Raw genomic sequence first — 232,977 nt, forward strand, 5'->3', positions numbered from 1 at the left:
ATGGTTTTGGAGGTCATCCTTCGGGCAACTGGAAGCCAGTGCAGAGTTTTAAGGGCTGGGGAGGTGTGGTCTCTCGGGCCGAGCGCTAGTAGCAGTTTGGCTGCAGCGTTTTGTGCTCTTTGAAGTTTATTCAGTTGGTAAGCGTGGACTCCGAGGTAGAGGTTAGCGTAGTCCAGTCTTGATATAACCATTGATTAGACCACAGAGAGTCTGTTGGGAAAGGAGAGATATGGAAAGATGCGCCTAAGAGTTTTAAGGTGGTAGTGGCAGGACTTTGAGATGTTGTTGACTTGGCGCGAGAGTGTTAGGTCAGAATCAAGGGTGCATCCCAGGTTTTTTACTGAGTTAGACGGAGTCAGTGAGTTGCCCATGGCAGATGGCCAGGGTAGTGGGTGTGGAAGAAGTTCAGAGTTGCCACATACCATGGTTTCATTTTGGAGGGGTTTAACAAGAGGTGGCTTTGGGTCATCCAGAGCTCTATGTCGAGGAGGCAGGAGGCGAGGTCAGGTCGGCGGTTTGGTTTGAGTTCAAGAGTTTCAGAATTTAGTTGTGTCATCAGCGTAGTTGTAACACAGGATGTGTGAACGAATTATTGGTGGGAGGGTGATCAAGTAGAGATTGAACAGGAGGGCGATAGGCATGCTCCTTGAGGAACTCCGTGTCAACTGGTCGGGCTTGGGAGGAATAGGTGGAGAGTATCGTTATTTGGTACCTATCTTTGAGGAATGAAGCTATCCATTTGAGAGCGGTTCCACGAATTCCTAAGGAGTGGAGGCGGTCAAGGAGGATTGAGTGATTGATTGTGTCGAAGGTGGCGGATAGGTCAAGAAGGATTAATGCGGCGCATCCCGCGGAATCTGCCGTGATTTTAAGGTCATCCCAGATTGAGGTTGGGGTGGTTTCAGTTCCGTGTCAGGCTCTGAAACCTGATTGAGCGGGGTCTAGGACATTGTTGGCTTTGACAAAGGCATTTAGTTGGGACTAGGCAGTTTGGTCAATGCGTTTGGCAAGGAAGCTGGTGTTTGAGATGGGTTGGTAGTTTTTGGGCTCGAGAGGGTCGAGGGAAGGTTTTTTATTAGAGGTTTGACATGAACCGTTTTGAATGCGTCAGGAAAAATACCTGAGGAAAGGGAGTCATTTATGATGGATCTTGTGTGTTCTCCTGCGCAGGTAGAAGCGAACATTTCTTTGAGGGTTGTGGCCGGGCAAGGGTCTAGCGGAGAGCCGGATGGTTTGCGGGCAGAGAGAAGTTTGAGAAATTGGTCGGGTGATATTGGACTAAAGGAGTCGAACGTTGGTTGTGCAGTGGTTGCAGGCGGTGGGTTAGCCGGTATGGGGAGAGGGTTGCCTAGTGGATGTAAGAGTGCCAGTTTGGTGGTTAGCGCATTTGTTCTTTCAAGAGCCGTGGCGTGAAAGTGGAGAGAGGGTGAGTCGCACAGTGATTGTGATAGGGTCGGGACGGTGGTAGTGCATGCCGGTTTGGTGAATTCGGTGATGATTTTGTGAAGTTCTTTGCTGTGGTTTTTGCAGTTTAGGATTCGGGAGTTGTAGTGGGCTTTTTTTGCTTTCCGGATTTCGGCTTTGTACTGATGAAGGTGTCGGGCCAAGGTGGTTCTGCTCTCTTGGGTTTTGTCTTTCTGCCATTTGCGTTCTAGGTATTTATATAGTTGTTTAGTGGTCTTCAATTCAGGTGTGAACCATCTAGGGAACAGGCCACGGCGGGCTGATGGTTTGCAAGAGGGTGTGAGCCGCATTAGTGAGGTGTTGAGCCATGAGTCAAAGGCGTCGGGGGTTAGTTTGAGTTGGCAGGTAGGTGGAGGAGACTGGAGGAGTGTGTCGGCTAGGTCAGGAACGATTATTAGTTTTTTCCAGCATTTGCGTAGATTCGGGGGTTCAGGTTCGAGTATGGGAAGCGGGTCAGGTGAGCGAATGGCGAAAGAAACAATGAAGTGATTGCACCAGATGATAGGGGTGGGGTGGGGGGGTTTAGATGTATCCGGTTGTGGGAGCTAAAGATGGAATCAAGAGTGTGTCCTTTATAGGGAGTCAGGCCGTTTATGTGGGGTTGGAGGTTGATCACGTCTAGACCGTCAACCAGAGAGCGTGTCATAGGGTTGGTGGGGATGTCGCGCCATATGTTGAAGTCTCCAAGAAGGGTGAGGTTGGGATGGTTTAGTTGAAGGGTGGCAATAGAGTTGCAGAGGTTGTTTGAGAATTGTCTATCGTAGTCAGGGGGTCTGTAGATTATTAGGAAACTGTGAGAACGACGGGGAGAGGGATAGTTTAACGAGGAGTGATTCGCAGGAAGGAATGGAAGGTTGATTGTCGATGATTGAGGCGTGGAAGTGAGACTTGAAGACGAATGCTATTCCCCCTCTAGAGGGACGGTTCAGGGTGACGAGGGAGTAGTCAGGGAGGAGGGGGGGGGCTTAATTGGCGATTGGGGCGAAGTCGTCAGAGAACCAAGTTTCGGTGATGAAAACCAGGTCAGGTTTGTCAGAGGCGAGGAGGTCAAAGATGCTGTCTGTTTTTTGCTACGGATCGGGCATTAAGTAGGATGCAATTCACTTCGGTGGGTGAGGTTGGTGTTGGAGCTGGAGCGGAGGGGGGTGGGGGAGAGAGGGTGGAAACTGGAGAGGGGTGGGGTGGTTGATGATCGATGGACAAAGTGGGCGTGCAGAAAAGTTGGCGGGTTTCGGGTGGGAGTGGATGGATGCGTGTGTTAGGGTGATTGGGTTTGGCACGAGGGATTTGAAGGTGGGGTGTGGGCGGTTAGGAGTTTCAGTTGCGGTCGGTGAGAAAGCGAGGGAGAGGGGTTTCAGGAAGGGTGAATCAATGGGGGATGGTGGTGATTGGGGGAATGAGGTGGAGGGTCGAGACAGGGGAGGCGATGAGTGCTGAGAGATTCAGGGGGACCAGGTACGTTTCCTCTTTAGTGTCTGTCGCGATTGGTGTGTGGTTTTTAGGAAGGGGAAGGGGTGTGGTCGGGGGGATGATGGTGGGGGTTAGTGGAAAAAGCGGGGGTGCATGATTGCAGGGCAGGGTGTGCCCGGTATGATGGTGAGGAGAGCGGGCATGATCAACGTAGGCTGGTCGGTGGTGGGATTCGGGGGAGCAGTGATCGTAGGGTGGTTGGCTCGCCATCGTGCCCCTCTGGCTGGGTGTTTGGAAAGGGGATGGGTAGGGAATGTGAAGGAGGGTGAGATGATTTGGGGAGGGGTGGAGGGGAGGCAAGGCTGACTGGAGAGTGGAGGCGGTCCATGGTGGTCGTTTCCGGCCGACCCTGGTGGATTGGGTGCACTCATGCTTAGCACGTGTTATTAGGTGTAGTTTCAGGTGCAATTTACACTTTAAGTTCGGCTATATCACTGGGTGAGATTAGTCTTGGTTTCTGGGTTCCACTAAGCAGGGTGATAATATTCACTTATTCTAAGTTTTAGTGTAAGTAGGCCGCAGGATATTAGGACGTTTTGAAGTGTAGCTACACCTTAGGATATGCTGTTAGACGGCCTATTTAGTTACAACTACAGCACAGTTACGCTATCTAAATTCATTAGGGCACGCTATTAGGCACACTTCTAAATTCAACCAGGGCACGCTATTAGGCACACTTCCAAATTAAACTATGCACAGAGAGGCTATTAGGGAATACTAGTCGGTTGAACTAGGGCATGCGATTAGACACGCTTCTAAATTAAACTTTGCACAGAGCGGATATTAGGCACACTTCTAGATTCAAGTCTTGCACAGAGAGGCTATTAGGCACACTTCTAAATTCAACTTTACACAGAGGAAATTAGGCACAGTTCTAAATTCAAGTAGGGCATGCTATTAGGCACACTTCTAAATTAAACTATGCACAGAGAGACTATTAGGGACGTTAGAGAGTTCAACTAGGGCATGTTACTAGGCACACTTTTAAAATCAACTTTACACAGAGAGGAAATTAGGCACAGTTCTAAATTCCGCTTTAAACAGTGAGGATATTAAGCACACTTCTAAATTCAAGTAGGGCATGCTATTAGGCGCACTTCTAAATTAAACTATGCACAGAGAGGTTATTAGGGACGCTAGTCAGTTCCACTGGGGCACGCTATTAGGAACACTTCTGAATTCCACTTTACACAGAGAGGTTATTAGGCACAATTCTAAAATCAAATTTGCACAGAGAGGTTATTAGGGACACTAGTCAGTTCAACCAGGGCACGCTATCGGGCACAATTCTAAAATCAACTTTACACAGAGAAGATACTAGGCACACTTCCAAATTCAAGTCTTGCACAGAGAGGCCATCAGGCACAGTTCTAAATTCAACTTTACACAGAGAGGATATTAGGCACACTTCTGAATTGAAGTCTTGCACAGATAGGCTATTAGGCACATTTCTAAATTCAAGTAGGGCACGCTATTAGGCACACTTCTAAATTCAACTTTTCAGAGGGGATATTTTGGTGCACTTCTAGATTCAAGTCTTGCACAGAGAGGCTATTAGGCACACTTCTAAAATCAACTTTGCACAGAGAGGTTATTGGGGACCCTAGTCGGTTCAACCAGGGCACGCTATAAGGCACAGTTCTAAAATCAACTTTACACAGAGAAGATATTAGGCACACTTCTAAATTCAACCTTGCACAGAGGGGATATTTAGGCACACTTCTAGATTCAACCAGGGCACGCTACTAGGCACGCTTCTAAATTCAACTTTGCACACTTCTAAGTTCACCAAATTCAAATTTTGCAAAGAGAGGATATTAGGGTCACTTCTAAATTTAATCCGGGCACGCTATTAGGCACACTTCCAAAGTCGATGACGAATTCCCGCTTTCAAATACCAACTATACCACAGACATGGTGCAAAGGGGGACTTACAAATGCAATGCTACCAGAGTATGCATATTTTTACAATGGGTTTAGTTTCAAATGCAATTATGGCAGATTTGCTATTGGGAGACTTACTGAATGAATGCTTTTATGCAGTGTGACGAGTTTACAACAGAAAAGCTTAAGGGGTAGTTAAGTGGTAGGGTAGTATGGCGTGAAGTAATTGCTTTTGTCCTTGCCCTTGTCACACTTACTTATCGTTGGCTTCTTGCTTCTCCTGCAGATACTGCTTGGAGCCGTCTCAATAGGAGCCGTCCTTTGCCTCGGGGTCCTTAGCCGATGGGCTGCCCTGGGAGGACTGGCAATGAGGGGGGATCTCCTTGCCAGGACTAGTCAGAGCAGGGAGGCGTGTCGGGGGGATATACTAATGGAAGCGGGGTAGGTGGGGAATCAGGAAATGGGTGCGGTGAGGGAGTAGGGGACAAGGGGGATACCTGGGGCAGGGGGACCGCAGATGCCACCAAAAAGGTGGAAAACAGGCAGCAAAGCTTCTGGGTGCACTCACCAAGCTCCGATGGAGGAAAGGAGCCGGTGAAGGTTTACGAGTCGATAGACTCGCTTAGGCAGCCTCAATTGACCAATGGAAGCGGGGTGGGTGTGAACTGGAGGCGGAGGGCCGGAAATCAGGAAATGGGTGCGGGGAGCGAGTAGGGGACAAAGGGGATACCTGGGGGTGGCAGGGGGACCGCAGATGCCACCAAAAAGGTGGAAAACAGGCAGCAAAGCTTCTGGGTGCACTCGCCGAGCTCCAATGGAGGAAAGGAGAAGTGGAGGGGGCCACTATTAATGGGAGAGTAAGAAAAAGGAGAGCATACAGAGACCATATGAAGAGTCCTTGGGTCTGGTGAGGGAACGACAAAGAGGATGTTGGTGAGGGTCTGTCTGGAGGAAGCACTGGTGTAAGTATCAGCGATAGGGAGGCCTGGGTTGGAGACCAGGATGTCCTTTTTGATTATTCCTAGAAGTATTAGTGAGGGGGGAGGGTAGGATAGTCAATAGTAAAACATTTGGAGAAGATGGGAGAAACAGATAGCACCATAGATGAAGAAAGGGAGGAGTGGACACTAGGCCAGAACACAAAAAAGGGGGGTGCAGGCAGAAGCAAAGGGACTAGACACATGAAAGCACAATGCTGCCACTTGTTACGCTCACCTGGTCTCTGCAGAGGCATTGGGGCATGGTTGCAGCCCTCCCTGAACTTGAATCACCCCCTTTAGGCCTCTCCCCCAGTAGAAAAGCTGTGAGCGATGGTACGTGGTGATACTGCTCCTGCGTGGAGATAAGAGTGTGTGAGTGTGCCAATCTGATTGTTGTACCTCTCGAACCCTTCACCCCAAAGTATGGTTTTATGGTTTCTGTGAGCATACGCCGGCCCATAAAGTTCACCTGTGAATTATGGAAGATAAGCTCTCCGTCCTGCTACTTCTGGCAGGGGTGTGTGAAATGGGATCTAGTTCCTTCACTGATCCCTGATAAGGATTAGTCCAGTCCAGCTGCGACTATGCTTCTCCTTATGATTGGTAAGTCTTTCTTGAGCTCTTGTGATGCTGTTAGTTCTCTTTATTGTCTGTATATTGCTCCTATTTATGCCCGCAATAATGTCTTTCTTCTCTTTTCTTCCCTTAGATGGAAATGCGGCCTCAAAGCAGCTGCGAGACGCGAGACGCGGCCGGATAGAAGATGGAGGCATCCGCAATGCTCGACAGCAGGTAAGTGATGGTTTAAGGGAAAGCATGTAGTATGGCGAAGCGCAACCTTAAACGGACTGTTTTTTTGATGTCTAACCTTGTCTTCTGTTTTTCCTTGCAGGCGCTGCTGTCTACAATGGAGCGTGTCGTGCTGCGGTGCCAAGATGAAGATTACGGCGTTCTGGAAAGTGTAAAGATGAATACTTGGTTCGCGGAAGAGATGTACAGGTGAGAACAGCTTCCCCCAGTTGGTTAGTATGCTGGCAGGAAGCAGGATGTCCAGGAAGCAGGATCTTCAAAGGTAAGTCTGATCTCAGGCGATGGTGAGCGTTACGCTGCTTGCAAGTGCAGAATACCACAAAGCATCTGTCATGAGGATCGGGGCAGCTTATATAGCTGGGATCGTGGGCATGCCCATTGGGGCCGGTTTACCTGCCACTCCTAGAGAGTGAGCACGTGCAAAGGCAATCCATTAGCAGCCACACCCAAGAATACACTTGGGGCTGCTTAATGGATGGAATGTTCAAGGTTAATGCATCTGAAGTGCTATGTCCATAATAAGTCTTTTGGTGTTAAATGGATGTTCTTGTTTACTTTTGTTCATGAGCCTGGCGCCAAAGGCGCCAGGACAGTGTCCACCCAGGTCTCCTGTGCATGCGACCCCTGCATGCCTGTGCCCCTGACTTCATGACCATGACACCACTGGACACAAGCAAATTACAAAATAAGCAGGGGAGCTGGAGAACACAGTGGGCCACTTAGGCACAGCTTGTCTAATGAGAATTGAAGTCCAGGTGAGAAGGGAGGAGCTAAAGGAGAGTCTGAAGTCTAGGAAGACTTATTAGGTAGGCAACAAACTTGCAGGAGGGAGGGACCCAAGGTCCTCAGTAGGCTTGTAGAGGTCGGGGGCAACAACCACAAGAGCAACCCAATGGGGTGTAGCGGCAGACACCCAGGCAGCGGACAGGGAGCAGACGGCGCCTTCTTTCCAGGCTTTAGTGCAAATGGGCTGGATCCCGCCTCAGGGCTGCAGGGATTGGCTGAAATGTACAAAGCCAGTCAGTCGGAGCAGGGGCTGGCTGAACAACCCCATTACACGTATGGCCATACATTGTTGACCTGTTACCGTTCAGATCCAGTGACACCATATGGAAAATCTTGCATGGTTTGGTGTGTGGACGTGGGACACTATGACCATGTGGTCTGTTGCCCCCACACCACACACCCTGCCATGCCTAAATATTTACTTGTCCTTTTCTGTAAAGCACAACACGTCCCCAGATTGGGAAATGGTGGCAGCACACATGGAACCAATGGCGTCACTCTTCTTTAGTTTCTATACTCTTACGTCCCGTCCCCTTTCCTCCATAATGTATGGGCGTCCCTCCCAAGGGACGGGAGACGGAACCTTTTTCACCAGAAAAAACATCTTCCCCTTTAAATTTAGAGGCGTGCGGGGCGTGGCCCAGGGAGCATGCGCTGCCCTGACTCCGCCCTCCGGCACCACACCTCCGTCCCCTTTTCCGTTTCGACGGGAATGGGCCGAATTCACCAGCGCTCCTGTGTTTGGCTTTGCCCATGTAATTCCACGCGTGGATACTTCTTTGTCTTTTTTTGTCTCAGCTATCATTCAGGTACTCGATCCTCAGGCGTGTGCTCCTCCCTGGCGTATGTCGACTTCTACAGGGTTCAGCAGGTGTCCATCCTGCAACAAGCTCGTTCCAACTTCAGACCCCCACGACTTCTGCCTACGTTGCCATGGCCCAGACCACAGTTGGCAGTCATGTTTGGCGTATGACTCGGGGTCCTCGAAGGCCAGAAGAACAGACTCACCAGGTGGAGGAAGCTCTTCCAGAGGTCGCCTCCAGAGGATCTCAAGAACTTCGTGAAGCATCGAGCCAGGCCGAAGGTAGGGCCAATATTTTCCAGCGCACCCCACAAGGGAGACTCCTTCCCAGGGACTCTGCTGCGCGGGAGGGACCTACGAGGTCCTTCTACCGGCCTTTGGGTCGAGGGGTCCTCTCAGGTGCAGTGTTGAGGGACCAGAGGGTTCTTGTACCGGGTCTACACCCGAGGGGCTACGCCCTAATACTGGTAATACGTCCGAGGGGCTACGCCCTAATACCGGCAATACGTCCGAGGGGGTGTCTAAACGCAGCTCTACCGACCCCCGGGTCGAGGGTCTTCTACCTACTGGGACAAGGCCCAAGGCGCAGGGTAGGCCTCGTGATCCACACGCAAGAGTCCTGGACGAGGCCGGGCCTAGCGGGCTGAGCAACACGTCACAGGCACGCGGCAGGCAGCTCGACAAAATGGCTGCCGTGCCAGAAATGGGCACTTATCTGACGCCATTCCACGAATTCGGCGAAGAATGAGTGTCAAGGTGGGACTGGCCTCAACCAGGTACATTGCCTACAGTCTAGCCCTCATTTGCGCAGGGCAAGTTTCCTTTGTGTCCATATGGACAGGGTATGCAGCTGCTCCAGCAGCCCCCCGCTACCTCCTTGGTACCCCCTACCACCTCTTTGGCCAGTGAGGAGGTGCTCTTCGAGAAGTTTATCTGCCTCATGAAGTCTCCTCAGATGGGGGTTATCATCAAAGACGTAGTCGGGGAAGTCCTCCCTGCCATGCTAGAGGCACCACAGACTCCTTCATTGGGCCCCAAGGCCCCGGTGCAGCCGCCTCCTCCGGCTCCACAGCCAACTCTGCAACTTCCGCCGCCTCCTCAGCCTCTGGTCCCTGTACCCCAGCCTCTGGCGCCATCTACCCCTCCTCCACAAGATCTCCAGATCCGCAGGATATGGACGAGGAGGCGGATATGGACATGCCATCCTCAGCCAGGGCCTTCCATGAACGTCTTGCTGGCCTGGCGGAGTACCTGGGCTCCCCCCCCCCCCCAACCTGAGGTTGAACAGCCGGCAGAGGGGGTTCTGGCTGAAGTCCTCACAAGACGCCCCTCTGCTAACAAAGGGATTCCACTGCAAATTGATGGAGTCTCCCTGGCCAAGAAGTGTTGGCTCAAGCCCCACTTAGTCCAGCCGGTCAACCGACACTAAGTACAGGCAGATGGAGGCGGGATACACTCTTGCTCTCGACCCATCCTCAGCCACACTCCTCAGTGATCGCTGCGGCATCACTATACTCCAAGCCTCAGTCGTCCTCAGCCTGCTCTGCGGTGCTGCTAGGCAAGGAGAAGATCTTGGAGGCGTACGGCAAGATGATCTACTCCAACGCCTCCTTGCACCTGCGTCAGGCCAATGCTGATGCCATGTTGGCTGCCGCCAACCAGTTATGGCGGGGAAATTGTGGACTTCCTCCTGGAACACCACACCCAATGGCAATCACGCCGTGAGGTGGGGTTAGCGGAAGCCAAGCTTGTGTCGCATGACCTCATGGAATCTACAGTGGCTCATATCGATACCTCAGGCCGTGCCATCTGCATTGCCACGGACATGAGGAGAACAGCCTGGCTCCCGGCAAAGAAATTCACCCCTGATGTCCAGGGGCACATTCTAGATCTACCGTTCGATGGGGTGGGAGGGGACCTCTTCCACTCCTCTATGGACGAAGAGCTGGACAAAAAGAACCGCTCACAAACGGCAGTCTTTATCCATTCTTAGTCGCCCAAATCGTACACCCAATCTCAGCAGCGCTCGGAGAAGGGTCTTACATATGGAGGGTTCCGCGGCTTCCAGGAGTGCAGATCCAGGCAGCCGGACAGCTCGCTGTCTCAGAACCGGTGCAAACAACAAAAAAGGGGGGGGGGGGAGTAAGGGCTTTTTCCAGTCCCCCCTCCTCAGCCTCCGGGGGAAAGAAGGCATGACATGCCCCTTCAGGACCATGTGTCTCCTGTGGGGGGCAGGCTTGCTCTTCACACTCATTTTCCGTAGTATCCACTGGGTACCGCCTTCCTATCCCAGCCTTCCCTCCCTCCTCCCCTCCTCCCCTCCCACAGGTTGGGACAGCAACTCTTTTGCCGGAGATCTGGTCACTCATAGAGAGCCAGGCAGTGGAGGAAATCCCAGCCTCCCAGCGAGGCTTTGGCTTCTATTACAGGATTTTCACCATTCAGAAGAACCAGGCGGGCCTGAGAGTTGTGCTGGACCTTTCCACCCTCAACCTCTCTACCCCTGCAAAAATTCAAGATGGTTACGCCAGCTTTTATAGCCGAGACATTGGACAGGGGAGACTGGATGTGCCTACATGTCCCGATTTGGCAGCCCCATTGTTCTTTCCTACGGTTCAGGATCATGGGCTACCATTTCCAATACAAAGTCCTTCCATTTGCTTCAACTCGGCCCCCAGGGTCTTTACCAGACTCATGATCCTGAATGCTATGGTGGCCCTCCTTAGAGCGCTTGGCCTCCACATCTACCCATACCTTGACAACTGGCTCATCAGGGCTACATCTCTGGAAGCGGTTCACCACTCCTCCCATGCACTTATGAACACACTGCACGACCTGGGCTTCTTGCTCAATCTCAAGAAGTCAGAGCTGCTCCCTACACAGTCTTTGACATTCCTGGGCCTCATTTGGGACACGTGCGCCGAGAGGGTTTTCCTTTCGGAAGACAAAATCTCGGCCATCAAGAGGGCCACTGCCCTCTTCCTCAGCAGAGAGGACCTTTGCATGGTGGTACCAACATCTCATGGGTCTACTGGCAGCGGTCCTGTTAGCCTTGGTGCACACAAGACTAAGGATGAGAAGGATTCAGCTGCACTTCGCGGCCCCATGGAATCGGGAGCGGGGCTCGCAATCCGAGATTATAAACGTTCCTCCATCCCTCCACCCGGACCTAACTTGGTGGTCCATGGACTGCAACCTAAGGACGGGCAAGCCCTTTGGCCGCCCTCCCTGCAGGCCACCATCACCACAGACTCCTTGCACTAGGGCTGGGGAGCCACACTGGACGATCTCTCAGTCCACGGCACCTGGACTCGACAGGAGCAGGAATACCACATCAATTGGTTGGAGCTGAACGCCATCTGGCTAGCGCTCAAGAGCATTCCTACCACTTCTCAAGGGAAAGGTTGTCCTCATCCAGACCGACAACTCGACAAGCATGTACTACGTCAACAAACAGGGAGGCACCAGATCCCCTCCTCTGTGCAGGCTGGCGATCAGCATGTAGGAATGGTACCTGGAAAATGACATTTACCTCTCAGCAGTCCACCTCGCAGGCTCAGCAGGCTGGGAGCGGACAATTACAAGTGGTAGCTAAACGACCTCGTTATTCAGGAGATCTGCAACATGTGGGGTCATCACCAAGTGGATCTCTTTGCCACCTAGCACAACAAGAAGTACCCCCAGTTCGCATCCTGGCTGGGTCAGGTCCCGGGCTCTCTGGCCGACGCATTTCACCTCCAGTGGACCGGCATGAAGGCCTACGCCTTTCCGCCTACTCCCCTGATCCACAGGGTAATTTGCAAGATCAAGGAGTCTCACCGTCTCCTCATCATTCTGATAGCTCCATGGTGGCCGGCCAGGCCATGGTTTTCGGAGTTACACAGCCCCTCTGAGGTGGCCCTGATACACCTTGCGACGGGCCCAGCACATCTTCTGGCGCAGCAGGGGGGCAGAATCATCCACCCCGCACCAGGGAAACTAGCCCTCACAGCATGGTACCTGAGCAGGTAACAACTTCCGTTTGTCACTTTCGGAGGCTCGAGGCCAGGCTATCAGGCCTCTAAGGCTTCCATATCCCGCTGGATGGTCTCTGCCATCAAAGAAGCGTATGAGGGCCAGCACAAGCCGCTCCCAGCCAACATGCATGCCCACGCAGTCAGGGCCAAGGCAACGGCCATCGCATTCCAGTGCCATGTCCCTTGGCAGGTCATAAGCAGGGCGGCCACTTGGGCCTCTCCCTCAGCTTTCTGCAAGCATTACTGTTTGGATACCGGCTCTAGATCTGATGCAGTTTTCAGGAATCTGTTTGCTTAAGGAGGGTCTCCTCTCCACCCTGGGGCTACAATCGGTTGTAATTGCCCATACAGTATGGAGGAAAGGGGACGAGACGTAAGAGTAATTATAAGTTACTCACCGTAGTGACTAATGTACTCTTAGTCCATAGTCCCCTTTTCTCCATACATCCCACCAGCATCCTCCCTAATAATACTGGTGTCATAGGCAAAGTTAAATCTATTGTCGACGTGGGGGGACTGAGGTGTGGTGCTGGAGGGTGGAATCAGGGCAGCGCATGTTCCCTGGGCTGTGCCTCTAAATTTAAAGGGGAAGAAGGTTTTTTTTCTGGTGGAAAAGGTTCAGTCTCCCGTCCATTGGAAGGGACGCCCATACAGTATGGAGGAAAGAGGACTATGGACTTAACAGTACGTTAGTCATATAATTTATTAACATGGACCTACGACGTTGAAAGAATCTTGTACGACAGCACCCATTGGAATACAACTGTTATAGATGCCTTGTTATAGTCTGTACACAAACTTATACAGAGGGACCCCATGGTTGTTCTGGGAACTGGAGGACAGCTTTGTTCCCACACCAGGATGGTGGACGGCAGGTACATTGCGATAATATGCATGTGCCAGGTTACCATGACGATGAATAACCACGCTTCGTTCTAGCAGTACTTCTAGCAGTACCGCATTTGGGTGACAACCTTGCAGGATAGACTCGCACTGCTCGGGTAAGCAATCTTCTCCTTAGTTAGCAGTTCTGGAATAGAAGCATACATAAGAGCACGCCGATAGATTCCCAAATGTTTAGATACAGTTAATGCCAGCCCTCGATGACCGACACTGTAGGATGTATGCCTTTTACATATGCCGACCACGCACGTTAAATTCAGTAGTTGCCATATCAGACTTCGACATCATTAACTAGACGAGACACGGAAGTCTCATATGGCTCAGGTGCTTATTCCTACGGGTAAAATATAATTTGATCAAGGGAAGGTGACACGAGGGATGAAGCTCTGTACAAGACATCTTTGAGACTTATGGGGTGAATACATTACATTTCAACAATCGCTATACATCTACCCTTAATTACAGTGTTCGTTGAGTCCACGAAGGCTTGACAACTTTGTACACATCCCCACGCAGATGCGTGGGCCCACGAGGGGGGTGAGTAAACACCAACAGTATATCTGCCTATCTTTTATATAAAAACAGATTGACATGATCCTATTTGATATGTAGACAAGTTAGTCCACTATTGAACCATTTAGGAACTAACAACGGGACCTTATGGTTTTTCTCTATAGGTTGCATGCAAGATAGAATGATGAACTGACATACATCTGTACAGCTTAGTACCTGGTGATAATTTGAATTAAGTTGTTTTAAGGATATTGGATTTAGATGGAGAACATATTAATAAGTACATATACCTGTTGCATTCGCAGGTCGGATACACATTGAACATATTGGGAACATTTAATCTCAAATGCCCTGAAGATGGACATACAGTTCGAAATGTGTTGGCTATAGTTGTTTTGTATAAACAACAATTCGAGTTTATATTGTTAAGGATTTCAATCAGGCGACGCACACCTTCGTCTCGGCCTAGTATGCAGCACACGACTGAAGGGCTTATCTTTTTATATGAAATAGATTCAATATTGAGATGGTACACCCCCATATCACACCCCCTTTTCAACTACCCCCGGTCACAATGCACCATGAACCAGGCTGGTTGGTAAAATACAATATTTATTTATTTATTTATTTTAAAATTCAAAAGAAATAATACACTTTTAATAAGGGGCAGCAATCACCAATGGGGTGATAATTACAATGAGAATGTGAGCAATGCACTGGGTTTAACCTGCTAGTGGAACATAGGAGCACTTTTTGGGTTAGGAAAGATAGCACCCAAGTTAGAATTTCCCCCGGCAATGTTCCCTCAACCCACAAATAATCAATTCTGAGTGGATAAACAGAAGCAGCAGGTAATCAGGAATGAGAAACAGGAAACTGAATCCACATCTGATACCCCCCAGCTCCCAAATAAGAGAAAAACTGATTTTGAACCCCTTGCAATGTTATGAAATGACACTTGGCAATGGACAAATAAATAATGAATGTGTGTTAAAAACCTTAAAGCAAACATAATTCCTCACTAAAGCAATAATGCAAAGACACTAACAATCACAAAGAATGGATTTCCAAAAGCATACAGTTCGAAAATGAGTGGAAAGTTTAAAACAGATTGCATCAAAATGACACGTTGGAAACTGCAATTTTGCAATTCCCGCCTGAAATTACCCAAATGGTTTTTGAATAAAAACGGGTGAAATATACTTATTTGGAGTGCAGTCTTTATGGCTGGTGTGTAGTGGTATATCCCAGAGATATTCTAGAAGTGAAACGAGGTCTCTAGCTGGTAAATTGGAGGAGTGTTATACAAGATATAAAAAAAAGTGCGCTTGGAGTATAATGAAGCTGTGAAATCGGAAAGGAAGTCGGGTGTGAAAATAAGTTTTACTTTACACTAGAGTATTCAGGCTAGGCCACCAAAGATGGACACAGTAAGAGCCAGGGTTGATTTGCGACTTCAGCCCTGTCACCTCAGCGCCCAACCCTGGCGGAAACCAGTCCGATCACTCGAGATATGACTAATGGCTTAGGATTTACAGAAGACAAAATTACTAAAGAGTTGGCGCTAGCACTAGAAATCAAGGGCAGGGTTGCAAGAATGATTCGAACAGTTTTAACAAGTTATCAGGGTAAGGCTAGGATGTCTTAGAGAGTGGGATAAGGACAAAGACAAGATATGCCATGGGTTTCTATTGGGTGGCAATTATACACAGTCCACTTTTTAGTTTTGGGATTTTTGGACCATCAACGGTTCGGGTCACTACACGGCAGCCTACCTGGCAAACAGCTGGTCAGTTCTGGTCACCGGATGGCACTTCTGGACTGGCAATTCAGGTCATTGGATACTAAAGGTCAGCTAGATGGCATGCAGTAAGGGGAGCATCAAGCCAGGCTGGTTCAGGATGCAAAAAGGACCACTGCTCTCCGCTTGTTTATGGGAGATTAGTGGATTTTCTGATTTGAGGCCTTGCTGGGAATAGGATCAGCACCGCTTGGGTTTTCCAGTGGGCCCTGGAGTAGGGTCAGCAATGCTTTGTCCTTGTAGTTGGGATATGGAATCTGGATGGATGGAACAGGAATGCAGCACAGGTACGTCAGGAAGAGTGTGTCTAGAGCCTTGTCAGGGAATCTTATTTATAATGCATAGTGACATCATAGACTATTGCTGGGCCAGCTTAGCTAAACACGCCTCTAAGCAACTGGATTGGACCATCAATGTTGGCTGCCTCCCCTAATATGTGACTCAGTTTAGGAAGTTGCATTTTATGGTGTAAAAAGACTTCCCACAGACCTTTTTGCCAAAAACCTGTCGTATCAGAATTTACACATTTGTACAGTTGTGGCATCTTAATAAATGGCATAATCAGGTTACATATTTTACGTACAGCACAGCCATACAATCCAGCAATCTGTGAGACATTGTTTTGTCCTTTTAATCATTTTTTGTTATTTTCAGTATGAAATGTTTGGCCTAAAATTCTATAACTTTAGACATATGTGTGGATTATCATCAGGTATGTCGATTTTAAAATTCACATTTGGAACATGGATACTTTTCTTTTAATCCGCAATACTTTGTAACTTTTGTTCCCCATGCTGCAATGAAGTCTGACGTCTTGAATGAAAGCCCATAAAATCACTTTTAAACTGCAAACTGTTTACATTTTTCCAAAGTCCTGCTGCAGAGATAAAAGTCTTTACATTTTTATTAATACATGGTCTTTGGGAGCAAATGGCAATCTTTTGTCTGTCACTGGACCATTTCTTTTCTTCAGCTGCCACCAACTGTCATTTCCTTCAGAGCAATGTGGAGGTTTCAGCTTGATTGAAGGTGTATTGCCTCTTAGCCACTTCACACTTTGTTGTCCCAGAATTTCTATTGAAAGAGGCCCCTGCCCAGACTGAAGTCTGATTAGTACGTTAAGTTTCTTTGTCCTGGTTAGTCCCTGTTTTCCAACCTAGCAATTATCACTTTCGTGTCCTGGAAGTTTATGTTGTGGCTCCCTTCCTAGGGGGAAGCTTTAACTCTGCCAACTGGAATAACCTGTCTTTGACGGCTTGAAAATCCAGCCAAGGCGGTTTAAAACCTTTATTTTCTGATATTTGCTCCTGAATTAAAACCAACCTGTGGAATAAAATAGCCCATGTATGTATTTTCACCAGCCACAAACCCCTTCACATTGCTAGGTAATGGCAGGCTTTCCTTCAACAGTTTACTTTTTAAACAGGCATTTTACTCCTTTAGTTTTGCAAAAGCCCATTTTTACACATGTGTTGAAAACTGCTAGTATTTCCTTTCAAATTCGATTTTGCCATCTGACTTCCCAATATTGCCTTGCAGCCATTGTTATTTTCTTCTAGGCAGTAGTTTATTTGAAGCACAGATGCATTGAAACTGACATGGCTCAGATAGCTGGAGTCTCTTTTTTAACTACTGAGCTTTGATGCATTTGTAAAGAAATGAACGAGTAAAAGTGAAGCTCCTTGATGATTTTTCTCAAAGTTGGTTTGACATGGCCTGTCATTCAGAAATCATACCTGGTTTTGCTGAGGCACAATGAGATACTGGGCCTGGCAGGGCCTTATTAATCACAGTGATTTAAGGAAGAACAGATGGAACTAGCATCAGCAGCATTATTTTAAAGGTGAAATGTTTCCTTTATAATGGAGATCTTTGGCTTTCAGCAAAGCAGTGCTGCCTTTTCACTCCATTTCTTTTGTACTGGCACGTTCCCTTAGTGTGTCCCCTTGTTCCATCCTGCCCCTCTGTGCTTGGCAAGAAGGTGCAGCCATCTTTTTGTTGCTGCAAAAAAGCAGTTTTGAGGCCATAGCGCTCACAGGAGCCAGCACAGCCATTTTGCTGTTTCTGCGCACATGCAGCTTGGTGATGTGGAGAAATACTGTTGAGTGGGTAAATATATCCTACAATATGTACACTTGGACATTGGCTACACAATTTTGGAATGATAACATTTAGATTGTATGTCAAGGCAACACGTTTAACAATAGAAACATTTATGATTGTGATGGGTATTCACATTTGTGTGGAATATTGACACATCACTGTTGGTTTTTTGTAAAAATTGCATATATCTATCATTATGTCTATGAACGACTTGAAGCAGTTACTTTTTGTTCATTGATTTATGTATTCCAATATGAAAATTTAGTGGGGTGAACCATACACCCTTGTCAAGTTAAATGTGTGTTTGCTTCATTTTGAAGTCTTGATTTAGGTTTCCCTGTTGGCAGCAACGGGCCTTTTGTGCTTTGTAGTTCTCATTGCTGGTCTCTGGTGGCCTAGTGACCTTCTCCTTCCTACACCTGAAATACTATTTATACATCACATCGATAATGACCATTACTGATTAAGCGTTCATTTTAGAAGCCTGTTAGTACTCCATCATTGACTAGGTAGTGCCTCTCTTCCCTCTTTCTTTGAACAGCAGAAGGGTACAGCTATGGTGCTAATGCAGGGTGGCCATCATGGAAGGCCTTCAGGATAAGGGCAGAGTAGCACATCGCGGTAGATCAACCGCAATCCAAATTGCTATCTTGATGAGATGTTGCAAAAATGTCAGGAACGTGTTCAAGGCAATTTAGGCATCAGCAAACAAAGTATATTTAGGATAATTTTGTATCAAATAGCGCCACAGTGCGCTTTGCCTCAATGCATTAGAGGCAAGCATACCCCAGAGCAGAGCACACTTGTGGGGAGTATGCTGAAGAATCGGGCTGCAGGCGTAGTAGGACTTCCTTCAGGGTGAACACTCTCCATAGTTTTGTCTGGATAAATGCAAGAGAAATGAGGTTGCTGCATCATGAAAGGCATATACATCCAAGCACAAGTATGTTGTTACCTTCCATGTTTATGGACCTCCAAACCGTAAGCTTTTTTAATTTTTTAATCTGACCAGCTCTTTATGCAGTGACGCCTTAAACTTTGCTACACTGGCTTTTCCTCATTTGTCATGAGGAAACTGACATGTCCTTCAGGCTCAGTACTGGGAAACGTTGTTTCCCTGACTGTAGTCTTGTTACTTTGTTGCCTTTATTGGTAACTTTATATCATTGCACAATGCATCGTGCAATGCAGTACACTTTTATTTTACCATAAACTAACACTCAGACAATTTTTGGTTACTCTGGGTGTGCCTAATGGACAAGCTGGGGGCAGCAGTTATTTTTTGGTGTATTTTAATTTAGACTTACTGTGTTTAGCTACCTACTGTGACTAGTGTCCAAACGTGGGCATGTCCCAGAAGGTTTTTTGTTTGTTCTTTGGCCATCTTGTCACTAACCCTTCTTCCTGACATGTGAGGCCAGGAAAATCCTGATAACGGACTTCCAGTGCCTGGGAAAGCCGAGGCTTTACGTGGGTTCCTGCATGGCCATGTGTGTTTGCAGCCAGGAAGTGGATTGGGACTGTCTGGTCCCAATCTACAAATCGATTTCAGTCTGTCTGAATGGTATTCATGAGTTGTGCCACCAGTGGACCCGATTTATTTTGTGTGTGTTTTTTATATATCTTTAATTGGCTAGTGGCAGTTTGCACTCTTCCCTGACTTTTTGGATAAGACGACCCCTGCACCCAATCCAGAGAGATCCTGGCAGTAACTGAAGGAACCAAGTATCCTGTCCAGCTGCAAGCCTTGCAAGGAGACCGTGGACCCGTTGGAAGAAGACATGGTGACCATCTTCTGATGCTGTTCTGGAAGTTCCCGGTCTTGATGTTCTCCAGCAGTCCTGCAAAGGTAATGCGACCCTTGGAGTGGAGGGAATATCCATTCTCGACATCAGCTCTGAGTCCTGCGAAGAAGAACCTTCAGAAGTATCCCTGGATCACCCTGTGGCTGACCAGCTCAGAGTTTGGGCTACTGTGCTGCAGTTACCGCCATTCGGCATTGAGGCCTGGAACTTCGGGGATCGCCAGCTTGTGCTACAAGACTCTCCTCTTCCAAATTTCATGATTCCAGCACCCAGGGGAACCAAGATAGGAGGCAAAGTCAGACTGTGGCAAGTGTGTCCTCTTGTATCGCTGTGCATCAGTGTCACCGAAACCGCTTTCCGGCATCAGTCCTGTGCTGAGCAGGGCCCTGCATCGAGTTTTACTGCATTCGTCAACCTGAAGACCTTGCACCAGCTTTTGTTGCCAATGGGAGAAGTGCTCAAACCTGCAACCCATGGGCATCAAGGGCTGAAGCTGGTGGTGGGAAAAGCAACCTTGGACCTTCTTCAAAAGACCTGCCAAGTCCTAAAGAAGAATTGGATTACAAGGTTGAGATGTAACCATACGTCTGATGCTTGTGAATCTGCTTAGAATCACATGCTGTGCATATAGTCCGACGTCTAGTGGTAATCACAGAGTATTGCACCTTTTTTTCGAAGATTGAAAGGGGACGTCAACATGGCCGAGACTGAAACACTATCCCTAATGTGACGTGCGGTATATCCAAAATCCCTCATGCGTTGAGGTCTCTGATTGTATTTTTCCACCAACCTAGTTGGTTGCCTAATGCGGAGCTCGCAAGAGTCAATATTGCTTACTTTGTCCCATGACCATTGGTCGTCTAGTCTCCAGACTAATCTTCTCGACAACTGCCTCATGGGCTTTTTGCCGCTGAAGAATTCCACAACTGCTCCACTGTCGATCGTGGGGTTGGCCCTCTGCCCAGGCCCTTACTGGGGCCCTGTGGTTATTCTTATTCAATAATGTATTTCCTTTTCCCTTCTCTTTCTCTATTTGGTCTGACTGCTGTCACCCTCTGCTATAGAGAGGACATCCTTCCTTTAAATGTTCCCCGTCATGTAATGGCAAATTTCCGTGGATGAACACCCATCGCCGTTGCAATCAGTGTCTGCCTCGAGACCATAACCAGCGCTCATGCAAGTCCTGCAAGCTCTTTCTAAACGGTAGACGGCGATGCTATGCAGGCTAAAAGCCATTCCCCTGTTTCTGCTGTCGCTTCGGACGAGGAATCCATCGGCAGACATGGCTCCGAATTGGAAGCCATCGATCTTTCAGCTGAACATTCAGGATCCCCAATGCCCGGCACTGACAGACAGGCCCCTGGCTCTGGTATGGAGAGTTTACCCCCCCCCCCAGCAACAAGGCCACACGCACCACAAATACCTAAATACACAACCCCTAAGGTTGTCATCGTCGAAGAAGCGGGCAATGCCAACAGTGCCGCTGAAAACTTTGGCACCTCCCGAACTTCGCAGTTCGATGCCCTCCTCGCAACCGTCTTCGCAGCATGCGACTGAGCATTCATCTGGAAAGGGCGTTCACCCCAAAAAACATACGATTGCCAGCACACGGTCCAAAGGTGTTCAAGCACCTAAGGCCTTGGTGGAGTAGTCGACCATGACGGCGCCATCAGGCACGTCAAGACCTTCTGTTCAGCTGCCAAAAATCCACGAAAGCCTTGTGGCTATTTCAGCAGCGACAGAACACATGGGCACCCCCTCTCGGCGAGGAGTATTCTTAAGCCCCCACCCCCCCCCAACCTCTCTCGAAGGCCTAATTAGGAAAATCTCCCCCTTCTGGGCAGTCTTTGCCACCTCAGACCCTTCTGCATCTTCCCTATGGACAGATTTGAAAACTATATGGACAAAATTGGCCCAATTTATTGACTTTTCAGACAAATATATCACCCCCAAAAGACCTAGGGAAAAGGTCTCCTGCCCCATTCCACATAAATTGCAGACATTTCCCATCCCTGCACAAGGCCACCAGAGCAGGAGGATACCTATGAGGGCATTAATCCATTTGCTCAGGATACAGCTGACCAAGACCCAGACTTGGATCAGATTCAGTTGGGGGATCAGGGCCCTTGGCTTTCACCAACATGCATCCCTGACCCAGACATCATTTGTCTAGATCCCCCTTCTTCGCCTCCACAAAGGGAGTTGTCACCTGTAGATGACCAAATGTTATTCAACGCCATTTGAAAGAGCGGCCGATCATTTCGAGATCGCAACAAATGAGGCAGCCCCTGACTCTGATTTTGTTGAGTATATCCTCAAGGAGAAGCCTCCAACTAGCCAAGCTATCCACTTACTCAATTCTATAAAGAAGCGCCTAGCTCCTTCTTTGTTGTCACTGTACCTCATATGGGCAGCTGTAAAGACTGGAGGGGATAATCGGTACTAGTGCCCTCTATATGGCAGAGTAGAAACGCAGATCACCCCAGCCAAGATTCTCAATGTGGTAGCAATGGACGAGCAATCGGGGGTTAAGCTCTCAGGAGGTGATGTGGGCTGGTTCTTAAGTACTATGTAGTCCCAAGCCCCCACAAAGGAATGTCCACACCCTGTTATGTGATAAAACAGTTCTTTATATAAATAAGGTTCAAATATATATATATATATATATATATACACCATCAATAACACTTTGTGCTTTGGCAAATCTAATATGGTAAACCTGTATAATGTCCATTTGGTACCAGAGTTCACTCTTGACTCTTTCAAAATGCACCAACTGCTGACAGTTTCAATGGCATGCAAATCAAACCGTAATGTGAATGAACGTTGAAAGGAAGATAAGTTAGGTTTAAACAATGGCAGAATAGTTTGTCCCACTACCATGAAACAGTTCTGGATCCCCCCACCTGGGCAAACTGTAAATAATGTGTACATACAAGCCCAGTCCATATATGTTTAAAATATTCTTGTTTCCTGTTATGTTCTACTACCCCAATGTACCGGAGTTTAGCAGAGTTCTTTCGATGGTTCGTCGACGGGTCCTTCGTGGGTGAACTGCTTTTAAGGCAGGAGTTGTCGCGATTCCTATGAAGAAATGTGAACACTGTTGTCGGGGGAGCAGCTTCGACCTTTGCGGTTCTCGTTGACCATCGGTCGTGGACATTCTGTGAAGATGAGGCGTGCGGTGCACCTCGATGAGTATGTTGCCGCAAAGCAGATCGATGAAGAACGTAGGCCCAGCAAGGGCGTCAGGTCGTCGGCGTTGGCGTCGACTATCGGGACTCGACCATGGCTTGCTTTCGGATGTTCGCCAGTGTCTTTGTGGACTTCGGTGGCGGGAAACCCACCGGCAGATTCTCCTCGGTTGTTGGCAACCTTGACTTTCTCCGGCAGGACGAAGCGGTAGATGGCGATGGCAAGGGAGTCCTTCTTTCAAATGTTCTTAGGCGATGGAGCGTTGCGGCTACGGTTGACAAGGTTACAGCGGCCCTACGAACCTTGGTCGACTGTCTCAACGTCCCGGTGCTTTACTTTAGTGTTTCTCGGTGGACCACGTCTCCGGTCGTCAGCTGTTTGGGACTGACTTCCAGGGCACCCTGATGAAGATCAGCTTCTGCATGATGTTCCCTCGTATCTCGGGGAGAGGTCTCCTAAATAGGCCTCATAAAGACTGCTTCCCCTAAGGATGGTCTTCTGCTGGCTACTCAGATACGTAGCTCGTGTTCTTATGTGGTTAACAATAATTGTTGTAGATAGGATTCAAAACTAATGTTGTGTCTTCCCGGAGTAGGTGGAGGGAAAGACATGAACCACCATAGTATGCACAAAGAAGGAAAAAAAACTCCCGGAGACTTGCGCCAAATGTAAGTAACTTGGACATTTTAATTGCCACAAATATCCAACCGCCCTTACTGATGACACATGTTTCGGCTGGTTAGCCTTTCTCAAATCAGGGCAAAGTAACAATCATCCATAATTGGTTTCAGATTAGAGTTGTGTTCATGTCATGGGTTCAATCTCAGTGCGACGTATTAACAGGAATAGTTCCTCTACATCGTTGCTCCTCTCATAGCTTTGAGAATGTATATTGGTCACACACTCATTCACCCAGGTCCCACCCCAAGGGTGTACCCACAACAGTCACTGGGAAGGCTCCAGCCAGTCTGGCCTGGATTTCCCCACAATACTATATATGGAACTTCCACCCAACAGCCAGTCAGGGGAAGGGAAAGAGTCGGGGCTTCCCAGGACTTTGGGAAAACAAGCGAACAGGCAATAGAAAGAAAGAAGCCACAGGGCCCATCTGGTCTCCTGTCAGGAATCAACTGATTTCAATGGCAGGGCCTGCGTATCCCAAAATGGAGGATAATTAGAGCACCTGTCAAATTCAGCATGGAGCTGCCACCAGCCCATACCCTGCTCTGTGGGCCACACAGAGGCACCCAAAAACATACACTAGGTGTACAGGGTTGTACCCCCACACATGGGTGCCTTAAAGGTATCTCAAGGGTCTGTTCACCACAACCAAAAAGAGGAAGAACTGCACTGCCAGAAATCCCACATGGTCTCCTATGCAGAAAACAAAACAGAACACACATAAGGGAGTACAGGACAAGGCCATGGAGGCCCTGTACCTCCAATGCATTTCCAGCATCAGTGGCCAACACTCAGGTTGAAAAATGAATCCGCCCATCTCCTTCTGACCCACTATACATACAGGGTCATGCCACACCGGACTCCCTGGTGGTTACAACCACTAGGAAGAGGGCGGGGTTGCACTGTCCATGGTGGAAGCCTTTCCAGATAAGGATTGTAAGAAACGTTATGCCCTCAGAAAACAAATCACTGCCCCTGCAGCCTATTCAACTAGAATCGCTAACAATACAACTCTCTTGGCTAGCTACAGCGATGTCCAATGGGGCCTAGTCCAGGATGGCCTTAAGAGGTCCCAGAGCCCACTCGATCGCGCCTGCTGGCGGTCGTGCCTGAGGGCAGACAGGTCACCCACAACATATTAAAAAACACTCTGGACCGTGCTGAGACTGGTGTACGCACTCTAGCCCAGGAAACTTGACTTAAGAGACACACCTGGTTGAAGAACTCAGCCTTTAAACCAGTCGAGGACTCCAACCTTTTTGGGAAAGCTGTCGATGACGCCCTAAAGTCTGCCAAAAAGGAGCACGAAATGCTAAAATCACTCAACCAGATCATGGCAAAGCCCTTCCACCAACGTGGCGGCTCTAACTCCCGCTGTTGCTTTCATGGACAATCTTTCTTCCGATCTCCCCATGGACAATATGGCTCAAGAAGCACCCCTTGGTCCTCTGTCCAAGGAGCCAGTATCAACAGAGATCCTCGTAGTGGCAAGGGTAGAGGCAGGAACTCTACTCCTAGAGGATCCCTGGCCTCTACCTCAAAGTGACTCACCGATTTGGGTCCCCAGCCATGGCTCGCCGGTCAGGGTCGCTTGTCAGGGGATCACATCAGACCAGTGGGTGTTAAAGACCGTTACCCACGGCTACTGCATTGAGTTTCACCGACCAACTCGATACCACCTAACGAAAAGCAGACACCTGTCACCAGAGCATCTGCGCATCCTGCTGGAAGAGGTTCAAGTTCTTCTGGAAAAGGGTGCTGTAGAAGTCATCCCCATTCATCATGTAAACAAGGGTATTTGTTCAGTGTACTTCCTTGTACCGAAAAAGGATCTCACCATGTGCCCTGTTAGACCTCCGCCCAGCGAACAAGTATGTCAAACCTCAAAAATTCAGAATGCCAACACTGCAGGAAGTAATCCCACTGCTGCTGCAAGGGGTTTACATGGCCACATTGGATATGAATGATGCATACTTTCATATTTCAATGCTGCCAGCGCACAGAAAGTACCTCCGGTTCATAATAGAAGACACCCAATATCAGTTCAAGGTTCTCCCCTTTGGCATTGCCTCAGCTCCAAGGGTGTTCACGAAGGTACTGGCGGTAGTAGCTGCTCAACTGCGTGGGCAGTCCATCCCAGTCTAGCCTTACCTCGACGACTCAACGACTGGCTCATTACAGGGGATTTGTACGGAACATGCCAAACAAATACCTAGAAGACGGTAGATCTCCTCTTCAACCTAGGTTTCTCGATCCATGAGAAAAAGTCCTGTATAAACCCAGCCAAGTTCAACCGTTTCTGAGGGCTCTAATTCAGACCAAAGACTGCCTCGTCTTTCCCTCCAACGAGAGGGTTCAAAACATCCTGTTCCAGATCACTCACTATGTAGCCAGTCGCAAAGGTGACCTTGCGCAAATCCATGCGACTGTTGGGGATCATAGCCTCCTGCATCTGCCTAATTCCACACGCTCGCTTGCGCATGCGCCCCATGCAAGAGTAGCTCTCGAGCCAATGGTGTCAGGCCAGCGGCCAGTGGGACGATCTAGTGGTTGTCTCGGCAACCCTTGTACAGTCTCTGAAGTGGTGGTCATGGGAAAAACTTAACCACCCCCTCAGTAAAAGCCACTCTCACTACAGATGCAGGTGAGCACCCCCTTCCCCGTAGATGCAACAGACGGCGCACGGCTTGTGGTCCCCAGCGGTAGCATCCAATCACATACATTTGCTAGTAGTGTTCAAGGCCCTGAAGGCCTTCCAAGCACACCTCCACGGGAAGACAGTTCTGGTCCTCCCGAACGATACTTCGGCCATGTATTACTTAAACAAACAAGAGGGTTGAGTTGTAACAATACTTACCCGAACCCCTACGCCCCGTTTAAAAAAAGTTTGGTAACTTTTAGCAACTTTTACAAAAGTTTGGCTTTGCCATTTCTTGCTTGTGTAAGCACTCTGAAAAGCTGGACACTTTCTTGTTAGAACAACTTGTTCTCCACCACTTGGAACTCTTAATTGGACCGCAGAAACCCTTCACTAATTCTTTCCTGTCTCTCAAAACTTGGTGGAACTTTTGGGCACAAAGCCCCATACATCTCAGGGATGGACTTCTAAAGTTAGTGTTGTATCTCTGTGGACCTGTAGCGCTGCATACTAATACTTAACTTCCTTTAGAGGGGTTTATGCATTTTGCCCTACTACAGTGATTGTATATGTATCTTTTATTTAGTGTTGTGATATTACATGCTAGTGTTGTATGGCCATATATAACTATTGTTCTCGGCATGGTGTCTGGCAAGGATTCGCATACTCATGAGTATTTCCCATCGTCAGGCTGAGAATCCTCATAAAAGAAAAAACATTTTCTCTTATAAACTGTATTTCTCCTCTAAACCAATCACTGAGCTCTGGGTCATACTGCACCCAGCCAATGACAGCTCTCTCCCAAAGCCCTGCCTCTGGCAGCCATCTTCAGATTTTTACCTTGCGTTAAAGTGTTGGGAGTCCTTGTGTTTTGCTCTGTGAGCTGATATGTTTTTCACACTTTTTTTCAGTCAAAAGGTCGATTGTTGTCAAACAGCCTGTGTGCTCTTTCTCTACATTGACTGACAAGTGCGGATCCATTTGTCAGTGAATATTTCAATGCCCCTCAAGGGCAAGAATCGTTGAGGTTTCATGGAAGTTTCCAGAGGGCCATCGGACCTACTCCGGACCATGTTGGAGGAGAAGGAGGGAAGCTCCCTTTTCAAGCTCTGCTCCAGCTCTGGACTGCAGAATGTGTTTGTAGTGGACAAACACCTCCAGTGCCTCAACTGTCTCCATCCGGATCACAGAGAGGCGGATTGTGAAATCTGCCTCTGGTTCTCCAAACCAACCAGGAAGGATCGTCAAAGTAGGCTGGCGGCGTGGCTCAGAGCCAACGCATCTGCCCTGTGCGGCAAGCAGGGGCATGCTTCACCCAGGACCGGCCGGTCTAAAGAGCGGGCTTCTAAGACCTTTGAGGGCATTTCATCTGTGGGGGGCCCAAGACAAGGCCAAGCGCTGAGTCCGTTTCCGTTGGGGTCGCCGTTCACTCACGGTAGCCCCGGCAGTGCCCAGAGTATCCCTGCCCCTGAGACTGGAGGCATCGTCCAAGCTGGTGGAGAGGACAATGGAGAAGAGGATGCCGTCCCTGAGCCTGAACCCGACCCCTCTGTATGCAAAAAAGGAGAGTAGGCCTCAACCGTACTCCAGGGCACGGATATTTTTTCCTCGGATGAGGAGGATCAGGTGTCCGTACATAGGATCCAGGCGGACGTGGGAGGCGACGACAACTCTGATGGGGATGTCGGCGGACCTGCAGGCGATGGCGCAGGGCCCAGTAGGCCTACTACCCGACCCCTCCGAAGGATGTATCGCTGGACATCCTTTCGACCCTGCACACCCTGGTGTTGGAGATTCAGAAACAGATGCCGACGGCGCAGACGGCCCCTGGCCAAGCTCAGGCGGAAAAGAGGAAGCAGCACCCTCTGCCGCCGCATCAACCTCCACATGTGCCTTCCTCCCCCTGGGATACGGGGACAGACACAATGACATGGCCACAGCGGGTGGTTTGTGGCGCCCAAGGGCTTCTCCCCCGGACAAGGACGGATTGTTTCTTGCCATGGTCTCTAGAGCAGTTGACACTAGAAGAGACAAAGAAGGAAGGTTTGCTATATCAACGGCACAAGGCCGAGCGGAAGACTATCTTGACAGTGCCTCTCCTGGACAACGTTTGGGAGGAAGGCCTGGCTTTGATGGAAAAACTAGTCCCGGCCAAGAGGGATTGGCTGGAGAAAAAATACCAACTGCCGGAGTCCGCACCCAAGTGCCTACGTTCACAGCCTTCCCCGGACTCGGTGGTCTCGGCGGCAGCGAGAAAGAAGTAGTCTAACCCCTCATCTTCCTCCGTCACTTCGGATTGCGAGGGGAAGAAGTTAGATGCTATGGGTAGAAAAGTAATCTACTTGGCGGCGTCAGCAGTTAGGGCAGCCAACACCCTTACAATCCTGCCCAGGTACGACTGGGAGCTGTGTGGTATAAGATGGCCCCACTGCTGGAATTCCTACCCGACGACAAGCTGGTCGAGGCACTTTCCATCCTCCAGGAGGGGGAGGTGGCATCTGACCGTGCGGTGGCCCTAGACGTCAGTCACAGGGTTCTGGCAGATGGGGAACGGTGTCTGCCTCCGTCGTCGTGGCTGGCTGAAAGCCACCAACTTCCGTATGGAGGTCCAGAACAGGGTACTGGACATGCCCTTCAACAGGGACAACCTCTTTGGGAAGTCCGTTGATAAGTCGTTGCATGCCATTATGACTGACACTGAGATGGTACGTGCCTTGGGCACTCTTCAACACTGCCCGTCCTTTCGTGTCTCTGGCTGAAAGTCTGGCAGATCGTCAAAGGGTTTAGGCAGAGGGTCCCCTTTGTACGGTCAACCCTCCTGGTCCACGATCCAGGAGGACTACAGAGACCGCTACAAGGCTTTCGGTAGAGGTGGCCGACATCGCTCCCAAAGCAGCAAGCAGGTCCCAAAGCAAGATTGAACCAGCCGGAACATCGGGCCCCCGCACATGCACCCCCGTGGGAGGCCGGCTGGCGGGTTGCGTCAGAGAATGGAAGATCTCCTCCAACCAATGGGTGCCTGAAGCTCTCGCCCACAGACCCACTCTAGAGTTCCAGCAGAAGTGTCAGCGGATACCGACAGTGGCCCAGCAGGAGCAGCTAATCACTCAGCTCCTGCAGGAAGTAAGAACCATGATAAGAAAAGGGGGCAATGGAGCTGATTCCAAAGCGACTCTGGGGCTCCGGAGTCTACTCCAGATACTTCTTAGTAAAGACCAGGGGCTGGCGGCCCATTCTAGACCTGCAGTGTCTCAACAAATACCTTCAGTCCCAAAAATTCAGGATGGCCACGTTGCAGCACATGCTTGGCCAACTGGAGGAAGGAGACTTCTTGACGTCGCTGGATCTGGAGGATGCGTAATTCCACGTCCCCATTAACGAGAAGCATCAGAAGTTCCTGCCCTTTGTGGTACAGGGAAGGCACTACCAATTCAAGGCCCTCCCCTTCAGATGGAAGTCGGTGCCCAGGGTGTTTACGAAGTGCCTGACACCAGTGGTGGCCCATCTGCGTCTGCAAGGGATACACATGTACCCGTTCCTCAATGACTGGCTCATCCAGGCCAGGTCAAGGGAAGTAGCTCTCGAACACACGGAGAGGACCGACCGTCCCGCAGCTGCTGGATCTGGGGTTATCCAAAGTCCTGCTTGATACCATCGCAGAACGCACTGTTCCTGGGGGCCAGACACAACACTGTCTCTTGCCTGGTGGCTCACTCGGAGGAGAGGATAGCGGCTCTACTGGGCAAAGTGCAATGGCTGTTGACACTGAAGAGCACCTCGGTGTGGACCATCAAGTCACTGCTCAGCATGATGTAGTTGTGCATCTATTTGATCCGGCTGTGCAGGTTGAGGATGCAACCCCTTCAGGAATTCCTGCACACTCGTTGGATCCAAGTGTCTGGAAGCTTCATAGACATGATTGCTCTTGACGAGGAGTTCTGTCGAGTGATACGATGGTGGGGTGTGTGTGCTCCAACATTGCTGGGGGCACATGTTTTCAGAGCCCCCCATACCAGGAGACGGTCACCACGGATGCTTGCCTGGGGGGCTGAGGAGCCCACACCGGATGTCTCCACTACGGAGGCCTGTGGCAGCCGGAGGAGAGGGATCACCACATGAATGTTCTGGAGCTGCGGGCAGTGTTCTGGGCACCCAAGTTGTTCCTTCCATCCCTCAAGGGCAAAGGGGTGAGAGTCTTCATGGACAACACCACCACGATGTTCTACATCAGGAAGCAGGGGGCACCAGATCCCCAGTGCTCTCCAGAGAGGCGCAGGACTTGTGGCACTGGGCTGTCACTCAAGAGATGTTCCTCATCTCCTTTCACATGGCGGGAGTCAAGAACACCATCGGCGACTCACACAGCAGGGAACTGCGCTCCTGCCACAAATGCAAACTTCAACAGGATCCGGTGGACCACCTCTTCAAGAGGGGCAGGCCCCACATCGATCCGTTTGTGATGGCGATGAATTCCAAATGCCAGCAATTCACCAGCAGGTTCCACCAGCCGAGGAGCATGGGGGGACGCATTTTCCTTCCTGTGGGAAGGACTGTTTCTGTATGCGTTCCCTCTGTTGTCGCTCCTACTGTGAGTCATCAATCAACTCAAATGGTGCTGATGCAGGATGATCCTCGTCGCCCCTGCGTGGCCGAGGCAGATTTGGTACCTGGACCTTCTCAGCCTGTCGACGTCAACCCTGGTCAAGCTGGTGGTGGTCGCGGATCTGCTCACCAGAGAAGGAGGTGCAATACTGCATCATGACCCAGGGTCGTTGAACCTGAGGGCTTGGCTCCTGCTGCCTTAGAGTTCAGAGGATACCAGTTGCCAGCGGGCTGCAGAGAAGTCCTTGCGAGAGCGCTGTCGACTCTCAAGTGCTACGGGCACAAGTGGAAGCGTTTTGCAATGTGGTGCTGGATGCAGAAGATCAATCCTCTGAGGTTTACAGGCCTGCAGATTCTTCCGTACTTGTCCTTGGCCAAGATGGGGCTGTTGCGCGCCTCTATCAAGGTGCATCTGGCTACTCCAGGTTTCCAGGATGGTCTGCTCTTTGGTCCCACCGGCTCATCAAGGAGGTTCCCAAAGCACTGTTTCGATTGTTCCCATCGGTGAGGGTGCCTACTCCGGCACGGGAACTCAACGTGGTACTGATGAGGCTCATGGGAGGGGGCCCTTGGAGCCTATGCATCAGGCCCCTCAAGTTCCTCTCATGGAAGATGGCTTTCCCCGTGGCCATCACCTCTGCCAGGAGGGTAGGGGAGATCCAGGCCCTGTCCTGCAAACAGCCTTATCTGACTTTTCACAACACCAGGGTGGTGCTGCGGACGCACCCCTCCTTCATGCCAAAGGTTCCATCGGAATTACACCTCAACGAGCCTTTGGTGTTGCCTGTGCATTTGCTGGATGTGGCTCGTGCAATGAAGTTCTATTTGGCATGCACAAAGAGTTTCCAGAAGACGTCTCAACTATTCATGAACTTTGGTCCTGGGAAGGCATTGTCCAAGGCTTCCATCTCCAGGTGGCTCTCTGGATGTATCACACACTCATCAGTTGGCTGGCAAACCGACTGCTGCCCAGCCGTCCAAGTCCATTCCATTAGAGCGATTGCTGCTGCGACGGCGTTCCTCTCTGGTGTGCCCCTGTTGGACATCTGCAGGGCTGCTACATGGATGTCAATGCACACCTTCACAAGATTCTACTGCATTGACAGGGATTCCAGAGAGGAGTCCAGGGTCAGCCAAGCAGTGCTACGCAACCTGTTCGCTTGAAGGTGAGACTGTTGTGGAGGAAAGAGTAATTTCTTATGTTGAGCCTTGCCGCTGTCTGTGGTTGTGTAATGTTGTACTGCTGTGTATTCTTTATTCATGAGCATGTGAATCCATGCCAGACCCCATGCTGGAGAAGGAACAAATAACTATGCAGACGGCATGGTCTCATTATTCGTGATTTCTCTGAAATGGTGGTCTAGGCCAAGTCTCAAGAGGTGGTAAGCTTCTTAGGGGGACCCCAATGAGCACGCACAGTGAACAGTCAGAAAACACAATCGGTTATAAGGAACAAGTTACTTACTTGTAACTATTGTTCTCCGGCATGGGTCTGGCAGGTTTCAGGTCAGACAAAAACATACAGGGAGCATTATATATTGGTGTTTTACATAAACCGGTGGCAACATGCCTAATACGGGTGTGTTGCATAGAGATGGCATCAGGACAGGATAAGGCGGGCATCCGAATAGGATCAAAACAATAGTGTCTAATGGTAGTCGCTGGAAAGAGAAATAGAATGCAGGATAACAGCGTTACAAAAAACATCCCAAGAGCATCAGAGTTCTGTCCCAAAAAGGTGAGTTGCTGCAGCACTAACCTGTAATCATTGAAGTGGAGATGCTGCGGTGGGGTGTAGAGGAAGGATGGAACTAGATCCAGAGCGGCAGACTGAGAAGACAGGGGAGAAGGAGGGAGGAAGCAGGGCGTGCCGGCATGGTACTCCGGACAGGCCAGACACGAGGAAGGACTTGGTGTGGGCCTGCTGCCTCCCCTGGATTGGTGAAAAAGATGAAGGCGGCCAATCTGCCTCTGGCAGGAAGGATGAAGCATCCTAACAAAAGCTGGATGTAGGTGGAAATGGCAGCGGTCCCATGTAACATCGTGCTGCAACCCGGCAGGGCCTCCCTTTCAGATAACATCCGAAGTGGGTGATGTGGAGGGTATGCAGGCTGTGGGCAAAGGGCATGGTGATGGGTTGCCCACAGAGCCTGCAACCTCCCTCATTACTCTTCCAGACCACACAGCCTATATGGTATATATAGCATGCATGGAACGTCCTACAGTGTGTATGACACCCGATATGTTGAGGGCTTCCAGGTTATCAAGGAGTGGTTGTGTCATGGAGTTATGCGGGGCACGAACCATACGTTGAGATCTCCTAGCATAGTGACGGAAGGATGGCCGTTAGTGAGTCTCCTAGAGCATTGGTGAAGTTTCTGTTGTAGCCGGGAGGTCTGTAGATGAATAAGAAGCTGTGGGTAAGAGTGGGGGTGATAAGGAGTTTTACTAGGAGGGGTTCAGTCTGTATTGCAGGCTGGTTCTCCGGTGTGAGAGATGGTGAGGTGTGAATTGTGGAGGATGGCAATCCTGCCTGCTATGCTGGTTCTGTTATGCGCAATTAGTGTGTAGCCTGTGGGGGCAGGGGATGCCTCGTGAATGATGATGGGTCGGAAGTCATCGGAGAGCCATGCATTAGGACTGATTTTCTATACTCTGGCCTGGTGGACAGATGTATAGACGGCCAACCTATATTGTAACAGGGACAACTCTGGGAAGCTGTAGTCAAACCAGTTCAGGTAGCAGTGCAGTCTAGGTTAAGATTTTTTAGAGGTGGTGAGCTTGTAAAGGGTCCACAATGAAGTCACACAATGGGAATCACCAATTGCACTTAGACAAGATGTATAAAAGGAGTAATTTATTTATGGCCAAAAACACTATGAAAAAGGACTACTAGCAAGTAGTTATCACACAAGACTAATAAACAATATATACATATATACTGTCACTTTTTATAGGGTATAATACATATCGTAAACTCCTGCAAAGGAAAGGTTAGATTAGTATGATGCACGCAAGGTCCACAGAGATGATCTCTACCTAAAATTGTCCAGCCCTAATTTAAAGTTCCACAGAAGTTAGAAAGCAGGAAAAATGCAGGTAGGGTCTCTGGGGTCCAGTGAAGGTTTCTTAGGGTTAGGGTACAAGTAAAACTAACTACCAAAAGTAGCCCCAACTTTTAGAGGTCTTGTGCAAGCAATGGTAAAGCCAATATTGTTAAAAGTAAGGCTTATTATAAACCCATTGATTTATAATGGGAGTATAGGGGTAGGTTGGAAGCTCTGTAACTTGTCCCACGTACTCCGATTCTTTCCCAGACTTGGCAGGACAAAGAAGAGGGTCAGAGGTTGCTTTTCCTGCTGGAAGCCGCAGTCCTCAATTCGCATGGGTTGCAGGTTCGAGCTGATCTCCGGTTGGTGGGCCTCATTACAACTTTTGCGGAACGGGTTAACGGGCTCTGCTAATGGAGGTGGCCTCGTTAAACCCGTCCCGCAAAATTACGAGGTCCCCTCGTGGGACCCCGTAAGGACGCCTGGTAAAATCAGGCGACCAGGCATCGTTACCGGGTCCCGCGAGGGGAAGAGGAGCTAACAACGGGCCGGTCGTAATCAGCCCGTTGTTAGCTCCCTCTCCCATTCCCATTGAGCCCTATGGGGGCTCAGCTGGGAATGGGGAAGGTCTGGGCCTGGGTTCCCAGAGGGGGGAATTACCAGGCCCCTCCGTACTCGGAATGGCCCGGTAATTCCTTATTCTGGGAACCCGGTAAAGGAGCCCGGTTTGGCAGCAGCCATGGAGCTAATAGCTCCATGGCTACCGCTAAACTCGTAATGAGGCCAAGTGTCTTTGACTGTTGCAAGGACTCTCGATTGAAGAATGCAGAAAAACTCGATGCAGGCCTGCTCTCGAGAATGGACTCTGGTCAGGTAAGCAATTTCGGGTGGTGTTCACCATAGTACGGCGATGCAAAAGGACTTCGCAGCCACGGTCTGGCATTCCCTCCTATCTCAGGTCACATCGATGCTAGGACGCCAAGCTTTTGCTGAGGTTAGTGTTGTAGGGCCTTGTGAGGATCCCCCAAGTTGCGGGCCGAAACTCAGAACGGTTACTCTGGCAGCAGGGTAGCACAGAATCGAAGCTGGTCAGCCACGGGACGGTTCCAGGGAACTTCGAAAGGCTTCCTTTGTCAGGGCACCGAGCAGACCTCCGGAATGGATGGTCCCTCCACTCCAAGGGACGCAGCTCCTTCGCAGGGCTGATAAAGATCACAAGCAAGACAGGGCTCCTCCAGGACAGCAGCAGAAGTTGGTCGCCAGGCCTCCTTCAGTCAGGTCTCAGGTTTCTTCGTGGGTCTCACAGCTGGACAGGATACTTGGCTCCTTCAGGTTTCTCCAGGATCTCTGAAGAATGGGTGCAGGGGTCCTCTTCTTATCCTAAAAGCCAGGCAAGAGCTGCTGCCCTCACTAGCCAATAGCAGGACTAACCCACACACGCACTTCTGCAGTGATCCAATCAGAACCACTGGTGGGAACATTCATGCATACCACTCAGACCCACGGAAACCAGTTTGTGGATTGGGACCAGACAGTCCCAGCTCACATCCTGCCAGCAAACACAAACAGCCCTCCAGTAGCCCACTAACAGCTTCAGCTTTCACGGAGCTGGAAGTCCTTATAAGGATGTTCCTGGCCTTTCAGGCCAGGAAGAAGGCTAAAGAACAAGATGTCAAAAGGACAGGCGAAAAACCATGTGGCACGGCCATGTTTGGACACTAGCGCCAAATATAGTAAATGCGTTGAGGCTAAAACGAAAATTCCCCAAAAGTGGGAAAAAGTCACTGCTGCCAATAGCTTATCCTTTTAGCACACTTAGAGTAACCAAAAGTCCTCTGAGTGTTAGTCTAGGGCAAAACAAAAATGTACCCCATCATACTGCAGTGTAAGCTGCATTGTACAATGATAAAAGGTTACCACAAGTGATACAAAAGCAACCAAAAGTAGTAACACAGTAACACGACTAATGGAAACCATGTTTCCCAGTACTGACAGCCTGAAGGACATGTCAGTTTCCCCATGACATATGAGCACAAGACAGTGTAATGAAGCTTAAGGCTTCACTGCACTGCAAAAAGTACTGGTCAGATTAAAAAATAAAAGCAAAATGTTTGGGGGTTCCATAAAGATGGAAGTAAAGAGAAATCTTTCCTAACGCCATGTTTCTAATGGGAAGGATGTCTGCTTTCAAAGGAAATAGTCATAGATGTGTTGATTTTTGGCGACACATCTGCCATTAATTAAGATGCAAGAGATATGGATTGAAGGTGGGCCACGGCAGGCTTGTAGGGATGGAGAGGGAGGGCGGATGGGTGGGCGGTCAGACAGATAGACAGACAGGCGAGGGGATCCCATGCAGGGGTTAGGCAGGGAGTGTTGTTTGGGGAAAGTGAGGTGTCTTTTGTTTGGGGGTGGCTCTGAGCGGTCCAATGGTGTGTGAAAAGAGTGCTCATGAAGTGTGGATCCTGGGAGGGTCGGGGATCTGGATGGGAGTTGGGGGTGGGGTTGTGAGAAGGAGTTGCAGGTGTGGGGTCAGGAGAAGGTAGGGGGCTGGGGATGGTGCACGGTGGGGCTGGGGTCACTGAGAGGGGTTGTTGATGAATGGAGGTGGAAAAGGAGGGAAGGGTGTAAGATCAGGGATGCCGCCAGGTTGTTTATTTCCAGGGGAGTGGGGGGAGGGCTCAAAGGGGTTAGTGCTGGGGGTGTTGGAGGCAGTGTTGAGTGATTTCACTGGGTTGGATGAGTTGTGGGAGGTCTCAATGGTATATGGGGGCTGCAGGTTGAGATCTCGGGGGAGACTGGAAGAGGTATGCAGAGAGGAGAGAGTGTTGCAAATTCTGTATTTGAGTAGATTATCGTGTGTGGGAGGGTTGGCAGTGCAGCAGAGGAAGGGGGTATTAGTGAGGGAAGCCCGAGCAACGCTTAGAGATGCGAAGACTGAGAAGAGATTGGATTGAGGGGGTGGGAGGGTGCATAGGTGGGAGAGGATGGTGTGGGAAGGTTAAATGGGAGGTCTAAGGGGACGCTGCAGTGGGATGTGGTTGTGGGTGGGTTGTGGTCGAGCCCCTCTGATCTTGGAGTTGGTTGGCATTATGGATAGTCTACAGTGTCTGCTCTGGGGCTACAATGGATAAAGGGGGCCTACCGCACTATTGGTGCTCTCAAAAGGTAGCTAGATTAGAGAAGGAGGCAGAATACAAGGTGCAGCTGTGATCCAGCCTGAGGCTACAGGAAGATTCAAAGTAATGGCTACACTTAGAATGCCACACAGTGGCAAACCTCTAAGCGTTCCAGCAGTGGTAAAGTTCAAGCACAGATAGAATTAAAGCAGTGATTACAATCGGAGTACAGCTAGGTTTGATATATTACATTTGCTAGATTCGGGCTTGGTATACAACTATATTCAAAGTACACCTAGCAGCATATTCAACCTCACAACTGGGAAACATCCTGGTGGAAAGTGCCAGTGGTTAAAGCGTTGATGGAGGGGGTAAAATGCATACACCCACCTGTTTCTCACTTGGCATCGCGGTGGGACCCAAATACAGTACTTCACTAGAGCGGATTCACAAGTGGCATATGTAATAATAATTTTACTCTAATGTCCTCCTCTCCCTCCCCAACTGGTTGGGTACACCTACATCTGCGGGCAGGCTGGAAAAAGCTGCCTACAAAAGATAGCTGTCCCTTTAAGAAACTTGAAGTTGGTGAGGCTACGTCACACGTGTGTCCCTCAGTGCTCCAGCTCCACACCTCACCGCTAAGTCTCCAATGTTCTACACCCAGTACCTGTTTTTCCTCCTACTGGCGGGTTGGAATTTTCTGTACTCAGTGACTACCCCTTTATTGGGCCATTACTCTTGGCTGTTCGTCCCATCTTTTCATGCAATTGGTTTACCTTTTCTTTTATAAACGTGGTGCCTCCCTCTGACGTATGCCGTTTATGATGGGATTCAAGCAATGCATCCATTGTAGGAATCAATTCTCAGGGGCCAAATTCCCATCATGTCTGCATCCGATGCCTGGGTATCATCACACGGTGAGTATGTGTGTTTTCTGTTGTGGAATTCACCCGAGGTCTCTGTGCAGAAGTCTTCTTTTCATGTCGCAGCAAGGACCAGTACCCAAGGCAATGAAGGACTTTGTGTGGACCAGGAAGGAGGCTGACATTGGTAAATGGGGTCCTGTACCTGCAGGTGAGGTATGTGTTTCGGCACCTGCCCGAGGTACCCATGTGAAGACTGCCGCCTCAGTTCTGGGGTCTTCACAGGACTGTTTAGGGGGAAACCCTGGGCGCTAACACCAGAGAACCTCTGGGTGGGAAAACGCCAGCACGTGTTGGTGGGAAAGCGTTAGCACCTCCAGATGGGAAACTGTCTGAAAGGATACTACAAGCTTTGTTCACCCCAACAAAATCATTACGGTGCTGGGGAAACGCTCATCTGCCTTGGCTATTCAAACAGGCAAGGATTGCTTAAGAGGCGAAAGCCTTCAGGGTTGACTCTGTACCGGCCACTTCTCTCTCTGCTTCGGCCACATTGGCTTCCGCAGTCAGGTCTTTGAGTACTTTGGTACCGAAAGAAAACAATTCTACTTTGGTTACTGCAGTTGAGTCTTCCGACATCCTCAGTACAGAAAAAGACACACAGGTTCTCTCATAAGAGGCATAAGCAGTCTCCTTCGAGACACGGCTCGGTACCGGCTTCTCCAAAGAAGCACAAATGAAAGAAATCGTCCATTGACAAAGTTTCTATTTTGGTCCCGGAGTGTCAAAAGAATTTTAATCTTCTAAAGATTTCACAGTTCCTCCTGAAGAATTGTTCAGTTCTCTTTGTGCCACAATTTTTCTCCTCAAGCTGAGAACATTTTGGCAGAACGGGTGCGGATCCCAACCACTCAGTCGGGCCCACAGCTGGTTTTAACCAATATTCAAGTACCCAGACCGATGGTATTTAACATTTACAATCTGGCTCATCAAACTACTAGGATAGACTCTTCAACATCTCCATTTAGATTAGAAGAGAATCCGTCTGTACCGTCGGATATGGCTAATGAAATTACCAATACAGTCCTTGAGTTATCTGAGCCTTTTTTGGAAATCTTGGCACAACACATTAAGACACCTATCGTGCCGCCTCAAAGAACGGTTCCCATAGAGCCAGCTCCTTTGCCAAACCCTGCGTCGGCACAATGTGAGGATACTACTCCTTCTAAAAAGTGCCCAAAGACACAGGGCCTCATTAGGAGGCAGGCTGAATGGGTTTAACGGCGCTGGTAATGGTGCCGGCGCCGTTAAACCCATTCCGCCCTATTACGAGGTCCCCTTGTGTGACCCGCTCTGGACATCTGGTCAGACCAGACGTCCTTTGCGGGCCCCGCAAGGGGACCCAGGGAGATGACAACGGGCCCGTTGTTAGCTCCCTCCCCATTCCCATTGAGCCCTATTTGGGCTCAAATGGGAATGGGGATGGTCCGGGTTCCCTGAATGGGGAAATACCGGGCCCTCCAAAGTCGGAATGGCCCGGTATTTCCCCATTCAGGGAACCCGGACCAGACTTTGGAGGCAGCCTCCAAACTCGTAATGAGGCCCATAGATTCCGATTCAGATGCCGACACAGCATCTATTTCTCCTTCAAAAGTGTTTCACGACATTGTGAAAAAAGGCCATGCAGGCCTTAGAAATCACACCTAAAGATAAACCTGAGACTGCAAGTGTTTTTGGGAATCTTCCTTTTCAGCAAACTAAAACCCCACTTCCTATTGAATTATCTGTTATGTAACCGGCCTTGGCTTGTTGGGCAAAACTTCACTCTGATCCTCACATCTCAAAGTTCTTAGACACCAAGTACAAGGTGCCTAAAGAGGAGTGTTTTGTGCTTATGGTAAATCTTCCTGCACAATCTGCAGTGGTTTCAGCTGCCTTGGGTAATAAAGGTAAAGGCCCTGCACCTTTTCCTACCTTTTTAGATAAAACTCTAAAGCCTGGGATGCTCAAGGGAAGACATCTTATGCTAATGCTTCTCCTCAACTCAGACAAGTTAACACGGCAACTGTGTTAGAAGGCTTCAATATCCAAAACTGGGAAAATCTGGATTGCTTCACATATCTGCTTCCTCAAGAGGTGGTGGATGAGTTTGCCTTCTGGGTTTCAGAAGGAAGAGGCAGCCATTGAACAACTCCAGGTTAAGGATTTAACACACCACTGCAAGAGCAATTACGGGTACTGTCTGCATGCTTTGACACGCTTACTTAGCAGCCACTTCACTGCACCAAGACCTCCATGCTAAGGTTTTAGGCCTTCCTTTCGACGGTAAAACTCTTTTTGATCCCTTCACTGATGAGGTACTCAAAAATGCAAAGCCGGCGTAACTGCAGCTAAGTCACTTAGTTCCATCTCAGTGAAGCAACCGTATCACATTATTTCAAATCCTTCAAGCCAGATGTTCAAGGAAATAGTGATTCTTCCACAACTGCTAAATCATACTATTCTGCTAAAAAGAGAAGATACAGGCCAAAATCAAAGCCAGGGGACCCACTCCTTCTTCCACCTCTTCTCAATAACAAAAGAAGTTTGTCTTCAATCCGGGGATGTATGTTCCATCAGCTCCAAATACTATCAAGGAGCATGCATCCCCAGTTGCAGGCAGGATCTCCAGTTTTCTATCTCAATGGGAATACATCGCCCAAGAGGAATGGGCTTTGAATATCTCCCACGGTTGCCCTCTAGCTCTTCCTGCTACTCTTCCATTCTTCCCTCCAAGTTCCAGAAGGCATCTCCGGAACTTTCAGTAGAGATTCAAAAACGTCTCTTGTTGGGAACAATATAATTGGTTCCAGAGGAAGAATTGGGTCGGGGTTCTACTCCTGTTATTTTATAATCCCAAAGAAGACCGGTGGGATTTGCCCAATTCTAGATCTCACTGATCTAAACCAGTTTCTCCTTGTCGAGACTTTACGCATGGTCACTATACCTCAGATTCTCGCTTCTCTCCAGAGCAACGACTGAATGATATGGTATGCAGTGATTATATCGAATATAAAATAACGAATGAAATTACAACAGATACAAAAATAATGAAAATAACTAATTTGGGAATGAACTAGAAATGGGGTTGGGATCCTTCACAAAGGATACAGTTTCTAGGAGCGGTACTGGATACTACTCAAAGGGCCTTTCCACCATCGGAAAGGGTGGTGGCTAGTCAGCAGGTCATCTCTGTATTAAAGGCACACCAGTTTCAGTCAGCATAGTGATTTCAAAGACTATTGGGGCTTATGGTTCTTGATCATTCTAGTCTTCTACGCAAGTCTTCGAATGAGGACCATTCAGTGGCATCTGGCAAGCAACTGGAACCAACTGCTGGATTCTCAGGATCTGAAAATTCAAATCACAAGTCCGATTCAGGATTTCCTGACACGGTGGAACTCCCCGTAAAACCTATTAGTTGGGTCCCCCTTTTGTCGTCTTCATCACATTGCAGTTATAACAGACTCGCCAAGAGTACAGGTGAGGAGGCTGCTATCAAGATCTCACCACTCATGGCCTTTGGTCAGCCCAGAAAAAGAGATCAAATAAATGTCTTGGAAGTCAGCCTTTTTTTATGTTCTAAAATCCTTTCTTCCCTCTTGTAAAGGAAACGTGGTCAAAATTCTTACCAAGAATACCACTGCAATGTTTATGTCAACAAGCAGGGGAGGGGAGCTCATTCCCTTCCTCTCTCCTCTCAGAGAAGTTATATTGGTCCATAAAGAATCACATTTTCTTGTTGGCCCCATCTGGAGGGAAAGAAGAACGTCTTGGCAGACAAGCTCAGCAGGCTAGAATCTGCTCCTTCTGAATGGGAACTGAAGTGGTCAGTAGTAAAGACGATTTTTCAGAAGTGGGGCCATCCAGCTGTGGACCTCTTTGCCACACATATCCTATATTGGGATCGCTGCTGCCCTGGCCTGCAGAGCAAGTGAAGGTGTGGTGCTGCGGGCGGGTTACAGAGGAGCAGCCGTGGACGCCTCCCTTGCTACTGCTGGTATTTCTGGACCGGTGCGTGAGGCCAGGGTGCAGTGGCCTGCCGGGTGGGAGATAGCGGGGGGATCGGGCCGCATCTGCATTTTATGCTCCCCAGCATCTCGCAGCCCCAGCAGCATTTGGACTACGGCAGAGCTTTCCTTGCATCAGGACCCTCACTTTGGCACTTGCATTGTCTCCAGCAACGTGTTGAAGGGGGCAGGGCAGCTTCAGCTACATGGCTCTGGCCCTGGCATCACGAGCCCTGCAAAGGAACTACACTGCATTCTGTACAAGTGCAGGACTGGAAGAAGAAGACGACTAGTGTGAGCCTATTCTCTGAGGCAGCGAGTTTATATCATTGCAGCAAGGCGGTTATACTGCATAGCTCCTGGGTGTGTGCCCTGCTGCCCCACTGTCTTCTGGGCTGCCCTGCACCAGCATTCCATGGGTCTGTGCTGTGCCTACCATTGAGCTGCTGTTTGTCTATCCTGAGGTCCCCCTGTGCATGTTCATTACTATGCTTGGGCCTGTTCACCTCTGGTACGCAACACTGCACCCCACTGAGATGACGAAAGGGGCATGAAGAAGCAGAGCTCCATAAACCTATATGCCAAAACTGCCCCAAAGCAACTGGATACAGGGACGGTGGCCGAGACCATGGATACTGCCGCTGCAGCAACTGAACTTTCTGAGACTCTGCGCATGATGGCCTGTATGCAAGAGGGGTTCTCAGCAGTCCACAGCAAACTAGACTACATCACCAGCAGCGTTGGGTCCATCAAAGCCTGACTGGGAAAAACAGATCGGAGACTGATGGAGGCAGAGGAGTGGGTGAGCACCGTAGAAGACTTATCCAGTCTTAAGACTGAGGTGGCAGTGCTATCCAAGCAGGTCCAGGTGGTTGCCCAGAAAAAAGACTCACTTCAGTCAGTCCTGCAATAACATCTGAATTGTTGGCGTGCTGGCGAGCAACAGAAACATCATTGGAAACGTTAATTGAGGACACGCTTCTCCCACTGCTGGGCAACCCCAAGCTTTCGCCACAGTTTGCAGTGGAGCGTGCTCACAGGTCGCTGGCACCCAAACCCACACCTGGTGCCCCGCTGCATCCAATCATCACTAGTATCCTCAATTAATGGGATCGAGATGCCCTCGTCCAGGCTGCCCGTGAGCAGGGAGATCTCATGCTGGGATCCAGTACTGTGCATATTTATCCTGACTTTTTCGGTGGCCATCCAGCAAGAGTGGAAGAAATGTATAGCTGTGAAGAGGCATTTTCATGAGAGTGGCCTCAAATAGGCAATGCTGTATCTGGCCAAACTGCAGGTGGAATGGAATGCTGACTTCTTCACACTACCAGGAGAGGCTGTGAAGTTTCTGGATGAGAACCTACCTGCGCTGTCAGTGCCTGGGGCTTGGTTCTGTGCCTGCCTTGTGGACAGATCATTTGCTTTGCTCTGTTGGAATTGACCGCTCCACTCAACTGTCAAACCTGTCGAGGCCTATGAGATGGCCTATGAGATGGGGAGAGGTAGTCGGCCTAAGCTGGAATATCAGAAGCCTGGGACACCAATCAAGAAGCGTAAGCTACTTTTACATATAGAGACACAGGCTTAAGCTGCTGTATCTGCAAGAGATGCATGCACTTGTTGCGAGGGATTTGTCAGGCGCTGGGGCAAAAACAGATATTATACCACATACTCTACGCAATCTAGGAGGGTGACGATCTTAGTATATAAATTGCTACCATTCCAACACAAAATTGTGACAGATCCTCTATGACGATGTGTTAGTCTATGGATCATTCGCTGGGATGGAGATCTTGCTCTTGAATGTGTGGGATCCCAATGTTGATGCCCCCAGTATTACATTGATATTATTGGCATGCTGGCCCTGTACCCCTCAATACCCATCCCCTGAGGAGGTCCTTTTAACACCATCTTCGACCTTCAAGTAGATCGATCCACTCATGCCCTTAGGCCCGGCACGAGAGCAGCACGCGTCATTAATGAAAGCTTGGTAACGCTACGACTGGTTGATGCTTGGAGGGCGGTGGAAAGGCCGGACTCCTCAGTGCACAACTTTCTCCCTCATAGATATGTCTTGTCTCATATGTATTACTGGGGGTGGGTGGGAGATTTCAGAGACTGGTCTGCTTCCTTTTCCCAGATCCTATTCTGATCACTATCCTGTTCGTATCTCCTTGCAGTTAGGCCGTCAACCCCGGCCCCAAAATAACTGCCGCTTCAATGCTCCATTGTCTGCCAGACCGTACAGGGAGGGAGAAAGACCAGGTAGGCTGCTGGCACGCACAGTGCGCGGGGGGGGGGCGGGGGGGGAGGGAGAGGCAGCGGGTGTATTCCCCTAATCACAGATGAAACGGGTTTGCTGGTGCACACATGTGCTGCAGTCTGAGTGTTTGCGCAGTTCTACACTGACCTGTATTCCAATAAAGATACTCGCTCGCCAGAGGGCATTGAAAGGTTTCTGGTGGGCCTATCACTCCTGCAACTGTCTGGAGACGCTGGTGCCCACCTGGACCTGCCGATCTTCCTCACCGAAATCACAAGTGTGGTCGAGGATCTGCCGATTGGGTAAGCGCTGGGTACGGACAGCCATTGTTAGTATATATACTAGCAATATTATCTCCCTCAGACTCAACTGGGAATCCCTCCCACTGCGTCCTCTGCGCAGGCCTGTGTATTCCAACCAGGTGGAGGACCTGCACCTTTGCAGCATAGGTATAGTGCTATCTGGCACGAAATTACCATCAGAGTACCTTGAACCCATTGTGCTAAACCCATATTGTGCCCAGATACGTCAAGAAGCAGCGCCTACTCGGGGTAGGAAGGGCATGCAGTTCCAGAGGGGAAGGTCCCTGTGGTAAGGAGCTGTCACACCCAGTTGTCCTTATTTTGTGCCAGACTAGTGCAGTGACACTAGCTGGGTCGAATTCACCGCTCTCTGCAAAGCGGGAAGGGACGATCAATGACCGCAGGTCTTTCTCGATGGCGGAGTACTTTTCCAGTTTAACCTGAGGAGGAGGTGGTCCCTCCATGAACAAGGCAGCAGCAAATTGTCTCTGCCGTAGTCCAGTATAACCGGAAGTCAGGGGCTGCCCCCTTTTCATGACTGGTTAGCATGGCCCATTTCAAGCGCTCTGCACCAGAGTGCCATACAAATTTGGCGACTTCCAGCTCCTCAAATGACGATCGCCCAGGCCATAGCAGAATATTACGAAATAAATATAGCAGTTTAGGAAGTATAGCCATTTATATAACCGTGCAGTCTGGATGGGCAGAGGATATGCCACTAGACCTCACGGCTGACATGTGCATGCACACACGTAATGCGTCATGGAATTCAAGATTTAAACTGATACAATTGAAGGTGTTTCACCGCTACCACTACACAGCAGCTAGGCTGCAGAAATTGTCCCAAGAGGGAACAAGGGAATGCCCCTGATGTGGCTGTACATGTGCCCACTACTTCCACATGATATGGAATTGTCCGCTGTTAGTACCTTTCTGGAGAGATGTATGTGTGGTGATATCTGAGAGCACAGGGATGGCCATAGCCTACTCCCCGTGCAGTGTTTGTTACATGTTTTTATATCCCTGACTGAAGCAAATGGGCAGGTTTGTGGGCCTGCACCTGCTGCTGGCCAAACGCTGCAAACTGTGGCGATGGATGAGTGCTAGAGTCCCTACTAAGGACCGCTGAATGGGCTCAGTTGTCTGGGCCAATGATCTGGAGGAACAGTGGTCCCTTATGCAACCTGCCAATATCTCCTGCATATATCGTCCCCTCTGGGTGCCCCTCCGACTTCAATCAGACTGATCCTGACCTTTAACTGCCTGTTGAATGTGTAGCCATGCCACACCATTCATCTGGATCAACTGCGGTTCATTCCCAGGAGGTCCACAGGGTTAAATTTGCATAGACTCTTCAACATAATGGTGCAGTTAGACCCTAGGGCGAAGGCACTGGCGAATGCACTAGACATCCAGAAAGCCCTTTGATTCTGTCTCTTGGCAGTTTATGCATGCCGTTTTTTTTATGCAGTGCTGGTTCGGCCCAGCGTTCTTCTCCTACATACAATTCCTATACGCGGCACTGATAGCTAGAGTGTTTACTAATGGTACACTATCACCAAAACTAGCTATCTCTAGGGGCACTTGTCAGGGATGACCCGTTATCGCCCCCCCCCCCTATTCACTATTGCTTTCGAACCATTAGCGGACCGCCTACGACACAAACATGGGCATAGAGGGCTCAGATTGGCAGGGGGGACCGTACATTATATCGCTCTATACTGATGATGCATTAGTGTACATTAGGAATCCCCATATTCACCTTGCACCCATTATGGCAGACATTTTAGATTTCGGGGAACTGTCGGGATTAAAGGTAAATTGCAACAAATTGGAGCTCGTTCCCCTGACAGACAGTCTTACTGAGCCAAGGTGTCTGCAGGGGTTTACTTGGTCACAATCTGCTATGTTATTTGGGAATAATAGTGGCCAGACATGGCACCCTGTTATATGAGCGAAACTACGCTGCATACCTGGCACACCTGGCGACTAAACTGAGGGCCTGGGCACAGCTAACACGGACTATAGCAGGCAAGAGTGCACTGTTAAAAATGGCTGTACTTCCTAAACTTCTATATTTATTTCTTAATATTCCACTATGGCCTGTGCGATCGTTGTTTGAGGAACTGGAGGAGGAAGTCACCAAATGTGTATGGCTCGCTGGTGCAGTGCGCTTGAAATGGGCCATGCTAACCCAGTCATAGGGGGGTTTTTCAGCCCCTGACTTCCGACTCTATTGGACTGCGACACAGGCGCAGTTTGCTGCTGCCTGGATCATGGCAGGACCACCTCCCCCTTTGGTTAAACTGGAACAGTACTCCACCATAGAGAAAGACTTGCAGTCATTGCTCGTCCCGCCCCTCTTTGCAGAGAGCTGTGAATTCGACCCGGCTAGCGTCACTGCACTAGCACGTTCCCCTATGGAACTGTGTGTCCTCCCTACCTCGAGTAGGCACTGCTTCTAGTCATATCTGGGCACAATATGGGTTTAGCACGATGGGTTCAATGTACTCTGATGATCATTTTGTGCCAGCTATCGATATACCTTTGCTGCAATGGAGTAGGTCCTTCACCTGGTTGGAATACACAGGCTTGCGCAGAGCATCCAGGAAGCAGTGGGAGGGTTTCCCGGTTGAGCCTAAGGGAGACACTATGCTGCGATATATACTAACTACAAGTCCAGAACCGTATAGCGATACCTCGCACCAACGCTTGCTCTAGATGGGCAGATATGCAACTGGACATCACGGATACCATATGCATGCATACCCATAATATGTCCTGCAATTCAAGATTTAAACTGATAGAATTGAAGGTGTTGCACAGCTACCACTACAAGCCAGCTAGGCTACAGAAATGTCCCCAAGAGGGAACAGGAGAAAGCCTCTGATGTGGCAGTGCAGGTGCTCACTACTTCCACATGATACGGGATTGTCAGCTGTTAGTACCCTTCTGGAGGGATGCATGTATGCTGACGTCTGAGAGGACAGGGATGATCATAGCCCCCTCCCCCCTTACAGTGTTTGTTTTTGTGCCCTGACTGAAGCAAATGGGCAGGTTTGTGGGCCTGCGCCTGCTGCTGGCCAAATGCTGCATACTGTGGCGATGGATGAGTGCTAGAGTCCCTACTAAAGACCACTGGCTGGGCTTGGTTGTCTGGGCCAATGATATGGAGGAACAGTGGTCCCTTATGCAACCTGCCAAAACTGGCCCGAAAGATATATGGGCCCGCTCAAAGGATATGTCCTGCATATATCGTCCCCAGTGGGTGCCCCTCCGACTTCACAATCAGACTGATCCTGACTGTTAACTGCCTGTTGAATCTGTCGCCATGTATTGCATTGGTCCCTTTCTGTTCATCACACTGCCACTTCTGGATACGCCTGTCTTGGCTGTGTATGCCATTTTTGTTTCTTATTTCTCTCTCGCCCTCGTTATGTCCAATACTGTTGCATGTAATGTATGATGCCAAGTGTGCTAATAAAGAACGTTTTAAAAAAAAAAAAATGTCTGCTGAGCAGAGGTGTTATTAATTTGTTTCGTCATTTGTTATAGCGCCTTTCACCATAATTATGGCCCCAATGTGCTTTTGGTTAAATGCTCTATGTGGGACTGGAGAACTTTGGAGGTGCTATTATGCATGTGTGCATTTCAGCCATTGAAGTTATGCGAGTGTGGCCAAGACCCTGCTAGTCACCCATGTCTAAATGAAGTGTGTATGGGCGGAAGTATACTTTGGACTAAAGGTGGGGGGTTGTCCTTAAGGAGATACTTATGTGGGAAGTGACAGTTTGAATTGTTGTCGTTAAAAGTAGCTTCATTCATAGCAGAGGTGATATGCAATAGTGTTTGTGTTATATGTGAGTGCAGGGTCTGGAGGAAAGGAGCCTGTGCCCTCTGGCTAAGTTGCAGTGTGCGAGAGGAGAAAAGGGTTAGCTGTGTCTACTTCCTGGGTTTTATCTTTGTAGCTGGAGTAGTGCTATGTTTCACATGAGATCTAAGTGCTAGATGAATGCATAATACCCTACACAATCAGGCTAAATGTGAGATATTGCTAGGTAACACAAATGGGCTATGTTATAATGGGTAATAAGAGTGGTGGGGTTTTAATGGAGTACAGTAATGGCTGTACTCCCCACCCACACCACACTTACCTTATCTATTGCTGTAGGTAGTCTGTGAGGCGGACACTGGCAAATACGGACTGGAGCTGCTCCGTGGGGAGCTGCCATTTGCCTTGTGGCCCTTAGCCGATGGCTACCCAGGCAAAACTGCCCTTGGTCCCTCTTTTAAAACGGTGGCAGCCAAGGAGGCCAGGCCAATCATGGAGAGGAGAGGGAGAAACACAGGGGTCAGGAAAGACAAGGCGCAGCATGTCAGGGGAGGGAGGGGACGGATGCCAGGGAAAAGTGGAAAATAGAGAACAAAACCGGGGGAAAGGGAGGAGGCCAGGAGAGGAGCACTTACCTGAAGCTGGACCAGAAATGTTGGCAGCAGGACGTGCTTGCACAGGCCTGCTGCCGATGGAAAAGACTGCCCTGGACCCTGCCAACAGGTATGGTGGCCAGCCAAGGAGGCCAGGTCAATCATGGAGAGGGGAGGGGGCAGAGTCCGGGAGAAACACAGGGGAGGGAAAAGACAAAGTGGCAGTGGTCGGGAGAGGGAAGGGACAGATGCCAGGGAAAAGTGGAAAAAAGAAAGAAAAACTCAGAGGGGGTGGGAGGGAGAGAAAACTGCGAAAAAGGAGGGGGGTATGAGGACAATGCTAGTTTTATTTGAAAGTTTCTGGTGTTTGTGTTCTAGGCCCATAGACATAGGTTTTCCCATGCTCTAATTATTAGTTCTTGTCGATATACAACAACTGTTTAGGCAGTATCTGTCCTCCACGGCATGACAACCTCACCATGCATGTGTAAGGTTCAGGCAAAACTTCCCCATGCATGGGACATTCTGAAGGTTCAGGCCAAAAATACTAAACTTATAAAGGAAAGCCTATGTCATTGAGACAACCTATACAGTTCATATCCTGAATAATCGCAGTGTTTAATAACCAGTTTATGTTGAGCCACTCGCCTGATTGTAAAATAAATGAAGGAAGCTTATTAATCCAAAAGTGATGGTGTTTGCCAGTCTGGTATGTCCCTGGACTACTTTGGTTATGGGTGATAGAAAAGCCACTGTTGGATGACTTACCCTTAAGGATCACTACCTCAAAGCTGAATGGAATGGTATGTAGATTATTCTGAAAGATGAGCATTGCACAGAGGTTGCCTTTGGTTGTGAAAGTAATCTTGAAGCTACCCATTAAGGATTTGAAAGATGTGTTTCTTAACTCATCAAATTTCGTCATCGTGACAGAATACCAGTTTCTATCCCAATCTTAGATTTATACAAAAAGACAGGTGCGCCACATCCCCATTCCACACCCAATCCTGATCATTTCCTGTGAATCGGTCTCTTCTAGGAAACCGAAGATACTGATTTTTATATCCGTCAGTATCCCGGAACTTAAACTGCCCTGCTAAAGCCAGAAGATTATCTTTAATGAGCATTTGACCGATATCTTTAAGGAGAAATGAGTAGCCCAGCTTAGAATCGGGATAGAGGTGGACTTGGTGAGAACTAGTTAACATGTTTTAAGTGTTAAGCAATAGAGGTCCACATAGGCGAGTAAACAAGTGCGTTAAATGCACTACTCACTAAGCAAAATCGCCATTAAACATATGTGCGTAAACAGTTAGATAACCAATTTTGGTCTCACCATCCCCTTTAGTATTCCACAAACGCCCCTTTTTCAAATTCTAAAAAATATCCAATACCCTGAGCCAATCATTAGATGGAGACCTATGCAAAGCATGTGATTTTAGGCAGATTAAAAACTGCAGAAAGACTATTACTGGGCAAGTAAATTTTGTAATACACACTGTAAGGGAGCTACTTATCTGTCTCGCCATGCCTGTCAGCCCCTGTGCGCACTTGTGTGTGCAGTCACAGAGCGGTCTTTCTAAATCAATCTTTTTTGCAAACAATCTTTTGAAAAAGGTCTTTTCACTTAGAACCGTCTAGACTGGCTCCAGTCTTGGATTTAACATTGCCTTTCAATACCAGTGTCGAAGTTGCCACCTCAGATCCCAAGGGAGGTTTCCACTGCCTGTTCAGGTGTTCACTCTGAGCGCACACACTTAGGAGTACCTCTCAGTGGTAACGAACAAGGCTTGGCCTTCGGTACCAGATGACTTTTTCACTACACATAAAGTACCAGAGAGGATTGTCGCTGCTTCAGCTCTGCATCGAAAAGGCAAGTGTCATTCTAAGGACCACAATGCTCCTAGGTAGGTGGAGTCAATTATTCCTTCTTACGGGGGTTGTCCAAATCCCCCCCCCCTTCAAAACCCATCACCCTCCAGGCCCCAGTTCTGCTAAGTCAGCACTGGTGGTACCTACATCTGCCACCTCAGTACCGGGAAACCCCAAGCCAGCCAAATCCTGTTCCTCCTCAGACCATCATGAGAGGAAGGATCATGGGCCTCATTCGGCACCAACTGATGCTGCTTCAAAACATAAACTTCCCAGTGGAAGAAGATACATTTGCCATCAGAACCTATTCAGGTCACTGCCGATCATTTTGATCCTTCAGATTACTTTACTGACACAAGTTTTTCACTACGCCTGTGAGAAGTTTTCACATGTGACACATTTCTCTATGAAGGAGGATTGCTCCTCCGCTCCCCAACCTTCAGTACCAATCTTCCTAATCAGCATTCGGGTACTTAGAAAAGTGGTGTTTAAGATATACCACAATGTAATTACCACTTCTGGGGCTCCATCTTTGTCAATGCCCTTTATTCTGACTTTAGTAAAAGCATCTGTCTCTCCTATGGCTTCAGAACAGATACGTATTCCAGAGACTCTATTTCACGCTTCAGCAGTGGATTCAATCACTATTGCAGTCATAACAGTCTGTCATGTTTGATCTGTTTTGGAGGTCTTTGCATTTAAACTTTCAAGCAGGGGCTTAGTTCCTACTGCCTACCACCCCCCCGCCCCCACGCGCACTCTGTAACTGATGGATGTACCTTTGGTAAATCACCCTCACCCCATGCCCTCCCTTCAGAGGAAGAGGTTGGTTTTATTTTAGACCACTCCTTAAAGCAAGTCCATTTTATCATGTCTAAAGCTATGCGAGACTTGGAAAGTCTACCTCACGAAAAACCTGTGGCTTCTCTAACTGTGGGGAGTGATTTTTACCTGTTGCATCCCATCTAGAGGGTGAGAAGAACAGGCTTTAATGCAAACCACGAGTCCAGAGTTGAACTCATCTGTCATTGGGGTGGCCTCTTTTTGCATTCCCTACCTTTCCTCTTATTCGCTGGAATCTGTACACCTTCATGGAAGCTCACATTTGTAGCTTGATTTTGACTGCCTTAAGGCGGAAATAGTTGCGACCTCTGGCTTTCCAAGGGAGTGTTTCAGTTTTTCCCCATGTCTCGAGCCCTCCTTGTGCACCGAGTGGGGAAGAGAGGGTGGTGCATCAACCTTGTCTTCCATTGCTGAGCTTGAGCTTCTGGTTCTTGAGGAACTAGTGTATGCCAGTTCCAGAATCTCTGATTCTAACATCTCGGTCATTCGTGCAGCAAGGAAGTATTCAACAAGGAGGCAATATAGAAGAAAGTGGGAGAGGTTTTGCCACTGGGCTTTTTCTAAAGACAGAAGTCTTCTTAATGCTTCATTGGACAACATCATCTTTTTTTATTATCTCTTGGGTATTTTGGCATCCAAGTTCAGTCCTGCAAGCATTACACTTTAGCCATTGCTATTTACCTTCATTTCTCTCTGAAAAATGAAATTGTCAAAAGGCATTTTGAGTTACTTCTTAATCTTCACCCTCTGTTCAGAGCTGGTACCTCAATGGGACGTTAATGTTCTATCTGCCATTATGCGAAAACCATTTGGCCTCTTGCGACTTGGCCCTTCTTACTTGAAAGGCTTGGTTAGCCACCTTCAGGCTCTCTTTTGAAGACCTTTCTACTGTCTTCCATAAGGCAAAGGTCGTACTTAAGACTGAGCCTCCTTTTGTTCCCAATATACTGTCTGATTTTCACTTCAACCCGGTGATTGTTTTGCCAGTCTTCCGCCCAAGGCCTCAAGTTCCTCAGCATTGGAGGGTTCACACAATCTGTGTTTCAAGAACTTTAAAGTTCTACATGGACAGCACTAAGGCCATCAGTATAAGTTTGGCGGTGTGGTCAAAAACAGTGAAAATGTTACCACTGCATTACTACAGCACTGCCTGACTATGGGTTTGGAGGTAAAGTGGAGGAATAGCTCCAGCAGAATGCTGGAGCTACTCCTCCACCTTACTGCCCAAAAATTGCCAAATTGGTGGAATTGCCGCTGGTTGTAATTCTGCCGAAATACCCGTGGAGTCTTATGGACTCCAATAAATGGGGACTAACGCCACCTACCACTTGTAATCCGGTGGTAATTCCGCAAGTGCTAGAAACGGTAAATCCATGTGCTGGTATTTTGGCAGTTTTACTGCTGAAATACCACCAAACTTGTATTGAGGCCCTAAGTCTTTCAGTGAATATGTCCACCTTTTTATTACCTTCACTGGTCTTTCACCTGGGAATAAGGCAACTGAAGCTACTATTTCAAGATGGTTAATTTCTTGCCTCTCTAAAGATACCTGCTTTCTGATCTGCAATTTCCTAGAAGATGTTGTGTTCATTCGACCTGAGCTAAGGCAGCATTGAATAAAACTGCTGGAAACAGGTTGACCTGAAGGATAAAATAACAAACAGAGGCTCGCTCCCCTTGCCTTCCTGAAGTGGTTACCTGTATAAATACCAACAAGGCAAATCCGTCAAATTCTTCGCTGTGCATATAAACTCTCACCTCCCAACATTGTTTCCCCCATTGACCATACCGTTATCTGTGATATCAGAGAACAGGTTTGCCACAAGAAATGACCTTTTGCTAGTGGTGCCTTGGCCGATTCAGGGATTTTGAGTACCAGCACCAATCGGTTGCTTCGCGTGCAGTGTCTTTCATGTTATTATGTATAGGGAGCCGCCTGGAAGCTGTTGAGTTGTTCGTTAGAAGAGTATCTTCGACGGTTCGTTGATGGATCCCTTGAGAGCAGACTCTCTTTAAAGCAGGAGCCACAGGGTGTTGGGATTCCTCAAAGAAAGGGGAACACTTGCATTGAGACGGCAGCGTCGACCTTCGCGGTGCTCTTCGGCGATCGATCGTAGTAGTCCTGTGAAGATGAGTATGCGGTCCACCTCAGTGCAAAGAGTTTGGTGCCGCACAGAAGACTTGGGGAAGAACGTAGGCCCGGCATCAGCTGTCGGGTGTCAGCATCTATGATCTGGACTCGACCAAGGCTGGTTTTCAGATCTTCACTTGTCGGCGTCTTCATGGACTTCGGGTGGCGGGAAACCCACCGGCAGACTTTCCACGGTCATCAACAACGATCTCAACTTTCTCAGGCGGAACAAAACGGTCGACAGTGTTTGCAAGGGAGACCTTTCTTCAATGTTCTTAGGCAAGGTGGAGCATTGCGGCTCCGGTTGTCGAGCAGCACAGTGTCAAGCTGTCCCTGCTTCTGGGCAACACGACTCGACAGGCTTCCATTGGTTACTGAAATCCTCTGAACCCGGTCGATGACGATGGACGTCGATGGCTTCAATGTCTGGGTGCTTTACTTCAAGATATTCGGTGAATCCCTTTTCCGGTCGACAGCCTTTCGGGACTGGCTTCCAGGGTACCTTGATGAAGATAAGCTTCTGCGCGATGTTCCCTCGTAGCTCGGGGAGAGGTCTCCTAGCCAGGTCCTCTCTTGGATCAGTGCTCGACAGACAGACTTTAGATTTCGCTGACAGAAAGCAGCAGCAAACCCCTTCTTCCAGCTCGGCTTCACGGATAAGCAGCTTCACGTTTCAACTTCAGCTTCTGAACAAATTAGGAAGTGAGAGGTCCGCAGATATACACATCTGTCTCACATTTACTCTGCTGAGCCAAGCTCAGTCAGCCAATTAGACAGAAGGGCATTCATGCAGGCAGGCAGCCAATCAGGCTCACATGCATTCAGGCTATTCACTTCCACCTAGACACCCATAAAAAAGGAATGTGGATTGGGGCAAGCACCCAGCCTTTCAGTACACCACACTGCATTCATGCCATTTTCAGGCAGGGCTGTCTCATTCATTGTCACACACACAGAAACCACACACTCATAACATAGAATGCATATTGGTCACACACTCTATTCACACAGGTCCCACCCCAAGGGTGTACCCACAACATAGTCACTGGGTACGCGCCAGCCAGTCTGGTCTGGACTTCCCCACAGTACCATATATGATTCTTCCACCCAACAGCCAGTCAGGGGAAGGGACAGAGTCAGGGCTTCCCAGGACTTTGGGAAAACAGGTTAACAGGCAATAGAAACCAAAAATGGGAGGCAGCTTGCCTTCTAGCAGGAATCCACTGATTCATATAGCAGGGCCTAGGTATCCCAACATGGAGGATACTCTTAGCACCTGTCAAATTCAGTATGGAGCTACCACCAGCTGATACCCTGCTCTGTGGGCCACACACAGATGCAGAAAAACGTACGCTAGAGGTACAGGGTTGTACCCCCATCCATGGGTGCTATAAGGTTATCCCAAGGGTCTCTGTTCACCACAGCTAAAAAGGGAAATAGCTCCACTGCCAGGAGTCCCAACTTGACTCATGTGCAGAAAACAACACAGAACACACAGGGTAAGCAAGGAAATGAAGACACTGTCTGGGTGTGGCTGTGAGCCTTCAGATGCTGCATCATTGCTTTATGGAATAAACAAATTAGCTCTTCAAAGCTAATGTCTGCACCTGGGGCTTGCAATTTGTGCCCCATTGAGCTGCAGCGCTTTACTATCTGGCTTGGCCTTTTCAACATGGCTGCCGAGCACTGCCTGCAGGCTCTTCATTCCTTTCATTCCTTTGTCACCCGGGAGATCGCCTGATTGGGCAGCCGCATAATATCTGGCTGCCAGTCCGGTGACGCTGGCCCCCACCCAAAGACCCCATTTAAGGACTTTGGTGGATCCTGTCTGGACCTGTACGGGCCCTGGAGGTGTCAGAGGGAGCCCTCACCAACTGCCTCATACCTGCAGATATCCCCTAATGCTTACAAGAACTGGTAAGCCTCCCCTCGGATTTACTTTGCCTCGTGTGAGCATTTGCATAGGACCGATGGTCTTCCTCCCTACTGCAGAGCGTCCCCCCTGCTCTGGCCTGGCACAGCTGAAAAATGCCATACTTCCATGCCTCTTCTCCCCCACTTCGTTCCCTTTCAGCTCTCTGTGCCTCCCTCCTGAGCGCCATTTCTCTCATCAATTCTGCCTTCAGCTCCATGTTATATCTCACCTTGTTTCCTCATCCTCCATGTTCCTGCATATAAGCCTGAAATTATTTATTTTTATTTTTATAACACTGTTTATTTGGGTTTATACAACAAAAACATTGTGAGCACAGGCATTCAACTCAAAGTTACGGCAGTAATGACAGTAAAAGGAAGCAGGGTCAGGGGGATACATTGGATATATAGAAAACAGAAACAGACGGCAGTTCCAAGTATGTGAGGTATTCGAGGGTGGGTGGGGGAGAGAGGAGGGAGGGGATGGGGGAGAAGAGAGGGACATTCCTCAGTACATATCTAGCCATTTCCCCCATATCTTCTCGAATTTCCGGGGGCAGCCTCTCGCATTGAAGATGCGGTGTTCCATAGATGTGCACCTGCTTACTTCGTTGATCCATCGGTTCAGTCCTGAAATTACTTCTTAACTGCCTGCTCCTCCACCCTTATCACAGACCATTCATACTGGCCTCCATAATCATTCATGGACTTCCTCCTCACCGGTCGTCCACCTAATCTGTATCCTGCTCCTCCTGCATTCACTCTGCAGTTGCTGCTCACCTTCCCCAGAGCAGGCCGCCTTGTGTCTGTACCCAGTATATTGCATATCAAATTGCATGTACTCTGCAATTAACTGACTTTTAAAAAAGTATGCTTCTACGCACATTTTAGGAAATTCAAATCTGTCTATTAGTATATTCTGCTTTGTGTTTGAAAAGGTATGCTTTTACTCACCTGCTAGAAAAGTCAAATCTGTTTGCTCCTACAATTGTTGCTGTTTTCAGCTTCTTGACACCCCCTCACCCACATTCCTCTCCCCTGTTCTCTCTGCTCCATTCTCGCCATTAATGATCGTGCCCCTCTGCTATCTGCTGTACCTCTTGCCTCATCTTTCACTCTTTGTCTGATCGCTGTGTGGCTACTTGGTTTGTGCTCTGCAACTCCTCCTTTCTCCCCCTCCTTCTAAATGATGCTCTCAATTGCCTCTTTCTTCTCGAATTGCTTCTTTAACACCTATCCTACCCCTCTGTCAAAGACTGGAATGAAAACGTTCAAAAAGGATCTCCTGTTGTCCAGCCCTGGCCTGCCTATTGCTGACACCTATGTCACTGCTTCTTCCAGGCAGACCCTCGCTGACATCCTCTTTTTCGTTCCTTCTTCAGACCTATGGTTCCAACGTTGTCTCTGTTCTCTCCCCTACCTCTTCCTTTCCCATTAATGGTGGCACCAGTTGGGAAGTACTCTTGGCATCCTTCCTTTCCTCCAGGGTCCTTATTAATGTCTATAAGAATGGCACTGTCATGGACCAGGCCTCTCAGCCCAACCTCCTTCTTTTTAGGTGTCTCCTGTCACTCACCAACTTCCTCCCACCTCCCTCTCCCTATATCATCCCATTGGCTCATCTGCCATCCCTGATGGGTGTACCACACTCCTGTTTCCCCTCCTCAAAGACCTTCAAAAGTGGCATCCTGCTCCACTTAGCCACCCTCAACTCTCGCTATGCTGTCAAACACTGCTCTGGCATCTGCCACCTCCTTGAGGACCTCGACTTAGATGTTCTCGCACTCACAGATACATGGTTCACGGATAGCTCAGTCATGAATTTTAACACTCCTCCCTAAGGGTTACAAGATCCTCTTGAAACCATGGCTTAACCAGCCTGAGGACGGCATGGCCCTCATCTTCCCTGAGTGGGAACCTATTGCTATCATACCCACTCAGACCTATTCCTCTTTCAAATGCCTTGTCTGCTGGCTTGATTTCTTCCCTGGCCTCTCTGTGACTCTGGCCACCATCTACAGGCCTCTGGCCAGGTCTCCCATTTCCTCTCTGAATGGTCTGACCTCACCTATTTTCTCCTGACCTCCTCCTTCATTCTTCTCTTCCTCAGAGACTTCAATATTCACTTTGACTCCCCTGATGCAGCCTCCTGGTCCTTCCGCAACCTCTGACTCTTTCCCTCTCCATTCTTCTCTCTGGTCTGATGCACTCTGCTGGGCACACCTTGGATGCTCTCATCTCCTCGGACCTTCCCATCCCCAACCCTCTCGTTACCCCTCTCTCATGCACTTCTGTGCTCTCACCTGGACCTCCCTGGTCTCCCGGCTAAGCCTCTGCCTGCATTGCCAGCCTCCTTCTTAAGACTGATGAAGCGAGTGTCAGCTGTCACTTTTGTTGCCACCTTCATTCTCCTCCCTCCCCTGGCTCTCACTCTGACATAGCCCTCTCCAAACTTCAACTCTCTATTCCCAACACTCTGGACATCCTTGCCACTGCCATGAGGATCCGCATGCAGGTATGACTCCGACCTGGCCACTCTGAAATGCAAGTGCAGAGTGGCTGAGCACTAACATGATCATACCTTGATCATTAACATACACAAAGGATAGGAATCTTTGTTACAAGATAGTTTGACTAACATTGCAAAAACCAAGTCTAACTGTGCAATTTGTTTTCTTTAATGTGAAATTACCCCCCCTTTTTTCTTTTTTGTGTTCATACTCTGAATAATTCTGTTTGAAAATGTCAATCATTTAAGTGGTCATCTTTGTTTTCATTGTCTGTTTTCTGAACATCTCATGTGAAAATCTTTATTGCATTGCTCAGAACTACCACTTTTTACTTAATTTTCTGTACATTGAAAAATGTTAACCAATTTTCTTCTTTTTGCATTAATAAATAAAATGTATGGTCAATACTTTTGCTCTATTTGTTCTCCTTGGTATTCCCCTATTTATCTGACTCCTTAGGAGCAGAACATTCATTGGTTGGAAAAACTGAATATAAAACTGGACCTCAACCTCTTGGTCATTTTACAGTGAGTTACAACCCCTTGTTTATCTTTTGCCTTGCCCCGAACTCCCACTGAACACGCAGGGGGCTCCCCCCCCCTTTTTTGTAAAATATGGCTGAGCGGAGGTGGCAGTCTTCGAGCACATCCTCTGACAAACTGGCCTGCTGCCTTCTCCAAAGGCATTGTTTATAGCAAACAAGATTAGGAGAAACCAAGATTGGTGAAAAGGTGGCTGCAACTAATGATGTTGAAAAATGTTTACAAAAAATGAAAAAGTTGTCTAGAACTGACCTACACAATCAGTGTATGTTGCAGTACCTAAAATCAGGGATTATCCCCGAGGGCCTACAGGTCAAAAATATCCCGAGGATATTTGTTGACAACGCCAAATTTCAAAAAGATTTCAGTGGGGTTGGCAACAAATGTGCCCGGGATTGGATAATCCTGATCATTGACACAGCACAGGAGGAAACAAAAAAACAGGGTGAGGATTTGGAGGCTTTAGAAAAAGCCTTTTTAGAAAGCACAACAGTGAATGATGCCAAAAAACAACTGGAAGGACTGGAGGAAGAAATTAAAAAGTTTAAACAACTTAACTTAGACCGAAAAATCAACAAATTACAAAAAGACATCGCCAATTATAACGAAGAGAGGATTTACGCATATTTACAAAAAGGTTTTTTCACCGATCCACTGATCGGGGGTAATAATTACCGACGTAACAATAGATTTGCCACCTTCTCGAATACTTTGGGCTCTTCAAGTGGTTCAAATCCATCCCTTAACCAACCTGCTCCGAGCGGGGGAGCGGCAACGAGAGGACAAAACCCACAACAGGTTTTTTTCAGAGGGGGCCCAAGAGGCAGACCCAGACAGCTACAACAACAATACGGTCAGAATCAGGGGATGAGAAACAGACAGTGGTACTCAAACCAATGAATGAAGACGACCAACTGCCAATTTTCAATCTATCTGTCTACCCTCTAAACCACTGTGATTTGACACTCCTTTCTAAGGGGCTCTCTTATGTTCCTACCACCAGAGCTGATGCCTTTAAAACAGCTTGAATTACAAAAATTCTTTAGAAAGATACGGCTCAAACATGTTTTCGAAGTCTATTTACCAGCCCATCAAGGTGAGCAGTGTACTTCCTCTGACGCAATACCTAATATGAGTGGTCCCAAGGTGAAATCCACTTTTGTCCCACCCGCACACACGTGCACACCAGAAATCCTGGCTTTTGAGAATATTGTTACACGAGAAGTTTTAGACACAATCAAGAAAAAGAATCATAAACCGGATAACCTGACCAGAGAGGAGAGGAAAAGCCTGACGAAACTCTATGGGATTGAGTCTATTACTATAAAACCCGCAGACAAGGGGGGTGGTATTGTGATTCTGGATACTTCCGCATATGAAAATGAATGTATGCGTCTATTACAAGATCGTACATCATATAAAAAGTTAGACAGAGATCCCATGCTGAGACTACAGGAAGAAATCAAAAGTCTCACTAGTCATGCAGTATGTGAAGAGTGGATAAGTGCAGATGAAGGCCGTTTTTTGAATAAAACTGCCCCTAAAAAGGCAGCATTTTATATTCTGCCCAAGATCCACAAAAGTACCACAAGACCTCCAGGGAGACCCATTGTCTCCGCTATTGATTCTTTGCTGGAACCTCTGTCAATATACTCAGAATTATTTCTAAACCCTTTTGTGCTCAAAATGCCCTCTTTTATAAAAGATTCCACCATATGATTGGGATTGTTCGAAATATTGCTGTCGGGGATGACGACTTACTTGCCACCATGGATGTCGAGTCCCTTTATACAGCTATTCCACAGACAGAATGCCTGAATGTATTGGGTGTGTTTTTTAAATACGAGACCTTTACCTCACCTACCTCCTACTGAATTTGTTCAAGAGTGCATGAGGTTGGCTATGACGGAAAACTTTTTTCTGTTTAGAAGACAGCACTATAAGCAAGAAAAAGGTGTCAGCATGGGGGCTACCTTTGCCCCTGATGTTGCCAATTTATATATGGCAGATTATGAAAAAAAGTTTGTTCTCGGTACTGGTAATGCTCTTAGCGTTCATCCAACATTGAATTTGTTTTTGGGCACGTGGCACCGCTACATTGACGATGTTTTTCTTGTATGGAAAGGGCCCGTCTCATCACTGATTGAATTTCATGGTTGGCTTAACCAATGTGATAATAACATCAAATTCACTTTGGAATATAACCATCGCCACGTGAGTTTTCTCGATCTCATCATTAAAAAAAAAGGCAACTGACTCACCACCTCCCTTTTCAAAAAAACAACAGACAAGAACTCTCTCCTCATTTTAACAGTTTTCACCCTTCTAGCCTACGTCAAAATCTTCCGTATGGCCAATTCTTACGAATAAGAAGGAACTGTACTGAAAAAGAGGATTTCAGAATCCATGCTGAACATCTAAAAAATAGACTTAAACAGAGAGGATATCTGAGGAGATTGGTGAAAGAACAGTGTAAGAGAGCAGAATACACTGATCGAGAGATATGTTTATCCACCAGTGTTAAACAACAGCCTAAACGCCTAGTATGTGTTACCACGTTTAATCCAATTAGCAGTGAGGTGAGGAGGATTATCAACAGGCACTGGGACTTGGTAAAACAACCAGGGACCCTTTCCCTTAAACCTTTATTTGCATTCAATAAGAACCAGAATCTAAGACAAAGACTCGTTCACACTTACCTGGATTCCCCAAAAGAACAATCCATTACCTCACAGTGGGGTCTCCCTCAGATTGTGGGACATTATAAGTGTGGGAAATGTGTGGCCTGCCCCCTGACCGAGAACAAGCGAGAATTTCAGTATAATGGCCGGATATGGAACATGAATTGCCATACCAATTGAACGAAAAATGTGATATACGTGATATCTTTCTCCTGCCAACTCTTGTATCTTGGCAAAACCACACGGGAGGTGAGACAGCATATATCTAAACACAGGAGCTGTATCAGAAATAATGTGGCAGATAAACCTCTCGTAGAACATTTCTTGAAATTGAAACCTAAAGATACAGACCTCAGATGGTTTGTTCTTCAACATGTTAAACCCAACATGAGAGGTGGTGATATGGGGTCAATATTGCACCGTATAGAACAACGATGGATATATACCCTTGATACGGTACATAATGGCCTAAATCTGTCGATTGAGTGGAATGCCCTTACAACAAAGAACTAGGCATATTTAAATAGGCATTTTTTTAAATTAGAATTTTATAGTGCATACCATCACATGCTAGACACGCTGTGTGTATTTAAAAAGGAACTAAATAGAATTTAGTCTAGATGTAGTAAGATGTGCATATACTGTGTCCAACATGGATGATGTGCTTTCAGAGACACAATTATCTAAAAACTGTATTTTGCAAGTATGAATGCACTTTGCCTAGTTAAGAATACTAGTCCTTTTTCTATGAGCATCATGCTGAGATTCAGTCCCTCCTTTATGTTTACTATTCTTAATAAATAACAATAGTCCTTTCTTAATGTTGCCGATTTTATCTGGGCTCGAGTGATACTTTGTATTTAACCAATGAAGACGGTTGCCGAGGAATTGTTTGACACTTATAACTTCTGTACAGTCCGTAGAAACTTCACGGTGAGTGTACATCTCCCCCATTGTGAATCTAGTATTTTAGGCAAATATCACCAGATACTCATGACGGCATATACAACAGATCTGTTTATTTTTCACATGTCTGTGGAGTAAAAGTTTTGAGAACATTTTTTTTTTCATCTTTCCGCCAAGATTCTTGAAGCATTGAACATTTATCTGAGGTGCTGATTAACATTGAAGAATTGTAAGTTAGACTTTTTATGTCCATATAATTACTTATTTCCATAAGTCATTTTTACTAGTACAGAGAACTAAGACGTGTCTCTGTTTGGTTCACAGGTCTTGATTATACCATTGACTCTGTGAAGGATTGATTCCGTATACCTAGTTGCCCATTTGTGAATTGACATAGTGGTGAGTAGGTTTGTGTGTTGAGATGCTATACATATGACAATAACAGTCACAAAAGTTTAAATAATATGGGATGACACTGGATACTGATGGTATCTTATGCATGTTTTTTAGATTTGACATTTGGCGCATACGTTTCCAAAACACAAGCGCAGATGCAGTTGTCTGCACTTCACGTCCTGAAGAAGGTCTTGAGATTTAAAAACAGCAAATTGTGTTATATTGGACCGAAACACGTGTCGACGACTATAAAAGATACTTGGGTTAATTATTTGACCAAGAAAAATACGTTACCTTAAAGCAAAACTGGGCAGACAATTACTGAAATTTTGTGTAGAAATATATGTATTAAGTGTTTGATACATTTTCTGGAAAGAGCCAAATTTGTTTATTTTTTAAGAAAAACTTTGAATGAATGTGTGAGTTGGGAATGAGAGAAGTATAGATGAAATATATGATGATGAATTGTTATTTATGGTTTTTAAAACATTGCATGTAACAATGAAAGATGTTTATTGATTAAGATTTGTAATATTATGTTTTGAAAAATACCCGTGTCATCCCTATCTACTGGTCCATTATTGTTTGCTATAAACTTCTTATATTTGCCTACGGGACCAGGGATTTTAGTAGGTACACCCCTTTTGTTTTGAATTTCTCCAAAGGCATTACAGACTCCCCATATGTTCTAAGAAGAGGGCCCATATACAAGCCTTCATCTCTGTGGCCACTAATCACACGGTTGAATATTTAAAAGTCTGCAAGGAACTTGCCAACCCTACTGCAATATCCACTTCCCCTCTACCTTCCCATGCCCTCTGCACTTCTCTGGCCTCTCACTTCATTTCCAAAACTCAGGACATCCTCTCCTCACTCACCTCCCCTCCTTTCAGGCCTCACATGGCCCCTCACCCCTCTACTCACCTCTTTTACACCCATAACACCTGATGAGGTTTCTAGACAAGTCCACTCCATGAAAGTTTCAACCAATCAGGTGTTCCTCCAGAACGATGAAGGACAACACTGTTTCCCTTGCTCCACCCTTGGCCAATCCTGCAATCACTCCTTTACCACTGGATCCTTCCCCTCACTCCTCAAGCACTCTCTTGTGCACCCTCACCTCAAAGAAACTTCTGCCAATCCTGCCTGTCCGGCAAACTACCACCCTGCCGCCACTACCCCTGTTCTGGGTAAACTCTTGGAGAAGCTGGCCATCTCCCAGCTTGTCAACCACACAGAATCCGTTGGTTGCCTCCATGACCACCAGTCTGGCTTTACAACTGCCAGAGGCACGAAACTTCACTCCAGATCACCCGTGAAGACTTGCTCACTAATCTCAATTTTAGCTCTCCCTCTGTCCTCATCCTCCTTTACCTTTCCTCTGCCTTTGAAACGGTCAATTATGCAACCCTGATAAAGCGGCTCTGCGATACTCTTGGCATCACGGACCTGGCACTGGACTGGTTGACCGCCTTCCTCTTTGACCGTCCATCCCAGTTTCAAATGGGCCCTTTCCTCTCTACCATCTCACTTTCCACCTGTGGTGTCCCTTAGGGGTCTACCCTATCACCCTGGCTCTTCAATATCTACTTGGCCTCTCTAGCCCATTTGATCTCCACTTTCTCCCCTCATTTTCAGTGTTATGCTGATGATACACAGCTCTCTTTCAAGCTTCCCTCATTCCTGACAGCCTGCCTGCTATCCAGGCCTGGTGCACAACTAACGATCTCTGCATTGATGCCAGCAAGATATATAGATCCTTCTCATCGGGAACCTGGCTCCCTTTTTCACCTCCCACTCTCTGGCCACATTACTTGGGGCCCCTCTCCTCCCCCTCCTATAAAGCTAAAAACCATTGCATCCTCTTTGACTTCACTCTCTCCTTCTCTCCTCACTTCACGGAGCTTGCCAAGAAGGCCCACTTTCAGCTGTACCTCCTTCTTCCTCATCTTCCCCCAGAAACTCTGTCTACAGAACTCTGGTGCTCTCTCGGCTGGACTACTGCAACAGCCTCTTCCTCAATCTTCCTAACGCCTCCATTTACCCCCCTTCAACTAATCCAGAATCGGAGTGCATGACTTATCCTTGGCCTCAAGCCTAGGGACCACTTCTCTCCAGCCCTTACATCTCTCCAGTGGCTCCCGGTTGCTGCAAGGATCAAGTTCAAGACCCTCTGTATCATCCAAAAGGCTTTCTGAGTCCTGGGACACCACTACATCCAGCTCTCTCCTTCCCCCAACCCCCCCCCCCCCACATACCTCCCTACTAGAGCCATTCACTCATCTAGCTGTAACTCTCTGCTTGGAAAAATGTCTGGTTTGCAGAGAGTGTGGGGGTAGATCCCTCTCCTCTGCAGGTGCCTCCCTGCCCCTTTCAGGCTTGAGCTGGATCTCCTTAAGTTCGAGAAGCTCCTCAAGACCTTCATTTTCACCTCTTCGTCCCCCTCTCATGCAAAAGTCCCCTTCTGCCTGAGACTTGTGGCCTGGTTCCCTCAGAGTCATACAGGGCACCACCCCCCCCCCTGTCTAGTCTACCTCTGCACTTGTCCTCCCCCACTCCCCACATGCACTTGCCCTCTCAGGCACTCCTGTCTGCACTTGCCTGGCTGGCTTGCACCCTTGTAGCCATCCAAGCCCCTTAGCCTGCACCTATTTGTGGACCCCCTTTACCCTCTGCATCCCCTGGCCCTGTCCACCCAGCCTCTCCTGGCACTTCCATTGCTCAGGCCCTTCAATCCAGCTCCTGCACTTCCCTGTCTCCCCTCCCCTTTACTGCACTTGCACAATCTGAATGTTGCATGGCTTATTAGGATCGCTACTTTCTCCTACATGTTGTGCCCCCAGACACCCCACCTTGCTGCACCTCGAAACACTTGAGTAAATGCCCATTAAAAATGACCAATAAATAAACATGGAGCATCCGCGTCATTGTGTACTGTTGCTGGGCAACCAGACTCTTCATGCAACCTACAGACACAATCCTTGGGAACTGAGGCATGGCAAGTGTCTATTACAAGCCATGGAGACGCACGATTGAGTAGAGCGGGATTTAGTACGCTATACACTGCACATCCCTGTGATGTCATCATTCGTGTTGATGCAGCTGATTAGGACAAAGTGATTGGGCTGTGAAGGTAGAAGTTGAGTGATTTGACGAGACAGGAAAGAGAGGGAATAGTGCGTCGACACAAGTGGCGTAATGGATAAGTCTAATAGTGGTGGTGCGGAAGAATAGTGGTGAGGTAAGTTTGTGTATAACATTAATAGGAGTAACAGGAGCGTGATTCTGGACAAGTTCCCGTTGCCTACGATTAATTAACTGATAACAGAAGTGTCTGGAGCTAAAATGTTGTCTCCGATTGACTTGAAGTCTGCTTATCATCCAATTCGGTTACATGAGAGTTTAGTTGATCTAACCACATTTGTCACACTATTTGGTTTATATAGATGCAGGAGGATGCCATTTGGTTTAATTTCAGCCTTTATTGTGTTTCAGAGGGTAATTGATAAGTTACTAGGTGGGAAGAAAGGAGTAAAGTGTTACCAAGATGACATACTGATTTGGGTAAGGGGACAGGCTGAGCATGATGTGAGATAGAAGGAGGTGTTGTGGATTCTTTGTGAAGCAGGTTTGACTATTTAATTGGAGAAATGCACGCTTCAAAGGGAATCTGTGGATGCTCCAGGGCATGCATTGCCTGGAAGAGGTGTGAGGCCCAAGCATGATGCGATGGAGACAGTAGAAAAGATGAAGTCTCCAGGAAACCAGGGGGAAGTGGTATCATTTCTAGGGTTTATTTGTATTATGGAAAGGTCATCCAGATCCTAGCAGACAAAACAAACTATCTGGGAAGTTTGACTAAGAGGAATGTCGAATTCAATTGGACTGGACTTTGCAAGAGTGAATTCTGGAGTCTTAAACAGAGTTTGGTGGATGTACGCATATTGAGTGGTTTCAGGGATGAGCTGTACTAATACACCAATACCAGCGAGAATGGGATGTTGATGTGTGTTAAATCAACTAAGTGAATTGGGGATGAGAACTGTGGCATTTGCACCTTCCAAGCTTTGAGGTGTCTAGAGGAGATATTCGGTTCTAGAAAGAGCAGCACTAACACGCCATGCCCCCTGCTTTCTGACTGTAACATTTCCAGCTGTGCTCATTAGCAGCACTCTTCTTGATAACGGTCTGTAATTTACTAAGATGTTACAAGTTCCTAGATGCTCAAGGGTTAAGCATGCTATACAAATATATGGGATAGCCCATTTACAAAAATCACAGATCACATATGGTTGGTGTCCATATTTTGCAAAAAAAAGAACTTCATGGCATATAAAGAAGAATAGTTCAGTGGATAACTGGGATGCAAGGTTTGGCTTTTGAAATGGAATGCATAAAGGGTGAACAAAATGTGGTGGCTTATGCTTTGTTGAGGAATTTGTGTGAAAATGATAGGGTAAAGTCGACAAGGGTGAGTTCTTTGTGAACTCTAAAGTGATCAATGAAGAAGTGTGGGTAGAGTGTGGTGAAGTGGTTGAGACCTATAAGACAGTAGTGCAATTTGTGTGTAGTGGTTGGACTAGGGAGGAGGTAATTGGAAAAACCTAAGGGGTATCGGAGAATCAAGAATGAACTGGGAATGGATAGAAATGTTGGTAGGGGCTACCGAATATGAGAGATGTGGTGAGTTATGAAAATTGCACACGAGGGGCACTTGGGTTTAAGTAAACCAAGGGTTTGATTAGGGAAGATTATTGTTGGGGCAGGATGGATGCAGATATTGAGCATCCTCTTGGAAAAGTATTTTTACCTTGTACAACCTCCACAGCAGGCTATCCCAACTAGTTGTGAAGGAGGGAAAGCAAGGGCTAGGAGTCCCACAGTTACCATCAAGTACTTTCCTTACCTTACATTTTAGTGGCTGGAACATCAATCGCATGGGATAGTGAATTACAATCTTGGCTGGAGACCTTTATCTATTAAAGAAGTCATGTTTTTAACTATCACTAGTTTCTCAACAAAGGTGATAAGAAAACATGTTAATTTGCGGTCATGCTGATTTTTCTTTTTTTCCATGAGATTTCTAAAATGTCTGCATACATTTGATGTTGGAAGACCAGTAGTATACTACCTCTGCAGAATAACAGGAAAAAGGAAAGGTCAACCTTTCGTGAGCCTGTTCTACAAGGTGTTAGGGGCAAACATTTTAATTCCTAGCAATAATACCATTGGCTATATGGAGGTGTGGTGCAACTGAGATTGAAATAAAGATGAATTGAACAGGAGCTAAAAGTAGCTCCTGGGTATCTCATTACCCGTAACCCAGAGCTACTTTCATGAAGCTAGGAGATATTACCAAGCAAGGTGCAAATCTCAACTCTCCAACTTGAGGCGAACTATGGCCTTTTGTCAATCATATGTGACTCATTAGAGGTTAAATTATCTTTTTTTAAATGTGTTCTAATGCTCCTTTAGATGCATTCCCAATCACCCAGAGTTGCAAACAAAGTGTGGGGTGCATTTAAGGCCCCAAACAGAAGTCCCTTTCACATGACTTGCAGTCATTTAAACACTGCAACCAAAAACGGCCTGGATTTTGCTTTCCCTGTCACGTGAATGGCAGGCATTTAAACATTGCAACAAATACGGCCTGGCTTTTTCTTTTGTTTCATGTAAAGTTTGAGAGCCATGTGGAAAGGGGCCTACTTATCATTATCAATGAACAAGCAGCGGTTAATTTGCCCAAGAAGGAGGAATCAAAGACTCCTGTGACATGGAAAACAGGATTTTTAAACATTAAGAGCAAAAACGGCCTGCACATGTGTTTGCAAATAAAAACAGCTTTAAAAAGCCACAATTCAAAAACATATCACTGCTCACAGAGAAATGTCAGGAAAGCAAAACATGATGTGTTGGGTGACCAAAGCAAATGTAGATTATGCTTCACCCACAAAACTCCAGTAACATGTGAAGAAACACTTACTTTAGGAAAAACCTGTTCTGGCCGAGGTCAAGACTTAACAATGAAAAGCCCCACTTCCAGCCCTGGATGTCACATCTCCCATCTAATGACGCCCTGCAATAGAATCTGCTGCTGGAGGCGTCAAAATTCCCTATTCTGCAGACTGGCTGGCAGGAAGGCAGGGATTTCAAAGAAAGCCATCCTGGGCTGAAGCATGACTAAAAGATGGGAATCCTCTTTGCACCCACTTCAAAAGAGCCAACACTGATTTCAAAGAGACTCATTAAAAACTCTGGTCACAGGCTGAGCCCAGGCGACAGGTGGCTGTGGGGGATGAGGCGGCCTCCCATTTGTTGAACAGGAGGCACTCCCAATTAATTTAAAAGACTATTTCCATTTTAGGCACTTTGCGCAGCAATCAGACTGAGGATTCATTTCATTTCTATGCCATTTTTCATGTAATTTCCAGGTGGTTTTAGGGGTATATAATGCATCTCCCTGGAACTCTGGGAACTGTAATGGCCAGTTCTACTGGGTTTCTGGCTGATCTGAACATGTGACAATTATGAGAGTTGATGAAAAGGTGGAAAATGAAATTAGGGACATGCTTCATAACTTACATATTCATAACTGTTGTACATTTTATGAAAATGACAAAAATGTGACACATGGCCATGCTACATCATACGGATTTGGCGGTCGGCTTATCTAATTCCCGATGATCAGCTCAAACAGAATTTAGGTTTCATATCGCAGTGGCTAGTACAATTATGAAGTTATGACACATAACACATTTTTGCCAAAAAGTTGTAAGGAGAACAAAGGATGATGACAAATGGAAAAAGACAGATGGTGTTCCCCTCCCCTGAACCAATCCTGACTGGGGGCGGAGAGAGAGATGGTAACTGTCCAATCCTAGTGGCAGGGATAATTACAGGGTACATCCCCTAGATTGTAAAATTAGTGATGTCATTTCTACTATATAAGGGGCACTGTACTGGGACAGAGACAGACAACTGGGGAAGACAGAAAAAAGAGGACGGAGAGAAGGCTGCTGAAACTTACCATCTTTGAGAGCGGAGTGACCAGACCTCTTGCCCTATCTGTCCAGAGTGTCCTGAGATCCAGATGCCTTTCCTAAAACCTTAAACAAAGGCTTGTTATGTAAGTAGCAATAACCCAAGCCCTAAATTGCATAAGCCCTTCATTTTGCAGCGTGCATCCAATATTTCACCATTGAAAACCCCAATCGCCAGTGTAGTTCAGTCATCTCCCCATAGAAGAATCTTGTGCTTGCCTGTGTATGTTAGCATATCCCCATTGAGCAACCGCACATTTGTCTGTGTAAATCCTTAGTATTTTAGGTAAGTAAATCAATTAAGTCCCCCATTGAATTTCACAGATCGGGATTGTTGAAATTCGAAACCAACAACCTTGTTCCCAGTGTTTTTATTCATTGTTATAGTCATTAAAGTGGTGCCCCAAAAGAATTATTCCCCTTGTGACCGTGTATTGTGTGTGTTACCAAACAAATTCCTATTTGCATCTGTCAGTTTAAACCCCAATTGGTTTCATTAGTGTGAGCAATCTCTTTGCCCAGAAGTCTACCTGTTATGTGCCTCTGTCATTGTAACTGAAAACCGGTTTTCCTATTGTAAGCTTCCCCATTTCCCCGAGCTACCTATCATTATAAGCCTCAGTGTAAACAAATTTCCATTTGCCATTGTATTTTCCCTTTGCATTTGCTATCTCCCAAAAACCGATTTTTCTACTCTATTTATATTTTCCCTGGTGTGCTGATTAGTATTCTCTCAAACTTTGCCTATCTTCTGAGTGTAAGCAATTCGAATGTTCTTCTATTCTGTCCCCTAGCAGTTGTGAGAAATAGTAAAAATCCATTCTTCCATTTTGCTCCAAAAACAGGTCTTCCCTTTCTTTGCTGGCTTCCCATCTTGTGGTGGTGGGCTTCACCCCCATACCTATTTTCCTTCTGTATTCCTACTCTTTTCCAATGGCCTCCATTAAAAGGAATCAAGTCCAAATCGATGTTTGGGGGGTGAATGTTGCAGGGGGGAGTGCTTAACTGTAGGTGCTATCACTTTGCAGCAAATTGTTCTTTTTCTGTTCTGCCATTAAAAACCGGAATTCACTGTAATAGTATATCTAAACCTGGTTGTTTTGTAGAGATTATTGCATTTTGCGTTGCCACAACATTAGTGGCTGTATAATTGGTTGATTTTCCTTTTTCATGAAATAATAAATTAATAAATATCTTATTGATTCTAGTCCATTGTGACACAGGGTGTTTGTGGAGGTTGGGTGCGAGACAGGTTGGAGGCCTACTCAAAAAGAATCCTTAGTATAGTAAAAATAAAAAGCATTTTTTTGGGCGCCACATTCATTGTAGGGGCATGAGTTTCCTAGCGGGCGTGTGCCATATAATAAACCGTGACAAAAGGTATGTTTGTATAGCAGCAGTTATACTGGTGGATTCTATAAGTGGTTTCGGGTGTCAAGCTCCTTCTAGGTGAAAAGATCTTTTTCTTAAGATCTGTGTGTGTTTTTTTGGGAGAGTGGGGTGGGGGAGGCTGGGTCTGAGAGATGGGGAATACCGTGGGGGTTGGTGGGAGGCAGGGAAAAACAACCGGGGTTCTCATTTTAAAGGTCTCAAGAGAAAAAGACATTTACAGTGTTATTTTTCCCAATCAATTTAAAATCGTGCATTGTAAATTAGTCTTTTTCTCTTGAGACCTTTACAATGAGGTCTTTTCACATAGAACCATCAAACTAGTATGCTCTTCTAATTTACAAGTACTATATAGCACTGAGCAACTGTGTTCCCAGATGACACATACCTCAGAACAGTCTCTGAGGTACAGAGACTAATGGACTCCAGCATGCTTAAATTGTTCCAACACAGACCTCACTGCTAACTATCCACACTCGCTAAATATTTTCAGGTGTGGAGAAATGGCAACTACTTCGGACTAGTGACTTCAATGAGGTCACGTCAACATGAGAGAATGGTCTCAACTACAAAAACCACCACCAACATGTAATGATGGCTATTGTGGTAGACACAAAAAATAGCCGAACATATGTTGTGCACTGATGTGGCTTTTTAAGTGAAGTGGCCTAATCTGCTCTTGCATTATATGGAAGAAGATTATTTTTCTTGCAATTAGTAAACCTAACATAATATTTGCTGCGGAACCAGAGAACTGTTGATGGCGGTGGTTGGCAGTTATGGCTACCTGAATATAAGACATTAGGTGGTATGGCGTCCAAAGTATATAGAAATCTGAGCCAACAGTACACGCCAGCAGAGGGGTTGTTAACTAAGTGGTCTGAGGTCCTTGGCTCTGATATGACTGTGGAGAGGTGGAGGTTTCTTTGCAAAAACGTAACTCTGACATCCATTAATCTTGGAGAACAATGCCACCAAATCAAAATTCTTAATAGAGTGTTTTGGACTCCCGATAGACTTTATGCGAGAGGGATGATTGACTCAGAGGCCTGTTGGAGGTGTAAGCATGATGTCGGCTCCTTTGAACACTTGATCTGGGACTGTTATGAACTGAGGACATTTTGGAGGAGTGTCACTGAGATGATTAATTAGGTTCTATTACTGCAAGAGGATTTTGATTATAACACTATCATCTTGGGTGAGTATGATAAAGTGGAAGATCTCACTTATCCACAGAAATGCTGGCTTTTTAGGCTGCAAATTCTGCGAAAAAAAATTGTTTTGAGAAAATGGAAATGTGATGAGAGGCCGACCTGTTCAGAATGGGTGGAGGACTTGAGGCAAGTGGCCAGAATTGAGAAGGTTATCCTTCGCAGGAACAAAAAGTTGAAATTGTTTGATGATATGTGGGGTGGGTTTTTGGATGACATGTGATAATAAGTTGGTCTGTTTTGCTTTTTAGATTCTGTGAAGGTTGGGGGTGGTTATGGGGTGTGGATTCTATGCAATGAGTTCTACGATTACAATGCTGATAGGTTTGTTGCTTGTATGTTTTCTATAAAACTCAATAAACTTAATATATATTAAAAAAAAAAACATAATATTAGTGGTGTTTGGTGAACATGACCCAATCGCAACGATCTCAACTACAGCACACTGGTGATCCCAAAGTTGGAAAAAAGTGGATGCGGTTGTTTCATCCTTAAGAGCTGTTGGCCTATGGATGATACAGCTATGTATAAAATAGCTCTGTTGCGTAAAACAATGACATTCATCTCACTGGCTCATTTCTCATTCAGAATGATAGCTGCTTTTGTCTACTTGCAAACATATTCTCTGCATCTTGCTTTCTTACACAGGTATCTGAAGATGCAGTGTCCCTCATTCTTGCTTTCATTATTTAATTTGCGGAAAACTGTTTTTAACCCTTTGTTCAGTAGGTGGTGCTAACGTGATATGTATGACACGGGATGAGGCAACCTAGATGTGATCTGAAAGATCACGCATATATGGGCTGTAGTTTTCAGCACCAGCACTCCAGATCAAAGCAGAGATGTAATGGTATTTGGGCTTCTCGCCAGTACAGTCCATACCACATAAGTAATTTTATGTGCAATTCTATATCTGGACCAAAGTGGCTATGTGTTGGCACCAGTGTGATCGGCTTAGGCATCCCCTTATGGGTGGTGGAGCAATTGTGGTCTTTTTTTCACCTGTAGTAATAGCATGAGGTATTGGTCCGAATGGAGCCTGGCAGGCCACCTGTAGTTGATCTGTAGATCCCACAGGACCTTGGTGATGGGTGTGCCTGTTTGGCCTTTTGTAAGGGGTAGGCCTAGGCATCAGCCTCCACGTATCTGGTAAAGTGATGTTTGATGACCAATGTCCTCTAGCCCACGGCTGTTAACAGAGATTTCATCCTTAGGTCCAGAGATCCAAAGATGTTACAGTGCAGCTGTAAGGGGATGCAGTCTTGCAATAGTTTTCTACATCCAGGCAGGCCTGGGCCATTAGAATCTAGTCCCTTCAGATTTATTTAATTGTTTTTTTTTTTTATAACACGCCTAATACTGGTACCTGAGTTGGGTTTCTAAGCCGGATCTGGGATTCGAACCTCTGTTGCTCTGCATGGTCTTGCTTCCAAGACCAGTGCGTTGCCCCAGTGCTATCCTCCGTTCACACCACATGTACTTCTTGCCATGCTGGTCAAGAAGTACATGTGGAGTCGCTTGGTGGAAGTGGCAATAGTGCACTTAGTGACAGTATCCAGCCTTGAGTCTGTGGCTTTCCTTCTATATGATGCCTCCCTTAATCACGAGTGTCTTCCATTCATTGGCCTGAACATGCTTGTCTGTGCTGATGCCAAGGCTTGGAGGTCCTCTACCCCCATTCTGCTGCAGACCTTCAGCGATGGTAGGCCGGCTGTTTGGGCTTGCCACAGTTTGGTTGCTGACAGGTATGGTAGCTCAGGCATGATTAGTCTGTTGACATTTACATTATCCTGAGGCAAATCCAGAAGTCACCCCACCCCTCCGACAGTATATCAGCTGAGCTTGTTCTGGATATCTGTGGTCTTCCATGGAACAGAGTCCTGCACGGCAGCCACTGGAGTATCCTCTCCATGTTTGGGGTCTCCTGCCTCAGTGGAATGATGCCGGTGAGACAGTGCATTGGCGTTGATATTGCTGACCCCTCGGCCATTGGAAGTGCTTGCTTACAGGGCAGCAATACAGTGATGGGCCATGGCATCCAGCTTGGCAGACTTTAAGGTGAATGTCAGCAGGTCTTTAACTGTCTTCAAAGTGAATCTTGCCCCATTGAAGTAGTGAGAGTTTTTATATGCCTGCCCATTTCAGGCCAAGAATTCCAGCTTGTATCCTGGCTAGTTTCTCGCTGACATGTTGAACCAGTAGCTGGTCAACGTGGTTGGGTGGCAACTTGACATTCCTTGTACAGCACGGAAGCCACTGAGACTGGCATTCATGTGGGGGATGTAGGGCAGCTGCGGGTTGGCATAGGTCAGTACTGGAGCCTCAGTGTTATGTGGTTTAATGCTCTGTCTCTGATTAAAGGGTGGTAAAGGGCCTCAGAGCTGACCTTTGTCAGGGGTTCTTCTGTGCAACAAGGTATCTGCTTCTCAAGTCCAACACAGCAAACCACAGGCTTCTGGTGAGTCATTCAAATGCTTCATCGATCAAAGGGGTGGTGTACTGGCCAGGGATGGTTCCATTGTTTAACCCGTGGTAGTTGATGCTCGACCACACAGATATCTGTCTTTCTGACCACTATCATTTGAGAGATGTAATGGCTGTGTCACTATTTTGATGAATCAAGTCTGCATCCCCCGCTCCAAGTGGTCTTGGACATCCTCCACACCTGGGGTGAGCTGCCCTGATCGCTCCCTGAACAGTTTCTCCTCATTCAGTCCACGTGGCACTCCTCTCCATGCCCTTCACCTTCACTGACTATCCCTGTCAATTGTTGAGACGTTAGCCCTCGCAGTACCAATGGTTCACTCGGGTATTCTTTGTTGCAGTCCGACTGTAGGTAGTTGCTGACGTTGATCCTCTGTGGGTTGAATGATGGGGATGTTGCCCTGGGAGCTTGGGCCACACTTTTCTAGATAGAAGTGTTTAATCTTCACACTTCACTTTGTTTGAGAGCTTGCTAATGGGGACTGCAATGCTTTTGTGTATTCCTCTGCCACCATCGAGTACTATGGTGTGCAGCACCAAGATACCTCAAGTCATCTCTTAGCCCCCTGGAGCCTCAAACACCCATCTTTTACACCTGCCATATTCTCAGAGGCAGATGTGTACTGCTGCGATCCCAGTGTTGCGAGGTAGTACCTCAGCATGACTGATTGGTGATGGTCAAGTGTCCCACTGGCCCTTCTAGTCTACAAGCCTTTCATGAAGTAAGCCTGTTGGCATGCAGGATGCATGGTGAAGGTCTGGGTGAACGGATAGCCAGCCATTTTTCTACATAGCTGTGCCACTGTCCTGAACATGGCATAGTTAGTGCCTATGACCAGCAGCCCTTCTGGGTTTGTAGTATTTGTGGTGTGGACCAACGCCAGCGTTTTCAGGACCAGGTTCACACCAGTAACTTCCTGTGAACGGTGAATTTGCCACTGAGATAGCCAAGGTACCTGCAGGTGACACTACCAACTCTAATTAGTTTGTCGTTCCAGTGGCTCCAGAGGTAGGTGAATCATGTTCTGGCAAGAATATAGCTCATACACTATCCATGATCCACTGTACAGCCGGGATTGTGTCTGGTGTCCTCCTCAGTACCCAGGAACAGACATGGTGGATCCAGTGAGGACAGCTGTGATGGAGTGAATAGTGTAGCGGTGGGTGTCAAGCTTGGCACTGGTTGGTTGCTTTTGTGTTACAGAGCTTATAGATCTGATTGCTGTGATCTAATGTTCTTGCCTGAGCCTTGTTGTGGTCTTGACACCAAATGGTTTGCTTTTGATTAAGCTTACTCTTGCTGTTGAGGATACAGCTACTCCTTGGCGTTTCCTGGCATCAACCACACTAATGGAAGGGTTTCAGAGTGTCAAAACCATGAATGTGTCTATTGGTTTGCTTGAAATTCCTGATGTCTGAATGGTTCAAATGCACCTCTGCTCTGTTCAATGCCTGAGAGATGGTTCTGCCAGAAGGCTGGATGGGCTTTCAGATTCTTTACCAACTGCTGATTTGCTTCTATTCTCTTCTGTTTGGGGATATCACGTTGCACCACCATTCTGTCCAGGGAAGGACGACATCACCAGATCCTGAGACCACCAGTCTCCTCTTCCACAGCCTGGATGGACTTCAGCAGCTATTCATGCAATGGCTTTTTTCATGTTTCACTTGCAGAGACATGTGTAGCAATGGAAATGCTGTCTCTTTAGCTCCTCGTGGAACTTGTTTTAGAGTACTTCGGTTCAGCTTGGCAGTTTCCACTCCCACTAGTTGCCTGATTTGCGTAATACTCACCACATGCCGAGGACAGCTTCTCACCAGATCTCAAGATGGTAGTGTGGAACTTCAACATAAGGTCATCGCCGGGTTTGGTGTACCAAAATCTCCACTTGCTGTGATGTATGACCTGGATTTGAGGTCTCGGGTGGCTGCACAGTCTGAGAGATGGTCCCTTAGTGGCCAACAGCCTGGCACCTCTTCATATTGTTGGACACATTACAGTTTTGTACCAGGAGTCTCATGAGGTCGTTCCATAGTTCATAGACCTCCTCACCTTTTGGAACATGCTGCTCCCCTGAGAAGGCTTGGAGATGTAAGTACCATGTTCTGATGTGACGGATGGGACAGGGTGTCTTTCTAGGGCTATTCTCGCTGCGTCTGCGATGGCAGCAGCAGTAGTTATGGTATCCTTCGATGAGATGGGGTCATGGACTGGTAAGGCCATTGAGGTAGTTGCCAGGGACTGGTAAAGCCATTGAGGTAGTGGCCAGACATGGCAGATGCTAACTCGATACCCTCCCAGGATCCTCGTGGGAGTGCTCTTGCCTAGAATGGGGTTGTGCACATACCATCTAGCATTTGTTTTCCTGACCCGGGTTGTGACCCAGATGCTTCACTGCCCTGTGACGGGTTCCAGTGGGCATGCCCTAGCAAGAATCTCATCAGTGGGTGGCATTGAGTCTGATGCCCCCATTTAGAAAAAAAACTCAAGAGGGAAGGGGGTTTGTTTAAGGTCGTCAGCTGTCACCCACTGGGGTGCCTAGTCCTGGGCCATGTAGTGGTGGTGGGAATGTCTCAGCCAATAACAAGAAGCTGGAGGGAGATGGGTGGCACTGAACTCTGGGTGGAATATGACACTCCTGACATCTGATAAGGTGAATTGAAAGTGGCACAGGAGATGGGAAAACGCCTGAAAAAAATAACTGAAATCTTTACAGTTCCCAGGGGTGAGGCCTGTGAAAGAGCACTGCCTGTTTCTATCTGTTTGTATGCAGTGAGACTATGCGGAGAGGGCTGTTCCTATTGAGTATTTGTTTACTAGATGCACACGCCTGGACCGTTTGCGAGGCAGGTATCTTGGAGCATATAGTAATGGTTTTTAACGGGCGGAATGTATTGTGGGATCTTTTAATGGATGGGAATGACATTAATCTTATTCATTATATGGTGACATTTTGGGATGCAATGTTTTTTTTTTTAAGACCATTTTTATTCACAGGTTACAAAGGTTACAACCAGGTTATTCACAGGTTGCAAAGGTTACAAGAAAGGCGCCCAAGCATAACTTAACAAAGACCAGTTCAGTAACCCACAAACGGCGCAGCGCACATAGGTCAACAATACCATAACTAACAGGCAACCTTTCAAACAGTGCCTTCTTGTACAGATCCGAGGCTACAATTCGAAGTATTATTTGTATGCAGCATGAGAATGCCTTTCCCTCACATATTCTAACAATAGTCAAACAATAATACATGAGCCAGACTGTGCAGTGGAATCGCTACAATGTGGGCATCACTTCCGGGGGTGCAAACATGTCCTGTGTCAATGCATTCGCAGAAGCTACGTCCTTGCTGGTCTGTCGCAATTCCCCCTATACACTGCCCTGTGCCAAACGCCGGTCTCCGCCAAGGACCATCTCTGCAGGTCGCCCCACCATGCATCTATGCTAGAGCCCGTGCCACCTTACAGGCCATGGCGATTGTGCGCTTCGCTAACACACAGATCAAATTTTTCATCCTTGTTAGTTGGGCAACTCCCTTCCTGTGCGCTCACAACCCCAGTAGGAAGTCCTCAGGGGGCCATGTGTGCATAACAATCCCACCCGTGGACACCGTGTTTGCAATCTCCGACTAGAACTCCCTTACCACGGGGCAAGTCCAGAACATGTGGAGAATGTCTGTGCATCTGGGGCAGCCCTGTGTGTCTGTATCTCGAAACTGGGATATCCTATGAGTGGCCATGTATGCCCTATGTGTAACATATAGCTGAGTGAGCTTAAACCTAGCATTTCCTGAATTTATTTTCTCCAGGTAAAGCAATATCCTATCCAAGTCTGTCTCCCATTTAGCCTGCACCGTAAAGTCTGGTGGGAACAGTTTGTAGAGTCTGGAGATCACATGTCTGCCTTCCGACCATCTATTTTCCACTCCACGAATCACTCATATGCAATAGAAACTGGCCTCTATGTATGCCGAACCGTTCAACAAGTGCAGAAAACTCAGTCAACTTTCCGTCCCACAGCGGCCAAGGGCACATGCGGAGAGTAAGGGTCCCTAACAGTCCAGAGCCTATCCCATTGCCTCCTGCCCAGAGCCAAAAGAAGTAGCACCCGGGCAAGTCAGGCCACCGGTATCAACAGTACTTCTTTCAGGTAGTACTGCCAAACCGAGGGCTGCAAGTGCACAGTATCCAATGATGGATCATCAGCCAGTCATTCAGCAACAAACTGCAGCTGCCCAGCTAGATAGTAGAGCTCAAAATGGGGTATCCTAATCCTGCCATTCTCGTAGGTCCTCTGAAGCGTACTAAGTGCTATTCCATTTTGGCGCCCGTCCCATAAGAACCTCCTGGTTATAAAATCACACCTATTGAAGAACAGCTTGGATATGTGGTAGGGGACATTCACAAAGTGATACAGAAGGCGCGGGAGAACCACCATTTTTAGGAGGGCCGCCCTACCCTTCATCGACAAAGGAATCCTCCCTCAGAAGTCCATAGATTTCACCACAGCGTCGAGATCAACCTGCATATTACGTTTGTGCACGGTCCTACAATCATGCCAAATATTTACACCCAGATATCTGGAAGTGTCCATAGACCACCTCAATCCTAAACTGGGAAGATGATCCCGGCTCAGCCCTCTCAGGCCCACCAAGGGGAAGAAGGTAGATTTACCACAGCTAACGGTGATGCCTGAGAGCTCAGCAAAACCGTCCAAATATTCAATATGTACTGAAATTGACCTCAGGGTGCAGCACATAGAGCAGCATATCAGCGTACAATGACACCATATGCTTAACTCCCTCTAAAGGGATGCCAGCATCCGCGTATTCTGCCCTGAGGACTGCTGCCAGAGACTCCAGGGCCAGAATGAATAGCATTGGCTGAAGCGTGCATCCTTGTTTAGTACCTTCTGTAAGTTCCCATCCCTCAGAAATATGTCTGCCGGTTCTCACATGGCCACTCGTTTGGCGTAGATCAACTTCACCCAATTCAGAAAATTCCTTCACAATACCAAACTGCTGTAGGTTGGAGTACAGCCAATACCACCTGACTGAGTGGAATGCCTTGATGGCATATAGCAAAGCGACCACATAGTGTTCTGCAAGGGGCATGGTCCTGTCAATGATATGGTGCAACCTTCTCAAGTTCCAGAAGGCGTACCTACCCGGGACATAGCCATTCTGATCTTGATGTATTGGAATACCTATCACTCTCTTCAGTCTATTTGCAAAGAGGGCCATTAGGATTTCACAATCCTAGTTGACCATTGACAAAGGCCTATAGGAGCGACACTCAAGTGAGGTTTATTGGATTTAAGTATGGGTACAACGATGGACTCCCTAAGGCTTGGAGGGAGGAAACCCATCTCGATGCCTCCTGCAGCATCTCCAAGAGTCTGCTAATTCTTCTGCAAATTCCTTATAGACCTTGTCGGGCAGTCTGTCTGCTCGGGGTGTTTTTCCCAAAGGCAGAGACATGATGGTGGCATTCAGTTCTTCAACTGATAGTGGGGCATGCAGGGCGTTGGCAAGCTCCCCCTCCAGGCGAGACAGATTCATCTGAGACAAGGCTTAAAAGAAATGAGTCTCCCATAGAATAGAGGTAGCAGTGGTATCTTAAAAAAAAGTGTTGTTACTCTCACTCTGGGCTCGCTAGGTGACACCACACTCATTTATAGCACTTACCATTTCCTTTTGGTCTTCGCTCCTGCATAACCACTCTTAAATCCTACCCGGCTTATTACCCTCTTTGTGCAGTTTCTCCGTAAATTTAGCATAATCGAGCTTGCCAAGTTTATCCCAGTCCGCAATGCTACTTTGTTCCAGCTCAGTAAGGTCAGCGACCACAGCCCCTTCACGCATATTTTTGTGCTCAGCAGCCTCGACTTCTGCTTCTGTCAAGGAGAGTGCAGTAGGTACTACCTAATACCACCCATCTTATCTATCGCCGCCCCTTTAGTCGCTGTCTTAAAAGCATCCCACGGTGTGCTAAGCCTCTCCACATTACCTGTGCTGTTTTTGAAGTAGTCTGTTATCATATCCCTAATATGGTCTCTAAAGGTCTCGTCCTGTAATACTTCGGCCATCAGTCTCCATGTGGGCATCAGTGGTCTGCTATGTGTTTTCTTCCACATATCTAGGAGCGGAGCATGACCCGAGAGAACCCTAGCTTTAAAATCAGCCTCTATGAAAGGTCTTGGTCCCAGTAAATACATAGTCAATGTGTGTGTGCAGCGCATGGGGGGGGGGGGGGGTGGCTGAAAAATGTGAATAGCCACAGGTGTCCCTAAGTAAGGACCTCCAAACAACTGCAAGGCGGAGGTGCTGTAGCAAAGTGCCAATGATCTTAGTGGGTGGAGAGGGTCTTCTATGCTTTTTGTTTGATCTGTCTACGACCGGGTTGAGTGTGCACTTGAAGTCACCTCCCCAAATCCACAAGCCGCCTCTTTATGGAGACAATCCGGGGTACAACGAATTGAAGAAGATAATGCCATCATGGTTGGGTGAATATGTGCTGACTATGCATATATTTTCGAGAAAGCCATGAGCCAGCGCCATTCTACCTTTGTCTCTTTTTGTCAACAATACTCTAAAGGATACAGAAGTCGCGATCCATGTAAGGACGCCTCTAGCATATGCAGAGTAGGCAGAGCCAAAAGTCACCCCACCTCATTTCTTAGCGAGCACATTTTGCCTTTCAACTTTGAGGTGCATCTCTTCTAACATAGCAACCTCAATCTTATGTCTGGGCAGGTAGGCCAGCACTCTATTCCTTTTGATAAAACTATTGAGGCCACGTACATTCCAGGTGACTGCTCTCACCACCTTAGCAATCAGGTCTGAATTGTGAGTGAAACAAGGCTACCAACCTCCACACATGCCCTCCCAGCAGCCGGAGCATCCCACCAAGGGGGTGGGGGGCTGAACCCAAACCGTGGAACAACACAATGGTGAGCTGATGCGCCCAGGGGAGGTCTGTGGACACAATCTGTGCATTAGTCTCAATTGATTAAGCATTTTCTATAAATGTTGGATAGAACGGAAGGCAAACATGACAGAGCAAAGGGGAAACAAAAGGAAGAGAAGAACAAAGAAAAGAAAAAGAGAGAAAACGCCCTCTCAAACCACAGATCAAGAGCCCAGTAGCATACAGCCTATTCAGGCGCACCTGCCACTCTCTCACTCTCTCTCAAACTCTCACACTCTCTCACACACCCAACAGGTGGCATACATGCAGTGAGACACCTTCGAACGGGTGCCTTAAAGGTCAGCATCTCTAGGGGGGACCAGCGGCTGCTGCAGTCATGCTGCCAGGCAAACGCCCAGAGTCCGAATTGTGTAAACTCCAGCCTCCTGCCGTCAACGAATTATTCACGCTGTTCCGAACGACATTCCAATAGTTCTTTGGATCCGCAGCTGTATAAAATGTCTAATCAATTCATTCCCCTCTCCGGGAATGGGACGTCTCCATCCAGTTGTGTGCCTCGGTCGTGTCTTTAAAGAAGTGCCATTTGCCTTTATGCCGCACATTTAGCCTGGCAGGGTATATCAACATGTACCGCAAGTTCGCCAAACAAAGTCATTCCTTTGAGGGATTAAACATGGCCCTGCACCTTTGTACCTGCAGCGTATAAACTGGGTAGATGGAGAGTCACAAGGAGGTTCTTTCAATAAGTCCCCCATCTCTGCAGAAAGCGAGCATTCTTTCCCTATCATTGTAGTACATGATTGTCGCTATTATTGGCCGGGGTGGAGCCCCAAGCAGTGGGGGTGGGGGGGTCTCTTCTTCAAGGATCTGTGTGCCCTGGCCCACTTCCTGTACTAATAAATTATCCACATATGATGTGGGTTCACTACCCTCCTCTCCCTCCGGCAGGCCAAGAATCCTGATGTTATTTCTTCGGGCCCTGCCGTCGGCGTCCTCAGCACAGCGTTCCAGAATGTGTACCCTATCCATCAGCTCTCGCACACCCGTTACATTAGTCTTGTTCTCCTGTACCTGCATCTCTGCAGTACCCAGTCTGTCAGCCAATGACTGCACACCTTGCCTCAGTAAGCCGGCGTACACTATGACCGCATTAATCTTATGCTCAAGTGACGCCTGCAATGCCGGCCAGGATCTGGGTGTGCCCTTGTTGGTCCACTTGGGGAGACGCCTCGGCAGATTGCTCAGCGATCGGGGCAGCGGTATTGCAAGCATCTATGCTCCTGTAAGCGTCAATGACTGCTTGGGTTTTCCCCTGCCTTGTTTCTCAGGCATGAATAGGGAGGGGGAGAGCACAATATGTAGGCAACAACCCTAAAGAGACTGCAGGCTCCGTTGAGCAGGTTGCGCGGGTGACAGTTAAGTGTCCATAGTAGGTACTCACAAGAAACGTGCAGGGAGGTTGCCAAGGCGGTCTGGAGGTGCAGGAAGATCAGATACGCCCTCTCTCCAGCCACTGTTGGTGTGCAAATGAACAACGCCCAGGATGATCTTGGGCTGCTCCCTAGGAAGACCGTTGGTGCTCAACAGGTGACTCGGCACAATGTACGTTGCTGTCGAGTCCCCCGTTCCCAACCTAGAAGTAATCCACCGCATGCCATAATCCCTGCAAGGCCCCTCCACAGCCACTTGCTGCCACCCTATAAAACATCCAGGGCAAGGTTGAGCAGATATTGTAGTAGCACTCCACCACCCAGTGTGAGAGGGTGCCACCCAGTAGCCACTGGCCCCCACCCAACTTCCAAATTGCCTGCAAACTGTACAGTCGGCACACCGGGCAACGTGTCCTCCATGCCCACTCCCAAGTGAGCGCAAGTGATTTCCAGTTACCACACACAACTCCACAGGATGAGGGGAAAAAAAGAACACCCAAGGCCTGCAGTGCAACTCAGTGTTTTCACTCCTGCTGTTTCTATGCTACACAAGGAAGCCCATCCGACACTACAATCAGAAATCCAGCAATGTGCCCAGCGCCATGTCCGTACACACCATGCCAAGCTGCATGTGCCCAGGGCCGGAGATCTGACAAACTATCTTGAACGTGTGTGCCCTCGCCCCCTCAATCCATTAGGTGCATGCAAGCATCCAAATGCGTCCCGCGGTTCCAGCCCGACACCTCCTGCTCCGCTCAACCTACTCTGGACCAGGCCACCGTGCATCACACCACCCTCAAGCACAGGTCCCAAGCAAGCCAACTGGGTGTGGGGAGAACAATCGGTGGCACCTTTCGACAGTCAGGACACAGCTCGTCACAGGCAGTGTGCAACACCCCGTTCAGTTCTCACACAGCCCCCCAGAGGTACCATCTTGGATTTAGGCGCATGCAGATGGCAGCCGCCCATATGTCTCTGTGTCACTCGCTTATGCGTCAGTTCTTTGCCAAGGATGTGCTGCAGGAGATCCGATGCCTGGATTAGGTAAAGGAAGTTAAAAGAGCTGCAGTTTTGAGAAAATCAAGAACGGATCAGGCAGGCGCTCACAGGTTGCTTCATCACTGCATGGCCACCAGCTACGCCTCCTTTTGTGAAACAATGTTGATTCTATATGATTTATATGAAGGGATATTTTATTGATGACAGATGAAGGTTTTAGGTTGTAGCATACAAAGTCGTTTTGACTGTAGGTATACTGTTAGTAAATAAATATAGTGCTTCCATTGGGAGTGAATGTAGGATGTACTCCTGGAATCTACACCCCCTTGATCATTTGTAAATCACCTGTCATCTACATGAGAAGCCTTCTTGATGCGATGTCTTCCGCTGTGCCAACCTCTGCGAAGCAAGGTAAAGAGGACCTTACCTCCTATTTGCCCGTCTCTTGCCTGCTCTTCCATACCTTCAAACCTTCCCCCATGCTCTCCACCTCACATCACTAACTGCTGCTGTCTGCCACGTTTCCACAGGTATAACTTTTCGTACCATCGTGGCTATCCACTCCCACCACCCCAGCGCTTACCTAGTAACTGCTTTTGTTTTTCACCCCATTGTATACTACAGTAAACGTGTCACGGCCATTAACCTTGTAATCACTTTACTACGCTGTACTTTACCGTTCACGTCTGTTGCTACCGATGTAGCCCCCTGCCTCTCAGGGTAAGGCTTTCCCGGCTGTGCCAGACAATCCATGGACCGACCGTCCCCCTTCCTGGCTGTATTAACTTGGACCTAGAAAGCAGGCTTGCAATCTTATTTACACATCGAGGACTTTTTATCGGTACATTCTCGCTCTATACTACTGTCAGATTACCTCCCTTGTGTCCGACTTTTGGCCAATGCAACATATTAATATGCATCTACATAACATCTACTCTGCCTCCCTCGCATGAGGCGAGGCCTGCCTAGACCGAGTATACACACCTACTTTGTCTCATCCGCATGTTTGCATGCCTGAAGTAGCCCCCGTACCATGAGGCGCAGCTATGCCAGTCTGTTTTCACGCCTGAAATAGCCCCACATACCATGAGGTGAGACTCTGCCAGTCTGTGTTTTCACACCTATTTTGTCTCATATGCTTGTTTGCAGGCCTGAAGTAGCCCCCCGTACCAGGAGGCAAGGCTATGCCAGTCTGTGTAGTCACACATATTTTGTCTCATATGCCTGTTTGCTCACCTGAAGTAGCCCCACATACCATGAGGCGAGGCTATGCCAGTCTGTGTATTCACACCTATTTATCTCATATGCTTGTTTGCACATCTGAAGTAGCCCCCCATACCAGGAGGCGAGGTCTGACAAAGTGTGCTTCTACCACCCACCATTACTCTGTAACCCATATGCTATCTTGTACTTTATGAACTGTACTATGCTCTTCTGTAACTAGCGCCTAGATGCCCCAGGGCTTTGTGTGCTGAAATAATTGCAAAAATAAATTAAATAAATAAACATGTCTCTCATAATCCACCTTGGTGTGTGCAGCAAAATACTTTGATAATGCTTCTTATATCCCCCGAAACGTTGCCTTTTCCTCATCTACCAGCTCGTATAATGTCTCGCACAGCCGCTCCTACCAGCAGTATTAACATATTTTTCTTTCTCTCGTCATCCATGAGGCCCATGGCGCCGATATATACCTTGAAATCCTTGGCCCAGCAAATCCAATGAGTATGGTAAGAATAAGGAGGGTTTTTTTGCTCCTCCTGGGATCAGAGCCCCTCTGAGGCCCAGCAGCGAAAAGCACTCCTCCAGCTCATGATCTCCTGCAAGGGCAGGCGGATCCTTAAGGACATTTGAGGTTGGGGGAGCTTTGGCCGAAGAGTAGAGCTGGTTGGAAATAAGAGGGAAGCAAGGAATTGATGGCTGGTCGCTGCCCAAGAGGAACAATTTGCCAAAGTGAGTTTTTGCTGTGATGAAAATCATGTAGCAGTGAAATAGATGATTGATGTGGATTGCAATAAACCTGCAGCCTTTTTATGCCACAAAGAACCCACTGTCTCCATCCAACAGTTATGTATTTGTTACAGAGAAGGTACAACAATGGCAGCATGCAAAATGGGTGTTATGGCCTAGTGAGTGGACTAGTGCCCAGGTAATCTGAAACTCTTCTCTATGGAGAGTTAATTTCATTAACCTTGGAAGCATGAACGGCTAAACTGGACACGCGTGCCCAAACATCCTTACGGAGAAGTGCCCTCCTAGCATATGCAAAGCATGAGCTGGAGGTTTTTTTTTTTTAAATCTTCAGTACCATCTAACCGGAAGACATAATCTCCTTCCCGTGGAGTTCCGTGCTGCATCGTGCAATGGAACCTGGCCCCCGCGCGGCGCCTTTGTTGAGTCATAGTGTAATCCCCTGGAAAGTCACCTGGTAGGACACACTTGCCTTTATCCCTGCTTAGTGGGGATTGGCCAGAGAGCTTTTCTGTGCCCGTGGTTCAGCACGCGCCCCAGTCCACCCTAAGCAAGAGGAGAGAGTGCACAGAGGAGCACATATGGCCGCGAGGAAGCTGCAGAATCCGCACAGAACTGGGTGAGCTCGAGTGCAGCCGGCGAACAAGGCCCGGCCCTCGCCCTCAGGGCAGACAGGTATGTGCTGGACACTGCAGTGAATACCGGAAACCGCTAGGGGTGGGCTGCCGCGCATGACGCTCGACTGCACACAACACCGAATGAATAAAGGCGGGCCAGGGAGGAGATGTGGGGTCCAGGCCCTCTCAAATTTGGAAGCTTGTTTTATGGAACTCCTCAAACCTTTCTGCCCTTCCCTTCTCTCGTCTCATTGTCAGAGAGCCATGGTATCTATCATAAACAGGACTTTATAGAAGTACTTTGTACAACCGTGTCGCCTTCTTTTTTTAGAGAGCAATGCTATGCAGCCCCTTTCCACGCAGCGCCTCTGTTTCCCCTGGTGCCAGATGAAGAGGGCCCTGTAGGGTCTTAAAGGTACGTGTTGGGTAGAGAGTGGCCATTTTTGCGATTCTCGGTGCACCTGACGTTGCTATCAATGACCATTTCACTCTTTGTTTTGCGAATTGGGCCATAATGTCCAGCTCATCGCTTGTCAAACCTTCGTCTTCAAAGCGCCAAATACGTATGGACATTGCTAATGTTCGCATTTTTAAGCCTGTAATAGACCCTCAGAAGTGTAACGCCACGGCCCACCGTTGACTGATTCGTTTATCACTAAAAAGGCAAAAACGAAACCCTTTTAGAAAGGCGTTTGATCTTTTCGCAGGCAAACATAATGCCAATATTTTTGCAGCATGGCAGGTTTTAGCCACGGGATTGTTTCAAACGATAATAAAAGCAGGTGACTTTTCCTTGATAAAACAATGCTGAGTGTATACGGATTTCTGAAGCCGTTCCATTTCCATTTCACTTGCCAATACCACACACACCCAGCCTCCCTACCATGCATTTTGCACTTACAGTTACAGGCTTGCATTCATCACATTCAAAAGCATAACTACAACTTCCAGAATGCAAAGAAACACACATTGCTCTAACGGCCACCCGCTCCTAACGTTAGGGTGTAGTTAAATCTTTGTGATCAAGTTGCTACACACACTCTGCACTGCGATCTGCAATCACAGATCAAGTTGGCCAATGCCACATGCGAGCAACTCCTCCAGTCCAAATGTAATTGATCATCTATCTGCATGAGTCTGGGGGCTATGGTGATTGGCTCTGGGGGTTTATGATGATTGGTTCTGGGACTATAATGATTGTGTCTGGATGGGCCCTTAAATAGGGGCCTGGATTTGCCTATGGTGATTGTGTCCGGCTTATCCTACAAAGTGAGGTCTATATTGTGCCTGGGTGGGCGTAGGAAGAAGGGTATGCAAGGGGGTAGGTGCTGAATAGGAGGCTTGGGTCTAGACGGGTGCATACAAAGCGATGGGCTGGGTGAAGTTATGGAGAGGGGGTATTGGATTATATAAGAAGCAGGGGTCAAGTCCTAAATACAAAAGTGGGGGGACTCATTAACATACCAAATCAAGTGGGAGGATCCATTAACATATCAATTGAATGTGGCATCACCAGAAATTAGCATATCAAGGGGCCCTCCGTCCACCCGCGTGTACCCTCCACTAGAGCCATGATTAGGAGATGGTCGGATGGATTACAAATGAGGGCTAGGTGCTTGTGTGGGCTGTCGGTATTAGGACTAGAAGGTTGACAGCAGTGAGGTGGTAGGGGTGGGACCAGCAAGGACACAGGTGTCCTCCCCCTGAAGCAGCCGTCGGCTTCTGTGTGCCTGGGAAACAGCAGAGGGAGGAGTGAGCCAGCCTCTGGGGAGGAGCGTGTGGCCCAGACAACAGAGGGGGGAGCACGGCAGGCCCGGATAAGGCTATATCAAGGAAGCACCCAGGGTGAGGCAGATTGTGAGAACAGCGTAACGTAGCAACAGGAATGCACACGTTCCTACATGACCAGGGCTGAGATCTGCATAAGCCCAAAGTCTTGAAAATATTTTGCCTTGGGTTGCTTAAGCTATGTGTAAAATAGCACTGCCGTATAAGACAAAGGCAGTTTTCTGGAGTATACGGCTTGCATTCGAAGTCAATTGCATACCGCAATGCCTTGCTGATGTGGCTCTGAACTGGAGGTGAATTTCCAGCGATGGTTCCCAGGTGGCATTGTGGCATGTGACTTGGCTTAAATGGATTATTCTGCAAATATATATATATGTTCATAATCTCTATATAAATATGTTACTTTCATTTGAAAATGAAAGCTACACTACCATGCCTTGTCATATTTTATTAAAGAAATAGGCAATTATATGGTCACCTTTAACATGAAACTGTTACTGATTTCTCAAGCTTAAAAAGCCCTCTATTCCTCTTCTAACATTGAACACAGTTATCTATTCTGCTGCATGCACATTTTAAGATGATAAATTGGTTCAAATAATTCTCTCTTCGTAGATAGCAGAGTTATTCTGCTCTTGAATATGCCAGGCTAACAGTTTTTACACAGTTAAAAGTAATTACACTAGTAATAATAATCCTTCAATATAATAATATTTTATTCAACATGTCTAACATTTCATTACATAAAAAAGAAGCAGCTGCTGATTTCTTGAGATCTTGATAAAACAAAGAAGGAAACATCGCAACAGTACAAGATAAAAAGACAAAACCGTAAACAGAAATCTAAAATCGTCTATAATTTTGGGAAATTCATACAGTTGCATCTAATCGACCACGCACGTCCAATAATACCAGCAACGGCTCTCGTGGTGACAGAGTCAAATGCGCATTTAAAAATGATCAACGCATCCAACGTATTAAAAAACTTCTGAATGAGGCTAACAGTAAAATGCTGAATCTAAACTTCATATAGAGTAGTCTTTGCTTCTCTCTGGGCTGCCACACCAAATAATCTTCATAGCCCCATTCAGTTTTTAAAGGCAGGTGTGCCACTTGCCTGTTCTTTTAAGAAATGGTCCAATGCCTACACATTATACATTTCTTTTAGAAGGGAACAAGGGTTTTACTGAACATCTGTGCGTCTGCACCAGAGGACAGACAGATCCAACTCAATCAGCATATTTCTGTCTAACTTTCAATCATTTCTATTTTGGCATTTCATTTGTCTCTACCAATTCCCATAATACATCCTTGTGAAAGTTCAGATTGTGTAGTGTGTTAAGATATAGCCAAAATAAAATTGATCTAATAAAAGGGCTCATAAATCACGAGCCGGAGGCCAGGGTCTTAATACATTGGTGCAGTGGGCGTGTTATTAGGAAGCATTAGCATGTTTTTCAAAAATGCATTTTCCCCACCGCACATCATTGGGGTATGGCCCCATAATTTTGCACCATATAGGGTTACAGCACGGACCTGTGCTTTGTAGATCTATACAGCGGGTATGACTGCCCTCCTACCAAATCTGGCTGTGAAGCTTACTTTGGTACTCGATCTTTGTGCGAGTGTACACTTACTACACGCAAGTTGGCCTGTCCAGGTTCCTTTTGACGAGACTCTCAGGCCCAGACAAACAATCAACCTGTCTTGATTATTTTGTCATTGAACCTAGTGGATATTTTCATTGATATTATTGAGTGGCAAACCCTCAACAATGTCTAAGTCACATTCACTTCAAGATATCGAGCTCTGTGGAACTTTGATACAATTCCCAATTGTTTACCTGTTCCATCTGATGTCTGTGAAATTAAAACCACATCATCAAATAAAAAATTAATTAAAAAAAAAAAAACACATGATCGGCGGGAAGGAAAATGCCCACCCTGATACCTCCAATTTTGGGCGCATCACAATCAAGGTCCTGGATGAGCAATGCTACATTTTCTTATCTAGAATAAAAACAAGGGCAGATTATTAGCCCCTGTCTGGCTCCCTTGCCCATACTGAATGCCTTCGTGCATTCACCTTTACAACTGTGCCTCACTATTGCTGTGTTGTTCCTATATAATAATTGGATCATTGCTAGAAGGGGCGGTGGAACTGCTTTGCCGTTTAGAATTTGCCACAAGATAGCCCTACCCACGCTGTCGAAGAATTGTTTCAAAATCGATAAAGACCAGATTCAAAAAGGCATTTTCTTTTGGCTAATGATTTTTGATAATAGGGCAGTTATTAAAAGACCATGCTCTGCTCTATTGTACCTTTATTCGGTCAAAAACCTCCTTGCAGAATGCTTTCTGGGCCGGATACAGATACTAAATCGTCAAGCTTATTCATTATGTATCATCTAACAGCTGCACAAAATCTCTCAAATACTTACTGAGTCCTTCATGTAAGAAAATGCAAGACAAATGTGCATTTGGCAAAACATGTATTTCAATTTTCGGGGCAGGATTAGCTGATTTGCAGTGTCTATTTGCTGGCAACTCTCTCCACAGCATCTGGCATCAGCATCTCTATTGTGTGCCTGCAGGCTCATTGCTTCATATCACTGTCTCTTTCCATTTCTCCCCCCAACCCCCCCTCTGATTATGGGGGTTCTTGTATGCTGTTTGATTAGCTGGCATTAAGCCCAACACATCTTACAGATCTTTTGACAAGTGCCTGTTATCATAATGAAGATTGCGACATGCCAGGCACTTCCACCTGGAACATATCTATGTGAACAATACACCCAGATATCCAATACATTCTGTAGTGCGTTATGCAGACACTCCTAGCTTCGAGGCAGTTGAATCGATCGATGCTTGAGTTGAAGCAATGTTTAATCTAATACAGTGATCACTGTTTTATCAATATTTAAATCATCTGCCAATGGTTTGGTTGCTAAAATATACAAACATTACTTTATTCTTAGTCGATTTAGCTTTCACTGCAGACAAGTTCACATTACATATTTGGCACATGCCCATGTCATTCTAAAGAGGCTTGCAATTTTCCTAAAGATGGTTGCTCCCTTCCGAATTTCCATTGGCAAGAATGGATGTAAATGTTGTGTCCTGCCATTGGAGCCCTTCAAAAAAAGCAAAAACACACCCTCAGTGCATCTAACTGCCAGTGGTATAATGAGCACTGAAAATGCACGCGGGTGTGTGCATGACGTCTAATAAGCTCCAACCCCATGTGCATGTTAGGCATGTGTTTAGGAGAAGTCTATCAGCTATAAGACTTCTTCACCACGAAGTTGAATTAAACAACACTATAATAACATAACATGTAACATATATAACACACTCAAGTTTGCAGGCATAAGTGTGTTGTTCCCTGTACCCAACCAGCAAAACCTTCGGTATCCTCTGCATAGGTCTGTAACCGGGTGTTATGACATGAATCGGATGAAATACGACCAGGGAGAATTGTAGCTCCTTAACTATAATGCTCTCTAGCACATCTGATAGAGTGTGCTAGATGGCAATCAGCCTAAAGATGACCAAAATGCGGGACAGTAATGACTTCTCAGCACATGTGTCCTTTTAATGGGATGGAATCTTTACTTCTCAGAACTGCACTACCTTTGGCGGGAGTTTGTAATCCATAGTGCTCTTAATCTGGCACCTTTCACTGACACTTATTTGCCATGTCTGAGAAGTGACTAATACTGACCTTTTATAGGTACATACTAAATTGTTTTTCCATATAGGCTAGTATAGTCTTATACTAAGCAGAACCAGTCAAATCCTGAGCATGCCTGCAGTGTGAGTGGTACTACCCTAGCTGTGTTGGTCTTGCAGATTCACTCTCGTGTTAAAGGTCAATAATTTGAAACACCTTCTGAAAAGATCATTGTTTTAACCAGTAGTTCCCAGATTTCAATACGAGTGAACCAGCTTCCAGGCTTAAAGTATATATTGGGGGAGAACAGGGGTGGGGTGGGGCATGACCATGTGTGGTTTAGGTGTTCTCTCCTCTCCTCCTCCTCTCCATGCTACAGGTTCAAATCCCATCTACGATGACTTAACCTTCCAACTCGGGCACTTCTCAATATGGCTTTTAAGTCTATTTATGGGACAATAGTCACCCTTTTCGTCAGGGCTTCAATCTTTTTTTATTTTGTTCTGAAGTTGCATTAAGAGCGTTTGGAATTGTGAGCATCTGAAAGAAAGTTGGAGACATGCATGAGTGCAATCTCGGTGGTGTGTTTACTACAAAATAATTTTGACGTGGATCTTCTAGGCCATTACCCTCAAAGTACTTAGTGATTTGGTTGATGACCACCCGGTCATGAGTGTTTAGATAATGGTGTAGCAGAGAAATCGGGAGATAGTTCTCCATGACGTTTGGGTCGGCAGAGGGATTCTTCAAAATGGGTAGAACATTTTCAGTTTTAAAGGAGACATGGATGATTCCAGCAGGGAGAGACAGTTTAAAGAGCTCAAAGAGATTAGCACAGGTAACTGGGGCTACATTTTTGAACATTTGAGGGGCAAACTGTAGTGCAAGACTGGTAAGTACTATGAAGGATGGGTTCTAATTCAGTAGGAGATAGGGAAGATGTAGTCCAGAGTAGAAGAGTTATGGGGAGAGGTGGTTGGGGTGGGCTTAGGAGGGCTGGGAGAGTGACACATTTTAGAGATTTTAGAGGAAAATTACTGAGCAATGTCACTAGCAGAGGGATTCAGGCAATAGATATTGGCTTGTGAGGTATGAGCAAAGCTTGGAGGATAGATGCACATTTGAGGAGATTAGGTTTGTGAAGTAAGAGGATTTGGCAGAGCCCAGTGCAAAATAAAGATGAATTCTTGTAGGTAGGGCGTACTGTGAGGATCCGCGATTTGCACCAGCATCCCAAGCATTTTTGTTTTGAGCGGATATTGTTGATAAGAACGAGCCATAAGTGTGTTGTGAAAGTCAGAAAAAGCACAGCCAACGGAAGCATGAATATGAGGGAGACATGAGAGGGGGATTTAAATGTGTGGTATGCTCTACCTAATATTAATTCTGTATAACACGCTTAATATCAGAGACCAGCCTCTAAGCACAGGACCGGGATTTGAACCTGGGTTGCTCTACACTATCTTGCTTCCAAGACAAATGCATTGCCCCTGAGCTATCTTCCCACCGATGATGCTACAGGTTAGTTAGTGAAAGCTGGGTAAAATGAAATGAGCACCAAACTCAGTGTGCATTATGTGCTTTGTGACTTATGCATACAGCCCTTTCATCACAGACGCATTTGCCAAATATAAAGATCTGTGATAATGTTCCCAAAGTGCACTGAGATTTAATGCAAAGCAGTCAAGCTCGTAACCCGATGGTGCTGTTTGTCCTACCCTCTTTTTCTCATAAGAGTATTTTGAAAAGGTACAATCGGAGTGTATATCAGACTTCCCATCTTCAAATGATAACCTTTTATCAGAAAATAATTTAAATGGGTATTCTACATTTTGGGAATGTGCTTTGTTCAATAGTACAAGTGTAACATTCATATTGTGACAGCGATTTATTCTTGAATTGATTGTTAGTAATGAACATTGTAAAAAGGACCAGTTTACATTGTTAATATGATCAAATAATCTCTTTTAGGTTATTTTACCAAGAATACATACTAGTTTTTCTCTCCCAAAGGTTCTCCGTTTGTGGAAAGGGTTGCACTCAGATTGAACCCACTTATCCCTTTCTTCCACACCAAAACTAATAATTAAAAATAACAAAAGAAGAAACCTAGTTTTAGGCTGCGCATCCTGGTCCTTTCATGTTCCCTTAGAAATCCTCTAAGAACCCGAGGATCCACTTCCTATTATCTCCCCAGCTGTTTGGGCAATGTGCCCTCAGTGTAATGGCAACTTTCTTGCAAAACAGACACAAGAGCCATGCAAGTCTCCAAAAAGCAGGCGATCGAAGGTCAATCCTCTGATGGAAATTCTGTTACTGGCCTGCCCAAAAAAGCGACACCACCTAACTCGTAATGACGGCCACAGAGTGAGACAGACATATAAAGAAAGCGGGAGGCGTATGATACTCTGGGCACAGCTAGGATATATGTACACCTCTCTTCTTAGGAATTCTCTTCATATGGGAAACTGAGTATTTGCTCGAGACCCTGGTTAAAATCCTGCGTGGGAAAACAAAACCTTCTAGCCAGGGTCTTCATAGCCAAACCCTGAGGCTGTCCAAATTAGTATATTTGGTTCAATGTTACATTGGGGTGGCTCTAGCAAAGGTGCACCTCACAAGAATTTCACCCATGTTGAAAAAGACACTGAGTGAGAGAGAACAAGAGAGCACAGAGGAAGTGAGAGAGAGAAAAAGAGAGGGAGAGACAGGGAGAGATCATCTTATGATACACCCGGTACAGTTAGTATGCCCAAAGTCTTCTTCCTATACTGTCATTTAGAAAGATAGCCCATGAGTCTACTGCAGACCTCTGTGTGTAACCTCTTGGTGAAACGTGTGTATGTCTGCTCCCGTATACCACCAGTGTCCTTGTAATATCTCTCACACCAAACCATCAAAAAATTATGTTATTGTTAACTTTACTGAAAATCAAATCAAAACATTGAAAACAATAGAAAATCATCCTTTGTAACATACCATTGGAGTGATGCACTTTCCAAGACAGTTTACAGACCTCACTATCCCGTGAAGTCCTTCATGGGGGGGCTTTTACATAAGAATTAAGGACCAGACAGAAGCAGTGGACATTGGTACATAATTTCCTCCTCCCTCCAGACTTATAGGACTTCTGCACCCCAAAACTGATTACACAGTATGTTTTGCAAATGGGTACCTTGTATGCAGGTATGACTTGAGCACAGGCAGGGGAGTTGCTAGGTCTGGAAAAGACCCGGGGCTAAGCTGATGTCGGAACTGTTGGGACTGGGGGCTAGCTGGTCTTTTGGCTGTAGCTCCGGAGATTCTATCCGGGGCTACAATCAAAAGATCAGGCACAGGCCCCGCCAGCCACCCCACCATTGTCTCCCCGTTCTTCGGTTAGCAGCGCAGCAAGGGTACCTCTTCATTAACCTCCTAAATGTTCAATTTTGGAAGGTCTTAGCTGCAACACTTGGGAAAGCGAGAGTAACTGGCAAGAACATAGCCTTGCACTCCTTCAAGATTGGTGCAGCCACAAGAGCATACAAGGAGGGAAGGACAGAAGGGCATGATCCAAGGGGTCAGTGAAAGTCCAAAGCATACACACACTACATTAGAACCTAGCTCATCATTGAGTCCTTGTTGAGTCCTCTCCACCAGTTCTGCTCTTGGGTTACACAAAAAGAACATTGATTTCTTATGTAGTGTTCATAAAGAAGTACTAGTCGCTCATTAGCCTCTTTTTTTTTTATCCCCCACAGGGCGAAAAGATTTGGTATGGGTTATTAAGGTCTGCCTGTAGGGATCTTGGGTGGAAGGACAACCAAGGGCTTGGTTTCCCTTGGAGATCCTGCCACGAAATGGGCTAATTTTCTTTGGTCCATTTAAATATAACTTAGAAAATCCCCCGAAGCAATCATAGTAATCCACCTGGGGGGCAAAGACTTAGCAACCATGGGCAGGGGTGTTTGCTATCTGAGATTAGCCACAAAGCAGCTGCTGGACCGGGTGGAAGTGTTCTGGTCAGAATCATACCACAGGAAGTTTGGCAGTTTGGCAAAGTGCTAGGTCCCCCGCAGCAATCAAACTTTCTTGAAGGTGCCTTAACTCGGCAGTGGAGATATTGATTAAAGCAGAGGCCTGGGTTTCGTTGGGCACACCTTTATTACTTCCAGGGGTTCTGATAATGTTACCCCGGGTGGTACACACTTGTCGGATGCAGGCACAGATCTGGTTAGAAGGAATATCAGAGAGAGCTTTTCAAGATTGGGCTGTAGCTAAGGCCTGGGTGAACGGTGCAGGTGGGCACCTCATGTGTCGCAGGAGGCTCCCCTAGGGTTTGGCCGAGGTACAGGGCGATGACAGGTGACTGACCATCAAGTGGAACTGCAAGCCGGCAAAACACCCTGCAGTCACAATGCGGAATGTACGGTGGAAAACATGGTAAATACGATGGTGCTCAATGAAGCCACTGATCTAATGCTGACGTGGCCCTCTACCAGGGCATGATTGGTTATTAAGCTGGAAATTAAGTCTTACCAAGAGGAAATTAATTTCAGTGGCATAATCAACTTCTCTTTAAGAATCCAATGGCTGCCTGCACTGCACGAGACTTTCAATGCAGATCCATGTTAAGAAATAAGCCTGTCCTAGTCCATGACATGCAAAGTATGAATCCGCTCTGTAATATTAGCAAATAAATGCTGAAGCCGGGCGTCGTGCACTTTCAGGCTAGATGCATCGAATTCCACCACACCCACCCCAATTAGGTAGGATAGACGTTGTAATTCACAAGGCTTGCCATTTGAGATCCTCTATGCCAACACAAGAACAATCCTTCCCCATCTCAGCCAGCCTACCATGGCCCTCAATCGAGGCCACCCAGCATCTCATGGGGAATGCCCTCCTTACATGCAGAGGTCGATCGACACAGAGGGCAAGCGCCACTGTGGGTGCAGGTAGAGATGGCCATGGCAGCCCTAGCTTGCCCCCAACATCCAGGGGCCCTCACCATCTGGGGGTATCTCAGGCTGGATGGAGTGTGCCTTTCTTGCTGCCCTGGAATGTTTGGATGTTTTCCTATTGGAACTGCTTTGAAATTGACATAGCACACATTCTCTCCCGCATGCACACAATACTGGTCAATTGGCACAAGGGTGTCCCTTGTGAGCAGTAGCACCACGACAAGGTTTGACCATCTGCTACTGGACATTCGCACCATTCACACCGCATTCAACCAAAACAACACCGGCCTTCAGTGCACGAAAGCAGGGGCCATCATCAAAAGGGGAGAGAATAATGCAGGTATGCGAGAGGGGAGGAGCTGTCAGGTGGTTAAGTGCATGCATGGAGGGACCCACTGAATAGGAGGGTTCCGGGACAACTAAAAGAGGCACAAAGGTACAGGGAAGAATAAGTGGGCATACAAATAATGAAAACCAGTAAAAGCATGCAAACAGGAAACTACACAATTTAGAATTACAGAACTGTAACCCCATGGGGCAAATTTAATTACTATTTATACAAGGTAAAAGATAGCGAAAAAAGAGAAAAGAGGGTGACAGACTGCTAACTTAGTACCAGAAGAAATCTAGCCCAGATATGCCACCTTCCCAACTAACCGGAGCTCCTATTAGTGTAAACACCCCAACTAATCTCCTGTGCCCATTACCATGTATTGAAGGCAAATGCAGGGGGAAGAGTTGCTCAAGTGGACTTCCAGCCAGGCTGCAGTAAATAAATGTAATGAAATAAAAGCAGTCACTCCACATTGACACCATTCACACCGGTACCGATCCACCATTCACAACAAGAGGCCTCACACCTAACTTTGAGCTTGTGCCAGCCAATGGAAAGCTCATACAGATGTCCTTGCGACATGGTGATGCTTACCACCGTGCAGCTTCCGGAGATGGGCGAGAAAGGGTGGGTTAGGAAGGGGCCACCCCGGCAAGGGACCGCTTTAATTTATGAGTGGAATAGGGCTGCCATGGGGACTGCGCGCATTAGAAGCTTATGTACCTAATCTAGAGGAGCGATATAGCAGCTGTCAGGGGGCTTGCAGGGAGTTAGGCATGCTTTGAAGTGAGTTAGTGGGATGCAATAGTCAAGAGATAAGAAGTCATGGCACTTATCGTGATTAGTTGAGTCGTTCCACCTAGCCCATCTAAGGGCAGGCCGCATCTTAACGCCTATCTACAGCCCTACAGCTTCCACCCATCTTCCATCTCCTTTGCTCTAAACACAGGGGCTCGTTGGTTGAGGCGAGGCTCAACCGTCAGTTTTAAATCCCCCCTCGCTATAGCCAGGATATATAGCCCTGAAGCCAGTGATGTCACAGAGCAAAGGCTGATGACATGGCTGCCTGTGTCATAAGGGGCTGCTGGGGGCAGGGAGGACATGGGTGGAGGGGCTCAGGAAGAGGAGACATAATGTAACTGGACACTGGTGGTGGGGGAATGTCTCATTACAAGATTCAATAACAGACTCAAAACGTTTGTGATGGTTTTTCAGATATTCCATTTAGATTCAATTGCTTTAGCATTTTCCAGATTATATTTTCGATGCGAAAGAAAGAATGGCAGACCCATGTCAAGGACCATAAAGAACAACCCTACAGCAGGCATCTGTTTGGAATTTCATATACAAGGTGGATTCTCTTGATGGAAAGTTAAGATGTATTTAAAGACAGTGGCGACTAAAAGTGTCTTCTCTTTACGGTATTGAGCCAAACAGTTCAGTTTTGAAATTGACAAACATTCGGCAGAGTGTAGTACTGCCTTTTCAGAGTCCACCTCACTTATCAGAGCCCCAACTGAATATCATCACTTTGGGGTAACGCACAAGCAGGGAACGTAAACCCTAGAGAGAACAGGCACCGGAAATAGAAAGCTTGACAATGAACCAAAACAACCAGTATCAGATTAAAACCTGTGGAGGCCCCTAAGGCAGTCAAATGTCGGGGCCCCCCTCACAAATTATCTCCTTAATTTTCTGCACTGATTTATTTTGATCTGTTGTCGCGGGGCCCCTAAAACGAGTGGGGCCCATAAGCCAGTGCTTATTTGGCTTAATGGTTAATCCGGCACTGAAAACAGCAAATCTAAACTGCCAATCATTCTGATAAAGTATGTTCATTTATAGAGAACACTTTTTCCTGAAAAAAAAGGCCTCTTGGAGCAGAGAAACTACGAGAAACAACAAAGAACTGTCTGTGGGCAGAGCTAGTTCTTGATCTCTTGACATGCCGAGTGAGACAGATCTGATAAAAGAAGGCATGACAATTTCCTAATGCCAGAGGCCTGTACTGTGGGATAGGTGATTTTCCTCTAAGTTAGTGGTCCTGAGCCCAATGGTAGAGTGTCTAATTGAAGGGCCTGCTAATATAACCTGTGCAGCAGGAGAAGAAGAGACCTCACCAGGGGGTTACTGTAACAGAGCTTATCCATGTCTCCTTAGAATGCATGTGGTTAGAACCTGCATTCCAAGCTTGCTGATTGGTTTGAGAGCTGGAAGAAGAACAAAGGAGGACCGTGAAATGCATGCCTTTACTGGTGTTTATGGCATGGATTTTGCACTTTCCAGTTGTCTCAAGAGAAGAAAATGCGCTCTGATTAGGGCCCTTTTCAGCATGATTGGTGTTTCTAGACCAATCAGGATATTGAAATTCTGGGCAATTCCAGGCACTATCCACGGGTAGTTGCCCAGAACTTCAGATTACTGGGTGCTCCATTCACAGAGCCTTCTCCTTGTCGTGCTGGCCCAGCTCGTCTCCTTCAGGCCCTCTTCTCAGCTCATGCCAGCCTGTTGCCTTGGGCCCAGTTTGTCAGCACTCCTCATCATGCTGCAAGCTGCTCTCCTGACCACACTAGTTGCCAGCTCACCTCTGCGTCGTCTTCTTCAGAGAAGAGGGGGAAATGCATATAGAAGACTCCTCGGCCTATTGCACTGCCCGTGCATCTGTGTCTATACAACTGGAACAATACATGGGATCCTTAGAATTGCCCTGCTGAGCAAATAGGTCCACAGTTGGAAACCCAAATTAATTTCAGATCCTCCTGAATGTGCTGATGGAAAGGCCCATTCCCAAGAAAGATGGGAAACCCCGGTCTTTCTGTCTCGGAAGGTGTCTACTTTGAAACTGGCCTAAGAGTTGGTGCAAATGAGGCAATTGTCCAGGTTGGGGTGTGGGCCTACTTTATTTTGGATAGATTAGTCCTTAGGGAAAAGGACCCTGTGCTCTGTGATGTGTCAAAGAACTTACAGCACATTCATCACGTAGATTGGTTAACAAACCCAGAGCTGATGCCTTCTGATGCCAAATCTACAGTGATGTCTAAACTGATAATACACGTGATACCCAAGAACTGGCTAGAACTCAGTAAGAATGTATGTACCCACTCCTATGAGGTTAGATGGTATGTCCTACCTAGGCAGGTGTCCCGGTATATAGAAGATCACTTTTGTCATGCTGTAGGTTTAGCTTGCTCGCCCCGAAGGTAGTTATGGGGGTAAGGAAGGGTAAGCAGTGGTGGGATGGTGCTTGCGCCTGTGATAACTGAGCCTTGGAAACAATAATTTATTTTTATACAATATACAAAGGTATTGGGGCCAGAAAACCCTAATTGCCCTTCCCAGGAATGGAGGGTTTTTACAATGTAGAATGGCCCTGTCCCTTCTGCACATGCTGCCTGATATAGGTACATGTTTATGCAGAGGAATCATATTCAAGACAGGTATATGCTAGAATAGAAATGTTCATGAACAAGGGTATAATGCTTACCTTTCTTGATTAAATGAACTTATTTACATGAAGTAATGGAGATAGGGTTTTTCTGTTTTATGGTACTTATCATAGGAGGGTTGCACTTATTATTCCTATGCACCTTTGTAATATGTAATATGTGGCTTATATGGAATTTATAAAACCTGCCAAATAAAGATTGAATTGATTGAATTGAGCTTACAATAGAAGACATAATTTCCATAAATATACTTTCTTGCACAACTTAACTCGAAAGGGATCATGACTGATACTGCCATTCTGCAATGACTCCTGTGGACAGCATGAAAGATCCAGAGGCTAACAGAGAAATTGTGCCCCCTGTTGCATCCATCTTGAAATGTTCTGTATGTATTTGCTCAGATGTTTCAGGGTCAAAGTGAGCTGGAATCCTCCCAATGATTTCTCTACAAGAAAGACATATGAGCAACAGCCCCTAGTTCGGTTTCTTGAACATGAGCAAGCAACTTCTTTTCTGAAGACTCAGGATTTTTAAAATCAATGTCATCCTTTTTTGTTGCAGATTTGCAGATTGGCAATTTCATGATCACTGTCCGAGAGTCCTTTAGAAATTCTGTAAATTCAAGTGATACCATTCTACTGCAATCTGGCAAGTCCAAGTATCCACCAATACCTTCTATTCACCTTGGAGCCTTTGTTTTATCCCTCCCTCAAAGTCTGTAACAACTATTCAGACTGTCAGAGTAGTCTGGATTGGTATGTGGCCTGTACTGGAGCTATTGTAGGTTTTGGTCTTAGCTGAGGGAACTGAGATCTTTGCTTTGGCCATGTTACTCTTCATGTCTTGTAAGGTTGGGTGTCCAACTTTAGGGCTGGCTGTTTTTTCAAAGAAGAGTGGAAGAGTGGAGAACTGACAGTCCTTATTGGATTTTAACTAGTGCCTCTAGTTTGTCGCCAAGCAGCCTTCCATCCTGAAAGCAAATGCTCAACAGGATATTCTTTTGGCTGTTGTCCATTCTCCATTCCCTTCACGTAAATGTTCCTTCGTGCTGTCACTGCTGTGCCTCCTGTGAACGTGGTAGCAGTAATGGCATCTATATGTGTGTCAGACATGATCTCAGTCTGTGTGTCTAGATCTTGCAGAATTTGACCATTGTTGGCACTAGGCCGCTCATAGCTTCTCAATGTCACTTAGCATACCTTGAGCTACATAGACCTCATACACCAAAGTTGTTCAGGAAATGTTGGATCCTGCATATGTATGTTGACTTGATCCCTTGGTGCCATGTTCTCAACTGCTATTGCTTGCAAATTATTATCATTGTTGTTATTATTAGGGTATTTATTGAGTGTATATCTACCCTCAGGAGGCATGGGAGTGCTTTACAAGTCACAGGGTAAAGTACAGAGTGAGGGAAGCAGAGATACAAAGGACCAGGGAGATAACAAAGCGGGAGGGTGGCAAGGGGATCTACAAGCAATCAGGCGAGGAAACAGTGGAGAGCAGGTTAGGTGGGGGAAATGAGGGCATGTGTACCTAGGTGTTATGGAGGAGCCATTCCGTCAAGAGGAGCGTAACCTCAGGCCTAAATGGGGCCCTTAAAGTTAGGGGTTTATGGAAAAATATATAAATAAATATATACAAGACACAAGAAAGAGTTTAAAAGCGTGTATTAAATGTGTATGCGCTTAACATGAACTTACATGATTGTACCACTTTCCCCACCATGGGGGACACATGGAACCTTGAAGCTGAGGGACAATGGGCAGGCATCCCCTGCCAACAGACAGAGACATGCACTGGACTTGCCTGAGGAGGGAAGAACCGTTAGAAGGTTACAGATGAAAGAAGGAGAGCCAGGAGAAAGGCAGAGAAACAAAAGGAGAGTGTACCTTAGGTGGGTAGCGGCCTCGAACTGCCCCCTGGGTCTCCTGAAGGGGACGAGGCAGGCTGCATCTGCCAGCTGCAGCCTGGCGTCATAGTAAGCCCCATCATCCGGTCTCCACGGGGCTAGACAGGAACAGCATAGGGCCATGATGTCTAAAGTGGCCGAGGCTCAGCGCGAAGAGCATCAACTGGGTGCTGATTCCACCCAGGTGGGCAAAACCTGGGGGGAGTCCAACCAGGACTTCTTCCCTGCCTATACCACCATGGAGGAAAGTAAGGACATGAATGAAGGGTTTCTGAAGCTGTGAAAGCAACTTCTGTAGGGTATTTTGTGTAGATTTGGGACCTAGCGGTATTTTCTTACCGCCAAAAATAAAGTAATTCAGCAATAATCACACCTTGCATTCAGATTGGGTTTGGTATTATACTAATATAGTGGATATGCATTATTTCAGTACACAGATACATTTAGCTGGTATGCATTTGTTGTGGTATAGTGATGAGCATAATTTCCTTGTTTTATTTGTGGCCCCAACATACAAACCCCCTTTCCTTTGTTTAGACTGTTCTTGTGATCTCTAGAGGCCTCAGGCCTCTACATTATTCAAGAACACCACATTTTCATATGGAGTGCCACTTGTGGCTGTTATCACTGATTTATCTACACCAGTGAGCTATGCTTCCATAACGTATTCACAATAACATGTGGTATAATCACTAATTTATTTACATTAGTGAAACTATTTCCAGAGACCTTTCTCTGTTGACTCATGTACGTCCAACAGACTATCAGATTGTGTTCCACTCCGAAGTCACACACACATACACTGAGTGGAACCACGCACACAGCTATTTATAATTACTCATAACATAACTTTTTCCACATGGGATGCTTGACATATATTACCTAATAACCTCCCCTTTTATCAGGTGATATGGGCTATCTGTACCAGAGAAAAACAGAAGCAAATAGAAACCTTTACACGGATTGTGATTTACATCAATTTCATTTCAAAATCATACATTACCAGTTTTGCGAGGCAGTCTTTTCTAGAATAAACATAAGAGAAGCAATTGCAAAATACATGGCATTTCATTAGATTATTCGCAACAATAAAAAGAACAGTGCATCAGTTGACTTGCATTTCTGAATAGCAACATTAGAATGCAGCTATCGCTACGCTGCCTGACTGAAATAGCTTTCATTCACACACCGCATTCTCGCTTTGTGTAAGATAATTACCAGCAAAATTGTAGCAGATCAGCACGGAAACTCTCTGCACAGGTCGCCCTCTTTAAATGGCTTGGGGCTTCCCTTTGTAACACCCGGTGAGGACATGCAGTTCCAATCTGCACTCTTTGGTCCTCAAACCGGTGCCAATTGACTGGAATCTCCAGCATGTGAAGGTCAGCAATACACTGGAACGACGCCCCTCTATCAGGCAGCCCCACAGCAACTCCCCTCAGGCTTCTCACCCAAGCTGTGTAAAAATGTCCAATGCCTTTCTCTCTCCCTGAGATTCTTTAGGAAACCTCCGTTACAGCCCTTAAGGTGACGTGTCACCAATCAAAATACACAATAATCTATCCTCCTCTTTCAACAATGGCTTTGCTTATACGGTTTAGAAACTGTATCTACTAATTTCCTGGCATGTAGATTTTGCATCCAGCTAACACAGTGAACAGAGAAGAAAAAAAAATGAATCCAAGTGCACGTTTAAAATGACTTTCAGAGCCTGTCCTTTCCACCTCATTTTGTACTGGAGAACACATTATGATGTTATTTGATTAGAATCATGTTAGTACTGTTAATTATATTAGTTCATTAATCCTCTAATGTGTCTCCTGCAACAGAGGCATTTCAGGTGAGAGAAAAAAATGCTGTGTTTTTGACTGATTAGCCTGTCTTCATTTACATATCCATATGTTGCTCCGGCAACACATAGCTTGCTGTACCACGTTATAGCAATACATTGATCTCTCATGTTAGTACTGTTAATTATATTAGTTCATTAATCCTCTAATGTGTCTCCTGCAACAGAGGCATTTCAGGTGAGAGAAAAAAAATGCTGTGTTTTTGACTGATTAGCCTGTCTTCATTTACATATCCATATGTTGCACCGGCAAGACATAGCTTGCTGTACCACGTTATAGCAATACATTGATCTCTCATGTTAGTACTGTTAATTATATTAGTTCATTAATCCTCTAATGTGTCTCCTGCAACAGAGGCATTTCAGGTGAGAGAAAAAAAATGCTGTGTTTTTGACTGATTAGCCTGTCTTCATTTACATATCCATATGTTACACCGGCAACACATTGCTTGCTGTACCACGTTATAGCAATACATTGATCTCATGCAGTGGTGCTGCACCCAAAAACACGCTATATATTGATCCCATGTAGTGGCGCTGCACTCCAACAACACGCTAAATAATCCTAGATATCCCCTCCTTTTTTCTGAGAATTTTGGCCATGGTCCAAGCCACAATTGGAAGAAATCCAACTTGCCCCCTTTCTTCTTTTAACATGTAGCAATCCAACAAAATCAATACTCATATGTGAAAAAATGAAACTGAAAAGTCACTGTTCAATCATCATAATATCAAAATTCATCTTTGAGTCCATCAGTTCTTATAAAATAATTTACATTTCTCTTCCCAATGGAAGTGTCCATAGTCCAGTGTTTTAATTTTATACTTGAAGTTAATCACAAAACAATAAAATAAAACAAATAATTAAAATAAATAATTAACATAACAAATTAAAATAATTAATTAAAATAATAAATACCTGGTACTCCATACTCCGGGACACTTGTCTGCCTCTGACATGTCCCGACCGGCGATGTCACATCATTTGGTCCATCCGGGTGCTCTTCCATCTTGGCACTCTTGGATCCTTTTTCCATAGAAGTAATCTTTTCTTTGGCATTCCGGTTATTTTGTCTTCACCTCCACCCGGAGGCAGGCATCATTTGATCTTCTTCCAGGGGACTCCAAGATTCCATCGCCTCCCGTGCCCTCTGGTCCCGTGTCCTCCAAGTGCAAATATGTTAATATTCTAAATCAAATAGAAAAGAAACAAATTAAGTATATAGCACAATGCTAACTTCACCCTTTTGCCAAAAATAAAACGTGCTTTGCAAAACATTTTGTCCCTTTTCTCTCGCCTTCTGAAATTAAACATAGGTTAAAGAGAAAACAAACATACATAAAACAGCATTCAATATATAATACATTTTCATTTTGCACACCAACTTCATAAATTTCAGCTTCCATTTTTTAAATATATATATTTACATATATTACAGTGTTTATGTGCCATTATCATAATCAACCATCTTTATTTAACTTCTCTGCCACTACTATTGACTAGACCCATTCACTTTACCACCTTTTTATGTTCAAGGGATTTTATCTGCTTCTACACGCTCAAGTTGTTTAATCTCATGTTTGGGGTGAGGTGACATGGTTTAATTTGATTCACGTGAACAAACTGTTCTGTTTCACCTTCAGTCTTCAAAATGTTATAGACCACAGGAGAGACCTTATCTATAATTTGAAATGGCCCCTACCAGGCTGCTAGAAATTTGGAATATTTCTGTTTACCTTTTCCAAAATGAAATTTATACACCTGATCGCCCACACAATATGCCTTTACTGACGTCTTTTTATCATAATATGACTTTGCACTGTCAGCAGCTCTTTCTAAATTGTTCTGTACAAAAGCAAATGCATGTTGTAAATACTTCCTCAGTTCATCAATGTATTCATGAACTGTGGATGCGCTCACAAGTGTTTGCTCATGTGTCCTGTATAGCAGGTGTTGTGGTAACACCATTTTCCTACCTGTTAAAACTTCATGAGGGCTAATACCTGTTGCTTTGGCAGGAGTTGATCTGATTGCCATCAGAACCAAAGGTAAGCATAAATCCCAGCTGGAACCTGCTTCTGCCACGAATTTCTTTAAAATGTCCACAACAGACCTATTGCTTTGTTAAATTCCACCTGAAGAAGCCGCCCGATATGCGATATGTAGCTTTCTCTTCACACCCAATATTTGCCATACCTTACTCATTAGAGCAATTGTAAAATGACTTCCTCTGTCTGATTCTATTCTTTGTGGCAACCCAAACCTTGAAACCACATGGTTCAACAGCAATGTGGCTGCTGTTTGCGCACTACAATCTGGTGCAGGAATACACTCAATCCACTTTGACATCAAACACACCACACTTAAAATATAACGGTTCCCCCTGATCGACCTCTTTACAGGCCCTACATAGTCTATTTGCAAATCTGACCATGGAAGAGTTAGACCTCTTTTCATTAATGGAGCGCTATGCATTGGTGAAGCAGGTTTAAATTGGGCACATACTAGACATCCTCTAGTATATAATTCTACATCTTGGGACATATGTGGCCAATAAGCATAATCTTTTAGTATTTCCATTGTTTTCTGTGAGCCTCTGTGGCCTGCAGTTATAGCATCATGCACATGGTGTAGCATTAACCCTCTGAATGAAAGGGGTACCACCCACTGTATTTGTCCTGTTATGGACTCTAATCATGATTCCATCTTGTAGTCTTATTTGTTTTTTATTCTTTAATAGCACCCTCAACTCTTCTTTTCCCATACAATCATTTTCTGTTAAAGGGTTTTGTTCAGGATCTATCAAATGATTATAATAGATATTCAAAATTTGATCATTCCTTTGTGCCTCAATCAGATCTTGGTCTGGTGTATCATAACTCCACTGTACCACTGGTTGATCTGTCTCCTTTGGTGCTTTAGAACGTGTTACTGCATCAATTTGTATTTCACCCAGTAAATGTTCAATAGGTAGCAATTCTCCCATCACAGCCCCAATTCTAGCCAGGTGATCTGCCTTATCATTTCCCTCCTTATCCTCCCCGGGAGTTTTCAAATGCCCACAAATTTTCCTCCAGTATATTGTTAAATCATTTTCTAACACCAATTTGTCTATGGCTTGTATCATTTTTCCATGTTTAGGTGGCTTTTTGTTGTATGTAATCATGCCTCTCGCTTACCAGCCAGCTAAATATTCCACAAAGCTATTTCGTGCGTAATCAGACTCAGTCACCAGGACAATTTCACTGAATTTATCATCAACTGCAGTAGCAATTGCTTTATAAATGGCTGCCAATTCCGCTACCTGACTGCTCCTAGCACCAATTCTCATCCCTATACTCGGGATACCTTCACACTTCAACCAGACATTCCCTGTTCCTGACACTAATTGTTTATCACTGTCATTTTCAATGTGAAAGGCACAACCATCAACATACACAGGTGGCTAGTCTTTGCATGTTTTTTCATCAAAAGCTGTGTGGTGATTGTTCAAATTCCTGCAAATTAGGTTCCATTTCTATTTCATTTGATAATGGTTCAGCTGCACAGTCATGTAAGTCTGCTAAACCTTGAGCAATTGGGCTTCTTTTATTTCGGCCATATCTTACTTCTACAGGAAAGCCTTGTAATGCCAGCGCCCATGAAGTGATTCTGGATTGTGCTAGATTACCTAACCTAATTCTTTTACTCTCTAAAAACTGCAAAGGTTTATGATTTGTCTCAATAATCACCTTTTCTCCCTGAACAATGGGGCGGAAATGTTGTAGCGCCCACACAGTGGTTAATAGGGCCTTTTCACATTCATTGAATTTAATTTCAACTTGGGAAAATGCCTTACTTGCATATGCAATGGTTTTGTGATTCAAATCATGTTTTTGTGATAACACTGCTGACACACAATGTTCAGAGATATAAAGAAATCCCTGCCCTTTATGGGATATGCTAAACATGGTGCCTTTACAAGACATTCCTTTAATTTAGCCACTGCCTCAGACTGCTCTTTTTCCCATTTCCAGGGTGTATTCAGTTTAAGCAGTTTAGTCAATGGTTGAGTGATTTCAGCATAATTTTCAATGAACCTTCTGTTATAGCCTGTCATTCCTAATAAACTTGTTACCCCTTTCACATTTTTAGGATCTTTTAGTTTCGGTCTGGCTTCTATTTTCTTCTTTTGTGGATTTAGTCCATGTTCAGTCACTTCATGGCCTAGAAAATTCACCTTTTTCTTGCACCATTGTGCTTTTTGTAAAGATACTTTGGCGCCTGCTTTCTGCAATTGGCCAAGAATATGTCTTATTTCATCAAAATGGCTTTTCAAACTTTCATTTTTATCAGGACATCATCCACATAAATTATGGTTCCTCTTTCTGCTGCATCAGGCATAGCCTTCCTCAAAAATATGCCAAATTCACTCCCACTATTGACGTACCCGAATGGAGTTCTAACCCATGCGTATTGAGTCTTATCAAATGAAAAGGAAAATAAATTCTGTATCTCTTCTGCCAATGGCACACACCAATATCCAGAGGTGAGATCTAATGGGGTGAACACTTTGGAACCATCTACCTGAGCTAATCCCTGATCAATGAATGGCAGTTGCCATCTGGATACTGGCACTCTTTTATTTAACTCTCTCAAATCTGCACACAGTCGGCATTGACCGTTTGGTTTTAACACACCTAAAATAGGTGTATTGGATGTGCTATGAATGGGCCTGATGATTCCCCGCGACTCCAAATTCTTAATAATCTCTGCCAATGATTCTAAAAATGCCAGCGGTAGTCTATACTGGCGTACAAATACCGGGCTTCTGCTACACGCTTCCGGAGGTGTGGCCACATGTAAATTAGTTAGCCCACAATCATTAGCATCTTTTGCAAATACATCTTTAAACTCCATAATTATCTTCCTCAATTCATCCCTATCCTCCTCGTTGTCACATGCATCCGCTAACAAAATCTACTCCTCTACCATTTTGGAGAATTCTGGAAAATGTTCCGGCATAGGAATCTCTGCGCTTTCCTCTAATTGTGTGGCTGTGTCTCTTTGTAAAGCTGCCATATTTAAATGTTTTGGCATATCAACTTCCACTTCAATGGTCTGATTTTCAATTTCATTTTCATTTAAGTTAAATGTTATGCAATCCTCTTGATGACAGCACACTGTCTCGCTTGAATCATAAGGGTACACAGAATGAATTCTAAATATCCCTTTGGGCTGAGAGTCCAGGTATTCTGGCAATTCACCCTTGGCATCTACATACCTTTCAGGGATATTTCCAATCACCATGTTATTTAGATCTGCTGTGTAATGTGATTTTTGTATTGCCATTCCTACTGGGGAGCTTTCCTCTAAATGAATATTCTGACAACCTTTATTATTCACCATAATTTTTACAGACCCTTCACCCACATCTACCAATGGAATTTATTCATAATCCTGGCCTTGCTGTTTTTTGGATTCATTCAGACATACAAATGCATCAGCTGTCCATTTTTGCATTTCAGTGTTATTGCAAACTGCTTTGTGAATGCAGGGATAACAGTATCTTTCCTCATTTGTAATTCAATTGCATAAGGGACCAGCTGTGCGCAATGATAAGCCCTTCTTTTGTCTTCAAATTCAAGTGCCGGCCCACCTATGCGTGACCATATCTTTTGATTAAGGAAATCTAGCACCATACACATTCTGTGCATGATGTCATTGCCCATGTAAAAGACATTTTGCGTTTCACACACTAGCCAAACATTATGGTAAATTGTTTTTTGTCCAATGCTAATTTTCAGCATGCATCTACCTGCAATTCGGTTTTCAAAGTCTGGACCATCCAAACCAGAGACATACTGGTTTTTAATCCTAAATTTCGGGATCTCCTCCCTTTCCATTATTTTTTTGCAACAATTTCTCATTAATGAAGCTCCTTTCCTGTTCAAGCGCTAAAGTGGCTTTTATTGTTTTAGAATAGTCATTTATCCCAACATGAACCCATGGTTGTTCATCTTCCATGTGTATTTCAGCAAGAGTGGTAATGTGTTTTTCTGAACCTGGTCTAGGAGCAGTATTCTGTTTGCATGTCTTCTCTTTTAAATAAAAACGTAAGGTGTGCTCATCTATGGCAGTTTGCCATTCTTTCCTTGGGTCTAAGTATGTTTGTACAGGTAATTTTTTATTTTCACTCTGCATCTTGTCTTGACACATTAATATAACAGTGACGCTAGGTATGCAACTATTCTGGAGATACACCTCCAGTGCATCATTTGTTTTTGCAACAATGTGACATTCATTTATATTGCTGTTTTGTGATTTTAGTTTCTTAGATCTCAATGTTTTTTTTGTTAAGGACCACAGTATTCCATTCACCCCATCTATGAGCGGAGATAATCTTTTCAGGCACTCTGTTCCCATTAGAAATGGAATATCACAAATGGTTGTGACCAATACCTCCTGTTTCATTCTGTGTTTACCTATCTTTATGTCAACCTCGGTGGCGCCTATAATAGGCACCTCTTCCCCATTAAAATTATGCACTGGACCTTGATTCTCCTTCACTGTGATCTGATTCTGCGGGGATCTCCCTTCATTGATACTCTTTACTAATTCTTTAGACATAATTGTGGCCTGTGCGCCAGTGTCAATCATTGCAAATGTATGGCATTTTTCTTCCACAATGATGGGAGCATAATACCTGTCTTCAACTTCCTCTAACACACATAGGAAATGCGAATTCTTACTGATTTCAGGGCTCACCTTTCTCAGGCCTTTTTCACTTTTGGCTAAGCACATCCGTAAATGGAAAGACATTTTTCCCTCCTTTTTGTTCATTCCTGTGTGAGAGAATTTATTAATTTCCCCATGTTCAGAGGTTTTTTGGAGTGTGGCCTCCATTCGCCCATCCATCCAGGTATCATCAGAGGTCACACTACAACCCTCCAACTGAACATGTGTAACAACATCACTTGGCAATTTGTCATTGTCTAATTCTGTGCATTTGTGATTATTCAGTATGGTACCAGCCCTTTTAACCTCTTCAAAAATATGTGGTTCAAAGAATTCTTCAGGTGATTGACCTGTACCGTCCTTTTGAGCATTTCTTTTTCCTGCCTGTGTTTGGTCATTGTTTGGATTGCCCAGGGAAGGAGCTATAGCATTGCCACTTACTCCCGGTTCACTGGTATTCCCCATGCATGAGTCATTTTTCTTAAACCTGTCTCTTTGTTCTTTTGGATTTTCAGGTTTTCCTATTTCATTTATACATATCGCCAATGTTTGATTTAGTTCTAGGTTAAGCCGTACCTCTCTTTTAGAAGTATTTGCATTTTCTGTTACATGTTCATGTACTGGTATTTTCACTTTTAAATCATTAGGCATCTCAGAGTCATTATGCAAAATTACAACAGAGCAAACTGTCTTTTCGGTGCTGCAGGTATCATAAGTACTTAGTCACTTTTCAGAAGCCCCCCGATCATTGCTATGGCCATCTGCCCCCTCCTTTGATGACTGTTTTTGTGTTGTGCAGAGCTTTCCTATTTGCTCAGCCAACATTTTCACTTGGGCCTCGAGGCACTGGAATCTTTCCATCTCTCTAGCATCCTCTCTCTGTGGTCTAGATCGATATTGGCTGTTTTCCCCCAGATTGGATCTATTCTGATACCTCTCAGGAGAATGATTTCTATTGGGGATGGTTCCTGAACTCTTGATCCATTTGCGGAGGGGAGCGGGGTGCACCCATCCTTTGGTTGTAGTCCCCTAGTGGGGAATCATTGTACTGAAGTGAAGTGTAGTTCATATTCTGTCTCATGTCTTGTCTCTCAGGTTGTGGGTACTGGCCCCTATGTTGATTCCCATTATCAGCAAATCGATCCACATATCGGGGTCTATCCTGATTACCATATATCATGGTATTGGGATCAAATCTGCTTTGTGTCCCCAATATCTGATAAGGACCATCATTTCTTTGATCCTGATTTTGTCTCTGGTTATTGTTCATACCTGACATATCAGGTCGATAGCCTGCCCGGGCCCTATCTCCTAAGTACCTGGGGCTGATGTAACTCTCCCTATTACTAGGACAATGTGATTGGAACATTGGTGCAGTGTGTGATGACCTTTGTTGATTACCCCTCTGTTCAGGTGCCAAATTATTTTTACTTGGACTTTGAGCAGACTCAAGGGACATTTTGGCTGACCTGATTTCCATCACTGTTGCTGAGGGTTCTTTAGATTTAGGTCTAGTATCTCTCATTTTATCACTTTCTCTACCCTGACAATAGAGTACCTCATATAGTTTTGTGCTTTGGTGTACAATCCATTCCAGGGACTTGTCACGGTCAAATTCACGGACCAATTGGGATATAATGTCTTTCTGCAGCCCATAGAAGTAGGCAGTTTTAAACTCATTGGAATTGGGGTCAAAGGATACATCAAAGCGAGTAAATGCTCTTTTTAAGTCTTGTAAAAACTGGCGAGGGGATGTATTAGGCCCAGCAGTGATTGTGTAAGTGACTTTCTTTGCCTCCTGCAATGACTGGAAAGGAGAAAAATGACGCCTAATCTCTTTTTCGAACTCCGCCCATGTCATATTCTGCTGTTCATTCAATCCTCTTATAATACTGGCCGTCGGAGCATCTAAAGTTAAATGAAAATATTGCCTGTACTGTTCCTTAGGTATCTGGAGTGCTTTAAAAATGTCATGAACCGCTTCTAAGTGATACTCAATGCAGCATTCCCCTCCTTTTTTAAATGGTTTGATCAGGGCTTTAATGGATTTCATTATCTTTATGGGGCTACTTGTTGCAATGCATGGAATTGCACCACCTGGTGACTCAACCCTGGTTCCAGGTGTATGGGATTGGTGGCGGCCCCCAATGGGAGTATCAAATCCGCCAAGGGCGCTGCAACCAAGTTCAGTCACTGGCCCAGTCACTGGGGCACTAGCCCTTTGGGTAGAAATAGAATTCACCTCAACTCCATTGAATGTGGTACCCTGCCGCCTCTCCTGGGACATGGGAATGCACATTTGCTGGTCTAAGTCCTTACACTTTTTAAGGAGCCTGTTTGCTTCATTTTGGAAATAGTTGTTTTCATCACTCATTTTTTAATTACCTCCTGAATGTCGCACATTTGCATTTGGCACTCATTAAATTCTTTATTCCTCTTGTCTCTTTCTTGGAGCATTTTAACCATTTCTTGTTCCGCATTTTGGAGGTCACTTTCTTTCTCATAATGTTCTTTTTGTAAAATCTGCATCTCTGACACAAACTCATCTTTATCTTGTCTAATGTGGTCCACCAATGCTTTTAAGTGTACCAATTCTTGTTCACTGTCCTCAAATTGTTTCTTGCTTTTGGACAATTGAACATCAAAATCTCTGCATTTTAACTGCATGTCTTTTTGGCATACATCCAATTCTGCTCTTAACATTTCCTGATTTTTACTTGCCCCATCTAAATCAGTCTTTAACCTGTTAATTAGCTGGGTGTCATTTTCTTGCATTCGCAGGGACCTATTCAAAATAAACCAGATTTTGGCGCATAGCCGTATCAAACAGTCTTTCTCTGCATTTGTATTGGCGCATTTAATAACCTTAGAAGGCAGACCTGAATTATACTGCCTTCTGCAAAAATATTGTCTAGTTTTTCTTTCTGCACCTCACCCTGAATGCGGTCATGCCATTCTGAGGTACTGTTTGATGACCACGTCCCATGTGCGAATAACTTTGCATCTAAATATTGCACTGGGTCTGAGAATGTGGTTTCCCTTTGAGACATTCTGAAATTCATTTTTAGTGACACACTGCTATTATGAAATGGGTTCCCTTTAATGTACAGATGGCGGTGTGAGACACACTTGCCACGCCCAGTAGGTGCTCTATGATCACTTTCCCGGCCTGCAACGCACCATAAATATGTAGGTATTTTGTGTAGATTTGGGACCTAGCGGTATTTTCTTACTGCCAAAAATAAAGTAATTCAGCAATAATCACTCCCTGCATTCAGATTGGGTGTGGTATTATAGTAATATAGTGGATATGCATTATTTCAGTACACAGATACATTTAGCTGGTATGCATTTCGTTGTGGTATAGTGATGAGCATAATTTCTTTGTTTTATTTGTGGCCCCAACATACAAAACCCCTTTCTTTTGTTTAGACTGTTCTTGTGATCTCTAGAGGCCTCAGGCTTCTACATTATTCAAGAACACCACATTTTCATATGGAGTGCCACTTATGTCTGTTATCACTGATTTATCTACACCAGTGAGCTATGCTTCCATAACGTATTCACAATAACATGTGGTATAATCACTAATTTATTTACATTAGTGAAACTATTTCCAGAGGCCTCTTTCTCTGTTGACTCATGTACGTCCAACAGACTATCAGATTGTGTTCCACTCAGAAGTCACACACACATACACTGAGTGGAACCATGCACACAGCTATTTATAATTACTCATAACATATCTTTTTCCACATGGGATGCTTGACATATATTATCTAATAACCTCCCCTTTTATCAGGTGATATGGGCTAACTCTACCAGAGAAAAATAGAAGCCTTTGCACGGATTGTGATTTACATCAATTTCATTTCAAAATCATACATTACCAGTTTTGCGAGGTAGTCTTTTCTAGAATAAACATAAGAGAAGCAATTGCAAAATACATGGCATTTCATTAGATTCTTTGCAACAATGAAAAGAACAGTGCATCAGTTGACTTGCATTTCTGAATAGCAACATTAGAACGCAGCTATCGCTACGCTGCCTGACTGAAATAGCTTTCATTCACACACACCGCATTCTCGCTTTGTGTAAGATAATTACCAGCAAAATTGTAGCAGATCAGCACGCGAACTCTCTGGGCAGGTCGCCCTTTTTAAATGGCTCGGGGCTTCCCTTTGTAACACCCGGCGAGGACATGCAGTTCCAATCTGCACTCTTTGGTCCTCAAACCGGTGCCAGTTGACTGGAATCTCCAGCATGTGAAGGTCAGCAATACACTGGAACGACGCCCCTCACCCAAGCTGTGTAAAAATATCCACTGCCTTTCTCTCTCCCCGAGATTCTTTAGGAAACCTCTGTTACAGCCCTTAAGGCGACGTGTCACCAATCAAAATACACAATAATCTATCCTCCTCTTTCAACAATGGCTTGGCTTATACGGTTTAGAAACTGTATCTACTCATTTCCTGGCATGCAGATTTCGCATTCAGCTAACACAGTGAACAGAGAAGAAAAAAAAAATGAATCCAAGTGCACATTTAAAATGACTTTCAGAGCCTGTCTTTTCCACCTCATTTTGCACTGGAGAACACATTATGATGTTATTTGATTAGAATCATGTTAGTACTGTTAATTATATTAGTTAATTAATCCTCTAATGTGTCTCCTGCAACAGAGGCATTTCAGGTGAGAGAAAAAAAAAATGCGTTTTTAAATGTGAAAAAAATTGCTGTGTTTTTGACTGATTAGCCTGTCTTCATTTACATATCCATATGTTACACCGGCAACACATAGCTTGCTGTACCACGTTATAGCAATACATTGATCTCATGCAGTGGTGCTGAACCCAAAAACACACTATATATTGATGCCATGTAGTGGCGCTGCACTCCAACAACACGCTAAATAATCCTACACTTCCCTGGCAGCATTAAGTGACCGGGTGCCACCACAGGAAGGAAAGAGTAGATCAAGCCCCATCAGTTTTAAAACAACCACCACAGAGGAAAAAGTTTATGAAGGGCTGTCAAAGTCCCAACACGGCATCACCATGTTGGACAAATGAAAGGCTCATGAAACCTGGATTAATTGGCTTCCAAACCGCCGCCACGGAGGACACCTTAACTCCTGCTCTGCCAGGGAGGGACAAAGGACTCTCAAAGCCCTACTAAGACAGAAGATGCACCACCATGGAGGAAATCTGGGCTCCTAAAGCCCTATGAGGACACCGGGCTCCCAAAGCCCAGCCCCAGTGACAGCCACCCGTGGCAGAGCGGGGGGTTAATGTGGTGCTTGGGGCATTACTGCAAGCAGACGAAAGCTGGGAAAAGGTAATCTTTTTTTTTAGTGTTAATTTAATGGCTTTCTTGGACTTATATGCAGGAACTGTATTACTAGGGGCAGGCTGTAGCTGCACGGCTCATCTAACCAATGTTAATCAAATTGGTATGTGATGGAAGTGGGAGGTTGGAACCTTCAGGGAACAATGGTCAGAGGGAGAGTTGGGAAACCTGGGGGTGACTGCCTTGTAGATGATGCAGCCAATGAATAAGAAGAAAGGAATTTAATCTACACTTGTTGGTGCTCAGCGTTCAGCATTCTATTCTGATCCTGAGCTATGCTGATTAGGTTGCCTATAGTTCAACATATTTCATGCTGTACATAGCACTTCTCCAAGGCTATGCTTAAGAGAGCCTGGCTTAAACCAGAAAAGAAAACAAGAGTGATAAATGGAGCAGAGCGGGCTGCGGCTCTCACTAAGAGTTAATTCCACTGCTATTGGACTCTGAGCCATGTGGCACTGCAAAGTGTGGATTCAGTTCCTTCTGTTGTCTGGGTTTGGAACAGATTTCTCAGATACTTGTAGCAACTGGGGAAATGTATCCAAACTCTCACAGGTGAAGTCTTGACAAGGAAACCTTGTAATGATCTGGGGTATTGCCTTTCATGTGAGTAACACGTTCAGGCTGCTTAGTGTGAGGTCATAGGAATGGAACTTGGAGTGGAGTGGAATGTTGCGTGTGCTGGGTTCCAAGGGTGACAGTTAGAGAAAGTGCCGAAGTGAGGACCAAGGCCGTGAAGCCAGCGGTGCGGGCTGCACTCCCAAACACCACTTAATGGTGTGACTGTTTAATGTTGGTCGGTCGAAAGTAATAAATCCTTAAAAGCTATGTTTATGCTTATTGAAAAAGTATTGTATTTTATTCATATTTTGGTGCTTGGCAGCTATACATCATTGTCAGAGCAGATGCATTGAATGAGCTCCTAATGGCCTATGCATTTCGGAATCAAAGTCCTTCATCAGGGCCAGTTCTTTAGTATGCTCATATGGTCCGAATAGATTAATAGACGGATCTGTAACCCACAATTCACAATGTATACACAATAAGCCTCATTACGACCCTGGCGCTAAGTGAAAAACGATGGCGGTAAATGGTTACCGCCATCGTTTTCCGCCAGGTCCGATCATGACCCGTGACCGTTAACTACGAAGCCAATAGCGGCATCGTAGTTAACGCTGCCGCTAACTGCGCTAAGGGTGCGCGCATGCGACCGCCCACACCGTACTTAGCGCCATGGCGGAAAGGTACGCAAATGCCGACCCAAGCGGACATGCACCTAACGCCATCACCCAGGCCGTTAAGTACCTTACCGCCATGGTGCAAATAACGCTATTGCGAACCAACCGTAAAGGGCCATGTTAAGTGAATGCAGCTGACACAGGTGCACAGAAACAGCACAGATGAAGGCAATACAGACTCAGGGGAGTACAAAAAGAGCACACCCCACCCCTTCCCACACCCAGTCACACTCCACAATGATACCAATACGACTAGCAATGTTGGGGCTGGAGGACCTGATAGCAATGCATGTGCTACAACAGCAACAACAACAACAGGCAGCACAGAGGAGACGCAGGAGGAGAAGGAGGGCAAGGCAGGCCCAGCAAGCACCACCAGCACAGCCAGTGCCACCACGCAGGCAGCCCCCAATCCCACGCATCAGAGCCAATCCATTCAACCTCACTGCTGAGCAGATCCACACCCTGTACCGTTTGGACCGGGACACCATCACCGCCATCGTAGACATGACACACAACGACATCGTCAGCATGATAGAAAGTCCAACCGCCATCCCCCCCCTACTGAAGGTAGTGGCCGTACTCCACTTCCTGGCCACAGGCACCTACCAGCACACAGTGGGGCACCTGCATGGCATCTCACAACCATTATTCTCACGAACACTCATCCAAGTGCTCGATGCCCTCCTCACGCACACAGACGAGCACATCTCATTACCACGGACTGCCCAGGAGATTGCAAACACCAAAGTGGGTTTCCATGCACTAGCCAGCATACCCGGTTGCATTGGTGCCATCGACTGCACCCATGTGGAATTGGTGGTTCCACGTGCCATGGAGGTACCGTACCGCAACCGGAAACAGTTCCACTCAATCAACGTGCAAATGGTCTGTGACTCCAACAAGATCATCACACATTGTTGTGCCCGATTCCCCGGATCAACCCATGATTCCATGGTCCTGAGGAACTCCACTATACCACGCTACATGGAGCGACATGCAGGGCCAAGATCCTGGCTACTCGGTGAGTGCAATGTCATGGAAGTGGGCAGGTGAATGACGTACCAGGGGGGGGGGTGATGCATACTACACCTGGCAGAAAGGGGGGGGATGATGCATACTACACCTGGCAGAAAGGGGGGGGGATGATGCATACTCCACCTGGCTGTGAGTAACACAGGGAACGGAGACAGAGGAAGGGCACTCACAATGCACACAAACCCTCTGCATACATTGGGTGATGGCATGCAAAACAGGCCATGGGAGCCATGAGCACATACTGGTTGCATTGTGTGAATCAATCAGTGCATGTAGAAGTGAGCCAAAGTAACAGTTGGATGCGAGCCATGGTGGAACATCATGTTCCTGATCAGACAACATGACTGACACATACATTCTCGCCTACATACAGGTGATGCAGCCTATCCCCTGAAGAGGTGGCTCCTCACACCAGTCCGGAACCCGCAGAACCAGCACGAGGAGGACTTCAACCGTGCACATACACGTACTCGTGTGGTCATAGAGCAGACATTCGGCCTCTTGAAGGCACGGTTCCGAAGCCTCAGCAGGTCTGGTGGGGCACTCCTGTATGGCCATGAGAAGGTGGCAAAGATTGTCATGGCATGTGTCATGCTACACAATATGTGCGTCAGACGGAATGTGCCCCTGCCCCCTGACGCAGAACTGCAACCACCTGACGATGAGGATGAGGAGGGTGCAGATGGGGCGGCACCCCATGGAGGAGGCGAAGCACAGGAGGGGCGTGCCATGCGCCAAAGTATCATCGACCACTGCTTCTAGCACACACGGCTGGTGTTTATCGCATGGAGACTGCACTTGGGGCACTGTGTGTCCCTGGGACATGCACACTGTGGACTGTACACCAATAAAGCACACATACGCAATGAAAATGTCCACACATTTCTTTTTTGGAAAGAAAAAAGTGTATTGAAACTATGAACTGTCGTGTCACACCCCCTCCCACCTCCCCCCTGCACACCCCAACACACCCCCTCCCACCTCCCCCCTGCACACCCCAACACACCCCCTCCCACCTCCCCCCTGCACACCCCAACACACCCCCTCCCACCTCCCCCCTGCACACCCCAACACACCCCCTGCAGGTGTCAACAGATGCCTGTGACAGTGGCCACAGGCCGTCACAAGCCCCCTCTGCCGGCCCCCGGGGCACCCCTGGCTGTGGAGCGCAGGTTACGACCGGAACGTCGCACGGGGCTGCTCTGCGCAGAACTGGCAGTGGAGGATGTCCCTGGCTGCCCCTGTGCATGCACGTCCTGTTGTGTGTGGGTGAGGCCAGTGACCGCACGACGCAAGGCCGCAAGTTCTGCACAGATGTCCCTGGACATGGCCTGCATGGCATCCCTCAGGGTGGCAGTGCTCTGCGCCACTTCGGCCCTTAGGGTCTCCGTGGCCTGTTCAATGCTAGACCTAGCCCCCACACATTCCGCGGCATGCTCATCCAGCATTGCGGACAGTTGATGCTGCCGTTGAGTGATGTCCTGGAGGGACTGAGGTCCGTGCTGGCCCATGGCCAGTGCTGGTGGAGTGATGGAGGGGCTGCTCCCCTCCTTTGGAGTGTGGACAGGGCATGGGGTGGATGGCCACTCCTCTACCTCTGTGTGCCCCTGTGAGTGACCCTCATGGGGGCTGGCGTCTGAGAAACACGGGGAATGTAGCTGGTCAGTGGGGCTTCTGACCTCGTGCTCCATGTCCGAGTCCGAACATGCAGCTGTTGCAGCTGTCTCCCCGATGTTGCTGCTGGCCGCTGACCCCCTGCCTCCTGTGGCAGGCAATGTCGGTGGAGGTGGAGCAGCTGGTGCTGGCCTGCTGCCGACAGGGGTGCTTGCCGGTGGGACCTCTGGTATGCCTGCAGTGGGAGCTGCTTGTTGTGGGGTCTGCCTCACTGCAGCTGAGGTTGAGGGTGCAGGGACGTTGTTGATGGCCTTCTTGGCCCTCTTTGGCGCAGGGGTGTCCTGGTCCTCTGGGTGTGATTCTGTGCCTGTGGTGGAGCAAAGGAGGGAGGGCGTTATTGATGGGTCTGCGGACTTTGGAATGAAATGTTTGACATTATTGTGGTCAGTGGAAGTGGAAGATTTCAGGCAGTGCCATGCAGGTTGTCTCCTTTTAGTGTGGAATGTGGATGCAGGTATGCGGGTGCCAGCAGTGTATGCAGGGTGGTGCTCGCATGTGGCTATGGGCAGTGTTGATATGTGTTGCATTTACACTCTAGGGCAACCTTGTGCTACACATGATTGGACTGCTGTGACTATGGCATGTCTTGTTTGAGGCACCTACCTTCTTCGCCTGATGTCGGAGCTCCCCTTTCCATCCCTCCGACGCCTTCAATGGACTCCATGCCAATCGTGGTTGCACAGATCTCCTCCCACGGTTGGAGTTTCAGGGGGGATTCCGACCCTCCACTGGTACCCAGGGCAAGGTTGCGGTTTGCTGAGATGACGGCTCTGACCCGTATGCGTAGGTCATCCCAGCGCTTCCTGCACTGCTGTGGGGTGCGGGGTACGGTTCCCACCGCGCTGACGCGCTCAGCCACCAGGATCCCAGATGGCCTTCTTTTTCCCGATCGCTGTCCTGGTCATGTCCGGGGAGAAAACGACACCTGCGTTGTCTTGCAGGGTCTTCGCAAGCATGCAGAGTTCCTCCCGGCTGAATCTCTCCTGGCGCTGGCGGTCACATGCCTTTTTCACACATTTAGGCATTTTCGGGTACTTGGTAGGGTGGGTGATTGGTTGGGACAGGTGTCAGGGTTGGGTCTGGTGTTGTTTGGTAGGATGGCGATGGATTGTGTTTTTCAAGATGGCCGACGGGCTGTTTCGCGTTCCGGCGCGATGACGCTATTTCCGGTTTGACTTTTTACGGCCGCCGCTAATTACGGCCGCCGCTACTTACGGTGGCCGCTACTTACGGTGGCCGCTACTTACGGTGGTCGCTACTTACGGTGGCGTAAGTGCACCTTGCTCGCTTAACGATGCCGGTAGGGGCCTTTTCCGCCATGGCGTTAATTGCATTACCGCCATGGCGTAATGCTCGTGCGCGATGGGTCGTAATGTGGCGCTCTTTACGCCATCGTCCCACGGCGTAAACGCTCATTATGCCATGGCGGTAATGACGGGCGATTACCGCCAGGGTCGTAATGAGGCCCAATGTATTAACAACATCCATTACGTGCAAAAGGTACAAATTCAGTATTAAATCAAGTCAGTTCCGAAAGCAAAAAGGTTACCATGAACACGGTTTGTTGCAAGGGTGCCGTATTATCATAATCAATATATGCAGTGCATATCCCCCATACACACATTAAACATTCAAATAAAGTTAGGCAGCATGAGTAGAAAGTAAATGACATTCGGATGTAAATGCAAGAAATGACAAAACCGGGAGTATATCGCTTTGCAGAGCAGTACAAAAAGGTAATTAAATTGATACAGATTAGCACCAACACAAATCGAGCATCCAATTTTGTGTTAAATATATTCAAACATGTGTAAGTTTAAACAATCAATACATACGTGCCAGAACGAAAAGATGTGCGCACAGGTCAACATGCCCATTAGTCAATAGAATAATGAGAAAGAAGAGATGAAAAGAAAAAAAGAATTAGCTAAATCGAACGATCGTGCTTGGTGTGGTATGGTCATAGATGGTGGAACAGATGCACTGACCTGAAAGTACAATCGATGTTAAATCGTTTAAACTGTGATGTTGTTGCCAAAAAATGTTGCGATGCAAGTTACTAGCAGCAAATGAACACTGTAAAGAATATGTACGTCAAGATGTTATACTCTAGGGTTTACGATGTGATACCCATGCCTCTGATATTACGGAATGCCATTGTTAGATGTGCAAAGTAGTATCTCCTTACCTAGCAACTGCCATAGAGGGATCCACGAAGGACGCCGCAAGAGCGCGCGCTTCGTGTGGCTAATGTTATGAGTTGTTTACAAGGCGTTGCCATAGGTACGACCCGAACCGTGCTAAAAGCGGCGGCCATTTTATGATGTCTACCTTGATATATCAGTATATAAGTGTCATATTACTATTCATATTTTGTGTAGCTACAATCAGGTGTACAAGCTTATGTATTTAAATGAATGTAAACCAGAATAACGGGATCCAATCGATGTAAAAAAAGAAGAAGAGAGGGGAGTGAAATGTTAATTATAATAACATTGTAGTGCTTAAATGTCTAATAAAAGTAAAGCGCAGCTGCGCATATCGTGCCCTTAACCTCTAAGTGCTGGTGCTTATAAATGAGGTTATGATATTCTCAAGTTGCAAAGACATGATGGAACGGCGCCGATTTGCTTATATGTCCACTAATGTCGGACCCAAACGTTCATGTGGTAAAAGATGTGAAAAGTGTGATTACTGGTCCCATTAGACCATGAATATACGTGTCAAAGTACGTATCTCAGAAGGATGAAAATATGGCGTTAGAGTAGTGTCTAGTGGAAAAATAGGTTAGAAAAAACTGAAAGAAGAGAAACACAAAATGCCATTGTGGTCAGATGTTGTGAAAAGCTGAGGCTACCAATCAACCATCAAAGGCAGGAAATATAAAAATGATTAAAATAAAATGTGATAAATATAACCAAAGGCTATTGACTTATCTGCATACTATACACTGTGGACTAACTTAGCTATACTGCTAGTCTCCTATAAAACAATATGTGTTACCTCATTGTTAGTAAAGGTTGTACGTCCAATGCCGTAGTGTATCAATTAGTTACATAGCTCTCTCGGATGTTAACAAAGTACAAATTGGAATGTGAAAACTGAATGTATGAAATAAAATTAAAGTAAAGTAAAAAGTCTGTTCTTGAATATACGCTGTTACTGTCAAAGGAAACAGCTGAGATAGACTTCTTCATTCATCCCATTTGGTGAAAATGAGTCCAGTCTGTCGATCCAGAATGCTTCTTTCTGGGCTCGCCATTTTTTGATGTCCCGGTTATAGTCTTTGGTGGGTATCACTTCAAGTATTAGAAACCTTAATTGGCTGACTGAATGTCCATTATCGTTAAAATGTCTTGCAACAGCTGACATTCTATTCTTGTTCCTGATATTCGATTTATGTTCATTCATCCTAATGCGGTTTTTGCGTGAGGTCTCTCCTACGTAATATTTCCCGCAGGGACATCTGATCGCATAAATAACGTTCTCACATAGACAAGTGGCATGTTGTTTCAATGTAAATTTCTTTCCTGTTCGTAGATGTGTAACTGTATTGCCTTTAATGATGTTATTGCAATGGCCACAGCTCATGCATGGATGTGTTCCTGGAAATTTGTCCGGTCTGGTTGGAGGTACCTTGTCTTTGGTATTCCCTAGCATGTTCCGTAAATTGCTACTCTTCTGATATGCAAATACTGGCGGTGTGGGAAATAATCATGCGATTCTTTCATCGCTAGTGAGCACATTCCATCTATTGTGTACAATATCTTTAATCTGCTTACTTTGGATGGAGTGTTTGGTTACAAATGCCAGCTCGGGGCTATCTTTTTCAGATTTTTTTTTCAGATTTTATCTTTTTCAGATTTATTCCCTAGCATGTTCCGTAAATTGCTACTCTTCTGATATGCAAATACTGGCGGTGTGGGAAATAATCATGCGATTCTTTCATCGCTAGTGAGCACATTCCATCTATTGTGTATAATATCTTTAATCTGCTTACTTTGGATGGAGTGTTTGGTTACAAATGCCAGCTCGGGGCTATCTTTTTCAGATTTTGTGACAAGCAGTTGTTCTCGTTCTTGTGTATCTGTTTTATTTCGAGCGGTTATTAGATCCGTTTCAGGGTAACCTCTTAGTTGTAATTTTTCTTGTAGCTTCTAGAGCTGTGCATTATAATCTTCTGGGTCACTAACTATCCTTTTGATCTGCAGCATTTGTCCATAAGGTAAATTGTGTAGAGTTTTAGGAGAGTGAAAGCTCATACGATGTAGCAAATTGTTGTGATCTGTAGGTTTGGTGTAAAGCGTAGTGGTTATTCTGTTGTCCTGAATGACTGTTTGTACGTCCAAATAATGGATATTAGGATCACCTAGTGTAAATTGGATGCGTTGATCGATTCCATTTAGGAACACGAGGAACTCTTGAAGGTCATTCTTGCTCCTTGTCCATACCCCAAAAATGTCATCTATGTATCGAACCCATGTTTTGAGATGATGTTTCCATATAGGGTTATTCAACACGTGTGGTTTCAAACTGGTACATAAAGCAATTGGCGTGTGGAGGTGCCATTGTGGCACCCATTGCTGTTCCTGATATTTGTGTGTAATATTTGCCATCATATTTGAAGCATGAATTCTTTGAAATGAAATCGAGGAGGATAATGAGAAATTTTTTATTGGCTCCAATTTCTGTTGTTTGAAGTTGTAGGGCTTCAACTGCTTGCTGTCCAAGGTCGTGTGGAATGCTGGTGTATAGACTAACCACGTTGAGTTAGAGAAAGTGCGGCTGACCATGGGGGCTGGTGGATGTTTAAATCCTAATCTTGAAATGTAACTGACTACTTTACATCAGCACTATAACTAATAAAAGTGTTTATTTTATAAAGGACATCGCGCGTTTTCATGCTTGCAGCTTACTTCGTTAAACTTCTCTTCTGGACTAGCCTATAGGGATCTCTGGAGATTTCTGTGATAGTAGTTAACAAGCAATGCAATACGTATGCTTGCAGAATCTTTACACATAACATGGTTCGTGAATGTACCCATTCTCGAACCATTCCTGATGCAAGGCTGGCCCGGTGGCGTTAAGCTCTGGGGGCTCAAGAAATAAACTACCATACAAATATACTCATACTGTGTGGACTATATTACTACAATTGGCGATGGGGTCTTAATGAAGTGAGCCCCCAGAGTTGGTTTGTCCAGCATCACTCTATGAGTGAAGGGTTGCGGTGTCCCACGTTTGGCCGGCTTCACATATATAGAAGGACTACCACGGAAGCCTTTTGCAGAGTCAGCTGAAGCCTATACCTGCACAAAAAAATCAAGGTGAGCCGCATGTAGATGCAAAAAGGAAAATAGGAAAAAAGTGAGCGACGTTACCCTTCAGCGGGGCGCGAGGCATGGCATCTTCTAAATCCACAACTGCCTGCCTCAAGAGTAAAGGACCCTTAAAATGTGCAATAACGTGGTGGCCATTTTAGGGACACCACCCTATGTGTATATGTACAACCAAGGCAACCAAGTGTACGTAGGTTCATCGGCCTGCAGACCAAACGACCTCGCACAGAGCACTTAGTGTTGACTATATAATTGAAGTTGAGATTACACTATTCCCAGCAGAAACCATAGCAACGGATGGCAAAGTGTGAATGAACACAAGAGAAGCGAGACAGTCATACGCAAAATCAATAATACACAAACTATTCTGAGAACTGCAAACAGAAGCGGGCAGTGTTACAAAGGAATGCTTGTAAAAACCTCTACCAGTTCGGTGTACACATGATCTAGACCGCAAAAACCAAACTACAGTGAAGTGCCAAACTGAGGATAACACACCCCAAAAAATATAGAAGAAAAACAAATATAAAGGGATGAGTGCCTCGTAAATGTGTTCGGGTCCACAATAAAAGTTACGCTTTGAAGGAGATTTTTATTGCCCCACCTGGTTGAAGATCATCCAGTGAAACTGCATCCACGACATACTGTAAAAAAAAAGAAAAGGAAAAGTAAACAGTGATAATTAATCTGATATCCTGGCACAATGCAACATGTCATGGCACCAATGCAATTTCTCCCACATCCCGGAAATCCCACATGTCCCTGGGAGCAGTGGATTGACGGATTTCAGGTATACCTGAGGGCTATCGGTGGAAACAAATATAATGATGACCTCAAGGAAGCCATGTTGCTAAACTGCAACAATAACCGCAAATTTGAGTGTGCATTAGGGAAGCTCGCCAAACATTTTAGTAACAAGACTAACATTGTGCTGGAGAGGTACAAATTCTTTTCGAGATGGCAGTTAAAGGGCGAATCAATAGATACTTATATAGCATCTCTCAGGGGACTAATGTCTACATGCAACTTCACCGGCATTGGCGAACAATATTTAAGAGATCAACTCCTGTTGAAGGTGGCAGACCCGCGCGTACAACAGAGATTGTGGCAAACCAACAATCCGTCACTGGAGCAGGCAATGGAAATAGCCTGTGGTATGGAGCTCAGTGATCGCTGCATGAAAGAAAGGTTTGACAGAACTGATGACAAGGAAATCAAAATGGTTCAAGAAGAGACAAAGGATGACACAGAAGAATCTCTAGTGGCATTGGTGAAGAGAATGACTACCAACAACTCAAGAGCCAACTCTAGAAGAGGCAGAGATGCAGGATACAGGAATCAAAACCAAAGCCGATGCCAGAAGTGTGGCTGGTACAGAAACAACGATAATGATACGGAATGCCCTACAGCGGCTGTAGAATGCTATAAATGTGGCCACATAGGACATTTTGCCAAGGTCTGCAGAAACATTCGTGGTAGGATGAGCAGAGTCAGCAGGTACCCTTTCAGCAGAATACAGAGAAACACAGTGAGAGCCATTGAAGAGAATCCTGGACAAGACAACATGCTGGCCGTCAACAGTGAGAACGCTCAACACATACAAATACTCACTGTCACTTCCATAGGGCAAAATAAGGGACCATGGGTAGAAATGCAAATAAATGGGATATCTTTGCCCATCCTGGTGGACACCGGATCGCTGTACACCATGGTGGATGTCAAGACCTTTGTCGAAATATTGTCTGGCAAAATGCAGGAGATTCAATCCACTAGTGTGAGAGCAGCGGGGTATGGGAAAACTCCCATAGATATCATCGGATATACCTGGGTCAAGTTAAAGTTCCGTGGCAGAGAAACATATTGCAGACTATATATAGCAAAAAATGGCTCGTCTGTAGTGGGTTGGGAGGAACAAACTGCTTTACGAGTCAGAATTCACCCAGGTGAAGACATCCCCATCCTGAGTGTGCTAAAAGACAATAGCGACATCAAAGCCACACTTGCAAAGCAGTTTCCCAGAGTGTTTACTGAAAAAATTGGGCTCTTGGAAGGCTTTCAGCATAAGATAATTCTCAAAAAAGGAGCTATACCCATAGCACACAGTGCCAGAGGTGTTCCAATTGGTACGAAGGAAGCATTGAGAAAAGAACTTTCACGTCTATGTGAACAAAACATCATTGAGCCCATAGAGAGCTTGGAATGGCTTGCCCCAATAGTGTTGGTGAAAAGACCTGATGGCACCATAATGATGTACGTGGACTTGAGGGACCTCAATAAAAACATATGGATAGACAGACATCCTCTCCCGAATATAAGTGAACTATTGACAACAATGAAGCCAGCCAAGTTTTTCAGCACGCTGGACTTGTCCTCGGCCTATCATCAGATAGCTTTAGAAGAAAAATCCAAAAACCTCACATCATTTCTCACTCGCCTAGGTGCATTCATGTTTAAAAGGATGCCTTTTGGCCTTGCTTCAGCTGCCGCGGTTTTTCAAAGACTGATGACACATCTGTTTGGAGGCCTTGATGGGGTGCAATGTTTCCACGATGACATTCTGATATCTGCCAGTACTGAGGAGGAACATGATGCGAAGTTGATGGGGGTTTTGCAAGTAATTCAAAAGAGTGGTCTAACTTTGAAACTTGAGAAATGCAAAATCAAATGTGACAGGGTGTCATATCTGGGACATTCAATTGATGCCAGGGGTATCAGCCCTAAGGAAGAATTGATGAACACCATATTGAGTATCTCCGAACCAGAAAACAAAGACCAACTGAGAAGCTTTTTGGGCATGACGGAATATTATTCTAAATTTGTGGATTTGTGGATTACACCAGTAAAACCAAGAACATGAGAGGTCTTATGAAAAAGTCAGCAACATGCATATGGTCAGACGAATGCAAGAGTGGATTTGAACGAATAAAACTGCCATCAACAGAGCACCAACACTAGGGATGTTTGACTGCAAAGCGAAAACCATAATTTCAGTTGATGCTAGTAAGGTTGGTTTAGGAGGTGTGTTAGAACAGCTTCAGAACAAGGACATGGTAACGATCGCATTTGCATTAAGAGTTCTGAGAGGGGCAGAGTTTAACTACTCCACGATAGAGAGGGAAGCTTTGGGAGTAAAGTGGATCCTGGAACATTTTAGGAATCTAGTGTGGGGTCTACCCATTCTCCTTAAGACTGATCACAAGCCTCTTGTACATGTCCTGCAGTCTAAAGCACCCCATTTGATATCACCAAGGATTAGGCGTTGGAGTTTGGACATAATGCAGTACAATATCCATATATGCTAGACGCCAGGTACACTGAATCAAGTGGCTGATTGCTTTTCCAGATTGCCAACAAACAAGGAAACGGAGACTAAACCCGCGGAAGATGATATTGCCACCATAAACCCGGGCATTGATGAGAAAGAATGGAAGGATATGGCTGGCACAGACCCAGAACAAATAGAGATCAGAAAAGCCATTGCCAGTGATTGGAGTGATTATGACCAAAGTGTGGGAGATTATGCACGAATCAAAGAAGAGCTATCAATGGATTTAGAGCACATTTGTAGAGGTGACCGAATAATCCCTCCTGTGAAATTAAGGAACAAGATACTTGGCCTGGCCCACGAAGGACATCTAGGAAGGAGTTTGACTAAGAGAAGAATAAGAAGTAATTATTGGTGGCCGAACATGTGGAGAGAGGTGGAAGAGAATGTTAAAAATTGCTCTGCATGTGCTGCAAGTGATAAAACCAAGAATTTGAGGAAAACAGCACTCCAACCTGTAGAAGTGCCCAATAAGGTGTGATCTAAATTGGCAATTGATGTCATGCGGCCATACGAAAATCTTGATACTGTTAAAATATACGTGATAGTCCTGGTAGATTATACGTCAAAGTGGGTAGAGTGGGGAGTGGCAGAAGGGAGCGTTATCACTGAAAAAAAGCTTAGAATTCTTGAATGACATTTTCAACAGAGAAGGCGACCCCAAGTAGTTAGTATCTGATGATGGGTCTCAGTTTACATCATTGGAAGTCCAAGGATTTCTTAAGGATAGAGCAATTGAACATATAACAACTTCACTTTACCATCCTATTGCCAACAGACTTGTTGAGAGAATTAATAAGTTTGTAAAGAGTGTGATTCAATTGGCCATTGCAAACTCTCTTCCATGGAGAGAAGCTCTCAAAGAAGCCCTTTGTGCCTATAGAACAACTCCACATTCCACCACCGACATAGAACCGTTTACCATGATGCGTGGCAGAGTGGCATCTAATCGGTTGAGACCTGCATGGTTGTTCATGGAGACAGGTGAATCCAGTTTGGATATTGAAAGAATATTAAGAAGTGTAAGAGAAAAACAGGCGAGATATAAGAACTATTATGATCGCAGGAACGGAGTGAAAGAGATGATCATCAAAGAGGGAGATTGGGTTTATTTCAGAGAACCCAAGAAAATACTGAAGGGTGAATCCAGGTTCAGATCACCACAGAGGGTACGGAGTTGTTCCAACAAATCAGTTGTGTTGGAGGATGGGAAGCGGTGGTCTTGTGATGATGTGAGAGTGGAAAAAGATTCCAATAGACCAAGCACCAGTAAGAAAATCAACCAAGGAACATCAAGTCACATGAACAATGAAACCCTTAGTAGATCAAGCAACAGCGGGAACAGTATGCAAGGAACATCAGATCACATAAACAGTGAAACTGTAAATAGTCATTGTGATGGAAGAAATGAAGTTATGGGCAGCAGGTTATCCAAGAGGAACCGCAAGATTATCCAAAACTTCAACAATGACTACTTTTACTACTAGTGGTGGTCAACCATCGCAGTCCCATATATCCTTTGACGTATTTTTTGAATATGTTATTTTTGAGTCACCAACCCTGTCTTCATTTATTTTCCCATGTGTTATTCTCTTATATCTCAATTGTTATATATTGTTTGTTTTTATCATAAGGGAGGGAGATGTGATAGTAGTTAACAAGCAATGCAATACGTATGCTTGCAGTTACCAGCATTGAAGATATGGATGTTTTGTTAGTTCTCACTGGTAGTTTACTGTAACAGTTTATCCATGCCCTCAACATCTCATTCCTCTGAGATGGCATATGTCTTTCACTTGCACTCACAAACCAGGGTACAAAATAAAAAGCAGAGCTTGTTACAACAGCCTACCTGGTGACACCCTGCAATTATACCATTGCTCGAGCCCACATCCAGCAAGGGTCCTGGGTAAATCTAAGTGCAGTAGCTCAGTATTTCCCTCATTGGCTGCCTGGGTCAGACTGTGCCTAAAAATGTCTCAGGCACCAATAAAAAAAGTGGCCCACAATTGCAAATGGCTGTTCATTCCTTTTCTAACACTGTTTGAATATTACCTAAGGGGGAGTTGCTTTATCAAATGTGATGCAGATTATGCATTTTAGAGAATATTTATTCAGCAGCACTTGTCAAAACTATTAGCCGCATAGTGAAGTAACTCAAACCGGCACACATTGGCCATAAAAGTGGCCCACTTTGACCAAAACAGGCCCACACCAGCATTTTGTGTTTTTGGTTCGGCTATCTGATCCTGAATCCAGCACAATTATAAAGGATCACCCGCTGATGTTCTGAGCTGATTCCACATCTTTCTGGACTATAGGAATGGGAATGTCTGATTGGGGATTGGTAAAGAATTTCAGAGTGTTTCCTTCCAGTGTGGAATCCCACCTTAAACTGGACGGAAGGTTGATTTTCAGAAATAGAGAGGGCCCCCCATCACCAGTTGTTCTACTGCTATTACTGTCACGTCTGGAATTTGATTGTTCTGGAAGTGAAATTCTACTTGGTCAGATTTTTGTTTAACCATGTGGCAGGTGCTGTTTAAACTAACATGGTTGACACTCTGTATTAACTTTATTGGTCGGCTTGTCTGGGTCCAGAGGACCTTGTTTACACAGTCTATTATGGGTGACAACCTTCTCAGGAGGTCATTCCCCAGTAAACAAGGGGTGCCCTCTGGAGTCACTACTATGACTGGGTGTTTCACCTTGTGTCACCCAATTTTAATGTCCAAATTCGCAGTCTCCTCGATGGGAATTTCCTTCCCGTCAAAGTTCTGAAGTTGTCCAGGAAGAGAGGTGAGAGGAATTTGGTATTTCGCCCCACTTCCTGAATTCAGTTCATCAAATGCCTTTTTGGACAGAAGGGTAGCTTGGGATCCAATGTCCACCAGTGCCAAAATTGTACCCTGCCCCTGTACTTGAAGCGGGGCATAGTATCTTCCCTACTTCTCCGCAAGGGGGCACAGATAATGCACATTTTTGGACAACTGGTGGGCTAGTTTTTTAGTTTTGGACATACAAAGAGAAGCGATTTGGGCAGAATTCTGTGGGGAGTCTTGGGAATCTGAAAGAAAAATTGGCAACTAGAGATAGGAGAAGTATTGGGTTCCCCTGGTTCAGGTTCTGGGCCGCCACCCCTTTTTGGAGGCAGTCACCAGGATGGGTTTGAACCAGGAGATTTTGATGTTGCTGGTTCTGGGATGGATGATGGGCGGTGCTAGCTCAGTCCCCACATCTACCCAGTCTGGATGTGAATCCCTTGGGACCCATTTTTCTTTGGGAGAAGTTCCCCCATCTCTGAAGGAGAAGATCCTTTTCCCAGGATCCTCTGAGGATCCCGCTCCTTCAAATTGGAAGATTCTTACCTCCTCCACAAAATGGGTCTGTTTGGGTCCTTTGTTTCTCCTACCCCCCTTTGCTCCTTGGGTGGTAGGCTTCCAGGGGTAGGAGATTTTGTTTCTGGTTCCTGGGTTTCCAGGGGCTGTTTACAAGTGGGGAAGGAAGCTTCCTCCAAGGCTTTACACCCCCCCCTTCCCCTTGTGCCTCCTCCCTGGGAACCGGTGAGTTATCGGGGTGCTGCCCCCGTCATTGTTCTGGAGCACCAGGTCCAGAGTTTGGGGCATTCTGTGCCGGCATACTCATCTGAGGGTTTTGCTGAGCCCTCAGCATGCGACACTGATCCTGTGCCATGTTTTGGACCTGGCGCTCTTACTGTGAAACCCGCTCAGGCTGATACGGGGTTCTGTCTTCTCCCCTCGGCTGATCCCGGGAAGGGTAGCTATCCCTTCTCTGGTAATAGCCCGGGTTGGGAAGATTTGGGTACCCCTCCACCCTTGGCCTCCCCTCTCCCGGATTAGGTTGTCTGGGCTCAGGAAAGTGGGGAAAGAAGGATGGATAATTTTGGGGTTGGAAGTTATGTGGGTACCTGGGGAAAAAGTTCTGCCCAGGATTTGGGGAACTTCTGCCCTCCTGGGGGAAGTTCCCTGAGTTAGGTGCTTGGTTGGATCCCCCTTTGGGCTGGAGGAGTCCACACATAACCCAGCATGGGTCGCTTTCCCTTGTAGCGGGGACTTACATAGTCAGGGGGGTGAGGGACCCCATTTGTGGGACTACCTCCTTGGCTCCCTGTCTGTGACTGGCCCGAGGGCCTTCTGGGTTTGGAATTATTCTGTGCAGGCAAGTTTTTAGGCCCCCCCATCTCCAAATCTAAAATGGGGGCAACCTTTACCTCTGCCACCTTAGCAGCGGCAGGGGTGCTGGTCGGTTTGGGGCTTTTCTGAGCATTATTTTTATTTTCTATGGGCTTCTGCACCTCATAGATTCGGGTGGCCTGTTCAATGACGCAGTCTAGTGACCTTTTCTCATGAAAATCTCTCACTAGCTGGGTCATGATGTATTTTGGCAGCGCATGGAAAAACGTATTAACAAATTCTTTACTGTCCGTGCGCACCCTTTTGGTAGTCTGCGCAAAGGCACGCTTCAACTCCTGCACAAATTCCTGTGGGGCCTGATCCTCCCCACATTGTAAATTGTAGGCTGCCTTGCGAGCCTCTTGGGGATTTCCATGAACAGAAAAGTGCTTTAAGATGGCCGCCCTAAATGTGGACGATCTTGAATGATTTTGGTCCTCCAGCCCCGCAAAGAAACTGGAGTATTCTGGGGAGAATGACCATTTTACGTACTGAATGCAGCTAGTGCTGTCTTTCAAATGGAAAGTCTCCATCATTTGCTCAAAGAGCTCTAAGTGTTCCCACACAGAATACTTGGCGTTCTTGTGATAAGGCGTGATGACACTCCTGATTGCCTTATTCTGTTTTAAGGGGTCCTTAAGCAAGCCCCTTTTGGCCTTATTGGCCCTTTTTGTATCGGGTAACCCTAGTCCTTTCATCCTCTGACTCAGAGGCACTGCTCCCAGAGGTGCCCGTCTGATCTTCCAGGTTTTCCCGGATTCTGCAAGCCTGGGAATGGCTGGCAGAATGTGGGGACCTAGTCTCCTGTGTCCTGGGACGCTCAGAGGAGTCTTTTGATTTCTCCTTGCTCCCAGGATTTGATGGGTAACCCCCTCACCCCCACTGACCTAACTGGGCAGAGGTTTTCAGGATGCCCTTAGTGGGCCTATTCTCCTGGGGTGCCCACTAAATTGCACTGTACTTGGGTGCCCATACCCGGATGCCCGCCCATCCATTCCTGGGAGGTACTGGCCTATGAGCCCATACTTCTGACTGGATAGTAATCTGCCATCCCCGTGGCCCTGGGCTCATGTGCGCCAGGGGACATGGGGGTGGCAGAGTCCAGGGACTGGGAGAGATGAAGGCCTCTGGTACTAGGGCTCCTGAGGTTATGCTCAAGTGTTTCCCTTTCCTAGCAAACCTCATCTCTATCAGCCCCTGCTCCCTGTTGCCATGCAAGAGCCTGAGCTTTCAGTTCCTCAATCAAGGCCTTACTAGACTCTATCAGTCTCTCTTGCATGGCTACCTGTCGCTGGAGCTTATCATTGTGCTGACAGAGAGCCTCATTTTCTCTCTGTGCCTCCTGGTTTGTCTTGGAGTACTGGGCCAGTCTTTGCTGCAGGAGGGTTACCTCCTGAGTCCCGTCCCTACTGGCCTGCTCCTTTCATGCCAGAGCATCTTCCAACCTCCAGATAGGAGAAGTTTTGATGGCCAGGTGATTTTCTTCCAGCTTCCCTTTTAAGTTACAGACTTCCTGGCCTAAGGTATCCCTTTCCTGAGCAAGAGCCTGTCTCTGCGCCGCCAGGTTGTCCCTCTGTCTTTGAAGGGCACCAGCTTTCTGGCGCTCTTCCTCAAATTCTGCCTGGGTGTCCAGGTCTTTCAGAAATAATGTATTGCTCTCTGCCTTCTCTCTATCTAGGTGACTTTGCAGGGTGTGCTCTGCGCATGCCCTATTGAAATCCAGTTGTTGCTCCAGCTTTTTCTGGCTCTGCAGTAGGGAGTCCAAACCTTCTTGATACTCCTTCTACAAGGTCAGCATTCTGGTATCCTGGTCTGCCTTTTCCTGTTGTAGGATACCCATGTCCTCTTTTATTTTAATTAGATACTGCCTACTTTCGTTCTCTGAATCCTGGCTCCTCTACAGCCTCTTCTCAGAAGCGTCCAGATCAGATTGGGCCTTCTCTAATGCCAATAGTTGCCTACTTGCCAGATCTTGGCCTTTAGCACATTTGTCCTGTATGGCTCTGTGACAATGTGGATACCTACTTGCCTAGGATTACAGACAAAATGATGGAAAAACGCCTAAATTGTAAATACAGGAAGTCCTGCATGTATGGACTTTCCTCTAATGTTTGCTTCTGCTGTTGGTTGCCTAGGGAACAAGCGTCAGGGAAGAAGAGCCGGAGAACGACCGTTATAGCTAGGCATACTGAGGCTGTGAGACGGGGAAGAAGAAGCTGGAGAGACCTTGACCCTCGATGTTTTTTCAGCAAGTTGTGCTCCAACAAAGAGGTTAACAATAATTCTGGCGACTGTTGTCGTCGAGGGAAATATATGATTTTTTGCGCCGTTGCGCACGACAAAAGACATCCTCATACGAGGGGACAGTTGTTCCCATAGAGAACTATAAGTAAGTGAAAACCAAGCACAGAAAGAGGGAAACGTGCGAATGTTTATCTAAGGAAGTGAGAGTTACAGCATGATACGACTGAATGAATGTTGGCTGAAGGAAAGGCGGAGTCTCATCGAGATATGAACGGCGAACATGTCGCCGCTTGAACGCTATAAAAAATAGGCGCTGTTGCGCTAGCTGAAGGGGATAATCAAAGTGAAATTGACGATTGTTATCGTCATAAGAAGTGGGGAATACTAGCGCTGTTGCGCTTTACTGTGTGAAGTTTAATGGACATGGGCGAACGTTGTCCTCGGTAGAAAGGGAAATGGTTGCGGCGTTGTGAGCCGCTTGGAGAGGCTTACTTGGGGAAAAAGCGATCGTTATCGCCGTACAAAATGAATCTGACGGTGCCCTTGCACTATGCATAACAAGGCAGGAAAGTGTAGAAGGCAGTCGCTGAAAGCGAACCGTCAGGCAACAATGAACAGAGAGTTGTCCCTTATCTCAAAGAAAGGCAAACGCGTTAAATGAACTCCTGAAAAGAAGAAGGGTCATTCATCAGTCTAGCTTTGAAAGGGAACGATCCTAGACATTCTGAAGGTCAGAGACATAATTTGAAAGAACCCTTTTAAAAAGGTGCCAAAACGTTTACAGCGTTACTGCCTTTGAATGTTTAAGGACACTAAGAACTGGAGAGAAAATTGTATAGCCTTAAAGCTCCAGATTAGACGAAAAGAAAGAAGAACTACAACTTAGAAACTGTTATATGTTAGAAAATTACAAAAAAAGAAAATACTGAGATGAAGTAAGGACAGAAAGATCTAAATGAAATTCATACCTGAAAGATTCATCGGGTGGCATCTACTTTAAAATAATCCTGAGAAGACGTATCCTTTATCAGTAAACCTGAAAAAGAAAGAAAAATCTGTTAATAAAATATTTGTGTTCTCTTTATAATACATACAAACTACTCACTGGCTCAGAGTATTATTTATTCATTAATTAAGTGAACAGTCACATTTGGTGTAAGAAATGGGATCGAGAGAACGCCATGGAAGACCTTATTAAGACTCTGAGCGAGGGACAACCACTTCTACAACAGGCATTACAAATTCAGAGCCAACAAGCCCAGGCAGACAGATTAGCGTTCCAGCAAGCATTACAAATGCAACAGGCTCAATTACTGGAAGTGACCAATGTTAGAAATAACCCGCAGGTTCCTACGTCAGTCTTACAAAAATACTCGGCTGGTGAGGACCCCGCACATTTTTTTTTGTACTTTTTTAAGAGAGTGGCTCGAAACGCACAGTGGCCCACCGAGAGATGGTGCCATTACATCACACCATTAATGACCGGTGAAATGCAATGTTCTTACCAGGCTGCAAACCCAGCGGGGGACACCAACTATGGGGACATGAAGAAAGTTGTGCTGGAACGAATGGGACATGATGAGGAAACATATTGAATAATATTGAGAGAAATTAAGTTGGTTAGAGAAGAAACTCTGAGACAATTATTTTACAGAGTAAAATAACTAGCTGAGAAGTGGCTACAACCTAATATGTCTTCTCCTAGTGAGATAACAGAAAAAGTGATATTGGAGCAGTTCATCGAAGCTCTTCCCGGTCCTGTACAAAGATGGGTCAAACAACATCATCGACTATCGCTAACTGAAGCGGTGGAGGTAGCCTCAGCATACTAGAAGGCTGGGCAAGGCAAGATGTTGACCTATACGACAAATTCTAGACCTCATACTTTCGTGAATAAGACTGTGTCTCAACCAAGGTGGCCACATTCAATGCTAAGAAAACCCGAAGGAGAAAATATACGTTCCAGACCTAACAGCGAGGCACCTGTCAACTACCTTCAAACGCCAACAGCAGTTAGAGGGCCTCAGTGTTTTGATTGTGGAGAATGGGGACACCTCGCCAGATTTTGCCCGAAGAAGCCAAAACTGAACCAATGGATGTGGGGGTTTTTGAATCCATAAAGGAAAATGAGTCTTCTGAACAAATACCAGGAAGGCAGTCAAAATATCTGTACACCTGTAATGCTAAAGTAGATGGAAAAGCTACCACTGCGTTGGTCGATTCAGGGAGCCTACAGACGGCTGTAACATTGGAGCTGGTAGGTGAAGGTTATTGTTCATCTGGGGAAATACCTATTCGATGTATCCATGGGGATATAAAGGCTTATCCTTCAAAGAAAGTTCTGATTGAGATGGCCGGGGAAACAATGGGGGTGAGAGCTGCCGTATTACCCACTTTATCCAAACCCTTACTAATTGGATCGGACATACCGAAATTTTCTAAATTAGTCCATGAAATTGAGAAGAGCTGGTTGGAAATGGCCCTTTCCATGAAGAAGAAATACCTACTCCATCTCTCAAGACAAAGAAGAGTAAAACGATAAAAAGATTATTAAAGCAAGAATGGAAAGCCAAGAATGTTTTCCTTGTAGCAGTTGACTGGAAATTAGACGAGGACGGAGATAGCTTTAGATCTGCTCAAAGTCTGGATCCGTTACTACAATATGCCAGAGAACGGGCATTAGAAGACCCGCTGGGGCAACGTCCACACTTCATAAAAGAGACTATTGTACAGACTGAGCAAATCTCAGAACGGAGAGGAACTGAAGCAGTTGTTAATTCCCAGGAAATACTACAAGACCGTCCTGGAAGTCACTCACTTACAAGTTGGGGAAGGGCACCTGGGTTCGGAGAAGATGACTAAATAAAAAAATTCTAGACAGGTTCTACTGGCCAGGAGTATATAATCAAGTAGTCAGATTTTGTCAATCATGTGAGGAGTGCCAAAAGAAGAACAGAACAGAGCCAATGTGAAGAAGGCACCACTACAACCTATGCCACTTGTCCTAGAACCCTTTAGCAGAATAGGAATCGATATCATGGGACCAATGGAACCAACAAGGAGAGGCCATAAATATATCCTTGTAGTTGTAGACTATGCCACCAGATATCCAGAGGCCTTTCCCTTAAAAGCTACAAATACTCAACAAATTTGTTATGTGCTGATTCCCTTTATTGGACGAGTTGGAATTCCTCGAGAGATTGTCACCGATCGTGGTTCAAATTTCATGTCCAATATCCTTAAGCAAGTCTGAAACGCTGAGAATTGAACATCTAAAGACAGCAGTTTACCACCCACAGACTGATGGTTTGGTGGAACGCTACAATCAAACCATTAAGCAAATGTTAAAGAAAACTACCTCTCCAGAAAATAAAGACTGGGATAGAGTCTTGCCGTGGATATTGATGACTCTAAGAAACACTCACAATCATCAACAGGGTTTTCACCTTTTGAGTTACTGTTCGGAAGGCCGGTACGGACTCTGTTGGATATACTGAAAGAAAATTGGGAGGAGCAACCGGATCGTGAGATAACACTAACAGAGTATGCCTCTGAATTACAGGAAAAAGTTGAGAAACTGCAGGCCATAGCCAGAGATAATCTTCTTCAAGCTCAAATAACACAGGAGAGATATTACAATCAACAATCCCAGTTACGTATGTTCAAAACAGGAGAACAAGTATTAGTGATAGTGCCCACGTCAGAAAACAAAATGCTAGCAGCTTGGAAGGGACCGTATGAAATTCAAGAAGTACTAGGTCATTTGACATATAAAGTGAGACAACCTGGGAGTAGGATACCTTACCAGACGTATCATGTAAATCTACTAAAAAAATGGATACCTCCAGTCCAAACCGTGGCCATGATAACTCTTTATGTACCACCAAAAGAACATTTTCCAAAATTCAAGGAGAGAATAGGACTGGAAGGTTTGAACATTAACTCAGAGTTAACGTCTGCTCAGAAAAATGAATTAACTCGCCTGTTACAAGGTTTTTCGAAAATATTCTCTTCTCTACCGGTAAGGACTAAACTAACTCATCACCGTATCGTTACCAAGCCGGAGACCATAGTAAGACTCGGACCATACCGAATACCGGAGACAAAGATAAAGGCCTTTAACCAAGAGGTTCAGGAAATGCTGGATCTAGGGATCATTGAACCATCCCATTGTGATTGGAGTTCACCTGTAGTCCTAGTCCCAAAGCCGCATGGCAGTGTGAGGTTTTGGATGGACTTCTGAAAACTAAATGAAATTTCTAAATTCGATGCTTACCCAATGCCAAGAATAGAGGATTTACTAAATAATCTAGGTAAAGCCAGGTTCCTGACCACTATTGACTTAACCAAGGGTTACTGGCAGATCCCATTATTATTACCCTCAGATAAGGAAAAGACTGCGTTTGCCACTCCTACTTATCAGTTCACAGTGTTACCCTTTGGTTTACATGGGGCTCCAGTGACATTTCAAAGATTAATTAACTACATTATAAGAGGTCATGAACAGTATGTCGGAGCCTATCTAGATAACATCATAATTTACAGCCAAACCTGGCAGGACCATCTGCAGCATTTGGAGAACATACTCAAAACACTAAGACGAGCAAGGCTACACATAAATCCTAAAAAAAAACATGTTGCCACGTTTCACACTAAATATTTGGGATACTATGTGGGTCAGGGGACTATCAAGCCACAAGAGGAGAAAGTAAAAGCTATCAAGCAGTTGAAATTCCCAGAAACTCCAAAACAAGTACGAGCCTTTTTGGGATTTGTAGGGTATTACAGAAGGTTTATCCCACATTTTTCTACATTGGCCTCCCCGCTAACAGATTTGCTGAAAAAAACCTCTTTGACAAAGAAGGCTTGGCAAAGAAGCGAAACACTACAAGCCTTCAACAAATTAAAAGAGGCACTGACCAATAAAGCTGTTTTACATTGTCCAGACTTTAAGGCCCCATTTTTCCTTCATATGGATGCCTCAGGCACAGGCATCGGAGGAGTATTATTCCAAAACCAGGTAAAGGAGGAAAGACCAATACTATTTATAAGTCGAAAATTGCTACCTCACGAGTTAAGTTATCCAACGATAGAAAAAGAGTACTTGGCAGTCAAATGGGCCATTGATGCTCTGCGGTATTATCTGCTTGGAAGAGAGTTTACATTAATAACAGACCATGCTCCCTTAGTCTGGCTTGCCCGTAACAAAGACTCAAACCAAAGACTACTCAGGTGGTTTCTTTCCCTCCAGCCCTTCTCCTTTAAGACGTTCATAAACATGGAAAGTTACTAACACAAGCTGATTATTTGTCCAGAGCTGAAACCCTTCCCGAGCGTAAGGGCTTAGTAGAGGGGGTGTGACAATGTGGATACCTACTTGCCTAGAATTACAGACATAATGATGGAAAGACACCTAAGTTGTAAATACAGGAAGTCCTGCATGTATGGACTTTCCTCTAATGTTTGCTTCTGCTGTTGGTTGCCTAGGGAACAAGCGTCGGGGAAGAAGAGCCGGAGAACAACCGTTATTGCTGGGCATACTGAGGCTGTGAAACAGGGAGGAAGAAGCTGGAGAGACCTTGACCCTCGAGGTTATTTCAGCAAGTTGTGCTCCAACAAAGTGGTTAACAATAATTCTGGTGACCGTTGTCGTCGAGGGAAATATATGATTGTTTGCGCCGTTTCGCACGACGAAAGACATCCTCATACGAGAGGACCGTTGTTCCCATAGAGAACTATAAGTAAGTGAAAACCAAGCACGGAAAGAGGGAAACGTGCAAATGTTTATCTAAGGAAGTGAGAGTTACAGCAGGATACGACTGAATGAATGCTGGCATGAACAGCGAATGTGTCGCTGCTTGAACGCTATAAAAAATAGGCGCCGTTGCGCTAGCTGAAGGGGATAATCAAAGTGAAATTGACGATTGTTATCGTTATAAGAAGTGGGGAATACTAGCGCCGTTGCGCTTTACTGTGTGAAGTTTAATGGACATGAGGCGAACGTTGTCCTCGGTCGAAAGGGAAATGGTTGCGGTGTTGTGAACCGCTTGAAGAGGCTTACTTGGGGAAAAGGCGATCGTTATCGCCGTACAAAGTGAATCTGAAGGTGCCGTTGCACTATCCATAACAAGGCAGGCAAGTGTAGAAGGCAGTCGCTGAAAGCGAACCGTCAGGCAACAATGAACAGAGAGTTGTCCCTTATCTCAAAGAAAGATAAACACGTTAAATGAACTCCTGAAAAGAAGAAGGGTCATTCATCAGTCTAGCTGTGAAAGGGAACGATCCTAGACATTCAGAAGGCCAGAGACATAATTTGAAAGAACCCTTTTAAAAAGGTGCAGAAACGCTTACAGCGTTACTGCCTTTCAGTGTTAAAGGACACTAAGAACAGGAGAGAAAATTGTATAGCCTGAAAGCTCCAGATAAGAAGAAAAGAAAGAAGAACTACAATTTAGAAACTGTTATATGTTAGAACATTACAAGAAAAGAAAATACTGAGAAGAAGTAAGGACAGAAAGATCTAAATGAAATTCTTACCGGAAAGACGTATCCTTTATCAGTAAACCTGAAAGAGAAAGAAAAATCTGTTAATAAAATATTTGGGTTCTCTTTATAATCCATACAAACTACTCACTGGCTCAGAGTATTATTTATTCATTAATTAAGTGAACAGTCACAGGCTCCCATATATAAATATAAATATGCCGCTATCCTGGCACTCTTGTTGTGCCAGGATAGCCTTAGCCTTAGGGGCCATATATAGTTCACTCAGGGCCACATGTAAGGGACTCTGATCTCTCCAGATATCTAACCCTGTTGCAGTGTGCCTGAAACCACACATTCTGGTCCTGCTCAGTCCATTCACCTCTCACAAACAACTTATGCAAAAGGTGCTCTCTGGCTATCTAGATGTCTACCAATGTCGCCATTCTGGAAATTGATTTCCTTCTTGACTTACAGAAGTTTATTATTTTATTTTGCAAAACAGACCGTTTTCTGAGAGCGTTCCTTTTTGAGGGGTGCTTTTACAGCGTAACACAGCATGGTAGCCCAACAGGATTTATGTATCCTATTAGTTAGCACACTGTATTAAGCTGCAAAAGTGGTAGATCTAATCCAGAATTCCCGCTACTAGCCCCCAATTTGTAAGTGACTTCAATCCAGCACTCCAACTAAGTCAATGCCTAGTATGGGATGCCCAATGGAAGCCCTTATTTATATATTTTTATGTCAAAGTTCTTTAAATCTGGATGATGAACCCTTATATAACACCCCTCTCTTTGAATCTCCCCGACCTCACTGAGCCAAGAAGTAGGTTTGTTTTGCAAATTAAAAGGTTTATTTGAAGAATTGAACAATATATATATCACACTTTGATGAATAGAATAATATCTGAATAGCACACTTATGAATATGAACGGTAATCAGCAATGGGTAATATTACAATATCAACAATCTCTTTAATCAGTTAGGAGTCGGAATAGGAGAATAAGGTAGCAGAGAATACTTTGTATGGGTTCAAGGAAATGCTATACAGTAAAAATGCAACACAGAAATAAAACTAGATATGATTTCCACAAAAGACAATAGGATCACTCTTTCCCCTGTGACTACTCACTTCCCCCCTATGCAATATGAAGAGATGGAAATGAGGGCACACTGGTTTCAGGGATACAATCAACAATGCAGTTCAATCCCAATTCCCCAGCAAGTTTAGCGAGAACAGGTATGATTTAAAACAGGCAAAAATGCTTTTGAATGTGATTGGCAATGAAAGGGAAAAATGCTAAAATGACTTTAATTCGCTACATGGGATTCAGCACTAGTGGGAGTTACTTTGGAGTGGTTCAGGTCAACACTAGCAATGATTATGAATGATGATCAGATTGAAAACGAAATTCAGCAGTTGCAAACAAGAAACAGCTATTCTGACATGTGTTGAAATTGAGATAAATTGCAATTCGGAAAAACTATAAGGAATTGTAATGTCGATTTAGGTTCGTTGGAAGGCTTAGGATCTTAGCCTCAAAAGGACAGTTAAATTTTGGTTTTAGGATGTGCAGTTCAAATGTCACAGAGGTTTTTGTGAAGGTAGATTTTTCAGAAACAAAGTCAAGATTCAAAATGACAGATTGCGCTTTACATATTAGGAATCAATATGGATTTATACTAAGAGCTATGAAACTACAAGATAGCCAACGAGACAACCACCAGAAACAGGGTGCCTTCCGCTCTGATTGTTGTGCATCAAGACACTTGAAAAAATATCAGCGCATAGATGATTATCCCTACAATTTAATAAGAATTATGTGGAGGACAGGAGAATTTAGGATAGACAAAAGAGGTTCTATAATGCAGTTCTGGGCAGATTGAAATGGATGGAATGGGATTACCTAAACTAAGAGATTGTTTATGTGCAGTTCTAGACTGGATACTCACTCCTATGGCTTTGGAATGGAGTGGGCCCCGTCAAAGATCTGGTCAAGGGTTTGACTGGGATTCTCTCGGCACCGGACAGGTCTCAGGCACTCTGCTCTGCGCGGCCTCTTGGACTGGACTGGATCTGACGGGTTCTGGGTTACAGCTCTGCTGGACTGATCTGGATCTTGGGTTCTAGCAAGGTTCTTGGCTAGAATAGCAAAACAGCACAGCCCGGCTGTTGAACAGTTTGGTTAGGCCCCGTGGAAGTTTAGGGGTTAGAATCAGGTTGCAAAAGATTCTGAAGGCCTGCTGAAAAAGGTTCAGCTTTTGGGTTAGGCCTTTCTGCTTCAAAGTTCTGAAGTCTGGATTCTAAGTTCTGGTCTATGTCTGGAGCTTGGATCTTCCTGCAGGGTGCTTCGCCAAGAAATCAGTTGAGAAGTGGAAAGTGTGTGTCCTATGTGTCCTCAGCAGTCCCTATTTATGTATTTCCAAAGCGGGTGGGGAGGCTGATTCTACACTTCCCAACCCTCTAAGGATCTGATTGGTTACTTGATTCCCTGTCCCCTGATTGGAGAAAGGATCAGCGTGTCATCCTGTGTCATGTTTATGGCTTAGGAAAAAAGACCCTCCCCTTTTCTATGTACAGTATATCTTATTTTTCATAAAAAACATATTTACAAGGTGCACAACTTGTTGATGCTACATAATTTACATGACAGATTGCCTAAGGTACTTTTCTGTTCAACTCTCATCTTCCTAAGAGCTTTGGTTCAGAAAACACCACTTTTTGCGCTTTTGGTGGGTTTCTCAATATTAGTTCTGCACCAATTTTTAGACATGCATTCACCCCCCATCTGGGCACATTTCTGTAATTTGTTAGGTTCCTGGCATAAACACAGTAGCTACAATATGAATAATTCCGGGGTTTGGTCTCAGAACATCGCACGGAGTCCAGCTTAGTCTTAAACTGTGAGTGAATATTTCATTTTAACAATCTCAAAGTTTCACATTTGTGTCAGTTCAGTGCATTTTTCTAAACATATGTTTAATCCAATGTTTAAATCCACATTTCAGTCTGGTCCGCCTCCAGAGCTGGGATGACTCAGAGGGTCACATGTCCTTCTTCCTGCCAGCAGTTTGTTGTCAGTCACACCCGAATTAGCATTTCTATTCAGCTCAAGGCCTCTTTTGTCTGCACTCAGAGCAACAGGCCAGGGTGCCACTCCCAGTTCCTTTTGACACCAGCCTGTCAATCTCTTAGCCAAGGGCAGGGGTAAGTCTCCTTTGTCCAGGGAGAAGGCGTGGAATTCGTTTGAACACAGTGTGGGAAACCTTAACTCTTAACCCAATGTTTAAAAATTGTCTTTTCTTATAATATAACTCACATTTTTAACACATACATTAAACAATTTCTTGCTTCAAGCCTTTTCAGAATATAGTTTTAAATTGTATCCACCTCTTAGGCTTCTGATAGCAAGTCTTTCTTTGGCATAGTTTGGGTTCAATGTTCAACTTTACACAAAATGGTTTTAAAACGCCGGTTTCTGGTAGAGGTGAGTAACGGTATTACACCCATTTTTGACAGATTTCTTCCAGCAAGCAATCCTCAAAATTTGTTCAGATATAGATACACTTCTGTGGACCTTATATTTATGTAGATTCTAGAAGGAGAATGATGTTGACCACCCAACAAGGAGGTTGGGTCTTTTTGGGGGGTTTGTAAGCCATGATTTCTACAAATTTGACACCAAATAAAAACGGATTTTTGAAAACAGCTTTGTTTCTTTTGCAATGATTTTGCTCTGTGGACAGCCACATGATGGGTTTTGGCAGTGGTCTCCTGTGTTACCACTGACATAGGCAAAAGTAGATGGTGGCCTTATTTTTCAGGTTTTCACTGCATACTTTCTGATGATTTCTGGCGAGCAGCATGCTTTCCGGCAGCCATTATGATGTTTCTGCTGCCAGCAATGCACAGTGATGTTGCAGGGCTTGAATTAGTGGGTTAAGACATCCCACAATGGTGATGACAGAAATTCCAAGAAAACCCTGGGATGAGTTGGGTATGGATGTTTTAGGTCCAATATACAGTGAGGGCAAACAGCAGTTTTGTTTAGTGGTAATTGATTTACTAACAAGATGGGTGAAAGTATTGATCATGCCATGTATCACTGCAAGAACAGTTACTGATTTTTTGTCTGAGATTTGTGGGAGAGAAAGATTCCCAAAAAGCATTATGACTGACAATGGTGCTCCGTTTCATTTGAAGGAAATGGGAACATTTCTGTATGAAGAATTCCATTGAGCACAAAAGGAGTGCAATTTATCACCTCAAGACGAATGGAGTAGTTGAGCGGTTCAACACAGTGTTCAAAGATGCCATTCGATGGGCCTGGTCGAATGGGTTAAAATGGGAGGAGGCAGTGAGAAAAAAAATGGTTGCTCACCGTTTCACTCCGCACTGTACTACGGGGTTATCCCCATTTGAATTAAGTGGAGGACGGAAGTCGAACACCAAATTAGTACCGTCTTGGATGGAGAGGAATTCTGATGTGGAGAAAGATTTTGGATCTGTATGTGAGAAAGAAATTCCCAATTTGTACCACATGGTAACAAGGCAGTATCTCCAGCGGTGGGAGGTTTTGTAAGGATCAACACCCCCCCCGTCCTGAGAGATGGGCCGTGTAAGTGGTCGAAACCTGTAGGAGTGATCGAAGTATTCAGACATGCAGTGAAAGTGGAAGACGGGAGAGTTTGGAATATGGAAAAGGTGTGTGTGGTGAAGCCACATAGTGACCGAGTTGTGCAGGATGATAAGAGTGTAGTTGGCAAGGAGAATGCTAACAGCGAGAATGCAAAGTTGGTCAGTGAATCAGGTTGTGTGAGGAGAGTCGTGAGGGATAAAGGAATGTCAAATTTTCCTTGCCAAAAACCACTCCAGATAATGCACGTCTGTCTAGATGGGGAAGAGTTACTCGCAGACCTCACTACATGATGGATTTCGTATAGAAATCTTCTATATTTATTAGAGAGACAAAGGAAGGGAGATGTGTAGGATTCCATCTGTTTTCCACCAGGCGTCAGCACGAGATGAGCGTTCGGGAGGCGCCTGTGTCGCTTTTGCGGGGGCCATGGATTCTCACGAGCGCTATGGAACTTTGCCAGCGGTTTGAAGGAAAACAAGCTTATGGGCTGGCGACTGGTGGGGCTCGCTTTTCCCCCTTACTTACTTGTCATTATATTTCAATTAAGTTAATGAACCCTTTCCCTTTAACTTGCTGTTTCGTTCATTATTCTTACCTCGCCCACTATAGTAACACATAAACAAAATCAAATAGATGCAAGTCACCAGCAGTTCTCAGAAGCATTTCCCAACACATTTCCATGATGCCTTGCCCCACAATGTATGCCAATATGAAAACATGTTCACGCTGGCTGTGCCCATACATTTCCATGCTGACTGCACCTATACATGCCAGGATTCCCATATAAAAACATACTCATATCCGCTTTGTGCCTAATGCCAGTAATGCTACCATACGTATCCATGTCCAAGCTGGCTATGCCAATACATGCAAGTAGATGCACATAAGAACACACTCCTTTCCAACACATAATAACAATGATGATGTTTGCTTTATCATAAATGCCCAGCAAGAAATGGCTAGACCGGCTGCATAAAAATGCCAGTCTAGCCATGTACTAACACTTATCATGCTTGCATTATCATAGATGCCCAGAAAAAAAATGCCATGCCACAATTGGTTAGTCAACACACTTTATTTTGACATGCAGAGAATGTCATAAAAGTAGGATTCATAAAAATTTATCAAAATACAAACAATGATGCACAATACATTAGTATATCCTTCATAGAAAAAAGATCAACAAATAGAACATAAAATCGAATAGATAAAAAACAACAGTGAGCAGCAGGGGTGTTGCTAGGTCTGGAAAAGATTCCAGGGCTATGCTAATTTTGGGACTGTCAGGACTAGGGTCTAGGTAGCCTTCTTGGTTGTAACCCCTGAGTTTCTATCTGGGGCTGAAACCAAAAGACCTGGGGCTATAGCCCCCCTCTCCTAGCAACACCTCTTGTGAGCAGTGTAAGCACAGGATCAAATCATCTTTCCCCAATGAAACATATACTGTTCATGTGTCTGAGTGACTAGCAGATAATAGAACCCTCTTCCTTGCCTATAATTCAACGTCCAGCCAAACTATGGGGTCTCCACTCTTAAAAGATAACAGAAGGTGATATTACAGTTACGAATTCCAGAGTCTCGTAAAATGGGTAACAAGGTTTTAGGTCATATTCCTGAGTAAGCTGGAAAGTATGCCACAGTAATAAATGGCAAGACTGGCTACTCCACAAAGGCAATCTAGCCACATAGTTACACTTATCATTTATAATAAGTGTTGTTATGTGGCTAGACTGGACTTCATTGCTGCAGCCAGTCTGGTTACGTTTTCTGGCATGTCATTGTTCACTGGGCATCAATGTTAAAGCAAATATGATATCATGTTTGCAACAAAATGATGGGCAGTAAATAATGCCATGCTACAGTAAGATTACATTGCTGGATTGGCATTTTTGAGTAGCCAGTCTGGTTATGTTTTCTGACTCTGACTTGGCATTCTTTTTACTGGGCCTGCCTCTGATAAAATTGCCATCTGGTAAAAAAAATGCAAACCCTCCTCCCCGAATCCCCAAATAGAGCAGGCCTCTGATCTGGAGGGCGGCCCCAAATCAGAGGCCCACTCACCAGCAGAGTAAGTGCTGCTCACTGTGCTGCTGAGCGGGCCTCGGTATCATCCAGAAATCAAAGGCCCGCTGAACAGCACAGTGAGTGCCGCTAACCATGCTGGTGAGTGGGTCTTTGATTTGGGGGCACCCCTTACCACCCCAGATCCCCAAATCAGAGGCCCACACACCCATCCATACACATTTATGGACACACCTATAAACATTAATTCTCTCATCCACACACTCACCCACACAACATACACTCTTTCGTGCATGCATCTACGCATATATATATTTTTTCTTATCTGCAGCCAAGGTCAAAAACCGCTCCTCCACGTTCCACAACACTCACCTGCACAACATGAACAGGAAGCGGGGAGCGCTTCCTGGTTCCCGTACATGCACGCAGATGCCTCAGCAGCTCTGTATGTGCACATTCAGAGCTGCAGTACCCCCAGCCTGCACCCCACATGGGCCATGCAAGGCTGCGTATGCAAAGCGCCTGGTCTTACAAGGCCCGTTTGACATGGGCCTGGTACAAACTTTCAATTGGAAACCACATTTTCTTTTGATAGTTCAAGCCAGCAAAGGACGCACTCCCTCAGCTACAAGGGAGGGCTTAGTGGCAGTTCGTCCAAAATGGGCGGGTTGATGCCCCGTCGCCCATTATTGACGAGCCGCCACTGTCTAAATCCAACCTTTCTCATTTCAGTGAAGAGAAGAATGATGATATCAGCCATTAGGTGTCGCTGTGAATGCGGTAACCCCGCCATATTACTGGATCTCTGACCCGTGTGCTTTTCCCTGTCTAACTCCAGGTCTGTTTCTTTCAACTGAGGCAACTTCCCACCCATGGGTGCGATGGTGAAGTCGATCTTCGGGGGCACCGTGAAGCAGCTCACATGCTGTCTCCCCACTGACTTGCCGAAGGAGAAGCTCAAGTCCTGTGAGGAGGAGGGGATGGTGGCGAGAATGAGGAGGAAGTGGGGCTCAGAGGAGCAGTACAGGCAGAGCCTGGAGGAGGAGAAGTAAGTCGGAATCTTGGGTGGGCTTTTGTGCCCTCTGGATTGTTGGCTAGTTACTTGTGTGTGACCCCTTGGGCAAGTGCTGTTTTTCCCCTCTGCAATACTTTCCATGGAAAACTCAAAATCCCAGGAAGTTCGATATGAGTACAGTCTGTGCACTTACAATTGTCCATTTATAGTGCGAAAAGCTAAATCTACACATGCTGATCGTCTTCACATTATAAACAAAGGAGAGACAGGGCTGGCAATCCTACTAAACCTCTCTGCAACCGTCTATACAGGCGAGAGACTCCTTAACACCATGAAGGCTTGTTACCAATGTCCAATCCATTGACTGGTTCACCTCTTTCCCACAGAAGCTATAACTACAAAGCTATAATAATAAAAGGCTGCCCCTTTTCTCCTCCACACGTATATCACGTACGTGGAAGCCTGGAGCCATGGCCAGAGCCATGCACTTGATGATAAACCAATCTGCAGACAATGCATAACGTAACTGTAACCAATGGTAACAGTAAGGATGGCATCAGATCCGCCTGTTGGAAAGTTGGCTGAGATGAATGTCCTAACGTCACTTAAAATTAAATACACTGCAAGCTGAGTTCATGCCTATTTATTCTTTTGACCCACACCGCCCCATTTCTCCCAGCAAAATGTTGTCCTGACGAGCCTTTCAACTCTGCCTGTAAGGACCCTATAAAATGTCATTCCACAGTCTGCTTTCCATTTCTCTGTGCAGTCAACAAGTATTGACCCAATTAGACTATGAGAACACGCTCTTGAGTAGCCTTGACAAAAACCAGTTGGCCCTTATAAAAGGGCTATGAACGGGTCTCTGGCACCCACTTTTCTGGTAGCATGATACCAGTCTTGATCTCTTGGCATTGTCTTTCACCCCATAAGGTTTTATTTTCCTTTTTAAGATTCTCACTAAAGCCTTCAACCTCATGTCTTTGAAATACCAGTGGCCAATCTATCTCTGCCGGCAGATGGTCACGGCACAGCAGGAAGGAGCTATGACTGGATATTATGTGCGTCACGGAGCAACTAACCTCAGGCCACTCCTTCCTGGGATGTGACCCTAAACCCTGGAACTTACCTCCACCCCACTTGCATCTAAACACATCATGATCGTGGTCTAGAAAGAGGATCTACGTAATTATTGCGCACTCTGTTTTACCCAAGCCGAAAATGTCAAACTTGAAAACAGAAGGGCAGTGACCACATGGATTGCACTGTGCCGCTTTGCCCTATCCCCGACTCCCGCTCCCTCGTCCACCTGCGACGTAAGTCTCCTTCCCCTAATGTGTGCAGGGACTTCTGTCACAGGGTCCCTTTTTCTTTTCTTCTACCTATTGTTTTCTTCGTTTCCTCACTCCCCGAATTGGAAGTGGGGGACACCCCACGACCCCCATTCCCATTATACTGAACACAGGGAGGGACACCCCTGTTCGGTATAATGGGATTCAACATTTTAGATCATGCCGAATGTGCAGTCATTTTGCATTCAGCATTTTTTTGGGGTATTTTGGGGCATTTTGGGGCAATACCCAGAAATAGCCCTAAATCCTTATTTTCCAGAAAGAGTCTTTCTGCTGAACCCTATCTTACCTTATTTAATAACCATCAATCACTCCTGGTAATAATGAATGAATCCTTACAACTCCAGAGCACCCTCGACTCTCGAGTGGCGAATGTACAGGTAGCGCTATCCTCTGCATAGCCACCTCTGCTACCCAAGAACTGTGAAATTAGTGGGTGCTTTTTGTTTAGTTATTTATTTATTTATGGGCGACAGCGTTACATGTTGCCTTCTTGCCACTCAAAAGCTCTTGTTTGATTTGTGGACAACATCATGGTGGAAGTCGGGCCTCAAGTTAAGGAGCTGCCATTAACGCCTGATTAGTGAATGGGTTATCTTGCCTGGACTTTGAAGAAGAGCAACCCGTGTAGTGTTCTTTGTTTCGCGGGGGCCCAGTTATTTAGTCCTTCAGCCAAGGAGGAGGTTGCCCCAGTCCATTCTGTGCTCCAGTCCATCTGCATGTAAAACTAGGAGTATCTACACATAAGGCAGTTTGCCAGGTCATGCAGAAACAGGGAAGCAGCGCTTCTCCTGACCCCATGCAAGTGCCTGTGACCACATTATCAGGTAGCTGAAATAAAATCACTGGCAGGGTTTTGTCAAGGCCGCATAGTGCTGAAACAAGATTGAGTTCCATGGTTAGCAGTGGTCTTGGCTTGATTCCTCTGGTAATGTGGGATGCTGGATTTCTTCGCCTTGGTTGTTAGGTTCCATGTGTAAAAGAAGTGGGTACCATCTTCACCTTTCAACACACAAATGTATCTGGGACCTTTTCCCACATTTCCTTGCAAGGTCCAAGGCCGCCTCACTTGTTCCTTTTCAGAGACCACAATTCACAGCCAGTTCTCTTGCACTGGGTCAGTTAGTAGTGATCTACCACTGTGTCCTTTCTAGGTAAGAGCCAGCACAACTACATTCTGGCTGGTGTTCCTGTGCCCAGGCAACTATTTTCCTCCTAACACAGGGGTATGCTACCTGTGGCTTTCCCGATGTTTTTTACTACAATTCCCATGATCGTTCACCATTGACAATGCTTGCTGGGGCTGATGGGAGTTGTTGTCCAAAACATCTGGAGAGCCAAATGGTAGAGTCTCCTGTCCCAAAGTGCCTGCGCTGGTCTCTACAGACCCTAACAACCTGCTGGATCTAAGATATCTGTATCCACTGTTTGTAGTTGAGCAATCCAAATGCAACACTAAATGTCTTGTATAATTTGCATTGTGGATGTGAAATGTGACCACTCTATGCCAATCTTGCTGTGTACTTTTACTGATAGAATTAACAAAGGACCATTAGCAACTCTTGGTGTAATGCAGACCTGTCTGAATGCCTCTTTTGTACACCTTTCATGATAAATCATTCGGCGAACCCATTAGTTTTAACGGTATGAAATGCAAAAAATAAAGAAATATCAGAATACAAAGACCAGGCAGGACCAGACTCACACTGTCGGCAGAGAAATGTCTAAGGTGTGCGTTGATGGTCCCAGTCCATGTTCCTGTTGTAAAGTGTGTTGACACGTCTAACCTATACTGAGTTATCAGAAAAATTTGAATAGATAAAATGATGATCATTCTTGAATTTTCAATCCTCTAAATGAATGGTAGTTAGGCCAATGACCTACCGGTACCCACAACACTATTCTTCTCTTCTCCCCTTTTTCCAATCTGGTTTCCGTCCACATCACTCGACAGAAACGGTTCTCCTATATGTCACCAACTCCTTAATATCCTTTAGCTAATCCAAGCAGTCTTCCCTTCTTGTCTTGCTCGATTTGTCTGCAGCATTTGACACTGTAGACCACTCTGTTCTTCTTTCTACTCTCTCCCGCTTGGGTTTTCGCACTGCTGCTTTGACAGGTTTCACTCTTATTTCTCCCACCATACTTAATCGGTTTCTTGGGCTAACTCTATTCCTCCTATTTTCCCTCTTCAGTATGGTCTACCCCTGGGTTCTGTACTTGGCCCGCTCTTATTCTCTGTGTACACTATTCCTCTTTCCTCTATAATCACGTCTTTCGGTCTCTCATCACTTTTATGATGATGGCGTACAAATCTTCTTCTCCTCCTCCCTAAATGACTGTCTTCTCTCTTCTCTTTCTGGCTGTCTACTAGCCATCCAACACTGGATGTCAGATAATTATCTTCACCTTAATCCTTAGTTCTATTCTTGGCAATCTACCTCTATCTTCATCTGCTATAAATCATGGCATTCGTTTTTGACTCTTCTTCTCGGCTCATATTTCTGTCACTGCTCGCACTTGCCGCTACCAGCTTTATAACATCGGGAAAGCATTGCTCTTCCTCTCCTTCCGTGCGACTATGCCCATGCTTACGTTCCTTGTTTTTTCCAGATTTGATAAATGTTCTTCTTTGTTACTGGGTTTTACTACCCATCAACTCACCCCCTTATGTTCCATTTACAACTCCTCACTTTGCCTCCTTCTTGGCCTATCTCCTTGTCACTCTATTTTGTCTTCCCTCTCCTCACTTCACTGGCTTTAGTTTTAAGGCCGTCTAATTTTTCATTTTCTTTGTGTTGTATTTAAATCTTTACATGGCTTGTTTCCTCCCTATCTTTCTGCTCTTGTCTTTTATTTTCCTCTCATGCACTGTTTGCAATCTCAGTTCCTTCTTTCTGTCCCTCGCCCTCCCCTCCGCCCCCCAGGGCTGGACTGGCCTACAGGTTACTCTGGAGATTTCTCGGTGGGCCTCTGCACCCTGGGCCTCTTTTATATTTTATTTTCACATTCACTCATAGGAAAAGGGGTGGGTTTGCTCAAAATGTGTAATATGGGACCACTTTGAAAATTATTTCCAGGACCTCTTTTGGTTCCCAGTCTACCCCTGGCCCCCCGTGCACCTTCCCGCTTTTGCTTCTTCTCGCTTCTTGTTCCAAGACATTGGAACACCCTAGCACTTTCTATTATATATCTTTCCTCTTTTTCTCTCTTCGGAACTCGTTTGAAAGACCATCTGCTTTCTACCTCTAACACTTAACTATTTTCCATACCTGACACTATTCATGCATTATTTGTGTAACGTTTTTAAATTTGTTAAAGCTCATTGGCATAAAGCGCTATATAAATGAAATGCATACAAAATACAAATACAATAACAAGGAAGCGCTCACAAAGGTGCCGTGGGTTGAAATTGTACACCACTTTTGTGTATTGTCCATTCCCCTATTTGAGGTTAAAGAGAAAGGGGCCTGAAACCGCTCTTCACTCTTCTGGTAAGTAATGTTTGATAAGAACCAGTGTCACGGTTGGTCCCCACAGAAGATAATGGTTTACACCACAGCATGGGGAGTCCCTACCACAAGTGAGCAAGGCTGCAAGGAGTCTGCCTAAAGGTGCTGGTTTCCCAATGATCCAAAGTGCCCAATCTGCAAATCAAAAACACACAATTGCCCAATAACATGCACCACATGAGATCAAATCTAACCTCTGCCCAGAGGATCCAGAGGATGCTTTATTTACTGCCATTGAGGTGCCTCAGTGCAGATAGCGAAATCGCCCCTGTGAACGAAATGATTGCTGATATACTACAAGATGCATTTAAGTATTCCAAAGAATAGGTATGGCTTTAATTTATTTTGTTTTTTTATAAACCACCCAACATGCAACTCTGCTGTCACTTCAAGGTGCTATGTACACAAACTTGACTGATTTGAAATACTGCAAGGTATAGCTAAGTATTCTAAAGAATAAGTAGATTTTCAATGTATTTAGGTTTTTTATAAACTATGCACACAAAAGGATATTGGTATGATGATACCAGGGTCAGCCGTTAGAAACCTAGATGGAATAGTCATAGAGCGAGTTTGTAAATGTACATAACCAAAGCAAACGTCATTTCTTCTGTATGCATGTGGTTAATCCTATCAACAAACCCCAAAACAAACCTCAAATGTATTTTGGTATAGCGACCACCGACATACGATGCAACCTTATTGGACGCCTTCACGAAAGCAATCACCAACCTAGCCATCGAACAGGAACACCTGATAATCCTTGGTGACTTCAACATCTGGTTTGACGAAGAAACCACAAACACACAAAAATCACTAGCCAAACAACTGAAGACAATGAAACTACATCAGCTAGTCAAAGGAGCAAATCACGCAGCTGAACATACACTAGACACAATCTTCATCAACAAAAACCTCATTACTATGGCACCACCACTACAGATTCTCTGGAGCGACCAACTCATCACCCCCTTTGTGATCACACTAGCTACACCAACAGCCAAAGAACCCGACAAACTACCTACCGACTATCATGAAAAGAAATTGGAGGACCATCAAAATTAGCAACCTATTTGAACTACTGGAAATCAACAAACCAACGCAACTACAATGGATGAAGCTAACCTTGACAGAAAAAACAAAACTACTCCATAAGTGGATCACCAGCACAATAGACAAGATCACCCAGAAAAACCGTTCACCCCATTGCACAGAAGTGTGACAGCAAAATGATTTACCCCACTACTCAGCGCCTTGAAAAGAAAAAACAGGAAGCTTGAACTAGAATGGAGGAATAAAAATAACCATTTCAAGACATTTGAATTCCATTGTCAAATCCACTCTTACAAAAAGGAAATCCAAAAGGCTAATAAGAAATACTTTGACAACAGAATCAACAAAAAGTCCCAACACCCAAAATGAACTGTTTAAAATCATAAACAAAATGAGAACTGCCCTGGCTGCAACAACACACTGTTACCCTCACTGAAACTATGCAAAGACCTTGCAGACCACTTCAAAAACAAAATCAGCACCATCCAACAGATCATACAAAGTAGACCAGGCAACCTCAACATGTAACACACCCACCCACCAGAGGATCGCCAGAACAAACTCTGAAGCTTCCCCCAAATCTCAGCAGAAACATTCATCAAGCTGGTAAACAATAGCAACAAAGCAGGCTCCCCATCGATGCCTGTCCCCCAGACATACACAAATCCACCTTCACACAAGGAACGCCCATGCAATACTACAGAAACCTTTTCAACCAATCAATTTCAATAGGGAAAGTACCACGATTTTTCAAAACAGCATAGATTAAGCCACTCCTCAAGGACACATCAGGCAACGTGGAGGACCTTTCCAACTACAGACCCATCTCCAACATCTCCTACCCAGCAAAACTGCTCAAAACATATGTCTATAGAATAACACAAGAATTCATAGAAGAACAGCTACTGCTGGATGAGGCACAAGTAGGCTTCAGACCGATGAGAGGAATGGTAACGGCACTGCTCTCAATCTGGGACGATCTAAAGCGAATGCAGACTGAGACAAAAGCACAGCTCTAATACCTGGATCTATCTGCAGCATTTGAAACAGTCAACTACGACAACCTCATCGGGAGATTGGAAGAAATAGGAATCACTGACCTAGCCTTACTGTGGATTAAATCTATCCTAACAAACAGAATATAAACCAAATGGATCCAGCCTTTCAAATCCATCTTAAGGGAACCCACCTGCGGACTACCACAAGAATCATCTTTTTCTCCACTACTTTTCAATATGTACATGGCTCCACTAATCAAGCTAATTAAAAGACACAGGCTCACATGCTACAACTACGCCAACGACACACAAATAGTCTATAAAATACAAGACACACAAGAAGAAAACACAACGCTGGAACGCTGCCTACAAGAACTCTACAGCTGGATGAACGCAAACAACCTCAAACTTAACCCGGGCAAAACAGAAACAATGACCATAACCAAAAGTGGAGAAAATAATCACTAAATCCCATGGCCAAAGGAGCTTGGTTCAGCCCCAGTTCCATCAACGATAGTAAAGAACCTGGGAGTTCTGATGGACAACGAACTAACACTTGAGCCACAAGTAAACGCTATAATCAAGCAATGTTTCGTCCTACTGCAGGCAGTAAAAAGCATCCTTCCAATCCTCTCTTTCACCCACAAAACACTCACCATCATCACACTCATCATGTCCAGAGTAGACTACACCAACAGCCTATACCTAGGATTACCAGAATGACTGTTAAAGATACGCCAGCGCACCCAAAATGCTGTGGGCAAACTCCTGCTCAAACTACCATGAAGAGAACACATTACCCCCACACTGACAATGCTACACTAGCAACCAATAAAACTGCGAATCAAATTCAAATCTATGTGCATAACGCACAGAGCAATCCACGGCTAAGGTGCAGAGTTCTTAAAAAAAAAAAAATCTGAGGATCGTCTTTCTCCCACTTGGCACCAATACCTGGAATGAGCTACCAAAAAACATACGCAACACAAGGAATCATCTTCAATTCAGAAAACTACCCAAAACCTGCCTCTTTGTTCTAAAACCAGAATGAAATGACTAGGGAGCATATACACAGCGGGAAACAAGAATCCCAGAGAGGGAACCCATCACCCCTTAATCTTCCCTAACCAGAGGTCGGGGAAGGACTCCATGTACGTATAGCGTTAGCCCACAGACGAAACATAGGTAGGTTAGGACATCACACAGGAATGGGCAGGGAGGGACCAGGAGGGTGGGGAAAAGGACATCTGTCCATATACCGCTAATCCACATGAGAAAACATCATAGGTAAGTACCCCACACAGGAATTGGCAGGGAGGGACCAAAATCCGCCAACCTGAACATCGCCAACCCCACGGTGGGGGAACACACCTGCTCCAGCCAGGTACACAAAGCACTAAAGTAAACAGAGGAAACTGCCACCCATCAACATACCGGCCAACTAGGCGGACCAATGACAATACCGAAAACAAAAATAATCAAAGATGCGGAGGAAAGACGGGGTAAAAAAAGAAAAGAAAAGGAAAAGAAAAAAAATGAACCCATATCAAAAACCTCAATTTCCACATACACTTTGCATACAGAAATTCACACAACCACTTCTCTGCAGAGCAATCCGCATGTACCTCATCACACTGCAACAACAGACAAACAACACATGACCCGGATCAACAGCACATGGAGACTCACACCGACCCAATAACCGCACTCAAGCAAACGGTGCAAACCGAACTGAAGCTGCCAACAAGACATTGCAGCTCTCACTCTCCTACTCCCTCTATGCCCTACTAACCCCCTCTTCGCCCCCCCCTCCCTTTTCATATCCGTCAGAGTGCCTGGGGACCACTCCGGTGGTGACGGTGCACGGTACAACTACTTTTAACATTAACATTAACAATAGCCTCGGATCGGAGGTGTTCCAGTGCTTGGGACCTTTCTCTCCCAAGGTCCTGGTTCTATATTTTTCAGATTAAAGATGTGGGAGGACTGAGGTCTTTTGTGCATTGAGAATAAGATTTGGAAGTTGCTTCTGGCTTCCAGTGGGAGCCAAAGGGAAGGTGATGTCACGCAGCCAAGCTGCTTTAATTTGAGGCGAAATCTAGCTGCTTGCTTTTACATTCTTTCCAAATCCCGAATACGCATGATGATGAAGCCAGTGTTTAAAGAGCGTGGTCCAGTCTGGTCACTTTGCAAGAGTGATATGGCTGCTGTCTCTGTAATGTGAAGCGCCTCCCTCACAGCATCATCTAATGTTGCCCTTTGTTTCCAATCCATTATTGGGAGATGATGTGTAGCCCTCCAAATCAGTTTATTAAAAAACCGACTTCACAATCACATAATGTTGTTCACTTGGCCCCATGGGCTGTTAAATACACAGAAGTCAAAAACAGTTTGCTCTTTCTTCTTTTTAAACTTCTGGTAAGGTAGTTTAGTTGGTTAAGGATCCTGCTGCATCTTAGAAGTTCAAATCCAGCGAATGTAGTTCAGTGGTTTACTTTGCCTTCTGTAACTATCTGTGTGTAACCCGCAAGGCATAGGCCCAAATCCCAGTCAGCTTGCTCATTGGTTCAATGCATTTGCGGCAGAGGTGTGTTTATAACCCGCTGCCCGCTTGCAGGTTCGGACTGGGGCATACAATTGCCTCGGGCACCAATTAAAAAGTGGCCCACGGTTGCAAATGGTGATTCATTCCTTTTGTGACAGACTGTTTGAGGAGTACCCAAGGGGGAGTTTTTTTGATAAAATGTGATGCAAATTGTGTGTTTTAAAAACTATTCACTCAGTAACAATGGTCAAAACGACTAACTGCTTGGTGAAGTGACTCATCAAACTGGCCCTCATTGGCCATAAAAAGGGACCCACTTTGACCCAAAAAACTGGCCCACGCTAGCATTTTGCGCTTTGAGTTCGGGCATTGCCCTATTGCCCTATGGGCCAGTACGACCCTGGTCGCTTGTCTTAATCCCCAATTATTTTGCAGGATAGGACTGCGTTCACCCTGCCATGTCCCATACATGCTGTAGAGCCCAGCAATAGTTATTAGCTGAAGTTATTTGTAAACAAGAAACCAATCTGATTTCCCGAAGCCACGTGTCAGCACATAGTCCAGTCTTGTTTTTTCTAATTCACACACCTGTAGTTTTGCATTTGATAGTGTAAATGCAGGACTACAACTACCAGAAAACATAGAAAAATAGGCTCGATGGAATACTTTGCCGTGACTTAGGTGACGTTTAATTTTCTACTGAAGCACGCGCTCAAAGTGAAACATTTCAATGAAATCTGTTACAGGCGGATGCTCATTGGCTAACAAGTAAACGCAGCTCATTAAACGCACCTCTCTGGTGTGCTATAGACATCACAGAGTTGGCACGTGATTCCACGTCATCAGGAGTGGCTTGAAGCAGTCTGGGCTTTCCCGAATCAGGCCTTCTGTCCCCCGTCCAGAGAGATGTTTTTAAGTTTAAACACTCCTGTTCGTCCCGGTTTTGGGGAATGTGAAGGAGACCTCAAAATACGCAACAATCCAATACACCATTTATAAGCCAAATCATATGTTTAACAGTTTGGTAATTTTAGATAATCTCTAACACCATGTCTCTGCCATCCCAGGGTGGCTTCGAACCCCCAACTTAAGCAGCAAGATGAATTCATTGATTGTTCTTAAGACTGAGTGTGAAACAATATAGCAAGGCCTGTAATAGGAATTAGAGTAAAAGCAGGCTTACAGGCTCAGCCAAATCGCACAGTTTAACTCCAGGAGCAGTGCTGGAAATGCACATTATTTACAGGGTGGGTTGGGGTTTAGGGGTTGGGGGTTTGAGGGAATTGGTTCGGGTAGTCCTACGTTTATGTTTGTGGCTGGTCACGTTTTTAATTTAGAATATATGTTTACCCTATAATAACAGGAGTAATGTACTGCAATGCAAAGTGGTTTTATACATCGAACCTTATGCCATGTTGGTGGACTCTTGGGGCATGATTCTTCAAGGAAAGGGGGCATTGAGGTTTATGGGAGGAGCGAGAGAGGCAGGTAAGATCAGATCCCTGAAGTGTCTATAGGTGCAGGCTGGAAGTACCCGGTTCCTGCGTCGTAGTAGGTTTCAGCATTGTTCCTGGTGCTCATATGTGTGGTGTCTCTATATTCAGATTCGCTACTGTAAGGTAGGCCCAAACCAGAGTTGTATAAAGAATATCCAATGAACCAATTTAGTGCACGAGAAGCAAGAAAATAAAAAAAGTATTACATTCAGCCTATGCCGGGAACAATGCACGAATCATTCAACATTACATCATTAAATGGCGGTTTATATAGTGAGGTGTGAGGTTACGTTTTAGACTGTTTCAAAGTACATGTAAATTCATATTCACTGAGTGGACAGTGGTTGCTATTCCATATGGGATTCTATACAATGCCTCGCCCTGTTGTCCTTTCCTATCCCTTGCGACCATGCTAATGGCTTCTTCTTGACAATGATCTAATGATGGGGTTATCCAATTTCTCCTGTTTAATTTGGATAACCACATGCTAGCTATTTGCAACATACAACTCAGTTGTTCATTGGCTGTTTCACGTTGAGTGCTCCTGAAAGCATTACTTTCACCTTAATTGACCAATCACTTTGTGAGGTGTAAAAAGTGCGACAACAAAAGGAATACCTCATCTGATTCCCAACGGGTTGGCACCTTCTGATCATTCTGAGCCTTGGGTGATGTTAGGTTAGATTTAAATTTTTATGCTAAATCTCCCTCACGTTCCCAAGGGTAGGATACTTTTTATCCTTTCAACGATCCCCATAGTGAGATCAGCACACCCCACCTTATGTGGAGTGCTGTGGAGATACACAGTATCCCCTTTCATGCTGCTTTTGTAACATTTCTTTTACAGTGGCAAGCTTACTATTATGGCTGGTCGCACTAGACGTGTTCTACCGACATTTGTGTGATTTTAACTCGTAGGCTGTCAAACCAGCCGCAGTAATGCACAGAAGGGTCACCATTCTTCTAGAATGGTGGCTTCTTTCTTTTTTCACAATTATTAGTGTGCTTCTCCTTTCCTGGTCCTTCTTCTGCCGTCCTGGGAAGGGGGTGGGGGGTCCTGGTCTGATTCTTGTCTTCAGCGGGAACCCTTTGTGTAGCCCGCTGAGGCTCCAGAATGTCTGTGAAGACGGGAATCGTAGCCCTTTGTCTTCTGGCATGCCTGCCTCGAACATGTCCTAACTGGGAGGCTAGCTGGCCGTAAAGGAATGGAGCATGTGTACTGATTGACTGGGTTCCTAGATAAATGGTCTGGATCTGGAAGATGAAGATAAGTCGACTACTGGAGCTGAATCTGATGAGGAAAAAGAAAAGAAGACAACTGTAGCTGATTCCAATGGCCAGAGATGCCTGCTATGTAACACTAGGTTTTACTCACCTTGAACTGCATACTGCTATTCTAGATGAGGTTTGTACTTTGGTTTACATACCATAAGTATTGTGTTGGTTTTTATAATTGTGTTTATGCCTTATAATAGTACTTACCTTTCTAAAGAATTCTCTTTACCTATGTATATATAAAATAAACCTTTATTTTGACAATACATCAGTGTATCAGGCTTTCTTTGGACCATATATATGATACACGTTCTTTGTACCTATTTTCAGCCCTCTCTCCCTTTTAAAATAAGCCTGGTTGCTCTGTCATTGCTACCAAATATATTCTGAGATGGTACAGCCTTAAACTAAGAGTTGGAGTTTCTGTTTTGCCCAAGGTATAGTTTTATAAAGTCTTTTTAGGTGGACTACAGAAAAACCATCCTAACAGGTGTCAGGTTCAACTAACAGGTAATATTGCGACTTCTTGTTGGAAACATGTTGCACCTTTTAGCACATGTCCTTCCTTTATCATGATGGAACTACATGACTTCATAGGGTGTGCTTCTTAGCCCTTTGCTTCGGGATCATGTGCAAATCTAAACTGTGAATTTATGTGTAGGTGTGCGTGACTTGGCCTCAACCTTTGTGAACATATTTAGGTTTATAAGTATCAGAGCTTTTACTATATCCCCTGTTATATTTCCTACATTGGTCATTCAACTTCTTGCATTTATGGTCATGATTACTAATTTCTATATATTCGTAGTTAAGGTGCACATGTTGTTTAGTACTTGTGATTCCACTCCTTGGTGGATGTTTTCCGACAGGGGACAGTGTGTCTCTTCTGCCTGAGTGACTTAATTTTGTGCATCCTTCTGCACATTGCCTCGTTCCCACTGAGCTGTAGTCTTCTGTTTGTTTCTTTAAGTAATGTGTACGAACATTATTTGTTATATGTTTCACTCATTTGAGGCTTGGGAATTTGCTGCACACTCTGCGCTGGCCAATCCCTGTGCGGTTTTTACATCTTCCTTCATGGGGTCTGCTCTGAGTTGCAACATTTGATTTTGTCCTTGCTTCTTGTCCAAAGCTTGGGAATGAGATGCCCCTCTCTGTCCTGACCAATCGCTGCATTGCTATTTACCCTATCTTCCGAAGCCTCTAACCTTGTCCCTGTGTCTTACTAAGATGGGTCTAAATTAAATGTCTTTTCTGTATCGAAGAATCCTTTTTTTCCTGCGGCCTATTAATTCTAAATGGCCCAGAAGGTTTCTTTGGTACCTAGATCTACTCAATGTGTTACACAATTGATAAGTGTTCAATGTGTTAATACTGTGTTTTGTACTTATGATCTGCAGTGTTGTTAATAGGAACTCTTTTTATTTATGTCTGGGATACGTATTGTACCTTTCTCTGCTTACACATGTGTGTTCAATCTAATGCTCGCTGCACAGTATTTGCCTCTGGCATTATCTCACATGGGCTATATTCTTGATGTGTGTTTCTACTGTATGTGTCTGTCTGCATTTGTCCATGGACTATTCTCAGAAACATATCTATCCCTTTTGTCAACTTCACATGAGGCCTGTATATCATGTGAGATAGCTGAATAATTGCCCTTCTGTGTAGTTCATATCTTATGTTAGAGACATTCTTAGCTTGTACTTTCTCTCGTTTGTGACATTGGACTTGCATTCCAGCACTACCATTACAGGTACACCAGGAGTATGTGGTCTGGAAAATATGTGGTGTATGTGTGGTAGGGTGCGTAAGATCCCCAGACACAGTGAGTGAAAGTGTAACACTAGTGGAGATGGGGGGAAAGGGAAGGGACAAGGGAGGAAGTTGTTGCATGCCAGTCTAAGCATTAGGAACTCAAAGGACAGAGGAGCGTAGGCTAGGTCCTACTTCAAACAGAGCGTTATGGCCGGCAGTATATCTCCTATGGGAATAAAGATAAGCAGCACCATAATACACCAGAGTCTGTATCATCAGTTCTGCACTAGAAGATCAGATAACATATCCACCACTTCTGAAATTAATGTGTCCATGCTGTCATCTCTACTGGAGTGTGATCCTGTGGGGCGGCTCACATACACCAGCTGCTCATCGCTATATTGAATAGTAGGTGTCGCTGAAATGCACAGGCACTAACACATTACATGTCTCTTCTGAATGGTGCTTATACAGTGTGCCATGAGATGGTCATTGCTGACATCGGAGTCAAACCCAATATTGGAAGATGAGCCGAGCGATAAACCTTGAGGGGAAGCTGAATTCAAGGGACGAACATGGTTTGATAAGTTGGAAAGGCAGGCTCTATGGCTGAAATTGGAGGGATTGGTCAGGTTTCAAAAGATTTTGGTGCACCAACATGAAGACTACTCAGACTTTTACACCCAGCGACTATTCATCAGTCTTGATGAGGATAAAGTGGATGACATCTTGACATTGTTTCGGGTGGACTAGCATAATTTGTACAAAGGCATCTAGGTACATCTTGATGAATATATCGAACCTCAAGGGTATTTGGATTTTGAAAGATGTACATATAAAATGGCATGCCAACTCCCCGGTGAATGAGCCGATATGCTTGCCATGTGGTCAAGGAAGCTAGTCGCAAGTAGCACATTTCAACAATGAAGACGCCATCCCCGTCATGGCAAACATGGAAGCCAGGGTGGACACTCAGGCAGAATAAATGGGAAAAAGGGAAATCCTCCAAAGATGAGCTGGTATGCCAGATGTTGGGGTGACAATGAGCATAAACAAGGCTTGAGTAATGTCCCAAAAAGCAGAGAAGAATAGAACGTGTGGAAAAGCACGTTACTGGTGCACTGTACCTCTGCCCCGTGAAGGCAAGTGCCCAGATGAAGGTCATCAATGCAGCAAGTGTACTAAGGTTATCCAATTCTTACAAATCGTTGCCAAAAGTCAAGCAAGTTGGGGAGAAGATAGACACCAGGAGCTATGGTCATAGAATGGAAGTCAAGCATGATGCATTGCTTCAGTCCAGATCGGCCAATTAACTCGGTTAAATTCATAGCCATTAAGTCAATGCAGGAATACCCAGCAATCTATGACATCGATCTCTCGATCAGACAACACAAGGCTACATGTATAACTGACTCAGGTGCCCTTGTCAATATCATGTCCATCACGGAATATGACAGGATGGACCTCAAACTGTAATTGACACCCTTAGTCCTAATGACACCTATTGGCATGCAGGGGTTTTCAAAATGAGTCTTAAACATGAGCTACCATCAGCTAAAGTTGGATCAATAGACCCGATCCATTGCAAATGGCCTGCAAAGCATCCTGTATACTACTGCAGTACATTTCTGACAACCATACCACACAAGGACAAAGAAGCAACATGTTCTAAAAGGTGAGGTTCATGGTAAAAACCTATTAGGCGGCATCCCCAGCCAGCAGATGGGGGATAGCAACCATCCATTTCTTCATCCAATGTCCTATGATGATTCGGGATTCAAACTGTTGGAAGATCTCGGCAAATTGAAAGTATCCGTGAACATGAAAGAATTAGATCAATCAAACCTATAGCACAACACCATTGAACAGTGCTTATTTATCCTCAACCTCAAGTAGAAAAAGAACTGGCAAGTTTGCTCTGCATGGACAGCAGTGAAGCAGCACAGGAACCAAGGCCATGGGTCTTCCACATTGTGGCCATCCCTAAACACAACTCAAGCAGCCAAATGATATTCTGCGTGGCCATGCCAAGAACATGGCACCCAAGCAGGCAAATCAGTAACATGACACCTATTGGCATGCAGGGGTTTTCAAAATGAGTCTTAAACATGAGCTACCATCAGCTAAAGTTGGATCAATAGACCCGATCCATTGCAAATCTTTCCACACACATGCATCTAGAGAGCTATAAACGGCTTCATTTTGGCGTTGACTCAGTATCAAAAATCTTCAGAAAGGCAATAAGGAAACTAATCAGGAATGTCAGCAACTGTTTCAATGACAGCAATGTTATGTAACTTATTTTATAGACGCGTTTTGTGCCAACCTCCTAGCGCTTACCATCTTATCTAAAAACAACAACCACATACAGAGGGGTGACGCAGGGAAACTAAGTTACACAGGGAGTAAGGGTTTTAGACCAAACTCTTACATGATATCGACCTCTCTGTCAAAATCTGCCTAAATAAATGTTTTCAAAATGTGTAAAGTAATCATTCTTTTTACTTAAATAGAACTGTCTATTACCTACTGCACACGACCAGAGGGAACCCTGTTGCAAGCTCTCAGAGAAGACAAGTTCAAGTTTAACTGCATCCAGACGCCGGCAAAGTGGACGTCATTGTCAAGTGACCACTATCTCTCATGCCACTGATCTTCATACATTTCTGGACATGGCTAGCTCCTGCACAAGATGACTTTGCAAGCATAAACATGCCATTGAGGCAAATGACTAAGCTGGCTAAGCTGTTCATGTGCTCCCCTGAATGTAAAGATGCTTTTCTGACTATAAAAAAGAATATATCAACACTGATCACATGGCACACTTCGACCCGTCTTTTCCCCCTGAAATCACAGTGGATGCTAGGTTGGTTGGGCTTCAAAACCTATTTGTTCAACACAAACAAGGCAGAGCTTCAGCCTGAAGAAGAGTCTCCTATGTCAGAGGGAAAGAGTCTGGTGTTGAGAGAGTGTACTCTGAACCAGTAAAAGAGAGCCTAGCATTGGTATGGGAATATGACCTTTCCGACATGTTCATCTATGGTAAGCTATTCACTATTGTGATGGACCACCAAGCTCCACTTGGTGGGGACTGAGGCTTCTTGAACATGATATCAATATAATTCACAAGTCCTGAAAGGAGCACAATCCTGCAGACATCATTTTACACCCCTTCGCCCCCTAGTGTAATGCCATAGCCAGCCCTTCCTTGACAGCTGTAACAAGGCCAATAGGTTGGCCCTGTCAAGAGGGGATGGGACCCCCTCTCAGCCAGGGGTGGGAGGCCTACCAGCAGGAAATCTAGAGCCAGTCCTACCCCAGGGGCTGGGGGGGGGGGGGTGGCAGATGAGAGGGTGTCAATTCTTGTCCTCCATTTGTGCCAGCATGTCTTTATGCCGACCACTGCTATCTCCAGTCTTGCTCCTTGCCAGGTACTTGTCAGTGTCTTTCTGCTAATTTCAGAGCTCCCCCCTCAAAGTCGGAAGAAAAAGAAAACCTGCAAACAGATGAGTCATCAGAAACATCATCAGACGGTTATATGAGATGGAGCGAGAGAGAGACAACCACCACCACCACCACCACCTAAGGAAAACGAAGCAGAAACACATTAGAGAGGCTGGTGATATGGGATGGAGAGAGCAAGATTCTGCTTACCTATGTGACAGCACAGAGGGCTTCACTGTGCCTCGGGACAGAGCAGGCACGCCTGCACAACAACCTAAAGGTCCTCTACACCACCCGGTAAGCAGAGGGGAGGCTGAAACATCTCCTTGGATAAACTAATACGCGGCTTCCCTGCGTGGAAGAAGTGGGCAAGCCCTATCTCGCTACTTATGCCTTTTCTCCTTACACACATGCTGCGGATGGGCAAGACAGGGGCAGATTGGCCAGTGGAAAAAATGCAATCCTGCACAATGGGGTGGGGGGAGGGGATATAAGCCGAAAACAGGAAGTGTGTTTTGTTTTGGGTGAGATCAGATGTGGAGGTAGAAGACGACCAAGAGACCAGAAGGAGAAAGGAAGGTGTGGTGAGGCGAATTGTGGAGCAGGTGAGGTATTGGCTAGAGAGTGGAAGTGGTAGTGCAGTGTTTGTGTGGTGAGTGTGTAGAAAGTTTAGTATAAGGAGTGATTATGAAGCGAATGACAAGGTGAAAGGAGGGTGATTGTGTAGTTTAGTGAAGAGGAGGGAGTAGTAGTGTGGTGGAGGGAGTAGTAGTGTGGAGGATGGAGTAGTGACATCAACGGATGGAGGTGAGACACAGGAGGACTGAGAACATCGAAGGGCCAGAAGATTGGTGGGAAGAGTTAGGTGGAGGGGAGTAATAGTAAAGAGAAGAAAACCTAAGAGTGAGCATGGTAGAAAGGAGCCTGAAATAACCAGGGTATTTGCAAGGCACCATCCCTACTCCCTATTAGAAAACGAATCATGGTCTAGTGTAGGAAGAGTTAGGAAATACGCAGGGAGTCTAGAGAGATACGCCTTTAGAGTATCTCCTCCAGCTGGAGACAGAACTAGACAGTCAGTTTAAATATTCTGTAGACACTAACCCGGAGGACACCTGGGTTAGGGCAGAGGTTCTACACTAGACAAGAGAGAAGGATGGCCGTAGTGTAATCTATGCCAAGCCTGTCAAGGAGTTGGAAAAAAATATACAAGTTGAAGAGAGTGGGGAAAGGCAGGCTCCCTGTGGGACCCCACAAGTGAGAAGTTCTGGGAGGACGTAAAACCGTCAGATGCCACCCGGGCAGATTTAGGGCCCAAAAAGGAGGCCAGCCGTTGTAATGCGCTGCTAGAGCAGTTGGTGATACTCTCCAGCCTCTCAAGCAGCAAAGAGTAATTCACAAGGTCAAACGCTGCTCAGAGTTCGAGGAGCATGAGAAGCGCGACTTGACTTGAGTCCACAATGTGACACAGATTAGCCTTTAAGTCAATCAGGGCAGTCTCTGTGCCATGAAGTGCTTGAAAGCCAGACTGGAGAGGGCCAAGAAGGTTATTGTTTTCAATATGTCGATGAATTTGAGAGATAGCGACCCTGTCAAGGATCTTCATAAGGAAAGTAGTATCAGTGTTTTCTTTCTCTCTGTTGTCTCTCTTGCACGCTCCCCTCCTTCTATCGTGGACACTTGCACTGTCTTTTTCCTATCATGTCTCTTGCACACTTCTTTCACTCTTCTGTGCACACCTTTACTTGTTTCCTTCTTTACAGGTCGCTTGAACCCTTTCCTTTTTCTCTGGGCTTCTGTGCCGCTAATGTACCTTTTTCTTCCTTCTGTGCCACTAGTGCGCTTTCTCCTTCTTTTTTTCTTTTTGTTTCTTAAAACTGTCCTTCTTTGCCTTCTGCTTTGTGGCGCTTTAGAAATCTTGCATTTTCCTCCCTTTCCCGCTCCAGCCACCTGCACGCTCCCGAGTTTCTCTCTCTCTCATGCAAAACTCACCAGGTAGCGTAGAGCTGGTGAGCGGTCTCCCTGGGATTCTTTGGGTCGCGGTTAGGGTGTAATTCAGGATCGGACTGGGACAAGAAAGAGGCCCGGACACCCAAAGAAAAGTGGCCCACCTCTAGCCTCAAAAAGCGGCCCTCAAACCATCATCCGTGAATCGCGTCAATTCAGGACTTTACAAATTCTAAGTATGGGGGGGTTCATGTGGCTGTTGCATGTTATGTTTTGTGTAAATGCTTCAGAAAGTGATACCATTCCTTTTGTTCCTTTTTTAAAAAACAACATCATCACATAGCTAAATACTTATTTTGCAGAACCAGACTCAAGGCATGTCTCCTCGTTGCTGCCAGTAATGAAAATAGAAATGCGTTTAATAAGCAGTACAGTCAAATGTTGACACCGGAAAGTAACTTGTCACTGTCCTAATAATGGATGATCCGACCCACCGCCGGAGACCGGCACCCTAGTGGCACCATAAACTCCCTGTCTTTTCGGCAGTATTAGCGTCATATAGTGTGTCTGATTCTTCAGTGCCTGGTTTTCAATATGGAGCATCTCGCTATATGAGATCAGCCATCCACTCTGACGGATTGGGAGGAGCAGACACAGCACATGGTCCCCTTGCATAGCAACGGTAGCGAGGAGATAGGCATCAGTGATGCCCACGTTTTCACTCCCATGGCCATGAACCCTAGAAAACATATAGTGCGCTACAGAAGCGAAGCGCTTGCACTTCTATTCAGTACCAGGACAAAAGTTGGTAACTTCAAGGGATTTTTTATGTTTAACTCCACGGTGCCTCCTCTTTGTTCGAGAAATAAAAAGTGTAGTACAATAAAAGAAAAGGTTTCTGATATCATCACACACTGGTAATTACTGCATGAGGTATTCCTGTGGCATAGCTAATGCAATAATTGTACCAGGCCCCATGTTAGACGGGAGATCAAAACAGACGGTAATAAAGAATGCCGCCAGTTTTCTGTGTGGGCAAACTCATAATGAAGTCCTAATTGTTTACTGTGTGTTTCATGGTATCAGTGAATGACATCCTCAGACTGCAGTCAGAAGCCAGAACCGCGGACCAATGAATCCCCTGGGCAAGCCTGCATTATTACAAGGCCTTGCCATTGGTAGATGCGTAGTAGTAGCCAAATACCAATGAACACAGCATCGAATAATTGTACAACTGAATCATACCACACAACTACCTGTTCTAGTACAGGGAGCATTAGCAGCCTGTGGCAGCTCCCCTTCTAACATTGGTCATATATAATTCCCTCCCTGACCTATATCGCCTGCTTTTAACCTCTGGGTGCGCTTTCTCCATTATTTCTAAGTCTACATGAATTCTTCTTCCATTCCCGTTATACCCTATTGCTGTCTTCTATACAAATAGAGCCCGCTGTTGCTTCCTAGCAAGGTTTGCAGTACACACAATATAACACAGACATAAATGCTAACGTGTAAAGTCCGATATGAGGGAAGCCCTGTTGCGTTGTTGGATGAGAGGCAGGCCATGTAACATAATGGTTCGCAGTCGTACACAGTTGAGAACATGTCACCCTCTTCGACTTCACTCCATTCCACTTCCCACAGAAGCACCGGAGGACAGAACTCATTTCTGCTTGCTTCCCAAGTGCGTGCGTTCATAAAGTAAGATGAGGACAGCGCGGGCACAGCGGCTCGGGCCGCTAAGAATCACCTTAATTTAGGGGTGACCGGAAGTGGCCCACTTACCTGTTGCTTGCGTGCTGGGCGGATGGGCTTGGAAGTTGGAATGCTGCGATTCGAAGGGCTGGCCATTCTACGGGGTGAGGGCCCGTCCCTGCGTTCACCAGATGTTCACAATCACTTCATCTCAATCTCATCTCGACCAAGTGCTTACTAGTACCCCAATATGCACCTCTTCCAGAAGCTTGGGAACGTCTCATTCTGACAATACATTAATGACAAGGCCCCATGCCACATTTAGAGGGGTGCGTGCCAACCTGCCCAACTACATGGCATACTGACGAGGATTGGCAGCGTCACTAATGTGCAACCAAACAGCACGCGTTCCAAGCGTGAGGGCCCCTCTGGACGCAAGGTTACATGAAAGCAAGACCCCCTTGAATACAAATGTATGTCCCCCAACCTGCCCAGCTCATCCCTCCCTCCCGCTGCAAGAACCCAGCCCTGTTGCCATTCCTCAATTTAAAATGTCATTAAAACATTTTTAATAAACGTCATTGATTTGCCCACAGTACTCAATCCAGATTTGTTTTTTCTTCAACACAGCTAACTGTAAAATGCAATGGCTTCACATTTCTTGCAAACACTGACTTCAGTTACCTGTCACCTTGGCAGGAAGGAATGGTGTTAGGCAGAAACCTGTGCAGTTCCCCTAGGGACCACTGCAAAAAGTTTAAGACTACAGGAGTAAGCAGTAAACCCAATTGGTAGCAGTCTGCACCACCCAGATTTACCTGGTAGCTGTGGCTGAGCAGTCAGACTTCTCTCAAGAAGAGTTAGGCAGTATATAGAGTATACACAATAGGACTAAAAATACAGTAGAACAAGCAAGCACTGACCAGAGCTTTGGTATAAAAGTATATAATTATTTATTTAAAAACACACTTATGAAAATACACTGATACTAATATATCAAGCAAGTTCAAACACAGTCACTATAAGTATATACACCTCCCTAGTTAATTATTGGACAAGTCTAGGTTAAGACACCACTTATTAGCAAAACAGAGGTGAGCATGTAACCTTAGATGGCACTCCAATAATTTGTTTAAAAAGGGAGAGAAAAGGCAGAGTATGGAAATAACACAGTACCAACACTTTTAAGAAACCACAGCAAGTCAAGAAAGGCAGGGTCTACTGTAGAGCAAAAAGTTCATAGGCCAGGCCCACTCTTGGAGAAAGCAAGGCGGAATGTGCCCAAGATCACACAGTGGAAATGCACTCAAAGTCTTTGCAGAAAATGTCAAAAGATGTTGGAGCAGTTCAGGAAGGCAAAGTTAGCAGGTTTGAGGTCAACCCAGTTGGAAGGTCAAGGATTTACGGACAATCCGTTGCAAGGGAGACCAGGCGGGACACAGTACGTGAAATGGTGAGAAAGATCCAGCAGTGGCAGTTGCTCCTGGCAGCGGGTGCAAGTTGTGGCTTCGACCAGAGGACGAGATGTTCTCGACGAGGAAGAAAGCTGGAGGTCGTTGCACTGCCAGGGAAGAAACCAGCCGCGGAGTTCCTAATTAAAAAGTATGACCCTTTTATTGACGGTTAGTGGTGAAGCGTGGCTATCCGGCCGCCAGGGTGCTTGGCATGGGCGATTCGACCACGAGACGTCCAGGAAGGCGAAAAAGGCGAACTGGTTGGTCCCACCAGCTCAAAGGGAAGAAGACTCTCCTGGAAGAAGATCTCCTCTGTCGTCGGGGAAGTGGTGATTTCGTACAGCAGGGCTCCACCAGTGGTATTGTTGTTGTAGATGGCTCAGCTTCTCCCTTCTTTGGATTCTTTAGGTCCTGTGGTGACTTCTGAAGTTCCAGTCCCCAAAGCCCTGCTTTTATGCAGAAAAACCCCCATTCAACAGCCTAGCTGTCACTCACACATGCTAAGTGGTGAGCCGGGCGGCTCACCACTGGGCCAATCACACAAGAGTGCGACTTGAGTTGCCAAGGCAACTCAGTCCAGGGTGCCTAATCCCCCTCCCACACATCATGTAGACCCCAGACAGAGCGGCACCATTTGGAGGGCTTCTGTGCAGAAGCCCGCCAAAAAGTGGAACAAAGGGCTCGACTTGGGTTAGAGTTTCAGAGGCGAACACAAACGCCATTTTAAAACCGAGACCTGGCAAAAAGACCCAACCGGGGAATTAATATTAAATAAATAACCCAGCGGTATCTTTAACATTGCACCAAAAAGTGGTGCGTTTAAAATCAATGGGAAAATCCCATAAGAAATATTCCGGTGGAATATTTCGTGTGGTATCCACTGCCACCAGCCAGAAACTCGACAAGGGGGGACGGGACAGTGCCCCCTTGGAAAACAGACCCAGGGGCATTCGAATTACCCCTACCAGTACTTCCACAATATGATGGTTTGTACTGGTTCTGTTCACAATTTGAGACTAGTAAAGCCATTGGTGACTTTACATGCCCTGGGAGACAGTAGTCAGTCTCAGGGTATGGAGTCTATGTTTGGGGGTCACTATGACACCCCTGTGTTACTGCACTGTGGGTGCTGTGCAACACACATACCAAAAACACATGAAGCCCTATGGAGTAAAAGACCCCATAGCCCATAAAACACATTCACAGTCAAAGGACATACTCAAATCATGCCTAAGAGTGGGAGAAAAATAGTCTCACTCTTAGCAGGAGAAAAAATAAACCCTAAAAATCCAGCAAAGCTGCTGGGGGACTCACTAGGTTTGGGAAATTAGCCTTAACAGAGAATTCTCCCTAAAACTCGCCCCCCCCCCAGACTAAGGGACAGGAGGATTTAATCCACCCCTGGATGAATCTCATACCTCTAGTCGATGACATACATCTTAGAGAGACCATCAGCATTTTGGTGGTGACACCCTGACCTGTGTTCTATGGTCAAATCAAATGTTTTCCTTTGTAAGCTATATGTCCTACAAACCCTTTGAGGAACATCAGTCTTTTTAAAACTATAGGGGATCTGGTTGGCCAGTCCCTCAGAAGTTGGTACAACCTCTGAACCTGTGTTAGGCTTTTTCAAGGGGCCCTTATAAAGGATTCACTTAGATCTAGAGGAGCCTCCAGAGGTCCTCACCACCTCTCTGTTGGGAGAAGGTTGGGTCTTAGGCCTCTTGATTGGAGGGGGTGGAGATAAGCAAGGTACATGCTTCTCCTTCCTCGTAGATCTAACCTTACCTACTTTAGGAGTTTCACTCCCAATACTAGGATTTGGGTTGGAGTCTTCAGTAGACGGTCCAACAGTCTGAAGGTTTTTGGCCTTAGACTTTTCTTGTCTGGTTTTCCACCAGCACTGAGAATTACCAGTTCTCTTAGGCCTAGGTAGGGGTCCAGTTGGTCTATCCACCTCTTCCCCAGAAGCAGGGAAGTCCTAGACTCTAAAACTGGGGGAATAATGATGGAGCTTGGTTCGGGCTCCCATTTCCCTAACATTTTTGCCTGAAATTTGCCTGGGTCAGAGGTCAACTTACCAACACCAGGGCTTGTAGAGGGGTGCTCTGTAGAGGTTTCCACAGGCTTAGAGTGGTTCCTTAAGGTGGCCTCTCTAGCCAATTTGGTTTGGTTCTGGGTCTCCATACTGGGAGGCCTGGGGGTACTGGATACTACTCCTAGAGTTCTTAGATCATTCCCCAACAGGACTCTCCCAGGCACCTCAGTCTGAACACTGACAGGGATCATCACTGTCACGTTGTTACACTGTATGAGGGCTGGTAGAGTTGGAACCATTTGGACAGGACCTCCAGAAAATTTAGTGGGACCTCTGGGTGCCTTATCAACACCCTCAGGCCTGAAAAAGCTTTCATCCATTACTGTTCTGCTGGCCCCAGAGTCTCGCCTTGCAGGAGTATCCTAGCCATTGACAAGAACACTGTCCATGAAATAAACTTTAGAGTTTTCTGGTATGGAGTCATACACACTCCTATTCTGATTACTAACCAGACCCATGGACCCTAATGATACACTTGCTTGAAGACCCAAGGGTTCTTCAGCAAAGACTTCAAAGTGAGCACTAGCCATTTGGACTTCCTCCTCAGGAGTGAAGGCTAAGGAGACTGTGCTGATCCCTGTAGGTTTACCCTTACATTTGGGATCTCCTTTGATATGGTCAGTTGCCTTACAGACATAGAATATTCCAAATGCTCTCTGGAATGGTGGCTTGTTATGACCTCCTTCTGGTTGGTGACCAGAAGGTACACTAGCCTGATGGGATTTACCTTGGGGCTTACCCTGGGTATTTTGTTGTTTGGGGCCCTCTTTGGGTTGGGAGGTATTAGAAGTCTCTTGGTTCCCTTTTGGTGGCGGCTTCCCCTCATCCTTTTTCTGAGTGACCACTGAATCCTTGTGAGTAGCCCTGTTGGCCACCCACAAGTCAGCAGCCTTAGCTAGCTTCCTGGAATCTAATTCCTTTGAATCAGCCAAGTGCTGTCTGAGCTCAGGAGAGCAGGCATAATAAATTGACTCCAACATCACAAGATTTCTCATTCCCTCATAAGTGTTCACTCTGTAACCCTTAATCCATCCCTCTAGGTTTTTCAAACACTCATTCACCCAGGTAGCCCAAGGGGTACCATCATTCTTTTTGAGGGTCCTAAACCTCTTAAGGTATTGGGAAGGGGTCTTCCCAAATCTAGCTATTAAAGCTAGCTTCACACATTCATAGTCCCTTCTATCCACCTCCCCCAACTCCATTACCACTTCAGATGCAACAGGGGGGAGCCTAGAGAACAACCAGGGAAGTAACTCATTCCCTGAGATGTCCTGGAGCCCATGAGTATACTCAAACATAGCCAACCAATCTAACACATCCAACTTAGGTTCATACATACCCACAATCTCTTTAGGCATCCAGGGTCTTTTGGGACTGGAACTCCTAGAGGATCCGGAGAGAGAAGCATTTTCAACAGACAATTTCTTCATCTCTAGTTCATGCTTGAGCTCCATTTCTCTGAGCCTTCGTTCTTGGTTTAGTTCTTGGTACCTTTGTTCTGCTTGAGCATTAATTCTCTTAAACTCCAATTAAAGCTTCATTTTCTCTAGTTCAATACATTGAGGACTAAATGTGGGACCTGGCAAAGGTCCAGTAGGTGCAGCTGGTAGAGCAGACAGAGGCCCGGGGTGACAACTACAACAGCCTCACCCTCCTCTTCTGACTCTGCCTCAAGATTATCAATACTTTGATCAATATCAATGTCATCACTGTTATCTGCATTTGCTGGGAGAGTAGGCCCCTCTGAACCACTACCCAGACTTTGGCTTGCTAACAATCTTTCTATTAGCTCCATTTTCTTGCCTTTAGTCAGGAGATTCTTATGCTTACAGAGAACTCTTAAACAATCAGCAGTTTTTGTAGCAAGGGACTCTTGAATATAACTTTCCATAGTTGACAGGTTAGAAAATAAACGTTTTAGTGCTAAGCTTTGTGGTTAGTTGCACTAAGGTATTTAAAAGCACACTAAAGTGTATACTCAATACAAATCCCACCGATGTACACCAGTGTTAGGCAGAAACCTGTGCAGTTCCCTTAGGGACCACTGCAAAAAGTTTAAGACTACAGGAGTAAACAGTAAACCCAATTGGTAGCAGTCTGCACCACCCAGATATACCTGGTAGCTGTGGCTGAGCAGTCAGACTTCTCTCAAGAAGAGTTAGGCAGTATATAGAGTATACACAATAGGACTAAAAATACAGTAGAACAAGCAAACATTGACCAGAGCTTTGGTATAAAAGTATATAATTATTTATTTAAAAACACACTTATGAAAATACACTGGCACTAATATATCAAGCAAGTTCAAACACAGTCACTATAAGTATATACACCTCCCAAGTTAATTATTCGACAAGTCTAGGTTAAGACACCACTTATTAGCAAAACAGAGGTGAGCGCGTAACCTTAGATGGCACTCCAATAATTTGTTTAAAAAGGGAGAGAAAAGGCAGAGTATGGAAATAACACAGTACCAACACTTTTAAGAAACCACAGCAAGTCAAGAAAGGCAGGGTCTACTGTAGAGCAAAAGGTTCATAGGCCAGGCCCACTCTTGGAGAGAGCAAGGCGGAATGTGCCCAAGATCACACAGTGGAAACGCACTCAAAGTCTTTGCAGAAAATGTCAAAAGAGGTTGGAGCAGTTCAGAAAGGCAAAGTTAGCAGGTCTAAAGTCAACCCAGTTGGAAGGTCAAGGAGTTACGGGACACCTTGGACAATCCCTTGCAAGGGAGACCAGGCGGGACACAGTACCTGAAATGGTGAGAAAGCTCCAGCGGTGGCAGTTGTTCCTGGCAGCGGGTGCAAGTCATGGCTTTCACCAGAGGAAGAGATGTTCTCGACGAGGAAGAAAGCTGGAGGTTGTTGCACTGCCAGGGAAGAAACCAGCCGCAGAGTTCCCGATTAAAAGGTACGACCCTTTTATTTGCGGTTAGTGGTGAAGCGTGGCTATCCAGCCGCTGGGGTGCTTGGCACGGGCGATTGGACCACGAGACGTCCAGGAACGCGAAAAAGGTGAACTGGTTGGTCCCACCAGCTCAAAGGGAAGAAGACTCTCCTGGAAGAAGATCTCCTCTGTCGTCGGGGAAGTGGTGAGTTCGTACAGCAGGGCTCCACCGGTGGTATCGTCGTTGTAGAGAGCTCAGCTTCCCCCCTCTTTGGATTCTTTAGGTCCTGTGGCGACTTCTGAAGTTTCAGTCCCCAAAGCCCTGCTTTTATGCAGAAAAACCCCCATTGAACAGCCCAGCTGTCACTCACACATGCTAAGTGGTGAGCCGTGCGGCTCACCACTGGGCCAATCACACAAGAGTGCGACTTGAGTTGCCAAGGCAACTCAGTCCAGGGTGCCTAATCCCCCTCCCAAACATCCTGTAGACCCCAGACAGAGTGGCACCATTTGGAGGGATTCTGTGCAGAAGCCCGCCAAAAAGTGGAACAAAGGGCTCGACTTGGGTTAGAGTTTCAGAGGCGAACACAAACGCCATTTTAAAACCGAGTCCTGGCAAAAAGACCCAACCGGGGAATTAATATTAAATAAATAACCCGGCAGTATCTTTAACATTGTACCAAAAAGTGGTGCGTTTAAAATCAATGGGAAAATCCCATAAGAAATATTCCGGTGGAATATTTCGTGTGGTATCCACTGCCACCAGCCAGAAACTCGACAAGGGGGGACGGGACAGTGCTCCCTTGGAAAACAGACCCAGGGGCAATCGAATTCCCCCTACCAGTACTTCCACAATATGATGGTTTGTACTGGTTATGTTCACAATTTGAGACTAGTAAAGCCAATGGTGACACTACATGCCCTGGGAGACAGTAGTCAGTCCCAGGGTATGGAGTCTATGTTTGGGGGTTACTATGACACCCCTGTGTTAATGCACTGAGGGTGCTGTGTAACACACATACCAAAAACACACAAAGCCCTATGGAGTAAAAGACCCATAGCCCATAAAACACATTCACAGTCAAAGGACATACTCAAATCATGCCTAAAAGTGGAAGAAAAAGAGTCTCACTCTTAGCAGGAGAAAAAATAAACCCCAAAAATCCAGCAAAGCTGCTGGGGGACTCACTAGGTTTGGGAAATTAGCCTTAACAGAGAATTCTCCCTAACAAATGGGTCAAACATAAATTTGGAAATCAGCGATAACAGCACATTTTAAGCTTCCTTGCACTTATTGAGGACGGATCAAAGGTTCTGCAAACAGAGCAATACAGGCCATTCTGCGAGACTTCAGAACACACAGCTGGAGAAATGAGCAGTGCCAGGTCTAAGAGAGATCCTGTGTGTGCCTGCTGGCTTCAGGGTTTAAGAGAGATCCCATGTGTGCCTGCTGACTTTCAAGAGCACACACGCAGGCAGCGAGCACACACCACTCTGTAGAAAGCCAGGAGCGCCAAAATAACGATACATTCCACCACCGCTTGCACAAGAGCCGGGCCAGCCTGGTGGATAACAGGGGGTGCAGTGTGCGAGGCCCCAGCACACACGCACCTACAACTGGGCACCCCCTGCCGCTCCCTGGCCTCCCACACCCGTCACTAAATGGGTCTCATGCCAGAATCATGACAACTGGCAACGCCAGCCCCCACAACACCAAATAATAAGCGCTAGGACTAATCTTCCTGTTAGGCCACAGCGCCCCAATGTGTTTCCTTCTGCCAGAAAGCAGCGCCCCAAAGTCACAGTGTAATGTGCCTTTTGCTGCCAGGAGAGAGGGGAGTGCAATTCTCAACATCCAGAATTCATTGAATACTCTGTTACACGTGCCTGCTAGAACGTCAGCACGCCAAAGTAAAGCTAATCAATGTACACCCCCTGACCCCCATCCCAATACTCCTGCTATGAGACTCCAGCCCAGCAAGGCAAAAGCATACCTCCCCCAGCCTTGTCCACTGGGACTTAGGGTCAATGTTGTGCTTTCAACGTGAACGTGGGTGTGTCAACATCCCTCTGGGGTGACCAGGAAGACGGGGGGAGGAGGGGTGGTAATGGAAAGGCACCCTTGAGTCCAAGGTGGAGACACCACAATCGACCTTCTTTATTACTAAAAAAGTGCTCACTGTCTGCCCTTAAACTCACTGATCACATTCAGAACACTCCCCAGACTTATAATGCTCTTTTTTAAATTATATGTAATCAGCACCTGGTTACGTCAAGCGTTTGCCGCTCACCCCACGAGCCCCCACCCCAACCCCCTTCTGTCTACACTGCCAGCCAGTTGTGGTCCAACTGTTGGAGAATGTCTGTGTGGCCCAAACACAGCACTTCACCTCCTGGCTCCCAAAAATGCATACAGCTCAGCCCTGGCCTGGAGGAAGGCGACATTCCTGTCCCATAGACTCCCTAAGATTAGGAAATACCCAGTGGGAAGCTGGTTTATCTCTCCATTTGACCCCCTAAAATGACAGAGAAAAGGATCCCTGGATGTTTTTGCCCCCTGCACTGCTGGGTTAAGACATCACTGGCACTTGACTCAAAAAGGCGTTGTACTGCTGCGGCATTCGACATGAAGAATTAAAAAAATGCATTTACGGTAATTGTGAGGACAAACAAAAGCGGGGGGTGGGGGTGGGGGTAGGAGTAGAACAAAACATTCTCCCTTATAAAAAAATGGCATTTGCTTCAAAAGTTCCTAAATCAGAGCTATTTAACGGCAACATACATCTGCATGCTTCCAAGCGGAGGACACACCACTCCCATCTTGCCCCCGCCCCTCCCAAGGGTGGACACCTCTGGGATACCAGTCCTGGCGACTCACCTTCTCCACCTGCTGATGGATGATGGTGGCCACCAGCAGCACCAGCAGCACCAGGACAAATCCCAAAAGCAAGCAGAAGCAGCCGGAGGACCACCAGCGCAATGGACATCCTGCAGGGAGCCGCGGGCATCTCTGTGCAGCTCACAGAGCACACAGGCTACTGCCTCGAGGCGCTATGCACTCGGTGGAGGTTCCAGTCAGTACTGGTGGGGGGCTTCAGAGAGCACGGAGTACAGTGCTTAGCACTGAGAGTCCACTGGACCCTGGTGGTAACACTGATGGTACCCAATGCTTGGGGGCGGGGGCAGAGAGCATTTAGGACCTTCCTAATTGGTTCGCTGCACTGTCAGTGCTGCAATTTCCCTGGCCCCAGGGCACACAGACAACAAAGTTGCTTTCAACTTTGCAAGTGCAACAACACTTTGTTGTTGGCACCTGCAAAGTTGAAAGCAACTTGCAAACGGACTGTGCCGAGGTAGGGCGTTAGTGTTAGTGACTTTTGTTGTTACAAAAAAACAATTAGGAGAGCAGCCTGCCGCCTGACTGGTGCTATGCGGGTGCCATGGCCAGCTAGGCACTGAGAGACAGGCCCTGTGCGGATGACAAGGCGGAGTGCAAGGCAGACCGAAATGCTGCCCCCGGACACAAAAAAAACCTGCAAATAGTGTGGGATGACATTGGGTGAGGGGTGAGGTCGTGTAGGTGGTATAGAGGGGATTAAGGGGTAGTTTATTGGGGGTATGAGATGTTCATTGGGGGTTAAGGGGTTGTTAATTGGGGTATAGGGTGTTCATTGCAGATTTTGGGGGGAGTGGGGAGGGCGTGTGAGTGGTGGAGGGAGAAAGCACTGTTTTGTGAATTACCTTAATACACCCGTTGTGTTTGAAATCATTTAATGCCTGGACATTGTTCATTTCGTGTGTGTCCATTCAATTCATGACAGCGCATAGTGCCCAACTCCCCACACACCCTGTGTCCATGTCGACATGGTCCCAGTGCTCAGTTTAGCACTGACACATAACCATCAACGTCCCTGTGGTTCAGAAGTAATCGTCAATCAGTGATTGGCGTACAGCACGGCCATCTTGTGCATCACGTACTGGTAGGGGTGGTGCTTCTCCGCCATCATCATCCTCATCCTCACCCGGTGCATGCATGTCAATGTCAGGTGGCAGTGGTACATTTCTGCGGATGCACATGTTGTGCAGCATGACACAGACCATGGTGATCTTTGCCACCTTCTCAGGGCCATAAAGGAGTGCTCCACCAGACCTGCTTAGGTAGCAGAACCGTGCCTTCAACAGGTCAAAAGTCTGCTCAATCACGACATGGGTATGAACCCGAATGTACTCCTCTTCATGCCTGTTCCGCGGGTTCCGCACAGGGGTAAGTAGCCACGGCTTCAAGGGGTATCCTCCATCACCTGCATGGGGGCACAAGGAGGTTTGTGTGAGTCAATCTGAGCTAACACCCTTAGGAATCATGGCCACAGCTATGTGGTGTTGGCATGCACATGTCCCTGTATGTATGCACACAGATTGGTCTGATGCATTGTGTACTGCAATATGGCCTGATTGTGCGTCTTGCATGTTGTCAGTGATGCACGGCATTGGTCTTATGTATGGCATTGATGTGTCATGTTCGGGTTGGGATGTGTCAGGGTCCGGCTTGACTGAATTCCACAGGAGCTGATGCTGACCCCACAGACCCTCACTAGGAGTTCACCTCTCAACCCTTAAATATAAGCTGAGCTGAAAACCCCAAGAAAGGGAAAGGGGAATTTGGAGAAAATAACAACGGAGACACTGCAGCCCTGCAACCATCTGGTAGGCTCTGGTATCTGTGGTAAACAAATACACCTGGTTACTTATATGATAAGAAAAACCTCTTTTCTAAAATTATTCTAAATAAACTCTAAACTCTTTACCTCTTAAACCTCAGTAAAAGACTTAGAGGCTATTAATCTGTGTGGAATATCTTGTAGATATATCTTGTGTTGTGCATATAGTTCAAGCCACTCAAGTCTCTCTAGAATTCTAAAGTGATGGCCTTTGCAAACACCTTTTCGGGACTAGATATTCTTCTTGCTTCAAAGTTTCTTTAACCTTATGTAGTTTTCAATGCTTTCATAAATTGCAGACTTTCTCTGAAGTATTGAAGTTCATTTGCATAAATTACATTAAAAAAATATTCTTTAACTTCCTGGAATACTGCTTTCCTTATGTGTGTGAATTGTTTCTTTATTTACACAAAGAACGTATAGTTTCTTCCTCAAATAGCGTGTGCGATAAACACGTGAAATCAGAAGACGTGAAGAATTGTCCTCGCGTTTAAAATACACACGTGATTCTTTACAAACCCGCGCGCGTGAAAAAATACATAAACGCGATAAAAAATAACACGCGCTGGTTAAAATGGACTCGCGCTCTATCGCTACCGAACTCACGCGGAGAAACGAAACGTATTTCACGTAAAACAGTTCACGCGTTTAAAACAACTCGCGCTTCACCAAAATGGACTCGCCCTCTATCGCAAACCAACACGCGCTTTCTCATGAGACGTCATTCACGTAAAAATGGACACACGCTAAAATTCACTCGCGCAATTCTTTTGGGCACGCGCTCTATCGCAAAACAACACGCGCTTTCTCATGAAATGTCTTTCACGTTAAAAATGTACACGCGCTAAAATTTGCTCGCTCAATTTATTTGGACACGCGCTCTATCGCTCTGAATACCTGCGTGCTTTCAAAAACACGTAAACAACGACTTGCGAGCTCGCGCACACATTAAACAGTCTTTAAGAACATTACACGCAGTTAATTACTTTAAACTCCTACGCGTTATCTTCAAGCTTGTCTTCCTTATAATAACTTTAACTGTAAATGTCTCTTTCCTCAAATGACTTTGAAATTTGTTAACTCTTTAAGTTTTCTTCTAAAGAAAATGAAAGTTCACTGTGACAATCTTAAAATCTTTAAAGGAACGATCCCACCTGATGACTTCTTGTTCAAACTGGATCAGCAAACGATATTCTTACTTCTTTGGTAGATCTTCTGAGCTCTGAAAAGGCCTTACTTAAGGAGCTTAACTAATGTACAACCAGCCACTGAATTTCTCTGGATGAAAGGCGGTTTAGAATCTTGCTCACCTCCCAAGAATCAAACCCATTGTCCTCTCCACCAATCAGGCAAACCAAACATATCATTGTTCCTTTAACCAATCAAATCAAGTTTCTTTCTCTCCATCTTAACTTGGGCAAGCACAATGTTAATTCTATGTACAAACTCTTCCTGTTACTAACCCAGCCAGTCCTGACAGGATGTTCAGGTCAACAGTGTTTAGCTCTGAGTGCATGGTCCACTCACCGCCCAATCCCTGGAGTATGAACCCCCCCAATCCCACCCAGGTGGAGTATGCATCCCCCCCCAACCCCACCCAGGTGGAGTATACATCCCCCCACCTCACCACCCCGATGCACTGACATGGCCCAGTCAGGCAATTTACCGAGCAGCCAGGCACGTCGTTCAGAAAGTCGCTCCATGTGACGGGGTAGCGTGGAGTTACTCAGCACCATGGCATCATGTGGAGATCTGGAATATCGGGCGCAACAATGTGTGATGATCTTGCAGGAGTCACATACCATCTGCACATTGATGGAGTGGTATTGCTTGCAATTGCGGTACACCGCCTCTATTGCATGAGGGACAACCAATTCGACATGGGTGCAGTCGAGGGCACCAACGCAATTGGGCTTGCCTGCCAGTGCATTGAAGCCTAGTTTAGTGTCTGCAAGCTCCTGGGCAGTCCGTGGTAGGGATCTGTGGGTGCTAGCGTGCTTCGGAAGGGCATCCAGCACTTGGGTCAGCATGCGTGAAAAGAGTGGTTGTGATATACGATGAAGCTGGCCCATTGTGTGCTGGTAGGTGCCTGTGGCCAGTAAGTGGAGCACAGACACCACCTTTAGTAGCGGGGGATGGCAGTGCTTATTTCTATGAGGCTGACGATGTTGTTGTGTATCATGTCCACTATGGTGGTGATGGTGTCCCGGTCAAACCGGTACAGGGTGTGGATCTGCTCAGGGGTTAGATTGAATGGACTGGTTCTGATACGAGGGATTGGTGGCTGCCTACGTGGTACCACTAGCGGCACTAGTGGAACTTGCTGTGCCTGTCTCACCCTCCTTCTCCTCCTGCTTCTCCTCTGTGCTGTCTCTTGTTGTAGCTGTAGTTGTTGTTGCTGTAGTTGTAGCAGTACAGGCATGTCCTCCAGCCCCATGATTGCAACAGCTAGTGGTATCATTTTGGTGTGGGAAGGGGTGTGGTGTGTGGGTGTACTCCTTTTGTACTGGGACAGGCTCCATTGACTCCACCTGTGGTGATTGTGTGCACCTTTGGCAGTTGCCCACACTGCAGGTTGCTATTTATGGGTGGTCCGCGAAGCCTGTATTGCCGCTGTCATGCAGGCCCTAATTACCGCCTTCGGATGCCAGTAAGTGCATGCCTGCGTAACTTGTGATGTCCTCCTATTACCTGCATCCCAGTATTTCCGCCGCGAAAGGGCACGTGTACGCGTGCATGCCAGTATGAAGGGGCACAGTACGTGCGGTGGCGGTATTGGCAGGTTGTCGGGTCGTAATGGCCCAGAGCCGTTAATGATGCCAGTAATACCATTCTGCCTTCCTATTTTCATTACCTCCATGCTCGTAATGAGGCACATAATCCTTACAGGAAGTAAGTGGTTGGCCAATCAGAACATACTCATCCTCCAGAGCTCAGCAGAAATCGGCATGGTGGCCGCCCCGCTGCTGTCAGCAGCTCCAAACTTTGGTTGGCACAATCTCCCATTAGAAATCAGAATTGAGCTGTATTTCAAATGATCCTCCTGCAAACATAAGGACTGGCTGATGTCCACATCCACCTAATAATCCTAGTCCCTTGCCTGTCTTCCTCTGGTTTCCTCCTTTTTGACAGGCTACATTGTATTATATAGGCTCTGTGCTTCCTTCTCACTGCAACTAGGCACTCCACAAAACCTTAAACAAATAAATAAATGGAGCCAGGAGCTGACCACAATCCGAGGGAGCAACTGGGTTGGCACAATATGCTCTTTTCACTAAAGAAATGAATATGCATGTATGTCGTTTCTGCAGTCCATGAGGTCCAGCCTCCAACACAGACAACAGGAGGTTCAAGGAGACCAGCCCCAAATAGGGAAAGAAGATCCAGGCTGGATCAAGCAAGGTCATGCAATAGGGAATCGAATTATCTCCCAGAAGGAAGTCAGGTGAAAAGCAATCGGAGCACTAGGTTAGGTCAGAGCAAGACATCTGGCCAAAGTCAATCAAAACCCAGAAACGTCAATGTTGGTCTGGAGGTCAAAGGTGCATAAAAAACAAGAAAGCATCTGGGGTTACCTCGCAGTAGGGATCCCTCCTCTTGGAAGTAAGCCCATGGTCCCTACAGGACTCCCTGGGTAATAGGGTACAGGTCAGAGTATCAGGGTGCCCTAGTGCCAACTCCTGATGTAGCCACCCTTCCCTTAGAGTAGATGGCTAGATTCAAGCATCAGGTGGCAGAGAACGTAAACCCGCTGATATGCAATTCACAGTAAGGTTAACTGACCGTATGCTTAGAAAGGCTCACGTCACTTCAGACCTAAGTTGAGTGTCAGTACTGGGTGCATGTGCCGTGCATGGCATCTCTAGCAGCAGTGTGTGGGAATAAAGGAATATGGCACAGCTTTAATAACTGGGAATTATGGATTCTGGCCCTGCAGTGCACTAGGAATATTAGTCTCTAGTCCTGCAAAGTTAAATGAAAATGAAGCTACCTGGCCCTGCTGTGCATGCCAAGGAGTGTTAAATGGGAACAATGGATTCTGGTCCTGAGGTGTTAACTGGGAATAATGGAATCTGGCCTTGCTGTGTTATCTGGGAATAATGGAACCTGACGCTGTTCTCTTCAATGGGAAACACGGGCGTTATCCACAGATACAACACCTGCTTTCAGAGCTGTCTGACCACTGTGCTCCTTTTCGCTACAACCATCACAACCCATTAGACCTAAACAGCACACCCAAAAGCAACTCTGAGTGCAAAATGCAGGTGCTTAAGCAATTGTTTAAAAAAAATAATGATTAAAAACCTTACTTGTCGCATACCGGTTGTCGTTCCCTGGTGCTTTAAGACAATGTTTATCGCTCATTATGGTTGTGCTACAGAAATGTGTAAAGTACATTTATTTTTAATATGTAGGATTTAGCACTGTGTCCTAATGGCGTTAACAACCTAGTCAACGGGCTTCGCACAGGTCCTAAAATTGGTGGTAGGCTATTACCAGTAGAGTCGGTCACCCGGCCGGGTTGTTATCACCTCAGTAATGGACCGTGGCCCTGCTGAGTAAATTGGGTTTAATGGAATCTGGTCACACTCTCCAAAATGCCACTAAAGTGGTGTGCAGGTACAATCAAGTAAAGCAAAATGTTACTGGCACAAAGTCCTTTCAAAGTAACTATTTGCCACTTGATCTCCTTGTGAGGTGGACCTTAATACAGTGAGCTAAAGACTCTGGGTAAGGTTCTCATAACCAGGACTAATGTCTGGCAGAGGGACTCGCAGGACCCCCCTTGTGATTTGCATATTTTAAATAACTTTGGTTCTCACCCTAAGTTACTAGGGGAATCCAGGCATGGACCCCTTGCTCACTATTCTTAGAGAGGCAGAGCTCCAAGCTACTGATGAGGTACAACCAGACCGAAACATGTGTCTGCGGTTGCTGTTGGTACTCTTGTTCAGAGGAGAATTGCCTAGCATTTTGGTGTAGGACTGCCCCAGGGCAGGACAAAGACTGATATGTTTTGGATATTTCTCCTCTGTGAAAGGTAGTGAGCTACAGATTCTGGGTAAGGCACTCGTAACCACGACTAATGTCTGGCACAGCGACTCCCAGGCCCCCCCCCTCCTTGTTATTTCCTTAATAATTCCTGCCAGTTTTGACCAGTGTTACTAGCTGAATGTGCTTTACAATATGCCGTTTTACCCCAATTGTACCACAATATAATTGGGGAGACCAGGCAATCTCCTTGAAAAGTGGTCTTTAAATCTTATCATTTCTTTTTTAAATTCATATATTTATCACACGCCGAAGCCCAAAGGCATAAGGGCGCACATCAAGACCGACCACAAAAGGGGCAAACAGGTCAGAGGAGAATATCTTACCAGGGGTCCATTAGTTAAACAAGAGAGTCTTCAATCGTTTCTGAAAATTAAGGAGGCATTTCTCCTTGTGCAAGTCAGATGATAGTCCATTCCCGGCCTGAGAAGCTCGAACAGGGAAGGACCATGCTTTCCCTCTAGCTCTCTTCACCTTGGGACATAACAGCTGAAAGGTGTCAGTGGATGTAGTAGCTCTTCTTTGAGGTTGTAGATGGAGACTTTGCTTAAGATATATAGGAGCTGCACAATGCAAGCATTTGTGAGTTATGGTGTTGATCTTGAAGAGAATATGTGACGACACTGGTAGCCAATGAAGTTCTCTCCTGGCTATGGTAAGATATTCCCTTTTAGGGACATCTTTAATGATCTGTACTGCATCATGTTGGAGCACCTGAAGTTTTTGCATATTGTTCTTATTAGTTCCACCCAGAAGAGCATTACAATAATCTAAGCTAGGCGGATAGATACAAGACCAAAACCCAGGGAGCAAGTAACTCATCAATACCCTCCTCATTGGATACAGAAACAGCCAGTGACTCAGACACAAGACCCACTGAACAAGTAATAGACATAGACATTGCACCTAACCCGGCACCATCTGATACTCAAGACTGTCCTCTTTTAGAGGAACCTTTGAGATACAGAAAGAGCTCTCGCACTTACAGTCAACAAAACAGAAATACTATGCCAACGTTTGGAACAAAACAAAATACCTTCACCCCAAGCACCTCAGAGGGAAGAGGGGAGGAAACAAGAAACACAAAAGAAAATCAACCATGGATCAAAACAAGATCACAACGATCAGGGAACAGGAGGTAGACCTGATTGTCAATCTTTCCCAATTTCATGTAACACAAGCCTTAACATCAGCTCTAAGTAAAGGTCTTTCATTTAGCCCAGCCTAAGAAGGAAACTACTTTTCAAACCCAACTGGAAAGCTAAAACAAGATCACAACGATCAGGGAACAGGAGGTAGACCTGATTGTCAATCTTTCCCAATTTCATGTAACACAAACCTTAACATCAGCTCTAAGTAAAGGTCTTTCATTTAGCCCAGCCTAAGAAGGAAACTACTTTTCAAACCCAACTGGAAAGCTAAAGAAATTCTTTGAAAAGGCCCCTTAATAAAAATGCCCATTCTTCAACAGCAAGACTTCCAGAATCGGAACTGTCAGAAACACTTGTTGACAATACAATATCCCTGCTGAACATAACAGGGGAAGTGGAATATACCACTGATATCTTCCTAAAAGAACAAGGAATACTGTCAAACCTAACAGAAGAAACTACACTAAGACCAACATCAAAATTTATATCAGGCCTATCTACAGAAAACGTCATTGATCTATTCCATAAGGCAGTCAGCAAAGATATACGTGACAATTATCTTAGTAACACAAAAACCAGGACACGTGACAACTTAACTAAAAGCGAAAAGCTTGCCCTTGATACACTAGCCAAAGATGATTCTGTAATTACAAAACCAGCAGATAAGGGAGGCAAAATCATACTGATGAACAGGAAAGATTACATACATGAAGGAAAATTACATCAATATGACAAGAATTGCTACCAGAAATTGGCTAATAATCCTCTACTTGATTTTGAATAACAATGGAATCTCATGAGTAAATCATGGTTTGAGCAAGCACTTCTATCTGAGGAGGAATATCTCTATATGCTAAGTAAGGACTCCATCATGGCAACTATTTACTTCCTCCCTAAAATTCACAAGCATGATATAAACTTTCCAACACTTCGACCTATCAAACGGAATTGGGTCATTGACTGAAAAAAATCTCCCAATACATCAACACCTATCTGCAACCTCTTGCATCAGGATTAGCCTCTTTTGTCAAAGACATGAAACATATCATTCAGCAGTGAAACTCCATACCTTGTGATCCCAACTCTCGCTTTGTCACCCTGGATGTAGTCTCACTTTAAACCAGCATACAGAATGTTAAAGGAATAGAAAGTACCAGACATTTTCTGAAAACATGTTCCATTTCCTACAAACAACAAAATGAAATGATCCTAACTATGCTCAAATTCTCACTTGAAAACAATTTATTCTGTTTTGACAATGACATTTTTAGGCAACTACAAGGCACAGCGATGGGGTTGAAATTTGACCCATCTTATGCCAATCTATTTATGGGCCTTTTTGAAATCAAACATGCCTGGAACCATGCATCCTTCACTAACAACATAACATTTTGGGGCAGGTTCATAGACAATATTTTGATCATCTGGGAAGAAGACATAGACACCCTAGATGCATATGTGAATTGCTTAAATTTCAATGAGTATAATCTCACATTTACGAAAAAAGACAGCCCTACAAATATAGAAAATCTGGGCCTGGAGCTCTATGTCGAAAACTCAGAAATCCAAACAAAACTCTACTCAAAGCCAACTGCTGGAAATAGTCTCTTATTTGTAACCTCCAACTGTCATGCCTGCGCCATGGGCGCATACATTGGTGATCAATATGGACAAATTGTTATTCATTTATCTACAGAAAACTCTTGGATCAACCGCTATTCACTATTTGGACTTTACTTCCCATTTGCAAGACTTTGGTGCTTTTTTATTTTTCCCAGAAAACTACACTTACCTTGGACTTGCACTTGGCTATAACCATCTATTCCTGGCTATTCCTATTTTTCTTCATCAGAGCTACAATCCCCAGAAGCCCTAGGGATTTGCTCTGCTTCCACCAGCTCAGGAACAGAGAGGGAGGTGGCCGATTGTCTGCAGGTGTGCTGAGCCAGGTGCAACCAATTAGCCTGCCTCTGTGCTGGGCTGGGCAGTATAAAAGCTGCTGCCTGCGAGAGCTCAGTCTCTTGCATTGAGAGTCCTTCCAGCTCCTTTTTGCTTCGAGCCACAAACTTTGTATGCTGTTTCCTGCTTACACCTGCTTTTGTTCCAGTGCCCTGGCGGGCTCCAGCCTTGCAGCCGATCACGCTCTGCTGCCTTCTACCTTCCGCCCTGGGCCTTTTGGGCTCCCCGCCTCAACCCTGCTCCTCGGGGCGTCCTGCCTTGCAGCCTGCTACACCCTGCTGCCTACAGCCCTAGCCTTTTGGGCTACCTGCCTCAGCCCTGCTCCTCTGGGCGTCCTGCCTTGCAGCCTGCTACACCCTGCTGCCTACAGCCCTAGCCTTTTGGGCTCCCTGCCTTACAGTCTGCATCTCTCCGCTGCTTACAGCCCTTGTCCTCTGGTACCCCTGTCTTGCAGATTGCTACACCCCTCTGCCTTCAGCCCTTGTCCTTTGGGCTCCTTGCCTTGCAGCCTGTTTTCACTCCTCTGCCTACAGCCCTTTTCCTTTGGGCTCCCTTCCTTACAGCCCTGCTCCTCTGGGCCTGATCCTTGCTGTCCTGCTCCTCTGAGCTCTCTACCTTGTACCCTACAGCCCTCAGCTATCCACAACAGTTTACCTGCATTCAGTTATTGCAGCCCCGTTTCCTGACTGCTGCTCCCTTGCTTTCTTTCTCATTTTCAACCCTCAGTTCTTTATCTCTGTCCAATTCAGTTGTACTGCTTTCCTTTCATTTCCTTCTGCTAGTTTGCTTATCGACTTCCCTATTTCCCTGGATTTATCTGTCAGTGTCTTCTCTTGTACTGTTTGTAGACCCCTTGTACGGAGCTTGTCCGTTGGTTTCCGTCAGGCAACCTCTGCCCCTTCCCTTGTCTCGTTTCTGTGTTACAGACACCCTTAGCTGTTGTTCCAAGCTATGAGCAAACAGCGAGGGCCTCTGTTATAGCAAACTGTGCAGAAGGCTAGAGTTTTCCTAAGGTTCGTGGAATATTCTTTTCCTATATCTGCATACACCCCAAGAGGGAATTCATTCTGTACCTTTTTCCTTGCTACTCTTGCCTACTCTTCGTTCTCTTTCCTTTCAGCTGTGTGTGTACTTATCTGTCCACTTTATTTAGGCACAACCACCCAAACCCTTTCTGGGTGTCCTGTGCCACTCTTAATAGAGTGCCACCCCTGACAGAATGCAAGAGCAAAAAATGTCTTGTTCCATTGGCAGGAAAGGCACACACAGACCAAGGATGCTTTCCTTTCGGGTTAAGAAACCTTTGCAAAAATCTATACTTTCCCTAAAGACCGCAAACAAGAACCTTAGTCTAAAGAACAGTCTTGCCTTAGTAAACAAAGATTTACAAGCACGGTACTACACTCACTGGCTTGCTGACCCTTCTTCCATGTATAACTATTATGACATTTGCAACTATGATCTGCAGTCCTTAACGGTTGAAGAGCTACAGCAAGATAATGAATTCTTACAGATCTTGTTAGCCCAAACAGAGAAAGACACTCCTGCGTCTGATAATTTTTCTAACACTGTTACAGCCAAGGATATTGCACTCATTGTGGGGGTCTCTAAACCAGAGTACGCTGTTGCTAGAGTGATATGTTCAAGATCTGCTTGGCAAGCTCCCCAGTCTACTGGAAACCCTCATTTGACAGGACACGGCATTATGTATCCTGAGGTTAGTTCACCTAGTCCTGGGTACAAAAGACTAATACTGACCATCGGTGGTCTTAATACTTCCCCAGTATCTACCAACCACAATAACCTTAAGGTCAGTCTTCCCATTGCTACAACCGAATTTTCTGCCACACCAGATTCTGAAGCTTTAGATCAGGCTAATGATACATACCTGCTACAAGAAAAACTCATACGCCTTAAAAGAAAGACCGAAGATCTCTATGATGACTTTGTTTATTTACATAGTAAAAATTCTATGAAGGGACACAATATTCCAGACCTTTTGACACAATGTCCTACATCCGAAATACTGTCTTTAGAGATCGACATGGTAAGGCCTGGAATTGCCACGCAGAAAAGGATACAGATTTATACCAAGCAGATGGAAGACCTAAATTTAGCATATGCATCCCTTCTAAAGTCTGACACAGCTCTTTCACTTTCCAACCACAGTAACTCAGGTTCTGGTACTCTAGACCACGATTCCAATCCTGAAGAAAAACCCGGTACCTGCCTAGAATCCAGCCTTTCCATCAGTCTATACCCCAGACCCACCAAGTAATTTGAGCACACCAGACTTTGAAGATCAGCCTTCAGAACGCCTACCCAATCATGACCCCAAATCTGTCTTATTACCTGTTACTGCATCTGCTAGCCCAATCTCTGCTGCTCCTCCTGCTAATACTTCTAAATCTGCTACTGTTGCAGCATCTCACATCACTCTTTTCGCAGCAGAAGCACCCCCTTCCTCTCTGCCTGCAAGGACAGAACCTGTTGCTAAGTCAGATAACAACTTTTCTTTTGGGACTACAGCTCCGGTTGTTCTTACTGGCGCCTCTGCAGCACTACGACTACCAGACTCTACTCTATCAGTCTCAGGTGCGTCACTGTCCGCTGGTTCTTCTATGGCACCCACTCTCCCAGTTGCTACAGCATCGGAACTATCCACAGCCATTCATGATCTCTCTGCTGCGGTCTCTTCTGAAACTCCTACAAATCATGGAGAACCCGCCACTGTGACTCCTGACGTTTCTGCGGCTAATCTTGACTCTGCCATTGCTGTGTCTGATGCCTTGGAAAACCTTCCTAAAGCAACCAACTCTGCTGTGCCTCTGGCTCCACCTTTCACCACCTTACTGTTGCCTTTCAAAGCAAGCTTTGCCATGGAACCTGCAACAGACATTCACAGTTCCTCTATTCATGAACACTCTGTTGGGTTTTGTGCTCAAAAGACTTTGTCTTTTCTGATTTCTACCGCAAAGGTTCAGCACATTGATACCGTCTCCACCTTTCAAGACTCCCACCTTACAACCTTAAACAGTTTTTGGTGCTTCATGATGTGCCTTTTCGGAATAAGACTCTTTCACGGTGTGACAGACCTTCTTCCTGTTGGTCAGTCTTCAGGGAGCCTGGAGAGGGGCCTGGAGAGGGGCATACTGTCATGCCTGCGCCATGGGCGCATACATTGGCGATCAATATGGACAAATTGTTATTCATTTATCTACAGAAAACTCTTGGATCAACCGCTATTCACTATTTGGACTTTATTTCCCATTTGCAAGACTTTGGTGCTTTTTTATTTTTCCCAGAAAACTACACTTACCATAATGCACTTGGCTATAACCATCTATTCCTGGCTATTCCTATTTTTCTTCATCAGAACTACAATCCCCAGAAGCCCTAGGGATTTGCTCTGCTTCCACCAGCTCAGGAACAGAGAGGGAGGTGGCCGATTGTCTGCAGGTGTGCTGAGCCAGGTGCAACCAATTAGCCTGCCTCTGTGCTGGGCTGGGCAGTATAAAAGCTGCTGCCTGCGAGAGCTCAGTCTCTTGCATTGAGAGTCCTTCCAGCTCCTTTTTGCTTCGAGCCACAAACTTTGTATGCTGTTTCCTGCTTACACCTGCTTTTGTTCCAGTGCCCTGGCGGGCTCCAGCCTTGCAGCCGATCACGCTCTGCTGCCTTCTACCTTCCGCCCTGGGCCTTTTGGGCTCCCCGCCTCAGCCCTGCTCCTCGGGGCGTCCTGCCTTGCAGCCTGCTACACCCTGCTGCCTACAGCCTTAGCCTTTTGGGCTCCCTGCCTTACAGTCTGCATCTCTCCGCTGCTTACAGCCCTTGTCCTCTGGTACACGTGTCTTGCAGATTGCTACACCCCTCTGCCTTCAGCCCTTGTCCTTTGGGCTCCTTGCCTTGCAGCCTGTTTTCACTCCGCTGCCTACAGCCCTTTTCCTTTGGGCTCCCTTCCTTACAGCCCTGCTCCTCTGGGCCTGCTCCTTGCTGTCCTGCTCCTCTGAGCTCTCTACCTTGTACCCTACAGCCCTAAGCTATCCACAACAGTTTACCTGCATTCAGTTATTGCAGCCCCCTGTTTCCTGACTGCTGCTCCCTTGCTTTCTTTCTCATTTTCAACCCTCAGTTCTTTATCTCTGTCCAATTCAGTTGTACTGCTTTCCTTTCATTTCCTTCTGCTAGTTTGCTTATCGACTTCCCTATTTCCCTGGATTTATCTGTCAGTGTCTTCTCTTGTACTGTTTGTAGACCCCTTGTACAGAGCTTGTCCGTTGGTTTCCGTCGGGCAACCTCTGCCCCTTCCCTTGTCTCGTTTCTGCGTTACAGACACCCTTAGCTGTTGTTCCAAGCTATGAGCAAACAGCGAGGGCCTCTGTTATAGCAAACTGTGCAGAAGGCTAGAGTTTTCCTAAGGTTCGTGGAATACTCTTTTCCTATATCTGCATACACCCCAAGAGGGAATTCATTCTGTACCTTTTTCCTTGCTACTCTTGCCTACTCTTCGTTCTCTTTCCTTTCAGCTGTGTGTGTACTTATCTGTCCACTTTATTTAGGCACAATCACCCAAACCCTTTCTGGGTGTCCTGTGCCACTCTTAATAGAGTGCCATCCCTGACACCAACCACCAAAAACATGTCACCAAAAACATGTCATCAACAACATTCCATACGGTGAGATCTTAAGGATCAAAAGGAATTGTAGCACACGCACAACATACCAAGAGAGCTTAGATAATACTGTGCTAAAATTCAAACAACATGGATACCACCCAAGAATAATTGAGAAATAAGTACGCAAAGCAGAAAATGTCTCTATGAACTTTCTTCTAACTGATAAACCAAAGGTGGCCACGATTTTCCAAAACCTAAGTTCATTACAACTTATAATACGGAAGCAAAAACAATTACTAGAATACTTAAAAAACAGTGGAACATTCTTGAGACAGACCCTAATGTCAAGAAATATCTGGAGGACCAGCTAAGCATCTGTTTTCGTCAGGCACCAACAATAAAAAAAAATAAGCACCAGCTTCCTGAGCCCTATCACAAAATCTTACCATCGTAAATATTCACACAAAAGCCGATAATGGGTAATTACAAATGTGGCAATTGTAAACTATGTCCCCTGATGCATCAAGGAATGAAAGACATTCCACTTCCAAATGTATACCTGAAAAATATAAGACAATTTATAAACTGCAACACTACACATGTAGTTTACGGAATCAAATGTACGTGCATGAAAATCTATATAGGTAGCACAATAAGAGCATTAAAAACTAGAATCTTTGAGCACCTTAGGGCAATAAGGAACAAGGACCTCAGATATCCTCTATCACTACATGTGCTCACAGACCATGAGGACTTTAAAATTGAAAATCTTAAAGTGTTTGTTTTGGAAAACATTACAAAGCCACTGAGAGGAGGAAACAGAGAAAACCTACTACAGAAATATGAAGCAAATTGGATTTGTGAAATGGACACATGCAACAATCGCTTAAATTGTGACTCAGAGATGTATAATTGGCTTTAATGGTATAAAAGAAATTTTGGAAAGTTGTAACTAGCTATTGTTAAATTAAATTTTGTCACACTCTTTCTTTAAAAATCTTTCTCTTCTAAAATTGTCATTCCTTAATCTTTTGTCTTTTTCACCTTTACACCATATCGTTCCCTTTCATGCATCTCACACAAATTTAAATTTAAACCTAAAATCTAATCTATAGGGATACCAGATACATCATCCATTTTGATAATTGCATTTGCTCAATTGCTTAAAACAATATTGAGGAATAGTCTCTCCTTTATAATAGTCCATCCCACAGTTCAACTTAAAATCATAGAATCTTTATCCATATGCCTCTATCTCTAACAAAAATCATTAAGTTGGGCTAATGTACACATCTCATGTTCAAGAAACACAATTTTGGGATTCTTGCATGTACTGCAGTTAACACTTTCAAAAATGGCTGCGAGAGCATTAAGCGGGCCGCGAGGACGTTATGCGATGACGTCATGACGGCGCCACGCACACTCGTGCGGCAGCGCATGACATCAGAACACGCTACAAATGCACTTTAAAAAGCGCGTGCTGCCATTTCCACATTATGCCTCCAACAGGAAGCATCAGGGAGCGAAAAGACGAATCTTTAAGCCTGAAATGTATAATTTTGAAGCCCTAACCTAAGGTAAGCATAACTTAGAAAACGCTTGTGCAATACATTAACCACAAACGTATCCCTTTCTTCCCCCTTTTGGAGTAACCCTCCACTAATTTGTTTTTTTTCTCGCTTTTCTCTTTTTTTCTTCTTGTTTCTGGGGCACACAATAGCAAACTGCCAGTTTTTACTTGTGAAAATACAAAAGAACCAATATTTGTTTGATTTTTTTGAAAATAAGGATGCTTCATATGGGAAAAACCTGACTAATGGGTAAGCTACAATTTTGAAGCATGATATTTTGAATTTAACTCTTCTTTCTTTTTAGCATAAAAGAACATGTTTTTGTTAAATGTCATCTATTGTTTAAATTTTCTCAGGATTAACATTTAGCAACATATAGTAAATCTCTCCTGATAAGCCATTTAGGATCTTCTGAATGGTGAAACACGTGTTGAGAGTTTGAACACAGAGTCCGAAAATAAATACCTCTCTAATTTAATAACCATCTATCATTGAAAGTTACTTCTATATCAAGAACTGGAAGAATTATATAAAGACTAAAGTTGGCGCAAATAATGATTATCCCCCTCTCACTAATTCTGTCTTTTTGCTGTGTAGCAGTCTCACAACTGCGATGATTTATTTTGCATGCCAACCTTCCCTAAACTCATAAGTGTGGATTCGCCAGGAGCCAGTTACTCAAGGCTGCAAATTGTTAGATAGGCATTATAATGGCCCGAACTAATGTTTCACAGTTTTTATTTGTCATGTATGGCTTCATAAGCCTCAACAATCTAAGGTGGTACTGGGATTTCTTAATTACTCTGCCCACCTGGGCATCCACTCCAAGTGAACTGTCCAGCATCGCACCTAGTGTCTTGACTTTATTTTGGGCATCTATATGATGGCCATTAATTAAGAAATTAGCAAAGCAAGGATCGAGTTTCGTTATAGTCTGGGGGAATCCAAATATCAATAACTCTGTTTTAGCACCATTAAGGCAAAGACTATTGGTTGTCACCCATTCTTTAACAAGCCTATAAACATCCTAGATCTTCATAGAGTCCTTAGCGTAGTCGCCACTCAAGTTAAACAGCAGCTGCGTGTCATCAGCGTAGTTTTTGAATTTGGCTACTTTCGTGTCCAGGATGTCACATAGAGGAAGCACATAGACATTAAAAAGGGCTGGAGACAAGCAGGCGCCCTGAGGAACTCCACAAGTAGAAATTTCGTAGTTACAGAACACTTGTTCCTAGCAGACTCTGGATTTTCTGTTGCAGAGCAACCCATCAATCCACTTAATGGTTGAAGGGGAACATTGTTCTACTGAAGATAGCACCATTAGAGTTTGGTTTGGTCCAGAAGATCAAAGGCTCCTAAGAGGTTTAACAACATCAGCAGCCCTGCTTTGCTCTCCTGTACAATGTCCAGCATCTGTGTCTGGAGGTCGATTAGCACCATCTTTCCGTACCGTGATTAGATCTAAAGCCAGATGGTCTAGGATGTAGTATTTCCACATGAACCAACTGATCCTGTAGTTGAACAGTGGCTATTTTATCTACACTTTTTAAAAGAAATGGAACGTTAGTGATTGGTCTACAATTGTTGGCATCTTTGGGGTCTTGTCCTGCCTTTTTCAACAATGGTGTGACGGCTACTTTCTTAACACAATCTGGAATGGACGCGTGGAGGAATGTAGCATTGGTAAAACACGTTAAAAAAAGGTGCAAAAAGGGTAGTATTCTTTAAAATTATTTTAGAATGAGTGGTGTCACCAGGACATGATGTGGAGTGCATTTTCTTTAAGATCTTCTCCATTTCTGGAATAAGAATAGGTGAAAAACTGTACAGATGGCCACTAACCACATCGGTTTTTAAGACTGGTCCAGATAATACATCAGAGACTGGCTCTAAGGCAAGCATGTGCCTTTGCAATTGTATTAGCGAATGCTTTTTGCATTAATGAAAAATCTTCTGTCGTGGGGCAAGGCATATCCACTTAAGATGGGGTTTTTCCAGGCCTCTCAAGATTTCAAACAGTGTTTTTATATTGTTATCTGAATTTTCCCATTGAAATAGATTTTTCTTGTCTTCATATATACCCTTTTTATATTGTTTCTCCATAATTTTCCAGGTAGTCTTATTTTCTTCGGTTTTGTTTTTAATGCAGCAGCCTTCTGTCTTCCGTTTCTTTTGTTTAAGCTTTATTAATTCATGGGAAAACCAATTGTGATGATTAGATTTGTCCCGGACTAATTTTGTCATCATGGATGCTATACTATTTAACATGACCTCTAAATCAACACTATACCTTACAGCCAGAATCTGAGGGGAATCCAAGTCTGAGGTTTTTAATAAAATGCCTTGTAGGCATTTGTCCATGTCTTCTGATAGTATATTCTTGAGGTTTCTACTAGTAATGCTCTTAGGTGCTTTACATTGCAGAGCCTGTTTTTTCTGGCACAGTGATCCGAAAATGTATAAACAGATGATCGGACCAAATACAGGGTTCCATAGTAATTGGGCTAATCAGTAACTTCCTTGAGGCAACCCAATCCAAAACATTCCATTAATGTGCGTAGGTGCCTTGTTATGAACCGTAATATAATTTTTTTTTAGAGTTCGCTCAAGCAGGAGGGCGTCTTTATCAGACACATTCCCTTTCTATCTATTGATGTCCCCCATCAATAGGGTTTAGGAGTTAGGTTTATTGAGACCTACTAATATATTTATAAGATTTTTGGGAAAATTGGGCATCTTGTTAGGAGGTTGGTAAATCAAAATAAGATTAGTACAATGTACAGGGGAGGAGGTGGTTTTTTGATGGAGTATCTCACAGTCCTGATAAGTTGCAGAGGATCTAAACAGATTTTAATCCTCTCTAGCAATGAGTGTAACTCCTCCACCAATCCCTACATCTCTATTTTGCCCAAGAAACATGTAGCCTTTTGGTGTGGCTAAATCAATAACCAGTCCGTTCAAATCTTTAAGCCACGTCCCAGCAATAACATGATATCAACCTTTTTATCTAATATATGGTCATGTATATCAATGGTGGATTTTCCCAAAGAGCCTCAATGTATAGCCTTACAAAGAAACTGGCTTCAAGGGCCTACTACCAGTATCTTCCATACGCATATTCATGCTGGAAATAGTTTCCAATTTTATAGGGGCCTTATAGGTAGAGACAAGCTCCAGTATAGGTTCATTGTGCACTAATGGAGGATTAATGGCAGGCAGTAAAGTCTGGTTAAATTTTTCAATTTTCACATTCAACGGGGTGCTTTCTTGGATACTAATTGTCATTTCTGGAATATTGCATGGACTTTCTTCCACTACAATGGTACCGGGTTTATTTTTTATGTTTGTCTCTATAAGATCACCAGCATACATATTTAAATATTCAGTGAGAATCGCATGCCTGGCTGAGCTCTGGTCCATTGATGATAATAGCATATCCTGCGATTCCTCTGTCATATAAGACGACATTTACCAAAGAAACTACCATACCTGTTACAAGGCAGGGTTAAACGGTCACAGGAATCCTGTAAAGATGATGTATGCATCGGGCAAGCACACATGCGCAGACTTGCGCAGACTTACTTGGCTTGCCTCAGACACGCTGGCGCTGACGCGCTTGATAGAAGACTAAATATGCACTCGGACTACAATCCCAAAGGGAAATGTAGTTCCAGAGTGCTGACGAGGAGCAAAAATTAAATCGAGCTAGTGGAGTGTTTAAACACTCAATACAACGTGCCGGCAATTTAAAAACACAGCATAACCATCAGATAACAAGAAATGAAGTCTAGAAGATTTTTAAAGTAAGGTCTTACTTTTTTTTGTAAAATTCAAAAAATCGACCCCAATCACTCTAAAATGCATAATAAAATGTGACACAAATAATTACATAAAAGGAAAGTGTCTGTGCTTGTAAAATGGTGTTTAAATCTTATGCAAGTTTCGACCAATATTGCCATTTTAACAGGCTTATATTTGTTCCGTTTACCAATAAATTGCCAAAAATCCTTCAGTGGAAGGCATCCAACCCTTGTGTAAGTATGAGGAGGGGAAAGAGAGAGGGAGGGGAATAGGGAAACAGAGAGGGAGTGAAAGGGAGACAGAGAGTGGGAGATGGGTTCTTAAGATTCTGTGTGTTGGGGACAGGTGGTGTTTATAAATGGCTTATTGATCCAGGACGTTTTTACATCTTTGCATCCCTGACTAAAGAAACATGTTAAGCCCTTGAGTAGGGCATAGTCGGAGCCTTGAGCACAACTATACTCTGTCCAAAGTGTGGATTCGACAGCAAACAGTACCATGACCCGAGCACACACACTCATTATCTAATAAGCAAACCACTTTCATGGATTTACCTCATGTAATAGCCTGCTACGTGTCATGACCTTCCACATAAATAACACACAGCCTTTTCACAGTGTCTGGTGGGTGATTTGACACTCTGCATAAGAACCGGAGGCGGGTTAACACATCTATCACTAACGCACAATAGCTTGCATTCTCCATCGCCCCCTCTTGTCGAAGTCGTGGACAAGCCACAATTACCAATCTGTTGTTAATCCTTACCTATGGCAGTCGGGTATCTTGGGTTCGCCTGAACCACCAACTCAAAGCAGTGGCATCTCTAGAAATCAATATTAGAAGCGGGAATGGCTTTAAGTGGGCCGGAGCTAGACAGGGCAGAGCCCGGCAGTCGCCGAAAAATCTTTCTGAGACGGGGCGCTGTCGGAGTTCCGGAAAGTCCCCTGCTAGCCGCAGCCACTGAGGCTGCTAGATGCCAAAGCCTAATTTTGTATAAAACCTGAAGCTCTCGCTCATGTGTGAAAGCTTCAGGCCTTATAAAAAATGCCCTGTCTTCCTTAATAGTGGTGCCAGCCGCGCCTCCATTAAGAAAGAAAAGATGTGGTGCCGTCCCGCCAGGAATCCCTTTAACTTAGAGATGCAGGGATCATCACCCTCGCACCACATGCGCAAGGGTGATGATCGCTGCAAAGGTTTGCCTGGCGGGGTTTGGTAGCACTTACCTAAGCCACCGGCTGCCCATTAGACAATGCCCCCTTTGAGGTCACGCCCCCAGAGAGTGCTTCCCCCGATTTCAGGTGCCAGTTAGAGCACTGAGGAGGGGCACACCATGGGTAACAAATAGAACTAGGTGGGCGAGGTAGGGGCACAAACAAATAAGGGTCAAACTGGTTTAAGTAAGCATATATTTTACCAATCTGTTTGCATTTATTGAAAAGGTGACATTATGCAAGCTCAGAGGAGGTACAAGAAAATACAAGGTTTGCATTAAGTTATTATACACCCTAAGAAAAGTAACTTATGTTCAAGGATTGCACAAAGGCCCTCAAAAGGTTTCCATAAGCATTTGGTCTTAGAAGTGTTTTAGTGTGTGCTTTTTATTGACCACATTCTATCACCATTTCCTGATGTAGCTTTAAATCAATTGTGCATAACAAATAACAACCAGAATGAATAGTCTGCAATCTACCCCACACATCCCCTTCATCATATACCTTCAAGGTCTGACCCGCAGCACCCTGAATTGCACCCCAATCAAACGTACATATTTCAACTCCCAACATGACAGTTCAATGGTCTTCCATCAAGTGCTCACTCTGTATTTTGAACAGATAACCCTTAACAATGATCCATCTATCTTTCCCCCATTATTTCAAGTTTAACAACAATAATATGTTTGTGTTTTGATCTTGTGCTTCATGGCAGAACTCCCTCCTCTAAGTTCTGTAACAATCGTTATGTCTACCTAATGTCATGTAAATTGGTCCTGGAAAGCCCAGCTATGAAATTTGTGTTGGCTTTGTTGCTTGTGGTTGTGCCAGGAAAGGAGGGGGTGGCTATAAGTGAGAGTGCCTGGTGTGAAACAGGTGGCATTGATGAGTGTGAGGTGAACGCATCAGAGTCCTTAGTGCTGGCATGGTTCCATGTGGTTTGGGGCATGGACACTTGGGTGTGTGCTCTATCCAGAGGGTGCAACTTGAAATCTATTATATGAGGGTGCTGGAGCACTGGGAGAGCCCCTGGCAAGGAGCAGTATGTGATAGAGGAGAAGATGTATCAGGCCATGCAGTGAGTTCTGGGATGCTCCCCCAGGTTCCTGTGGTGGTTGGGGTGGTCCTAGGAAACATACATCCAACACATCTGTTGTGGTCTCTGCGTGTAGCTAAAGGGTGCTAGTAGAGAGAAAGGTACGTTGGTTAGATGGGAAAATGGAAGTGGGGTCTGGCTATGGAGGAGTCCTATTTGTGAATGGTTGGGCTATACTGAAGCGGTAGAGTGCAGGACATGTTGTTAGCCACCTAGATGCGGTGTTATTTCTGTTCTGGGTTCCATTTCATGATGATTGCGTGGTGGTGTCAGTGGCATACATCTGATGGGGAGAATAAGTTGAGGAGACTAATCCTACTGGGTTCTGATATGCAAGGTTCTGTTGATTTAAGTGTTGTGCATAGGCATATTTCGCAGGTCAGGCTGCTTTGTGAGAATGGTGCTCTCAAAGGGCTTTGTGTCTAGATTTGTGTTCGTTTTTATGATGTTTGATGTTAAAATCTGAGTGGTGTGGTAAGTCAGGCTTAGGACAAGAGGACATGTTTAAACAGTATCCTTCATTAAAGAAATAAGTGAAACCTTTTCTAAACCTACTTTTATGATGGATTCCCCATGCTAGAAAACAATAAAAACAGGTGATCGTCAGGATGTCAGATAAATAAATTCAGTCCTCTGTCCAAACCTATGCTAACCTACCATCTATCCTACCACTATACAAAGGAAGACAGAAAAAAAGATGATTACTCCCTCTTGATTAACCGAAGTGGTGCCTGGTTTTCTGACCCCAACCCAAACAGTTCTTACGTTTTCTTTCCGCATCCTCGAGTTCGTAGGACAGTTCATAAACACAACAAATGCCTCTCCACTCCACCACTGGGTCAAGTCTATGTCCTCGCCAGGTAGTCTGCACACGTTCCCATTTATCGCTTCTCCTGGGATAGTCTACCAAAGAATGGAGACTGATGTATCCAACAAAAACAAAGTGCGTTCTTTACCCTTCCTGGGTTATTCAACTCGTTAGCACTGTGTGGGCCTCTGGCTTGCTCGGTTCTATGCGAAAAGACCTAATTTTAAAGGTCTCAAGAGAAAAAGACTGATTTACAATGCCCGATTTTATATTGATCGGAAAACCAGCATTGTAAAGGTCTTTTTCTCTTGAGACATTAAAATGCATTTTTTTCTTCTTTTTTTAAATGTTACCGGGTCCCTCCACCCCACCCAAATTCCCCATTATTGCAGTCACAAAGTGGGTTTTCGAAATCGGTATTTTGGTGAAAAGATCTTTAGAAAAAAATCTTTTCACCTAAAACGGCTTGCTCAGTCTGGTTTGCTTGCTTGCCTCTCTTATCCCCTCTTATGGTAGTCAGATTTTTAGCCCTGTGTGGGCTTTCCGCTTGCTCAACCTGGTTTCATTGATTGATTCTCTTATCCCTCCTGGGGTGTTTGGATTGTTAGTCCTGTGTGGGCCTAGGGCTTACTCAGCCTGGTTTGCCTCTCTTATCCCTTCCTATGATAATAGGGTTGTTAGTCCTGTGCGGGCTTTCTGCTTGCTCAACCTGGTTTCATTGGTTGCTTCTCTTATCCGCTCCTGGGGTATTTGGCTTGTTAGCTGTGTGTGGGCTTAGCGCTTGCTCAGCCTGGTTTGCTTGGTTGCCTCTCTTATCCCCTCCTAGGGTAGTCCTCTAGGATTGTTAGCCCTGTGTGTGCTTTGAGCTTGCTCAACCTGGTTTCTTTGATTGCTTCTCTTACCCCCTCCTGGGGTATTCAGAACATTATCCCTGTGTGGGCTTCGGGCTTGCTTAGCCTGATGGGCTTGGTTATTCTTTTCACCCCTTCCTGGGGTATTTAGATTCTCAGCCCTGTATGTGGTTTGGGCCCACTCAGCTCAATGTAGTCAGTGATTTCTTTCACCCCTTCCTGGGTTATTTTGTTTGTTAGCCCTGTGTGGTCTTCGGGCCTGTTCAGCTCTGTGTGGTCAGTCACTGCTTCCACCCCCTTCTGGGTTAGTCAGATCGGAAGGCCCTGTGTGGGCTTTGGTATGGCTTCATCGCCCTCCATGCTCGTTACTACCATGTACCTGTGAGCCAGCGGCGCTGCTCTGACCTGGAGGCGGTCATTATGATCCTTGCAGGCCGTCGTTCTTCCTCTTGCATCAGTTTACACATTCTGTTGTCCTACGGTACCTCTTCTGTTGCTAGTTTTCGGCATCAGCAGAGGATGTCCCTGGCACACAAGTTCTCTCACTTCTCTTTGGTACTCCTGTGGTTCCATGTTTTCCGGGTGTCTTGGTTTACCTGAAACAGCAGCACTGTGTGGACTGCTTTGGGGCTCCATCTGCTGCACCAACTACTGGGCTGTTAGCTCCTTGTGACTGTTCCCCTCAGTTCCCTTCAGTTGCGAGTCCGCGCAGGCCAGAGCTTCCTGCTCTCTGGCAGATACTCTCTCTCTGGCTTAATTTTCCCGCTAATTTGAGTCCAGCCCTGGAATGGACGGGAGGACTTATGTATACAATAGGTTGAACCCTTAGTTTTTGTTTTTAGAGGGGTCTGTGACATAACGTGGGTAATAACATTATCAAAAACAAAAATCACAGACTACCACCTTCTCCTGTATTCAAATGCTCGAGGCCCAAACTAGCAGAGAACTGTTGACTATAATTTCAACAGGCGAACAAACAGTAGATCGTCCCACACTCTTGTTGCTTTTTTTGCATATATCAAAATGCACTTATTTATTAGTTTATCACACACCCCTTCCGTGGACAGTGTGATTTTGCTAAAAGCATGTGTTATATCATACACTTCATATTTACATACATAAATGTATCACATTCATCTTGGGTTAGTATACAAAACAGGCATTTCTCTTGGACCACAGGTTCAATTATTAACCAACAGCGATATTTACAGATATTCAATTGATTTCAGAAAATCTACATGCAGAGCTTCAAAAGCAGGGAAAAAAAACAATACTCTTCTCTCTTGAATCTTACAATCGCAGACAGTGTGTTCAAGTACAGAAATTCACTTATGCATCTGCTTATGGGCCACTAAGTCTTTCACTGTCTCAATATTGTTCCTGCCTTTCTCAATCTCTGTGGCATATATATTGTCCGTTATCCCAATCTCATTTTACCAAAGGATTTTCCAAGAAATTTTGTGTCGACACACTGCGTTTCGGCATGTACATCAGATGGTAGAGCTCATCCCTCGTCAATTCCAAGCAGGCCTTTGTCAGGACAATGGATCTTTGGGGTTTCAATGATCCTTAATCTTCTAACCCCAAACTTCATTCAGACGAATTTATTCAGTGTGCAAAACAGGGATAGACTTCTTAATGAAAAGCTGTTCTCTCGTACAGCTGATGCTTCCTACGCCATCTGGCTGGTGTAAACATCCATATTAAGCCCTTGTTAGCTCCTTCTGGCTGGTGTGGGTATCTGTGTGATGTCCTCTTTCTTCCTACCCAGCTCTTGAATTGGGGGCTGGTGTGCCTGGGTGTGTTAGGGCCCTTGAGCGTATTCACCTACACATATGCTGCCGTCTCTTGTTGACAGGATTGACATGTCACGTAGGTCTCTGGCGCGGTGGCAAATCCCTTTGCCCCGGCTAACCCCAGCCCATTTAAAACCATGGAGCTGACCATATCCGAGCTCTACCAGCCTTTGTGGAGAAGGCTAACGAATGCCATGTGACTGTCGGGGTTCCATATTAAAACACTATCGGAAAAACATAAGTTGTCATAATTTCTGTGTCAAAAATATTGTGATTAAAAATATCCATGATTTTAATGATTGATTGTTTTTCTTTTTTGTGGCAGTTTTTTTTACTGATTACCGACAGGCTTTGCCTTATCCCCAATAGCTTGCCACGGTCCGAAGTGCCAGTTAGAGGCTGCGACTGGCTCTTAGCCAGCTCTTCTAGCTGTGCGTGGGCAGGCAGGCTTGCCAAGTGTTTATCTTTGCTCTTTGGTTACACAATCTTTTCATTTTGTGTTTTCTTTCACAATTCAGGAGAAAACGAGATGCTGTCTATGCTCAGAAGAAAGCAGAGAGAGCGGTTATGAGAGACCACTTCCGGGAGAAGTACCATCTGCCAAAGGTAAGACCCTGCTCAAAACCGCACCCGACCGGCGTTACTTATTCAGGTGAAAATGCAGAAATGTTTTGGAAGGGTGCAACACTACAAGCAATGTGTACAGTGGCAACACAACATTCCCCCGTCTGATGTCAGGTTAGTATATTTATATGAAGCAAATCTGGGGGACAGCAAGTCTTCGCATCACAGACCCAGCGGCATGTGAGTCACACATCTTATTTGGGGTTGCACTGAATATATGTACTTTAAATGGGGCCAAATAGAGCAGTTTTTAAGAACTTTCCCAAGACTTTTGTAACAACCCATGCAACTGGTACTTGAGCCAAAAACAGAGACAAGATAGACCTATTTAAGAACAAGCGCAAACAAATAGATGGGTTTCATATTTAAGCAATAAGTCCGGAGACGGGGAGGAGGGAGTTACCTGATGCAGTAGTGCCCCCTGTCGAGTGGCTTATTGCTTTTAGTACTCTGACCCGTTAGACCGGGGTACTAATAGTGTATTTTTTCGGTTGGGGGATGCTATGGCGTTTCGCAATCAAAAATAAATAAGTCAATTTTCCCTTTTCATGGCGGCCACTGAAAAAAGTTTTTAAAAGTAAACAAAGAAGATGGCTGCCATGGAAAGGGAGAAGGGACTACACGTAGTACCTTCTCCCTTTCCATGGCGGTTTGTCACAGATCCGGAGCGTTTGCGCCAGGGACAAAAGTGTACCTGGCGCATCTGCTACCAATCCGAACCAGACTGATAAAGGTAAGTGAGGCGGGAGGGGATGGAGGGAAATATGAAGTAAAGGGGGTTGGGTGAGGGCAGGGAGGGTGGGATGTGAGGAGGAGGGGAGGAGGGACATGCTACTTACCTCATTCCCCGACGTGGGAGATGGCAGCCTCCAGCCCTGTGGAGGTTCAGGGTGGTGGGATTACCGCCTGGTAACGTCCCAGTTCCGAGCCTCCCCATTGGCTGGGAGGCTGCCACACCCCCCTTCACCAGGTACTAATTTGAAAAAGATCATTAATTATTTTAAAATATGATTATGCTATCCAATCAGTGGGCCATATTTGAATCTCATTTTGAATCATGGGACATTTGCCATGCCTCACTGGCACAGCTCAGAGGGAAAATAACACAACAGGGCAAACCGTGTATAGTTTCGTGAAGCGCCTCGATATTGCTACCTCCCTTAGATAAAGGCAGACCTTTAGTCAGTTAGGAGGCTGAAGGGTGGTGGAGGGCCACCTGCCCCACTGACCCTGCGGGAGTGTCTGTGCACCCCTGGCACCAGTGACTTTAAATTGTAATGGCTTTCAATTTTAATAGTGAAATGGAAACCAGAAAATTGGCATCTAGGCCTTAAGCATGCTTAGTATGCATCTCCTAGTGTTCAGTCTTCTGGCTATTTGTCCAGGCTCCTTTCATTGACTTTGCCATGAGTGCAACAGGACTTTAAGCAATTGCTTTTCCTGCATCATCATGTTCGTATCCAGAAATACTTCAGAATGCAAATCGGGGACATAGGCAATCTGGGGGAAAGGCTGAAAATATGGGACCATACACGAAAATTGAGGATGTCTGGGAAACTTAGACTGAATCTGTTGGAAAAACAATTCTTCCACTCAACATTTGTACCCTTGCATTCTACTTGAGGTCCGACAGGTCCTTATAATATTGTAATGTTCTAGTGTAGACTGATTTGTAGCATTTTATCCGAATATGCAACACAGTGTTGTGATCGTCCATGCTTAGAGCACAGGACGCAACGCGGAATCAGGGTGGAGAAGGGTTGGGCGCAAAGAGAGGCAGACGGATCTTCTCGGCCACTCCTGATGCTCAAGATTTCAATAGATCGACCATCACCATTCTCCTGTCTCTGTCCATACTTACCACACACAGTTGCCCTCACCTCCCAGGCAATTCATGAGATCTTGCAAACACGCTCCCAATAGCTATAATGTGCCTATTCAGCCTCTCTCTTGTTCCCCATTTCCAGAACCAGGCAGATGAGCAGCAGCGGCATGCTGCGGTCAGCAGTAACATGAAACTATCCAAAGATGTCACGGCCTTGGTGAAGCCAGAAGAGCCCGCTGACACAGAGCTATCCTACTTCAGGGCGCTCCCGAGCTTTCAGAACTTGGACCTCAGCTTCCTGCAGAAGACAGCCCAGAGTACGATGAACTCCCTGAAGCCGGGTGCACAGTGTCAAATCATGTGACCTGAGGTTATGGCGGCCATATTCTTTTGGGTCACGTAACCCCACTGAAGATACGCACAAGATTCCTACAGAGCAGTTTCTGCAAATTAAGCAGCACACTGACTCTGCTGTACCACTTCTAGTGTGTTGAGTAGTGAAAAATTGGGAATGTCTTTCCAGTAACTATCAAAAGTGATGACTAACTCATCCTTAACAATTGGATTGTCCAGTCATGGACAATCCACCCAAATTCAAAAGTTGAACCGCCATGGCCACGCTTCACAGCACTTAGATGTTGGAATGATTTGGGCTACAGTTTGGCAGTAAAGACGCCAATATTCAGACAAAATAGATTACCATTACGGCCGCTCTGTCCACATAGACCTATTGCAGGATTTTGAGTGGCAGCACAGTGGGGTTAGTCCCCGTTTTTGGGAATCCATAGGACTCCATGGGGATTTTTTGCGGATTTACCGTGCGCTGTAATTCCTCGTTTTTGGCAGTAAGGTAGATGATTACCTCCAGTTTCCTGATGGTGGTAAATCACCCACCTTGCTGCCAAAACTTGTAGTAAGGCAGTGCAGTAGTGTGGCGGTAAAGTGGTGGTATTAGAATGAATGCCACTTTACTACAATTGTTGCCACCTTACTCGTAATGAGGGCCTTTGCCCCAGAAATTGTATTTAGATACACAATGCTGTTTTATTTTGTCCTGTGTTTACTAAAAAGTCTTGTTTTAACCCGATACAGTTTTGGTGAATGTTTCATTTTGTTGCAAAGTAATATATTCATCTATTGTGACATGCATTCCATATGGTTTTACTCCCTATTTTGGGAAGATAGCAGTAAGTTAGGGAGTAGAAATGCTGTACTCATTCCCAACTGGTGCATTTTTAGGGAAATACAAATCTCTTATTTTTGCCATGTGGGCTGCTCAGCCAGCACTCTGTCAGAGGTTCTTCTTGTGGAAGGCGCTGCTCGTGCCATTGGTCTGTACGCATGAGTGCACCTCTTACCCACTAGTTTATGTTATTCCGAGCCTGGGCCTGTTTTTAGAGAGTAAACTCGTATTGTCTGGAGCCTTGGGCATTCCAATGCAGTTTTGCCTGGCCCAGGCCATACACACCAAATAAATAAATAAACCATTATGTTCAGAAGCAGCTACCAAGCGGCACAGTGATGTAACGAATGCTAATAAAGAGATACTTTTGCGGGTCCCTTTCACTGTCTCATGTGTATGAAAGTATGTTGTTTTGTATTGTTGAGACCCCTGCTTCGCCACCAAACCATCTAGAGTGCAGCAACTATTTTGCCAGAGTCCGTGGTCAAGAATAGACACAGAAGAAGGTATCGCGATGAAGTCACAATCACCCAAGTATTCGAAGTGCGTCTAATACATGCATTTTCATCTGTTCACTCCAGCTTTAAGTTCTCCGGTTGTTTAGTTTGAAGTATCTGTACATTGTGGGTTCAAAGGATCTGAGACGCAAGGAAACAAAGTAAGTGCCAGGGCTATGTGCTTCCAGCTAGTTTGGCAGGTTTTTTTTTAAGATGAAAAGCAAATTGCATTCTGCTTTCAGCCACCAGGAAACCTTCTTCAGGAGAAGCATTGACTGCAGAGATGTGTGTGGGGTACTTGTCTTTCACGGGTACGGGGCTTCCATGGACTCCTGCAGTTGCAATGCAGACCCTTTACATTGTACCTCTTTGGGTGGCATTGGAGCCAGACAGGCAAATGCCCACCATGCACTCATTGCAACATTACCAACCTGAATGGCACACACATATAGGCATCCTTGGAAAGTTGAATGACTTCATCACGCATGCGTGGCATATGATGGCCTCTTCTGTGACCCTACCAACCTTTCTAAGGTAAACGCGTGCTACTCATGAACTCTAGCCATTGAAAAGGTGGGGGACACAATAGGATACATGTTACTAACCCCTGCAGAATGCATGACTACATTATGCAAGCTCAGTGGAGTAACGTTGCTGAAAATGTTGGGGGGGGACATTTCATCTGAAAAAAAATGCCCCATTCAAATGAATGGGGACAAAATCGTGTGCCATGAAAGTTGGGGGGGGGGACAATCACCCCTGTCCCCCCCTAAAATTACGCCCATGGGCAAGCTTAATAGAGCACCGACCCGATCCTAGTCCGTACAATGGGGTCTTTAAATGGTACCATGCCTGCCATGAACTCTCGATACTGGAATGTTACATACGTTCATTGTACTCCTTTTACTGACATACAAAACATGAAAGCCATACAAGCCTGACATGTTGCTGAAGATTGCTCATTCAAAAGGAGGTGCAGGTTTGTCACGGAATATCACACTTACCCACTCAACTGTACTTATTCTATCACGTTCAGAAGGATGAAAGGCAGAGGCATTCATAACCAGAATCGACTCATTGACCTGCAGGTTCCAGAAAGACCTCTGCAGCAGGTGCATTAACCTACTAAGATACCCTTCTGCAGGGCTTGATGCGCTGTCTTATCTGGATACCAATCACAGAAGAGCAGCCTGTTTCCTTTTGTTAAGCCTTCCTATCCAGCCTCGCCCACTCCCTGCCTCCCTCCCTCCCTCCCTGCAGCGTTTCCTACTTCTGAAGTTACCATCTCAATGACTCTTTACTACAGAGTGAGGCGTCTGGCCAGAAACCTGAATACCCCCCTTGCGCCCCCCCCACCCCGATTCTCTCCAGGAGACACAAGGCTCTGGAAGCCGATTCTTGCAGGTCCGGGTTGTAAGAAATGTTTGTGGCAACTTGAAATTTGTGAAAATGTGCACACCTCTTTTTTTCTTTAAATGAATTTGTTGAGTTTATTCCTGAATATTAGAGTACTCAATATTGGAGAATGCGGAAGTGATGCCCCCACCCCAGGCCATCATGAATGAAAGCCGCACACTATAGTCAGTCCAATGGCCACCATGTTTTCCCCCACGGAGGAGCCCAACTCAATATTGGAGAATGCGGAAGTGATGCCCCCACCCCCGCCATCATGAATGAAAGCCGCACACTATAGTCAGTCCACTGGCCACCATGTTTTCCCCCACGGAGGAGCCCAGATCTTCACAAGGAACTCATCATAAAACAAAACACCATTACAAAGTTCTCTCCTACTATATGTATAATGTGTACATAAACATATATCAAGAGGGTACAGACACAGAAGTCATGGAGTTGCTTTTATACCTAGTTTCCAGTGGAGCCCATAATCTAGTTGAGCTGGACCTATAGGAATGGCACCATTGAAGTCAATCCATTCTAGAAGCGGGATTCCGCTTCTGTAAGAGACTCCAGGCCATCTTCAAGAGCATCATAGCATCCCTCCAGGGTACCAGCCCCCCAGAGGAAGATGCCATCCTCGTTGCTAGGCAAATGTAGGATGCCAATGGTTTCAAGCAGTTGTGCAGGTATTGGTTATTGCTCACATTGATTGGGGGTGGTGCTCTTCTGATGGGGGATCCTACATCTGCACTGCTGCCTCTGCCGACTGTGTGCAATGCTGTGGAGAAGCGGGCGGAAGCGGGCGGTCGAACATGTCTCCACTAGTTACTCTGCGCTTCCTTGCCTCCCATTGGAATCACGTATTTACACAAGCTTGTGTTTTGTATTAGTCTATCAGTCTGGGAATACCTCTGTATTTACCTGAAAAGCTCCAGACCTCCCGCAGTACTAATAACCTAAGGGGGTAATTCATGGAATCATGCGCAGAAGTGGTTCACGCGGCTGGCTCACAGAGAGACATCCTGGATTCAACATATTCAAACATCCATAACCAGCCATGGCGCAGCGTGGCGCAGCGACCCTGCAGCAGCGCCAGTTATGCCCCCAACCCCGCCCCATGCGCCAAAAACATCCGCACAAATCCCCTACATCGCGCAAAGGCCAGTGGACCAGCATAGAGCCCCCCAACAACAACAACATGCTAAAAGCGCCACTCAGCCCTCACGCCTCACAACCCAATCGTGTGTAAAACTCCTCGCGCACCCCTCGGAATACGCGTACACCGCTCGCGCCAGGCCAATCGCGTGTAAAACTCCCCGCGCACCCCTCGGAATATGCGCACCCCACTTGCGCCAGGCAATCACGTGTAAAATCCCTGCGCACCCCTCGGAATACGCGTACCCCGCTCGCACCATGCCAATCGCATGTAAAACTCCCCGCGCACCGCTCGGAATACGCGTAACCCGCTCGCGCCAGTAGAATCGCGTGTAAAGCGCACTTGTGCACCCCTCGGAATACGCGTACCCCGCTCGTGCCAGGCCAATCGTGTGAATAAGTCCCCTCTGTGGTGTGGGCTGGCTGCAGGGCATGGCCAGGTGTGATGGGCTGTCTGTGGGGCATGGTCAGGGTGGATGGCCTGTCTTTGGGGCATGGGGAGGGTGGATGGGCTGCCTGCAGCGCATGGGGAGGGTGGATGGCCTGCCTGTGGGGCATGGGGAGGGTGGATGGCCTGCCTGCGGGGCATGGGGAGGGTGGATGGGCTGCCTGTGGGGCATGGTCAGGGTGGATGGGCTGCCTGTGGGGCATGGTCAGGGTGGATGGGCTACCTGCGGGGCATGGGGAGGGTGGATGGGCTGCCTGCGGGGCATGGGGAAGGTGCATGGTCTGCCTGTGGGGCATGGTCAGGGTGGATGGGCTGCCTGCGGGGCATGGGGAGGGTGGATGGGCTGCCTGCGGGGCATGGGGAGGGTGCATGGTCTGCCTGTGGGGCATGGTCAGGGTGGATAGCCTGCCTGCGGGGCATGGGAAGGGTGGATGGGCTGCCGGTGGGGCATGGGAAGGGTGGATGGCCTGTCTTTGGGGCATGGGGAGGGTGGATGGGCTGCCTGCAGCGCATGGGGAGGGTGGATGGCCTGCCTGCGGGGCATGGGGAGGGTGGATGGCCTGCCTGCGGGGCATGGGGAGGGTGGATGGCCTGCCTGCGGGGCATGGGGAGGGTGGATGGCCTGCCTGTGGGGCATGGTCAGGATGGATGGGGCTGCCTGTGGGGCATGGTCAGGGTGGATGGGCTGCCTGCGGGGCATTGGGAAGGTGCATGGTCTGCCTGTGGGGCATGGTCAGGGTGGATGGGCTGCCTGCAGGGCATGGGGAGGGTGGATGGGCTACCTACGGGGCATGGGGAGGGTGCATGGTCTGCCTGTGGGGCATGGTCAGGGTGGATAGCCTGCCTGCGGGGCATGGGAAGGGTGGATGGGCTGCCGGTGGGGCATGGGGAGGGTGGATGGGCTTCCTCTGGGGCCTGGGGTGGGTGGATGGGCTCCTGTGGGGCATGGTCAGAGTGGATGGGCTCCTGTGGGGCATGGTCAGGGTGGATGGGCTCCTGTGGGGCATGGTCAGAGTGGATGGGCTGCCTGCGGGGCACGGACAGGGTGGTGGGCTGCCTGCGGGGCATGGGGAGGGTGCATGGTCTGCCTGTGGGGCATGGTCAGTGTGGATGGGCTGCTTGCAGGGCATGGGGAGGGTGGATGGGCTGCCTGTGGGTCCTGGGGAGGGTGGATGGGCTGCCTGCGGGGCATGGTCAGGGTGGATGGGCTCCTGTGGAGCATGGTCAGAGTGGATGGGCTGCCTGCGGGGCATGGGGAGAGTGCATGGTCTCCCTGTGGGGCATCGTCAGGGTGGATGGGCTGCCTGCGGGGCATGGGGAGGGTGGATGGGCTGCCTGCGGGGCATGGGGAGGGTGGATGGGCTGCCTGCGGGGCATGGGAAGGGTGGATGGGCTGCCGGTGGGGCATGGGAAGGGTGGATGGCCTGTCTTTGGGGCATGGGGAGGGTGGATGGGCTGCCTGCAGCGCATGGGGAGGGTGGATGGCCTGCCTGCGGGGCATGGGGAGGGTGGATGGCCTGCCTGCGGGGCATGGGGAGGGTGGATGGGCTGCCTGTGGGGCATGGTCAGGATGGATGGGGCTGCCTGTGGGGCATGGTCAGGGTGGATGGGCTACCTGCGGGGCATGGGGAGGGTGGATGGGCTGCCTGCGGGGCATTGGGAAGGTGCTTGGTCTGCCTGTGGGGCATGGTCAGGGTGGATGGGCTGCCTGCGGGGCATGGGGAGGGTGGATGGGCTGCCAACGGGGCATGGGGAGGGTGCATGGTCTGCCTGTGGGGCATGGTCAGGGTGGATAGCCTGCCTGCGGGGCATGGGAAGGGTGGATGGGGTGCCGGTGGGGCATGGGGAGGGTGGATGGGCTTCCTCTGGGGCCTGGGGTGGGTGGATGGGCTCCTGTGGGGCATGGTCAGAGTGGATGGGCTCCTGTGGGGCATGGTCAGGGTGGATGGGCTCCTGTGGGGCATGGTCAGAGTGGATGGGCTGCCTGCGGGGCACGGACAGGGTGGTGGGCTGCCTGCGGGGCATGGGGAGGGTGCATGGTCTGCCTGTGGGGCATGGTCAGGGTGGATGGGCTGCTTGCAGGGCATGGGGAGGGTGGATGGGCTGCCTGTGGGTCCTGGGGAGGGTGGATGGGCTGCCTGCGGGGCATGGTCAGGGTGGATGGGCTCCTGTGGAGCATGGTCAGAGTGGATGGGCTGCCTGCGGGGCATGGGGAGAGTGCATGGTCTCCCTGTGGGGCATCGTCAGGGTGGATGGGCTGCCTGTGGGGCATGGGGAGGGTGGATGGGCTGCCTGCGGGGCATGGAGGGGGTGCATGGTCTGCCTGCGGGGCATGGTCTGCCTGAGAGGAATGGTCGGGGTGGAAAGTATGTACACGTCCAGAAATATTGTAAATGAAAGTCTGAAGGGTCCATTATCCCAAAACAAAAGGAAACCCACAAAAAACCCTATCAAAAATACAACTATATACAAAAAGTGGAGCAAAGTCCGTGGACCCCAAATCATAATAAAAACCAAATGAAACCTAAACCTAAATAACTATATACAAAGGCGTCAGGCTAGTCCGACGGCTCACTTTTTGATGTTCCGAGCCAGGGCAACATCAAACTCCATGTCGATGTTCCGGAGGCGGGCCTCTTCCCTGGCCTCGAGGTCTCACAGGGGTGCAGCCATGGCCTCATCCAACTCCCTGCGGTTTCCTCGAGGCACTCAGCCCGCCTCAAAGCCCAGTGCATGGAGTTCTCTGCCCTGAACATTGTGAGTCGTGCCCTCTCTGCCCGCCACCGCTCCGCATCTATTTGCTGGCCCAACTGCTGCCACACGGAAGACACTCCCAATCCTGGGTCCTCCTGCCCGCCGGCCGGTGCCTGCCCCCGGGATGTTGATGGCTCCGAGCCATGATGGCTCCCACGCTGAGCCTGCTGCTGCCTCCAATGCAACTGCCTCTGGTTCCACAACGGCATCCAGGCTGATGGAATCCTCTGGTGCCGTCGTGCACGTGGCCTGCTTGTTGATGCCTGCACGTCAACCATTTGCTGGGGTCCAGTTGGTGGAGTGGCCACCCATGCTGGACCTCCGACTACCGACTGTGGCAGGGATGTGTCCTCTACCAGCCTGGCTACTGGCTCAGGGGCAGCTCCACATAGGGCCCAGGTGACACTTGGGCGGGAAGATGGCACGGAGGATGGCTGGTGCATAGGGAGTTCAGTTGAGGAGGGGGTCACATGAAGATCCAGCACACAGAGGATTCCAGTGCCGATGACCTGTCCTAGTAGTGTGACGCGGCCAGACAGGTATTCAAAATGACGTGCATTGTCCTCAAGAGAACCCTGCACATCATCCCGAATACTACGTGGGTGCAACGCACACACCAGCTAGGACAGGCTCAATCCGGTCACGGATTGCCACATCCGCAGGGAGAGGAAGGCCAGTTGTATGCGCATCCCCTCCATGAAAACGGGTCTGGACAGAGGCATCCCTGCTGGTGCCGGATGATGCAATCACAGGATCGGGGACAGGATTGCACGCCGGCACCTCCGCGGTGGCCTGTGCTGCCTCCTGTCCCTGCCCCTGGACTGCACCACTAGCACCAGTGGAATCCCTCCCTCCAGGCCCTGTGCGTGGGGCTTCCACGGCCTCCTCCTCAACCAAACCCCCCACCAACCTGGATGACTCTGTGCCATCTTCCTCCATAGGCCCCTGTCGGGGCTCAGCTGCCCCTTCTGCTGCTGAGGAGTCCACCTCCAACCTCCACCTCTTGGACCTTCCCTCGGCAGCTGCGGCAATGGACACAGCACCAGACTCCTCACTCACTGAAGATATCAGTACCTGGGAGGGGAGCTGTGCCTTGCGTCTCCGGCTGGTGGGATCCCTGCCGCTGTGCTCCACAGCACTGTCGCCGCCCTCTTCATCAGTCGACGCTGCAGACAGGGTGAGATAGAACACAGGCATCAGGGCACTGTACAATGGTCTGATACACACATGACAGTTGCACATGAGTGTCAGTGTCAAACTTCACAGATGGCATCACAGTCCCCAACACTAATATCACATGCACAAATAAACTGGTATCATGCAACAGGCATCAGAATCCATACACACGTAACTGCATGAACAACCAAAGGTTGGCATAACGTCACAAGCAACATGGGGAGTGCCGATCACATGCACACACGCCACCAGACAGACATGCATGTGTACATCTTCAACACCTGTCAAAGTGCAATCATCGGCAACTAAGTCACATCTGCCAATCCGGTGCCCACATGTCCGTATCACAGTCGCACACATGTCAAACACACACAGGCACATGTACGCTGTCACACATCCATACATAGGCCATGTCAGACATATGTCCAAGCTGCACACTCCTGCTACACCTCAACATGCACTGTGTGGAATGGGGTAGGCCAGACACTCACCGCTCGACTCCAGACGGGTCTGCCTCTCCGGGACCTGGTGGTGCGTTCCAGGACCCTCATCTGTTCGATGGAAAGTTGGACCCAGCACCCCCTCCTGCATCCGCTGCACACAAGAGGCACCGGGCCTTCATGAGGGTCCTGGATCTGAAGTCCTCCTAGTGCTTCTGGACGTGTTTCAAGTAAAAGATTGCCATCCCCTCTGCATTGATGGCAACCACGATGTCCAACCAGGTCCTCTTCCGTCCTTCCTTGTCGGCGCACGGACGTCTGAAGAGGGCATCATAATGCCCCAGGACTTGCTCCACCACGATACCAACTTCTCTGGCTGAGAAGGTGACAGCCCTCTGCCTCTCTGGCTGGGGGTTGCCAGTGGTCTCCGATGGTGTTTGCCCCGACATAGCAACCCCGAGGCAAGTGTGGGTGGGCAACTGGGTCCTGGGGCTGGGCTGTGGAGCGATGGAACACCAGTCGGGTGTCTTCTGTTCCAGCAGGGGTGGTTGCAGCAACTGGACCCCTGCAGATGGCTGATGTGCAGGCACCAAATAGCAGGGCACGTGGCCAGCAGGCAGGCAGGCAACAGCAGATGGCTCGTGGGAGGCGGCTTGGGGTTCTGGGGGGCAGGAAAATTGCCTTCTGGGCAGGAGCGTGGTCGTCCGTGTGTTGTCGCGAGGCCAGCTTGATGCAGAGTGAATCCGCACGTGAAAAAACAGCACGTCAGCATGTAATTTGAGGAAAGGTCCTTAGCGCGTAAGCATGCCAGTGACGTTACGCGCATTGCATTCAGCGCGGTTAAAGGTCCAGCGGGGAAGCAGTTCCCTGTACATGCTTTTCGTGGAGACCATTGCGTCTGTTTACTCTTCTGGATTCACACGCGATTACTTCACAGCATTTGAAATACGTACCTCTTCTTTTGGCGGGGTGTTGCCTACGCACACACGCACGTGTGTTTTTCTTTTTCTTTTCTACGCAAGGGAGACGATGAGTCGCGCATGCTATTTTTCCCACTGTGGATCCACATGTGCATCGCGTACCATTTTTGAGGTCATAGTAGCCTGCGTGTTCCACGCATAGGTGTCCTGGGTGCCACAACGTACTGCGGGAGGTTTATTCCACGCACGTGGGCTACCGGGGTCGCGTGCACATTTTTCTTTAAAATATTTTCATTATTTTTATAATTTTTTTCTTTTTCCTCTTTTATTTTTTTCACTTTTTGTTTTAGGGGTGCCTGAGCGTTGCGTGACCTGTCATTTTTCCCCAGGGGTCACAGACAGCCATGCAGGAGCACAGGGGTACCTATTCCATTCAGTACCCTGCCCCCTTCAACCCAGGACAATTGTTTGCCCAGGACAATTGTTGAGTGCACCTCCCATTGGCTATTTACCATCTATGCCATGGTTGGGAGGCCACCAAAGGGTAAGGGCGGCAAAGTTGGTCATCCTCCCAGGAGTGTGCGTGGCCGGTCACGTGGGCACAGAGACCAGGGGGGACAGGGAGTCCAGGGTGGCTGCGGAGGGGGAAGAGGCACGGGTGCCCCAATGGGGCAGGATGCCCAGCCACTTGCTGGTGCAGACATGCCACCACCCCCTGTGGCTCCTGGAGATGTAGCTGTTGCATCACAACCTGGCACCTATATGACCCAACAGCAACTTCCATCTGCTGTCACAGGCCCACCGGTGGTAGTAGCTGCAGGTGCAGCTGTGGGGACCACCACCTGGGCTCAGGGTCGGGCAGTGCATGTTGCGTTGCGTGATGAGAACTCCCAGGATGACTTCCATCTTGTCAGGAGGTGCGTGTCATGTGTGTCCAGTGTAGCTGTGACCGGGGCAAACGTATATGGGGCAGTTATGTCATCTGCTGTCCCAAGCAGCCGGGTGGTGGTAACTGCATGGGCAGATGCAGCCAACACCACCTCGGCAGTGAGTCAGACCCAAGCCAGACCTTCCGTCCTCATTCCAACACCCACTCCCTTGGTCCAGTCCACCAGTGCCACTGCCCCCACTGATCAAGACCACAATGGCCACTCAGGGTCAGTACCACCGCCCAAAATGAGGAAGCATGCTCCTGCGCAAGAGGCTGAGAACCCGGACACGGCTCCGGCCTCCGGCACGTCGAGGAAGAAGTCTTTCGGCAAGCAGCAACTGGACTTCCTTGTAGACTACGTGTCGACACACAAACGCGATATGCTTGTGGGCCCACAGTGCCATACAACGCCTCCCCAGCATTGGGTCCACTGGCAGCATATTGCGGATGGTGTGACAGCCCTGGGATTCCAGGTGCGCACGGCTCAGGACTGCTACAATCGTTGAAATGACCACCGACCCTGTGCAAAACAAAAGCGTGCCTCCAATTATGCCATGTCTGAGGTGATGGGTGGTGGGCCAGCACCAGAGGAGGATGAACTCACTCGGCATGAGGATATTGCTGCAGAGTTCATCCTGGCAGAACAAATCCGTGGAGTGGGAGAGAGGATGGATTATGATGCATCGTCCAGTGAGTATTGATGCGTGTTACTCAATGACATGTGTGTTTGGCGTGTGTGACCCTCCCAGCTACAACTTGGGTCCTTCCTTTCATCAATCTCCCTCTCTTCCTGTGGTGTTCACCAGGGGTCTGACCTCTCAGCCTGGCTTTTCAAACAGCACCTGGAAGCTCTCGCCTACTGCATTTACATTTTCTGCTACAACTTCCAGTGATATGCTGATGACACTCAACTCATTTTCAGGCTGCTCTCTGCCACCTCTTCTCCTTCCCTCATTTCTGATTGCCTAATTGCCATTTGAAATTGGTGTAGTGCCAACGATCTCTGTCTAAATGCCAGCAAGACTGGCATTCTCCTCATCGGTACACCTTCACCACCCTTTCCCCTCACTCTCTGGCCGGCCTCCCTTGGCCCTCCTCCTACCCCCACCTGCAAGGCCAACAACCTCGGAGTCACCTTTGTTGAGATTTTAACTTCTTGCTTAACCTCCTCAGGGGTACTCTGCATTTCCTCTTGTTCATCTACAAGCTCACTGTCTCTCAAGCTCTGGTTGTCTCAAGGTTGGACTACTTTGACAGCCTCTTTCAAAATTCTACCTGCCTCCACTCTCCGCCCTCTACCACTAATCCAGTATATGACTGAGAGACTTGTCATTGGACTCCAGCCGTGGGATCCTATCTCTCCAGCTCTGAAATCCCTTCATTGGCTACCAGTGGATGCAAGGATTACAGTTTAGACCCTCTGCATTGTGCACAAGGATTTCTGGGGCCTGGGTCAAAAATACCTTCAACTATCCCTCTGCCAATACCTCCCCTCTCAAGTCCTTTGCTCCTCTACCTCACACTCCCTCCGGGTCAGTCGTTTATCGAAGAAACAAGCTGGGGGCAGATCTGTGTCTACGGCTGGGACCTTTCTTTGGAACAGCCTACCGGCCACGTTGAAACTTGAGGAGAAACATCTCTGCTTCCAGAAGCACCTCAAGACCTTCCTATTTGCTCCTGCATTAGCCCCTCTTCTCCCCAGCTGAACTGTTTTCTCTCTTGGCACTGTGCACCTGGACACCCTCTGTCCTTCGGGCCCAGGCACCTGGTCACCCTGCCTCCCTGCTGCACTGCCTCCAGGCCTCCCATTGCAATGGGTCCTGTACATGTACCCATACAGTCTCCCACTCTTCCTCTGCACTTATCAGATTTGCCCAATCCAAATGATCTTGCACTTTCCACTTGCTGGCTGCACTACCACCTTTTGAATGCCTATTCTATCATTAGACTTAATTTTCATTCTTAAGTCTCCTCTGTTTGGCACTTTTCACTTCTCCCCTTCCAGTGACTTAACCCCCTTTCCCTTCTCCATGCACTTGCATGTTCTCAATGTCACTGTGCCCAGTAAGATAGTTGTTTTCAATTTCTTTTCTTCGTTGTTACACTCCCTTTGCTTGGTTGCGCTCTGAGCCGCTTGTGTACGAGGGCAATCTTGATGAGATGTCATATCATGTCATATACATCCTTTGTCCTTGGTGCAGTGTGTCTCACTCTGACTGTGCTGATGGCAGTGGCTCCCCATGCACATGTGTGCACAATCATGCTCCATGTTCATTCCATGTATGCCCCTAGGTGTCCTTGACGGCCTGCTCATTGTAGTACACCTCCAGGATGATCCAAGTGTCATGTTATTTGGACAGCCATTTCATGCTCACTGTGGGGCTGTGTGTTATCACGCACGACTTTAGGGTGTCCACATCTGTGTCGTGCACAAGGCCCCCCCGTTACAGGCCCCCTGCCTCTGTTCAACTGGTGTTGTGTCTTCTGCATGCATGGGTGTACTACTGATGGTTCCTCATCTGTCCTGCATCATGTCCACTTCTCATCGGCTGTAGTGACATTTGACTGATGAGATGCAATAGACGCATGCCAACACTGTCTGTCAATGCACAGTTCTGTGGTGAACCTTTCATTGCCATGCAGTGCCTCCCTGCTATTGCCCAGAGGGTGGGTGTTTCCCGTTATCCATGCTACATAGTGCATGCCATTTGCACAGGATGGCTGCAATTGCCTTTACACTGCCGTCATGTTTGGAGATTGACATCACTATGTACGTGTTGATGTTGGAAGTTGAGGGGGTACACATGCACTGCACCGCACACACCCACTCCTGTGCCAAGCTCAGCCCTTCAACATGCCAACACAATGCTGCTGTGTGATAGTGACCTGACATGTATGTACCCATGTCCCTCCTTTCACTGTATGGAAACACACTAGCGTAGGTGCCTCCTGTGACACATGTACTCTCCTTAGTCGATGGTTGTTGAGTGCAGCACGTGTAATGCTCACCTGGTATCCACGGGGATGTCACCCAGCCTGTTCTGACCTCTTACGACCTCGAACCGTACCCTGGAGGCTATTCGACTGGAGACTGGGCCTGATACACAGGATTGGTAGAGTTTAACACCCTATTGTCTCTGTGTGCTTGAACCCCTTCTTCCCCGGGGTCCAACCCTTCCCTTTGATCCACTGCTCACCTTGTTTTCTTGGATAGTGTGCTCTCCGTCCTGCCTTCAGCGCAGAGGCGCGCTGATTGGTGCGGGCTCGTTGCTGCCTAGTTACTTCACTGGCAAGAGTCCGACAGGTAAGTATAATGAGTCTTTTGAACAGTTCTTTAACTTCGTTCCTTACCTTCATTAGGTGATGGCCGGCGTCCGGGGATGGTGGCGTGCTGCTGAGATGAGTAGCGCTGAAGGTGAGTGAGAGCGTGATGCGCGATGCACCCCTTTCATGTTTGCATTGAACTGAGTTCTTTTTCTGTGTCTTTTAGGTGCCGCGACGTTTTCAGCGTGGATGCCGGTTATGAAGAACAAATGCGGTGGGTAAGCGCGGTATGCGGCGCCCCTAGATGTTTACACGCTAACCTGGAGTGGCTTTTCCCTCTTGCAGATGGATGAGAAGTTCCCGGAGACAGAGTTCCCCCAGAGTGGCTGGTATTCAGGTAAGCATTTGAAGCTTGTACAGTATTTAAAAATAAGCGAAGATTTGCAGAATGCTTACTAATGCCTTTTTTCTGTTCTTTTCACTTTTCCTTAGGAAGCGGCGTGCTGGGATGGGAATGACACCATCGAAGATGCCCGCAGAACAGAAGGAGCGATGACTGATGGGCTGAAGCGCCGCAAGGTAAGGCTGTTCCTAACGGTGTTCTTGTTCTTGCATGAGCTGAGCGCAGAAGAAAGATGCAGGCCTACTGGAGACCGATCTGAACACGGTGAGTGTCACGCTGCAGGTGCAGAAAACAAAAAGCATGTTTCTCAGCCTGGGTGTGGCTTAAATAGTCTCTAGGCATCCAAGGTGCCTCTGGGCTGAACCACACCCAAAAGACTAGACCGCACATGCATTTCTGGGAACCGAAATATGTGGGGGCATCCATCTTGTCCCCATCAATGCACTACAACTCCAATCCCCAATGTTATCCTATGGGAGTGAGTGAGTTTGGTGCCACAAGTGCCAAGTCTGACTCCAAGTGGGTCTTTGGAGGGATGGAGAGGCCCTTGAGGGCCATGTAGGTGATCGTGGCCTGGCTTTAGCCTGACATCTTGGAGGGCTGGGGACATGAGGGGCAGGAATCATGACAGCCCTCCCCCCCCAAGGCCCCTCTCAAGGTGGCTCTTCTGTCTGGTCCTGGTTTGGTTGGATGGTTTTGATGAAATCGTCTAAGCAATCAAGGTGCATGGATGTACTCACAAGGCTCCCATGTCCTGTCTTGTGGACCATACCCCTTCCAGTCTACTAAGTAGTATAATTTGGATCTGACGTACTTTGAATCTAGGATGTCCTTGACTTCGAATTCTGGCTCCCCGGCGACTACTACTGGCTGCAGTGGCGCTGCTACCCGGGTCCCAGGTTGAACAGGTTTAAGGAGAGACACGTGGAACACAGGATGAATCTGCATGTTTGACGGCAAAGCTAGTCTGACCGCCACAGGATTTATCACGGAGGTGATGGTGAATGGACCCAGGTATCTTGGACGGAAAGTTCGGGCTCCTTTAATGGACACGTGTTTAGATGCCAGCCAGACTTTGTCTCCCACTTGGTAGTTGGGGGCCTTTGCTCGATTTTGATCAGCAAACTTCTTTTGGCGATTCTTAGCTTGAAGTAGGTGTTCAGCTGACCTTTTAAAGGTTTGAGAAATGGTCGTGTGCAAGGTTTTGACTGCTGGCATTACCAGGGTTGTAGGAATGTCCAACTCAGAAGTATGTGGGTGCCTGCCATACATGGTATAAAAGAGTGTCTGCCCAGTGCTGGTGTGTAGGGAGTTATCATAAGCATATTCAGCTATCCATAATAGGTTGAACCAGCTTCCTTCAGCTTGGTGTAACATGCAACGCAGATACTGCTCGAGCATCTGATTTGTCCTCTCAGTTTGACCATCCGTTTGGGGATGGTGGCTGGTGGATAGCCGGATGTCGATCTGGGCCATAGAGCAGCATGTTCTCCAGAAGTTAGATACGAATTGAGTACCTCGGTCTGAGACCAAAACTGAAGGAAACCCATGGAGCCGTATGATGCCTTCAAGAAATACCTTTTCCTGAGTGGAAGCATTTGGGAGCCCCTTAAGAGGAATGAAATGTGCCATTTTTGAAAATAGGTCCACGACCACAAGAATAGTGTTAAACCCTTGACTGGGTGGTAAGTCAGTAATAAAATCGAGGGACAACATGTGCCAGGGTGCTGGTGGGATTTCCAATGGTTGTAATAGCCCAGCCGGTTTCTGCTTGGATGACTTGTTTCGAGCACACACTTCACAAGATAGAATGAATTGGATAATGTCTTTACGCCACGTGGGCCACCAATAATTTCGTTTAACCTTGGCTAGGATTTTAGCGATTCCGGGGTGGCCCTCGATCAAGGAATCATGATAACCGGACATGACTTGTTCCGTAGTTCTTGGTTTGGTAAGAATAAGCGATTCCTGAAGTAGGGCAACTGATCTTTTATCATGTAATGTTCTCCTTGTGCACTCCATGCTTGTAATTGCTCCGGACTCATCAGGTTTTGGATTTCTTCATGTAATTCTTTCTGAGTTATGGTTGCTGTGATTCCTAGGAGCTTGCCACTCGGGATGATTGCTATTGGGTCAGGGGTCTGAGACCCTTGCTCTTCTACCCCCATACGGGAAAGGGCATCGGCCTTCCCGTTTTTCACCCCTGGTCGAAATGTAATCACATAGTCATATTCAGCAAAAAAAAGAGCCCAACGTAGTTGTCGCGAGGATTGGGCCTTTGCCGTTTTTAGGTACTAGAGGTTCCGGTGCTCAGTTATTACGGTGATTGTGTGTGTGGCGCCCAAGTGGTAGTGCCGCCATGCCTTAAAGGCTGACTTAATGGCCAGGAGTTCTTTGTCTGTAATAGCGTAATTGAGTACAGGGGGTGTGAATTTATGCAACCAGAAGGCAACAGGGTGTAACTTGCCCGTTTCAGGGTCCTTTTTTGAGAGGACGGCTCCCATAGCCATGCTTGAGGTGTCCGTTTCCACCAGGTATGGGAGATCAGGGCGAGGGTGGCGTAAGATTGGGGCAGATGTGAATCTTGCTTTGAGTTCCTGGAAAGCCTCCTCGGCTTCTGTTGTCCACTGGAACTTTCTGTTGCTTTTCCTTAGTAATGACATGATGGGATGCACGATTTGCGAAAATCCTGGGATGAACTGGCGGTAGAAGTTTGCAAAACCCAGCATACTTTGAACCCCCTTGAATGAATTTGGGGATGGCCAGTTCAGGATAGCATCTACCTTGTGTTCATCCATTCGGGCTGAGAATAAAGCCCAGGAATTCCACCTCAGAGACGTGGAATGAGCACTTTTCGAGCTTGGCATAGAGCTGGTGTTGTCAGAGTTTCTCCAATATGGATCGGACGTGTTTAACGTGGTCCTGCTTTGATGCGGAATATACTAGGATATCGTCGATGTACACTGGAGCACAGACATCAATCAATTCCCATAGGACATCATTCATGAAGTATTGAAATGCAGTAGGCGCATTGAAAAGGCCAAAGGGCATTACTTGATATTCGTACAAGCCGTATTTGGTGAAAAAAGCGGTTTTCCATTCTTCCCCCTGTTTTAGGCGAACAAGGTGATATGCCCCCCTCAGGTCTAGTTTTGTGTAGATTTGGGCATCTTTGACTTTATCAAGCAATTGATGGATCAGTGGCAGGGGGTAGCGATTTTTTACGGTAATCTGGTTCAGTCAATGCACGTTCTCAAGTCCCCTTCCTTTTTCAGTACGAAGAATAGAGGACTGGCTGCTGGAGACTTCGAGGGACGGATGAACCCGTTGGCCAGGTATTGGTCAAGATAGGCCTTCAGGTGCTGGTTTTCTGGTTCCGTGAGTGCATAAATTCGGCCACAAGGGATTTGTGCGCCGGGTATCAGGTCGATTTGGCAATCATATGGTCTATGCGGTGACAGGGTATTAGTCTGTTCTTTCTGAAAGACATCTTGAAAGTCCTGGTATTCACTTGGTAAGGTGCCGATTGCCACAGTCACAAGCGGGGAGGTCCTGATGTCTATTGGTTGTTTCTCTTGGCGATAACATGTGTGGGTGCAAGTCTCGGGAAAGGCCAATTCTTTTGCTCGCCAATCGATTCGAGGATTGTGAGCTACCAACCATGGCAATCAACCGGAACTGTGGTGCCTTAATGAGGTCGAAAACGATAGATTCTTGGTCTCCATCATGGCACAGAAGGGTTAAAGCTGCAGTGCATTGGGATACTGGAAACTATTTCCGTGCCATCGACAGTGGTAACCGTGTCGGTGGTTGATTTAGGGCGTAACGAAAGCCCCATCTTTGCGGCAAGATCCTGGTCGATGTAATTCCCAACGGCTCCACTGTCTATGTACGCTCTTACTGCGTGCAGCCGAGATGGTTGTTGGTGATTGATCAAGACCACAGATAGTGCAAAATGGGAGGTCTGTAGTTCACTTTCTTTGCTAGACAAATGGACCCCTACACTTGCCGGGCTGGGTAGTTTTCCAATTCCTTGATGGTATCTTCCTTGTCCGTGGCCCCTACCGTCCTCCTCGGTGGCTTCACAGGGCACTCTTTAAGGAAATGACCTGACCTTCCACAGTACAGACATAACTGCTGCTGTCTCCTTTTATCCCTTTCCGCTTTAGTCAAGGGGGATCTGACCCCCCCCCCCGATTTGCATTGGTTCTTCTGAACCTTCCGTTGTTCGGGCAGTATTGTCATTTGAACGCACATACATAGGGCGAGGGTCCGGTCTGGTTCGATCTGCTCTTCGGTCCTGCAACCTATGATCCAGTTGAACAACAAGGTCAATGAATTCTGAGCAGTCTTTCGGGGGGTTCACTACTTGTGCGAGAACATCCTTGAGCTCCCCCTGCAACCCCTGATGAAATAACGTGGTTCTCTTCTCCACTGGCCATTCTGCTTCAACTACGAGCCTATTGAACGTGGCTATGTATGTTAATAGGTCTTTATTCCCTTGGCGTAGGGACAGAAGTTCGTTGTCTAATGCCTCCCCATGAGTACGACGGGCGAACAGCTTTTCCATCTCCTGCTGAAAGCCCCTGAAGTCATGCAGCAAAGGATTGTCTTCGGCCACAAAGGTTACAGACCAGTCCGCGGCGCTACCACTCAGGTAGGATAGCACAAAAGTGACCCGTGATTGGTCATTCGGGAAAGCCCCTGGCCTACAAAGGAAGTGCAGGCGGCACTGGTTCATGAACGTTGCAAACCTCTTAGGATCCCCCGTAAATTGTTCAGGCGGGGCCAAGGGAACTGCCCCAGGAAGGGTTATCTGAACGGGATTGGCTGATGGCGCTGGCATCGAGGGCAGACTTCCCGGCAATGGTGCATGCCCTGCTTGTGACTGGAGAAGTTGCCGGCTTAAATCATCAGTGCGTTCTTTGGCTACTATCAGCTCTCTCCTCAGGGTGTTGATCTCCTGTCTGGCTGCATGTACTTCAGAACGTAGCTGCCCCAACATGTGGGCTAACTGGTCAGTTTCTGACGTTTCCATGATGCCCAGGTGGATTTTGATGTGAGGCTTTGGGTTCTGTAACGCTCACCTGGTATCCACAGGGACGTCACTCAGCCTGTTCTGACCTCTTATGACCTCAAACCCTTCCCTGGAGGCTATTCGACTGGAGATTGGGCCTGAAACACAGGATTGGTAGAGTTAAACTCCCTATTGTCTCTGTGTGCTTGATCCCCTTCTTCCCCGGGGTTCAACCCTTCCCTTTGATCCACAGCTCACCTTGTTTTCTTGGATAGTGTGCTCTCCGTCCTGCCTTCAGCGCAGGGGCGCGTTGATTGATGCAGGCTCATTGCTGCCTAGTTACTTCACTGGCAAGAGTCCGACATGTAAGTATAATGAGTCTTTTGAACAGTTCTCTGACTTCATTCCTTACCTTCATTAGATGATGGCCGGCGCCCAGAGATGGCGGCGTGCTGCTGAGATGAGTAGCGGTGAAGGTGAGTGAGAGCGCAATGCACAATGCACCCCTTTCGAATTTGCATTGAACTGAGTTCTTTTTCTGTGTCTTTTAGGTGCCGCGATGTTTTCAGCGTAGATGCCGGTTATGAAGAACAAATGCGGTGGGTAAGCACGGTATGCGGCGCCCCTAGATGTTTACACGCTAACCTGGAGTGTCTTTTCCCTCTTGCAGATGGATGAGAAGTTCTGGAGACAGAGTTCCCCCAGAGCGGCTGGGATTCAGGTAAGCGTTTGAAGCTCGTACAGTATTTAAAAATAAGCGAAGATTTGCAGAATGCTTACTAATGCCTTTTTTCTGTTAATTTCCCTTTTCCTTAGGAAGCGGCGTGCCAGGATGGGAATGACACCGCCGAAGATGCCCGCAGAACAGAAGGAGCGATGACTGATGGGCTGAAGCGCCGCAAGGTAAGGCTGTTCCTAACGGTGTCCTTGTTCTTGCAGGAGCTGAGCGCAGAAGAAAGATGCAAGCCTACTGGAGACCGATCCGAACACGGCGAGTGTCACGCTGCAGGTGCAGAAAACGCAAAGCATGTTTCTCAGCCTGGGTGTGGCTTAAATAGTCTCTGGGTATGCCACGTGCCTCTGGGCCGAACCACACCCAAAAGTCTAGACTGCACATGCAGTTCTGGGAACCAAAATATGTGGGGGCATCTATCCTGTCCCCATCAATGCACTACAAGTCCAATCCCCAATGTTATCCTATGGGAGTGAGTGAGTTTGGTGCAACAAGCGCCAAGTCTGACTCCAAGTGGGTCTTTGGAGAGATGGAGAGGCCCTTGAGGGCCATGTAGGTGATCGTGGCCTGGCTCCAGCCTGACATCTTGGAGGGCTGGGGACATGAGGGGCAGGAATCATGACAGCACGTGAACATGCATGTTATAAGTGTCATGGTGTGTTTGGTGTAATTGCCCGCTGTGGCTATTTGTGTGTTCCCATATGCTTATTCTACGTGCCATCTCTTTATTGCCATGTCTCATTTCTGCCTTGGATATCTGCCTGCTAGAGGTTTTGTGATGCAGGTGATGGGCAACATGCAATACATGTGTTGGCTTCACATTTTGCGCACATCATTTTCTGCTTTCAGGATACCCTTGCATTGCAATGCCACTGGATGCATGTTGGGGTTTGAGTTGCGTGTGACATGTCTGCTTCATGTGTTGGCTGTTTATGTTGTGATCTGTATGTGTGTGGTATGTGCTACTGACATACGTGTTCATGTTTCTTTTGTTTATGTTCCAGGTGATGACGCACTGGAGGCAGGGGATGAAGATGTCATCTCTGACACGGTGGTCAGTTCACATCACCAACCAGGCACACGTGGTGGTCATGGGATGGCAGCCCACAAGAACCCACTGGTGCTCCAAGCCATCGTGTCCAGAGCGGACTCTGAGTCAGGCTCTGATGGATCCTCTGACCACTATGTTGAGCAGGATCTGCATCATGATGTGTTGTCGCCGGTAAGTGATCCTTTGTTGGACGATCTTCTGTCTGCGACACCTGCTACGCGGTCCACATGCCGATCACTCAGGCTGGGCATGGTGGCCTCTGACAGGGCGCACCGGGCTGAAATGGTGGCTCTGCATCAAGCAATTGCTGCTTAGGCAGAGGCACATTGTGAGGCTCTGAGAGAGGAACACCGACCCCTCCGATCTACTCTGGGTGTGCTCATGATGGGCGAGAGTAGGCGGGCAGAAGACAAGATGGAGCGGCTTGAAAGAACCATCTCAGCAGAACTCCATGCAAACCGGGAGGTGCTCTGTTTGTCAGGTGAGGCCATGCAGAGAGAACTCCGTCTTACACGTGAGTCCTTACGGAGGAAGCACGTGTGACACGTGAGGTAATACATGCAGACGTACGTGTCATTGCCATGCAGGACCTGGCTTACCAGACCCGCATGCTTGCTGCCGCTGAGGGGTAAGCCGCGGATAGGCATGGTCAGGCAACTGGTCCATGTCCACCTTCTGATTTCCATCCAGAGGGTGACGACAACCACCTATCTCCCACTTAGGTCGGGCCGTGCAAGCGCTGAGCCCATTGAGTTTTTTTAAAAAAATCTCAACATCTACACATGTGGGTGTTGAGGTGTGAGGTGCACCCTGTACCTCCCCCTCCTGGGTACCCCCCCACCCTCTGGGTCGTATGTGGCCTTTTTTTTCCTGCAATTATTTTTAAAAAAAAATGTTTTTGTCTATTGTGCATTCATGTGACAGTGTGGTGCTTTGTGGCATTTGAAGGCATCCACTGTGTGTTCCAGCAGGGCCCATTCAGGCTTGTCTCGTGTATGTGTTTTGCTTGGGGTCCTGACACATGCTACTCCTGCTTCCCCTTTCCATGGGCTCATAAGGATGGCTCGGTGTGGCAGCATCTTACACAGGGGCATTGGGCTTCCGTCATATCTGTGGTAAGCCTGCAGTCCTACTTGTGTGTACACCCCTAGTGGGTATTCCGGATGGCTTCTCCAGTGCATGTCTGCACTTCATTTTGGTGAGTATTCTGTTGACTGTCCATTTCATCATGTTGCTTGTGATCTTTTTATGACTTGATTGTCTATGTTCATGCACTTCCTGCTGTAGGCGGTACCATGCACCCTTTAGCTGTGTAACACACACTGATGGTGGGAGGGGTCTGTGTGCTGACAATGTTGCATTGGTACACTTGGCCTACAGTGATTTTGATATGCCACATCAACGCTTTATGCTGGGTTATCCTTGTGGCCACGTGTTTCATTGACCCCCAATTCCTTGCTTCCTCTGCTTTGGCCATCTTGCAGCCCTGCCTGGTGTTTTGTTGTGCCATTTGAAATACAGCCACATTGCTTTTGACTTGACTGTCCTGTTTGTGGCCTGGCCGTGCTCCCCCCTCCCATTGGTTGTACTTGGCCCTTGAGACAATCCGGGCAACCAGGAGGCTGAAGCCAGCCACCACTACCAAAGGCCCACAACGGAGGCCCTGTCTACCCCTGTCCACCACGGTACACCAACCTTCTGGGTCCTTGATTGTCCCCCTGTATCCCCTGTCCCCGCCTGTCTCCACCTGCCCCCACCAGTCTCCCCCTGTCTCCCTTGCCCCCTGCCAGTCTCCACCTGCCCCCGCCAGACTCTACCTGCACCCCGCCAGTCTCCCTCTGTCTCCCCCCTTCACTGTCACACCCCCTCCCCTTCTGTACCCTCTTCTTTCCCTCTGCCCCCTGTGAGTGCTTTCCTTCCTCCTCTCCCCCTTCCTCCCTTTACACCTTGGCCCCCTCCTCCCTTCTCTCCTCCCTCTCCCTCTCCACCACCCTTTCCCCTCCTCCTTGTCCTCTGTCTGTCTTTTTTCGGCACTACCCCAATTGCCGTCAAGCATGGTGATACATAGCCGCTTGTTCTTTGCAGACACTTCCCTCTGTGCCTCCGTCCATTCACCCCCACCTTCACCTTTTTGAGTTTTATTTTGGCACTTTTATCACCAGTCCCTCCACCACTGATTACAGCTCGTCTGTTCCCCTTTTCCCTTCTGTGTTTCTTCTCCCCCTCTCCAGCACTGTCTTGATTATTCATCGACCTTCCATTGTTTTTCACTTGTTTTGTTACTCTCCTCACCTCTTCCCCCCTCTTCCCTCATCCCCCCTCCTTATGTGACTCTTGCACTGCAACTATTCCTGTCAGGCATAGCAATGTTGATGCTAGTTTTGTTTTTCCACATTCCCTCCCTAGGCTCCCCCTTATTGTTACAAGCACTTGTACTATCTACTTTGATTTGATTGTTATGTTTCCCCTTCTGGACTGTTTGAAGGACTTGTAGGAATGTACTGTTATTCTCCCTTGTTCCCTCCCTCGTTCAGGCGCTTTGATGCACTTTGATTGATTGTAAATCTGTATCCGGCCTACACACAATCATTGATTGCTCACTGTCTGCCATTGTCGATGTGGGGTACTCTGTACATGATATGTACTGCTGGTCAATGGCTGATCCTGTGTTTGGTTTGATTTTGAGGTGTCAGGGGATTGGTGTGTTTTAAAACACAGGGCGGGGGGTGGGTGTACAGGACACTGAAGCTCACTTAATTTCACATGCATGTATTCAATGCATGTCCCTACTGACACGAACACTTAGCCAATGCCCCCCCCCATACCAACTACGGCGACATCATGCACACATGTGCACCCAGATTGCCTTCTCCGGCATGCTGTGTCCCTACAATCCATGTTCACTTCCAATTCAGTGATTGTGTACATGCATCACAGGGTACTATTTTGTTGATTGTATTTATTTTTCATGATGCTCAAGGGGTTTTCCCAATGCAATGCACACTCACTGTGCTGTCCGGTGAGCGGTGTGTTGCAGGGGACACACACGCAGCAAACAGTGTTTGTAATGCCAATATGCTATTGTCCAATGTGCATGGCAACAGATATTCTGACTTTTGTTGCTTGTACCACTGGCAGCATGCATTTGTGCCACAGTTTTCAGGGTGTGAGGTTTTGGACAGTCATTTCTTCAGATTCCATATCAGGTGTGATTGTCCGGTGCCTATTTACATTTCTCACATGGCACTTCATGACTATTGTGTCATGTGTTGTGCATATGGTTTGATGTTTTGCCGTTGCATACCATGGCATGATGTAGCAGAGGGAGGGTTTGGGTGGCATACCAGTACTTTCATGCCCTGTTTTGCAGGGGGGTGGGTGGGATATGCACCTTGCAC

At 46.4% G+C, this 232,977-nt stretch overlaps 1 protein-coding gene across 1 annotated transcript; it reads left to right on the forward strand.

Annotated features, from left to right (window-relative positions):
* The first annotated feature begins 86,300 nt into the window (after nucleotides 1-86,300).
* Nucleotides 86,301-209,773, forward strand: LOC138579855 (complexin-3-like). The gene is made up of 4 exons (XM_069650087.1): nucleotides 86,301-86,454; nucleotides 149,444-149,653; nucleotides 206,279-206,366; nucleotides 208,352-209,773. Exons 2-4 carry the CDS (start codon nucleotides 149,478-149,480, stop codon nucleotides 208,571-208,573), a joined length of 486 nt encoding a protein of 161 aa, XP_069506188.1. The 5' UTR covers nucleotides 86,301-86,454; nucleotides 149,444-149,477; the 3' UTR covers nucleotides 208,574-209,773.
* The last annotated feature ends 23,204 nt before the right edge of the window (nucleotides 209,774-232,977 follow it).

Source organism: Ambystoma mexicanum, chromosome 1p (assembly GCF_040938575.1).
Source record: "Ambystoma mexicanum isolate Mex_15411 chromosome 1p, UKY_AmexF1_1, whole genome shotgun sequence".
NCBI classification, from domain to species: Eukaryota; Metazoa; Chordata; class Amphibia; order Caudata; family Ambystomatidae; genus Ambystoma; species Ambystoma mexicanum.

Excerpts from the sequence above, each read along its gene's own strand:
- LOC138579855 (XM_069650087.1), top strand. The coding sequence starts at position 149,478 with ATGGGTGCGATGGTGAAGTCGATCTTCGGGGGCACCGTGAAGCAGCTC. Across the intron at positions 149,654-206,278 it reads CAGAGCCTGGAGGAGGAGAA|GAGAAAACGAGATGCTGTCT; the intron begins GTAAGTCGGAAT and ends TTCACAATTCAG. Across the intron at positions 206,367-208,351 it reads AGAAGTACCATCTGCCAAAG|AACCAGGCAGATGAGCAGCA; the intron begins GTAAGACCCTGC and ends CCCCATTTCCAG.